This window comes from Solanum verrucosum, unplaced genomic scaffold (genome assembly GCF_900185275.1).
Source record: "Solanum verrucosum unplaced genomic scaffold, falcon-dt-bn FXZP01000239.1, whole genome shotgun sequence".
Classification (NCBI taxonomy): domain Eukaryota; kingdom Viridiplantae; phylum Streptophyta; class Magnoliopsida; order Solanales; family Solanaceae; genus Solanum; species Solanum verrucosum.
The window spans coordinates 86,958-375,315 of NW_026020009.1; the positions used below are offsets into that span (position 1 = coordinate 86,958).

Genomic DNA, 288,358 nt, shown 5'->3' on the forward strand with positions numbered 1-288,358 from the left:
GAGGTGGTGCAACTCTTGCATATAAGAAATTAAGACCAAAAAAAGCAAAGACAGCTGGTTATGGTCTCTTATTTGGATCAGGTGGCAGTGTAACTGAGAGGGTATGTATTTTATCATTTAAATGTATTAAATTGCTTTAATTGATATTAATTCATCTTTAAGTTAGGATTTTTGTTGTTCTCTCTGTCTGAAAATACTGATAGGGTATTACATAGTGCTACATTGTCATGTTCAACTCCTACCAATATTGATCTTGGTTACAAACCCAATGGACTAAGGTGGAAGGGAAGAGCTGCAATTACTCAAAGGCAGCTACGAGAGGAGAGTTACAGAAGCACTCGAGGCACACCAAGCACTCAAAGCACTCAAGGCACACATTAGATTTCACTTGGTTTAGCTTAATGGCTTGATCCCAACTAACTTTAATTTGATTAATGACTTGATCCCAACTGTTTTGGTTCTGCTATTAGGAAGACTTTGTTTTTGTATATGAATGGCGCCTATATGAATTTGTGTTAAGTTGCTATTGGGAAGACTTTGTTTTTCTGTATGAATTTGTGTTTGAATGAAGTTGCTATTCAGATTCTGATGCAAATGCAGTCCATTTTATTATCAAATAACACCTAGTACAAATCAATATATCTTAAAAATAACGGCTAGAAACCAAATAACAACAATCACAATAACAGTGATATCAATACTAGTGTTTGGTCCTTGTCTTCCTTGCCTTCTTTGCCTTCCTTGTCTTGTATGTCTTGCTTGTCTTCCTTGTGTTCCTTGCCCTGAACTCGTTGATGGATTCTTAATGTTGTATTGTTCTTGGCATGTTGAATCATTTGCATCAGCCCATTGGAAGAATCCACACCCATTACCGGATGAATATTTTTGGCAACCCCAAAACATTCTTCCAGGATTAGTTGGTGTTCTTGATGTCTTTAGTTCAGCATATATTCCACAGTAGCAACATCGAACCGTCATCGTGAAGACCAACAAAATCAAACCAACAAAAATACAATAGAATCACACACAAAAAAAAAAGATGAGTAGATCGAAGGAAAAAATAAAGGTGCCAAAAATAAAAGAGAAAAAATTTGAAGAGACAAAATCGAGAAAAAGAGGAGGAAAAAGCTCAAATTTGTCCAACAATGGTGTTGAGTGAAAATAAAGAAGAAGAGATGGCCTTTAAAGGTCAAAATTTGACCGTTAGTGCCTTTTTAAGGCGTCTCACGCTCTTACTTTGTGTGTATCACACGCTCCATGTGGAGTCTTTCCACATAGGATGCCACGTCAAAACAAAGTGTTTAAAATGTTGGGTTTGAATGGGTTCAAGGGTTCAAATGACAAAAGGGTAAGTAGAAGGGTTCACAATACAAATAGATACAAGTACAAGGGTCCACCAAACCATTTGACCGATAGGAAAAGGTTAATTAGTAGATTCTGACTAGTATTTTTATTTCTTCCTAAAAAACTGCATAAGAAACTGAAATGAAAGAATATTGACAATTGTTCAATAAATTGCATCTTTAGTCGTAGTAGGACTCTCAAATCCAGACATTGATTTTCAAAATTGTTGTCTAAATAAAAATGAACAAAGGAAAAATACAGAGCTAAAGAAGGACAAGGATATAATTGTAAAGGAAAGTTTTTAATACCTGTATAACTAATACATGCATAACTCTATCAAACTATCAAACAACCCCTTAGTGTTAAATGTTACCTAATGGAACAAAAATGTTCTTATATTAATAAATTATAGTATATCATTGTTAGAACCACAATTCTTGTTTATTTTCTTTTAAAAATCACTTTAATTAATAAATAAGTAGAAAATATATTTTATTTCTTCTAAATCTCACTTCAACAATTAAAATAGAATAACTCTGTGTAGCTTTTAAATTGACAATATAGGTCATATATATAAGATTATAGTAACTCATTATTAATTTTCTTTTCCATAATGATAAAAAAATTCCTAATAAAATAGAAAATATTCCTATTTCTTAATCTTTTCCAAATTTAAGTAAGACAAGTATTTTCTGATTATAAAAAGAATGCATCTCAAAAATAATATATATATTACTATATATAATAAGTGGGAATATCTACTACTTAGCACATGACAAGTGTTGGATGGTATGTGCTTAGATAGTGTTAGCTTTCAACCAAAAGCTAACAAGATTTTTAGTTACATATTTATTATTTAGTTAAATAATAAATATGTCATTTCTATATATATTTTTCTATTACTATATATAATAAGTGGGAATATCTACTACTTAGCACATGACAAGTGTTACATGTGCTTAGATAGTGTTGTACATTCTTCTTTTATGGTTGTACCTCTAAAATTTATATTATTGGACAATTTAACACCATTAATCACAATAATTAATAATTTAAAACATTTTTAAAAAAAATATGAAAATTTCGATGACTCTCCAAATTTTATTTGTGTCACATAAATTGAGACAACAAAAATAACATATATTGGGTCCATTTTAATTTATTTGTCTTTTTTTTGTGTGTTTTTTATATTTAAAAATTGAGTATAAATACTATAAATCATGATAATTGACAACATAAAATATGTTTTGACATATATATATACTAGATAATGTTATACTGGAGTTTAGGCTCAAGTATAATAAATAATATTCAAGATTGAGACTTTTCCATTTGTGACATATATATATACTAGATAATGTTGCCCGTGCTATGCACGGGCCCAATAATATAAATGATATATTTTGGGGCTAATAACAGAGTTTTTGAAGCGATTGTTTGCGTGAATAAAGGAATAAGTTTTTTTATCACAAATCTGTACTTTTTTTGACGCTATTTAAGGCATAATAAGACTACCCACATATAACATTTTTGAAATATTTTATGTTGTCAATTATCATGATTTATAGTATTTTTACGATAGATTCACTTCAAGAATCAGTGGAATTTTTTCAAAACATATTTTATATTGTCAATTATCATGATTTATAGTATTTTTACGCAATTTTTAAATATAAAAAATAAATAAAAAATAAGACAAATAAATTAAAATGGACCCAATATATGTTATTTTTGTTGTCTCAATTTATGTGACACAAATGAAATTTGGAGAGTCATCCAAATTTTCATATTTTTAAAATGTTTTAAGTTATTAATTATTGTGATTTATAATATTTTTATGTAACTTTCAAATAACGTACATTACTGGTCACTTTGTCCTAATTTATGTGATATGGATAAAATTAAAAAATTAACCCTTTAAAAATGTCTTTAAGATATTGTAAGTTGTTAATTATTATTTATAATACTTTTTTGGTAACTTTAAAATGATATGTGTTATTTTTTCTGTCCCAATATATGTGAGTCTGCTAGAATTCTGAGAGTCAACGTATTTTATTATATAACTTTTAAATATTTTAAATTGATAATTATTGTAATTTTTAATGTTTTTTAAGTCATTTGTAAATGAGATATATTGCTTCCTTAATTGGGACTTTTCCATTTGTGACATATATATATATATATATATATATATATATATAGACTAATTCATTGTTCCAACTGAGAAGGAGTTGTAGTCCCAAGCCCAACCTTTTCCATTTCAAACAAACAATATATGGAGAGGGTTCAGGGTGCCTTCAAAAAGCAAGTGAACCACATTCAACTAAAAAAAACTGAAATTAGTAAGTCATAAAGCAGAAATTAGAGTGATTTCACCTATTGCACAAATATTCCTTATTTCAGGAAAAAATTTAACAAATGAATAGTCTCGACTCTCAATTTCAACGTTTAAGATCAATAATGGAGACAATGAAGAGATTCTATCTTGGTATGATCATAACACAAAGTTAAAGGGAACTAAGATAATGATACATTCATTATATAAGGCTAGGCACCATTCACTCTTTCTAGTTTTTTGCCTTAGGTTGGGATTTTGCACCAGAACCAATATTTTTTCAAGTTGCACTGATTAAGAGACTCTGGAAACGTTTAGTAATCTAATTAACTACACTTAGTTCCGCATTTTTTCTTGGTGAAAGCATATGCTATAGAAAGACAAATCACATTAAATGAGTGAAAAGCAAGAGTTTGAAATCAAGAGAAGAAAATGAAATAATTAGAACACATATGACAGAATGAAGGATCTTAGAATTACAATTGAATGAAACTTCCCTTGTTTTCCAGATTTCATTTTTGTATGTTCTTAAATATCACTCTAATGTTGTGAATCTTAAAGGAGAACTGTACTCAAAAGATCTCTATGATTAGTTATTCATAATTTTCACAATGGAAAGATAAAAACCTGCCATCATAAACAAAGTTCAACATTTACATCAATTATCTCATTTTATTGATTTCTAAGTATCATCACACAAACTTACCTTTACATGTACCAAAATAAGAACTTAAATAGTTTAATCTTTCAAACATATTAATCCACAGGTAAACTAAGAAAATATAAATGTAACAAAAACACTGAATAATCATAGAAATATAAAGGTCATATTAATACAAAAGTTCAGAAAATAAAAACAAAAGAGATTTATATGGCTGTAACTAACTTCTTATATCCAATTACCTCAGACAGATTTTTTTTTTTTTTATATTGACGGAAGTGTTTCTCTGTAATTCACCGGAAACATAATTTGGTATTTTGATTTTGATTTTGAGCCCCCATTACACTCCAATAGTCTCTTGCAAGGAACCACTCACCTTGAAGATACTTTCTCCAACCTGCATGAAAATTTCAAAACAAAAAATACATTAAAAGTAAATTAAAACAGTACCTAAAGGGAAAAAAACAAATAAACCCAAAAACTTGGAAGGAAAAGGCCAGAAATGTATGATCTGAACAAAAATTATCTCCAAAGTTGTCAAATGTGAAATTTCACCACCTCAAATCATCCTTATCGACACACTCCTGAACCTGAATCATGGAGAATGAGAGAGAGACAGAGATTGGGACAGCATAAGAATAGAAACATTGCAAATATTTTGTGCCGATCAATAATGAGTGTGCTTCTCTATCTACCCTTCACTTAAATACCCAGCTTTTATTCACATTAGGGTCTAAAGTCATGACACGCACTTAACTCACACATCAAATATGTTGCGCTCTTTTGCAACTACACCAAAGTGCTAGGGGTAACTTCGAGACATTAACTGAGCAAATAAAAATAGAAACAAAGAATTAACTAAAAAAAATAGGACAAACTTGATTTGTTTGCTTGGGAATACACAGACATAATACAATGCAACAGCCACTTCAAATGCAAAACTCATAGAATATAACTTTTTATTACTCTGTAGATAAAATGATCACATGAGGCCATAAAAAATAGCTCTTGTGCTGTAAATTAAAGGGCAAAGTGAACTTTCTAAGCCCTCCCATTACAGTACCAAAGGCAAAGGGTATATCCATGTTTCCACAAGAAAAATGATCAAACTTTCACCCGTCTAGATCTAGGCCATCTCATAGCACACAACTAAATGTTAATCTAGAACAACTATGTCATGTCATCTATACAAAACAATATTACATTCGCTACACGTAACTATATGTCCATTCATTGCCGAAGAGATCTCATATTCCCATCCTGATAAAAAGCAAACTAAGGTCCAGTTGCAAAATATTTCTTGAATTTATAATTCAACTACTACGTATTACACCCCAATCTTCTCACAAGCAAGTTCAAGGTTAACTACATAGATGCTCACTGCCCATATTGGTCCATTTAAGCAGATCTGCTACTTGAACTTACAAATTAAACCACATCAGAACAGGTTTAGGAATTAAGTTGCTAAGCACCCAAACCACAAAACACGTTTCAAACTCACTTAGCATGAAAATGCCTCTGGTAAAAAACTGGACTTCACTAAAATTTCAGTTCAAACTTCAAATAATATCCAAGTTTTGTAGCATCTCTAATAGGAACTTCAAACAAGCTTTCATTGTGGCATGGAAGCAAATTTAAATTGCCATCTAAAATGGACCTTACAATATCAGCATAAAGCATGTTGATGCACCAAGTTTTTTTTTTTATCAAACAACCTAAGCAATGTGTGCATTTCGAAAATGATCAAACATCGATCAACTTAACTCTTAATTGGACAAACAATCTAGTCCAAAGCGGCAAAAAATTGGCACATGATATAAAGACTAAAATGAATAACATAAATAATACTATAATATAAATAACTCATGAGCGAGTTTCCAAAAGAGGCTTAGCTCAAATAAAACATATTTTCACAAATATATTAATGCAGACAATTCAAAGCAAAGTACATTATAAAGAGGAATGGCAAAATATACGAATAATAAGAAGCATAAATTCATATATAGCCAAAATTGGATACCAAAATTTGAATTCGGTGTGATTAGAACAAAATCAAAACTCAAATGTTAATGAAATTTTCAAACTAAAACTTGAACAACATAAGCTTAAAGAATACGATAAGAAGAGATATACCGTTGAGAATTGCGGAATGTGCTTCTACTTCAATCTCTATCTCATCTTTCGGCGCTTCCTCTTCAACCTCAGCATACACTTATCTTGCGCCGTAAGAAAAAAAAAATACTAAACAAAATGACAAAATTGACCATAAAAGACTTACGGAATGAGTGAAAATGGACAAATACGGTGCTACAAAATTCATGTTATCTTAGCTCTCACTCTGAATTGGTGATGATCGGAAATTATTTCTAATCCTCCAAAAAACTACCATAGAGATCAATTATTTTTGCTTACCTGATAAAATATGGTAGACTTTTTTTAATGAAGAATAAAGTAGTACATGTGTGAGTAATGATAATAGAGTAGTAAATGTGTTTCTAAGGAAATAACCCTGTACCAATTTACCCCCAAATCCATCAACTTTAAGAACAAATTGATTTGTTTTCGATACATTTACAAAGTACCATGCATGTTTATCCCTTTCTTGTAATTTCTCTATTGCAATTTGAAGAATGTATCAGAAAATTAGGATAAAATCATCTAAATGCATATGGAATAAGTGGAAACCCACCCAAAAAAACTTAATAGTACAAATAAATTAACAAATATCCAAAAGACAAGGCAATATATATATATATATATAGCTTGAAGATGGTGGCATATTATTCAAGAATGATACCAATTTTGATTGAAACTCGCGGCTGTCTTTGACCAACGGAGACTCCACTATGACCGTTTTTTAGCGGCGCTTTGGTGTCCCAGTTTATCGATTAAACTTTGAACACCAACCTTATTCTTCTATTTTGACCAGAGCTGTAAAAGACGAAACAATGTTGTGGACATTACTGTCTCTTCCAATGTGAAGACTGAAAGAAGGAAGAAATGGGTATGAAAGATAGTAGAAATTAATTGAGCAGTGAAGGTGGAATCCACATGTCACTGAAAGAGGAGAGGGTTTGGTTATGGGTAGTGCACACGTGTAAACAATAGTCCAAGTAAAAGTACCACTCACATTATATTTTGTACAATTTGTAGTGCTGAGCACGGGCCCAACATTTAACATTTTAATGTGATGGATACTTTGTAACACAGGGTAAAGTTGAAAGGAAAACATAAAGCCACCACTACTACACTAATGTAAAAGTACATTGAATAAGTACTTAAGTTAGAATGTCTTCGTAGGTAATAACAGGCATTCCACATATCCAAAACAAAATTACATAAGTAGTACCTATTAAAATTGAACTTATCCAATCAGATTCAACAGAAATACTTTCACTGTTCCATATCTTAAACAAAAAGCGGAAATTGATAAATGAAAGTAGCACTCACAATTGCTGCAGAAGAACAAAGGCAAACACCTTTTGCTCATATAAATCTGATTTTGATTTGGTAATAATTGGATCTTCTCTAACGAAAAAACATGAAACTAAAGTGAGGTGACGCAATCACTCTCAAAAGGAAACATAGAGATGTCCATTGTTCTTGAATTTCTCATCTGATGTCTAATATCTAGTGAAGTGACAGATGTCGAGAAGAGTCGGTTGCATTCTCTGTCCTAGTTAATAAATTCAATTTGTCGTAATGTGATAAATGAATCATATATCGTGATAACACAACAGAGGAATTCCTGTAAAAGCAAATCTAATAGAAACAATCAATATAAGTTACAAAATCATAAAACATTACACATATCATGTATCATACTATTAATTTTTGCTTCCATCATCTCATAATCATTCATGTACTATTATTTCTTACCCTATCACCAGCCTATAACGTATAAACTTCAGAAGTGTAACTTTGACTATTTGGTCCTAGAACATATAAACTACACAAATAGATATGTTCTATACAAAGAGCACAAAATAAGCACCAAACAAAATGAAAATCGTAAAGTATACTCATGGCAGAGCTTCTTATTGTAGCTTAAAAGGAGTTGAATTAGGTTAACTATAGTATAGGTTGCATGTAAATTAGTACATGAAATGGAGGAGCTGAAATATAACATAAGTAAGTTGTTTCATCACTCCTACAGAACTCAAGTATCAAACTTGCGAGTAAAGAGTGTAGCAATCAAACTGCTCTCTTTTCATGTGCCTTAGGTGACATCAGCAGTTATAATGTATTGTATTGTTGAGAAGATGAAAAGATTCGAGATATTGCTAGAATAAAATACTTTCAAATGAAGATTGAATATGACTTTATAAAAATTTCATCATGTTGTTAAAACATCAGTTAAGCTAGATATAAATATTTGTCTATTTAAAAGACATGTAACTTGTAGCTAATATATTGTTAGAAACATGTGATAAAAGGTATCCTATTTGAGAAGAGATAGGGAGAAGCATACATCAAATAATCGAAGGAATTCGAGGCGATTTATGTTGGCATTGCCAAAGAAAGCTTAAAACGAAATATTATAAATGTCTTAGAAAACACAAATGTATCGGGGAGATTCTTAAGAAAACTAAGCTCATACTGCAGAGGTGTTTTCATCAGCATGTTCTTTCCTCTATGTTATTGCTACATTTTTCACATCAACTGCACGAAAATTCAAATGACCTTAAATGCAACTATGGATGAATGATTTGTAGAAATAAAAGCAGAGCATATCATATCACCTGTCAATGTGAAAATACTGAATCAAGGTGAATAAAAAGCAGATTAAAATGTAAGCTTCGTATCACCATAGAATACAAAAATGACCAACTATATCCAATTATGTTTTTCTATTCTAGGGAACATGAACCTAACGTGGAAACTTGAGGGTAGAACTTCCACAGAGGACAAACAACATGGAAGCCCACTCACCAATCTTACACAACAATTCCGGACTTAAATGATAGTAAATTTTTTACCTTTTCTTCCCTCATTTATTTTTTCAACAATTGGAACATTTCAAGAGTTAATTGAGTCAGTTAGAAAAGTTGCCAAGAATATGCTTAAAGATTTAAGCTTTTCAAAGAGTTATATTTTTTTCCTCTTTTTGTGTTACCACGTCTCTATATATTAGAAATAAGATGTCAACTTTTATCACAATAGTTTCTTCCTCTTCCATAAAAAGCACTCAGATATCCAAAAAATATTATCTCGACTATCATCACCATCATTTTATAAATTCTTTTGTTCAATCTCTAAGCCTATTGGTAACAAAATAACTAAAGTTACGATTCCTCTCTAAATTAGAGTAAGTTTATGAAATCTCCCTTATGCTTCATGCCTCTTTACCTTCAAATAAATAACATAACAGTTATTAATACATAAGTGATACTTACAAAGAAGAATTGCTCCCTCCGGTAGAATTTATTTGTCTTACTTTCCTTTTAGTCCCAAAACGAATGTCTCTTTCCTTTTTTAAGCAGCTCTTCAATTTCAATTTTTTACCTGAAATGTTTAAAAACACAAGATTAGATGACAATTTGGTCTATTTGACATAACTTTTAATTTAAGACCACAAGATTCAAAATTCTTTTATAGTTTTTTAAACTTCATGTCAAGTCAAAATAGGACAAACAAATTGAAACAGGGGGAGTATTATATAAACAACGAGACAGAAAACGTGAGCTATTGTTACAGGTAAATAGATGTATTTTCAGCTAAGACAAACACTATTGAATACCTTGTAATAGCGAATCAACTGTGACCTTTTAAGTTAGAATATATGGTATCTAATATACTGTTTCGATCATCCCTATTATCAACATTAATTATAGTTTTTGTGTTTAAAACAAATTACCAACTTGTTCAGGTAATTGTTTAAGACTTTTATGATGATTGAAGTGTATATTCATTGCTGTAAATTACTATCTAGCGATTACATTAGTGAAATTAGAGAGACCAATTAAAAGTCTTAGGACTCTCAAGCCATAAACTACCATCAGATATCCATCAACAGGATATTTGACACTTTGAAAAAGTGAGAAAAACAGGGAGAAGTCATGAAGATAGTTCAGAAACTAACCCAAACAGTGGGAGCCAAACTTTTTAGCAAAAAGGATAGAACCTGCGACCTTCCTTCAAGGCATGCATAGGGGTGGCAGGGGGACCGGGTCGGCCCGCCCCGCCCCGCGACCAGTCTGAGAACCGGCCCGCTGGACCCGGTCCCGTGTGAAGATGGCGGGATGGGGGCTTTCGGGATAGGGGACCGGTACCGGTCCGGTTCACCCGTTGGTCCCGGTCGACCCGGCCCGGATGAACCGGCCGGTTCGCGGGATCCCCTAACAATTTTTTTTTTTTTTTAAATTCTATCTGTTGGGCAACGGCTAGTGGGCCCCCCCAACGGATATTTTGGCAGTTTTTTCCCCCAACCAACACCCCCTACCACCCCTACTTTTAATAATTTACTTTAAACCCTCAAGTTATTATAAATACACTTTAACCCACTTTTAATATTATAAATACCCCTCTATCCCTTATTATTTCTTACAAAATTATATATTCTCTCATCTATTTTTTATATTCTTTCAAGTCTCAACTCTCAATCTTAACTTAAGATTCTTAAGTCTCAAATCTCAATATTTTATTTCATTTAAGTCTCATATTATATCATAATACATATGTTTCAATTCTAAGTTTTCATATTATATATCATAATATATATATATCTAAGTTTTCATATTATATTTGCTATCAAATATTGGAGTTCCAAATTACAAGTTACAAGTTACAAGTTACAACAAACTACAAGCTTCAAGAATCGGTTATAACGTCTGCTATTAACGCAGACGTTTGGTACATTCGTTTCATAATATTTATATTTTATTTTTCGTCATTAATTTTTGTGTTATTATTATTTTTATATTATACTGTACATATAATTAAATATGAGTTCTAACAAAAAAGATACCGGTAAAGGAAAAGAGAAGGAACCAAGTGGCATTAGTAGATTATTTAATTTTACTAAAAAAAATAGTAAGGAAAAAAATAAGAGTAAATGTGGTGGTACTTCTAGAGTTAGATTTAATACAAATGATTCTACTTATGTTGATGATACTTCTTATGATATTGATTCAAATGCTCAACTCGATCATGAACTTTTACAACAAATTTATGGTGATATTAATCCTTATCTTGATGAAAATTCAGGTGAAGAAGTAGAAGTTGGTTCGGGAGAAGATGAATTAGAAGATACACCTACTAGTCCGGTGACAAATGTTCCAAATGAAACTACAAATTCAACGGGGCAAAATTCTGGACGCCCACCCCTTATACCTCCTACAAGGGAGAAGGTGAAGTATCAACGCCCTAAAACTTCTGTTGTGTGGCAATTTATGACTTTAGATAAGGAAAATTCTATTGCTATTTGTAATAAATGTAAGCAACCTTTTAAACATAAACAAGGTGGAGGTCAAGGTGGGACGGGGGGCTTAAATAGACATTTGTTATCTTGTGTGCCGATTCAATATAAAGAAGCTAAATCATTAGCCGATAGAAAAAAAGGAATTCCAGTTAATGATTTTGATATTAATGTTAATGAATCGGTAGGGGCTTCTAACATGGTTCAAGGAACATTAGATCCTTCTAACCTCGGTGGTCCACTAACACAAGGTAAATATAATAAGGAAAGAGATCGTGAAAATTTAGCTAAAATGGTTTCTGTTTGTGGTTTACCTTATAGTTTTCCTTCACATCCCGGTTTTATTGAATATATTCAACAAACTTATAATCCTAATTATAGAGGTTTTTCAAGAAATACTGTTAAATCTGATGTTTTTGTATATCAAGGTAAACATTGTCAATATCTTCGTTGTGTGTTTAGCATATTAGATTGTAAAGTGTCTATAACTTCGGACATGGGTCGTAGTGTTAATGGACGTGATTATTTAACTGTTACAGCACATTGGATTGATCATAACTGGAATTTGCAAAAAAGAATCTTAAGTTATAAAGAATGTGTAGAGAAAAAAACTGGTGCATATTTAGCTTCAAATATTTTGAGTGTTATAGATTATTACATGCTTATAGATAAAGTAATGTCTGTCGCATTAGATGATGCATCTAATAATGTAAACGCTGCTAGTATGTTAAAAACTAGATTATGTCCAATTGATGATAATTCTTTTCATGTTAGATGTGTTGCACATGTATTAAATTTAGTTGTACAAGATGGTATTTCATTATTTGAATGTGGTTGTATGAAAATTGAATATGCTGTTGCCTGGATTTTTTATGCTAATAGAGTTGCTAGAATTAGGGAATTTAATGAGCGTTGTGTACTATGTGATTTGCCACCAAGAAAAATTCCAAGACATATTAAAACAAGGTGAAATTCTTTTTACGAAATGCTTTCAGTTGCTTACGAATATAGAGGACCCATACAAATGGTGTTTAATGCTCATAATGCTGACCCATTAGACAGAATTTGTGAAGAAGATTGGGAAGAAAGTAATGAACTATTAGAATTTTTAAGACTTTTTTATGATGCAACAACCATGTTTTCTGGAATTTATTATCCTACTATTTCATCAGTATTAATAAATATTTGTGCTATTTCAATTCAATTTTCTAAATACAAAAATATTGAAAAATTTAGAGTTGCAATTGAAGGTATGATTGAAAAATTTTAAAAATATTTTTTTCCTATTCCTCAAATTTTTTTAACTGCTACTTTACTTCATCCTGACTATAAATTACAAGGTGTGCAGGGACTTGTTGACACTTTTTATGATACCTTAGAAATTTCACCGGAAATAAATCCAACTAGTCAAATGTGTAAGTGTAGCATAAAAGTAGAAGCAAAAGTTTTGTATGAAAAATATAGAACTACAGGAAATATTCAAGAAGTTGGTCAAACTTCTAATCCTCAGAGTAAAGCTCGAATTTCAAGTTATATGCGAGATTTTCTTGATCTTAATTCTACTAACCGTGATGATTTTGAAGAATATCTTAATCAATCTTTAGAAACAGTGGAAGACGAAGATGGCAATGAAGATTTATTAGCATGGTGGAGGAGGCGGAGCGTTGCATTTCCAATTTTAAGCAAAATGGTTCGTGATGTTCTAGCTATTCAAGCTTCATCAGTTGCATCAGAGGCTGCTTTTAGTGCGGCAAGGTTTCAACTTGGCGATCATAGACATTCATTGGCGGAAGACAGTTTGGAAATATCAGTTTTATTTAGAGATTGGGTCAACGCCGAAAGGAGAAATGATAATTTGCCAAAGTTAAGTTCCAAACAAGAAGCTTGGATTAATGCAGTACTTGGATCTAGTGATGATGAATTAGAGTCACAAGAGTTTCTAGCAAGTTTGCCAACACCGGAGGATGTTACCGTCGATATGATGCGACAATTAGAATTGAATTTTAAAGGAAAATACAAATATTAGATTACATTAGAGAACTAATTGAAACAGAACCCTTCCTAGAAGGTGGCTGCGTAAATTAGTAACTCATCTAATATTTGTAACAAATATTAGTTTTACATATGAGAACTTATTGAAACAGAACCCTTCCTAGAAGGTGGCTGCGTAGATTAGTTACTCCACTAATATTTGTAAATTGTAACTTCTAAGTTCTAAGTTGCAATTAGATTTTATTGAATAAATTTGAAGGCTTTATTAAGTCTTTTTTATATAACTATTGTCTTGCATTTTAATTTTAATATATTCATACATATTTACATATATACTAATTTGTTTGAAAATAGTTGAACATAATAAAAAGAGAACTAGCTATTACAAAATTTTATAATAAGGAACAAATGTTAAAAAATGGAACTTTAATACATCAACTAACACCTAGATTATTAAAAAAAAATAAAAATAAAAATTCAAAGGATTGCACATAACGTCCTTTTTTGGGGCCTTTTCTTCAAAATCAAAATTTCAAGTTTAAATTACTTTAAAATATTTAAAAGACAAATTTGAACTTCTCAAATTTGTAATTTCAAAATTGAAAATTGAAAATTGAAGTTTGAAATTTGAAAGTTGAATTTGAAATTTGAAATTTGAAAGTTGAATTTGAAATTTGAAGTTTGAAATTGAAATTTGAATTTTGAAATTTGAAAACTTAAGCATTATTTATTAGCTAAAAATGTTATTGAAAAAAAATCAAATAAACTAAAAATGTTATTCAATAACATATAATTTCAATACAAATAAATAAGTATATAAAAAATAAAAAATCCCCCGTCCCGTCCCCCCAAAACCCGTCCCATCCCGTATATATAGTGGGACGGGATGGGACTTAATTCTGTCCCCCCAATCCCGGTCCCCCCAAAATCCCCCCAGAACCGTCCCCCGTCCCGTCCCGTCCCCCTTCGTCCCGTCCCCCAGTCCCCGTCCCCGTCCCCTTGCCAGCCTTAGGCATGCAACACTCTCAATTTTTTTTGTCGACATTCTTGTTGCAAGTAGTTCTCAATTTGTTAAAGTAATAGTCACAATTTTTTTTTCTAAAAGTCACACATTATATTCTACTTTTTTGCTGGACACAAAGTCAGGACAAACAATATCAAATTGTAGTTGAACTACATTCATACAAAGTATACACATCTCAAGTGAACCTTTTGGACATAACCATAAATAACACACATATTGCTCACTAATCTTGTCCAATAAAACTAAGTAATGTAACATTCAGATTGATGATTGGCAGAGGAGTATGTTACAGTAAACCTGATGAGAAAAATAAGAAAATTTGAAATAGTGTAGTGTTTTGTCATACTATTGAACACCGTAGGTGCATCAACATTTAAAAAAGGAGCAGCCAAAATGTTCACCATTAGAGACATGCTCCATTAGTGAGTTTATACATTTTTGAGAACATCGAAAATTAATTGAGATGTATACAAACTTACAGCAAAGGAAGAAGCAACCCAAATTTTTTTTTGGGTTATTATAAACAATGAGAGTACAGTCTCACCAATACAAAGAGCTAAGATAAACACCAAGATAGAGAAATGTAGTAACTTCTAAAATGTTTGATACAGAAAAAACCTGATGAAATTGAGAGCCACAAAAGCAAAAAAGATTGTAATAGAATTATCGGTAGTACACATAATTTGATTATGGACAGAGTCGGATATGAGCAAGTATAATGTTATGCTAAGGAAAAAGTAAAACAAACTCTTACAATCAAATTAGAGAAGATGAAACATAGTTTAAGAGTGTAATTTGTTTTCCAATATTGAAATCGTAGACCAAGAAATCACCAACTTACCCTATGAGAAATGGAGAAATTGGGAAGATATTTTGAATATGAAGTTCCTACGCTTCATCCCTGCAAAATACGACGGATCAAAACAACATCAAATTAAATCTAAATTCAGTGCATGAAACATAACTACAACACAAAAACCGAATAGATCAACAAATTGAATGAAAAATCAAACCATTCGAATAATAAGTGGACAAAATAAGACCTAAAATCAAAACGAAAAAATAAAATCAAAGTACCACTTAAATTTTTGAGACAAAACTTATGAGGATAGTGGGAAAAAACCTAAACATCAACGATTGAAAGAAGAAGGTGGAAGAATGACTAAAGTTTCACCGGACATCCAAGGCCTTCTGTGAAGATGAAGATGCACAATTAGGTCACTCAGTACGAAGTACTTTTTTATTAATAAATGGGATGGAAAAGATGACCAGAATTGAGTACACGTGATTTGCTTACAAAAGTACACGTATTAGCAGATGGGTCCAATATAAATGAAAAATGAGGTGATAACAGTTGTATCCCACATAGCTAGTAAAAAGACAAAAACACATGTCTAGAAAAGGTGCATACACGTCGTGACGTGGTTGTGGGAAATTGCTAGTACAAATACTATTTCCTTGGGTACAACAACATGATGCAGTGTTCGTCCTTTAGAAGTGCCATTTCTAAATAAGGGTAATAGAATAATATATATATATATATATATATATATATATATATATATATATATATATATATATATATATATATATATATATATATATTATAAATCACAATAATTACTAACTTAAAATATTTTAGAAAAAAATATGAAAATTTGGATGACTCTCCAAATTTTATTTGCGTCACATAAATTGAGACAACAAAAATAACATATATTGGGTCCATTTTAATTTATTTGTCTTATTTTTTTTAGTGTTTTTTATATTTAAAAATTGCTTAAAAATACTATAAATCATGATAATTGACAACATAAAATATGTTTTGAAAAAAATACAAAAAATTCCATTGATTCTTGAAGTGAATCTATCGTAAAAATATTATAAATCATGATAATTGACAACATAAAATATTTCAAAAATATTGTATGTGGGTAGTCTTATTATGCCTTAAATAGCATCAAAGAAAGTACATGTTTGTAATAAAAAACTTATTCCTTTATCCACGCAAACAATGCTTGAAAAACTCCGTTATTAGCCCCAAAACATATCATTTATATTATTGTATATAAAGTTTAGTTATGACAAAGATAATATTTTAATATTGTTATGGTAAGTAAAATTAAGATTTTTTCTTAAAACCTTATGTACCTTTTCCGTTTCCTTTATGGATTGGGATTTCTCTACTATTCCTAACAAAACACGGCTAAATCACCAAAGTTTCCTTATTTAAATCCATCTCTCACCTCTATATATTTGCCTCTAAAAATTTGTTTTGTCTATTCCAAACAACAATGGACTCATCAAAACAATATCTGAATCAAGTCATATATTCAATCGACAAAACCTTAGAAATTCTTCATCAGCTTTCTTCTTTCGACGTTGACGTTGCTTCTCATCTGAATAATCTTGTGTTTGAGTTTGATAATATGGCCAAATTAGGAGAAAATTGTCATAGTATTAAAGTGCCAATGGAAGTTCTCAACCTAATTGATAATGGAAAGAATCCAGATGAATTTACTAGGGATCTGTTGAACAATTGTATTGCCAAAAATCAAATTACTAAAGGGAAAGTAGATACATTCAAGGATTTAAGAGGGCATCTATTGGAGGATCTCGAACAACGCTTTTCCTGATGAAGTGGAAGATTACAGACAGAGGCGGATTCAGGATTTTAAAAGATGGCGGATGCCACTATGTTTTTTTATTCTATAATATATGTTTTACTATTGAATAAGAATTATGACGATTTAGTATAAATTTTTAATTTATTCAATTAGGCTTTTTATTCATAAATAGACGAATAAGTTTGAAATTACATGTGTGATTCAATAGTTGGTCTATGCAATACATCATAAGCAAGTGTGTATCACTCACTTTGCCTTTTTTTTCCTAGCAGGTGTTTGATACGCACATTGCATTCGTGCTGGAAAGTTCCCATGTATGCATGCGTATGTTTATTAGATACACTTCTGTCAAATTTAAGTGTTTATTTGGTCATTGACTAACTTTGAGCAACAATCTTATAAATTACGCCAAGTTTAAAGGGCTATCTAGATATTCGGTGTATGTTTTATATGTACCAAGAGAAAAAACATGAAGAAAATGCACAAACAAGATCAAATAGAAACCCATGATTTGGATGATATCATAGATCAAACAGAAAAAGAAGCAGCCTTTAAATTCAAGGACAATGTGAATCATGAAAATTTGCACATAAAGTCTTAATACATTGATAACCTTATTTATATATAATAATACCAATTTCATGGTTATATTAAAGTAACTGAACTTTACCCGATATAGCATTGCTATTACACTTGATTTGAACTATATAAGGAATACATAGTGATCTCCTAAATCAACCTTTTAAAAAATTTGCTTGCTCAGTGACATCTTGAATCAATTGTGTCAAGTTGAGGTAAGAGGAACCCCCTTCCTCCATAGCCCTCTTTGCCTTTTCTCCTAATTCTTTTGCTCTTTTTCTTCTCATTTCAGCTTCCATTTCTTCACTCATTACTTCTTCAATCACCTTCTTAATATCATCTTTGCTCACTTGTTTTCCCAATTTTTCTTCTTCCCCAAACATCACTGGACTCTCCGTGCCAGCTTTCACTCCTGTCTTGACTACATTCACTATTAGCCTCTCATTAATGAACTGTTCAGCAAACATTGGCCAAGTGATCATCGCCACACCAGCAGTTATACCTTCCAGGCTCGAATTCCATCCACAATGAGTCAAGAACGCACCTATTGAAGGGTGTGATAAGATTAGTACTTGTGGCGCCCAACCGTGGATTAAAAGTCCTTGTCCTTTAACTCTTTCCTCAAAATCTTCTTCAACTAGCCAACTTTTTAACTCATCTGTCATGTGTCTAACAACCCAAATAAAGGGTCGTTTCGATGATTCTAACCCGAGCCCTAGCTCTACCATCTGAGACGTGGAAAGGCGCGATAGGCTCCCGAGACAGACAAAGAGTACAGAGTTTAGTTCCCATGAATCAAGCCAGTTTAGGCACTTGTGTTCATCAATTGAAGCCTTGTTACCTCTTTCAGCTTTGTCCTGTTTCTCTTTGTTACAGAGTGAAACAGGGCCAATGGTCCAAACTTTTGTGTTTTTTGCATTCATTAAACCCTTGACGTATTCTTTTTCCAAATCCTCAAAGCTATTCACCACTATCCCATAAGCTTCCTCCTCCGCTTTCTTCATTTGATCAGCGATTTCTTTCCAATCTACATCTCTTGGATTGAGAACATTTGCGATCTGTTTTTTGTTGAGTTCAATCTTATCGAATAATCCAGGCACTTGAAAGTACTCGGTATCAGACTCAATCTTTATTAACTCCTCCCAATTTCTCAAATTGTGTAAGCACAATAAAGTGAAGCAACCCGTCCCGTGAAAAACAATCCTAGGGATGTTAAATTTGTGTGCAGCATTAGTTGTCCATGAGAAACACATATCAGATATTACACAACTTGGTGAAGGTTTCATTTCTTGCAACATTTCTTCCACTTGGGGTTGAAGTCTTCTCGTAGCATCGTAGAATTTCAGCCCCAAATCCATCGATGGAAGCATGTCGAAATTTTCACATCCTTCAGGTAGTCCAGCCTCTACGCTTGGAAAGTAGAGGTGAACCACCTGAATCTTTAGTCCTGTTTCAATTGCATGATCAACGACATTTTTGAATCTATCGGCGTTCGAGCGTGTAGTAAGGATTGTGATTATAACTCCGCGTTGTGCCAGTAATCGCGCGATGTCAATCATAGGGATCATATGGCCTTGTGCCATGAAAGGAAGCAACACAAAATGTGGCTTCATTGTTGGAACATCCATATTTTTAGTAGAAAGATGAGAGGATATATATTTTTGTTATACTAATTAAGGTTGTTATACTGGGTTTAATTATTGCTTTGTAAAGTGATTATGTAACAGTGTGGTTGGCATTATCTTAATGTGTGGTTGGCATTATGAATTTAGATTTGCGAAGATGCTGATTGGATTATCACTGTTGGAAAAGTAATTAAATAGAGCAAATGCCCAAAAATAGTCCATAATTTTTGGGTTAAGAGCACTAATAATTACTCATAGTCGTCCCACAAACTTTTACTTATTTTTTGGCATTGATTTTGTCCACAATTTGATGTAGAGAATGTTCAATCATTTTTTAATATATATTTAGTAGAAATAATAACTCTATGTAAGAGAATGTGAGAAAAAAGACCCTTATTTTGTACAGTAAAAATATTATTACAGTTAAACTAAGAACGTATCTTTGATTGTCGAACTATATCAATTTATTGTTGACATATAACGTTGCAAGAAAAGAAATTGTTGTACCACTGTGATGGCATATGCCAACAATGAATTGATATAGTTCAACAAGTAAATGTAGGTTCATAGTTTAACTGTAATAATATTATCTATTTAACGGAACAAGTTGGTCTATTAGTTATTATTTCATCTAAATATATAAAAAAGACAATTGAGCATTCCATACATAAAAATTTGGACAAAATCAGTATTAAAAAAATAGGCAAAAGTGTAGGAGAGGGCTAAAAGTACGCCAATATTACAAACATAAGGGACTATTAATGCCCCATGTGCAAACCCAAAAATGACTTTAATTAACTCAAAGATAAATGTAGGAATAAAAATGGTCCCATTCTACAAGTTCTTCCAGGAAGTGTATCATTCTTATAAAAGAAAATAAGAACTTAACGCGAATTATTAATCTCATCCTTGAGTTATTGGCACTTTTGAAAACACCACTTTACTTGACTAATTGAACTTAAATGCCCCCTCTCATGCCATACACGTAAACGTGTTATTCATGCGAAATTTTCTACTGATGTAGCATATATATATTGTATGACATAAAATCCAAATCTTAATACATCGGTAGTCCATTAAACTTGTCACAAAATTTTACTCACCAAAACAATATCAATAAAATTATATGTGTCTTATTATAGTAACTGAACTTTTAACATTACTATAAAACTTGATTTGAACTATAAGGAATACATAGTTACCTCCCAATCAACCTTTTAAAAGATTTGCTTGATCTGTGACATCTTGAATCAATTGTGTCAAATTGAGGTAAGAGGAACCCCCTTCCTCCACAGCCCTCTTTGCCTTTTCTCCTAATTCTTTTGCTCTTTTTCTTCTCATTTCACCTTCCATTTCTCCACCCATTACTTCTTCAATCACCTTCTTAATATCATCTTTGCTTACTTGTGTTCCCAATTTTTCTTCTTCTCCAAACATCACTGGATTCTCCGTGCCGGCCTTCACTCCTGTCGCTAGTACATTCACTATTAGCCTCTCATTGCAAAACTGCTCAGCAAACATTGGCCAAGTGATCATCGGCACGCCAGCAGATATACCTTCCAGGCTCGAATTCCATCCACAATGTGTCAAGAATGCACCAACTGAAGGATGAGATAAGATTAGTACTTGTGGCGCCCAACCGTGGATTAAAAGTCCTTGTCCTTCAACTCTTTCCTCAAAATTTTCTTCCACTAGCCATTTCTTGAACTCATCTGACATGTGTCTAACGACCCAAATGAAGGGTCGTTTAGAAGATTCTAACCCGAGCCCTAGCTCAACCATCTGAGACGTGGAAAGACGCGATAGGCTCCCGAGACATACAAAGAGTACAGAGTCTTGTTCCCTAGAATCAAGCCATTTTAGGCACTTGTGTTCATCAATTGCAGCCTTGTTACCTCTTTCAGCTTTGTCCTGTTTCTCTTTGTTGCAGAGTGAAACAGGGCCAATGGTCCAAATTTTCTTGTTTTTCGCATTCATTAAACCCTCGATGTATTCTTTTTCCAAATCCTCAAAGCTATTCACCACTATCCCATAAGCTTCATCCTCCGCTTTCTTCATTTGATCCAAAATCTCCATCATATTTTCATCTGTTGCCCAAAGAATATTCACAAGCTGAGCTTTGTTTAGTTCAATCTTGTCGAATAATCCAGGCACTTGAAAGTACTCTGTATCAGACTCAATCTTTTCATACTCCTCCCAATTTCTCAAATTGAGTAAGCACAACAAAGAGAAGCAACACATCCCATGGAAAACAATCCTAGGCATGTTAAATTTGTGTGCAACATTAGTTGTCCATGGGAAACACATGTCAGATATTACACAACTCGGCCAAGGCTTCAGTTCTTGCAACATTTCTTCCACTTGGGGTTGAAGTCTTCTCGTAGCATCGAAGAATTTCACCCCAAATTCCATCGATGGAAGCATGTCGAAATTTTCACACCCTTCAGGTAGTCCAGCCTCTAAGCATGGAAAGTAGAGATGAACCACCTGAATCTTTAGTCCTGTTTCTATCGCGCGATCAAGGACTTTCTTGAATCTGTTGGCATTCAAGTGTGTAGTAAGGATTGTGATAATAACTCCGCGCTGTGCCAATAGACGCGCAATGTCCATCATAGGTATCATATGTCCTTGTGCCATGAAAGGAAACAACACAAAATGTGGCTGCACTGTGGGAACAGCCATTTTTGTTATATTTCAAGTTATTACACTATGGTTTCTACATTTCTTAATTTATACATTGTAAAGTGATGATGTAAGAGCAAACATAAGCATGTTCAGATTTATCTACTGTGTGGTTAGCATTATGAATTTGGATTTCTGAGGATTATATATACTTGTCAGTCACAAGACATAGTCAGAAGAATACAAATTTGTCACATTACTATTGAGACTAGAAGGAAGTATTTCTTTATTTCTCTATTTTTTCGTTACAAATACATGGAGTGAGACAAAACTATTGAATTCTGTCGAACTCATAACTTCAATGATAGATTCGTCCTTCGCTATTGGAGGATGGTGACAAAATCCAACTGATGGTCATGAAGGTTCCACATGATTAACTGATAGGAAATGAATGGGAAATCTGATTTCCGAGAGATCAAAGCCAAAACTCTGTTGTGGATTGTGTTTTATGTCCCCTTCTAAGATAAGAAATTTGTGGTTATCGCTGGATAGTCTGTTTTGACACTTTTATTTAACCTGTACTCATATTTTTTTTAAAAATTGTGCGTATATCCACTTTAGACATACGGTTTATATGTTCGATCGATTAAAGAGGATTTTGATTAGTTAAAGTATCATGATCAGCGCGATAAAAAGAACTATCGAACTATTGTGTATCAAGGTGAACATAAAAGAAAGAAGAGAGAAATATTAGAGAGGCACTTCTCCCTCTTTACAATCTTTAAACATGGATTGAGTCCCGTTGGGTTAAATAACGGATCATAACTCTTAACATAATCAAATTTTCCACTTTTTTATACATTGCAATCAAGCCACTAGGATCAATGTTCCTATGTTGGAACGCCTTAAAGGAAGGCCATATACGTGTGATTATAATTTTATGTGTCGCTCTAGCTCTTTTCATGTTCATTATGAAAATTAGTATTTCTTTTCCTCTTTAACCTCACTATTTCCTTCTTATTTTATTTGCCGATTTTTGGCTCTTTTCACTCCTATTAAAAAATAATAATTATAAAGTATACTTTATTAAATTATCTCTATTTAGTAAAAATAGATTGATTTCTTCCTTTAAATACTTACATTCTTATTAATATTATTAATGGTATAATTATGAGTTGGGAACCTAAATAAGCCACAAAAATATAAAAGTGACCAAAATAAGCCACTACTTTAGTAAGCAACTAAAATAGGCTTAGTGGAAGAAAAAATTCCACTTTATCTAATATTTTAAACGTTTTCCGTTAGTCTCATAACGTGTATATTTTAATATGAGAATTAAGATTGGACAAGAACCTTGAATTAGGAAAAATTTAACACATTATACAAGGATAAGTTTTAGATATTCAGTTAATGAACAGAGGGATATGTTTTATATATTCAACTGATGAATGAATTTCTTAGAATGTGATTTTATACAAAAACAACAAGAGTAATGGAATGACAGTTGAGGTCTAGGGAGGGTAGAATGTACGTAGATATTACACCTACCTCATGGAGTTAGAATGTGATTTTATAGTATATTTAAAATTGAATTATAACAGAAACTTTAGATATCAAGAGTTGTGGAATGACAAAAGAGGGAAGATGGAATATAAGTATTTTATACAAGAGCATTCACACCAATACAAAAATATAAAGTAAAAACTTGGTCAGTTGTGCATTCATCATAAAGACTTAGTTAAGACCATACCTCCAAATGCCACATTAGTAGTAGGAAACGTCAAAAGTGGAGGAAGCTTCAAAATCAAAATCACATCCAAAAAAGAAACATAAAAAAATATGAGATGAAAATAAAAATTGTCTATGTAATCAACTTTCAAAAGAGCCATAACGGACAAATCTAATATGCAATTGAATAGGAGGAAGTGGAAAAAAAAGAGAGTAGAACAACTTAAAGGACTAATGGACCTAACCCAATAACAGATTGAAGATATCATCTTGTTCCCTTCACACATTACTGAATGAAAGGGAAACCTAAAGAGATAGTGCAATAAGAAGTTCCAATCACAAAGTAATGGCAAAAAACAGAGACAAAACAAAGGTTGAAAATAGGAAATCACTAAATGAATTGATCAATTTATCATGCCTATGTTGGTTCAATGAATTGCAATATGCATTCACTAGTTCATGAGTCATCCTAGACATCACTTCAAATACAAGATAATGGTGAAAGTCATCTCATATAAAATAAAGTACAATTTGTTTGAATTTCCTCCCAAATAATAGCACAGTAATAGTATGAGTCTATGAGATGTGAGTAAAAATTATATCAGTGTTAGTTGACTTTGTAAAAATACCACATCTATTCCATCGTTAATGATATATATTCTTGGAGGTCATCTTTACAGTCACTATCAAGTCTCAAATTGAAAGCACATGTAATAAACATAATGAAGCTTATAAATTATCAAATTTCAAAGTAAAATAACTTTAAGCCATAAGCCACCAAAATTGTTGTTAGAACATTACTCATTTCAAGCCAAAAGCAGTAGCAGCAAGTAGTTAATACACTATAGCTTCCACAACTACTATTCTATCTTATTTCTTGACAAGGATGTGAAAAGTTATTTCTATATAAAAAAAAAAACGTGCTCACAGTATCATTATCACAAATAGGTTACCTGCAAAAATACTCAACTATATCTAGCTTATTAAAGTTATTCTTTGAAGCTTTTTGGCTATTAGAAATATGGATAGAGAAAATATTTTTGGATAAGAAACCTAGAACGTTTCTATTTTATTTTCTTGTGGTTGACTCGACAAATAACACATTGAATTGACTTGCTGAAGTTAGAGATTTTTTAGTTCTCGTACAATTATTCGTTTGAAGATAGTTCACGGTTTAATTTGTCAAGATATAATTATAATAAACGAATTAATAGAATTTTTCTTACAGAATATAATGGAGCGTGTTGTGAATCCTGGACCGACTGATCGTACACTTCTTCTCTCTCAACATGAGCATAAATCAGAATTGTTATGGAAAGGTGAGATATCATTTAGTAGCCTTATGAGGACGGTGCGCATGAATGATGCTTGAAATTTATTTCGTTTACATCGACCTCATGGACGTGTTGATGAGATTTTACGTAGGTCAGGACTGTATGATGTAGTTTGTGTGGGATGGATGTAGTATGACCGTGCCTTTGTTACAACTATGGTTGAGCGTTGGAGGCCAGAGACTCATTGCTTCCACTTACCTTTTGGTGAGGTCACAATTACATTACAGGATGTGCAGGTCTTGTTTGGTTTGCGCATCGATGGTGATGTTGTGTACATGCAGGATGTTGCACAGAGGATTCGTCCATGGCGTACTTTATTAGAGACACTCACAAGATGCGACATAGCACCTGCTGATATGGATGGTGCGAGCCGGGTAAGGATACATAGCATTACTAGTTACTTGCGAGATCAGTTACAAGTAGATCCGATAGGAGATGCTACTCTAGTGGAGCGAGTTGAGAAAATTTCTAGACTTTACATGCTTGTTATATTGGGGGGAATCTTATTTCCGAACATGTCGGGGTACCTTATTAGCTTATAATACTTGGCGTTCCTAGATCCCATCCACGACGTAGGTAAGTACAGTTGGGGCAGTGCAGTGTTGGCCTACTTGTATCGTGCACTTTGTCGGGCATCTATCGGTAATGTGGTTGACATTTGCGGATTTATTCCTCTCCTTTAGGTAACTTTACTAAAGTTTTAAAATACATTCAAATACAAAGAATCTTTTAACATTACACTGTACAAGAATATTTTTTCTATATTCAATTTTTTAAAATATTTAAACTACATACAAATAATTTCTAAAAATTATTAAAAATAGATATATGTAATTATTAATTTTTTTTGTTAATGATGATAGTTTAATTATTTTGTTTGTCACATTAAGGTTTGGTGTTGGGAGAGGATCTTGCATGTACAACCATCAACTCCTCCGCCGCATGATGGTGACATATTACTTCCATATTCTAGGCGATGGACGCGTGGAATTGATAAGGATACTGAGTCACATCATGTTCTTATCCCGATTAGAGACCAGCTAGACCGCATGACAAAGGATCAGGTACATCAAATAATTTTTGCAACTCTTTACTAGTTTTTTTAAAAAAATATATAAATTACATAAATGTAAATTATATAAAAGTAAATCAATAATAATTTTATTTATATACTAAGCGATTAATGTTGATTTTATCTAATTGTTATATTTTAAAAATAGTTTCGATGGACACCGTATAATGAGATTTTACATACATTGCCTCGTTGTTGTACGATCGATGAGCCTTTATGGATGGCATGCGTGCCTATGCTTTGCCTAGAGATTGTTGAGGTGCACACACCTGATAGAGTGATGCGTCAGTTTGGTCGTCCCCAACATGTACATGTGATTCCTAGTTGGGGAACCAACCACCACGTGCATGATCAGCGTATGAGGCTTGGACCAGAGGTTCTTGAAATGTTGGATAAATATTTTCATGATTGGGGTAATTGACATCAGAGTTTAGCGGTTGAGGTAGATGATGGTACTAGCGGGGCAGGGTATAAATTGTGGTACATGCGGTATGGAAGGTTGCTTATAAGTAAGCCTGCTTTAGAGGTTGATGTATCGTCAGGCTTTGTTCATTCCGTTGGTACTAGCATTGCGATGTCTAGAGGACTATTTAAGCTGCACAGTCTTGCATTACAGTGGCAGAGAGACACAGCCTCAGCTTCACATAGTGAAGAGGTATCTCAGATTGTTAGGGATACATTGCTTGAGGCCGGAATACAATTTAGAGAGCTATTTTTTGAAGTTAGGTTGATTTGGCTTTTTGTCTTAATAATGAAGTCTTGGTTCTGATTCTATGATCCAAAATAAATAGTGGAGCATACGAATATATAGTGTTAGTATGCTTGGATTTATTGTTGTATTGTTGGATCTCTTTAAAAATGGATCTCTTTATTTTTGTCAATTAATTTTCAATTTCTACTATCTAACTTTCTATTTGCGGACCACTTTGTCACCACTCTCGTCTCCAGATGTTACTTTCATTATGCCAGTGGTTGATATGCCTCAAACACCCGGAAGAAAAAAAGTTGTTAAAAGAATTGTAAAGAATGTGAACATAAAGGATCTTCCGGCAAAAAAGAGGAAAAGGGACAATGAAGATGAAGATGGATATACGGGACTTAGACCGCGAGATGTTCTACAGATTTCAAGAAAGGGTTGTGGAACATAATATTATTATTTTTGTGTATGTATCTTTTTTGAGGGTGTATAATATTATTATTTTAATTATATATAGTTATTATTTTTGTGTATGTATCTTTTTTTCAGGGTGAATAGTATTATTATTTTAATTATATATAGTTATTATTTTGTGTATGTATTTTTTTTTTTAAAAAGTGAAGGAAAAAATTTGAAAATATAAACATGACTCGAGGATGATCAAAAATACGAAAAAAAAGTTGCATAGAAATTGATACAAGAATAAATTATCACAATTAAACATCTTTCTTTAGCTACTACCACCATATGAGGCGTTTCAAGCTCGTGAAGGACAATTGCATCTATCATGGCCTATTTGTTTGCACGTTGAACATTTGCGAGTGAGTGTGCTTGCGGGAACATCCATTTCATTATGTATACGGGTGATTTTATTTACGCCCACTTTTCGTAAATATTTTTTATTTGCTATCATAAGAAAAGGACTATCAGGCCAATACTTTTCACCGCCGAGTGAATTGAATTGTCCATAATAGGCTTTTTTGTAGCTACGCACGCTGAATTCTGGTGCCATATGCTCCCATGCTTGATACCTAATTTGGTCAAATCCCTTTATTGCATGAGAACACAGAATGTGGTATGATTGTCATTTACCACATTGACATTTTCCTTGTGATGCATTTACAATGTGCTTATTACCATCACGGCCATGATGCATATGTGTCTGCACCTCAAATATGTTTTCCCTTTGTTGGTGATAGTTGATAAGTATGTGACGCTGTGACTTTTTTTCGATTATCCTTAAAAATATTGAATGGTTTAGGCATCCACTGTTGCTTTTGTTGTACTAGCTGATTGACAAATTTTGATCTTGTAACAAATCGGTTCACAATCTGATTGTAAGTGAGTCATACCATTGCAGTAACTGGCAAGCCCATGTCTGACTTGAGAAGACCATTGAATGACTCGGAACTGTTTGTTGTCAGCATGTCCCATTTCCTACCTCCATCCCTGTGCAATGTCCATTTGTCAAGATCGTTCTTCATTAACCACATACGCTCCCGGGTTAATCTCTTTGATCATCTCCATTTTTTCCAAAAAAATTTTCTCCTGACAGTGATTTGCAGCTGCCCATAAAAGGTTGTTTAAAGTGACATTTTTGAATTTTTTAAAAAATTGGCCTTCAAATGTCTTAAACAAAAACGATGGAACCCAAATAGGGCCTGCCAATTGGGAGAATTATACACGAATGAGAGTATTCTGTGATGCCTATCTGAAATCAATGCCACACCTCTATGACCCTTGACAACGTGCAAGTGCAAATGATCCAAAACTACACTCCATGTCTTCATGCTCTCATTCGCAACTATTGCAAATGTCAAAGGTAATATTGACCCGTTACTATCCGTTACAATCTCAATCAACAACTTGATATCATATTTTCCATAGATATGTGTTCCGTCGATCGATATAACAGGACGACAAAACACAAACCCATTAATGCATGGTTTAAAAGTCCAGACACATAGTTGAATACATCTTCAATGACATCGACACGCCGCTCTGTTTTCCATTCAAATATTTTTTCGGGATTGAAGTTTTTAAAAGATTCCATGAAGCTCGGCAACTCGGCAAAAGAACCCTCCCAAGTACCATAGACTTTTTCAAAAGCACGCTTGCGACCAAGATATGCTTTTCTTCTGCTTATTGAAATGCCATATGCTTTAAGAACGACTGTTTGACAGTCTTTGATGGGAAACCTGAAAAGCAAAAATAATATTAATTATCAAATAAAAAATGAATATTTTCTTATTAAAGAAAAATCATCTAAGGATAAAATAGTACCTTGGCGTTTTTTCTATATCAACACGGAGGACGTTAGCAATTATCTCAACATCCAAGTTGAAATCGCGGCACATACCCATATCACATGTATGTTCTTTAATGTATCTTCCAACTTTCCACATGTTAGTATGTTTATCATTAAAAGAAGTTAGCCTAAATCAACATCCTTGTTCTACACGCCTGCAAACAAGATGCCATGATTTCTTTGTCGATTTAATAACAAAGTATTCTCTCGCTATCTTTAAATGTAGAAGCTTAACTGCTCTTTGCAACTGCTTCTTTGAATTGAACAACATGCCTTTTTCAATATAAATAGCACCATTCATGAAATCTTCTGATTCACCCCACGTACGTTGTGATGTATATTCATCATGTGTATCGCCAAAGATATCTGGGCCATCTTGGAGATGATCCAGATAAGGAATTTCATGATTATGAAACGGACTCATGGACATTGGTCTTGGCGATCGATTGGGCATTAAAAAATCATCATCACTAGATGATGCCTCAAATGGAACATTATCTCCTGATTCCTCGGCATTAGGCAAATCATCACTATCACTAGCTGAAGGTGAGCCGTAATTTGGAAGGTCACGATCATCGATATTCACAAGATCAATGGGCTCACCTTGTGTGATATTTTCCATATATATGTAAAAAAGTATAAATATTTGTCTCATGCAATTAACTTACTTAAATAAAAAATTAAGCGTTGGACATACCGACAATCATCTGCATCAAAAGTAGGCGAGACATGAAAATTTGAGGATGTCCCAACATTTTTCGTCATTTCAAAGTGTGAGGACTGACCAAAATAATTATCTAGTCCATAACTTGGAGCAATATTCCTATCTTGCTGAGGTAAACCGCTACAAAATATATAATAATAATAATAAGAAGAAGAAGAAGAAGAAGAAGAAATCATATAAATTAATAAATAATTGACAAAATCAACAAATAATAATCGAAATATAATTATTGAGCATTACCAGTCACTTTCATTGATAGTTTCGCTCAAATCAAAATCATATCGACCGGTAAGAATATTTTGATAATGAGTCATGTTAGAAAAATCAGTAGATTGAGTTATTGGAAATCCATCAACACTATTACGATTTTCTAATCGGGGATGGCATCGACCAATAAAGGAGAACGTTGTTGACTAGTCTTAGGCTCCTTCCTAACATAGATTTCAAGTATTGTTAACTTGATTTGATCTATGTAGTCATTTGGAACCCTCAAAAAGTCAGTCAACGATTCGTCATTATAGATAATCCACTCTCCAAAATTTACTTGTCCTTGTGATAAAAATGAAGTAGGGTATTTTCCGACTATAATCAAATTATAATCAGTACTATTTATACCCATTCTTTTATAAATTGATGAAAGAAATTTATGATATCGGACATTAATTGAATATTTAGCATTGTGTTTGGGAGGACAATTATAATAAACGGTATGTCCGTCATGTATAATTTCGCCATCCCAATAAATCGAAACTCTAACTTTTGGTTTAGAAGACTTTTTTTTTTTTGAGATTGAAATGAACAAATATAGAAGACTTTATGTTGTAGGTGCTATCAACTATGTTTGAACGTCCTTAAATAGAGAATGGAGGATTTTTCAGAATAAAAAAATAAAAATACATAATGTAATAATTTTTTTCGTTTTTATAATATGTCAAATCAATATAATTGTATGACAAACACTGCAAAAGCTTCATAAAGAGATAAAAACGTGCAAAATACCTCTTTGTAAAGCAGAATTTTTTCTTCCACTTTATAAAGTGTAAGAAAAAGTTTCACTTTACAAAGTGTAAGAACAGTTTTATAAAGTGTAAGAAATAGTTCCATTTTATAAAGTGTAAGAAATAGTTCCGTTATATATTAAAATATACACGTTATGAGACTAACGGAAAACGTTTAGAATATTAGGTAAAGTGAAATTTTTTCTTCCACTAAGCCTATTTTAATTACTCACTAAAGTAATGATTTATTTTGGTCACTTTTATGTTTTTGTGGCTTATTCAGGTTCCCAATAAACTATTGTCAACTTTCTTACGCTTGAATTTCTAAAATAAGAATTACTTTTTTTTTTTTTAATTGAACTAACTATTCCCACCGATCCAAAATAATTAATATTTCACATAGATAAGAAGGTATTTAATTCCTCCTTTTTTTTTCAAATTTACCTCGGAGACATTCTCATATCCCCTTGATAATTATGTAGACATTCTCATATCCCCTTAATAGTGAGATTAAAGAAAATCACAATTAAGGGTATTTTAGCCTAAAGTCCTCTTGATATTTTTATGAATAAGTAAATTTCTCAATCCATGTGTCCAAATCTAAAATATCAAATATTATCGACCAATGTTTAACAGAAGAAAATCAACTGCATTTCAAACAGAAATAATGATAAAAGTATCACTCTATGTTAATAAAAATATCTTTGGGTTAAGTTTAATTAATTGGTATCAAAGTTTAATCATTCTACTATTACTACGTGACAAATAGACCCCATTTGTTATTTTTACCGGTAGCTTCAAAAGTCACATGCACAAAAGAATAAAGTCTAAGTTTCGGGGCAGTAAATATTTGATTGATATATGTGACACACGGTTAATTTTCGAATTCACTCATTGATGGTAACAAGTCACGTGGAATTTAGACCAAGGAAGAAGTTGTTATTGGAGTTAATACTGGGCACGGGACTAGAATGAACTGGTACCGATTAGATCGGGATGGTTTGATCAGGTTGTTGATCGGTATCGGATTGAACCGGACCGGAATTATTGGGATAGAAATTTTGTTCCATCCCGTCTCACTATATACCGGGATAGAAATTGGAACGGAACGGCACACATAGCTATTTCAAAAAATAATAATTTTTTGAGTTATTTTAAATTACGAAAATATGAATGTTTTTTAATTTTTCTAAGTTTAATAGTTTACAAAGTATTTAAGTTTTGAAATTTATAATGTTTATTTGTAATTTTACTTAAATTTATTTTAAAGATATTTTTTTTAAAATATTACTTATAAGTTTGTAAGTTTAGTTTAATAAAGTCATTTTTTCTTAAGTTTTTGAGTTTATGTTATAAGTTTTCAAGATTTGAATCTTTTGAAGTTTATAAGTTATATGTTATAACTTATAACTTGTAATTTAAATAACTTAAGTTTGTAATTTGTTAAACTTATAAATTTTAAAGTTTTTGGTTTATATTATTTGAAGTTAATGAATTAAGTTTGTAATTTTAAAAAATTAAATAAACAAAAAAGAAATGCTAATAAAAGTATAAAACAATAACAAAAATTTAAAAACCCAATTCAATTTCACAGACTGAATCGAATCGGAATCGGGATGAACCGGTACCGATATACCGGTACCAAATGATGATACCATTCCATTTCGAGTATCGATTCAATGTATCACATTCCGTCCTCAATACTATCAGACTGAAACGGACCAAAACAGTAAACGAAACAAATCAAAACGATCCCGATACAACCCGATCCGGTGCCTAGCAATTGGAGTGTGTGAAATGAAGTGTCAATATCTCATATTGATAGTTTAAAAAAAAGTCATAACTAAGCTATTTATAGTGTGAGACTTTTGAAAGAAGAAATAAGACAGACGAGATACAAAACCAATAATACTATATTATATTAAAATTAACTTATAGTAGTGCTTCTATATTATTTCTAAGCATAAATTTAATTACGAAAGACTTGAAATTTCTATATTCAAATTTATAGAAAAAAATACATAATTTAATCTTCGTACTCTGAATTGTCGCGCCTAAAATGAGACGGAAAGAGTAACAAAATTTGCCATTTTCTGGAACCTTTTACCAGGTCCACTTAATTAATAGGTCTATGAACACAATGGCAAATTAAAGTCTTGACTAGATACCTTAATGTGGATCGAGCTACTTCTTAATGGCCACTTTCATGGTTATTGCCATTTGTTTATGATGATACGACAAAGTCCACACAGCCACAATATTGTACCATTCACCTTCTAGAATTATTTTCATTCAATATTAATCACGTCACATCTAATTATGCTATTTGAACAAAGTGAGGGGAAAAAAATATAGAGGCGAATTTAGGATATATAGTGTGAGACGTTTTTGAAAATCTAAAATTCCCTAGTTAATAGTTGTATAATATGAGATACACGAAAAATAGAGAATATTTATAGAAATTTAGTATATCTATATAGGGATAGGATCTGTATACACTTGATCACCCATAAAAAATCTTAATAAAAATTATTGAATTCATGTGAATCTGTAATCTACCATAATAATTGTTTTGCCTAATAATAAATTGCTGATAGCATCAATGCAGACTAGTAGCATACACACGATTTTTAAGGGTGAATATCCCATTTATTGTCATAATCCTAGTAAAGATGAATTTAGGTATGAGATTATGGTACCTATATATAAAACTTTACTTTCTATACCAAATTAATTAACATTTACTTCGTATTATTCTTAAAGAAATATCGACTGATAATATCACATTTTTTGGGGTTAAATATCTCTTTTACTGTCATAATCCTACGTAAAGATGAATTTAGCTATGGGATTATGGTACCTATATATAAAACTTTACTTTCTATACCAAATTAATTAACATTTACTTCGTATTATTTTTAAAGAAATATCGACCGATAACACATTTACTTCTTTAATACAACAAAATAATTATTTAGTGTTTTTTCAAGAAATAGTATATGTAAACACGTTTCTAACTTATAGAAGAATTTTGTTTTACTATTCCACTTTAATATATGTAGCGATCAATAATATTCAACTCCAATATATTCAAATTAACACGCTTTAGATTAAGCATATAGAGTTTTTCAAATTTTTTTCAAATGTTTTTTCAACTTAATAACTTCTATTTCTTTTTTAACTCCAATATATAATTTTTTTCAACTTAATAGCTTCTATTTTTTTCAACTCCATTATATAATTTTTTTCAACTTAATAGCTTCTATTTTTTTTCCAACTCCAATGTATAATTATTTTCAACTTAATAGCTTCATTTTATTTTTTCAGGTGTTGGTATAAGACTTTATTCTCATACTAACAATCTCTTCCTTGAACTAAGTTTTATATAATGAACTTAGGAACTAATTTAAAAATTAATTGTGTATCATCCACATCAGTCGAGTATTTAAGATCACTAAAGCTACGTAAGCATCTTTGAAGTTTTGGATAATTATAACAAACTTAATTGTAGATAGGCAAAGATATTAAGTCGAGTCTTACGTCTCCATACTTGTTTCATTAAATCATTGAGTACAATATTAATCGTTCTGTTAACACAAGTCAAAAATAATTTTAATATGAGTTTGGGCCAAGTTCTCATTATTTTCCTCGAAACATCTTATATGTATCATTAACAATATTCTTATATTATGCCTTCTTTTTTGTCTATAATGAAACTTTATTCGCACGCCAAGAGATTTTTCTAAGAAATTGAGAAGTTAACCCGTTTTCCAAGCTTTTGCAAAATAAGTGTTTGATTGACCAGTTCTGTCAATAAATAAATAACTTTTTAAAATTTGCGAATTTTTTATGAAAAAAAAACTGAAAAGCTCATAAATTTTTTTTGTAAGAAAATAATATTATTGTCCTATATGGACTGGATTTTGGTTGTTAAATGTTCCTAGCTAGTACAAACACTACAGAATTTAAACATATTAAATGACGATTGACAATTCAAGAAGATTAACAAAATTAAGGACTAGAATATATGTTCACCCAATCAATTTCAAAGTTACTAAATTTGACTATTAATTAGAATAATAATAAATCAACTACAGTTCAATTTGAATTACCTGGATAATATGAATGAGTTGATTCCATTCTGCTCTATTTGGGCCCACTTCTCATTCGGATCAGAGTTGAGTCTCAGGTTCACAGTTAAGATTAGGTCTCGGGTCTCAAGTTTTAGTCCCGGTTGAGATCGGATCCATAGTCAGGATCGAGGCTCAGGTCTTGGGTTAAGGTTAGGATTGGGTCTTGAGTCTCAGGGCTCAAGTCGATCTTGAGATCGGGTCAAAATGCGAACGGACCTTCGGAGGTTGGTTCTTTTAATAAATAATAGCAAAAATTACCTCCTTGAGTCGAGGCTCAGTTCCTAGAATTTTGGTCGGGTCTCGAGTCTCATATCTTGAATGGTGGGTTGAGGCTCGGTTTTGGTTCTCGGGTCAAGATCAGTCAAAAGAATTGAATTTAATCGGGTGAGTTATGATCCAATCAGTTTCAATCTAAGTAGGTTTGGGCCCATTTTAGCCCAACTATTTATTTACTTGAGTTATTTCGACTTACTAAATTTCAATTCAATCTATCCCATTATTTACAAGAAATATTATCTCTATCTTCACAAGATTAGAATAAGATAACGTATATATTATCCTCTTTAATTCCTTATACCCCACTTGTGAGATTACATTGAAATTTTTTTATTTTTTGCCAAATATTAGGAAAACAATTTTATGGTTGATCAAGTTTCCAAAAAGTGCTTCCACGTAGAGTTTAATTACTCATTTTTTAGCTTCTAAGAAAAAACTTCTTCTACTAGTCAAAAACATTTTCATTTTTTTAAAAATATCTAACATCTCGGTTCTCTAAAATAAATATTTGTAATTATTATGTATTTAGTTCTCTTACATGAGATGAGGGCTATTCCCCACTCAATGGCATGACACCTTTTTTTCGTCCATTATCATCTACCGTCCATCTAGATGCGGTGCCCTTTTTCATTATCATCAATCGCCCTTTTTTTTTAAAAAAAAACAAAGTATTTTTAACTTGTTATAAGCTTTGACAAAATAGTGAAACAAGAGAGAGTTTCAAAGTGATTATCAGGACAGCTCATTTTATGATAGTAACATTCTTTTAAATTTCAAATGAGAAAATGATTTGGTCATGAGTACTTTTATAATCACATCATCTAGAAGTTAATTTATTTGTGAGAGAATAGTACTACTATATATACTTTGATTTATTTATTTTTAGCTTAGTCCTAGTCTACTAGGAGATACACCCTTGAACATTATAGTCTGATACTTTTTTTAAAAACCCCATGTTGATATAACATAAAAATGTTACTGAATTATGAGAAATTATCTAGTAAAGTCATGAAACTTTATTTAGTATTAGTAAAATCAATCAACTTAATATTTTTATCTTTAAAAAATCATTCAACTACAATTATCATTAAAATAAATTTAGCATAACAAATTAAAATTTATTTTTTTATATCAATATAATCATGAACCACATAAATAAATATTTTAAAATGCCACTGAACTAGGAAAATAGTCTAAAATTAGTTCTCGTAGTTCAACTATATAAAAATTGTCAGATTTTCTTTTAAGTTGAAAGGGCTTCGGACATCGTGTGGGAAATCAAAAAAAAGGGAAAATTGTATAAAATAGCAAACTATTAATTAAATTAAATGTTATAACCACAGACGTTTGATTTTATTGTAACCCGTAGCAAACAGTTGCCCTTCGTCTCTTTCCCCAGATTTCTCGCTCGCCACTCTCCATTTCTCGCTCGTCAGTCTCTCATTCGCCTCTCTCACTTTATACAAACACAAATGTATAAAATGCGTTTATATTTGTATAAAGCGAGAGAAAACTGTATATACAAATACATATATTTTTGTCCTATACACTTATAATTATACAAATACAGATCTTCCCTTGTCCAGTTCTCTTTTGCCTTTCTCTCTTTCTCACTTTATACAAACACAAATTATACAAATTACAATGTATAATTGTTGTATAAAGCGAGAGAGAGAGAGATATTTTGATATACAAATGTTTTATTTTGATTCAATTGTATACAAATTCAAATTTTATGCAGATATACAAACACAATCATTGATACATATACATAGTAATTACATATATACAATTATCTAACCGATATACATATACAATTGCTTCTCTTTTATACAAACGAGAGGACTGCCAGCGATTTTATACAAATATGATGCTCCTGCCAGCGATTTATACAATCTGATGCTCCATAGCAAACATAAAATTTGCTATAGAGCGCAATTATGCAAACTATAGTTATAACATACAAATATGATTTTTATTTTTGCTAAACCTAAAATTTACTTTAAAAAAACTATATAAAAATTGACCAACATGGGTTGTGGCCGGTGCACTGGTGGAAGTGTTTCACCCTTAACCAGAGGTCTCAGGTTCGAGCCCTGAATATGGAGAAAATTTTGTTAGAAGCTCCAATGTAGGATCCAAACACCATAAACCAAAAAAAAAAAAAAAAAACTATATAAAAATTGTTAAAATTTCTAAACGAGAATCTTAGTAGTTCATTCATATGAAAATAATATAATATTGCGTGTAAGCAGGGTCGGGGCACGGCACCGTCACTAGTCTTCCAAATAACTTTGTCCAGTTGTGTACGCCCCTTGGAGTCAACACCTACAATCTATTTGTTCAAGTCTAGCCGCAATTGACTCATGACCAAACGCCTAAACATGGACCAAGTCTTCACCATTTCCAAATTCTCGAAAGTCGTAATAGAGTCAGAAATTTATAAAAGATTATTATACTTAAAATTTGAACAAATATTCATATTTATATTAATTGATATTTAGTCTTATGTCCAAAATAACTTGAAGAATAAGTAACTTATTTAAGGGTAAAACATGGGGAAAAATATGTTTTTCTTTTGATATAGTAAACTGAAGGGAGTATATATAACTTCAAAAGGATTAGTTTTACCCTGTTTACAAAAATGGAGGTATAAGCATAAATACAAATTTGATCGAACCAACAACGTTATTAAAACTATAATTTAGAACTCAGTATTCGAAATGCGTTGAAATTTTGATTATGCGGCCGCTAGTTATTTGCACAGTATATAATATTTTTAGCAAATGAAATTCTAACTAACCCTTTTGTGCAACTTACCTCCATCCCATTATCCTCATCTTATATTAAACCAAACTTTATTCTTATTCTTATTATATAACCTAAGAACAAGTCAAGTTATAAATGCAAGTCTTTTTTTCCACCCTAAACACCTATTTTTCTTTCAAACTTTACAAGCTAGCAATTGCCTCTCATTTTTTTCATTCAACAATGGCAACCAATATTCCTCAAAAACTTCATTTTGTGTTAATTCCATTACTAGCACAAGGCCATATGATTCCCATGATAGACATGGCGAGGCTATTTGTGGAGCGCGGTGTGAAGGTTAGTTTAGTAACTACACCACATAACGCGTCAAGATTCGCAACTATTATCAATCGGGCAAAAGAAATTGGGCTAGATATTGAACTTATTCAAATCCCATTTCCTAGTGAAGAAGTTGGCTTACCTGTCGGTTGTGAAAATCTTGATAGTGTCCCTTCACGTGACCTTATAAGAAATTTTTATACAGCACTAAATATGTTACAAAATCCATTGGAGAATTTTTTGCAAGACCAAAATACCCCTCCAAGTTGTATAATTTCAGATAAGTGTCTCTCATGGACATCACAAACAGCGCGAAAATTCAATGTTCCAAGGCTTGTTTTCCATGGGATGTGTTGTTTTTCTTTGTTAAGTTCACATAATTTGATGCTTCATAGGCCTTATTTGAAGGTTAAATCGGATATGGAACGTTTTGTTGTGCCAGGACTTCCACTAAGGGTTGAAATAGCAAAAAATCAACTTCCGGGGTCTTTTGTGCAATTACCGGACTTGGATGATATTCGAGGTCAGATGCAAGAAGCTGAATCAAGTGCTTATGGAGTTGTGGTTAATAGTTTTGCAGAATTGGAGCATGGATGTGTTGAGGAATATGAAAAAGCTATTAATAAGAAGGTATGGTGCATTGGACCAGTTTCACTTTGTAATAAAAATGTTATGGATATGTACCAAAGGGGGAATAAACCATCAATTGATGACAAACAATGTTTAAAATGGCTCGATACGATGAAAAATAAGTCCGTCCTTTATTGTTGTCTTGGTAGTCAATGCAGGTTAATCGCATCGCAGTTGATAGAAATTGGGCTAGGTTTAGAAGCATCAAAACGGCCATTTATTTGGGTAATAAAGACCGCAGATCAAAATTTTATTGAGTTGGAGAAATGGTTGTTGGACACAAAGTACGAGGAGAGAATCAAAGGGAGGGGACTTGTGATTAAGGGTTGGGCCCCTCAAGTTCTTATATTGTCACATCCAGCCATAAAGGGGTTTCTGACTCATTGTGGTTGGAACTCAACAATAGAAGGGGTGAGTTGTGGTGTGCCTATGATCACATGGCCGATGTTTGCGGAACAATTCTTCAATGAGAAGCTAATTGTTGAAGTTTTGAGGATTGGAGTTGAAGTTGGAGTTAAATTTCCGGTTAGATGGGGAGAAGAAGAGAAAGTTGGAGTACTTGTTTGCAAGGAACAAGTTGCGAATGCTATAGAGGAACTAATGGATGGAGGAGAAGAAGGAGAAAAGAGAAGAAGGAGATCTAAAGAACTTGGGACGGTAGCAAGAATGACCATGGAAGAAAATGGAACTTCTCGACTCAACATATTGAACCTCATACAAGACATCTTAAACCAATCGTTAAGTGCTCAATTAATTTAAAATTTAAGTTACATTAATTCGCTGACAGTATAAATAATTTTATACTATTAGCATATTTAACTTGTTATCATACATTTATTTTCCAAATTATAGAGTATGTCATGCATCTTTTATTTGAAGAGTTAACTATTGTTTGTTGTAGGTGAATTTAAGTGCATACATTTATAAGAATAAGACTTTAATTTTTCCCTTTCATTTGTGGTATTCTATAGGGAAATTGTGATATCAGCTTAGTAGTTTCTATGATTTTCTCTATCCATTAACATTTATTTTATCTTTTTCCGAACAATATTTTCCTCCCCTAAAAAATAAAAATGCTACATTAGACACTAAAAAGAGAGCAAAAATTATTACGAAATTCGGCAATAAATAATTCATATCTAACTAAATATTTAAACTATTTGTCACTGATTCATTATCAAATAGGATAAGCGATGGATTTTTGTTGTAAATATGACAGAAATTGTCTATCCTTAATTTTTTTTTTAATCGTGAGATATTCTATTGTTCTATGTAAAATAATTTTCTTCAACTATCCTTTGTCAATGTTCTTGCTATTGTTATTATTAAATATAATATATAAAATTTATATAATTATCATAATAAAAAGTTCTTTTCTTAGGAATTTGATTGAAGTCATTGGACATGCGTACATGAATTTTATAATAAATATGCAATATGTAGAGAGAAAATTAATTAATAAAGATGTTGATATTAAAATAATAAAGTCTATTAAGAATCTTTAAGAGTTGATTATTTCTAATAAATATATAATGAACCAAATTATTTATTGTTTAAGAATAGATCTAAACTATTCAGAATATATGAAATTATTTTTTGACTAGGCGGTGAAAAATTGTGATCACAACAAATTGAAATAATTTTAAAGAAGCTCACGGGTCATGTTATTTTTCCCTTTAAAATAGAGTTAAACTATTTATTTTAGATTTTGTATATTTTTTTTAAAAAAAATAATTAATATGATTATTTTATTACTATGCTTGTATTGATTGATGTATTATTTTAGATCTTAGAGAAATAATTTGGAGAATAAGTAATTAATATTGATGATAAAATAAAATATATAATATATTTTCTTGATATGTTAAAAATGATAAGTAAAAGTAAAAATTTAATTTTGAATATATAAATAAAAATGAGCATAGACGGCATTAAACTTACTTTTTCCTGCTATTTTCTTTATAGTTTTTTTTATTAGAATTTGATATTGAGTACCCGTATTAAAACTCGAGTATTACGTTTCTTGATGATGATGTTTGAAAAAGTACGATTGGATTTGTTTTCTTTCTTGGAAATTTAGCGTTTACATGATATTCTAGAAATAAATTACCATGACTTTACCAAGTACGTGTCTTTCATTTTTCGTTTGTCGTATAATATTCATCGATGAAACAAAGATTTTAGATTTATGTTAATTGAAGTACTTTTTAACATATTCAAATTATCTGTCGTGATTATTAAAATAATTTATTTAAATTATTTATTATTTTAAAAGTTTAAGATAAAATTATTAAATTAGTTTGTTTATCTTTATAAGCTGTAATTGTTCTAAAAACTCTAAATATTCTAGTAGATCAAGTAGATAATGAAAAAAAATTATGGTGTGTTCGGTAGGAAGGAAAATGTGTTCTTACAAGATATTTATTTCATGAAAATAAGTTACGTTTAGTACGTAAGGAAAAGTTAATATCATAAAGTATTCCTATATAAATAGAGTCAATTCCCTAAATGGTCACCCAAGTTCAAGAAATTGCCTTGACAAATCATTTATGTTTCATTTATGACCAAAATATTACTCAACTATTCCTATTTTTCTCCAAATATACTTGACACTTCAAAAGTCCCTCTCTCTCTCCTAGTTGGCATGACATGTCTTTGAAGACTTTTTTTTTAAGAATAGACTTATTTATTCATCAAACTCATTTGACTAAAATAATGATCTTATTATTTTCTAAAAAGTATATATTAGTTTATTGAGAAGAAATTTTCATCCTTAAAAATCTTTTATCATAATTATTTTTTTATTTTTTTATGCTATGAAGAATAGTTTTTTTCAAAACTTAATGTCATCAATTTAGATTACTTATAAACACATATATATTATATATAAATCACTCATGGATGTCAACTTATATCAATTAATCATATATTATTTAATGGATCAATAACATTAAAGGTCAATTAACTATTAAAAATAATTAATTAGGTACTTTGAAATCCATACTTATAGTATCTTTTTTTGAAAAGAAAATAGAAAGTGAATAATATTTATATTAGAAAATAAAATTTTGATCTTTATTTATTAGTATATTAATCTCATATAATATGTATATTATTGAATTAAAATAGGCAATTCAATTAATTATTACTTGTATTTCATGAAGTTGGATGATATAAGAATATATATTGGTGTTTAATGGTATAATAAGTTAAAATATAATATAATATAGCAATAAAAGAATAAAAATAAAAAATTAAATTAAAAAAAAAGTTAAATAATAATTTTATCTTTCTTACCAACTTTTTTGTCAGCCTTACAAATTTATTTGAATACTTTTATGAAAAAAATTGCTTAAACTTTTCAAATAATTTACTTAGGAATTTTGAAAATTACCAAGTAATAATTGCACACAAAGTTTTTTCATTGGATTTTGTTTGGTAAAAAAATAAAAAGGAATTAGTTTTTTTAATTTTTTTATAATCTTCATAAATTCTCATGTAATTTATATATTTGTTTTGTAAAGACATAAGTTTGATGAAAGAAATAGGTCTATTATTTTTTTAAATGATGATTTAATAACATGACATATCAACTAGAATAGAAGGAGATATTGAGATATTTAGTATTTATTTTTTTGGATAAAAAAATAGTAATAATATTATTCACTTTCTTTTTTTTTCAAGAAAAAAATATTGTAAGCATGAATTTCAAAATACACAATTAATTTTATTGTAATAGTTAATTGACATTTAATATTATTGATTAATTATAACATTTATGATTATTTGATGTAAGTTAGCATTCAGGAGTGATTTGTATATCGATATTTTTTTTTTGAATGTATATGTTTATAAGTATTCAAAATTGATGATATTATAGTACGTTTTAAAAAACTATTCTTCATAACATAAATTATAAAAAGCTTAATTATAATAAAATATTCTTAAGTATGAAGATTTATTCTTAATAAACTAATATATATATATATATATATATATATATTAAAAAATATTATGATTATTATTTTAGTTAAATGGGTTTAATGAATCAAATTAGTCTATTATTAAAAGAAGACTTAAATGATATGTCATGCCAACTAGGAGAGAATGGGGTTTTTGAAGTGTCAAGTATATTTGGAGGAAAATAGTGATAGTTGAGTGATATTTTAGTCCTAAATGAAACATAAATGATATTTCAAAGCAATTCTCTAAACTTGGGTGACCATTTAGGGAATTGACTCATATAAATACAATATATGAGAGGAGGAAGCGAAAGATAGGTGCGGGGTGTGGTGGGGTTGAGGGTGAAAAATGAGGTGTGTTTAAAGGGTGAAGAGGACACACTCAATGTGAAATAAAAAATGTCACTTTTGGATTTTGTTTTTCTTATTTTCACTAAGAAATTAATCATTTTTCTCACTTTTAAGAAACTTGTTTTCCTATAGAAAATGTTTCAAAAAAATATACCAAATAAATATGAGAAAAATGAAAAACAATTTTCCTCTGTTCTGAACACATTCTATATTATATTAAGACATAAATAAAGATAAAATAGATAAATCCAGTTTCTAATTTTTCAAAATATATGAAATTATTTTAAGCATTCTATTACCGATGAAAATTTTATAATTATAAGTATAATTATTTCTACCAACTACCATTAGTGTGGAAATTTTTTATAATCGCTAAATGACAAGAATCTAAAGGAAAATAAATACATCACGTACACTAACCTTGATGGTGATGAATAAAAACGTAGTATTGTACTTTTCCGTTCACTTTTACTTGTCACAGTTTGATCAGGCATATCTATTAAGAAAATAATTATTGAAATAAGTAACAAGTAAAAAGTGAACGGATGGAGTATTTATTTTCTTTCTTGGAAAATTTGCATTTTGATCATGGAATTCCATAGGAATTTTGAATGAATAAACTAAAGGAGAATGCTTTTACGATATACAATACTTTTACATTATCAGCAAACTTCAATACAATGTGAGAGAAGATTAAATTAACATTTTAATCTCTTAAATATCGATAAATTTTGTAATTTTTGGTTAAGAATATGTGCATTTGTTTTTATCGCTTTGACTAGGGGTGTACATGACCGGGTTGGTTCGAGTTTTTCAACTATCAAACCAAACCATTTGTGTAAAATTTTTAAATTTATAAACCAAACCAAACTAATAAAATTTGGATTTTTTCGGGTTTTTCAACCTCGGGTTGGTTTGGGTTTTTCAAATACCAAACCAAACCATTGTGTTGAATTTTAAAATTTATAAATCAAACAAAACTAATAAACCTCGAATTTTTTCGGTAAAGTTTGCATACAAACATATAATTAACTTGTGCTCCAAATATTTCTTTAGTCCAACCAAAATACAATTATCTAAGGTGTTTCTTAAAAAAATAACACAAAATATGAGATGAGTATTGATGACACAAAAATATTCAATAAAAAATAATAATGAAATCATCATATAAAATAAATATTGTAAAGTCATAATGAAAATGATTATAATTTAAAAGTACTAAATCATGCTAAAATAAGTTTAATAAGTATTAGTTACATTACTAAATATTTAAGGAAAATTAAATTTAGATTATGTATTTTAATTGTCTAATCCAATGTAAAACTAAAGAACAAATATTCAATATTATTGTCATTCTTAGTGTTGAATTGATTTTCTTTTTGCATTAGTATTAATTTGATTTTGATTTAAGTTTTATTGTAGTTATCAACATCTATGAACTATAATCTTTATTGGACCATTCCGAATTCTAAGTTTTAAACTTAAAATAATATATTAAAAGATAAAAACTATGAAATACTATAAGAAATATTTTAAAATTATATCAAAGTAAATATTTTTATGTATAAAATAAAATTTTAAAATTACATATATAATGTCGGGTTGGTTTGGTCTTGGGCTGCTTTTTTTTAGTTAAAACCAAACAAACCCAAATATAGTCGGATTTTTTTCTCAATACCAAACCAAGTCAAACCAAACCACTAGTCGGATTTTTTTTTGGTTTGACTCGATTTGCGGTTTGATTCGGTTTTCGATTCGGTTTTGTACACGCTAACTTTGACCATGATACACAAATTTATTAACTTATATAGTTACTTTATATTTTCTACTATATTATAAAAGAGAGTTTAGGCCCAAGTATAATATATAATATTCAAGATTGAGACTTTTCCCAATCTTGAATAATATATATTATACTTGTGGGACTTTTAAAATTCTATTTTATACCCAAATATTCTACTTTTTTCTATTCTATTTTCTATTCTACTATATTATAAAAGAGAGTTTAGGCCCAAGTATAATATATAATATTCAAGATTGGGACTTTCCCAATCTTGAATATTATATATTATACTTGTGGGACTTTTAAAATTCTATTTTATACCCAAGTATTTTTTTTATAATATATAATAGAGTTTAGGCCCAAGTATAATATATAATATTCAAGATTGAGACTTTTCCCAATCTTGAATATTATATATTATATATCTCACAAATGGAAAAGTCCCAATCAAGGAAGCAACATATATCATTTACAAATGACTTAAAAAGCTTTAAAATATTTAAAAGCTATATAATAAAATAGGTTGACTCTCAGAATTCTATCAGGTTCACATATATTGGGACAGAAAAAATAACACATATCATTTTAATATTACCAAAAAGTATTATAAATAATAATAATTAACAACTTAAAATATCTGAAAGACATTTTAAAAGGGTTAATTTTGTAATTTTATCCATATCACATAAATTAGGACAAAGTGACCAGTAATGTACATTATTTCAAAGTTACATAAAAAATATTATAAATCACAACAATTAATAACTTCAAACATTTTTAAAAAAAATATGAAAATTTGGATGACTCTCCAAATTTCATTTGTGTCACATAAATTGAGACAACAAAAATAACATATATTGGGTCCATTTTAATTTATTTGTCTTATTTTTTTTTTATATTTAAAAATTGTGTAAAAATACTATAAATCATGATAATTGACAACATAAAATATGTTTTGAAAAAAAAATACAAAAAATTCCATTGATTCTTGAAGTGAATCTATCGTAAAAATACTATAAATTATGATAATTGACAACATAAAATATTTCAAAAATGTTGCATGTGGGTAGTCTTATTATGCCTTAAATAGCGTCAAAGAAAGTACAGGTTTGTGATAAAAAAAACTTATTCCTTTATCCACGCAAACAATCGCTTCAAAAACTCGGTTATTAGCCCCAAAACATACCATTTATATTATTGGGCCCGTGCATAGCACGATATGTATATATATATATCTCACAAATGGAAAAATCCCAATCAAGGAAGCAACATATATCATTTACAAATGACTTAAAAAGCATTAAAATTACAATAATTACCAATTTAAAATATTTAAAAGATATATAATAACATAGGCTGACTCTCAGAATTCTATCAGGCTCACATATATTGGGACAGATAAAATAACAGATATCATTTTAATATTACCAAAAAAGTATTATAAATAATAATAACTAACAACTTAAAATATCTGAAAGACATTTTAAAAGGGTTAATTTTGTAATTTTATCCATATCACATAAATTAGGACAAAGTGACCAGTAATGTACATTATTTCAAAGTTACATAAAAAATATTATAAATCACAATAATTAATAACTTCAAACATTTTTTTTAAAAATATGAAAATTTGGATGATTATCCAAATTTCATTTGTGTCACATAAATTGAGACAACAAAAATAACATATATTGGGTCCATTTTAATTTATTTGTCTTATTTTTTTTTTATATTTAAAAATTGCGTAAAAATACTATAAATCATAATAATTGACAACATAAAATATGTTTTGAAAAAAAATACAAAAAATTCTACTGATTCTTGAAGTGAATCTATCGTAAAAATGCTATAAATCATGATAATTGACAACATAAAAATATTTCAAAAATGTTGTATGTGGGTAGTCTTATTATGCCTTAAATAGCGTCAAAGAAAGTACAGGTTTATGATAAAAAAACTTATTCCTTTATCCGCGCAAACAATCGCTTCAAAAACTTGGTTATTAGCCCCAGAATATACCATTTATATTATTGGGCCCGTGCATAGCACGGACAACATTATCTAGTGATAGTAATATAATCCAGTCCTAATTAATCTGAATATCACAAAAAGAATAAACTTTACATTTTAGTTTGCTAGGACCACAATCAAAATTCATCAATAATTGAAATAACATAATGATATGATACCATAAGAAGTCTCAAACATTATAATACAAACACAATACTCTTTTTATATGGGCCAAGAGGCCTAGTACACAAACATGATCATATAACTAAAATAGATCACAAACACATAACAATATTCATTGTAATAATTAAAACTCAATAACTCATATTAAGGACTAGTAATTAAGTAGAGATCGATAGGATTAACATGAATAATCTGCCTTTTCCTTGAGATTGCTCTTCTTTTTCATTAACCATTTCCTCCATTAAAATGCCAAAGGATAGAAGTTGCCCTTTCCAACAAAAAAAAAAAACACCAAGAGAATTTATCAATGGACAATAATTCCAAGAAGGAAGCCACCATCTCCGGTGAATCAACGACGAGAGCCACCTCTTCCGCCGCCACCCTTTTGCCCAAAAAGTTGGTGGCAAAAGGGTGGTTGCCCACTAGGAAAACCATGCAAAGGAAGCCTCACATGAAAGGGGAGAGAGGGTTTGTTTTAGAAGGCTTGGCATAGTGTTTATAATAGTGGCCACTTGGTTCTTTTGTCCTAGATCATGATGACAATAAAAAAATAATGCTTTATGTTTTGTAATAGCGAAGCAGATTTAGAAATTTGAGTTTAGATGTTCTGAATTTTTTAAAAATTCAGAATGCTTTTTTGGAAAAAATTATAAGTAATTTCTTAATAAAAATACAAAATTTAATTAAAAATTACTGAATTTTATTGAATTCGTAATCAGTCCTCTAGTTTCATCCTTATGAACAATGTGATGAATTTCTATACAAACAAGTTAATTAAATATCTCGCATTCAAACTCTGAAAACGAAATCATCCTTGATAAAAAATATTTTGACTCACAAAAATAAAACTTTTCAACACAAATATAAACTATTAATAATTAAGTTTTAAAATAAATATCGAACATCATCGAAAAGTGATATCAAATAAAAAAAGTGGGGTGACTTGAGCAAGTAGTGTATTGTCACTTTTGGGTAAAGTTAGACCAAAAAGTAAGTAGGAGAAAAGAGTGAAATGGAATATTGGGATTGGATGGGATCTTCCAAAGGATATGCCATTGGCACTTCCTTTGCTCCACATCACACATCTCATTTCTATGATACTTTTATTATTATTTTGGTTCATTTAATTATTTTAATGGAAAAAGATTAAAAGTATTTTTAATGTATAAAAAAAGGATCATATATGTTATTTATTTATTTTTGGATTTATGGATTTGCAAATATTTTTCAACTAATATTTTAAACTTAATGACTTTTTTATAGTTTAAATAGTCACGTGACATATTATAATTGATCAATATATTACATAATTTAAAAAATAAATACATCTACTTCTTAAATTCAAATCTACCAACCCATTTAATCTACCGTTTCTTCAAATTAATGAAGGCAAGTTGTTAGTGACAGGGGAGAGGTTTTGGAATAGAAAAGAGAGATATAAATAGGAGGATATTTATTTGGTTAATATACGCTCATATTTTAAATACGAGGTTATTTTTAATGAAAAGCTTAAATAGTAAGATAAACATGTGTTATGTATTTACTATACATAATTATAATTTAAAAGAATTACATTATATCATTAGACTTGGAGTTTTATAGTAAATATCTTTTCTCTCTCAAACTCTCACTAGCCTCTCGAGTCTCGCCCCCCCCCCCCTCCCTCCCTTTCTCGTCCTCGCCTGAATTGAAATTCAATAAGCAACAAAAGATTTGGGATTCAGATGAGATACTACTAATACAAATATCATACGAGAGATCGATGGTGGAGACCACTCTTCTTCTTCTTCTACTACTCTTCGATTTCATACTTAGACAACCCTCACCATGTTTGAACGAGCATAGAGAGAGATATTATTGGATCAAACGTATTTTGAAAGAGTAACTACGTACAACAACAACACCACACATGTTTATTATTAATGTGAAACATATAATTAGCACATAGAACGTAACTACGTACGTTCGTACCACTCACAATTATATTCATTACTTGTAAAATTCAAGAATCGTGAAGAAATGATCGATGTAGACACCCTTGCAGTCAGTGAAACCGGCAGCTCGACCGAGCTGCCGGTATTCTTCCTCAGTGCGGTGCTTGCCTTGGGCACGATAAATAGCCATGACATAAATGTCACTTTCAAGAAGGGCTCTAGTTCTCTTGCTATCATCAGTATGGTGAGGCAAAACTGGATCACAAATAATAAATTTGCCTTTCTCTGGAAGTGCATTGTAACAACTTTTCATTATTTGCTTGCATTCATCATCTGTAAATATTACTAGTATCCACTACATGCAATTCATGTCGCAAACCAAAATATAGAGTCAGTAAATCTTTTAAAATTCATGTTTTTTTCATGAACAGATATGTCTGTTCAATTTAAACCTCGATATATTACAAAATATCTAACATTCGTCTACTTCTTTCACGTGATATATTTGTCTATATCTAGTTCAATAATTTAAAGTAGAAACAAAATATATTTGTCAATTACCTTCATGAAAATAGCATCGCCCTTTGGTATGTAATCGAGCATGTCACCACCAACGTGTTTTATACCTGCACGTACTCCAAAAACTTATCTTAAATTGGCCCTACCCCTACCATCATATTTAGCCACACGTATATTTATATTGCAATTAATTAAACGGATGGAAGACTAGATCTCAACATTCGTTTCTGTGTGCACAAATAGACACATGCGTCTTACGTGACATCACAATTTGTGTTATACATGACGTTTTATGTGTATTATGTCACATAAGACGACGAATGTGTGTGTCTACTTGTTCAATTCTATACAAGTTTAATTGTCTACTTGTATACACCTAAAGTTGAATAACATAAATGTCAACTGAAACCAGTTAAAGAGCATATTTATGTAGTATGTCTCTCAAATATATGAAAGTGTTATACTTAGGTCGAGGAAAACAACCTCTCTACCTTCACAAAATAGGAGTAAAATATTGTGTATACACTACCTTTTCAAATCTTCCCTATGAAATTGTTAATGTAAGTTATTATTGCATCTCAAATATACTAAATAAAGTTAAATAAAATAGAAGATCAAAACTTACGAGGAATTTGTGGGGCTTTTTCAACCACCTTAGGCAAATCAAAGTTGATTCCAAGTTCAATACTTGAATGTTTTTCTAAAATCATCTTCAAGCAATCTCCAACACTTCCACCAACATCAACAAGTGTTTTCACACCTTCAAATCCATCATATCTCTCTAACATTGCCTTCATAAATGGCATAGAAACTCCAGACATTGCATTAAACATAAGGCTATTCATCTCTGGGTTTTTTCCATAGTAACTATAAGGTCGTTCACCATATACTTTCACAAATGGATCAGACGATGAATCATTAACGGTCTCATGAACCATCGTCCACACCCTCATTAACTCGTCCTGATGGTGTTGGAGCACGTACAAGCCATGAGATAAGCCATTCTCGTCCGTGACTAGGGTTTTTCCCACCTCAGTCAACGAATAGCTGTATACAACAAACAATAATTATGCCTCAAAAATAACTTTTGTCGTACCAAACATGTTTCTACTTTTGGATTCCATTAGCAATTGCCAACATATATAGATATCTAGTGTGTGGACTAGGAACCATAGTGTGATTACATCATAACCTTAATATTTTTTTTCTTTTTGTCTTTATTTGAGTATTTAATAATTTTATTTTATCTTTTACCCTACCTTTTCATAGTAGCATTACCTCATACCTTACTTTTCTAGTAGATTTATCACTCAAATTCGATGTCTGACATTCTTAATGACGGAGAACGACATAATCAATCCAAACGTTGTATTTATTAAAAAGATACAATACAATATATGCATTATGAAGCAATACTTAACAACCATTCAAACAGAGTGTTAGTTTTTTAAAGTACCTTCTTTGAGAGCCGTCATCGACTACATGCTCCTCGAACACACGATAGCTCGTGAGCATGCGTAGAATCCGTTGAAGGTTCTCAGCATCCCCGCCACCCTGAGGACGGATTTTAGCGAGAATTTCAGCGGGAGAGAGCGGAGCATTAGATCCACCTTCCCAAATAGCATCAGCTACCTTGAGTTTGATAATGGCATTGAGGGACATAGGTACACTTATCATGTTAGCTAATTCCATTATAGCTAACCTTGCATTATTGTTGTTGTTGTTGCTTGTTTCCCCATTTCCATTCTCCATGGCTTCTACACTTTTTTTTTGCCTTATTTTTTTTGGGAACTATATGTTATATTGTTTAGTTATAGGGATGCCATGTATTTATAGTAAAAAAAAAACTTTATTGGCCAAGTGTTGTTACTTTATAGCTAGGGTCAAGTAACCAACATGGGTTTGTAGTGCATGTGGGAGTGTTTCACCTTTAATCAAAGTTCTTGGGTTTGAGTCCTGGGTATGGAGAAAATTTTGTTGGGAGCGCCACCCACCTGCAGTGTGCGATTCGAATTTAATCTAAGTTTCAATGTGGACTCCGAACACCAGGTGGGAAACAAAAAAAGCTAGGGACAAAGTTGTATTTATTGTAAGAACTTTATTGGCCATGTTGTTACTTTATAGGGCAAGTGCCAAGTTGTATGACCAGATTCAAAATTTAAAAGTTTTTATAGATTTAATATTTGTGGTTTTAGTATTAAATCTTTTGTAAAGCTAAGTTTAGATAAACTTAGAATTTGAAACTTATGAATTTACGTCGGGTCTTCAAATCATCCCATGTATTGATAGCAATTACCTTTAGCATACTTGTCATTCAAATGTCCTATTTCCACTATGATTTTAATAGTCGTAGTGTATTATTGTCTAGTTTGCTTGTACTTCGATTAATTTTATGAGATTTCGTGACCTATCCTCAATAAATGTATAATTTTATCCATCAAGATTCTGAAAATAGGAAAAAATACCTAGTATTCTTGCTTCTGATAAAATTTTAATAGAAAATCTCATAATTTTCAATCTATTTTACTAATCACTAGGCTATACATATGTGCTTCCATTACTAATTATTTTCCCTCTATTTAACTTGATCAGATATAATTCAGCATATTAAGATCAAAACTATTTAATTTTTTGTATAAATTCATATATAAAATGCCAATTTCTTAAAAAACATATTTCTACATTTAAAAGTTACATTGAAGAAAAAAGAAATAAGTCATAATAATTAACAATTTAAAGTATTTAAAAAAATTATATAGTCAAAGATTTATTTTTGTTACTCCTATGACAATACAAACTTTATACCTAGATGACTCTTACAAGATACAAACTTTGTGCACTTAATTTACATAATTTTAACTTTAAATTAATGTGTATCTATAACTAACTACAAAGTACGCTATTAATTACCTCTATAATAAACAATATATGTTTATTTTACTTAATCCATAAAGATAAATATTTTTGTGTTGCAATTTCTAAGATATAATGAACTTTTCTAATTATATTTTCAACTAAATCATTTTTTTACATAGTTTTCCTCCAATCGAACATACAAGAAAATATGAGAAATTGCATATTAGAAAGGTGTGGTCTACCGACATGGATTGTGGTACAATGGTGGGATTATTTCACCCTTAATCAAAAGTCTCATATTCAAGTCATGAATATGGGAAAAAAATCATATTGGAACCTTCATCACCAAATGGACCTTACAGTGCACGATTCAAATTTAATCAGAGCTTCAATGTGGATTCCGGACAGAAAAACAAAAAAAAGAAGGTGTGGTCTACAATTCAAAAAGTAATTGCCAAAATTGTCCCTCCATGATCAATGTTTAAAATCAGTAGGGACTCAAGTCAAACAAAATCCATACTATTTGAAAGCAACAAATCATCTGTCTTTCACGTGATAGATATATACACTCTTTCTTGATTTTTTTTTCCGTCTAGCTTTAATTATTTTAAATCTATTTTTTTAAAAAATATTTATTTTCAATCTAATAGTCCTTTAAATTTATTATCTGATTAGATGATATTTAAGATCATAATTTTTTTTTAAAAAATAATTCATTATATATTCTTAGTTTAAGACTTTAAGACTGTAAAATTTTAAAAAACTCTTTACAGTCTTAAAATTGCATATCAAATCAAATTAAGACAAATAAATTGAAATATATATTAATTATTTATTTATTTTTTAAAAAAGACAATGAAAAATTGTAGTAATTCATTTATGTCTTATTTAAAGAGCAACATTTTGAATAGGATGGATGGATGGATCATAGGTGCACAATATAGAGTTTTGCTTTAGGCTTTTCAATGTTTTGTTACTGTTTTATTTTTATTTTTACTTATTTGGTTAGAACAAATAGGTTATGTTTTGATTCTGCTTTTTGCTTAGTTTAGTGAAATTTTTTTTACAAAATACCGTTGAATTGACAATATGAATTTGTATGTTAGAAAAATTAAAGATATTTTCCTACTCTTTTCTTATATAAATAATAAATAGATAAAAGTAATATTCACTCCAAATCGTGCTACTCCTTTCTCAAAGTTTTTCCATCGATAAATAAAAGACTCCAATCTTCCATCCTCATATAAAGTAGAAAACGTAGTTCTATTTTACAACTACAATACCGTACATTTATTTTAATGTTAAATCAGAACTACGTTCGTACCACTAACATCTCACAATTATATTCATGACGACTTGTGAAATTCAAGAATCGTAAAAAAATGATCGATGTAAAAACCCTTGCAATCATTGAAACCGGCAGCTCGTCCGAGCTGCCGATATTCTTCCTCAGTACGGTGCTTGCCCTTGGCACGGTAAATAGTCATGACAAAAATGTCACCTTCAAGAAGTGCCCTAGTTCTCTTGCTATCATCAGTATGGTGAGGCAAAACTGGCTCACAAGCAATAAATTTACCTTTCTCTGGAAGTGCATTGTAACAACTCTTCATTATTTCTTTGCATTCATCATCTGTCCATGTTGTTAGCACCCACTACATGTATCCATGTCACAAATTATGTTAAGTTTCGAAACTTGTGATTATAAACATGTTATTAACATTTCACTAAAACATTTATACTAGTACTAGCATATTGATTTTGTCAAAATACTTTAGCTGATATTTATGCCTTCAATTTTGAAAGTGCACAAATAGACATTTAAACGTATATAAAGTTGAACTAATAAACACACATATCCTATGTGGCATCCTACATGGCAATTTGTGTCCTACATTGTGTCCAACGTGTATGTCATGTAGAACTCATGTGTCTAGTTGTTCAAGTTTATACAAGTTTAAGTGTTGACATGTGCACACCCAAAATTAGAGAACATAAATGTAAAGCAAACCCAAATTAAAAGACATTTATTATAAATAAATCAAACTAAACTATACTTTTGATTTAATCTTAGCCCCAAACATAAAGAATTATGTTTGTCATTTTCTCACTTACTTTTTTTTCTTCTTGGAAAAGAAAAAAAATATTTATAATTTAAAGATCGTTCATACAAAAAGGGAACTGATTTGTATGATGCACTTACCCTACTACCTTAGGTCTTGTCCATGGAAAAGAAAACAAATTAGAGAAAAAAAAGGTGTGGTCTACAATTCGAAACTCCTATTGCCAATTAATGTTCAAACAAAATACATAATATCTGAAATCAACATAACCCAACTACTTCTTTCATGTGGTAGATACTTAGACACATATCTAGTTCAATAATTTAAAGTAGAAACAAAATAGATTTGACAATTACCTTCATGTAAATAGCATCCCCCTTTGGTATGTAATCAAACATATCACCACCAACGTGTTTAATACCTACACGCCAAAAACTTATCTTAAATTTGGCCCTACTATCATATAATAGCCACATATTGCAAATATCAAAACATTTTAAAACAATTCAATTTGCAAAAAACACTAATTGAATTGTAACTTAATTAAGAGTACAAAGTGTTCCTCTTTAGCTCTCATAATTTTTTTTAGAGTTAAATAATATGAACTTTGACTTACATTTTAAGATGTATTTTTTTTTATCATGTTGATGTGGGAAAAAATGCAATTATGTAGTAATTTTTGTATAGTTTATGAATATTAAAAAAAAAATTAATGTAATCTAATTTAACTTTGAAAATTAGTTAAACTGACTCTGGAAAAACACAGCATGACAACTAAAGAGGAACAAATGAGTATGAGTAAGAGTTCGTAGTCCGTACATACTACCTTTTCTAGATTCTGAAATTATATTGAATATGATATTATAGTTAGATAAAAGAATGAAACTTACTAGGAATTTGTGGGGCTTTTTCAACCACCTCAGGCAAATCAAAGTTAATTCCAAGTTCAATATTTGTATTTTTTTCTAAAATCATCTTCAAGCAATCTCCACCACTTCCTCCAACATCAACTAGTGTTTTCACACCTTGAAACCCATCATATCCCTCTAAAATTGCCTTCATAAATGGCACAGAAACTCCAGACATTGCATTTAACATAAGGCTACTCATCTCTGGGTTTTTTCCATAGTAATTGTAAGCTGGCTCACCATTTGCCTTCACAAATGGCTCTATCGATGAATCATTAACGGCCTCATGAACCATCGTCCACGCCCTCATTAACGCGTCCTGATGGTGCTGGAGCACGTACGAGCCATGAGATAAGCCATTCTCGTCCGTGACTAGGGTTTTTCCCACCTCAGTCAACGAATATCTGTATACAACGAACCATAACTATGTCTGAATAATGAATTTGGATCGACTATATAAATTATCGTTGAATGGGATATAAATTACATTGTTGAAACACAATGGAAATCTATTATTGTTTTTAATAAAAAATAACTTATGTCGTACCAATCACGTTACTCCACTGACAATTGCCCAATACATAGATATATAGTGTGTGGACCAGAAAAATCACATCTATTAAGGAAAATAATGAACCTCATATTAGAAATTTATGCATCGACTTTCTTCGATTAATTAAGAAGATGAACAATACTAGGCCTAACAAATTAAAACAAATTAAATTAGCATTATATCAAGTTTAATACATAACTTTTCTTAGGTTCTTGATTATTTTATTAATAATATAAAAATTAACCTTTTCTTTTTCTCCCAAGCAATTGGAAGAAAAGTACCATACATATGTACTAATTTTAGATCTTAAATCCGTCACTAACAAAACATCATATAAAATATTAGCGTTAAAAAATACCTTCTTTGAGAGCCATCATCAACAACATGCTCCTTGAACACATTGTAGCTTGTGAGCATACGTAGAATTCGTTGAAGGTTCTCAGCATCCCCGCCACCCTGAGGGCCGCGGATTTTAGCGAGAATTTCAACAGGAGAGAGTGGAGCATTTGATCCATTTTGCCAAATAGCATCAGCTACCTTAAGTTTAACAACGGCATTAAGGGACATAGGTACACTTATCATGTTAGCTAATTCCATTATAGCTAATCTTGCATTATTATTGTTGTTGCTTGATTCCCCATTTGCATTCACCATAGTTTCTACACTTTTTTTGGGCCTTGTTTTTTGGAAACTAATATGTTTTATTTCTTTTAGCTATAGGGATGTCATGTATTTATTGTGGGAAAGTTATTGGCCAAGTGTGGCCACTTTATATAGGGGTAAGTTATATGACCGGATCTAGAATTTAAGTTTTATGGTTTTAATAATATTAAATCGAGGGTTTTTTTAAGTTCTAAGTTTTATAGTTACTATACTTATAATAATTTGTATGAATTTTTATGCTTCAATTTATGAAAATAATGGATTTTGATGAATCTGATATTAATACTCTGCATTCGCTTTTAGCAAATCAAAACTTATGAAAGATGAATTATAATTTGAAGTTTATGAATTTATGTGTATTTGTAAGCGGATCTTTGGACCCCTCCATTATTGATAACAACCTTTACCATACTTGTCAGTTGTCATTCAAATGTCCAATTTCCATTACTCTTTTTAATAGTTTGTATGCTCTGATATCTCGATTAATTTTGTGAGATTCTATTACCTATCAATATAGGTATAATTAATTCCATCTATTAATATTTTGTAAAATAGAAAAAAATAACTAATATTTTTGCTTCTGTTAGAATTTGAATATAAAATCTTGTGATTTTCAATCTATTTTATTAGTCACTAGATTACATAGGTGCTTCCATTTCTAATTATTTTTCCCTCTATTTAGCTTGATATGATATAATTTGGTATATAATGATCAAATTGTTTATTTTTTTGGTGCAAATTTTTATATAAAATGTCAATCTTTTTGAAAACACATTTATACATTTAAAAATTGCATTAAAAATAATAATAATAATAAGTTATGATAATTAACAATTTTAAATATTTTTCAAAATATAATTAAAAAATTATTTATTTACTTCATATATAATAATAATTGCGTCACGTGAAATTTGATAGCCTTCACAAATATAGCATGGGTCTCTGAGAGAGACTTTAGGTGAAAGAAGTCATAGACAAATCATAATCTTTGGCTTTGAGATATTTTCCATTGCTGAAATTAGTGGTGTACTTTGCCAAAAGGAAAAGGTCCTCTTTCGTCTATGAAATAAGGTGATGAAGACGTCGATAATATATTCAGTGTAATTTATGTAATATTACTGATAAAGTATTTGATAGTTAGTTATAAATGTATATTAATTAAATTATGTATAACTTATAAGAGTTGATTTACAAATACATATTATATATTATATGTCTATTAATTTGATGTATAATATTGTGAATAAAAACTTATTCTGATATTTATATAGAATCCATAGATTCATGACATGAATTGTCCATATATCATGAACACTTATCGTGATTAATTATTATATATTCTCACCTTATTAAATTTATTAACACGTTGTATAGAAAATTTATATGATTTAATGTAAATTTTTTTTATCAATTTAGGTCCAAGTTTTTACTACAACATAGTAGTATATAGGAATATTGCATTTAGTCAAAGAAAATTAAAGCCTACAATGAGGAAAATTGAAGTCTAATCTCATACTATTATTCTTAATTGGTAAAATATAATAATATTTAGTAATTAAATAAAATTGAAAATTACGTCTTAAAAGTGGCTTATATCCATATTAAAATCCAAAAAAATCTATAATTGGATGAGAAAGAGGTCCAAATAAATTTAAATATCGTTAACTGTCAGTGATTTAAAGTAGGCCACATAATAACAATTTTAAGAGTTGGACAATTATTACCGCTGATTTCTTTTTTTACCCTTGGAGTTGATAAAATAAATAGATTAACATAATATACATTAAAAGATACTTTTAATAATTTCTAATGCGGTAAATTATTAATAGAGAGATAGAATTTTAAAATTAAATATCTAGTTAATTAATCCTTACATGGATTATGAAGTGTGTCAGGATAGTCTCTTACTCAATTATGATTAATGGATGCCCCAATGTTCCATTTCAGGCAAGGAGAGGGGTAAGGCAAGGGGATCCTTATCCCCTTACCTATTTGTTCTGGCTATGGATTATCTTACAAGACTATTGAGATCATTGAGGAACAAAAATGCTTTTAAATTTCATCTGAGATGTCAAAAACAATAAATAATTCAGCTGAGCTTTGCAGATGATCTTCTCTTATTTAGCAGAGGAGACAGACCATCAACTACACTTATATTTGAATGTTTCCAACAATTCTCCAAAACAAAGTTGTGTGTACTTTGGTGGAGTCCCAGAACCAATTCAACAACAGATACTGCAACACACAGGTTTCACCAAAGGAGCTCTCCCTTTCAAGTATCTTGGGGTGCCACTCAGTTCAAAGAAGCTATCTATTAGCCAATGCCAACCTTTAATAGATAAGATGGTAGGGAGGATCAACACATGGACAGTAAAGTTTCTTTCATATGTAGGAAGGCTCCAGTTGGTACAAAGTGTCTTAACATCAATCCAAGCTTTTTGGTCACAGATCTTTCTCATTCCTAAAAAAATCTTACAAACAATAGAAACATTGTGTAAGAGATTTTTATGGAAAGGAGATGCACAAAGCAAAGGAAAAGCACTCATTGCATGGGACACATTATGTTGGCCTAAGGTTGCTGGTGGTTTAAATATAACTGATGTATATATATGGAACAAAGCAGCTATACTCAAACACCTGTGAAATCTTGCACAAAAAAGGACAAGTTATGGATTGTTTAGGTCCATACATACTATATTAAAGGCAGGAGACCATGGGAAGTAGCAGGGCAACAAGCTTCTTGGATGGTGAAAAAGATCATACAAGCAAGTCATTGGATTTCTGAGGTAGGAATACCAATGACAGAAATCATGGATGCAGATGATTTCACCATTAAAAGTATGTATAAGAAGCTTAGGGGGGATTTCATCAAGGTGCCATGGAGAAGGTTGACATGCAATAATCAAGGGAATCCAAAATGCATCTTCATACTCTACTTGGCCATACATAGGAGGTTATATACCATGGATAGGTTGGATAAATGGGAGATACACACGGATCAAGTATGTGCACTGTGTAAGCAAGAGCTAGAGACACACCAACATCTTTTTTTCTCATGCACTATGGCTGCTAGGATATGGCCTAAGTTATTACAGTGGTTGTGCATTATCAGAAACACAGCAGGGTGGACAGAAGAAATGGATTGGGCTATTTCACATGCCACAAGAAAAGCAATTCAAGATGAGGTATATAGGATGACACTCGCAGCAGCAGCAGTATACTATGTCTGGCAAGAGAGAAATTACAGAATTTTCCAAAAGAAAGAAAGAACCACAGAGATGATCACCAGGAGCATCATTCAAGAAATCCACTGAGAAGCAGTATGCAACCGAAGCTGGCTGAATTCATTCGTAACTTCAATTATTATCCATAGAATAGTAGTTTAGTGGTAAGGGTAGTAGCACGAACTCTGAGATTGGGACTATGTCCATATCCAGAATTTCATAACACTTTATACATATTGATATATCTAGTAATAAAGCTTTCAGTTACCAAAAAAAAAAAAAAAACCTTACAAATAAAAATTACAAACTTTTCCTATTATTGTTCTATTCGTATTAAATCATAAATATTAAATAGTGGAAAATATAAAAAATTATATTTTGGCACATTGGGCCATGTGTTATATATTCAGTATTATTGTTAATTTGTTATTATATATTAACAACATTTATATATAATATTGTTATGGAAGTTTTTCATATTATATCTCTACTAATAGGGATGGCCGGATTAAGCTAGTAAAACGTTTATTTTATGTCCTCATTTTAAAAAAAAAATATCTTAGTATTTTGAGTTAAACAACCTAAACTTCATATTAATAAATAAAAAAATTTATATTAAAATCTAAGGTAATGTATTATAAATAAATGGATAGCATCTTATGAAATAGAATTAGTCCTTACTTTTATAAATAAAAATATTATTGTGTGAAGTTAAACACTTCTTTATTTTTTTAAAATACTACACTAAAAATAATTATTATATAAAAAACAAAAAATAACTCGAATTATTAAGACATCCTTATTTAATGTAGAATATTTTATATATCAATTCAATTACACATATATTTAAAAATTAAAATTTCTCACAAAAAGATAAAAAATATTTTAAAAGAATTAAACAATTATGATTAAGATCTTGGTTAAGACTAACATCATATAGTTCTACCAGTGATATATATAATCAAAGTTGAAAATAACTAGGAAATAACATTTACATTCAATAATCCAGTATATTTCAAAAATAATAATATTGTTTATATTTTGGGATATAGAGTGATTTTGAAAATACTAAAGATCAACAGAAATTCAGTGGTGGAGAGAATTTCATGGGTACTAATAACGGTGAAATTTTCACGGAATATTTATAAGGGGAAATATAAATTGTATTTTTAACTCATAAAAAAAGGAGAGTAGCTATTTGGCGTATAAGATGAATGTGAAAGAATTGGAGAAAAAAATGTAACAAGTTTAGAGAATAAAACATTATTTGTAAGCTTTGAATCTTTATTTTTGAAACCATGAATTGCACAGAATTTGGGAAACAAGATATATTTTTCAATAGATATTTGTTTTTCAACAATAGGTTGGATGTTTCATGTGAAGTCTTTATGGATCTACAATCATAATTAGTATGAGAAAAAAATCATTTAATATCATTTTCAATCTTTTAAACTTGGATAAATGTGTATTCAATTAACTATTTGTACTTGAGGATACAAACTCTATATGTATAACTGGTATGATATATATTATCTATCTAATTTTATTATAGAGAAATTATGTGAATAAGTAAATATATACTAGTTAATTAGTTAATATATATACTTATAGTGTAGCTAATTTATAATTTGCCACTAACATTTTGCATTAATTACGTGGACTGCGGTTCGAATTTGTATAGTTGGCTACATTTGTATAATTCGTCACTAACAATTTTCGTTTGATTTGTATTTATATATGACGGTTTGTATTAGTATATAATAGTGATTTTCTTTGATTTTTTAGTTTTATCAACAAATACATTCAATTCTTTTTGTATAATTTTTTGAAGTTTGTATAAACATGTAAAATATAATTTGTATAAATTTTGTTTAATGTAATTTGTATAATATAATTTGTATAACTGCTTAAAGTTCAGATGGTTGTGTTTGTATAAATTCGTTATTTCAAATTTTATCATATTTGTATAGTTCTAGAATTTGTATTACTCTAAAAATAGATTCAATATTAGATCTACAGTTGTACCCATATTTGTATAAATCCATAATTGTATATAGTTATTCTAATTGTATATTTCTATATTTTACTTATATTGAATATACAAGTACAAAAGTCTACCAACATAATTATACTTATATAAATACGGACGAAAATAATTCAATTATACAAATACACGTGTATTATACAAACGTAACTGCAAATTATATAAACGTATCCATAAATTATACAAACAAAATGTGAATTATACAAACGAGTAAGCTATAGTACATCCCGTAAATATGCATACAAACTATAGCTAAGGAGCCTAATTAAGTTTATTAGTTGTTTGTGAAATTTCTCCTTCTTTTATATATTTGTAGTTCAGGATACAAACTCTACATCCAGTGGTGGATCCAGGATTTAGAGTCTGTGGCTGCCAAATAGACTTATCGATTAAATTAATTTTATATTTGATTAAATTATTCGTCTTTTCGATATATATCATCAATAAAATATAAATAATAAGATATTACACTTTTATTGAGTATTTAATCAAATAAAAGAAAAGTCAAAGGAGTAATAATGTAATTAATTTAATTTAAGTCAATAACAATTATAAAAATAAAAATAAAAATTGTGCCTGTTTTTCCTTTAAAAAAAACGTGCTTGGAGCCTCTTTTTTTTTTCTTAAAAAACGCCTGCAGCAAATTTCTCAAAAAAATAGGTACAAATAGGATTCAAACCCGCAACATAAGCCTTCTAAAGTTGCCCTCCTACCGTGGCACCACAAGCCAATTTTGTTCTCTGGGTGGCACGCTTTATATTTATATAAATATTATATATATATATACACACACCTGTATATATATAGAGTTTCTGTCGAAGTTCGGGGGTGGCGTGGCACCCCCACACCTCTTCATAGATCCGCCCCTGTCTACATGTATATGTATAAGTGATATAAATAACTATCAAGTACGGTATTAATTATCTCTATAAAATATATTATATATTTATTTTACTTAATAAATAGAGCTAAATATTTATTTTCATTCGAATTCTTTTTATCAAGATCAAGTCGTGTATATATATACATATATATATATTAATTGTTAATTAAATTAAGTATAAGCAGTTTTTTTCAGATTATTTTATAGAGAGAAACTATTTTAAATATCTATTACAAATTTTTAATTAAAATGTACATCTTCAATCATTATTATACATAAATAAATAAGTTAAATATTAATATAATATTAACATGATGATTTAAATATAATTAAAAATATCAAAAAATAAATTTAAAAATCATTACACAAATAAAACCACTATATACAAAAAATTCACCACAAAAAAAATAAATTAAGTCCTTCATATTTTTAATCCTGCGAAAATATTGTTGTTACCTTTATTTCTAATTCTATAAAATAAAACATAAAATAATAGATTAAATATAAAATAATAATATATAGCATAAAATAAAATAAAAATTATTATATAAAAATAAAATAAAATTTCTTGAATGAAACTTAACAAACTTATGAGATATGCTAATTCATTTATAAGGATATATTAATAAATATGTATATATGGAAGATATATTTTAGTCTTCAAAAAATTATTTTTTTGCTTCTGTTACTTTTTAAAAAAAAGCAGAATTTTTTAGTTTTTTCCCAAACTACTTTTGTTTCCATTTAAAAGTAATTTAAAGATGTGTGTTAAACACTTAATTTTTCAAAAAAAAAAAATCTCAAAAAAGCACGTCTTGCCTCCCAACAACAATACCAAAAAGGTTCTAAATCAATATATTCATGACATGAATTGTCCAAAAACGGTTAACAATAAATCCTGGTTAATTGATATATATTTTCACCTCATTAAATTTATTAACACATTGCATAGTAAATTTTTATAATTTAATATAAAATAAATAAATAATTATCAATTTAGATACGAGTAATTTTTAGTATAATATACCTGAGGTAATAATATATAGAAATATTGCATTTGGTAAGTTTTTCAAGTATTTTACTTTTTACAAAAGTAAGTAGAAAAAAATTACATGAAAACTCATCATCAATTTAGATACGAGTAATTTTTAGTATAATATACCTGAGGTAATAATATATAGAAATATTGCATTTGGTAAGTTTTTCAAGTATTTTACTTTTTACAAAAGTAAGTAGAAAAAAATTACATGAAAACTCATCAAAATCAAAAATTTAATTTTTTTTTTAAGGACTCTTTTTGAGAAAATATTTATCATAACCAGATAAGTTAAAAATAAGCACAGATTAAAACATATGAAGTAATATATATGGCATGTTTAACAAGAAACCTTTTTGCATTTTAGTAGAAACAGATAATCTTATTTGCGTTTTGCATCCTAATGAATTGTTTGAATATACAAAATATATAAAATACTATACGATTAGCAATAAAATTTGTATTTAAAATAAAAGGTAGCCCGAATTTTCCCACAAAATATATATAATTTGGTCAAAACTACCGAGTAAATATAATTTGCACACACTTTTTCTTTTGTAATATCCATCTTAAATGTAAAATGCATACATCTTATTTTATGTATATTACTTATTAGGATATAGAGAAAAAAAATAACAGTATTTTTTTTAATTTATTTGAATTTCAATATAAAATTCTAATAAGAATCAATTCAAATCTTCATCAAAATTGACATATAAACTCTGAAGAATACTCTTAATCGTTTGAAACAATACCAATATAAATAAATAATAACTTCGCGAAATTCAATTTTCGAATTTAAAGCTTCTTAATTGTTGGTAATATAGTTTTTTTTTTTTTGCTTTTAGTGTGCTTGGTAAAAAAATAAAAAGAGAAAATGAAAAATATTAAAGCCTAAAATAAAAAAGATCAAAGCCTAGTTTCTTACAATTTCTAATGGGTAAAATAATTGTTATATTTGTAATTAAATAAAATAAAAAATTAATGTCTTAAAAATGGTAGTGATTTAGAGTAGGCCACGTATTAACAATTTTGAGAGTCGGCAGTATAGGCAAATAAGATTGTGAAAATAAACAGGGCCCATTAGGCCCAAGCCCATTAGCCCACACAATCTCACCGCCATGGCGACTCGTTTGAGGTCGATCGGAGCTTTATCGTCCTCCGCCACTCATAAGTCGCCGGCCGGAATTGAAACCGGCAGTCATGGCGTCTTCAAGCCACGATTGTCATCATCATCTTCTTCTCCTGAGAGTGAGTTTCCTAAAACTAATAATAAGAAAATGACCGATCGTCTCTCCGGTGTAATCGACGTGGTTAACGATCGTAAGCTTCCGCCGGAACTTCGAGGTCAACGTGACGCCGTTAGGTAATTTCTGATATGCTCACATATTCTACTTAGAAAAATGACAAAAAACAATGTTCATTTCTACGAGCTCCTTGTATGATGATCGTTAGAATTTATTTTTTTACTGCTTGATGTTTTAAACTTATAAGGTATTATAGCTAGGTAGCCCAAGCTGAAGATTTGAGAAAATGATATGATGTGTTGATTCAGCTGCTGGGATAAGGTGTTAATTGTTTGCTCAAATTACTGCAAAAAACTGCAGTGATGTTTATTGCCTTGATTATGTACTTGGCTCAATAGATTCCATATTCCGAGCTGTGCTTAATTCACAATGTATTTGGAATATTTTGTTCCTAATTCAGCTCAACTTGATGAAAATGTGATGCCAATGAAAATATCAGTTTCGTTTGATAGACTGTACGGTTAAAAGGCCTATCTATAGTAAACTGGTTTCTGTATTGGATAATGAATTGTGAGCTTTATCTATTGAAGTAATCTATGTATAAACGATAAAGTGAGATTGGTAAGACTCTTTGAGTGTGATCTGCTAATCTCACAAGTGTCCGAGAAGAAATATTCCATATCTTGCATACTCAAAAGAACTAATTGTTGGAGTTTGTGTCTGAATCAACACAGCATGCATCGTTTGTAATTATGTTGCACCAATGCACATTGAAACTACTGGGCACTTAGTTTGATGTTTCTGTATCACAAATACTTAGGTTATGACATATATCCAGAGTGCGAGTGTGTCATGAATCTGGAAGTGTTTTTTCTGTGTAATTTGGGTTATATAGTAGTAGGTTCACTGTAGTTTAGGCTTTCAATTGCTATGTTGTTACCACTTACCGCTTTAGGTGTACAAGATCTACCATTGGTATAATTTTCGGTGTCTAAGTGTAGTTTCCTCTCAAGTCCAAGTCACTTGAAGTTCTTTGATTATTGACAGAGCAGTTAAAATTGTTGTTGCTTTTGAGTGGGTGATTTGAGATTGAATTTGATGATATGTGATGGCTATCTTTATTTTTCATTTGACTAAGTACCTCTTTAGAGAACTTCACCTCTAATTGTTAGCAGAGCAAGATTTTGTACTGGTTGTCTTAATGCCACCTTTGGTTTTTTCTGTAAATGAATGGAGCACGGTATAAAACTAAAATTGTAACGGTAAAAAGTCAGAAGAGTGTTCTTTGAATTCATGCATGTGTGTTGCATAATTCTCTAGCTTTCACGTAGTCTCTATAGCTGTGTTTGGCTGGACCAATTGCAAATAGTAGGATTCTGATTTATCCTGGATGTTACAAACACAATCTTAGAGTTTTTTTTTTCTAATTCTTTTGGAATGCTGGTTTCTAATCTTGCATGGAATATTGATCAGGTCAGAAACTGACATCATCAATGTTGTTGAACAACGAATATGGCATTCCATGGAAGAAGGGCAATTTGAGAACTTACCAGGGAAGGGAAAACCGTTGGACCTCAATACTAATCCTCATGCTGATCCAGCTGAAGATACCTTGTATAGGATTCTCTCCAGAAATAAATGTGCACCTGAGTGGGTTGAATTGAACAAAGAGATAAGAAATAGAGTAGTTGAGTGGAGATCAGCACTTGAAAGGGCATGGACACACCGAGGCTCTGTCGATGATTCTGAATGGATCGAGGCATCCGAGTCTCTAAAGCTGCAGATATGTGACATCAATAACAAGGTGAGCAGAGCAAGGAACTGATTTACTTTTCAAATCATCTATTCAGTTCTGTTTCTTTTCCTATTCCGTGTATTGTGAACTGCTACTGTTTTGCAACATAATTATTGTCAAAGTATGTCCCATGTTTTCTGTGTGCATATATACATGCATCTCAATTCTCCGTATTTGATGATATATTAGTATTATATGCTCTGCTAGCAAGATGGCTGAACTAGGAAACTGCTGTCAAAACTTAGTCAAGCTAAATATGTGTCTTGGCTTCAGGTTTTCCGATACAACCTTATTGTCCCTTTTGGCCGCCAAATGATTGGACTCAAGTGGGAGAAGGAAATGGACCGACTGAAAGAAGAAAGTACAGGGAGCTGAACATTTTGCAGGTCTCATTTCTGGTGTAGTTTATCACATGAAAGTGGAAACTTCTGTATGCGCGGGGGGTTCCTTGTGTTCTTGCTTCTTGTTTTCGTCGTTCCTAGTCCAGTATTTCGGGAATTTGCGTTTCTCAGTCTCTTGACTCTCTATTATAAGTTTGATCCAAGTTTTTAATATTTTCTTGTATCGAAGACCCAAATATTTATAATTAGTGGGTGAGGGTGTCGGAGTCGTATGGGAGCAAAGTTGGTGTTTTAAAGGCCCCAACATATATGACTCTAAGCAAAAATGTACAGGTTTAAAAATATAGATTTACCACAGATATGTGCATGTTAAAATAGATTTGTGGCTATAGCAAGGTATAGGGAGAGGAGAAATGATCACATCAAACAGAAGGTATAATCAAACATGAGTTCATAAATTAACCATACGTATGCACAATGGTAACTGCAGGTGTTACGAGTAAAGATAAGATCGACATAAAATCAAATGAAATAAGCAATCTCCCACAATCTATATTTATATTTTGCGGAAGACCTAAGAAAATGAAAATGAGGAAGCAATTGGGACTACTGTAGTTCATGATGGTACATTTACACTAAGCGTCTTCACGAGATGTTTCTTAATCAGTTTAGAGAGGTGTAATGGGTAGTTTATAGCTAACTATGGTTGCCTAAAGATGCCTTAGCAGCAAGATGTGTGAGGGCACGCTTGTGGTAACTGCATTGCAGTTTTTTGTACTTCTGCACGAATGTTGTAAGATCAATTTCTTGATCAAGGAGCTGGCCAAGAAGGGCTTCAGATTCCTCCTCCGTTTTCTTCATAGCATCTGTATCAAATATCAATAGACAGTTAACTGTTAATTCTTTTACTGGCAGGTCTAATTACTTCAGTTATCTAATCCCATAAGCAAGAAAGTATCGATGTGTTAGCCATCCATTCAATATTCTAAGGGCACTTCAATTTGGTATCTCACAACTTCTACCAAAAACGAAAAAAGAATGTTCTGATCACTAAGCAACCAGAGTCTCAGATTTATCAAATAATCATTTAGGAACTGTTGTAGGAAGGAAGTAGCATATGGTAGATACTTCAAATTGGAAAATCTTTCTTAAAGCTATTAACTTAATAACACCATCATAGAGAGAGTAACAATGTGACAAAATTGAGCACAAAGCTATTTAAGTTAAAATTTCCTATTACACATAATTGTCTCATTACATGGAGTTTCTGCACTAGCTCCTTAATTAAGAGTGGATAGAATTAGATTCACGCTTAAAAGACAAGTAGAAGACTTGTGCAAAATCTGATGATAACATTCAAATGGATGGAACTTTTTCATTGGGACATAATGAAAAGTGGTATAGAGTGTCCTAATCCAGAAAGGAAATTGAACAGTGGAGCAGAGTGAAAATGGTTGAAACTTGAAAGAGACTAATGTTTTTCACTAAGTTCGAGGAAAATAAGCATATTTGTCAAAGTAGATCAAGAGGACACCAGTGAAGATTGCACTTCAAAAGGTAAGTTGAGCATTATGAAAAGCTGTTATTATGCATTGGTGACATAGTAAGAAGTCTCCTATTGTCATATTGATCCGTAATTGTACTTCAAATTACTTTACCCGATGTTAAAAGAATAACAAACGATCATAAGGAAAAGAAAAAAGTATACAAGCTTTATGTGCTTCCACTGTTTACCTTGTAGCTGATGGAGAAGCGATACAGGAGAGTACGACTTTAGAAGCTCTTCTTTTCTCCTTTCCAGCTCATGCATCTTTTCTTGAGCAGCAGCCAATTCAGTTGTGCGGATGATTCTACACTGAACAATAAAGGAGGGTGCACCGGAAAAAAAATTCCCAAGTCAGTGCTTTGATGAAAAAATATTACAAATGCTTTTACAAATAAGTAAATACCTTAGAAGCAATGTGAAGTATCTAACCTGATTTCTCAGCTCCATTATCCAGGGTTCTTTTTCTAAATTCTCCCCTGCATAAGGATTTTGTTCAAAATCTATCTGCAGATGCTAGTTAATATATCACTACCTATAATAAGGCAATAAGCAACCCAAAACTTACTAGCAAGCTGCAGAGTTGCATTCCGAAGCTCATCCCTGACCTGATCAGATATGGGGAAAACAGCAAGAGTAAGATGCTACCATAGAAATTAACATAGAAAGTGAGCCTGTTACAACAAAATATTACATCAAGGTGATTATAATGGATCAAAGTTGTGTTCTCGCATTGAAATTACCTTGCTAACATGCACAAGACATGAGGATACACAATTTGTCACATACATTGTGAAAGAAGAAGATTAGAGCACACAGGAGGTAGAAAGATTATTCAAGTTCATTTTGGCAAGGAAGAAAGGAAGCAAGAACAAGGCCAACCAAATCCAAACATGCAAGTATTATTAACTTTGAACTGTATGATCTCATGAGACTTGTGCATTGTAATGCACAAGTCTCATGAGATTGTAACCCACTTGAAAGGACTAAATACATTATAACATCATGAATGCAGAACCTCACACAGACGGAACAACTAAATCCAGTCATCCCCCGTGTAGAATTTGATTCCTCCCTTACTACTAGAAACAGAATCTCACTCGACCATTCATTCAATTTGCGACATGTATAATTTGGTGGAGCATAATATCATATTTGAACAAAATGAGGAAAAAATAAATCCAGTGTATGTTCGACTATAAAAGGAAACGAGGTATGGCAAGACAGGCAGAGCAGAACGAAACAAGTAATTTTATTACTTACATTATTCTGAGTCTTAACAGCCTCAAGTGAAAGTAAGAAGTTGTGACGAGCATCCTTGTCAGAAACAAGCTTCTTTAGCTCATTAACACTGAACAATTTAACAAGAAAGCATATTGAAAATCAGAAACAAATTACGAAAAGAAGAATGATGAAAAAGACTAAGCTCTTCATTTGATTGTTTAATGATAATCAGAAACAGATGATCAAGTCATGAAGCTTTTTATTTATTTTTTAAACTAAAAAGTCATGAAGCAGTTGCAGGCAGAAGACACTTCATAGCGTCGAAATCATATTTTAAGATAAAACTTATTCATCATTCTCAAAACATGCATGAATGGTACCTAAAAGGGTGCCGTTAATTGCTTCCTTGGATACGAATGATAAAAAAGAAAATATTTATGTTCTTTCATGTACCAGAAAACCTCTGATTATGAACCGAACCACGAGTATCTATTTCAGATATAAAACTTTTATCTTCATTAAAATTCATTGGCAGTTTCCTACAAGCCACCCTCTTTGCATTTATTGCAAGAATTCTGCTTTCAAATGACAAAACTTGTACTATCCAGTATATTTTTTTACTGTATGCACTTCAGTTCATTACACAATTTGGTGTTTCATAATGCTCCATAAGATAAGAAAGCAGAACTCATCAACATTCAAAAAGGTTAATTCCTATCACGTAATTGTCTTCTTTTTTTTTATGACAAGGGAAACCCGCAGCCGCTACCCTTTGGGTGCGCACAGGGTAAAAACCCCGCTCCTATGCAATAGCTCGCAAACCCCTATCACGTAATTGTATCACTACCATTAGATATATTATAGAGTTTTCAGGAGTTTTATGCACATAAATGTATCAAAATCATAAATCTATGTTGAATCTCATGATGGTGACATGAAACCACTCTTGACAACCATATAGCAAAACAAAGATGGAATCTCTGTTACAAATCCCAGCGAGTTCAGAATCTAATTCTGGTAGAAACAAAGGCCGCAATGTAACTAATGATCCTTTCTATATAGGTGTAATTGCTGACAAATATGAACTAAAATTTACCTCTTGTTTCTTAAAGCAGCAGTGATGTCAGCAGCCTCTGCAGGAGAAACTTGGGACACAAAGCTTGGCCTGTTTGTTGGACTCTGCGCATTAAAACCGCCGGAAGAGTTTGAACTAGGGGTTGCAGGGCGGGAAGAGCTTGGTGAGCTGACTACAGAAGGTGAATATCGTGAACCATTATTAGCTTCTTGAGGACTTGACTGAGCCCGTTGCTCTTTGTTACCCCTGTAGAAAAGAGAAGTTCAAGGAAATATGTATGTCAAAGCATAAGGGTAATAGGTATACAACTCATATAGCTGAACCAACTAATTTTAGATTGAGGAGCATTACTGATTGATTGAGGTCTGTTTGCCAAAATCCTTAAGCTAACTAAAATAGCGAATTCATTCTGTACATTCTAAGTACGATATACATCATGCCATGATACCATTACATATAAACAAGCTATGCTATAAACTATAATCACACTGCCAAATGAAATTACATGGATCTCATTGGTGAATCTAACAAAGGGTTCAGTAGTTCGGATATAATTAGATATATATTTCAGAAACAAATACGATAGAATTAGATATACATTTCAGAAACCCACTCTCTCTACTCAAACAACCACATCCAAATCCTGGATCCAGGGCAGAGCTAGAGTGTAGGAAGCGGACAAAATCTAGTAGTTTTGATTCAAAACCCTTACAGTAGTTTTAAAATATTCAATTACATGTATAAACTATTAATTTAGAACGCAGCAACTCAAAAGTACTAAAATGGACCAGCTTCAATTCCTGGCTCCACACTGCCTATGGCAGATAGTGGACATAGATTTCAACTTCTTCAAAAGCCTAAATAACACAATATGGAATAGCAAAAAGGGAATTCAAAACATAAGTAATGGTTCCTAAATTTATGCTTCCAGGATCACTCATTTAGCACAGATTCTTCACAATTAACCAAAATTTAGCACAAAAATATAATAATAGGAAGAAAAAAAACGAAAAACTGCAGATATCTATACCAAAAGAGGACATAGGTCATATAAACTTCAAATAAAATACAAAAAAAAAAAAAGCACAACAAAATACGATCGTCCGATTCATAACTGAATAAGGAAATGAAAATCTGTAAATCTGAAGAAATTTTTTTACCAGAAATTCAACATGAGTTGGGCAGTGGAAGAAAATGAAGCTAATTGCGTAAGAAGCGTACGAAGAGAGCTATATGCCTTCGAATTTTGATAATCGAACCCAACGCTTTTGCCTTTCAATTTCCTTTGGATTTTGAAGAAAGAGCTGCTCAATTTCCTTCTATTTTCTATGGTGTTGGCTTTCAAATAAAATAGTAGTTTTATTATATAATTTAAATAATAAATTTAATATTTTTTTAAAAAAATATTAGAAAATTATTATTAATAATAATAAGAGTAATATCTTATTTATTTTCATGCGAATTTTAATTCTAATCATTCAGATATAATTTATTAAAGGTGTTTATTTTTTGAAATTTGAATCTTAATCATTTAAATTCAGATCATTACATGTATTTGTTTTGTTTCTTAATAAAAGCCTCTTAATGAATGTGAATGAATCAATTCAGATTTGTAATGGAGCCTTAACTTCATTAGATTCTTTAAAATAATAAGAAATAATATGCTTATTTTACAAGATCTTTCGCTCTCCAATCTCACCTCTTATAGTAAGTTTTCATAATTTTATCTACACAATTTTTTCTTGGGTATATTCATGTTTATCAACAGAGGCGGATCTACATTAATCCGTGAGGATCAATGTGTATAATTGCACACTTTAATAACCTAAAATTCATCTAGGTGAGTTGGTTAAGGCCGCATCTATTACCCACCATGTTGTGGGTTTGAGTCCAGCATGTGCATCATTTTTATTTCTATTTTTTGTCTTCAATAACCAAAAAAAAACTAAAAGATAGTGGTGCACCCCTAATCTTTAAATCTTGGGTTCGCCTCTGTTTATTAAGAACCCTCATAGCCACAAAGATTAAATGTAACAATAATATCATTTTGTTAAAATATTCTTGAAGGTGTCAAAATTTATTTGAATTCCTATATATTTACACATAACGTTGAAGATGACAACTTTACATTAGTAGTCTAACGTGAATTTACGTTCTCTAATTGATATTGATATTGCCATATTTGTTAATTGTTACTCCTCCATTTTATAAAGTTTGATCGGATTATTTTGTAGTTAATTATTTAAACTATCTTATACTTAAGTTGTGAAACGGAACAAGAGTTTATATAGCTGGATATTTTTCTTATTAAAAAATTAATCTAGCATTTAATTTCATATGCAATTTAGATTAAAACATTTTAATATTCAGATGTATATTTAAATTCTAAGTGTGTAATTTTATTTTTTTCAAACATGACAAGTAAAATATGACATATATTTAATATAATAGATAAATAAAGGTCGATAGGGGAATTCCCCCCCCCCCCCCCCAGAATTATAAGAAATTCACACCACTAATATAATAAAGCAACTTATTATTTTCTGAAGAACTTTCTCTAATGAAACACTACACAATATAAATTTGAATTAGTCAAATTTCATTGCAAATACCATACACCAAACAGAAAACTAAAAAGATACTCATTATTTATCATAAAGATTGTGCAATATAAAATGAAAGGTTCATATTCGTATCTTTATATTTTGATATTTTAATTTGAGGAGAGGTTCAAAATTATGCTGATACTTTATGAAATGGTCCAAAAATTTATTTTGATAACATGTGGGGTCATTTTTATAGGTGAAAGAGTCAAATTTACATTTGACTATGGAAATGATCAAAATTTTCTTGAACTTTTACAAATTTGACAATCAGTTTTCTTACCCATTATCCCTCTTGTCTCTGAGTTTGAACATCACCATAATAATCTAAACTCCTCATCATTGTCAAGGTGTTTATATTAATTCCTTTATGATAGAACAAGAAAATTATTTTATAATAATGACAATATAAATTATAGAATTTCGCTTAATTCAACAAGACAGAATAAATCACACGACATTTATATTTTATTTCAAAACGATAGAGAAATGGGGAAGAAGAGTTGCCAAATTTTCAATGTTCAAAAATTGAGACGAAACTTCTAATTTATAGCCAATGATTTGATTTCTTGTTAACTTTTTAAGATTTGAAAGAAGTGTTTCTTTATATAAAGATAAGGATTTTTCTATCTTTTTCCAATAAGGGACAAAACTCCTCAATAAGAATGTTTTTTTTTTCCTTTCAAATTTCCTTTTCTCTTAATTCCCTTTTTTATTTATTTATCATTCACACCGCAACGAAACCTAATAATTAATATTATTTTCGCATAATAGCGTGATTTATTTAGAAAATAATGTATATTATTTTATTATATTTTGATCAAGATCATGTGTGAATGAAGATATGAAGTTTCTTTCGAGGACCAAACAATTAGTTTTACGTTATAATTCAAAGCACTAAACACAAATTTGTATCAATCGATTATGTAACTACTAGTAGTTTTGTTAATAAATTTTTGTGTAATATTGGCTTTTGGGTCAAGAGTTAAGACTGACTGAGTGACCGTTGGTCGAACATTCCTATACTAACATTTAATTAATAATATCTATCATTTTATATATAAAAAAATAATTATTGTTTTATATCAATTTCAAGTTAATTAAGTTGGCTATATCAATTTTCATTGTTCATGTAATTACTCCATTAAATTAAATTCATCGAATAAGTATAAATATATATATTTTAAAATCTCAATAGTAATAGGCTAAAAATACTGTAATAAACTAACTTTGATCTTGACTAATTAGTATTAGCTATTAGTAATTTTAAATTAAAAGTATGTTACTTTTGGAAGGAAAAGAAGAGTATTATAATAGAGTATTTATAAAGCTACTTTGCAATTGAGGAGCGCAATTTTCGCTTTGGATAACAATTTTCTTTTAATAGTGTATAGTCTTTTTATGAAGTCATCCCAATTTTGTGCAAATAATAAGTTTCCTTTTTATTTCCCCAATGCAATTTTATTTTTTTTATTTTTTATTTGCATAATAGTGACAGTTGAAAAAAGAAAGATCACCTAACCAATAAATTATTCATTTGTTGCTAAGAAAAGAAAATGAAAAACATGATGAAAACAAGAAAAAAGTACTTTAGATATGTTTTTTGTTTAAAATAGATCGTTTTGATTTATTTATTTTTATATATATACGTTTTTGGATAAGATAGAGAATTGACCAGACGATAATCAAATTTGCAGCACAAAATAAGTATTTATGGATAGTAGTAGAAGTAGAAATTATTAAAAAAAAACACAAAATAAATGTTTATTATATAATTAAATTAATCACATAAAATATGTTAATTTTATTAATTGTACATATCAATATTAATTGGAATGAGAGGTTGAAAATTTTATTGAGGCTAATCCATACCGACAAACCTTGTTATAATGATCATTTATTGGAACGATAATTTATTATAACAATATGATTTTCTCCTGAATCAATTTTTCATGTTATATTTTATTTCTCTATGACAATATTATACATGTAACATAATGATATTAATTATAGCAGGACACTCTTTCTAAAATTATCCCTCTTAATAATTATACCCAAATATTATTAAATGATGTTTTGTACAAAATATATATTATATATATATCTAAAGTAAATTATGAAAATATTTATATTGATCATCATTTATATCATGCACATAGTAAACTTTAATCACAAATATTTTTTGAAAAAATTATATTTAAATTGTATCTATAACTATTGTCATAATTTCACAAAGAAAAATCATTAACGTTTTCTATTTTTATATTCATACTCTTTCTAATTTTTCATACTTTGCTTATAACAATTTAATGAAATATAAATGCATATTAAATATCAATATTTTGTTATAGCAGACATGAAACTTTCTGAAACAATTCGATTATGGAGATTCCATAAGCTTCTCAAAGCCGGCATCTTTTTTGTTTTGTTCTGTATATTTATTACCCCTCTCTCTAATCCCTGAAATTTAATTTCTTTTTTCATTAAGAAATATGAAAAAATGTACTTTTTTGGTTTATAGTTAAGTACGATTGAAAGTGATAGGCAAAATAATTAAAAAGAACCTTGAACTTTTCTAGTTCCTAAATGAATATTATACTTGAGCGATTAGCATATGTACGTATACATGTGGGAAGTTGATGTCTATATACCATCCTTAGAATGTATTACATAATTTATAATTATGAGTATCCATATGACTAACTGAAGGAACGTTTAGAGGCGAATTTATAATATAATTTATAGTTTTATGAGAATTAAATAATTTTTATTCATATATAGTAAGAAATCGATTAAATATTTGATCATGAATCCTATTATTATTATAAATTTAAACTCGCTCTAGAAATTCATAAATTTTAAATAAAAATATACACCTCTACACATTTTTTTTCTTCTTTTAGACATGTTTTTCTCCTTTAGAGATTCAACATAAAAAAATCACCTACCAAATCAATCCAAACTTACACCAAATCAGCCTACTATGAAGATAAATCGAAATGTCACTACATCACATCGACATGCTATGGTACCCCGGAGTGGGTAGGAGCGGGTCGAGTCCGTATCGCCGCGGAGCAACAGCCGCGTTCGGATCTGATCTATTTACTCGGCAATTCACTTGTAATAGAAGTCAAACTCAACAGCTCTAACAACTACTTATGCACTTCCAGTCCACCCAAGCTATTTAGAGTTGGTATTTCTAACTAAGTCGGAAGGAGGGCTTTGGGCAAAGAGCAACTCTGAAGTACTTTACTTCAGTCCCAGTACTGAAAGACGTGACTTCAGGAGTGGATTTCGGAAGGAAAGACTCTCTCAATCGCTCTTTGGTATTCGGAAGTGGAAAGCGAACTGCTGGCTGTGGCCGAAAAGAGAGGTTCTGTCTTTCTTCATCCAAGTAAGAAAAAGATGGGACGCTCGCAGACCGGAAGGGGTCCAGTTTCGATCTCTAACTAACTTACTTAATAGGCCAGGCAGGCCTAGCGAGGAAAGCAAAATCTGTTCCAGAGATACCATGGTAGTAAGGCCATGAAGGTCTTCACTTGGGACATCATCCACAGCGTCATCTTCCTTTAGTTTAGGAAGTAGATCGAAGGGGCCCACCCGGTCATCATGGAGAAAACTACCACTCTTTCAATTGGCGTCTAACCATCTTCTTCTCACTAGGGCCGGGGTTGGTCTTTCTAATCAATCAGAAAACGTTTTCATATAAATTAATATTATTAAATTGTAGTAATACACATTTTTTTTCAATTTTCAATTTAATGTCAAAGTATTAATGTAGTTTCATATAAATACTCGATACAAATATTTTTCTTTATCTAATAATCCTTCTTTTTGACATTCATGCTGCCAAATTTTATAATTGATAAGTTCTCCATTTGCCATCAAACCTATAACACATTTTAAAACCATACAATCACAAATAGAATAGGAAGAAACATAATTTTATTGTAAAAATATGTAGATACAAATCTGTTCCCTTGATTCTTCTCTCATAAGATTTTCATGATTCAAGGATTGTTAGTAGCGTATTTCCCGAACTATGATTATTTGGATTTGATCTCTTTATGAATATTTGAAGAAATGTACAGAGCATGAAGAGAAGATTTGGGAAATATATGGAATTCTGTATTACTAAAAAACCGACTTTACAATGAGGAATAATCCTCTATTTATGCAAGCTACAGTAACTAACTACTATTCTAACTAACTAATTGAAAGTAGTTACATTTAATTAACTTCCAAAAAACTAATTACAACTAATTACTTAATCTCCTATTCACGCCTATCTTCAATATTCCCCCTCAAGTTAGGTGTAAAGACATTCAAGACACCTAGCTTGGCTAACAAAAAATCATGTTGAGACCTTCCTAAAGCTTTTGTCAACAAATCAGCCTATTAGTCTTTTGTATTGATGTAGCTTGTCTTGATCAACCCTTGTTGTATTCTCTCTCGAATAAAGTGACAATCAATTTCGATGTGCTTCGTTCTTTCGTGAAAAACAGGATTTGCTGCTATTTGAATGGCAACCTTGCTATCACAATATATGGTAGTTGGTTCATTCACATGAAATCCTAGCTCTTTAAACAAATTAGATACCTAAACTACTTCAGCTGTCAATGTAGCTAGGCTCCTAAATTTTGCTTCAGCAGAGCTTCTGGAGACTGTTTGTTGCTTCTTCGACTTCCATGCTATCAATGACTTTCCATATTTCAACAAATAGCCTGTTACTGATCTTCTGGTAGTAGGGCATACAGCCCAATCTGCATCACAAAAACCAGTGAATTGTGGTTGTTTTTCAGTACTCATAAGCAACCCCAGTCCTGGTGTTGTTTTGATATATCTGACTACCTTTAAAGCTGCATTCCAGTGTGATACTTTTGGTTTTTGTAAAAACTGACTTAAGCTTTGAACTGAGAAAGCTATGTCAGGCCTAGTGTTTGTGAGGTACAATAGTTTTCCAATAAGTTTTTGATACTTGCTTACGTCAGTAAACAATTCATTATTGTCATCTTGAATGAAATCAGCACTTGTAAGCCTCATATTACTTTCCAACGGTGTTGCTGATGGTTTGGAACCTGCTAAACCAGTCTCAGATACTAGTTTTAAGGCATATTTTCTTTGATTCATTAAGATTCCTTGTGCTGATCTACAAAACTTAATACCAAGGAAATAATTCAATTCTCCCAAGTCCTTGATTTTGAAATGAGAATGTAATACTTGTTTGGTATCTTGAATCAGTGCAAGATCATTTCATGTGATCAATAAGTCATCCACATATACCAATACAATCACCTATGTTGAACCCTTTCTTTTGGTAAACAAAGAATAATCTAGATGACTCTGTGTGTATCCTGATCTGGACAAGGCATTTGTCAATTTTGCATTCCATTGTCTAGAGGCTTGTTTGAGGCCATATAATGACTTCATAAGCTTACAGACTTGTTGTTCCCCCTTTCTAGAGAAACCTTTAGGCATGTCCATATATACTTCTTCAATCAAATCTCCTTGCAAAAAAGCATTGAACACATCCATATGGTATATCAACCAATTTTCAACTGCTGCAATAACAATTATAGACCTCACAGTAACCATTTTCACTACAGGTGAAAATGTTTCTTGATAGTCAATCCCTTCAGTTTGGTTGAATCCTTTTGCCACAAGCCTGACTTTAAATCTATCAACTTCACCAGTTGTTTTGTACTTGATCTTGAACACCCACTTACACCCAATTGCCTTCTTGCCTGGTGGTAGCTTCACCACTGTCCAAGTGTCATTGTCTTCAAGTGCAGCAATCTCTTGCTTCATGGCTTCTACCCATCTTTTATTCTTGACAGCTTGCTCATAATTCTGGGGCTCAACTTCTGCAGACATGTTACTCAAGTAGGCCTGATAAGAAGTGGATAACTGATTATAAGACACATAATTACCCAATGAGTAAGGATGCATAGAGTCAGTGACAGTAGTAACATAATCCTTCATCCAAACAGGTGGATGAGATCTTCTAGCTGAGGCTCTAGGTAAGACATTAATCGTCTGATCACCATGAGTTATGTCTGGTAATATTTCATCATTTACATTATCAGCTACATCAATATTTTGTTGCTGAAAATCAATATTCCATATTTCCTGCATATCAGATCCCACATCAACTTCCATATCATTGGGATCATTTCGTGATATATCAAGGAAAATTGGTATGTGTTGCTCTTTCAAACTGCTGAATGGAAACACAGTTTCTTTGAAGACAACATCCCTGCTCATTGTGAACCTTTTAAGACTCGAATTATACAGGACATATCCTTTTTGAGTTTGTGAGTATCCCATCATGACACAAGCATCCGCCCTGGAAGAAAACTTGTCACTCTTGACCAGCCGAGTTGCATAGCATAAACAACCAATGGTTCTCAAATGATCGAGATTTGGTTTTGTGTTGTGAAACACCTCATAAGGAGATAAACCTTGCAATACACCAGTAGGCATTCTATTAATCAAATACACAGCTGCCAACACACATTCTCCCCAGAACCTTATTGGAATGGATCCCAGAAATCTGATAGCTCTTGCTACCTCAAGAATATGCATGTGCTTTCTTTCAACCACTATATTTTGCTGTGGAGTGTGAGAACAACTACTCTCATGAATAATTCCCAATGAATCAAATAATGTGTTGCATTCTTTATTGAAAAATTCAGTGCCATTATCTGACCTAACTTTCTTAACATGTTTATTGAACTGATTTTCTACCAAGATAAAGAAAGACTTTAATGTAGAAAAAACATCACTTTTGAACTTCAGCAAAAACAACCAAACCATCCTTGAGTTATCATCCACAATAGTCAAGAAGAATCTGAATCCATTATGTGTAAAAAATTTATATGGTTCCCATACATCAATATGAATCAGATCAAATATACCACTAGATCTAGACATACTACATGGAAATGGAAGTCTGGTTTGTTTAGCCAAATGACAGATTGAACAATCATTGCATATATTTACAGTTGTATCTTTATTTACTAATGACAACTGTTTTAAAACCTTGAGTAAAAGATGACCCATTCTGTTATGTCATAGCCTACTTTGTCAATCATTTGACCTTGCTATCAAAACCTTGTTAGTGCTAACACCATTAGCAACTCTCCTTGTTTTGCTGAAATTTTCAGGAAAGTAGTGCAACCCTTCTATTTCTTTACCAATCCCCTTCACCTCTCCATTGAAGAGGTCCTGAAAAATGCAAAACTCAGGGAAAAAATGAACATAACACTTTAGTTGTCTAGTCATCTAGGAAACTAATAATAGATCATACTTAAAATCAAGAACAACCAAGACATCCTCTAGTAGATCATCATCCCCTATCATACAATTTCCTAATGAGTGACTAGTGTAGTCTATCCATTAGGTAGGTAAACATTCTTTCCTATGTTCAGATTAGAAGTGTAAACATTATCCAATTTCTCAAGCTTAGATATCATATGGCATGTTGCCCCTGAATCAACTATCCATTGATTCCTTCTATTATGCACATCATGCACATTAACTTTACTACCATCATTCAATATATCAAAGCATTCTTTCCTGCTATCAGAAAATAAGGAAACATTACCTGCCATGTTCACCACACCAGCAACTTTGTCTTTCTCATCCAAAAATTGTAAGATTTTTTGGTATTGAGTAGGTGTGTAATTGGATTTCATGGCAAGGGCCTGCAGGGTAGTTCGAATAGAATCAAAGTCACCTGATCATTGCTCTTCATGCCTGTCTTCATTTCTCATCTCATCTTCATTCTTATCAACTTGTACATTGTTTGTTATGCCTTTGCCTTTGTTTAAGTTTGCTCCTCTTGGATTTATGGATCTGGGATCATTACTTTACCCTGGTTTCTTCTTAAACTTCCAGTTTTCACGGTATCCAACAAGTCTGTAACAAATGTCCTTAGTATGACCATGAAGTTTACAATGATCACATAACAAATTCCAATTCACTTTCTTTTTACTGCTATAGTTCCCCCTTCCATAATCATTGTTATCACTGTCAATTCGTGTGTTTCTCGAACCATAATTTTCTTTTCCTGCATATAATGCAATGCCTTCAACTGTATTTCCTCATGTATGCATTCCAGATGTGTTTCTTTGACTCTCATCTGAAACTATCATTGCATACGCCTTACTAACACTAGGTAAATGGTTCATTATTAAGATCTGACTCCTTGCATGACCATACATCTCACTCAGTCCCATTAGGAAGGCAAACAAACGCAAGTATTGCATATGATCCACGTAAGTTTTAGATTTATCACAATTACAAGAGGGAGGTCGTACAAGAGCATCAAATTCATCCCATAATAGTCGCAACTTAGTAAAATAAGCTGAAACAGTCTGATTACCTTGATGAATTGCACAAACTTCCATATGCAGTTGATATATCCTAAATCCATCTACTTTGTCAAATCGTTCTTTCAGATCTTCCCAAACTGTCGCATCATCTGAAGCATAGACGATTCCACTCAGCAATTCCTTTGAAACTGCATTCATGATCCATGCAAGCACAAAGGCGTTGCACTTCTCCCATTGCTCTTCTAACTCCAATGCATAATCAGCCATTCTACATGTTCCAAGCACAAATCCTAATTTACTCTTCGCCCTGAGATTGATCAACATCGATCTACTCCATAGTGAGTAGTTCTCCGATCCAGTCAACTGAATAGAGGTCAGTACACATCCAGGAGTGTCTGATGGATGTAGGTAAAGAGGATAATTCCTCTTCTTCTCAATTTGCTTGAGAGTTTCTTGAACAACAACAACAGGTGGTGTCTCTTCTTCTCCTGGCATTGCAGAATAAGAATGGAGCTTCAGATTCACGCTAATGGAGATTTCCAGTATCGAGTTCTCAAGTTGAATCAAACAATCATTGATTCAGGGATCTGATACCATGAAGAAATGTACAGAGCATGAAGAGAAGATTTGGGAAATATATGGAATTTTGTATTACTCAAAAACTGACTTTACAATGAGGAATAATCCTTTATTTATGCAAGCTACAGTAACCAACTACTATTCTAACTAACTAACTGAAAGTAGTTACATTTAATTAACTTCCAAAAAACTAATTACAACTAATTACTTAATCTCCTATTCACGCCTATCTTCAATAATATTCCATGAATTTGTAAAATATTTGAGATTTTAATCTCTTTATAGAATTTTTGAGATGCCTTTTCAAGGGAATATAATATCCTTTATATATGCATGAACTCGAGTTTAGGGTTGAGTAGTCTCTAAGAATTTTAATTGAAATTGAACACACCTACCTTGTAAAGTCCCAACTCGAATTGAACACATCTTTTAGAGTCCCACAAAATTTCAATGTCTACCCCAAACTTGTAAAGTAAAAAGAGAAAAGTATTGAAAATATTCTTGAAATTGATTTAAATTATTAGTTTTGTCCCAAATTATTGACATACTTAAAAACACTTATTTACTTGACTGACTAAATTTAGTTACATCCTCTGATCTGCCACATGACAAGTGGTCTCAAACCCTTGTAAAAACATGAAACTTTTAATACAAAAGGAGAGACGAGTGTTGAAACCACCCCTAAATTTTGTGTGAAAATTTAGGGAATGTATATCACTCATGTTGCAATGTCAGAAGTGTATTTATGTGAATAAATATTTTTAAAACTATAAATAATTCAACAATAAAACTAATATATCACGCTAAATTTATGAATATTTAAAACTATTGAATTCGTCTACACTCATATCGTAGCCCACCCCCTACTCATCAAGACACTACAAATCCTAAGGACAAAAAGATGGTAATAACTGCTAAAACAAAGGGTATTAAAGTAATATCGCCAGGTCACATTACACTCATTCTCATCTCGGACGTAATTTGCAACAAGAAACCATACCGATGAATGGGACCCACATCATCCTCCACTTATAATTCAACACGTGTCAACCCGCATAAAAACAAAACCTCTAAACGACGTCGTTTAGTGACCAGCTGTTTTGCTTAGACGTAGCCTAATGGCCGACCTTTCTGCCTACATAGAGACGCAAAGAACATCCAAAGTTGGCGTAAGCACTAACGAAAGTTGCGGTGGAGTGATAAGTAATTTTTTATTTTTGATTAAACGTTTTGAGTTTGAATACCTCTGAATATAAAGTCATCTTTATTAGAAGGTTTTTTTTTATCTTAATATGAAACTTTTCGATATGAAATTAAATTTAATTAAACTGCAATATAAATATTAAACACCAAACGAAAAAACTAAAAAAAAACTAAAAAGTTGGCGTAAGCGCCAAACTCACACATACCCTTTCTCTCTTTTCTTCCTTTTTTTCCTACAAAATCATCAAACGGCTCAAAATCAATCTCAGCCACAATCAGCTCTTCTCGACCGTCAGATCTACTTTCATTCACCCCCTACCCCCTACCCCCACCCCACCCCATGTTTTTATTGTTGAATTTTAAGTTGCTGTTAGTTTAGGTTAGGCCTTCTTCCTTCTTCTCTTCCTTTTCCAATCCCCCATCTTTCTCTCTCTAAAAATTCTCTCTCTCTCTTTCAAATTCTTTTGATTCTTCATCGTCAATACGATAACTTCTTCTTCTCCAACTTATGCACATTGGGTGAATTAGGTGTTAATTAATCTGGACGGAGCATTCTGATCAGATTGCAGTAAGTTGATTGATAATCGAAGATCGGTTTGATGACAATGCTGGTTCCGCCATGGCTAGAGCCATTATTGAACACTGCTTTTTTCTCGATTTGCCGGACGCACGGTGATGCGGCGCGGAGTGAATGCAATATGTACTGCTTGGACTGCAATGACAATGCTTTTTGCTTCTATTGTCGCTCATCTAAACATAAAGATCATCAAGTCATTCAGGTAAATTTTATTTATAAACTGTACTAATATTGGAGATCCGACTAATCTGAATTCACGCAAAACGTAGTTATTGTTGGTATCTAAAACATTGGCATTATGAGTATCATTATGATCATAGTTACGGATTTAGTAAAACTCAATAATTTTGGCTCAAACTTTGTGTTTGTGTTTGTGTCCATTCTTCCTTTTTGACTCTTATTGACTCGAACCTACAAACTCAGAATTGGAGAGGGAAGATGCTTTACTATCTGAACAATCTCTTTTTTTTGTCAAATAATCTACATTTAGTATAAAACTCACAAATAGAAAAAATTGGGCTCCGCAATACTTGTAATGTATCTTTTCTTACATAGTAAGTAATCTTTTATTTCAATTTTTACCTAGAAAAAAAAAAGTAGGTTTGATATATGGACTTTTTTTTTCTTTTTATAGCACGTGTGGTTAAAATTTGTAAATAATTGTTGTTGAAATATATTTAGATAAGGAGATCATCATATCATGATGTGGTAAGAGTTTCAGAGATTCAAAAAGTATTGGATATAAGTGGAGTGCAAACATATGTAATCAACAGTGCAAGAGTTTTATTTCTAAATGAAAGGCCACAACCAAAGAGTAGTGGCAAAGCAAGTTCTCATGTTTGTGAAATATGTGGAAGAAGCCTTTTGGACACTTTTCGTTTCTGTTCTCTTGGATGTAAGGTAAATTATCTAATTTTGTTAATTGATCACTTCATTTTACCTATTAATTATTTAATTTTAAAAAAAATTTGGCCATGGCCATTGCATTATTCATACATCATGATTCATGTTAATTATGTCCCACATATTCATAATAAATAATAAAATTTCACATCTTGATCACCATCATTGATTGTAACTCCCTACCAAAAAATACATATATCATCTTCATCGTCATCATATCATAAGGTCACAACTCAAATGTTCAAGTAGCCTTTGATTGACATATTGACAAAGGTAAAGCTATGTTTATAGAAAGGGGTTCAATTGAATCCGATTTGTTAAAATGTTATACTGTATAAATAGTATAGTAATAAAATTGGTTAATTGTTTTTGAAGTCGTATGCTTGGATTTCAGATATAACATTTTTGCATTTTTTATGTTTCTTTTTAAAAATTCCTAACTTCGTTACTGATGATTATGAAGCCACATGGAGAGCTAGGAATCTATAATAGATACACATGCCATCCTTTTCAAGAATAACCAATTAACCAATTTTTTTATAAATGCTATTATAACATTTTCATTTTTGTGCTCACAACTTACATATACACTACATATATAATGATTCATGACACCATTATAGGCCTACATTCACCATTAGTCCAAGCTAATATCTATATATCATTTTTTAGCGATTGATTATCAACAATAACTTAATTGTCGATAAATATATTTTTTAGTGGCAATTAGCACTCTTTATAATTGTCTCTAAAGCCTATAGCGATATTAATTAATGTTGATATAGACTTTAGCACTCTTTGTTAATGTGTATATTTATTGTTGCTGAAAACTGTTAATATTGTTGTAGTGATATTCCAATTGAAGTAATGTTGAAAGATGATGAGTTACAATTTTTGGACTATATATCATTTGTTTTTAATGACTTAGCTTGTAGGAATAAAGAGGAATGGAGATTCAAGCTTTATCTTAGATGCCAAGAATGAAGTACTAGCATTACAAAGAGGTGAAGGCATATCATCAAGAGGAGGAAATCAATTGCGTGAAGGCTTAGAACATGACAATATATACCCACCCACCCCTCCTCCACCACCTTCAAATGCTAGAAGAAGAAAAGGGATTCCTCATAGAGCACCTCTTGGTTCATAACAACATATAAAATAATAATTAACCAAAAAATAATACATTCAAAAAACTACTTTATACAACTCATGACATATAAGGAGGGGTTGTAAAGGTTGATGAAGTTTCCTTTTTGAAGATGGTGGGGTCTTTTGAAAGGAAAGAAAGAGAAAAAAGAGAGCAATAATGCACAATTTGTTTTATATTAGAAAAAGTTGGAAGATTATTGTACATTGTAATTAATTTAATTAAGAAATTTAAAAGGCAAAGTGTTTGTTGGAGTTAGTTTTATAGTTTTCATTGGCCCACCAACCCACATGGGTCGTTTATATGAAGTAACAACCTTTTTATTTGTTTAATACATGCAAACCAACTTTCTTATCATTCTACCTAGTTTTGTTTCTGGATAATAAAATATATTTGGTAGAAATCAATCACGGTCGTGGTGGAGTGGTAAATACTATTTTCAGCGTGAATTTGAATTTAGTCGGGCTTCAATATAAGTACCGAATACTAAATGGGAAACAAAAAAATATTTTGTAAAAATAATGTTGAAACACCAGAGTGAAAGACATAAATAACAAGCGTGTAAGTACCAGTTTTTTGTATTTTCTTTCCCTTCATAGATAACGAATCAAAATTTTGAGTCTTTTTTGAAAGTGAGTGAATCTCGAGGAAAAACACAAACTTAAGAATATAATTAGCTAACATAAGTTTGGTCAATCGTTCATGGATCTTCACTTTTCAACTTCGTCTTTGAAAAATAATCACTATATTCGAACTCTTCAATTCCTCAAATGGTTCAATTATGAAATTTAAAACTTCAAAATAAATAATTATTTTCAATTATAGGTACTAAAAAGTGATTATTTCTGATTTTTTTTAACATTCTACTCAATGAGTTCTTGAAATTCTTTCTTTTTGTCATTTCCCTTATGGTTGTTACCTTTGAAACCTATGTTTTGAACTAACAATTTTTTTTTTCTTTTAATATATAATGTGTGGAGCCTAATAATTAGGCAAACAACTACTAATTAAAGAGTGATTGATTTTAGAATGTGATGTGATGATCCCATCCAATAATGTATAAACAGTTGGTTGGGTTGGTATTGAATTTACTAATTTTTTCTTTTTTTAAAATTATTTTTTGTTAATCATAATGGTTTGAAGTTGACACTTAATCCATAAATCATAATATATAAAAAAGATTCAAATTCATTTGCAAGTAGGGTATAGAGAGCATATTGTATCTATTGCTTGGTTAATTAAGCAAAAAGAATAGGAAAAAAGTTTAAAAGATTCTACACACAACGTAAAAGGCTATCGTGATTAATGTACTAAAGTATTTTTTTTTTCATTGATTGATGTACTAAAGTACACATGATATAAAATAGGGTAAAATATATGGTATTTATACTAAATCAATAGATATAAGATATATATTTTTATAACCTAGTGCAATATCAGGTACAAATAAATATGCATTTTTCATATAGCTAATTCAACATACTTTTATTAGCTTAGGGCGTGTGTTTGGTATGGAAGAAAAAATAAGCCATTTTCCACAATCAAATACCAAAATTATTTTTCATTAAAAAGAAAAATTGACTGATAATAATTTATTCATTAGAAAAAAGGGACACTAGTCAAACAAGAATATAAATTTTAAAAGTAGAATACATAAATAATAATAAATAAATAAAACTTGGCATGGATTGCATATTCAAAGCTATTCGTAATTTTAAATACTTCCGAACTATGCTATTTGATAACATTTAGCTGAATTTGAACAATTGATTTTTGTTTTACCCTCTCTAAGAATTATCATCCTTTTATTTCTTCAGTGATTCGAATTCAAACTAAAAATTATTGGGTTTGGTATTAAAATGAATATCAAATTTGGAGTCATTTACAATTGAGTTGGTCCAATTTGGATCAATTATAAAAGAAAAAGGTGTTGGTAAAATAATTTTTTTACTATCAATTTGGTGATCCGACACGATTGAATTATTTGTTCTATGATTACAACATATTTTATACTAAAATAATAGTCATCTGTCAGGAATTGAATTGCGACAAGCTCTGATTGCTATACCTGAGATTAGTTGTTTTTAAAAAAAAAATATATACTCCGTACATCTAATAATACTTGTTTACTATTAACTTTATACATTTCTTAACAAATATAAATAGAAAGGTAATTTTACTATATCACCATTTGAATATAACAAATACAATGTCTTGAAAAATATAATAGGGAAATGGCTATAAGTAATGATAAGAGTAAATTAAAAATTAAATGTAAAATTATCCATTAATTTCATAAAATGAACAAGTATTATTGAACAACTCAAAATAATATAATAGACAATTATTATTAAATGGAGAAAACGTATTTAAAAAGTCTTTCTGGAAGGTTGGGATGTCCACTAAGAAAACGCACAAAAGGGTGGGGGAGGGAAATTTAATGACACCTTTGACAAATAGGGTGATAAACTTTTACTCTCTTTCATTATGTTATAAAATTAATGGGAGAACTCAATTCAAAAAACTAGTCGATTTGGGTAGGAAAACCGACTCAATGTATAGATTCATTGTTTGTTCTCTTTTTAATTAATACATAATACATAAATAATTAAATAGACCCCGTAACTTGGTATTAACTCATATTTATATTGTTTAATTTTTGGTATGCACAAATAGACACTTAAACTCGTATAAAGTTAAATTAATAGATACATATATCCTACGTGACATTCTACATGACAATTTGTGGATGATAAATTATATAATAATTAATAATGCATTTAATTTAAAAAATTCACACAAATAATAATATTAGAAATACACATTTCAATTAATTAACAACTAAAAGTGATTAGCTAAATATCACAAGCATAAATATCAGAATTAGTCATAATTCAAGGGACTAAAAGTTTTTTTTAAAAAAATTCCTAGATAAATGAAAAACAATTTAAAGAGAGAAAATAGAGTAAAAAACTCAACTAAAAATAATAATTAGAGAGTTAAAATTTTGCTTTCTGACCAAATAGAAAATTCAAGGGCAAGGAGAGCAAGGAGTAATTATTTAAAACTAATACAATCATGGTGTTCGAATGAACTTGTATGCACTTCCATTAATATCACGGGTAATCTGTTAATTTCAAAAAGTATGGGTAAAGCCTACGTACATTTTATCCTTTTAAGACTTTACTTGTGGAATTTCTCTGGCTATGTTGTTGTAATATGTTACCTCCATCAACATAGTAACTTTGTTCATCAAGACTTGAACATATCAAAAAAAATTCACATGTTCAGTATTTTTGTCTCCGATGAGATTTGAATTCTCGATTAGTAGGGAATAACTTGTTTTCCCTTTCCCCTACCAATTAGAGACAATGATCTCAATAACTTTGATGATTTGCTACTTAATGATGAGTGATCTCCTTCATGATTATCATAAGTGTAATCCATAGACAATGATCTCCTTATTTGTGATGACAAATTTGTTGATCTCTTCTCTTTAGACATTACCATTGATACACCATGTCTAAGCATATCACGTGGTTGTACTTTTGATGACGAAGTAGAAGTAGAATTATTTTCATCATTTAATTTCATTTCCGATAGTAAATCCAATAAATACATGGCATGTATCTCTTTCTCTGTTATTGGAGCACGACAAACGGGGCAACTAGAGTGTGCCACGAACCACTTATCGATGCACACCACATGGAAGGTGTGTCGACAAATAGGCAACAAGCGGACCAAATCTTGATCTTCCAATTCACCTAAGCAAACAACACACTCATTTTGATCTACATGAAATAATTTCCCCTTTTTATGAATTAAATCATAAGATATGATAGGTATTTTTTGTAAGATTTTGTTGTCTACTCCAATAGGTAAGTGAGTTTCTTGGATTGTTGGGCTTATAAGAGTAGTGTTTATAGTTTGTGTATTTCTACTTCCAAGGCAATATTTGGGTATCAAGTGGTATATTAGTAATGCTATTGCTGAGGAAATTATGCCTATCAAAGAGATAACTAAAGGGGCATACAAATATGTTGAAGTTGAAATTGAAGATTCTCTTAGATTTTCCATGATGATATTTCAAGAAAGATTATAATTTGTTATTTGTTATCTTATAACATGTCTATTGTAAGGAGAGGGAGACAAAGTCGTAAGTAAGACTAAAAGTGGAACTAGTTTGTAGTATGTTAGTTGAAGATAAACCTAAATTGAAGGCGATTGGAATGGACAATAATATTTTTCGATATCGTAGAAAAATGAATTTCTAATGGAAATAAAGAATACAGATTTCGTAAGTGGCTTTTCAGTCCTCCTCATCTCCCATAATCTTACCTCCACTAGTTTACACTTTCTCCGTCTCAATTTACTTGTTATGTATTTTCTAATTTGATTTTTCTTTTTACTTGTTACTTTTGACAAATTAAGGAAGGACAATTTTCGTCTTCCTATTATATCCTCAATTTATTAACATTGAGTTAATATCTTTGAAAAAATGTAGTGAGTAAATATGTTTAATACTCTATCAATTAATAGGGGTAAAATGGTAAACTCATTATACCAATCATTGTTTTATAATAGGTGTCCCAAGTCAAATTTTGACAAGTAAAAAAGGATGGAAGAAGTAGTATGTTAGTTGAAGATAAACCTAAATATTCTCCCATATCTTCGAAAAAATTTCTAACAGAAACATATAAGAAATACAAGTTTTATAAGTGATATTTCAGTCCTCTTCATTTCATCACATCCCCATCCTTCCGTAACTCTACCTCCACCACCCCTCCACTAAGTTTTGCTTACTTATCAAATAACAAAATAAGTAAGAAAATCATTTAATTTTTTGCAAAAATATTTTTAGAGAAAACATTTTTCTACCTACCAAACACACCTACGTTGTTTATGAATTTTGACTCAAACAAGGTTTAGCATATTCTCGAACAAGAAAACCCAAAAAAGGAAACCTAAACTATATATGTTGAATGGGTTCAACTTAATTAACTATAATGGTTTATATAAAAAAGAAAAAATTAGGAAACATATGGTATTAGTCTATTACACTATTAATTAATTAGTAATATTTTTGAGTACTTAGAACAATATCCAATAGTAGTACTAATATTTTGTGTGGTTGCATTTTATGATTAATCTTTATATTATATGCAGAGTAGAGAAACATAATTGAGATATGAATATTTTCTATTAGTGGATATGAAATATCAATTTGTTCATCACCTCAATCATTCCTCACGAAAAGTGGTATAAAAACATAAAAATAAGAAAAGGAAGAAAAAAATCCTAGCCACAATTTTAGGTAATATTTAGGTTGGGATAGTTGTAAGTGAAGTATGAGAGCAATCAAGAAGAAAAGCCTTTCAGGAGCACTGCTCTGTCAACGATACAAATGTGTTGATTACCAGCCAGCCAGTATTGCTTTACTCGAAGTCGATAAATATAACAAAATCTAGCAAGACATTAAGAAAAACTACACACTGGACAAGACCCGTCGGAGTCTATTGCTGATGCTGCTTCAGTGAAATATATAGATGTTGTCAAAACTCAACAGTGGAAACATCTAAATAAGTAGAGCATCCCTCCTGAGATCTGCTAACCAACATTCTACTCGGCTTACAGCAAGCCAGCTATCTTCAGAGCATTTTCAAAGTCTTCTTCACTATTCCATGAGGGAATCTGCATAACCAACATGAAACAATTAACTTGAGTCTAATGTTATGTCCCATGGATAAATACCAAATTGAACTAGAAATTGCCTAGATTCTTTTTCCTGTGAATAGCAGCATTCGACCATAATCCTAAATGCTTTGTTCATCTTATCTTTATCTTGAATCACATCTGCATTTCACTCGGAATTGTATTATAAGTTTTTAGTTTTTACTGCACCCCCACTCCCCTCCTCACACACACAATGACGAAATTCTAAAGAGGTAAGTTTGTTCCATCTTAACTGGGGGTAATATACTTTAAACTAATTTCAGGCCACAAATTACCAACCCTGTGTATAGTTAATCATGATACTATATCTCCAGCCTTATTTAGAAGACCATGAACATAAGCAGTCAGATGCTAAGCACCTGTATGCACGTATGACCTAATCCTACAAAAATTTTGGGTAGGATCCTAAGCGTCAAAAATAAAGAAAAGCCCAAAATGCAGTAACGTAAACAATAGATACATGCCTCAGCCACTTGATGGTTGAAATGGTTCTCAATCTTTGACATTAGCATGTTGTCTCGGTCACTGCACAGCAAGTTGAATATCGCACCTGCTCAACACAAGAGGGAAGTGTTGCATAAAGTTCATAACATTTATATGTGGCTCATTTTCAGCCATTAATCTATCAAGGAAGCATGCATAAGAAAGTGACAACAAATTACCTTTGCGTCCAAAACGTCCTGCTCTACCAATCCGATGCAGGTATACCTCATGATCTGGCTCTGTTGGACTCTCATGTCTCACAGGGAGGTCATAATTAACCACCAAATTAACCTGCAAACAGATTATAATAGCTTTTAAGATTTTCTAAATGTTAACCACCAAGACAGAAATCAAGAAAGAAAGAGATTAAATATTATTGCTACACAACAAGCTGCACATCCAGAAGAAGAAACAAACTTGTATAGCATATATAAGGTTGGCAACTGGAAAGCCTCAAATCTAAAGTTACCTGTGATTGGTCAAATCCACGAGCAAGAAGATCAGTTGATATAAGAATTTGTGTCAATCCATCTTTGAACTCCTTGATTATTTTGTCTCTGTCTTCTTGCCTAAGAGCACCTTGAATTGTTGTCACTTCATAGCCATAGTCAACCAATGACTTATGCAACATACTTGCACTGTTTCTGGTACGAACGAATATAATTGTTTGCCCCACCTTCTGTCCTAGTTCAAGTATTCTGTCTTTAATCACCATGATTTTTGAAAGTTCATCTGGACACTGCACTTTATACTGCTTCACTGAATCCAGTGAAAGTTCTTCTTTCTTCACAAACATTTGGTTGTAATCTTGCACGAAAAGATCTTGAACAATTTTTGTCACAAATGCTTTGACATTTTCCCCAAACGTTGCAGAAAACAGAAGCACCTGCAAATTAAGATGATGAAAAAGAAAAGTTCAACATCAATTTTTTTCCAAATAATCGTCCAATGGGGGAAGCTTATCAGGAATAATGTATTATAAACAACAACTTACAGACCCATTTGCAGCCCTCACCACATCCCTTTTTTGCAGAAAATAAACTCAGGTATTAGCCAGCTCTATGAAATGCACCTTAATTTAAGCCTCAGACTATACTCGGTACTCACTAAATGAAAAAAGTGAAGATTTAGATTTTAGATATTGCTTGATATTCTACTCACACTCCCTATCCCATATGCGTACATATAGAGGAAACGTGAGGCAGCCCCTATTCCTTTTACTAGTGAGATAAAGACTAGCAGCGATTTTGCTTCTCTTTATTGTTTTGCAGCTGTGAGTGCTATGTGCATTGTCAGTTGTACTTCAAAGCAAATTTAGTTGGTTAGTTTTGGAACACTGAATTTGGTAAATGCTCCATGAAGGACATACCTACTGAATGAAGAAATGTTCTATTCATGTTAGCACTTGCACTTCTATTTTGCGTCCTATACTTTTCTAGGAGTTGTTCTTCCTTACAGAGAGATATACGTTTTATACATCAGTAGAAAATACAAAGAAATTTTACTACTTTCTACATTTATTTTATATAGTATTGGCCTGAGATGAGTTTAAATGGAGTGACAGGACTGTGAGAAAGAAGAGACAAATAACCATCTCTTTCTTCTTTCTTCTTCTGTCTAACAGTGATCAAATGGACTATGCTCGAGTATACAACAGAACATTGTATAGAAGAAGCAGAACAGTTGGTAAATTCTTTGTAAGTACCTTAGGAGTTCTTAACAATTTTTTGAAGGTCTCCATCATTAGAGAATGCAACTTTACCAGTTTCAAGAAAAATGGAGTGACATGATCAGTCTTGATTCACCCTCAACTTAAGTTGCGACTGAGGCACAGTTACTACTGTTGTAAAAAATAATTTGATGCACCAAAGCTGTGACCGAACAACCATTGAAGCTGGAATGGACAATGGGAGGCCTGGGTTTAAACCCTAGTAGAGGCAAAAAACAATAGGTAGTCTCTTCCTATATCTGTCTAGGCCTTCCGTAAAAAGATTTACTTAGGAGGTAAATTATTATAAGTGCAGGTAAGTTGTCCCGGAACCACCATCATAAGAAAACAAGTATACAATTTGATTTGTAATTCTGACATGCTAAATTTAGGTATGCTGCAAAAGTTTCTCTTTTCACTTTTGTATCAGGAAAAATGTAATGTGCCACTCTAAGGCTCAACCATTTGAGAGACTCAACTTTGCATGTGGCCTATGAAGTTTTTCAGACTCTTATTACAAACTAAGCAATTCGCAGCAGCATAAACCTCAAAGATAATTCCATCATCAGGTGAACTGAAAATTTAGAAAGCACAAAGGCCAAACTTTAACCAACCTGGCAGTTAACGCTGGCTTTAACGATTGCCTTCATTATTCTTATGGAATCATCCTGAAAACCACTCTGTTCGTGCACACAAAAAAACCATTTCAGATACTGAAAATTGATAAAAGGACAAAGCACAAACTCTTAACATTTGGAGCAAAATCCCTAAATATGAGACTGGAAACTAGAAAACTAGCTCATTATGCTCAACACTACCATTCATCTTAGAAAGCAAAGGTTAAATCCATTTTTTACACCAACAAACACAAAACAAGAAGTGATTTAAATAATTCAAAAATTACATGTATAACAATAAACATCAACAAAAGGGGGAAAAATCCAAAGGAACACTAGCAAGTGCGGATAGAGAACCAATTACCTCTGCCAACATGTGGTCCGCTTCATCAAACACAAGAATTTTCATGCAACTCATGCCCAGTTTCCTTGCCGTCACCCACTTGTTTATAGTCCCAGGTGTGCCAATCACTACTTGTGCCGTAACAGGCGGCCGTTTTGAAATTGGAATATAGTTGGCAGAATCTGCTGGGATACCTAACTCTGATGTTATGCCAGTGAACTTCCCCATCTTCAATAGCACTTCCATATTCTGCAACATTATCAACCATTTAAAACTAAACCTTCTAAAGTATTTTTTGTTTGTTGAATAATGAAGAAACGGAATAATGAAGAAACGTCTTAAATTCTTCTTTGAAATGTAAAAACACTAAAAAGTATCATTCTTTCCTCAACTTCCTAATTGATTCTACAATTCCCCATAAAAAAACAGCTTAAACCACCACTCCAGATGGCAAACAATCAAATCAAACATGAATACTTCGCATCATGTCTGGCCATCTCAAAAACTATATGCATGAACACATAAAACATAACCCATACAGGCAACATTATATACAAGCAATGTAGGTAAAGTTTCTATAATATAGATATGTCGTGTAGCATATACCTTTCTGGAAATAGATATCTAGTGAAGCATATATAAAACTAAAAAGCATGCATAATCTGACACGCATAATGTTGCGCAAAACTTTCTATTCAGCTAAGCATTAAAGTTGTGAAGTAATTGATCCTGCAAGAAATTAATTCTCCAATGCCAACATTATTGTTGCACCCAAAGATAGGCAGGTCAATGATGTTGATCAAAGATCTAGGGAGACTACCTCGGCTAATTTAACCTCTCACCACAGATAGGAAGAGTCACCTAGTGTTTTGAACTTAAGACGTCATGGCTCTCAACCACTTGATTGACAACTTGGCCACACCCCTAGGTGCCAACAAGGAAAACTTGATTTCTTTCCATCTACCTAAGCCTTAGTAAGTTAAAGGAAATTCTTTACCAGTAACAAGATCCAGGTGCAGGCGAAAACAAAAATGAACAACAAAAAGAAGAAGAAAAAGGGTATTCGCATCTTATATCATACCTGAATAGCCAATTCTCTGGTTGGACAGATACAGAGAGCTTGAGGGGCAGCAAGCTTTGGATCAATCCGACTCAACATCCCAAGCACAAAGCAAGTAGTTTTACCAGAACCATTATGAGCCTGAGCAATAAGATTCTTGTACGGAGGCGTAAGAATCATAGGCAAACTAATTTCCTGAATCTTGCTAGGACGCTCAAACTGCATTTGTACATATAATCCCTTCAATAGCTCAGGAGATAAGTTCAAATCCTCAAATCTCTTCGCTGATTTGTACATAGTATCGCCAGATGTAACCTATATATTTCATTGATAAAACCCTAATTTAGCTAAAAAAATACAACAAAATCAGCTTATTCAACTCCAAAGAGTGAATCAAATCCAAAAAAAAAAACAATAAAGAGTGAGGAAAAACGTACCGCTTGTATGCTGGAATCTTCCGGCTCAGAGAGAGTGGAGTTGTCTCTTTTGGACTCATCGACTTGTAGAGATCCGATATTTATCTCGGCAGTAGCGCCTTCTTCATTAGAAGCGGAAGACTGCTCAGCTTGATCGATCTCGTCGGCTTGGTCTGCCGACTGCTCAGCTTGATCGATCTCGTCGGCTTGGTCTGCCCAACTTTTGGATTCCGGTGCGTTTGCCGTAGTAGAAGCGGCGGTGCTACTGGTGGCAGTGGAGGTACTGGAAGTGTCGGCCATTGTGATTGTGGCAGCAAAAGTAAAATGTCAATAGAGGAGATGTAAATATATATATGGCAGCGTTGCTTGAGACTGACGCTAATTTTAATCCTGGTAAGAATTTATTTTGAGAAATTATTCACCACAGAGTTTTTTATTCCACAAATTTAGGGACTCTTAATGTTGTTATTTTAAAATCTATTTTTATATTTAAATATAAATATAATATTCGTCTCAATAAATATAGTTCTATACAAAAAATGATATATATTGATAATAAGTTAATAACTATAGAAATGATACAATGTCCTCAATATTTTTTTAAACTATCTCTGTAATTTTGAATTATAATTTTTTTGGTTATAACTGGGAAATATTATCAATACAACAAGAACCATTTACAGAATTAAATAGTATCCAGTATCACCACCTCCTTCTAGGAAGGTTGCAACTTGTAACCAGTGGCGGAGCTACAGTGCCTCGAGGGTGTCCAATTGAACACCCTTCACCGGAAAATAATACCGTATATATAAGTAAAATACTATTTGCAATGATTAAATCTAATACATCCCCCCCCCCCACCCACCCACCCAAACACATCAAGATGTTGTGCCCCAGCGGTGTGAGGCTCTCCTGCTCACACTGCAACTATGTCATGGTTAGCAATCAAATCTGGATTCTCCAACAAAGCATCTAAGATCGGATAATTGTGTAGATGAGAGAGTGGGACGGGCCTTGCTCTTAAGGTCGAAAAAAGACCTGACTGCTTTTTTTCTGGGAAAGACCAGCTCTACGAGTGTGAGTTTGAATTTCTACAACTGCGTTTTATAATCATTGAAACACTCCTATTTTATTATTACTCTAAGTTATTAACTTGTTTCTTTAATTGTCTAAGCTAATTAAATTACACTCTTAATTAGAAATATAGATTTAGTAGCTTATTGAATTTCCAATGAATTTGACTTTTCATTAAAATTTGAAATAAAACTTAAATGTAATTATTTAATTTAAAAGTTAATAAACAAATTTTAAACCACTATAAAGCTGCTAAAAGTGAACAAAAGAACACCTAATTTGATTCTGCTTCCATTATTCATGTCTCATTATTGTTGTTATTACCATAGACTAGTGAAAGCTTGAAACATAAAAATAACACTATTCATAAATTTTTTAGCTTCGCTGCTGCTTGTAACTCTGTCCTTTCTTATATTTTGGATAATGGTATATTTGTGAATATCACTGTTGAAACATGATGGCTAAAGATAAAATAGTACCCCTCTTGCTTCTCAATCTCTTCTTTCAAATTATTGTATTAATATGTAGAATAAGTTGTGATTTCTTGCTTTATGATATGTTAGCATTTGGCAGTGGTGTATCTTCATTAACTCACAATTTTTTTTAAAAACTACTGTTAAAACTTTCAGTAGTGTTATTATTTTATTTTATTATGAGAAGCATGAGTATTTTATCCAATGATATCATTATAATCTTTACTAATTCTCATCCTCTTTTTGTACATGTGATCCCATATGAGTCCTCAATGGACTCTTCATCTCTTTGGTATTTGAGTTGGCCATGAAATCCCAACAAAACTTCTTGTATTCGAGTCAGCCTCATCACTCATTCAAAAGAAAAGGAAAGCTAATATACAGGGATGGAAGAAAGTAAACAGGGAGTCGAGCAAAAATATAGGCTGTATATGTTAGTATACATCTGATATACAGAAAAAACAATCGATATAAACTGCTATACAATATCTATATACAGTTGTTACAGGGACGAAAATGGATTGTAGCAACAACTTGGGTTAAATTCCAGTGCAGGCGAGCAGTAACTAAATTTGGGCCTGAGAAATGATATTTGGGCGAAGCCCAATAGCTTGTTTCTCCTTTAATTAAATTTTGTCATGTATTTTGTTTGTTTTAATTGATTTTAACTTAATTAAATCTCTTAAAACGAACCATTTGGTTATGATGATTTATTTGAGTGATTTTATTTAATTATCTTTCTTTACTTAGTAATTTTGACAACGTTTGCTTTCCTTCTAAAATTATTTAATTTCAAATGTTCCTAAGTTAATTTTCTTTCAAGTTATTTTAAATGTCTTTATTTACTTCTTAAGTGTTTTTGCCCAAAAGTTAGTCAAGTAAGTCTTTTTTCAAGTTATTGGATAACGTTAGTGGATACTTCAAATGCCTTAAAAACCTTTAAATTTTTTAGATTTAATTTTGTTAAAGTTTCCTTAATTTCTTTTAAAAAATAAAGTGACGACTCCTTTAAAAATTGATTTTCTTTTAAAAGTTGAATTGATTTTTAAAATCGATTATTTCTTAACATATAACATCTGCATATTTAAATATAAACTAAGAACATAATTTGCAAGATATGGATAAAATAAGTAGATATCTACTTTATCAAAGGCCAAAATATTTGAAATTGCGTATGTGAACATGCTTAATAAATATTGAAAACAAATTCATAGCAGTAAAAACTCAGAAAAAATATACCCTACGTATGAAATCATTCAAGAAAATCAGAGCCCATACAATTGATCAACGAAATTTTAATCATATGTATTGATCTATTGTCTATATCAATTATTTGAATCAACATTAATCTTTCGTAATAATTATATTCACCAACTAAGAAAATTATAATTAAGATTTTAATTGCAAATGAAATTCAGAATTTACCATAAGAAGAACTAAATCAATGTTAACAGTAAAGATGCGAGGCTTTTTAATTTTATATTGCTCTATGACGAGAGAGAGAAAAATATTGCTATATACCTAACTATCAACCTATTTAAGCTCAATATTTCTTTATTTTCTCTTAATTTATTTAATTGACAATTAAATAATTGTTTTTATGAATAAAAGTAAGGTTCTTGACACTTAATTAAATATCATAAATAAAACCTTAAGACCAATCTTACACTCCTATCAAACAATTTGTTCATATTTTATAAGTTTTAAAATTAAAGAAATATATTAGCAAATACTTATTCGAAAAAGACTGAGTAATGATTTTTTTACTCCCTCGGTCAATAATAGTTGTCTACTATACGAAAAATAGTTGTCCAACAATAGTTGTTCAGTTTAATAAATCAAGACATAATTTACTTTTTGTATCTATTTTACCCTTGCTATTAAATACTATTTATCATTTAACTCATTTTTCAAAGCATTAAATTTAATAAAGTTAAAAAATAAAATAGTAATATTATCTTTATTATTAATTATTTTTAAAAGGTGTACCAAGTTAATACCGGACAAAGTCGGAGAGACACAGAGAGGAGTATTAGGAAAATGTTGATAATTAGTGTGATTTTTTCAGGAAATTCAATTGAAATAACATTTCAGAAAAAAAAAAAAAATTCTTCTTTTCTTTTTTCGAAAATTGGCTCTGGGCTGTACTAATTTGTTGAATTTGTGAACTTCAATACTGTTTTAGCTAAAATTTATTTGTATTTGATTGTGTTCATGCTGCCTGCCAATTGCATGAAGTTGTTGATGATGGTGATGGCGGCTACCGCCGCTATTGCTATTGTTGCTGCGGAAGAAGACGGCAGAATTGGGGCAAGTTTTCCGGCGGGAGTGCTGCGTTTAGAAAGAGTGTTTCCGGTGAATCACAGTGTTGAGTTAGAGGAACTCATAGCTAGAGACCGAGCTAGGCATGCTCGAATGTTGCAGAATTTCGCTGGTGGAATCGGCAATTTTCCAGTTATCGGTTCCTCCGACCCCTTCCTAGTCGGGTATGTTAGTTACTATGACGGATTAGAAAGATTAACTATTCTCTCCGTTCACTTTTATTTGTCAAATTTAACTAATTTTCAAAGCTAAATTGATACGAAGTGCAATTCTTCACGTATTAATATGATGAAAAAAATGCATTTTAAATTTTTGGTCAAAGTAGATACTGTTTGACTGTTACGAAGCTAAATGTGATAAGTAAACGTGAATACAGAGATGAGCTCCTTTTTAAAATCTTCATTGTCAATTATTTGGATAGTAATTTCCACGAATTTCAGGAATGTTTGATTCTTTTTGATGTTATGGCCTGTGATACTCTGGAGAGAGTTTTTATTTATTTGATGCACACGAGAATCGGTTGAAATGGAAAGAAAATTTGTACTTATTCGTATCTGGTTTGAGAAAAAATTGATCAAGAAAAGGTCTTTGGTGCTTGGGATTATTATATTGACATTCTACCATTTGTGCACACATCCATTTTGCATTTGTTGTTCTATGAGGTCTTTTTTTGAAATGGCTTGGAATGAGAGATTCCTGATGTTGCAACGTACAAAATTGTACTTCATTTGTATGATGATGTGCTTGTCGTTTTGTTATTGGTGGTTCGGTGGTTCCTGAGATTGAAAGGTATAGAAAAACATTCATGATGATGTGCTATCTGTTTCATTGTTGGTGGTGCTTCGATGTCATTTCTACAGGTGGATTTTGGTTCAGATCTGGTCTCTTTGCTTTAATTCTTGTTGTTTATTAGTTCTAGGGTAGAACTTTTAGTTAAAATTGATGTGCTTTGTTTTATGGGAATTTCTAATATATGATCAAATATGGCATTTTCTTTGTGTTGTTATTGGAGTTGATGATTTAGTGATTGCTGTTAAGCACTTTGTATATACTGTAAATGTGCAGCTCTTTCTCCCAACCAATGTTATTGACCATCATCTTTTTTGGTTTTCTATTTTTGCTGTAATTTTAGCTTTTATTATACTAAAGTCAAACTGGGATCTCCACCAAGAGAATACAATGTGCAGATTGATACCGGAAGTGATATCTTGTGGGTTACATGTGGTTCCTGCAACAATTGTCCTCAAACAAGTGGACTTGGGGTAGACCTTATTTCCTTCATACTGTCGTTACTTCACTTTCTTTATAAATTATGATAAAGCAAAAAAATTCTTAGAATTTCGTAACACTATATGTTATTGCAGGTTGAGCTCAACTTCTATGACACTGCGAGCTCATCAACTGCATCTCTTATCTCTTGTTCAGACCGAAGGTGTGCTTCGGATGAGTGCTCTAGCGAAACAAATCAGTGTGCTTACACCTTCCATTACGGAGATAACAGTGGCACAACCGGTTATTACGTGTCGGATTTGATATATTTTGACACGGTCCTGGGGACCTCACTGACTGCCAACTCTTCATCACCAATTGTTTTTGGGTGAGTGTGATTACTTGGATGGCTATATTGATATACTCTTATGTGTATGTGGAACTGATATCGATCATTAAAGCCTATTAAAAAGAGATGTCAACCAAAAGAACCTCCTAATTACTTGATTAATGTGGCTAACCTTTCTTAAAGAAAAGACCCACTATATGACGCTAGTCAGTGAAATCAAAATATGGATAAGTTAAAAACTAATACTTTTGGGGTCTAATAGGATTAGATCATCATTTTGTTCCATGTAAATTGAATTTTGGCATACTTCTTCAACAAGGAACTCGGTTTTTGCATGAATCTGTTTTTTTTAATCTCTGTGATACAAAATGACTTTATCATGAGCATTTGCTTACTGTTTAAAATAAGCTTCATGTAAGATATAAATCAGGTCTTGGAACGCTGATTACAAATATGTCCTCCATTCACCCTCCTTCCTTGTTTATGTGGCGAAGTTTCTTTTTAATCCTTTCCAAAAATAATGGCAACTTCCTAAATTTTGGAACCATTTAACTTAAACTTTGCATTTTACCCTTAATGAGTAATGACAAACATTTATACAAATGTGGCCTGCTTAAGATCACAAGTTCCATAAGTCTTTCTTTAATTCTTGGGAGTTGAATCCCAGAAGGAGATAGAAGGAAAAGGATTGACAGCGAAATTTATATGCTAGGTATTTCGTTTTCTTCAATTTCACTTTAGCTTTTGTTTTGATTACATAAATCATTGTATCTATTTTCCGTTGATTTTGGTCAAGGTATCCAAAATCATTTGACCAGATCTGGTAAGGATTCCACACCCACACCCATGTCGTGTCGACAGGGGAGCGGCACCGAAAATGAAGAGTCCGAGCAACTTAGATTTAGTAGTCTTGCTAACATAGGACTAACAAGATCTGTATTATAGAGAAGTAAAAGTTTATCAATATAATTGAACTTTTACTAATCAAGGTTTTGTTTTAGTAGCAAACCATACTTCACCTAGAAGCTATCTGAATCATTTGTAACTAGGCAACATGATTCTCTCTACTTGATGGGTAATGCAATGCTTCAATGGTGATCAAATGTGCATAAATACTAAATTCATTTCTTTTTGTAGGGAAACTGAGTAAATAGAGTTGAGTTGTCTCATGCATGGTCTAACATTTCTGCTTGAAGATGTCATTTGACACAATGCTTTAGACGTTTTTGTATACTTAAAGTATTTGATTGTTCTCTCATAAGTCTATGTCTATAGGCCCCATTGCTTAACGTTCTCTTTATTTTATGGTGGTAAGTTTTAGCCAGTGCATGCATTTTCTTCTTAAACTTTGATTTGAAATCAAAACAGGTGCAGTACCTCTCAGTCTGGGGGCCTGACCAAGATGGATAGAGCAATTGATGGAATTTTTGGGCTTGGTCAACAAGATCTTTCAGTAATATCTCAACTCTCTTCACATGGAATATCTCCAAAAGTGTTTTCACATTGTTTGAAAGGAGATGGCAATGGTGGAGGTATACTAGTTCTTGGTGAGATTTTGAATCCGAGCATCGTTTATAGTCCCCTTGTTCCGTCAAAGTACGTATTATTGTTTTAATTTCTATATGATAACTAAACTGTTTTGTTCTAGATTAGAATGTTAAGAAATTAAAAGTGTGCACGAAAGCTGGTCTGGACTCCACGGTTATCAAAAAGATTAAAATTAAAATTAAAAGTTATGTATGAAGCGTGCCTTAGGTTATATGATAATCATTGTGATAGCTTGTGATACTGGTAGAGCATGAAAATATGCAAAAATGATCCTATGTGCTATTTGGTTCCAGTCATTATACCTTCTCCATCTTGTATATCTGTTAAAGTAGATGATAAGTCCTTCTTGCTTAGAATTGTTTGTAAGTAATTTGTGCATCAAGTTGATATCCTGCAGCAGATGCAAATATTTTACTGTCCCTCCCTCAGCACCAGGGGTGAAGCTAGTAAGAAGGAGGGGAACCCCCTTCATGAAAAGTATTATACTGTGCAAATAAAAAAAAATTGGGTTATATAAAATTGTTGCATCCCCTTGACTTTAGGAAAAATTATAGTTCAGTGGTAAAGGAGGTCCAAAAGTTGGTGTTCTGAATCCCCCTATATAAGTTCTTGGCTCTACCACTCAACATTCCCACCTTCTCAGAAAAAGAAAGAGAGAAGAAGTGGTTAAGCAGCATTAACTTCTCGATATCAATCCACCGTCCAAGAGCTTGGTAGAGATTAAGCAACATTAGGCTCTTGATATAAGTCAACAGTCCAAGGGCTTGGTATTCTATTTGGCATTTCAAGATGTGTTATGTTTCTCAAAGTAGTCTACATGTAAATATGGTGGCAACATCAATACGTGAAAATCTTTCAATATATCCATCATTTTAGTTTTGAATGCCAGATGGATTGCTCTTCACATATAGGTAACTATATGTAACTTACCCAAACATATAGGTTACTTTCATGTACTCAACACGTATTCCACTTTTGATAGTTTTTGATGTTCTCCGACATGCTTGTGCTTCCAATCAGTTATTTGCATTGTTAATAGTGTGTACTCAGAAAGAGGATCGTTGAGGTGTCATCTATTTGTTGCTTTTCTCCAATCGTGCAGGGTTCATTACACTGTATATCTGCAGAGCATTGCTGTTAATGGGCAAATTTTACCTGTTGATCCAGGAGTTTTTGTGTCCTCTAATGATCGAGGAACTATTGTTGATTCTGGTACTACTTTAGTTTATCTTGCGTCAGAAGCTTATGAACCCTTTATCAGTGCTGTAAGTGTTTTTTTTCCCGATTTGCTCCAAGATTCTTAAATTAATTTCCACAATTATATTTCTTTGTTGAGTGAACCTGTTATATTTGCCCATTAACTTATAAGTTATACCTATGGACCATAGGCTATGATTATAATCCAGAATTAGTCTTGATCTAAAGATGAATGCTTAAGGTCAGTGGTTATATATCTGTCCCCTATATAATCACCATCTTTTCCGGTGGGGATTCTAGTCAGTATTAATCAAATATAATCAACGGACTCCGTATAATTAAAGGCTATCCAATTCAGGTTTTAGACTTGAATTCTCCTTCTTCCTGGTAAACTTAAATTACCTTGGCAATTTAATTGGTGATCAAGTAATCAAAATCATCAAAAGTACTATTACGTAAACAATTCTAGCAAGAAGTCAATTTAAATAATAATCAAGAAAATATAATGATTAAACCTCCAAACAAGAATCTATCTAAATCCTAATAGAAGGTATTTAGTTCATAAAGACATTTGGTTTCCCTTGTCATCAAAAAAAGAAAAGACATGCTAGAGCAGCACCAAATATTCAAAAAACATTATGATTTAAGTTACAATGGATATAGAAAATCTCTATATAGGATCCTTGATCTTTGGTGAAGTTTGAATCCTTCTTGCTTCTTGGAGTTACTTTGAGAAACAGCAAAGTCGAATCACTAAAATGCGCAGATCAGATGGGCATCACTAATTAACAAGTTCTCTCTACTTTTGTTTTAACTTATTCATCTGCAGATAACTGCAATTGTTTCACCTTCAGCCAGGCCAATCATATCAGGGAAAAGGCCGTGCTATCTAGTTTCTTCAAGGTTGTTTTTTTGTTTTCAATGAATGTTTAATCGTAGTTATAAGAACTTAAATGGTCTATACACACCTCTTTGGTGACTTGAGCATGTCCCCCTATTTCTCAAACAGCATCGAGGATATTTTTCCTCCAGTGTCTCTAAACTTTGCTGGTGATGCATCCATGGATTTAAGACCAGCAGACTACCTTGCTCATATGGGCTTTTTGGTGAGTGTTAGAACCTGCATATTTTGTATTTAAACATCTTCTACTAAAAGGTCATATAACCAAGTTACTTTTATCTTCCAATTTTTATGAACTTCAAAGATAAGTGACTCTATTTTATGTGTTTAACAGGAAGGTGCTGCTATGTGGTGTGTTATCTTTGAAGAAAATGATCTAGGATTAACAATCTTAGGAGGTTGGTTTCTGGATAAATGGTTACTTCGTGCTTCATCTACATCTTAACTTCGTTAGTGGTTGCATAACATTGTGGGTGATAATCTTTATGCATGTGTGCTTGAGTATTGTGGGTGCTTAACAAATTTTCATTGAAGTTTGGGAGTTTCAGTCCCTTGCATGTTGATGTTCATTTGAAAGAATCAAAGAATTCTCCTTTATGCTGTCAACTACTTTCTCAAGTCATGGATGAAAAATATGCTTCCTTCTTAGCCCAGATGCATTTCCTGCTATTACTAGATTTTCTTGGTTCTTTGCTCTTATAAAATCCTTCGAAGCTTTAGACTATCATAGTGAGATTTCAGTGAGGTTAAACAATTGTAAATAAGCCGAAAGGTAGCATGTATAGACATCTATCACAGGCAGTTGTTCTCTGATGTTCAAAGAGAGCAGAAAGTGGAATTCATGGAAAGCTGATTAGTGGAAAGAAACATTATATTGTGAATGTGGTTGCACTTCCATTTCTAATGGTTCTGTCTGTATTATAGAAAACACCTTGTGCTATGATCTTTCTGTTTCTGTGATAATGTTGGTTCAGAAGTACTTGTATAGGCTAGGGAGATTGTCGTCCGCTAGAGCAGTTGTAGAAACAGATGCAGAGTTCTTGGTGTAACGTAGTTCATGGACATAATGTAGCAGCCTTTTGTATATCTTGGCTCTGTGTTTGTCTTTCTTGTAGCTGTAAATAGTGAAACTGAATTATTTGTATAGGCTTGTATCTTGTTCATTCCTTTCATGCAGCAAGTAACAGTGAACTCAAATTGAAGGGATGAGGTGTAAAGTGTTTGTATAGTTTCCAATAGTCCACTGTTGAAACCTCAAATCAAAAGTGACAATTTTGACAATCGGCATGTGGCCATAGACCAAAGCTAAAACTAGTATTGGTTGTGAGAAGTGATGAATATAATGCAATATGGATCAACTTTATGTGTGCTTAACTATCTTCTCCTAATACTCTATGAGATGCTCCAGTCTTTGAAACAACTATGTAATACTATATCCCTCACACGAGAAGAGGAGGTTGGTGGGGGAGGGGGGAGGGAATGGGTGTCCTTGATATATGATCTCATGCTAGGTAAAAGTGAGACGATCAAGTGGCTATAGGAGTCATATGTTCTATGTGATTTGGAGTGGAAATATTGATGTCATGATGTAGTTTTGTCGTACAATATGTATCTTTGCTGGTTCCCTAGGGGGTTGTTTGGTTCACTTACTAGTTATATGGGGATTATAATGCAAGGATATATTGTTTATGCAATAATTAATACTGAAGCACTTGTTATGTGGTGGTTACTACAAACTATAAATCAATTGTCCGGTGATCACTTTGTTCTTATTTGACCAACCGAACACTGTATTATCTTATGAGGAATTTTATGTTGGGATTATTTGCTTCAATACCACAACTAAACTACTCCTAGTTGCATTGCTTGCGTCATTACTGCCAGACTATAGAGAATCTAGAGTAACGATTGAATCTAGTTGACACTCACTTCTCTTTCTCTTCTTTTACAGATCTTGTTCTTAAAGATAAGATCATAGTATATGACTTGGCCCGACAAAGAATTGGATGGGTAGAATATGATTGTAAGTACCATCTTTTAAGATTCGATTCTCATTGCTTACGTCTCCATACTGCCACCTTGCTTAGAGATCGTTGATGAATATCTACACCCTAGCAATTCTCTGTAAGGAGGGAGCTCGGATGTCATTCACTTATATAAAATGCTTTTGTTATAGGTTCATCACCCGTGAATGTGTCTATAACCTCGGGCAAGGATGAATTCATGAATGCTGGACAATATGTTAGCAGTTCATCAAGCAGTGTTCCCTTCAATCTGCCACTAGCTAGAACTAATGCTCTTCTTTTACTTTTTTGGGAGCTGATGATCGGTTCCTACTTGTGTAGCTTGACTTCAATGCTTCTCATCGTTTTCCTTGATACTTGAAATACTCTGCTAATTATAATATCAATAGAGCACAGTTGGAAGGATTATGAGGATTTTGTTGGAAGCAAGGCAATTCTTTTTTCAGTTCTTGCTTCTAATGATCAAGTTGTAGAGGTAAAATGTCAGAAGGCATTGGGTTCTTACAGAACAGTAGTTTGTGTATAAGATTATAACGATGTAAAAGCGATTCACTGTTGTAGTTAGTTAAGTCATTCATGCTTTGTATTTTCATCTGTCTTGTTTGTAATGTAACCACATAATGCTGAGAATGATACTGCTTTTTCCCCATCGCGATGAGGATTTTTAATTGTCATTTGCAGAGTGTTAACTGTGTAAGAATCTGTTTGCTATTTGATTTTTACGTTCTATGCTTGGAGAAATATTTGCCCAGTAGACACAGCAGAAAATGCTGTGACTAATTTTACAGAGAATAATATAAACACCAACAACAACATACCTAGTGAAATTTTATAAGTGAAGTTTACAAGTATGTAGACCATTCCCCCCATCTCGTGGAGGTAAGGAGAGTGCCTCCAGATGTTCCTCGGCTAGAGTACAACATATTAACAACCACAAAATAATGCGATAACCTAAACATAATCAACAACAGGTGATGGTGGAATCAAAAGCAAGACACTATAGGAAAACAGCTAAATCCCTCGAAAATATAAAAGTGATAAAATTTTTTAAAGGATTTATTATCAATTTAACTAAGTCAAATAATTTTCAATATTTCATTTTTATTTTTAAACAATATTTTCCAAAAAAAGTGTTGACTCTATGTTTGTGTTTTCAGAGATAGATGTGTCTCTGGAATCATCACAACCAACCATTTTCTTCACTGTTTTAATTATTGTGAAGTATGATATGAAGTATAGAATAATCTTAATGTTTAGAGTACATTAATAGTTGTCCCTTATTGTAATTTGACTCTCAAATACACTTTTTAAAAAGATTAGCCAAATGCAATTTTCTTATGAAAAGTACTTCTCAAATGAATTAGCCAAACACAAAGAAAAACCATTTTAAAAAAGTGACTCCCTCTAAAAATAAGCTGTTTTTAACGATAATGCCAAACATGGCCTAAGTCTCTGATATGATTTGTGTCTCATCATAACCACTAATTTTCTTTCACTGCTGAATTATTGTGAAATACTATCAACTGTTGTCTCTTTAGCTAAAGAAGACTTGTGCAAGAACTTTGAGAAGACTTTGGTGCAGAGGAACAAGACTCTGTGAAACACAACAATGGCCGATGCTGTAATTGGTGCTACTGTTCAAGTTTTGCTTGAAAAGTTGATTTCTCTCACTATCGAGGAGGTCAACAGCTCAAGGGATTTCAACAAAGATCTCGAAACGTTGACACAAAATGTATCCTTAATCCAAGCTTTTATTCATGACGTTGAAAGACCACAAGTTGACAAACAACAGTCTGTGGAACAATGGCTCAACAGGCTTGAGAGAGTTGCTGAAGATGCTGAAAATGTGTTTGATCGATTCAGATATGAGTCTCTCAAAACAAAAGTGATGAGCATCCGAAACTGCCCAATGAAAAAGGTCAGTGGTTTCTTTTCTCATACTGCTTTTAAAAGAAAGATGTCTCAAAAAATCAACAACATCAATAAAGAGTTGACGGCTATCAATAAGGTAGCCAAAGACCTCGGTCTACAATCACTCATGGTTCCTTCTCGGAAAATACTACCAATTCGAGAAACAGATTCCTTAGTAGTTGCTTCTGATGTTGTTGGTAGAGACATGGATGTTGCTGAGATAAAGGGGAAAATTTTGAACATGAGAGAGGAGGATGCTGTTCTGTGCACCATTCCCATAGTGGGTATGGGAGGTTTAGGGAAAACGACTGTGGCTAAGAGGATTTACAATGATGAACACATCAAGCAAATCTTTGAAAAGAGAATTTGGTTGTGTCTACCTGAAATGTCTGAAATTATGATCTTTCTTGAACAAATCCTCGAATCACTGACAGAGAAGAAAGTTGAGGTTCAAAGGAGAGATATAATAGTCAAGAAGCTACAAGATGAATTGGGAGGAAAAAACTATTTTCTAGTCCTGGATGATTTGTGGTGTGTTGACTCTACATCGTGGCATCAGTTCGTTGACACCTTGAGAGGAATAAATACATCTACAGGAAATTGCATTCTTGTGACTACTCGTATGAAGCGGGTGGCTTCCACAGTAGCAACAAATCTTCATATCTTGGGAAAGTTAACAGAAGATCATTGTTGGTCTATTTTCAAACAAAAAGCATTTGTTGATGGCAGGGTTCCAGAAGAATTTGTGAGCATGGGCAACAAGATTGTTAAAATGTGTCAAGGTCTACCGTTCGCTGCAAGTGTGTTGGGAGGCCTCTTATGCAACAAGGAAAAACATGAATGGCAAGCATTTCTTGATGGAAACCCCCTTGTTGCAGGTGAAGATGACAACGGCGAAAATAACATAGAGAAAATCCTAAAACTCAGCTATGATTATCTACCATCTCCATATCTGAAAAAATGCTTTGCTTACTTTGCAATGTTTCCAAAAGATTTTAAGTTTGAAAAGGACCAACTAATCCAACTCTGGATGGCAGAAGGCTTTCTTCATCCATGTCAAGAGACCACCATGATGGAAGACATCGGGAACAACTTCTTTCAACTCTTGTTGAGAAATTCCTTGCTACAAGATGTTGTGTTAGATGAGCATAACAATATAAAATACTGTAAGATGCACGATCTTGTGCATGATTTGGCTGGAGATATCTTAAAATCTAAACTATTTGATCCGAAGGGCAATGATGGAGAAAAACTTTCTCAAGTGCGATACTTTGGGTGGGACTCACCAAGTGATCAAATAGATAAGATAAATGAGCCAGGACGGTTGTGCACACTGTTCTGGAGAAGCAACTATATATCGGAAGATATGCTGTTGAGCTTTAAGTTCTTGAGAGTTTTAAATTTGTCCAGTTCAGGAATCTTTGGGTTGTCAGACAAAATCGGGAAGTTAATATACTTGAGATATCTAGATATCTCGAGCACTGAGATCACAGCCTTGCCCCACTCCATTTGCAAGCTCTATAATTTGCAAACATTTAGAGTCAATTATTGCTATTCACTCAAGGAATTTCCATATGAGATGGGAAATATGATAAGTTTGAGACACATATATTTCTACTCTTCGTCTCAGATGCCACTTAACCTGGGACAATTGACTTGTCTTCAGACCCTACAGTATTTCAATGTGGGTTTGGAGGAAGGCCGTCGAATAGAAGAATTAGGTCGCTTGAAGAACCTTAGAGGTAAATTGAGGATCAACGGTCTACAATTGGTTCGTGATAGAGAAGAAGCTCGAACAGCATGTCTACGGGAGAAATTGAATATTTACAAGCTGGCATATTTATGGTCCCACGAGGAATCAGAAGGATGTGAGATCAATGATGAGCATGTGTTGGATGGTCTTCAACCGCATCCTAACTTGAAAACATTTGAAGTGAAGAACTATTTGGGTACTAGATTTCCTTCATGGTTCAGTGAAGAATCGCTACCAAATTTGGTCAAGTTGAAATTAAGTGGTTGCAAAAGGTGCAAAGAAATTCCATCGCTTGGCCAACTGAAATTCCTTCGGCATCTAGAGCTGGTAGGGTTCCATAAGGTGGAATGCATTGGAACTATATTTTATGGTATTGAGGTTAACAATAAGGGATCAAGCAGCAATAATGGCAATATCCAAGTGTTCCCGTTATTGAAAGAACTAGTCTTGGAGGATATGCATAGCCTTATTAAGTGGAAGGGAGTGGAATTGATACCAACAAATGGAGTAAGAATGTTTCCTGGGCTTGAGAAGTTGAAGATTAGTAACTGTCCATTGTTGAAAAGTATTCCGAATCAATTTGAAATCCTACGTGAATTAGAGATTAGAGTAGTTGACAGTGAAATGCCATTGTTGAACTTGTTCAACAACTTGACATCTCTCTTAGAGCTTAGTGTCTATGATGTGAAAGAGCTCACTTGTCTTCCAGATGAGATGCTACGCAACAATTTGTCTCTACAACATCTGTCAGTCTCATATTGTGGAGAGTTTCGTGAATTGCCACAAAGCTTGTACAATCTCCATTCTCTTAAGAGCTTAAGGATTGACAACTGCACCAATTTCAATTTTTTTCCTGTTCCCAAAGGAGAGAATTATTTGACTTCCCTCCAAAGTCTTGAGTTATGTTACTGTGATGGATTGACCAGTTTACCAAGTGGATTACTAGAGCATTGTCGGTCCCTGGAATCCTTGAAGGTCCACAACTGTAACAACTTAGTTTCCTTCCCTTTACATGTGTGTGGAATGCCTTCACTTTCATATTTGGGTTTATCACAGTGTCCCAAATTGATTAGTGTACCCTCAGTGGGACTTCACCATCTCACTAGGTTACGGGAATCACATATTGGTCCTTTCTCAGAGATGGTGGATTTTGAGGCATTCCAATTAATGTTTAATGGCATTCATCAACTATCGTCCCTTCGTACATTGGAGGTGTGGGGACACTTGCACTGGGATTCTCTGCCCTATCAGCTTATGCAACTCTCTGCCCTAAAAGAGATCCGGATATATGGATTCGGAATCGAGGCTCTTCCTCATAGATTTGGCAACCTTACTTCTCTTGAAAGATTACACCTAGTGGGCTGCAATCGGCTGCAACATGTGGACTTCTCAGATGACATGCCCAAATTGCAGCTTCTCTGGATCCAGGATTGTCTATTGTTAGAAGATCTGTCGGATGGACTCGGCAACCTTGTTACTTTGCAACAGTTAACTTTATGGAACAGCAAAAAACTAGAGCATCTGCCATGCTGAGATACCATGGGACGTCTCACCAAATCACGGTACCTTGGCTGCCCACAGTCAGAAGATATTTGCACCAATTGGAGTGGCCCAAACGCCCAGTGGTCCAACATTTTCCATATTCCATATAATGATGTGGGGTTCGGTCTTGGGTAAGTCTCTGTTTCTCTTTCAGTTTCTGAGTTGCATTTTTTTTCTTCCTGCGCTTCTTTGGCTCTTAAAATGTCTAGCAATATTGGATCATCTTAATAGGTCTTGTTTTCTCCTAAAATTTCTCTTTTTTAGTGGTTGCTTGTAATGACCCGCGTCTCCATTTTCCAAGAAGGAAATGTGTGCGAAAACTGACTTCCCCCCCCCCCCCCCCTTATGTTTCAGATGGTTGAAACAACGGCATGGAGAAGACTACAAAGTTTCATAGTCATGGTTGTCAAGGGAAATTGCATTTCGTAAATTCATTTACATTTGGGTGGAACTGGAATTGAGATACTATTTCTGTATGTGGAAAATTCTGGACTAAGATCTGTCAGCTGAGGCCTTTCTTGCATTGTGTACATGCTGCACCTGCCTTGTCTTGTATATAGAGATTTTGTCTCCAGCAAACAGTTTTTTAATTTTTTTTTTTAACGTTGTGTGGGGTTAGGCTTGACCCCTACCACGTCTGTAACATCCAAAAAAGTTACAAAAGCAGAAGGGGACATGGACCTAACTTCCAGCAAAAGTTGATAGATTCTTTAATGTATCTCTGTTTTTCCTTTCGAAATTTATCTTGGCTTATGTTAGTGCATACTATGATGGATTAAGGTTGTGTTTGGTAGGAAGGAAAATGTTTTTCTGGAAAACAAGTTGATTTTTGACTTATTTTCTCATGTTTGGTTGGTGAGTAGAAAATATTTTTCAGAAAAGATTTTTAGTGTTTGATTTATGAATGAAAAATATCTTTTATTTTAACTAGAGTAGAAAATAATTTTTGAAATTGAAATTTTTTTTTAAAAATAAACTTAAATTTTTTTTGGGGGGTGGGGCCTGGTAGGGGGTGGGTGGGGGTCGAGGGTTGGGCTGAAAAAATAAATTTTTGAAGTTGAAAGTATTTTTTAAAAACGAACTTAAAATTTTTTTTTGGGGGGTGGGGGGCTGGTAGGGGGTGGGTGGGGTGCCGGGGGGATTGGTAGGGGTGAAAAAAAATTAAATTTTGAAATTGAAAATATTTTTGAAAAACAAACTTAAAAATTATTTTTTGGGGGTGGTGGGGGGGCTGGTAGGGGGTGGGTGGGTGGGGGGGTCGAGGGTAGGGGTAAAAAAATGAAATTTTGAAGTTGAAAATATTTTTTAAAAACAAACTCAATTTTTTTTTTTGGGGGGTTAAAAATTTGAAGTTGAAAATATTTTTTAAAAACAAACTTTTTTTTTTTGAAGGGGGTTGGAGGCTGATAGGGGGGCAGATGGGGGCGAGGGGTAAAAAAATAAAAAATTGAAATTAGAAATATCTTTTAAAAACAATTTTTAATATTTTTTTGGGAGGGGGTGGGGGTAGGGGTGAAGGTGGGGTAAAAAATTTGAATTTGAAAACAAGCTTTAAATTTTTTTTTTTTTTTTTTATGGGGGGGGTTGTGTTGAGGGGCTGGTTTGAGGATAGGGACAAAATAAATTGATTTTTTCAACAAAAAAGTAATTGTAATTTGAAGTTGGAAGAGAGGTTTGGAAAATGTTTTCCTTAAGTTTTGAAGTAAAGTCATTTTCCTTAAATTTGAGGAAAATGAGTTGATTTGGAAAACATTTTCCAAAACATTTAACCCAACCAAACATGAGAAAATTGGAAAACATTTTCCGGAAAACATGTGTTCCAAAACAACATTTCCTGCATATTTCTATGTATTGTTTTGAAAGGGAAAGTCCAGTACTTCCATAGTCATTTTAGCAGGAAAAAAAAAATTCGATACTTATTTAACAACTCGTAAGTTCTAACTTTTTAGGAAAACATACTCGAAAAATAAAAATCAATATATCAATTTCTAGCATTTTAAATGTTAGAGATGTCCTTAATAACATTTAATCATAGTATTTTCCAAAAAATTGATATTTGTCACATCATTAAATACGTATGGAATTGTATCTAGTCATAAACAATATTTTCTACATATACCAAAAAAAGGTAAGAAGTGTTGACTCCTCCATGTTTCTGTTTGAGAGATACTTGTATTGTTGGAGTCATTACTACCATTCATTTTTCTAGTAACTAAAGAAGACTTTGGGGCAGAGGAAGAAGACTTTGTGAAGGAGCAAAAACAACAATGGCTGATCCTGTAATTGGTGCTACTGTTCAAGTTGTGCTTGAAAAGTTGCTTTCTCTCACTATTGAGGAGGTCAAAAGTTTAAGGAACTGCAAGAAAGATCTCGAAATGCTGACAAAAAATGTATCCTTGATTCAAGCTTTCATTCATGATGCTGAAAGACGACAAGTTGAAGATCAGGTTGTTGAACAATGGCTCAAGATGCTTGAGAGAGTTACTGAAAATGCTGAAAATGTGTTTGATGAATTCAGGTATGAATCTCTCAAAAGACAAGTGAAGATCCGAAACAACCCAATGAAAAAGGTCAGTGATTTCTTTTCTCATACAGATTTTAAGAGAAGAATGTCTCGAAAAATCAACAACATCAATGAGGAGTTGAGAGCTATCAATAAGTTAGCCAATGACCTTGGTCTCCAATCACTGATGGTTCCTCCTCGGCAAATACTACCAATTCGAGAAACAGATTCCGTAGTAGTTGCTTCCGATGTTGTTGGTAGAGACAAGGATGTCGCTGAAATAAAGGAGAAGATATTGACCATGAGAGATAATATTGATCTGTGCACCATTCCCATAGTGGGCATGGGGGGTTTAGGGAAAACAACTGTGGCTAAGAGAGTTTTTAATGATGAGCAGATCGAGAAACACTTTGAAAAGAGAGTTTGGTTGTGTCTACCTGAAATGTCAGAAACAAAAAGCTTTCTTGAACTGATCCTCGAATCATTGACAGAGAGGAAACTTGAGGTCCAGAGTAGAGATATAATAGTCAAGAAGCTCCGAGATGAACTGGCAGGAAGAAAGTATTTGCTTGTCCTGGATGATTTGTGGCGTGTTGACCCAACATTGTGGCATGAGTTCTTGGACACTTTGAAGGGAATAAACACAACCAGAGGAAACTGCATTCTTGTGACGACTCGTATGAAACTGGTGGCATCCACAGTAGCTGTAGGTCTTCATATGTTGGGAAAATTAGCAGATGATCATTGTTGGTCCATTTTCAAACAAAGAGTGTTTGTTGATGGGGAAGTTCCAGAGGAAATGGTAATCATGGAGAACAGGATTGTTGAAATGTGTCAAGGTCTACCGTTGGCAGCAGGTGTGTTGGGAGGCCTCATACGCAACAAGGAAAAACATGAATGGCAGGCAATTCTTGATAGCAACTCCCTTGTTGCACATGAAGATGATCTTGGGGAAAATAGTATTAAAAAAATTCTAAAACTCAGCTATGTTTATCTACCATCTCCGCACCTGAAAAAATGTTTTGCTTACTTTGCAATGTTTCCAAAAGATTTTGAGTTTGAAAAGGACCAACTAATCCAACTCTGGATGGCAGAAGGCTTTCTCCATCCATGTCAAGAGACCATTGTGATGGAAGATGTTGGGCACAAGTTTTTTCAAATCTTGTTGCAAAATTCCTTGCTGCAAGATGTTAAGCTAGATGAGCACAACGTTATAACACATGGTAAGATGCATGATCTTGTGCATGATTTGGCTGGAGATATCTTAAAATCTAAACTATTTGATCCGAAAGGAGATGTTGGTGAAATTTCTTCTCAAGTTCGATATTTTGGATCAGACTCACCAATTGATCAAATAGATAAGATAAATGAGCCAGGACGTTTGTGCGCATTGTTCTCGAGAAGCAATATACCTAATGATGTGCTATTTAGCTTTCAGTTCTTGAGAGTTTTAAATTTGTCCAGATCAGGCATCAAGGAGTTGTCAGCCTCAATTGGCAAGTTAGTATACTTGAGATATCTTGATCTCTCCTACAGTGGGATCAAAGCCTTGCCCAACTCCATTTGCAAGCTCTACAGTATGCAAACTTTGAGAGTTAGTAAATGCTTTTTACTGAAGGAGCTTCCAGATGAAATGGCAAATATGATTAGTTTGAGACACGTTTATTACAATTCTCTGTGTATGGATAATAAGCATTTTCAGATGCCATTTAACATGGGGAAATTGACTTGTCTTCAGACCCTACAGTTTTTCAAAGTGGGTTCAGAGAAAGGCCGTCGAATAGAAGAAATAGGTCATTTGAAAAACCTGAGAGGTGAATTGACGATTGAAGGTCTCCAATTGGTATGCAATAGAGAAGAAGCTCGAACAGCGTACCTACAAGAGAAACCAAAAATCTACAAGCTGAAATATGTGTGGTCCCATGATGAACCAGAAGGATGTGAGACCAGTGATGAGTATGCGTTGGATGGTCTTCAACCGCATCCTAACTTGAAAACTTTAGCGGTAGTGGAATATATGGGGACTAGATTTCCTTCATGGTTCAGTGAAGAGTTTCTACCAAATTTGGTCAGGTTGAAATTAAGTGGTTGCAAAAGGTGCAAAGGAATTCCATCGCTTGGTCAACTGAAATTCCTTCAGCATCTTGAGCTGGTAGGGTTCCATAAGGTGGAATACATCGAACCTACATTTTATGGTAACGATAATGGATCAAGCAGAAATAACACCAATATCCAAGTGTTTCCGTTACTCAAAGAACTATTATTGGAGGATATGCCTAGCCTTACTGAGTGGAAGGAAGTGCAATTGTTACCAAAAGGAAATGTTGGTAGAGACAGACTTGGAGTTAGAATGTTTCCTGTGCTTAAGAAGTTGACGATTAGGAACTGTCCTTTGCTAAAAAGTACTCCAAATCAATTTGAGATCCTACGTGAATTGAGCATTGAAGGAGTTGACAGTGAAATTCCATTGTTGAACTTGTGCAGCAACTTGACATCTCTTGTAATGCTTATTATCAGAGATGTGAAACAGCTCACTTGTCTTACAGATGAGATACTACCCAACAATTTCTCTCTTGAACATCTTTTGGTCTTGAATTGTGGAGAGTTTCGTGAATTGCCCCAGAGCTTGTACAATCTCCGTTCACTTAAGAGCTTAAGTATTGGCGACTGCACCAAGTTCAGTTCCATTCCTGTTTCCAGAGGAGAGAATCATTTGACTTCCCTCCTAAAACTTCGGTTATACAATTGTGATGGATTGACTAGTTTATCAAGCGGACTGCTAGAGCATTGTCGGTCTTTGGAATCTCTGAATGTCAACAAATGTAACAACTTGGTTTCCTTGCCTTTACATGTGTGGGGAATGCCTTCACTTTCATATTTGAATATATCAAAATGTCCCAAATTGGAAAGTGTACCTGCAGGGAGCCTTCACCGTCTCACAGAGTTAAGGACATTGCATATTGGTCCTTTCTCAGAGTTGGTGGATTTTGAGGCATTCCAATTGATTTTTAATGGCATTCAGCAGCTATCATCCCTTTGTGTGCTGTGGGTGTACGGACATGCACACTGGGATTCTCTGCCCTATCAGCTTTTGGAATTCTCTTCCGTAACAGAGATCGGAATAACTGATTTTGGAATCAAGGCTTTTCCTATTGAAACATTGGAGCTAGTAAGCTGCAAACAGCTACAACATCTGCTGATCAATGATTGTCCGTACTTAGAAGCTCTGTCAGATGGGCTCGGCAACCTTGTTTCTTTGGTAGAGTTAAGTTTATCTAACTGCAAAAATCTACAGCATCTTCCATCCAGAGATGCCATGCGGCGCCTCACCAAATTACGGCGCCTCACCAAATTACGGCGCCTGAACATTAAAGGCTGTCCACAGTTGGAAGAAAGCTGCACCAATCGTAGTGGCACAAACTCACAGTGGTCCAAGATTTCTCATATTCCACAAATTAGCGTGGAGTTCACGACAATTCAGGACTTGCGTAAGTTTCTGTTTCTCTTTAGCTTTCGAAGCTTTTCATTCAATCCTTTGGAACTATTTGATACTTTTGAGATATTCACTCCTTTAAAGATGTGTTTTAATCATCAAAGTTTATATTCTTTGTCATAGGCGACTAGAACAAGTGCTATGCTACAAGGTTTCTGTGGTAAACAGTCTCTCCGGGACATATTCTTCGGCTATAGACCTGTTACTGGCTCTTCCATGAATATTTGGTAAGGACTACAGAATCTCTCAAATAAAAAGAGCTATCGCATGTCGTTATCGTTCAAAGAGCTCTATGTATGCTTCTTGCAAACTTCAATTCTAGTCTCCTTTGTTTGAGCTGATTTCTAGTGCAAAATGAGATAGTTGAGTGATGCAATAAGGAGAGTCAGAAGTAAAATTGTCGAACTGCTAAAATATCAGTTTTGAAAGAAAATCAGTTTGTTAGTTGCAAGGAGATTTTGGAAGTAAGCTGTTAGATAGAGCCTACATTAGTTTCAGTCCATAACATTACATGATGGTAGGAAAGTCATGTATTGCATTCTCACTATATTTGAACGACTATTTTTCCCCTTTCTTTCGTTATATTAAAGCCTGACCCCTTCCCTTTCCCAACCTGTACGAAAGAAGAAGAATCTCCGTATTTGTCATATCTATTTAGGTGCTATGGTGAAGCTAATGAAAGGTATGGATGGTTGATGCAATTGAAATCTGCTGATGAGCTATTCATGTGTGGCAGATCAAATAATTCTTACTGATGATGCTACATTTAGATTGTTTCCATGGATTCAGCTAGGAGGTTTCGGTGGTACAAAAGGCAAATTGTATGTTCAAGAACAACTTCTTTTGGTTTTGTTTTTCAGCTCCTTTTCTCATGAGAATATTGTACTACTAACAGGGATGCTATCATAGCAATATCCGTTGCGAAGGACCAGTTTGAGTGGCATCTGTCCATTAAGTTGAAGGTTTCTCTACTCTGCTTATCAGACCAAGCTTTCCATGTAAGCTTCTTCTAAATTGTTTTTGTTGCTCACTTACGTCTTGTGATTTGTAAAGTTAGTCCATTTCATCGTATATGCCAAATTATTCAAAATTACTGTTTCATACAAAAAATGTGAAGCAAGGCAACAATGGCAGAACAAAAGCTATTCTTTATTTGAATTCATTGTGTATAAATTATTCACTTTCTTTTAGTAAAAGAAGACACTTTTGAGAGGAAGACATTGTGAAGGTCTGAAGGAGCAAATGCAACAATGGCCGACCCTGTAATTGGTGCTACTGTTCAAGTTTTGCTTGAAAAGCTACTTTCTCTCACTATCGAATTCTGTTCATGAGCTGTTCATAAGATGAAGCTGTGATACGAAGACAAAATGTATGTTCCGGCTGACGCAGGATTCTTAGATTCAAGACAGATTTCATTTTGGATTCTGTTGATAGTAGACGCTTCTCCAAATTATGTTCACAGTTTTTGACATTATTTTGTTTTTCCTATTTCTTTTTCAGGAGACTGGTTGTACAAAGCAGAAAAATACAAGGTAAGTCAGTTTTTGTATGCACACTTCTCGTTACTTTCTCTTCACAACAGAGGATAATTCATTGAAACATTTGCAATTTAAGAAAAAGACTGCTATGTCGTCTTGAATTTAAAATAAAAGAGTGCCTCATTGGCTCTGAAATGTCCTTAGCCTATACCACCTCATCTTAACAGGTCTTGCTTTGTACTAAAAAACTCTTTTTAGTGGTTATTTGTAACGAGTTGCTTCTCCAATAATACTTTTTACCATATCCTATGATTCAGATTCTTGGTTGAAACAATGACATGGACCTTGTCGAGATGGTAGATTGGAGCAGACTTCTCTTAGATGTGTTTAAGTGTCATGATTGGCAAGGGAAATTGCATTTGGCGGAAACTGGAGAGGATATATTATGTATGACTAAGATTTGAACAGTGTACATGCCTTTCGTAGAAATAGAGTTTTTGTTTCCAGAAAACATTTTGAACTTGTACTTAGCTACTGCATCATTGCCTAATATATAGCTTCTTTAATGTATCTTCTATTTTTAAGATTGAAATTCGATGTTCGAATTTCTAGCTGAATTTGAAGAGAAGTAGTTTTTGGTTTTGGTTTTGGTTTGAGTTGTTAAGCTTCAACTTTGCTGGGTTTTGTCACTATGCTGGAAGGAATGAGATAAATCCATTAATGTTACAACAAGTGGAGGAGAATAGATAATTGTACCACTCATTTTGGACCTTGTTTTGTTTCATATATAAAATTTAAATAAAACTACTTGTACGAATAAAATAAACTAAAACTACTTGTACAAATAAAATAAAACCACTTGTACAAATAAAACAAAAAACTACTTAAATAAATGAATATAAGAGGAAAAAGGAGCACAAACTTGATCTTCATTCACATGTATTTAGCCACCTTTTTTTATTTTTTTTATTCTTCTTTACTGTTTGAATGAATTATTGACTTCCTTTTAGTGCTCTGCAAAAAGAAGACTTATTACTTTGACAAGACTTTGATTTTGTGAAGAAGCAAACACAACAATGGCCGATCCTGTAATTGGTGCTACTGTTCAAGTTTTGCTTGAAAAGTTGATTTCTCTCACTATCGAGGAGGTCAACAGCTCAAGGGATTTCAACAAAGATCTCGAAATGTTGACACAAAATGTATTCTTAATCCAAGCTTTCATTCATGATGTTGAAACACCACAAGTTGAGAAACAACAGTCTGTGGAACAATGGCTCAACAGGCTTGAGAGAGTTGCTGAAGATGCTCAAAATGTGTTTGATCGATTCAGATATGAGTCTCTCAAAAAAAAAGTGATGAGCATCCGAAACAGCCCAATGAAGAAGGTCAGTGGTTTCTTTTCTCATACTGCTTTTAAAAGAAAAACGTCTCAAAAAATCAACAACATCAATAAAGAGTTGACAACTATCAATAAGGTAGCCAAAGACCTCGGTCTACAATCACTCATGGTTCCTTCTCGGAAAATACTACCAATTCGAGAAACAGATTCCTTTGTAGTTGCTTCTGATGTTATTGGTAGAGAAATGGATGTTGCTGAGATAAAGGAGAAGATTTTGAACATGAGAGAGGAGGATGCTGTTCTGTGCACCATTCCCATAGTGGGTATGGGAGGTTTAGGGAAAACTACTCTGGCTAAGAGGATTTTCAATGACCAACACATCGAGAAACACTTTGAAAAGAGAATTTGGTTGTGTCTACCTGAAATGTCTGAAATTAAGAGCTTTCTTGAACTGATCCTTGAATCATTGACAGAGAGGAAAGTTGAGGTCCAGAGCAGAGATATAATAGTCAAGAAGCTCCGAGATGCATTGGGAGAAAAACAGTATTTGCTTGTCCTGGATGATTTGTGGCGTGTTGACTCTACTTCGTGGCATGAGTTCATCGACACCTTGAGAGGAATAAATACATCCATAGGAAACTGCATTCTCGTGACTACTCGTTCGAAGCAGGTGGCATCCATAGTAGCAGCAGATCTTCATAAGTTGGGGAAATTAACAGAAGATCATTGTTGGTCTATTTTCAAACAAAAAGCATTTGTTGATGGCAGGGTTCCTGAAGAATTAGCGAGCATGGCCAACAAGATTGTTAAAATGTGTCAAGGTCTACCATTGGCTGCAAGTGTGTTGGGAGGCCTCTTACACAACAACAAGGAAAAACATGAATGGCAAGCAATTCTTGATGGCAACCCCATTGTTGCAGGTAAAGATGATAACAGAGAAAATAGCATAAAAAAAATCCTAAAACTCAGCTATGACTACCTACCATCTCCACATCTAAAAAAATGCTTTGCTTACTTTGCAATGTTTCCAAAAGATTTTGAGTTTGAAAAGGACCAACTAATCCAACTCTGGATGGCAGAAGGATTTCTCCGTCCATGTCAAGAGACCACCGTGATGGAAGACGTTGGGCACAGGTTTTTTCAAATCTTGTTGCGAAATTCCTTGCTGCAAGATGTTAAGCTAGATAAGCACAACAATATAACACACTGTAAGATGCACGATCTTGTCCATGATTTGGCTGGAGATATCTTAAAATCTAAACTATTTGATCCGAGGGGCGATGGAGGAGAAAATCTTTCTCAAGTGCGATACTTTGGATGGGACTCACCAAGTGATCAAATAGATGAGATAAATGAGCCAGGACGTTTGTGCACACTGTTTTGGAGAAGCAATTATATATGGGAAGACATGTTGTTGAGCTTTAAGTTCTTGAGAGTTTTAATTTTTTCCGGTTCAGGAATCAAAGAGTTGTCGGGCAAAATCGGGAAGCTGATATACTTGAGATATCTTGATCTCTCCAACACTAAGATCACAGCCTTGCCCAACTCCATTTGCGAGCTCTATAATTTGCAAACACTTAGAGTCATTAACTGTCATTCACTCAAGGAACTTCCATATGAGATGGGAAATATGATAAGTTTGAGACACATATATTACACTTCTGTTGACGAAAGAAATGGGCATTGGGGAGAATGGTATATTCACAATGAACATTTTCAGATGCCACTTAAGATGCGACAATTGACTTGTCTTCAAACCCTCCGGTTTTTCAAGATAGGTTTAGAGAAAGGTCGTCAAATAGAAGAATTAGGTCATTTGAAAAACCTAAGAGGTGAATTGACGATCAATGGTCTCCAATTGGTCTGTAATAGAGAAGAAGCTCGAACAGCACAAATACAAGAGAAATCGAATATCTACAAGATGGCATATCTGTGGTCCCATGACGAACCAGAAGGAAGTGAAACCAATGATGAGTATGTGTTGGATGGTCTTCAACCTCATCCTAACTTGAAAACCTTAGCAGTAGTGGACTATTTAGGGACTAAATTTCCTATATGGTTCCGTGAAGATTTGCTACCAAATTTGGTCATGTTGAAATTAAGTGGTTGCAAAAGATGCAAAGAAACTCCACCGCTTGGCCAACTGAAATTGCTTCGGCATCTTGAGCTGTTAGGATTCCATGAGGTGGAATGCATCGGGCATGGATTTTATGGTATTGATGGTAACAATAATGGATCAAGCAGCAATATCCAAGTGTTCCCGTCATTGAAAGAACTAGTATTGAAGGATATGTCTAGTCTTATTGAGTGGAAGGGAGATGAAGTTGGAGTAAGAATGTTTCCTAGGCTTGAGAAGTTGACAATTACAGGCTGTCCACTGTTAAAAATTACTCCAACTCAATTTGAAATCCTCTGTGAATTAGACATTAGTGAAGTTGATAGTGAAATGCCATTGTTGAACTTGTGCAGCAACTTGACATCTCTTGTATTGCTTAGGGTCTATAGTGTGAAAGAGCTCACTTGCCTTCCCGATGAGATGCTACGCAACAATGTTTCTCTTCAAAACCTATTGGTCACAGGCTGCAGAGAGTTTCGTGAATTTCCACAAAGCTTGTACAATCTCCATTCTCTTAAGAGCTTACAAATACTCTTCTGCCCCAATTTCAGTTGTTTTCCTGTTCCCAGTGGAGAGAATTATTTGACTTCCCTCCAAAGTCTTGTATTGTTTAATTGTGATAGATTGACCAGTTTACCAAGTGAAATTCTAGAGCATTGTCGGTCTCTGAGAACTTTGATAGTCAACTGTTGTAACAACTTAGTTTCCTTCCCTTTACATGTGGGAGAAATGCCTTCACTTTCATATTTGAATATATCGCAATGTCCCAAATTGATCAGTGTACCCACAGGGGACCTTCACCGTCTCACTGGGTTAAGTGGATCGGTAATTGGTCCTTTCTCAGAGATTGTGGATTTTGAGGCATTCCAGTCGATTTTCAATGGCATTCAGCAACTATCGTCCCTTCGTACATTGGATGTGTACGGATGTACGCGTTGGGATTCTCTGCCCCATCAGCTTATGCAACTCTCTTCCCTAACATGTATCTCTATAAATAAATTCGGAATTGAGGCTCTTCCTCATAGACTTGACAACCTTACTTCTCTTGAAACATTAAGTCTTAAGAGGTGCAAACGGCTACAACATCTGGACTTCTCAGATGTCATGCCCAAATTATGGTATGTGGAGATCTGTGATTGTCCATTGTTAGAAGCTCTGTCGGATGGGATTGGCAACCTTGTTTCTTTGCAACAGTTAAGGTTACAGAGCTGCAAAAAACTAGAGTATCTGCCATCCAGAGATGCCATACGACGCCTCACCAAATTACGGAACCTGGAAATTAAAGGCTGCCCAAAGTTAGAAGAAAGTTGCAACAATCGGAGTGGCCCAAACTCCCAGTGGTCCAACATTTCCCATATTCCTAAAGTTAAAGTTGGTGGAAGCATAATTCAGGACTTGCGTAAGTCTCTGTTTCTCTTTCCGTGTCTGAGTCGCATTTTTAATTATTATTTTCTATCAGTTCTAGAAAGAAGTTCTGTATATAATTTAATACAATCTCCTGCAATTATTTTGACGTTAAAAAAATGCAAAATTATTAGTCAATCGCATCTTATCTATGCTTTCAGCACTCTGCTAGTCCACTTGAATCAAATTGGTGTTCTTATAATTCTTCAAGTAATGTATATCTATATCACTTTTAAGATATGATTTATTCAAGAAAATTTATGTTTTTTTTCCCCTTAAAGGTTACTAGTTCCAAGGTCATACTTGAACATCACTGTGGTAAATCAAGTCAAAATCCATGAATGGCAGGCAATTACGTTAGGTCAATTTTCATTTAGACTTGTTAGAGGAATGCATTTTTTTGCACTACTTTTTTCTCTTTTACTGTTTAAATAGGGTTGGTTATGTTCCACCACCACATTTGTTTGGTTGAAGAACAGAATCTTCGGCCATAGACATTACGGGACACTGTCATGAATATTTAGTAACGATAACATAATCTGTCAACATTTTACTCTTCAAAATGGGGAATACCAACAATTATTAAGTGAAACTATTTGTTTGTTTTTAAAACATGTGCTACAAAAAGTTTTAAAGTGATGTCTCTCTATACTTTTATCAAGCATAGGAAGTCGACTATTCCAAATTCGTGCTGTGTAGGGCCCAATTCGAGGTAAAGCACTCCCCACCAAGGATTTTTCAATACCCAAGGCTCCAACCCGAGACATCTGGTTAAAGGGGGAACATCCCATCAAGCACCTCATATTTTAAGTATTCTGCTAAAGAATGCATCAAATGATGAATATATCCTCTTTTGATACTTCAACTGCTTATGCAAATTATGTAGTGTTCAACTAAACGTAGTTTCCCCGTTTCTTTGATGCAGCTGTTGTCCCTTCGTGATCTGGTGGTGTTCGGACGTTTGCACTGGGATTCTCTACCCTCACCAAATTACGAAACCTGGAAATTAAAGGCTGCCCAAAGTTGGAAGAAAGTTGCACCAATCGGAGTAGCCCAAACTCCCAGTACTGTTCCAACCAACATTTCCCATATTTCAAAAATTGAAGTAGGTGGAAGTTACTCTCCTCCATTCTCCTTTTATAGTTTTCCAAACATTTTTCTATTCCACTTGAAACAAATTTATGAATATCTATATTACTTTTAAGATATGGTTTAATCGTGAATATTTATGTATTTTTTTCTCATTGGTTATTAGTTCCAAGGTCATACTAGAACATTGTTGTGGCATTTCAAGTGAAAATCCATGGGCGGCAATTACGTCAGGTGAACTTTCAATTAGAATTCTTTTACCAAGTTTGCACAAAGCTGGAAAATTCAAGGAATTCATGATCTTCAGATGTAGCTGCACTTTCATGGAAGGGGATATTGATATTTTTGTGAGGTTCTATAAACGTCACAAAAATTATTGGCATAATACATAATCATGACCCTTAACTTGTCTTCAGCGGACAACTATAACCTCTAACTTTAAGTGTGAACAAGTAGATACTAAAACTTGTATAAAATTGAACAAGTAGACACATGTGTCCTACAAGTCATAATACACGTAGGACAAAAAATTGTCATGTAGGGTGTCAGGTGGGATGAATGTGTCTATTTGTTCAATTTTATTCAAGTTTAAGTGCATACTTGTGCAAACACAAAGTTAGTTAAGGTCATAGCTGACAATCGACGCCAAGTTAAGGGTAATGTTTATGTATTATACCAAAAATATTCTCTGGTTTTGGCTGATGAAGTCGAGTAAGACAGGAACTCCTTAGCTACCACTTTCCTTTTTCATTTCTAGAGTTTCTTTAACCTTTGATTTTCTTTAATTTTTGCTCTTTTCTTTTGCTTTGTTGTTTACTGATTGGACCGGATCGTTATGACTTGGGCTAACCTTTGATGTACATAGTTGAAAACTTGCATAAATATATTAAAGAAAATATTTACCATTTATAGCCATAACATTTTTTTTCACTCGATCACTTTTAATATATTTATAATACAGTTTTAATATATGTTACAGAAAACAATTTATAAAACACATAATACAAGTTTTATTGATGGATAATACATTTATTACACATTTTAATACACTTATAATACAATGTGTCAATTTCTTTAAAAAAAAATAGAATATATTTTAAAACAGTTATAATACATATATATTGCATAGATAATTTACTTTTAATACATATAGCAAATTTATCACAATATTGTTATATATTGCTATAAATGTTAATAAATAAAAGTAGAGAAAATTGTATGAAATAGCAAACTATTAATTCAAATTAAATGTTATAGCCATAATTTATTTTATTTGTAATTCGCAACAAACATCCTTTTTTTTTTGCCATCCCATTTGTATACCGAAATATACAAATGCAGGACTCATTTGTATACCGAAATATACAAATGCAGGACTCATTTGTATATCGAAATATACAAATGCAGGACCCATTTGTATACCAAAATATACAAATGCAGGACCCATTTGTATATCGAAATATACAAATGCAGAACCCATTTGTATATCGAAATATACAAATAGACTGAAATATACAAATGCAAGATCTATTTGTATATCGAAATATACAAATGCATGACCCATTTGTATACCGAAATATACAAATAGACCCAAATACATATTTTTTATGTATATGTATACTGAAATATATAGATAAATAGTCATAGCAAACATAAAGTTCGCTATGGAGCGCAATTATACAAACTATAGCTATAACATACAAATATGATTTTTATGTTTGCTATATGTGAAAGTTAAATATTTAGGTTTACACATACATAAAAAAAATAATATGTATTTGGGTCTATTTGTATATTTCGGTATACAAATGGATCCAGTATTTGTATATTTCGGTATACAAATGGGTCCTACATTTGTATATTTCGGTATACAAATGGGTCCTGCATTTATATAATTCGGTATACAAATGGGTCCTGCATTTGTATATTTTGGTCTACAAATGGATCCTGCATTTGTATATTTCGGTATACAAATGGGTCCATATACAAATGGGATGTGGCAAAAAACATGAAATGTTTGCTGCGAATTACAAATAAAAGAAACTATGGCTATATCATTTAATTTGAATTAATAGTTTGCTATTTTATACAATTTTCCCTATCGCTAAAATCAATAATTATTTATTAAAAGGTACTCATTCAAGTAATTTGTATTATAATTCAGGCCTTTTATTTATTTTTTAAATATTAGTTCATGCAGTAGGGGGGGGGGGGGGGGGGATAAGAAATGAAAAGGAAGGTCAATTTTTTCTTAACAAAAAATCGGTTCAATCCAAAAAAAACTTGAGGAAAATGGAAATCATTTGTTATCTTTATATAGTGTTTCTTGATGTTGTTCTTTAAAATTCCTTTTAACATATATATATTTATTAAATTAAATCAACCAACATTTAATTATTTAATGAACTAGTCAAATTCTACTAATCTTTATATTAACAATTAGGTTATTAATTTAAAAGTTTTAAATTTTGAAAAGCCAATTAGTTAAGAGAATCAAAAGACAAAAATAAATAGGAATTGTAAAAGTTATATGGTGATAAAAAAAAATCTATGAATTTAAAGCAATTAATTTTGTATAACATGAATGTCATTTGTGTGAGCATTAAAGTACCACTTCTCCATTCCCCAATCAAAATCAATTCATATAATTGAAAAAGTTATTTAACAGATGTTTTTTAACTTAAAGGGAAAAAATAATATTACTTAATTTAATTAATTATCTAATTTATCATAGGGCAAAAATGACAATCCAAATTATAGATATATATATTTTTTCTTTGTAATATGATATGATTACTATTTAATATTTAGTATAATATGATATAATATTTAGTATTTAGTTAACATAATATGATTTGATTTATTTAATATTTAATTAATTAGACATAATTTTGTTTTTAGAGTTTATAAAGTAATAATTTATTTCTATTTTTAATGACATTAATGGAGTAACTCAACTTTATAAGATTATTATGATATTTCAATTTTCAATCTTTTTTTTTATTTCCATTTTTATATGACACGAGAACGATATATGATGTGATGATTAGGTTGCATTATTCAAAATCATAATGAAAAGTGACTGCCATTTATTAGAAATAAAAAGTAACACAACGACCACCCAAAATTAAAGCTATTCTTTATGTCAATTATTGTGTATGAATTATTCTTTACTTTAGTGTTGGGATTATTCTTTTCTTTAGTGGTGGGCAAACAACTAGCAAAAGAAGATTTGTGCAAAAACTTTGGTGTAGAGGAAGAAGAGGACTTTGTGTGAATTAAGGAGAAAAAACAACAATGGCCGACCCTGTAATTGGTGCTACTGTTCAGGTTGTGCTTGAGAAGCTACTTTCTCTCACAATTGAGGAGGCCAGAAGTTTAAGGAACTGCAAGAAAAATCTCAGAATGCTGTCAAGATATGTAACCATGATCCAAGCTTTCATTCATGATGCTGAAAGACGACAAGTCGAAGATAAGGCTGTGGAAGAATGGCTCAAGATGCTTGAGAGAATTGCTGAAGATGCTGAAAATGTGTTTGACAAATTCACATATGAATCTATCAAAGCAAAAGTGATGAACAACCGAGCCAAACTAATGGAAAAGGTCAGTCACTTCTTTTCTCATACTGCTTTCAAGTACAAAATGTCTCGAAAAATCAATAAGATCAATGAAGAGTTGAGGGATATCAATCAGTTAGCCAACAACCTCGGTCTCCAATCACTGACGGTTCCTTCTCGGAAAATATTACAAATCCGAGAAACAGATTCTGCAGTAGTTCCTTCAGATGTTGTTGGTAGAGACAAAGATGTTGCTGAAATAAAGGAGAAGATTTTGAACATGAGAAAGGATGCTGTTCTGTGCACCATTCCCATAGTCGGTATGGGGGGTTTAGGGAAAACTACTCTGGCTAAGAGGATTTTCAATGACCAACACATCGAGAAACACTTTGAAAACAGAATTTGGTTGTGTCTACCTGAAATGAAGAGCTTTCTTGAACTGATCCTCGAATCATTGACAGAGAGGAAAGTTGAGGTCCAGAGCAGAGAGATAATAGTCAAGAAGCTCCGAGATGCATTGGGAGAAAAACAGTATTTGCTTGTCCTGGATGATTTGTGGCGTGTTGACTCTACTTCGTGGCATGAGTTCTTGGACACCTTGAGGGGAATAAATACATCCAGAGGAAACTGCATTCTCGTGACTACTCGTTCGAAGCAGGTGGCATCCATAGTAGCAGCAGATCTTCATAAGTTGGGGAAATTAACAGATGATCATTGTTGGTCCATTTTCAAACAACGAGCATTTGTTGATGGGGAAGTTCAGGAGGAAATACTGAGTGTGGAGAACAAGATTGTTGAAATGTGTCAAGGTCTACCTTTGGCTGCTAGTGTGTTGGGAGGCCTCTTTTGTAACAAGGAGAAACATGAGTGGCAGGCAATTCTTGATGGCAGCTCCCTTGTTGCATCTGAAGATAGCATTAAGAATATCCTAAAACTCAGTTATGATTATCTACCATCTCCACATCTGAAGAAATGTTTTTCTTACTTTGCAATGTTTCCAAAAGATTTTGAGTTTGAAAAGGACCAACTAATCCAACTCTGGATGGCAGAAGGGTTTCTTCGTCCATGTCAAGAGACCCCTGTGATGGAAGACGTTGGGAACAAGTTTTTCCAACTCTTGTTACAATATTCCTTGCTGCAGGATGTTAATCTAGATAAGTACAACAATACAACACACTGTAAGATGCATGATCTTGTGCATGATTTGGCTGGAGATATTTTTAAGTCTAAACTATTTGATCAAAAGAGTGTCGGAGGAGAAAGTCTTTCTCAAGTTCGATACTTTGGATGGGAATCACCAAGTGATCAAATAGATGAGATATATGAGCCAGGACGTTTGTGCACATTGTTCTGGAAAAGCAATATATCTGATGATATGCTATTGAGCTTTCAGTTCTTAAGAGTTTTAAATTTGTCCAAGTCAGGCATCAAGGAGTTGTCAGCCTCAATCGTCAAGCTAATATACTTGAGATATCTTGATCTCTCCAGTACTGAGATGAACAACCTTCCCAACTCCATATGCAAGCTCTACAATTTGCAAACTTTGAGATTCTATAGCAGCTGGTATCCACTCAGGAAACTTCCAGAAGAAATGGCAAATATGATAAGTTTGAGACACATATGTTGCTACCATTTTTTCGAATCAGATTCTCAGATGCCACTTAATATGGGGCAATTGACTAGTCTTCAGACGCTACAGTTCTTCTATGTAGGTTTAAAGAAAGGTCGTCGAATAGAAGAACTGGGTTGTTTGAAAAATCTTAGAGGTGAATTGACGATCGAACGTCTACAATTAGTCGGAAATAAAGAAGAGGCTCGAACAGCATATTTACAGGAGAAACCAAATATCTACAAGCTGGTGTATTCGTGGTCCCATGATGAATCAGAAGGCTGTGAGATCAATCATGAGCATGTGTTGGATGGTCTTCAACCACATCCGAACTTGAAAACCTTAGAAGTTGTGGACTATTTAGGGACTAAATTTGCTTCATGGTTCAGTGAAAAAATGCTACCAAATTTGGTCATGTTGAGATTAAGTGGTTGCAAAAGGTGCAAAGAAATTCCATCACTTGGCCAACTGAAATCCCTTCGGTATCTTCAGCTGAAAGGATTCCTTGAATTGGAATGCATCGGACCTACATTTTATGGTGTTGATGTTAATAATAATGGATCAAGCAGCAATATCCAAGTGTTCCCGTCATTGAAAGAACTAGTATTGGAGGATCTGTCTAGCCTTATTGAGTGGAAAGGAGATGAAGTTGGAGTAAGAATGTTTCCTAGGCTTGAGAAGTTGACGATTAGGAACTGTCCATTGTTAAAATGTACTCCGAATCAATTGGAAATCCTCAGTGAATTAGTAATTGTCAGAGTTGACAGTGAAATGCCATTGTTGAACTTGTGCAGCAACTTGCCATCTCTCGTAGAGCTTGAAGTCTATGATATGAAAGAGCTCACTTGTTTGCCAGATGAGATGCTACGCAACAATGTTTCTCTTCAACACATATCGGTTTCCCACTGCAGAGAGTTTCATGAATTGCCACAAAGCTTGTACAATCTCCATTCTCTTAAGCGCTTAACGATTGATAACTGCACGAATTTCAGTTCTTTTCCTGTTCCGAGTGAAGAGAATTATTTGACTTCCCTCCAAGAACTTCGGTTATTGGATTGTAATGGATTGAGCAGTTTACCAAGTGGAATGCTAGAGCATTGTCGGTCTCTGGAAACTTTGAGTGTCAGCTGCTGTGACAATTTAGTTTCATTCCCTTTACATGTGGGGGAAATGCCTTCACTTTCCTATTTGTATATATCAGAATGTCCCAAATTGATTAGTTTACCCTCAGGGGGTATTCACCATCTCACTGAGTTAAGTGAACTGGAAATTGGTCCTTTCTCAGAGATGGTGGATTTTGAGGCATTCCAATTGATTTTTAATGGCATTCAGCAGCTGCTGTCCCTTCGTACATTGTGGGTGTATGGACATGGTCACTGGGATTCTCTGCCCTATCAGTTTATGCAACTCTCTGACTTAACAAAGATCCAAATATATGGATTCGGAATCGAGGCTCTTCCTCATAGATTTTGCAACCTTACTTCTCTTGGAACGTTAAGGCTAGTGAGGTGCAAACGGCTACAGAACCTGGACTTCTCATATGTCATGCCCAAATTACAATATCTGTGTGTAGATGAATGTCCATTGTTAGAAGCTCTGTCGGATGGGCTTGGCAACCTTGTTTTTTTGGAACAGTTACATTTAGTAAACTGTGAGAAACTAGAGCATTTGCCATCGAGAGATGCCATGCAACGCCTCACCAAATTATGGAACCTGGGAATTAAAGGCTGCCCAAAGTTAGAAGAAAGTTGCACCAATCGGAGTGGCCCAAACTCCCAGTGGTCCAACATTTCCCATATTCAAGAAATTAAAGTTGGTGGAAGCAAAATTCAGGACTTGCGTAAGTCACATTTTTAATTTTTATTTTAACTTCATGATGTTGAAACACCACAAGTTGACAAACAACAGTCTGTCGAACAATGGCTCAGGAGACTTGAAAGAGTTGCTGAAAATGTGTTTGATCGATTCAGATATGAATCTCTCAAAACAAAAGTGATAAACATCCGAAACAGCCCAATGAAAAAGGTCAGTGGTTTCTTTTCTCATACTGCGTTTAAGAGCAAAATGTCTCGAAAAATCAACAGTATTAATAAAGAGTTGACTGCTATTAACAAGGTAGCTAAAGACCTTGGTCTCCACTCACTCATAGTTCCTTCTCGGAAAATACTACCGATTCGAGAAACAGATTCCATAGTAGTTGCTTCAGATGTTGTTGGTAGAGATTTGGATGTTGCTGAGATAACAACAACAACAACAACCCAGTGAATGTTGCTGAGATAAAGGATAAAATTTTGAACATGAGAGAGGAGGATGTTGTTATGTGCACCATTCCCATAGTGGGTATGGGGGGTTTAGGGAAAACAACTGTGGCTAAGAGTATTTACAATGATGAACACATCAAGCAAATCTTTGAAAGGAGAATTTGGTTGTGTCTACCTGAAATGTCTGAAACAAAGAGCTTTCTTGAACAAATCCTTGAATCATTGACAGAGAGGAAAGTTGAGGTTCAAAGGAGAGATATAATAGTGAAGAAGCTACAAGATAAATTGGGAGGAAAAAACTATTTGCTAGTCCTGGATGATTTGTGGTGTGTTGACTCTACATCGTGGCATGAGTTCGTGGACACGTTGAGAGGAATAAATACAGCCATAGGAAACTGCATTCTTGTGACTACTCGTATGAAGAGAGTGGCATCCACAGTAGCAGCAGATCTTCATATGTTGGGAAAGTTAACAGAAGATCATTGTTGGTCTATTTTCAAACAAAAGCATTTGTTGATGGCAGGGTTCCAGAAGAATTAGCGAGCATGGGCAACAAGATTGTTAAAATGTGTCATGGTCTACCATTGGCTGCAAGTGTGTTGGGAGGCCTATTACACAACAAGGAAAAACATGAATGGCAAGCAATTCTTGATGGCGGCCCCCTTGTTGCAGGTGAAGATGATAATGGAGAAAATAGCATAAAGAAAATCCTAAAACTCAGCTATGATTATCTACCATCTCCACATCTAAAAAAATGCTTTGCTTACTTTGCAATGTTGCCAAAAGATCTTATGTTTGAAAAGGCCCAACTAATCCAACTCTGGATGGCAGAAGGCTTTCTTCATCCATGTCAAGAGACCACCGTGATGGAAGACATCGGGAACAACTTCTTTCAACTCTTGTTGAGAAATTCCTTGCTACAAGATGTTGTGTTAGATGAGCATAACAATATAAAATACTGTAAGATGCACGATCTTGTGCATGATTTGGCTGGAGATATCTTCAAATCTAAAATATTTGATCCGAAGGGCAATGATGGAGAAAACCTTTCTCAAGTGCGATACTTTGGATGGGACTCACCAAGTGATCAAATAGATAAGATAAATGAGCCAGGACGATTGTGCACGCTGTTCTGGAGAAACAATTATATTTCGGAAGATATGTTGTTGAGCTTTAAGTTCTTGAGAGTTTTAAATTTGTCTAGATCAGGAATCAAGGAGTTGTCAGCCTCAATTGGGAAGCTAATATACTTGAGATATCTAGATATCTCGAGCACTGAGATCACAGCCTTGCCCCACTCCATTTGCAAGCTCTATAATTTGCAAACATTTAGAGCCAATTGCTGCTATTCACTCAAGGAGTTTCCATATGAGATGGGAAATATGATAAGTTTGAGACACATATATTTTTATTCTTCGTCTCAGATGCCACTTAACTTGGGACAATTGACTTGTCTTCAGACCCTACAGTATTTCAATGTGGGTTTGGAGAAAGGCCATCGAATAGAAGAATTAGGTTGTTTGAATAACCTTAGAGGTGAATTGAGTATCAATGAGCTGGAATTGGTCCGTAGTAGAGAAGAAGCTCTAACAGCATATTTACAAGAGAAATCGAATATTTACAAGCTGACATATGTATGGTCCCATCAGGAATTAGAAGGATGTGAGATTAATGCTGAGCATGTGTTGGATGGTCTTCAACCACATCCTAACTTGAAAACATTTGAAGTGGTGAGATATTTGGGTACTAGATTTCCTTCATGGTTCAATGAAGAGTCGCTACCAAATTTGGTCAAGTTGAAATTAAGTAATTGCAGAAGTTGCAAAGAAATTCCATCTCTTGGCCAACTGAAATTCCTTCAGCATCTTGAACTGGTAGGGTTCCATAAGCTGGAATGCATCGGAACTAAATTTTATGGTATTGAGGTTAACAATATGGGATCAAGCAGCAATAATGCCATTATCCAAGTGTTCCCATCATTAAAAGAACTAGTATTGGAGAATATGCGTAGCCTTATTGAGTGGAAGGGAGTGGAATTGATACCAACAACGAGTGGGGTAAAAATGTTTCCTGTGCTTGAGAAGTTGAGGATTAGATACTGTCCATTGTTAAAAAGTACTCCGAAGCAATTGGAAATCCTACGCGAATTGAGCATTGAAAGAGTTGACAGTGAAATGCCATTATTGAATTTGTGCAGCAACTTGACATCTCTCGTAAAGTTTAGTGTCTCTTTTGTGAAAGAGCTCACTTGTTTTCCAGATGAAATGCTACGCAGCAACGTTTCTCTTCAACACTTATCGGTCTATAACTGCAGAGAGTTTCGTGAATTGCCACAGAGCTTGTACAATCTGCATTCTCTTAAGAGCTTAATGATTGAGTACTGCACCAATTTCAGTTCCTTTCCTGTTCCTAGTGGAGAGAATTATTTGACTTCCCTACAAAATCTTCAGTTATGGAGTTGTGGTGGATTGGCCAGTTTACCAAGTGGAATGCTAGAGAAATGCGGGTGTCTACAGAATTTGAGGGTCAACTATTGTAACAACTTAGTTTCCTTCCCTTTACATGCGGGGGATATGCCTTCACTTTCCTATTTGTCTATAGCACACTGTCCCAAATTGGATAGTGTACCCACAGGGAACCTTCACCATCTCACCAGGTTAAGGGAATTGGAAATTGGTCCCGTCTCAGATATGGTGGATTTTGAGGCATTCCAATTGACTTTTAATGGCATTCAGCAGCTGTTGTCCCTTCGTACTCTGCTTGTGTTCGGACATTTGCACTGGGATTCTCTGCCCTATCAGCTTATGCAGCTCTCTGCCCTAACGCATATCCATATATGTGATTTCGGAATCGAGGCTCTTCCTCATAGACTTGACAACCTTACTTCTCTTGAAATATTACATTTAGTGAGGTGCAAACGGCTGCAACATGTGGACTTCTCAGATGCCATGCCCAAATTACGGTATCTAAGAATCTGCGATTGTCCATTGTTAGAAGCTCTGTCAGATGCTTTTTGCAACCTTGTTTCTTTGGAAGAATTAAGATTAGAAAACTGCGAAAAACTAGAGCATCTGCCATCCAGAGATGCCATGCGAGGCCTCACTAAATTATGGTACCTAAAAATTAAAGGCTGCCCAAAGTTAGAAGAAAGTTGCAACAATCGGAGTGTCCCAAACGCCCAGTGGTCCAACATTTCCCATATTCCAAAAGCTAAAGTTGGTGGAATCATAATTCAGGACTTGCATAAGTCACATTTTTAATTTTTATTTTCTACTAGTTCTAGAAAAGAAGTTCTGTATGAATATGACTCAAATTATTCAAACGTTTCGTTTGTTTTGCACGTTTATCCTTCAATAAAGAGTTTCACTTAATCCTCGAATGTAGTACTCTTCATTACATAGTATAATGGAAGTTATTAAGTGGTATGGTTCTTGAATAAGATAACTGTTCATTCTCTTCAAGTATAGATAAGTATTTTACTGGCATAACATTAGCTTGACATATCTGGTATATTATAGTTTCTTTTGCATAAGAGGAGGTGAAATGTAGAGACGAAAAAGCTGACCGAAATTTGACTTCTATTCAATTTGCATCAGTGGTGCTTTTGGAGACTCTGATTGTATGTCGTTTGAGATTTAAAGGTAAGTTAGTTTTTGTCCATAAAAAGTTTGCAAATGGTGGATTTTAGATCAATACTTTGTTTTTCTATATGAATGGTTTTCCTTTCCCCCCTGAAATGCCGCTTTCAAATCTTCCTACTTACCTTTATCTTGTATACTGTTCTTAGTTAATTGAAAACTCTCAAGGAACAATACCAAGTCTCATATATAGTAGAGGTCTATATAACTTTCTTAATAGTCACACTTCTCGTTACTTGAACAAAAAGGAAATTTCAAAGGACTGCTATGTCTTGAACCTTACAGCAAAGAGTGCCCCATTGACTCTTAAAATTTCAAAAGACAACTAGGCTTGTCTCAATATTAATTATAAGCAATTTGTGTTCTTGTATGCAAGTTTTAGAGTTCAATAAGAATGTGAACTTACATTGATTATTTGCTGTTTGGCATGTGGTTGAACTCTGGATACAGTCTTTCCTGTCTTGTGGATATCAATAAATCTTCAAGATTTGTTTCCTCAAATTCTCACCGATGGAGTGGCTGCAGACTCCAGTTCCATCATGTCCCATTTGGGAAGTAGCTGGTGGTGCCTTTTATTATTATTGGGATATATTGCACAGAGACGTGATGGCATTGAAATGCTGATACCATTCTTGCTAACGCTACAATAAGTGATTGCCTCACATCTCAGTTAGATTGACAATCATTAGCCACGAAGGGAAGAAAAGTGTAAAAGGAGTATCATAGATGTCACCAAAGACGAATGTACAAATGACTCCCAAGGATCCCCTTTCCTTAGGTCCTGAAATAGACACCGATCATATATGAAAGTTACATTCGAGTGACTTTGAAGCTAGTGTCTTTACTTATGTCTAGTATATATGTAATTTATCATTGCCTAGTTGATATATATCTTCTCTCATCTGGCTCTGTTTTTTCCATTTTGAAATTTATCTTGGCATTTGCATTATTTTAAGTGCAAATACTATGATGGTTCAAATCTAGAGCTTGTGTTCCAAATCAACAAGGCATGCAATGTCCTCTTTTGATATATCGACTGTTTGTTGCAAATTCATGCGCTGTGTCTTGGTACTGAAACACAACTCCTCACTAGATAATGCATTTGGTGAGTTTACTAATAAAGCATGTGAAAATTTCATATATGACATATATTAGATTAATATTTTCAAGTTATAGCAGTAGAATTAAACGTTGTAACAGTAAAAAATTTCAAGTTGAAACAGTTTCTTAAAAAAAAAAAGTTTTTTTTAAATAATTGTAAAAATTTGTTTTGAAAAAAATAAAAAGATAAAAAAAAAATAATTCATTTCTGAAAAAAAAAGAAGGTAAAAAAACGGAAATAAGTGTGTTAATTAAATTTGAATTGATTGAAGATAATTACTAATTAGCATAAATTAAGGAAATTCAAACTAATTAAGAATATTTAGTTTCCTTATTTCACTCTGATTTGTTAAAATTAATTAAAAATTCTGATTTCATCCATTTTCTTCCACGTTTCTCTCTCTTCGATTTTTTTCCAGAATCTTGTCACTCTCATCTAATTCATATTCGTTTTTATTCAATAATCTTTATTTTCTGGACGGCTTCTTATTAGTATTAATAAAACATGGTGGTAGATGGGATTCTTCAGGTTAGTGTTCTTTGCGATTTTTTATTTGTATTGTAATACAAACCAAACGTTCAAAAAAATTATGAACAGTGATTCTGAGAAAAAATATATTCATATTTTGTTTGTGAATAATAGTTTTAATTATGGCGTTTTTGGTATGAATATTCACTTTTGAAATTACATAAAATTTGTTTGAAATTGGTATAGATTTTTGTTTGAACATTCATTTTTTTGTATGTTTCTGGTTAAAAAATTATATAAAAATTATTTGAATTTGGTATATTGGTTATACCATGTTGGTACGATTTTAGAATTATATTTGAATGAATTTCGTATACTATTTGTCTAATAAATGACAATTAATAGTTAAAAGTGGTATTATAGTGGCATGATTCTGCTGTGAAAAAGTGACGACTTATGTCATGAAATAGGTATAATTTTGGCAGATTTTTGATGTTGCAGGTAGCACTCACGGGCACCATCCACGGACCGTAGAAAGACCTATGGTCCGTCCTGCAGGTCCGTGGTTCGTGTCAGCAACCTTCCCCAGAACTCAGCCAAAAATTCGGCTAAGTGTTGACCCACGGCAGGACCTATGGTCCGTAGGTCAGGTCACTGACTGTGGTTCATGTCCGTGGATCGATACCTCTAAAGCCCAGCTTAGTACCGATTGACGGTTGACCAGCACGGACCGTCATTCGATGCACGGTCCGTAGGTCTGACCGTAGGTAAGGGTTAGCAGCCAGTTAGATGAAAATTGTGATTTGGGTCAACTTCAAATAGTCATAACTCTTAGCAAAAAAGGAATTATATGTCCCATGACCTATGATATGATAAATAATTGAATCCTCTTTCCAACGCCACTGAGTTTGCTAAAATCCGACCTCCGAGGTAAAAAGTTATGCTCATTTTAGTGAAGCCCTATCGGGCAGACTCGATCGACGACCCCAATCGACGGACCGTAGATTGAGTGATGGCCCGTCAATCCCGTCCGTCAGTCACTCCGACAGCAGTTAAGTCAGGGGTCTTTTGGTTTTTTCCTATTTCGTTTAACCCCTTAGATACGTCGTTTAAACCCTAAATCATGAGGTTTTAGTCAGTTTAAGCCTAGAAACATAACTAGAACTTGCCTAAGTCAAATCATTAATCAAACGTAGAAAAATTAGAACGCTAAGAGGAGAAAAGAGGTCAAGAACCCTAGTTCAAGAACGCAGCAAGTTTCCTTTAGTCCCAGCCTCGGAATCGAAAGATTTCTCCGTGGAATTTGTCACCAGGTATGTTGGATTTAACTAGTGGGTTCCTTTCGCCCATTAGGTCCCTAGAATTCAGTCAGATTCTTGATTCCATGATTACGAACAGACCTAGGGTTTCTAGAATAACAACAGATCATCATGAATTAGTTATTAACATGTTCCAAATCAGATTATTATGTTATTACATCGTTTCTCGCATGAATTTTAGAACCCTAGCTATGTATTTCTTTAGTTCTTGAATTACACATTCTAGGTCAGATATCTCAGTTATTTAGTTATACATGCCTCAGTTATTAATGCATCATTATCAGTTTAATTATTGCATTCTCAGTTTGTATGTTCAGTTTTGAGTTATCCAGTATTTACAGAAATTCAGCCATAACCAGTTAATCATTAAATCCATTGGGAGTAGCATAATACCGAGTTGGACTAGGGTTCAACGTACCCATATAGTCCCAGAACTACGAGCCACGTAGGTGTAAGTCCCCTCTGTGGGCAATATCAGTTAGTGATCACGCCAGCATGCCTTTACACCTTTAGCCAGGTGTATTGGGTCCTCTCGATGGGGCGTATACATCGGACTCCACATTTAGCTCATGTGGTTTTATGTCGGTTATTAGTAGCTCCTACAGTTCAGTCAGATCCTATTGCATTGACCATTTATCAGTATATCCAGTATTCAGTTTCAACATGTTATAAATTGGTCATTGCATTCAGTTATCTCAGCATTCTGTATATATATCATGTTCAGATTATTTCATTGTTTTATTGCTTTGTTCAGTTATATGTTATTTCAGATTTACTCTATTCTACATGCTCAGTACCTTTCAAGTACTGACGCATACGTGCGCTACATCTTCTCGTGATGTAGGTTCAGGTTCTCAGCATTCAGATCACGCTTAGATCGCTTCTCGATCTTCAGTTCAACAACATTAGTGGTGAGTCATCATTCTTCGAGGACTAGTGATATGTTTATCTTTATAGCTTTTAGTCCTTTAGTTTCAGTTTTGCTAGATCTAGTTGGGGCATGTCCCAACATTTCTAGTGAATTTAGATGCTTATTTCAGACATAGTTAGATTCAACTTAGTATTGAGTTAATATCTTCTTTGTATTAAACTCATCAGTTTTCATTTATCTAAGTTATAGTATATGGGTATTCCCCATCTTTTCATTTTTTGTATGATTTAGCTTCAACATCAATTTATTATCTTTAGTATGATCATGCCAGCAGGGTTAGCTTGGGATCACTTGTGGTCCTAGGTCCGGTGTCCGCGTCTCGGGGGTAGCTCGGGGAGTGACAAAATAGGTATGAAAAATGTGCATAATAATTATATGAAATTTGTATACTGATTTCAGATTTTTGTTGTGTATAATAATTTGAATTATGGCATTTTTTAAAAATGTATAACGTTATATTTTGGTATGAACATTGAATTTGTTCATTATTTGTTTGACGCATTTTTTTTGGGTATATTTTTGGTTAAAAAAATAGATAATTTTTTCTTTGGAATTTGTATACTTATACTACGAAGCATGTATGACAATCGATAATGTTTTGGTATGATTTTTGGTTTGATTGGGGTTTTTTTTCGCATTATATTGTAATGAATTTTGAGAATAATAATGTAATGAATTTGGTATAATGTTTATTAAAGAAATGACAATTAATATTTCTAAGTTGGAATTATTTTGGTATTCTAGTGGCATGATCCTAGTATGAATAATTGATAACTTTTGGCATGAAATAGGTAAGAAATGTGTGAATAAGAATTGTATGAAATTTGTATATTGATATAACATATGTGTTTTTACTTTTGTATTCTGTAATTACATATGAAATTGTTTTAAAATAACATATGTATTTTTACTTTTGTATGAATTTTGTAAGCATAAAAATAGTATGAAATTTGTATATTGATATAACATATGTATAAAAGTTATTTGTATTTTTGTATGATATAATATTGACACAATAATTTATGATGAAACAGAAAAATATGCAATTCAAAAAGTGTCGGAGTAGAAATTATTGTCGCCTAGTTCAAAAAGAACTGTAGGGAGACCACAACTTGTAAATGGTTTGCTGATGTGAAATTCAAGAGGTCTAAGATTACGTGCAATACATGTCGTTGGGAGGAACACAATAGGAAGACATGTTCAAATTACCCTTCTGGAAAAAAGACATAATTTATTTTTATTTTTATTTGATTGTTTTATTGTGGCAAACTCATGTTTTGATTTATTTTGTCTTTTAAGTTAATGAATTATAATATCAGAATATTTATTATGTGTGCTAGTTAATCATTTGTGTATTTAGTGTTTTTCAAATGTATACTAAAAAAATAGGTAATGTTTGTATGCGATTGATATTGACTGAAAAAATTAAGTCAAATCTTAGTATGAAATTGGTATACAACTGACGTCCCAGTGGTAAAATTGAAAAAAAACATATGTAATTGAGATTTCAACTTAAATAGCCAACGTAAAACTAGTTAATATTGTATCCAATTTGTATAAATTTAGTATTGAATTGATATCCCATTGGAAAATTGAAAAATCAACATGTGGTTGAGATTTCAATCAAATTAGACAACCTAAACAAGTTAATGTTGTATTCAATTGGTATCCAACAGATATCCCACTTGAAAATGAAAAAAAAATGTAACTAATATTTCAACCAAATTAGACAATCTAAAACAAGTTAATGTTTTATCCAATTTATATACACTTGGTATCCAACTTGAAATTTTAGAACAAAGACAAAAAATAAAAATGTATAAAATTAGTATCCAACGGGTATAAATCCGGGAAGAATAAACCTGGTTGTAAAACAATGCATATTATATATTGTTGTCAGAAATTGTAGCAAAAGAAATATACATCACCCAAAAATCAAAACATGTAATTAAAAGTCTAAATTGCAATAATTAATACAAGTTCAATATTTTCCTCTCTCTTCAATTTATATTTTGTATTCAAGTGTGATTTTTTTTATCATATTTAAGCTAAAACTTAAGAAATCCTTATTAAAGATTTTATGATCTCATATTATCTATATATATCAACAAATTTCAGAATTAAATATACTTATTTCACCAACAAAACAGTATTATAGATATTGAAAAACACAGCAAAAACAAGTTCAAAACTTAAGTAAAAAGGTTTTTTTTTCTCAAAAAATCAAGTTTTAGATTAATTAAAATAAAAAACGAAATAAAATTTTCAAAAATTCTAAAAAAATCAGATTAAAAAAAAAACAATATCAAAATTAAAAATTAAAAAAACATCAAGAAAAGCGAAAAAAAAAAAGATTAAAGAGAGATAAAATTACATGTTAAAATATAGGGTGATAAGTTTATTTTTTTTAAAAAAATTGAATGCCCCAATAGTCATTAATAAATAAAAGCTATTTGAATAAGTTAAAAAATCGCTTAAAAGGTGTAATAGATAATTACAAATTGATTCTCTCTCATTAATATTATTTCTCTCACCTATTAATTATATAAAAGGAACTGCAATCAATATAATTAAATAATTAATAATATATAAATATAAAAAGATTAATCATTTAATAAAGTAAATTTTAATTGATTTTTAAATAAAGTTAAATTTAATTGATATGTTATAACACGTAATTAAACTGTTATAAGTAAGAATTTTTAAGAGTAGATTTAAAACTCGTAATATTGTCTCTTAAATGTGTATATGGTTTGATTTTTTAAGAGTATATTTAAAACTCGTAATATAAAGCATTTATAACTACTGGAAACAGGAGTACTTACCATTTGGAGTTGAACGGTATGCACCATTTTATTGTAAAGATAGGTTATGCAATGGCTCTAACCAAAGATAGGCCGTTGTATTTCGAATACGACACAAAATAAATACAGAATACAATGCAAATACAATCTCTCTCCTCCCTCTCTTGCGATCGCTTCTCTCCTCTTAATATGTATTCATTTATACAAATCAGTTCATATTTGTATTTTTTTCCTCCAAAATTTGCAATAATACACTCTCTCCTAGATCTCACTCTTCTAATATTTTGTTATTATTCGTAATTAAGCAAACTATAGCTACAAAGTCCTATTTAAGGCTTAATATATGCTATTTTTGAAAGTTTTCTTATTTAAATACACCTTCATTATACTTTTAGGATACTCTAAATTTTCTTGTGTGTATACTCTTTAGACTAAAGAAAAGACAGGATCTCAAAGGATTTATTTAATTTCTTACATATTTAAAAGACTCACCCAAATAACTTAAATCTGCACCCATTTACAACCCAAACCCCCCAAAATAAGGCGACTATTTGAAATGTCAGTCTCACATTGAAGCTTAAAGGTATCTTGCTCTGTCAAGAACACTAATTCTTCTTCACCAAAGCTCAACTCCGGTGCGGATTCTGATCCTGTCATCACAAAATCTTGAAATTTGATACTTATTAACTTCTTTGTTTCCCCTCAATTCTTTGCTTTACTTTACTTGCAATAAGGTTGTTTTTGTCGTAATCATTATTGAGGGTTATTCTTTTTCATTGATAAAGTTGCGAACTTGAAAGCTAAAAAAATCTGTTCTCTACCCTTTTCTAATTGTGTTGGACAAATGGTGAAATGGGTTTGCTTTACTGTGAAAGAAGAGTCGTTCAAATCAAATTGCTGCTTTGACAAGTATTTGTAATTGTGCCCATAGATGGAGCTGACGTGAAAACACCTCTTCTCCTGTAAACATAATGGTGAGTTTCTTTTGGTACTGATCGATACCTCATGTTTCTATTGGGAAAAAGAGATTTGTGTTTTGGAAATGTTTGAAATTGAAGTCTTTTGTGTATGAAGTATTTTGGGGGATTTTGGGTTAGAAATTGGATGTGTGTCTTAAAGTTATTTGGGTGGTCTTTTTGTTATGGGTAGAAATCAAGTAAATTTCGGATAGGTTTTAAGATCGAGACACGTGCTTCTCCATTAGTCTAAAGGATATATACATCCCAAAACTTAGACGGTAAGGATACTAGTGTCTTAAAAGTATAACGAATGATAGTTTAAGGTATACTTGTCCCTTTTCAGTAGTTTTAATTAAAGCCACATTTGCCTAACACATAGAGTAATTTTAACTAGTTTTCTTTGAGTCTTTTTAAGTATAATTTACAACAAGTGTAAGAGAATAGATAATTGTACTACTTATTTAGGGCCTTATTTTTTTTGTTCATAAATAAAATTAAAAAACTACTCATATAAATAAAATAAAACTACTTGTACAAATAAAATGTAAGTCACTTTGAGATGTGGTTCTTGAGCTGAGGGTCTCCTGGAAACAGCCTCTCTACCTTCACGAGGTAGTGGCAAGGTCTGCGTACTATTTACCCTCCCCAGACCCCACCTAGTGGGATTTCACTGGGTTGTTGTTGTTGTTGTTGTTGTACAAATAAAATGTAAAATAAAACTACTTGTACAAATAAAACAAAAAACTACTTAAATAAGAGGATATTAGACTCAACTTGTTCTTCATCCACGTGTATTTAGCCTTTTTCATTTTTTATTACTGTTTGAATGATTGTATATGAATTATTATCTTCCTTTTAGTGCTCTGCAAACAACTACCAAAAGAAGACTTACTTTGAGAAGACTTTGGTGAAGAGAAAGAAGATTTTATGAAGAAGCAAACACAACTATGGCTGATCCTGTAATTGGTGCTACTGTTCAAGTTTTACTTGAAAAGTTGATTTCTCTCACTATTGAGGAGCTCAACAGCTCAAGGGATTTCAACAAAGATCTCGAAATGTTGACACAAAATGTATCCTTAATCCAAGCTTTCATTCATGATGTTGAAACACCACAAGTTGAGAAACAACAGTCTGTTGAACAATGGCTCCACAGGCTTGAGAGAGTTGCTGAAGATGCTGAAAATGTGTTTGATCGATTCAGATATGAATCTCTCAAAACAAAAGTGATGAACATCCGAAACAGCCCAATAAAAAAGGTCAGTGGTTTCTTTACTCATACTGCTTTTAAGAGCAAAATGTCTCGAAAAATCAACAGTATTAATAAAGAGTTGACCGCTATTAACAAGGTAGCCAAGGACCTTGGTCTCCACTCACTCATAGTTCCTTCTCGGAAAATACTACCGATTCGAGAAACAGATTCCTTAGTAGTTGCTTCAGATGTTGTTGGTAGAGATTTGGATATTGTTGAGATAAAGGAGAAGATTTTGAAGATGAGAGAGGAGGATGTTGTTCTGTCCACCATTCCCATAGTGGGTATGGGGGGTTTAGGGAAAACAACTGTGGCTAAGAGGATTTACAATGATGAACACATCAAGCTAATCTTTGAAAAGAGAATTTGGCTGTGTCTACCTGAAATGTCTGAAACAAAGAGCTTTCTTGAACAAATCCTCGAATCGTTGACAGAGAGGAAAATTGAGGTTCAAAGGAGAGATATAATAGTCAAGAAGTTACAAGATGAATTGGGAGGAAAAAACTATTTGCTAGTCCTGGATGATTTGTGGTGTGTTGACTCTACATCGTGGCATGAGTTCGTTGACACCTTGAGAGGAATAAATACATCCAGAGGAAACTGCATTCTTGTGACTACTCGTATGAAGCGGGTGGCATCCACAGTAGCAACAGATCTTCATATCTTGGGAAAGTTAACAGAAGATCATTGTTGGTCTATTTTCAAACAAAAAGCATTTGTTGATGGCAGGGTTCCAGAAGAATTAGCGAGCATGGCCAACAAGATTGTTAAAATGTGTCAAGGTCTACCATTGGCTGCAAGTGTGTTGGGAGGCCTCTTACACAACAACAAGGAAAAACATGAATGGCAAGCAATTCTTGATGGCAACCCCATTGTTGCGGGTGAAGATGATAACAGAGAAAATAGCATAAAAAAAATCCTAAAACTCAGCTATGATTATCTACCATCTCCACATCTAAAAAAATGCTTTGCTTACTTTGCAATGTTTCCAAAAGATTTTGAGTTTGAAAAGGACCAACTAATCCAACTCTGGATGGCAGAAGGATTTCTCCGTCCATGTCAAGAGACCACCGTGATGGAAGACGTTGGGCACAGGTTTTTTCAAATCTTGTTGCGAAATTCCTTGCTGCAAGATGTTAAGCTAGATAAGCACAACAATATAACACGCTGTAAGATGCACGATCTTGTCCATGATTTGGCTGGAGATATCTTAAAATCTAAACTATTTGATCCGAGGGGCGATGGAGGAGAAAATCTTTCTCAAGTGCGATACTTTGGATGGGACTCACCAAGTGATCAAATAGATGAGATAAATGAGCCAGGACATTTGTGCACACTGTTTTGGAGAAGCAATTATATATGGGAAGACATGTTGTTGAGCTTTAAGTTCTTGAGAGTTTTAAATTTATACTGTTCAGGAATCAAGGAGTTGTCGGCCAAAATCGGGAAGCTAATATACTTGAGATATCTCGATCTCTCGAACACTAAGATCACAACCTTGCCCGACTCCATTTGCGAGCTCTATAATTTGCAAACATTTAGAGTCAATAACTGCTATTCACTCAAGGAACTTCCATATGAGATGGGAAATATGATAAGTTTGAGACACATATATTACTCTCCGTCTCAGATGCCACTTAACATGGGACAGTTGACTTGTCTTCAGACCCTACAGTATTTCAATGTGGGTTTAGAGAAAGGTTGTCGAATAGAAGAATTAGGTGGTTTGAAGAACCTTAGAGGTGAATTAAAGATCAATGGTCTCCAATTGGTTCGTAATAGAGAAGAAGCTCGAACGGCATATCTACGGGAGAAATTGAATATTTACAAGCTGGTATATCTATGGTCCCATGACGAATCAGAAGGATGTGAGATCAATGATGAGCATGTGTTGGATGGCCTTCAACCGCATCCTGAATTGAAAATATTTCAAGTGAAGAACTATTTGGGTACTAGATTTCCTTCATGGTTCGGTGAAGAATCGCTACCAAATTTGGTCAAGTTGAATTTAATTGGTTGCAAAATGTGCAAAGAAATTCCATCTCTTGGCCAACTGAAATTCCTTCGGAGTCTTGCATTGACAGGGTTCCATGATGTGGAATGCATTGGAACTACATTTTATGGTATTGGGGTTAACAACAAGGGATCAAGCAGCAATAATGTCAATATCCAAGTGTTCCCATCCTTAAAAGAACTTGTATTGCACGATTTGCGTAGCCTTACTGAGTGGAAGGGAGTGGAATTGATACCAACAACAAGTGGGGTAAGAATGTTTCCTGGGCTTGAGAAGTTGAGCATTAGTTTCTGTCCATTGTTAAAAAGTACTCCGAATCAATTTGAAATCCTACGTGAATTAGAGATTGTCCTAGTTGACAGTGAAATGCCACTGTTGAACTTGTGCAGCAACTTGACATCTCTCATAAAATTCACTGTCCATTCTGTGAAAGAGCTCACTTGTCTTCCTGATGAGATGCTACGCAATAACGTTTCTCTTCAACACCTTTCTGTCTCAGGCTGCAGTGAGTTTCGTGAATTGCCACCGAGCTTGTACGATCTCCATTCTCTTAGGAGCTTAAGGATTGTGCACTGCACCAATTTCAGTTCTTTTTCTGTTCCCAGTGGAGAGAATTATTTGACTTCCCTCCAATGTCTTCAGTTATGGGATTGTGATGGATTGAGCAGATTACCAAGTGGAATGCTAGAGCATTGTCGGTCTCTGGAATCTTTGATGGTCAGCTGCTGTGACAATTTAGTTTCATTCCCTTTACATGTGGGGGAAATGCCTTCACTTTCCAGTTTGGATATATCAGACTGTCCCAAATTGATTAGTGTACCCTCAGGGGGCCTTCACCGTCTCACCCGGTTAAGGATATTGGATATTGGTCCTTTCTCAGAGATGGTGGATTTTGATGCATTCCAATTGATTTTTAATGACATTCAGCAGCTGTTGTCCCTTCGTAAATTGAGGGTGTATGGACATGGTCACTGGGATTCTCTGCCCTATCAGTTTATGCAACTCTCTGACTTAACAGAGATCCAAATACATGGATTTGGAATCGAGGCTCTTCCTCATAGATTTGGCAACCTTACTTCTCTTGAAACATTAACGCTAGTGAGGTGCAAACGGCTACAGAACCTGGACTTCTCATATGTCATGCCCAAATTACAATATCTGTGTGTAGATGAATGTCCATTGTTAGAAGCTCTGTCGGATGGGCTTGGCAACATTGTTTCGTTGCAACAGTTAAGTTTAGAAAACTGTGAGAAACTAGAGCATCTGCCATCCAGAGATGCCATGCGGCGCCTCACCAAATTATGGAAGCTGGAAATTAAAGGCTGCCCACAGTTAGAAGAAAGTTGCACCAATCGGAGTGGCCCAAACTCCCAGTGGTCCAACATTTCGCATATTGAAAAAATTGAAGTTGGGGGAAGCATAATTCAGGACTTGCGTAAGTCTCTGTTTCTCTTTCAATTTCCGAGTCGCATTTTTAATTATTATTTTCCACGAGTCACTCTTCTCCATTCTCCAAACATTTTTCTGTTCCACTTGAAACAAATTTATGAATATCTATATTACTTTCAAGATATGGTTTAATCATGAATATTTATATATCTTTTTCTCATTGATTATTAGTTCCAAGGTTTTTCTAGAACGTCGTTGTGGCATTTCAAGTCAAAATCCATGGGCGGCAATTACGTTAGGTGAATTTTCATTTAGAATGCTATAACAAGTTTTCAAGTCTTTTTTTTTGCACTCTTTTTTTTTCTCATGACACAATTTTATTGTTTAACAGGGTTGGTTATGTTCGACGGAGGAACCAGCACGTTGTTTTGTTGATGAACAGAATCTTCAGCCGTAGACTCTTTCACGAGCATTTGGTAAAGACTACATAATCTCTCAACATTTTACTCTTCATTACGGGGATACCAACAACTATTTAGTACACAGCTGCTTATTTGCCCAAGCGAAACTATTCTTTTAATGAAATATAACCTTTTTCTATGAGTTAATGAAAATAAAAGACTAACAAGTATTTTTGGTAAATAATGAATGAGTAGTTCAACCAACCAACAAGTACCATGTCCTTTTTTTATGATACTTTAACTGCTTGCTGCAGACTTATGTAGCGTTCTAGACTTTCCCTTTTGGATGTTCACTTGAAATCTATTTTTTCTTCTTTTCTATACAAAAGAAGCGTAAACTCAATATCAGCTCAGGTACAAAATGTATATCCCGGCTGACACACGATTCTTAGATGCAAGACTGATTTCATTTTGGAGACTCTGGTTGCACAAAGCTAGAAAATTCAAGGTAAGTCAGTTTTTGTAAATAAAAGATTGCAAAATGCTGTTTATACAGCATCCTATTTACCTTTATCTTTTTTTCTTTTTTTTTGTATTGTTGTTTGTAAATTGAAAACTCTCTAAGAGCAATCCTATGTAAATTCATATAAGTTTCTTAGTAAGGCATAATCTTATACTGGTTTGATTTTTATACTTTAGACAGTAAAGATAAATCTATACATATATATATGCACACTTGTTGTTACTTTTGCTTCATAGCAAAGGATAATTCATTGAAACATTTATAATTTAAGAAAAAAACTGCTATGTCTTGAATCTTATATAAAAGAGTGCCTCATAGGCTCTAAACATGTCCTTAGCAATACCTGTATATCTTAATAGTTCTTGCTTTCACTAAAATCTCTTTTTCGTGGTTGTTTGCAACGAGTTGCTTCTCCATTTCCCAAGGATCGGAGGAAATGTTGCCAAAAATGACTTTTTAATTTACCGTTTCCTATGTTTCAGATTCTTGGATGAAACAATGGCATGAAACTTGTCGAGATGGTATACTGGAGCAGACTCCTCTTAGATGTGTTTACATTCCACGGAAACTGGAGAGGAGATATTGTTTACTTGTATGATTAAGATTTGACAGCAGAGGGCTTTCTTGCACAGTGTTCATGCTTTTTTGTACAAAGAGTTTTTTGTTTCCAGCAAACATTTTGAACTTAATACTTACCTGCTGCATCATTGCCTAGTTCATATACTGCTTCTTTAATCAGTAAATGTAGCTGTGCTTTTCCTCTTCAAATTCATCTTCGCTATTTTTTTACTACATTCATTGACACCCCTGAAAGAAAATACTAGGTCCGCCTTTGCTTTAATGTAGCTGTGCTTTTCCTCTTGAAATTTATCTTGCTAGTGTTTGCGCATAATAAACAATGAGGATAGGGCCTAATCAAATGGGTGAGTTGGGTTGCAAGTCACAAAAGAGAATATTGTCATGACCCACGCTTATAAGATTGTGAAAGATTCGTGAGCAAGTTGTCAAATGTTACATGATGAAAGTCTAAGTTGGTGATAGTATGCTTTAAAGATGTAAATTACAAATTATTCTCGTGGATAAAAAAAAATGATTCATACAGGGGTATATTCTTTCTCACATATTTTTTTTCTTTTGACTATTTATAATGATAGACTAATTTGAATTTAGTATTTTAATGGTCAAATTTATTTATTTTTATTTATTTTATTGTAAAATTTATCATAAATGTCCCAAATATGTTTTTTATACATATAAAACTAAATTACAATATAGCTAAAAAATATAATTTATTTTTTAGCTTTTTAATCCTTTTCCATTCATACTTTTTTTCTTTTTATTTTATCCGATTTTACACTAAAAATGAAAAAAAAAGAATATTAAAGAAGTCAAAAAATAATTTATGTCTGAAAATATCAATTCAAACTTCCTACCCTTGTAAAAAAAAAGAATGTCCCCCTTAATTCCATACTTCCTAAACTGCAGATAAAGTGAACTTACAATTCAAATAACAAATTTTAGACACAATATTTTATAACAACATTGCAAATTCTTGAAATAATTCATAGTAGATAATTCTTCAAAGAACATTATAGACATGAAAAAAATTCAAGTGCAAGCTGATGGACAAGACTCTCTTTTCCTTCTTTTCCCTTTTGCTTATTACAACAATAATTTTTTCAGATAGGAATTGATTAAAATACAAAAAGAGGAAAAGAGGAATGGAAAAGGAAATGCATGAAAGCCACCTGTTATAATGGTGGCAATCAAAAACAGATGGCACAATATTGAGAATTGAATAGTTAATGGAAATGACGACAGTATCCTTTCTAAATTGAAATTTGACAAAAAACACACATGTTGATACCAATAGGGACCGACTCTTCTAATATAGTAGAAAATCTTATTTCAATATTGTAACAACTATTTAATTTTATATTTGAAAAAAATAAGAGAATATGAGTAAATAATGTTTTAGCAAAGAAATCTTTTTTGATGTTTTAGCAAAGAACCTTGTTGCAAAGGAAGTGTACAAAGAAATAAAGTGTGAAGGGCATTTTTGTAAACAAACATTTTTTTAATAGAACTTATATAAGATTTGTTATTTCTAATACATCAAACCAAACAGTGTATAAGAAATAACGCAGGCATAACTAATGCAAGCATTACTAATACACCTTATTTTGCATTGTTCTTATACACTCTACCAAATGACCCTTAAGAGTAACAATTAATTCTTTCATGACGTGACAATCTTTAATTAGTTGATCCAACTAAATTCTACCCGATCCACTTAAAATTCTACAAACCCATATCTTACAAAATCACAAGTGAGGTTTCTTCGATTTTGCAGAGAAAATGTTGAAAGATGCTTCTTCTTTATCTCTTAGATCCACTTCTCGAACCAATTTGAAACCAACCGAGTCCAATAAGAGTGACTTCCACAACCTCTTCACTCAGTTTCCTTTTCCTCCTCTTCGTACACCTCTTAATTCCATCGTCGATCCATCTCAAGACCTCCAATATGAAAGTTTTAGAGCTTCCCATTGAAAATACGACACCCCAATACTCATATTGGAAATGGAGTTAGAGGGAAATCACATTCTGAACCTAATTCAGCTCAAACTACTCCGGTAAGGAGAATTTCTAATGTGTTAACACTGAGGACTTGCTCTGGGGTTAGGCATGCTCTGCATACAGGAGCTAAAGGGGCAACTTTATCTTTTAAAACTTCAAAAGGAATTCCAGTTATCAACTCCAAGCCTTTTGTCCAAGTTAGGCACTTTTAGGAGAAATTATTATTATTTTTAGGTTAACTTTAAACTTCAGCCAATTAAAAATTTCCACGTCATTAATGAAAGGATTAATTATCACTCTTAAATAATAAGTAGAAGGGTAATATAGGTCCATAGAGGTGAATGAAAGGGTATTTTGAAACCCAAAGATGGAAGGAGAGTATTTTTGTTTCATTATCTATACTGGAAAGATATTTTAGATCCTTATCCATTTTATATATTTAGTAGATGTGATAATAGAGAAAATGACCAAAATGGTCTTTAGTGTATATGTAATGCTTTATTGTCGTTTTTAATGTATTTCATTTGATTGAAATGATACTCAATATACAACAAATCGAGTTATTATTTCTAAAAAATATATAAAAAACGATTGAACATATTTAATACATAAAATTGTAGATAAAATTAATGTTAAATAATATGTAAAAATTTGGGGAAGAACCAAACATACACCAATATTTATTACTCCCTCCGTCCCATTTTATGTGACACCATTTCCTTTTTGGTCAGTCGAAAAAAAGAATGTCACATTTCCTTATATGGTAAGTATTTAAAGGTACAATTCATCTTTTATTCTTGTTGGTCCCACTTAATCTTAAAAATAATATTCTAATACATTTATGAGGATAGAGAAAAGTGAGTCTACTTTTTAAAAAGCAAATTGATAAACATTTCAAAATATTTAATTATTTCTAAATTCCGTGTCTGATCAAATGTTGCCACATAAAACAAAACAGAGAGAGTATAAAGATGAGGGACTACTGGTGCTTCATCTGAAAACTCAAAACACTACTTTGAATCTTTAAACCCAAAATAAGGGATTATTTTGATTTTTGGGCTTTTTCTCTGCAAACAACTACCAAAAGAAGACTTACTTTGAGAAGACTTTGGTGAAGAAGCAAACACAACAATGGCAGATCCTGTATTTGCTGCTACTGTTAAAGTTTTGCTTGACAAACTGCTTTCTCTAACTATCAAGGAGATCAACAGCTCAAGGGATTTAAACGAAGATCTGGAAATGTTCACACAAAATGTATCCTTAATCCAAGCTTTCCTTCATGATGTTGAAACACCACAAGTTGAGAAACAACAGTCTGTCGAACAATGGCTCAGGAGGCTTGAGAGAGTTACTGAAAATGCTGAAAATGTGTTTGATCGATTCAGATATGAATCTCTCAAAACAAAAGTGATGAACATCCGAAACAGCCCAATGAAAAAGGTCAGTGGTTCCTTTTCTCATACTGCTTTTAAGAGCAAAATGTCTCGAAAAATCAACAGTATTAATAAAGAGTCCGCTATTAACAAGGTAGCCAAAGACCTTGGTCTCCACTCACTCATGGTTCCTTCTCGGAAAATACTACCGATTCGAGAAACAGATTCCATAGTAGTTGCTTCAGATGATAATGGAGAAAATAGCATAAAGAAAATCCTAAAACTCAGCTATGATTATCTACCATCTCCACATCTAAAAAAATGCTTTGCTTACTTTGCAATGTTACCAAAAGATCTTATGTTTGAAAAGGCCCAACTAATCCAACTCTGGATGGCAGAAGGCTTTCTTCATCAATGTCAAGAGACCACCGTGTTGGAAGACATCGGGAACAACTTCTTTCAACTCTTGTTGAGAAATTCCTTGCTGCAAGATGTTGTGTTAGATGAGCATAACAATATAAAATACTGTAAGATGCACAATCTTGTGCATGATTTGGCTGGAGATATCTTCAAATCTAAACTATTTGATCCGAAGGGCAATGATGGAGAAAAACTTTCTCAAGTGCGATACTTTGGGTGGGACTCACCAAGTGATCAAATAGATAAGATAAATGAGCCAGGACGTTTGTGCACACTGTTCTGGAGAAGCAAATATATATCGGAAGATATGCTGTTGAGCTTCAAGTTCTTGAGAGTTTTAAATTTGTCTAGATCAGGAATCAAGGAGTTGTCAGCCTCAATCGGGAAGCTAATATACTTGAGATATCTAGATATCTCGAGCACTGAGATCACAGCCTTACCCGACTCCATTTGCAAGCTCTATAATTTGCAAACATTTAGAGTCAATTACTGCTATTCACTCAAGGAATTTCCATATGAGATGGGAAATATGATAAGTTTGAGACACATATATTTCTATTCTTCGTCTCAGATGCCACTTAACCTGGGACAATTGACTTGTCTTCAGACCCTACAATATTTCAATGTGGGTTTGGAGAAAGGTCATCGAATAGAAGAATTAGGTCATTTGAAGAACCTTAGAAGTGAATTGAGTATCAATGAGCTGGAATTGGTCCGTAGTAGAGAAGAAGCTCTAACAGCATATTTACAAGAGAAATCGAATATTTACAAGCTGACATATGTATGGTCCCATCAGGAATCAGAAGGATGTGAGATCAATGCTGAGCATGTGTTGGATGGTCTTCAACCACATCCTAACTTGAAAACATTTGAAGTGGTGAGATATTTGGGTACTAGATTTCCTTCATGGTTCAATGAAGAGTCGCTACCAAATTTGGTCAAGTTGAAATTAAGTAATTGCAGAAATTGCAAAGAAATTCCATCTCTTGGCCAACTGAAATTCCTTCGGCATCTTGAACTGGTAGGGTTCCATAAGCTGGAATGCATTGGAACTACATTTTATGGTATTGAGGTTAACAATATGGGATCAAGCAGCAATAATGCCATTATCCAAGTGTTCCCATCATTAAAAGAACTAGTATTGGAGAATATGTGTAGCCTTATTGAGTGGAAGGGAGTGGAATCGATACCAGCAACAAGTGGGGTAAGAATGTTTCCTGGGCTTGAGAAGTTTAGGATTAGCTACTGTCCATTGTTAAAAAGTACTCCGAAGCAATTTGAATTCCTATGCGAATTGAGCATTAAAGTAGTTGACAGTGAAATGCCACTATTGAATTTGTGCTGCAACTTGACATCGCTCGTAAAGCTTAGTGTCTCTTTTGTGGAAGTGGTCACTTGTTTTCCAGATGAGATGCTACGCAACAACGTTTCTCTTCAACACTTATCGGTCTCAAACTGCAGAGAGTTTTAGTGAATTGCCACAGAGCTTGTACAATCTGCATTCTCTTAAGAGCTTAGTCATTCAGTGCTGCACCAATTTCAGTTCCTTTCCTGTTCCCAGTGGAGAGAATCATTTGACTTCCCTACAAAATCTTCAGCTATGGAGTTGTGGTGGATTGGCCAGTTTACCAAGTGGAATGCTAGAGAAATGCCGGTCTCTACAGAATTTAAGGGTCAACTATTGTAACAACTTAGTTTCCTTCCCTTTACATGCGGGGGATATGCCTTCACTTTCCTATTTGTCTATAGCACACTGTCCCAAATTGGATAGTGTACCCACAGGGGGCCTTCACCATCTCACCAGGTTAAGGGAATTGGAAATTGGTCCTGTCTCAGATATGGTGGATTTTGAGGCATTCCAATTGACTTTTAATGGCATTCAGCAGCTGTTGTCCCTTCGTACTCTGCTTGTGTTTGGACATTTACACTGGGATTCTCTGCCCTATCAGCTTATGCAACTCTCTGCCCTAACGCATATCCATATATGTGATTTCGAAATCGAGGCTCTTCCTCATAGACTTGACAACCTTACTTCTCTTGAAATATTACATTTAGTGAGGTGCAAACGGCTGCAACATGTGGACTTCTCCGATGCCATGCCCAAATTACGGTATCTAAGAATCTGCGATTGTCCATTGTTAGAAGCTCTGTCAGATGCTTTTTGCAACCTTGTTTCTTTGGAAGAATTAAGATTAGAGAACTGCGAAAAACTAGAGCACCTGCCATCCAGAGAAGCAATGCGACGCCTCACTAAATTATGGTACCTAAAAATTAAAGGCAGCCCAAAGTTAGAAGAAAGTTGCAACAATCGGAGTGGCCCAAGCACCCAGTGGTCCAACATTTCCCATATTCCAAAAGTTAAAGTAGGTGGAAGCATAATTCAGGACTTGCATAAGTCACATTTTTAATTTTTATTTTCTACGAATTCTAGAAAAGAAGTTCTGTATGAATATATCTCAAATAATTCAAACGTTTCGTTTGTTTTGCACGTTTATCCTTCAATAAAGAGTTTATCACTTAATCCTCGAATGTAGTACTCTTCATTACATAGTATAATGGAAGTTATTAAGTGGTATGGTTCTTGAATAAGATAACTGTTCATTCTCTTCAAGTATAGACAAGTATTTTACTGGCATAACAGTAGCTTGCCATATCTGGTATATTACAGTTTCTTTTTGCGCAAGAGGAGGTGAAATGTGTAGAGGAAAAAGCTGACCGAAACTTGACTTCTATTCAATTTGCATCAGTGGTGCTTTTGGAGACTCTGATTGTATGTCATTTGAGATTTTAAAGTAAGTTAGTTCTAAATCTTAGTAAATTGAAAAGTCTCAAGTAACAATACCAAGTCTCATATATAGTAGAGGTGTATATAACTTTCTTACTAGTCACACTTCTCGTTACTTGAACAAAAAGGAAATTTCGAAGGACTGCTATGTCTTGAATCTTACAGCAAAGAGTGCCCCATTGACTCTTAAAATTTCAAAAGATAACTAGGCTTGTCTCAATATTAATTATAAGCAATTTGTGTTCTTGTATGCAAGTTTTAGAGTTCAATAAGAATGTGAACTTACTTTGATTATTTGCTGGTATATCCTGTTTGGCATGTGATTGAACTCTGGATATAGTCTTTCCTGTCTTGTGGATATCAATAAATCTTCAAGATTTGTTTCCTCAAATTCTCACCGATGGAGTGGCTGCAGCCTCCAGTTCCATCATGTCCCATTTGGGAAGTAGCTGGTGGTGCCATTTATTATTATTGGGATATATTGCACAGATATTTGATGGCATTGAAATGCTGATACCATTCTTACTAAGAAGGCAAATGGAACGACGGCTTGTTGTTTCGATCCCAATGCTCATAATTTGAGTTCAATTGTATCGTAAGGGTACATCTAGAGCTTGGACCCATTAGATAATGAAGTTTGGATAAACATCATTGTGCAAGAAAATGAACAAGAGGCTGATCTGTAGCTCTAACCAAATTCACTTAACATTATTAATTGAGATAATTACATCCTAAGGATGTTTAGTTTGGAGATTTTAGCCTAGTTTCTATTTTCTTGCCTTGTTTAACCCAATTCAACATGTTAGCAGATGCTTTTTTGATAACCTGCTCCACCACTCCCCCTCCCCCCACCCCCCACCCCCCCTTTTTTTTGTTTCCATCCCATTTTGAAGTTCGACTATTCCGAATTAACCTCGCATAGGGTCCCATTCCAGGGGAAGCACTCGTACCAAAGACTTTTCCGTATCTAAAGCTTGAACCCGTGACTTGGTTACATAAATCGATGTCAGCAGCCAGGAGTACTTTTAAACCATTAAACAATTGGTTTGAGTTGTTAAGCTTTTTGCTGGGTTTTGTCTCTATGCTGGAAGGAATGAGATAAATCCATTAATTTTTCCACAAAGTGGAGGAGAATAGATAATTGTACAACTCATTTTGGACCTTGTTTTATTTCATATAAATTTTTTAAATAAATCTACTTGTACAAATAAAATAAAACCACTTGGACAAATAAAACAAAAAACTACTTAAATAAATGAATATAAGAGGAAAAAGGAGCACAAACTTGGCCTTCATTCACATGTATTTAGCCGCCTTTTTTTTTTTTTTAATTCTTTTTTACTGTTTGAATGAATTATTGTCTGTCTTCCTTTTAGTGCTCTGCAAAAAGACAACTTATTACTTTGACAAGACTTTGATTTTGTGAAGAAGCAAACACAACAATGGCCGATCCTGTAATTGGTGCTACTGTTCAAGTTTTGCTTGAAAAGTTGATTTCTCTCACTATCGAGGAGGTCAACAGCTCAAGGGATTTCAACAAAGATCTCGAAATGTTGACACAAAATGTATCCTTAATCCAAGCTTTCATTCATGATGTTGAAAGACCACAAGTTGACAAACAACAGTCTGTCGAACAATGGCTCAATAGGCTTGAGAGAGTTGCTGAAGATGCTGAAAATGTGTTTGATCGATTCAGATATGAATCTCTCAAAACAAACGTGATGAGCATCCGAAACAGCCCAATAAAAAAGGTCAGTGGTTTCTTTACTCATACTGCTTTTAAGAGCAAAATGTCTCGAAAAATCAACAGTATTAATAAAGAGTTGACCGCTATTAACAAGGTAGCCAAGGACCTTGGTCTCCACTCACTCATAGTTCCTTCTCGGAAAATACTACCGATTCGAGAAACAGATTCCTTAGTAGTTGCTTCAGATGTTGTTGGTAGAGATTTGGATATTGTTGAGATAAAGGAGAAGATTTTGAAGATGAGAGAGGAGGATGTTGTTCTATCCACCATTCCCATAGTGGGTATGGGGGGTTTAGGGATAACAACTGTGGCTAAGAGGATTTACAATGATGAACACATCAAGCTAATCTTTGAAAAGAGAATTTGGCTGTGTCTACCTGAAATGTCTGAAACAAAGAGCTTTCTTGAACAAATCCTCGAATCGTTGACAGAGAGGAAAATTGAGGTTCAAAGGAGAGATATAATAGTCAAGAAGTTACAAGATGAATTGGGAGGAAAAAACTATTTGCTAGTCCTGGATGATTTGTGGTGTGTTGACTCTATATCGTGGCATGAGTTCGTTGACACCTTGAGAGGAATAAATACATCCAGAGGAAACTGCATTCTTGTGACTACTCGTATGAAGCGGGTGGCATCCACAGTAGCAACAGATCTTCATATCTTGGGAAAGTTAACAGAAGATCATTGTTGGTCTATTTTCAAACAAAAAGCATTTGTTGATGGCAGGGTTCCAGAAGAATTAGCGAGCATGGGCAACAGGATTGTTGTAATGTGTCAAGGTCTACCGTTGGCTGCAAGTGTGTTGGGAGGCCTCTTACACAACAAGGAAAAACATGAATGGCAAGCAATTCTTGATGGCAACCCCCTTGTTGCAGGTGAAGATGATAAGGGAGAAAATAGCATAAAGAAAATCCTAAAACTCAGCTATGTTTATCTACCATCTGTACAACTGAAAAAATGCTTTGCTTACTTTGCAATGTTTCCAAAAGATTCCGAGTTTGAGAAGGAACAACTTATCCAACTCTGGATGGCAGAAGGCTTTCTCCATCCATGTCAAGAGACCACTGTGATGGAAGATGTTGGGCACAGGTTTTTTCAAATCTTGTTGCAAAATTCCTTGCTGCAAGATATTAAGGTAGATGAGCTCAGCAATATAACACATTGTAAGGTGCACGATCTTGTGCATGATTTGGCTGGAGATATCTTAAAATCTAAACTATTTGATCCAAAGGGTGACGATGGAGAAAAACTTTCTCAAGTTCGATACTTTGGATGTGAGTCACCAAGGAATCAAATAGATAAGATATATGAGCCACAACGTTTGTGCACACTGTTTTGGAGAAGCAATTCTATATCGGAAGATATGCTGTTGAGCTTTAAGTTCTTGAGAGCTTTAAATTTATCCAGTTCAGGAATCAAGGAGTTGTCGGCCAAAATTGGGAAGCTGATATACTTGAGATATCTTGATCTCTCCAACACTAAGATCACAGCTTTGCCCAACTCCATTTGCAAGCTCTATAATTTGCAAACATTTAGAGTCATTAACTGCCATTCACTTAAAGAACTTCCATATGAGATGGGAAATATGATAAGTTTGAGACACATATATTACACTTCTGCTGATGAAACAAATGGGCATTGGGGAGAATGGTGTATTCGCAATGAACATTTTCAGATGCCACTTAAGATGCGTCAATTGACTTGTCTTCAAACCCTCCAGTTTTTCAAGGTAGGTGTAGCGAAAGGTCGTCAAATAGAAGAATTAGGTCATTTGAAAAACCTAAGAGGTGAATTGACGATCAATGGTCTACAATTGGTCGGTGATAGAGAAGAAGCTCGAACAGCAAATTTACAAGAGAAATCAAATATCTACAAGCTGGCATTTGTGTGGTCCCATGACGAAGAAGAAGGAAGTGAGACCAATGATGAGTATGTGTTGGATGGTCTTCAACCGCATCCTAACTTGAAAACCTTAGCAGTAGTGGACTATTTAGGGACTAAATTTCCTTCATGGTTCCGTGAAGATTTGCTACCAAATTTGGTCAAGTTGAAATTAAGCGGTTGCAAAAGATGCAAAGAAATTCCATCGCTTGGCCAACTGAAATTGCTTCGGCATCTTGAGCTGTCAAAGTTACATAAGGTGGAATGCATAGGACCTAAATTTTATGGTAAAAATATTGGATCAAACAGCAATATCCAAGTGTTCCCGTCACTGAAAGAACTAGTATTGAGGTCTATGTCTAGCCTTATTGAGTGGAAGGGGGATGAAGGTGGAGTAAGAATGTTTCCTAGGCTTGAGAAGTTGACGATTACAGAGTGTCCATTGTTAAAAAGTACTCCAAGTCAATTTGAAATCCTCCGTGAATTAGAGATTGTCATAGTTGACAGTGAAATGCCATTGTTGAACTTGTGCAGCAACTTGACATCTCTCGTAGAGCTTAGAGTCTCTGATATGAAAGAGCTCACTTGTCTTCCAGATGAGATTCTGCGCAACAATGTTTCTCTTCAACACCTATCGGTCTTCGACTGTGAAGAGTTTCGTGAATTGCCACAAAGCTTGTACAATCTCCATTCTCTTAAGACCTTAAGGATATCCAACTGCGCCAATTTCAGTTCCTTTCCTGTTCCCAGTGGAGAGAATTATTTGACTTCCCTCCAAAGTCTTCAGTTGTTCGATTGTGATGGATTGACCAGTTTACCAAGTGGAGTGCTAGAGCATTGTCGGTCTCTGGAATCTTTGGTGGTCATCTCCTGTAACAACTTACTCTCTTTGCCTTTACACGTGTGGGAAATGCCTTCACTTTCATATTTGTGTTTATCAGGCTGTCCCAAATTGATTAGTGTACCCTCAGGGGGCCTTCACCGTCTCACTGGGTTAAGGGCATTGGATATTGGTCCTTTCTCAGAGATGGTGGATTTTGAGGCATTTCAATTGATTTTTAATGGAATTCAGCAGCTGTTATCCCTTCATAATGTGGGGGTGACCGGACGTGGGCACTGGGATTCTCTGCCCTATCAGCTTATGCAACTCTCTTCCCTAACACATATCCATATATGTGATTTCGGAATCGAGGCTCTTCCTCATAGATTTAGCAACCTTACTTCTCTTGAAAGTTTAATGCTAGCGAGGTGCCAACAGCTACAATGTGTGGACTTCTCAGATGTCATGCCCAAATTACGGTATCTGGAAATCCATAATTGTCCATTGTTAGAAGCTCTGTCGGATGGACTCAGCAACCTTGTTTCTTTGGAAGAGTTAACTTTACGGAACTGCGAAAAACTAGAGCATCTGCCATCCCAAGATGCCATGCGACACCTCACGAAATTACAGAGCCTGAAAATTAAAGGCTGCCCAAAGTTAGAAGAAAGTTGCAACAATCGGAGTGGCCCAAACTCCCAGTGGTCCAACATTTCCCATATTCCTAAAGTTAAAGTTGGTCGAAGCATAATTCAGGACTTGCGTAAGTCTCTGTTTCTCTTCCGTGTCTGAGTCACATTTTTAATTATTATTTTCTATCAGTTCTAGAACGAAGTTCTGTATATAATTGAATACTATCTCCTGCAATTATTTTGACTAAAAAAAATGCAAAATTATTAGTCAATTGCATCTTATCTATGCTTTCAGCATTCTGCTAGTCCACTTGAACCAAATTGTTGTTGTTTTTATAATTCTTCAAGTAAGGTATATCTATATCAATTTTAAGATGTGATTTATTCATGAAAATTTATGTTTTTTTTTCCTTAAAGGTTACTAGTTTCAAGGTCATACTTGAACATCACTGTGGTAAATCAAGTCAAAATCCATGAATGGCAGGCAATTACGTTAGGTAAATTTTCATTTAGACTTGTTAGAGGAATGCGTTTTTTTGCACTACTTTTTTCTCATGACACAATTTTTATTGTTTAAACAGGGTTGGTTATGTTCCACCACCACATTTGTTTGGTTGAAGAACAGAATCTTCGGCCGTAGACATTACGGGTACACTTTCATGAATATTTAGTAACGATAACATAATCTGTCAACGTTTTGCTCTTCATAATGGGGGATACCAACAATTATTAAGTGAAACTATTTGTTTGTTTTTAAAACATGTGCAACAAAAAGTTTTAAAGTGATGTCTCTCTATACTTTTATCAAGCATAGGAAGTCGACTATTCTGAATTTGTGTCGTGTAGGGTCCAATTCGAGGTAAAGCACTCCCCACCAAAGGTTTTTCAAGTTCAACTAAGCGTAGTTTCCCCATTTCTTTGATGCAGCTGTTGTCCCTTCGTGTTCTGGTGGTGTTTGGACGTTTGCTCTGGGATTCTCTGCCCTCGCCAAATACTGAACCTGGAAATTGAAGGCTGCCCAAAGTTAGAAGAAAGTTGCACCAATCGGAGTAGCCCAAACTCCTAGTGGTCCAACCAACATTTCTCATATTCCAAAAATTGAAGTTGTTGGAAGCTTAATTCCTATGTAAGTCTCTGTTTCTCTTTCAGTTTCTGAGTAACATTTTAAATTATTATTTTCCATGAGTAACTCTCCTCCATTCTCCTTTTATAGTTTTCCAAACATTTTTCTATTCCAATTGAAACAAATTTATGAATATCTATATTACTTTTAAGATATGGTTTAATCATGAATATTTATGTATTTTTTTATCATTGGTTATTAGTTCCAAGGTCATACTAGAACATTGTTGTGGCATTTCAAGTGAAAATCCATGGGCGGCAATTACGTCAGGTGAACTTTCAATTAGAATTCTTTTACCAAGTTTGCACAAAGCTGGAAAATTCAAGGAATTCGTGATCTTCAGATGTAGCTGCACTTTCATGGAAGGGGATATTGATATTTTTGTGAGGTTCTAAACGTCACAAAAATTATTGGCATAATACATAATCATGACCCTTAACTTCTCTTCACCGAACAACTATTACCTCTAACTTTAAGTGTGAACAAGTAGACACTTAAACTTATATAAAATTGAACAAGGAGACACATGTGTCCTACATGTCATAATACACGTAGGACAAAAAATTGTCATGTAGGGTGTCAGGTGGGATGAATGTGTCTATTTGTTCAATTTTATTCAAATTTAAGTTCATACTTGTGCAAACACAAAGTTAGTTAAGGTCATAGCTGACAATTGACGCCAAGTTAAGGGTAATGTTTATGTATTATGCCAAAATTATTCTCTGGTTTTGGCTGATGAAGTCGAGTAAGACAGGAACTCCTTAGCTACCACTTTCCTTTTTCATTTCTAGAGTTTCTTTAACCTTTGATTTTCTTTAATTTTTGCTCTTTTCTTTTGCTTTGTTGTTTACTGATTGGACCGGATTGTTATGACTTGGGCTAACCTTTGATGTACATAGTTGAAAACTTGCATAAATATATTAAAGAAAATATTTATCATTTATAGCCATAACATTTTTTTTCACTCGATCACTTTAATATATTTATTATACAGTTTTAATACATGTAACAGAGAACAATTTATAAAACACATAATACAAGTTTTATTGATGGATAATACATTTATTACACATTTTAATACACTTATAATACAATGTGCCAATTTCTTAAAAAAAAAATGGAATATATTTTCAAACAGTTATAATACATATATATTGCATACATAATTTACTTTTAATACATATAGCAAATTTATCACAATATTGTTATATATTGCTATAAATGTTAATAAATAAAAGTAGGGAAAATTGTATGAAATAGCAAACTATTAATTCAAATTAAATGTCATAGCCATAATTTATTTTATTTGTAATTCGCAACAAACATCCTTTTTTTTTTTTTGCCATCCCATTTGTATACCGAAATATACAAATGCAGGACTCATTTGTATACCGAAATATACAAATGCAGAACCCATTTGTATACCAAAATATACAAATGCAAAACCCATTTGTATACCAAAATATACAAATGCAGGACCCATTTGTATACCGAAATATACAAATGCAGAACCCATTTGTATATTGAAATATACAAATAGACTGAAATATACAAATGCAAGATCTATTTGTATATCGAAATATACAAATGCAGGACCCATTTGTATACCGAAATATACAAATAGACCCAAATACATATTTTTTATGTATATGTATACTGAAATATATAGATAAATAGTCATAGCAAACATAAAGTTTGCTATGGAGCACAATTATACAAACTATAGCTATAACATACAAATATGATTTTTATGTTTGCTATATGTGAAAGGTAAATTTTAGGTTTACATATACATAAAAATAATAATATGTAATTGGGTCTATTTGTATATTTCGGTATACAAATGGGTCCAGCATTTGTATATTTCGGTATACAAATGGGTCCTACATTTGTATATTTCGGTATACAAATGGGTCCTACATTTGTATATTTCGGTATACAAATGGGTCCTGCATTTGTATAATTCGGTATACAAATGTGTCTTGCATTTGTATATTTTGGTCTACAAATGGATCCTACATTTGTATATTTTGGTATACAAATGGGTCCTGCATTTTTGTATTTCGATATACAAAGGGGATGCGGCAAAAAACATGAAATGTTTGCTGCGAATTACAAATAAAAGAAACTATGGCTATAGCATTTAATTTGAATTAATAGTATGCTGTTTTATACAATTTTCCCTCTCGCTAAAATCAATAATTATTTATTAAAAGGTACTCATTCAAGTAATTTGTATTATAATTCAGGCCTTTTGGCCTTTTATTTTTATTTTTTTAAAATGGAAATCATTTGTTATCTTTATATAGTGTTTCTTGATGTTGTTCTTTAAAATTCCTTTTAACATATATATATTTATTAAATTAAATCAACCAACATTTAATTATTTAATGAACTAGTCAAATTCTACTAATCTTTATATTAACAATTAGGTTATTAATTTAAAAGTTTTAAATTTTGAAAAGCCAATTAGTTAAGAGAATCAAAAGACAAAAATATATAGGAGTTGTAAAAGTTATATGGTGATAAAAAAAATTCTATGAATTTAAAGCAATTAATTTTGTATAACATGAATGTCATTTGTGTGAGCATTGAAGTACCACTTCTCCATTCCCAAATCAAAATCAATTCATATAATTGAAAAAGTTATTTAACAGATGTTTTTTAACTTAAAGGGAAAAATTAATATTACCTAATTTAATTAATTATCTAATTTATCATAGGGCAAAAATGACAATCCAAATTATAGATATATATATATTTTCTTTGTAATATGATATGATTACTATTTAATATTTAGTATAATATGATATAATATTTCGTATTTAGTTAACATAATATGATATGATTTATTTAATATTTAATTAATTAGACATAATTTAGTTTTTAGAGTTTATAAAGTAATAATTTATTTATATTTTTAATGACATTAATGGAGTAACTCAACTTTATAAGATTATTATGATATTTTAATTTTCAATCTTTTTTTTATTTCCATTTTTATATGGCACGAGAACGATATATGATGTGATGATTAGGTTGCATTATTCAAAATCATAATGAAAAGTGACTACCATTCATTAGAAATAAAAAGTAACACAACGACCACCCAAAATTAAAGCTATTCTTTATGTCAATTATTGTGTATGAATTATTCTTTACTTTAGTGTTGGGATTATTCTTTACTTTAGTGGTGGGCAAACAACTAGCAAAAGAAGATTTGTGCAAAAACTTTGGTGTAGAGGAAGAGGAGGACTTTGTGTGAATTAAGGAGAAAAAATAACAATGGCCGACCCTGTAATTGGTGCTACTGTTCAGGTTGTGCTTGAGAAGCTACTTTCTCTCACAATTGAGGAGGCCAGAAATTTAAGGAACTGCAAGAAAAATCTCAGAATGCTGTCAAGATATGTAACCATGATCCAAGCTTTCATTCATGATGCTGAAAGACGACAAGTCGAAGATAAGGCTGTGGAAGAATGGCTCAAGATGCTTGAGAGAATTGCTGAAGATGCTGAAAATGTGTTTGACAAATTCACATATGAATCTATCAAAGCAAAAGTGATGAACAACCGAGCCAAACTAATGGAAAAGGTCAGTCACTTCTTTTCTCATACTGCTTTCAAGTACAAAATGTCTCGAAAATCAATAAGATCTGTTAGTGAAAAACTTACAAGATAACAAAAAATACAAGATACAATTGAAATAAAATGAAGAAACATAAATCTCTTCAGGCTGAGGTGAGAATATCTCGCTCTCTTTAAGAAGATTCAAGCCCATTGCAGCAAATGTTTTCACCGGTCCAGCAGTAGTCCTTCTTGACTTGTCTTCTCCAGGATACAACAGCCTTCACAAAGTATAACTCAACAACTCTGGACAAGAGTTGAGTCCAAAGCTCCACAAAAAGAACACCTCCCTTCAACTAATAAGAACTCTCTTTTTGACAAACTTTTTCCTCTCTATCTTTTTCTTATGTGTTGTATGTTGTGTATAATAAATCAAATGAAGACCACCACTATTTATACTAGAAGAAGTCTTCCTAGCAATGAATAGGAAGATAAATGGTGTAGTAAATAATAAAGATAATGGTCTTAGGAGTTACATAAGTTACAAGGTATAATGGAGGAATAAAGAGTGAGATAATGGAGAAATAATATGGAGAACTTATGGCCAAGATGCCACTAAACGATGCTACAAGAGAAACAGTCAGTAACATCAGTACTTATTCCAAATGGAGTAATGCTCCAAATATATTTCCAACCGTTAAAAAAATGAATTACCACCAACGGATAACTTGACAGCAAAGGCACCATTTGACTCCAAACTTTTAACAAATTAATATATAAAATATTAATATTAAAATGTTGACCAACAATCCCCCACTCATTTTAATATTACATAAGAGAGTCTACCAGCTGAAGGAAGATTACTATGCATAATGAAGGTGTGCTCTGCATTGAACCTCCACTTAGTGAAACAGTAACTTTTACTCCAGAGTCGTAGTGGTCTCAGACTTGAACTATGACTGCTTAAGGGAAATAAAATATCACTGCTCACACATACTAATCAAGGTGTTGACATGAGCTTTAAAGCCAGCACGTTATGGCCATGTGCTATCCCGGTTTCATGAGTGCATTTGAGAATAAGCCCAATTCTCATAGGAAGCGACCTACTTCCACACATCACATAGGTGAAATCTGTCGAGAGTGCTCTTGTAAGCTTAACACTCCACCCATACGGGCTACAGATATTCATTAAGAGTTTTATCAACTCAACCTTCACAAACTACAGGAAACAATGCACTCACATCATAGGGAGGGAATAAAAAGATAGTGCATTTTTCACAATAAGTCATCATATGATTAGTTTTTCCCATTGAACCTGGTTATAGGATCTCTAGTCTCCAGGTTGGGTTTCCTCATATATGACTCAAGGATTTATAGGCTTCAATCCCATCCCCCTCGATGTGCTCCAGACCTTTTCTCTTGTTAAGGCCTTAGTAAGAGAATCTGCAAGATTATCACAAGATTTGATATAATCAACATTAATGGTACCATTTGTTAAATATGATCTTACATTACTGTGTTTCCTCCTTATAGGTCTGGATTTACCGTTATAATAACAGTTTTGAACTCTACCAATCGCAGCGGTGCTATCACAATGAAACTAAATAGGAGGAATTGGTTTTTCAAAATAAGGTATTTGAAATAATAAATCTCTTAACCAATTTGCTTCCTCACTAGCTGAAGCTAAAGCAATTAGTTCAGCTTCCATGGTAGAGTTAGCAATAATAGTTTGCTTTTTTGATTTCCAACAAACAGCACCACCACCTAAAGTAAAGACATAACCAGTGGTAGAACAGGAATCACCTGATAAAGTGTTCCAATCTGCATCACAAAAGCCTTCAAGTACATCAGGATATTTTTTATAGAACAAACCACAATTTTTTGTTCCAATTAAATATCTCATAACTCTTGTTACAACATGTCAATGTTCATTACCTGGCTTGCTTGTAAACCTGCCAAGTACTCCTACTGCATATGCAATATCAGGCCTAGTGCAATCAGTCACATACCTCAAACTTCCGATTATGCTAGCATATTCCTTTTGATTTATTACATCATTTTCACTTTCAACTGGAAATAAGTGAACACTTGAATCAAAAGGAGTTGCAACATGCTTGCAATCAAGAAAGTTATATTTTTTCAATATTTTCTCAACATAATGTGACTGGTCAAGGAAAATTCCATCACATGTTCTTGTAATTTTTATTCCAAGAATAACATTTGCCTCACCAAGATCTTTCATATCAAAATGGCTTCTAAGAATATTCTTAGCTTCATCAATAACATTCATGTTAGAGCCAAAGATCAACAAATCATCAACATATAGGCAAATAATCACATGTGAATTATTCCAAGACTTATGATATATGCACTTATCACACTCATTTGTTTTAAAACCATTTTCAATCATGCAGGAATCAAACTTTTCATGCCATTGCTTAGGTGCCTGTTTCAAGCCATATAGGGATTTAGTAAGTTTACATACTTTGCTTTCTTGGGCTGCTTCAACAAAAGACTCGGGTTGATCCATATAAATTTCCTCATTTCGGTCTCCATTTAAAAAAGTAGTTTTTACATCCATTTGATGAATTTGCAAATCAAAAATTGCAGCCATAGCAATTAAAAGTCTTATGGATGTAATTCTTATTACCGGTGAAAAAGTATCAAAAAATTCTAGGCCTTCTAGTTGTTTAAAACCTTTTGCAACTAACTTAGCCTTGTATTTATCAATAGATCCATCCGGTTTTAACTTTTTTCTTAAGACCCATTTGCAACCAATAGTTTTACAACCCGGTGGTAAATCAACTAACTTCCAAGTTTTATTAGAAATTAGTGATTCCATTTCATCATTTACAGCCTCTTTCCAAAATATAGAATCATGTGAAGATAATGCTTCTTTCAAAGTGAGAGGGTCATCTCCAACATTAAACACATAAAAATCAGGACCAAAATCTTTTTCTACTCTAACTCTTTTACTTCTTCTTAACTCAAAATCATCAACTTCTTTATTTTTCAAAGTAGAAGTAGAAGAACTAGGTAGTGACAAAATACTTTGTTCTGTTTTATTTAAAAATATATATAAAAGGAAAATGACTGAGTTTTCGAAAAGCCGGTTAAACTTATAGTTTAAGAGAAATCGGGTTTCCAAAAGGACAGAGTCGCCACTTAATTTTTAGTAAAAAATAAAGAAAAAATACAAGGTTTTCAAAAGATTTAAACAGATAAAATCAATTGAAAAGGGGTCGAAGTTCAATATACATTCCGAGAAGGTGTTAGGCCCTCGGAATGCCCGCTAACTTGCGGTTGACCGACGATTTGACTAAAAGTGATTTTTTGACTAACTTTGAAATTTTAACTAAAATAGAAGAACTCATTAACTATATATATTTTTGAAATTTTAACTTGGTAAAAGAACTAATTTATATTAAATATATATTTTATTTTATTTTTTTATTTTTTTTGAAATTGACTTAATAAGAAAACTAATTTTTTTTGAAATTTTAACTTAGTAAGAAAACTAATTTATTTTGAAGTTTTAACTTAGTAAGAAAACTAATTTATTTTAACTTATTTATTTATTACCATTTATTATTTTTATCACTTTATTTATTTTAAGGGGGAATGAACTAGGGGAATTTTTCTAAGGGAAATGACTTAAGGAGATAACAAGACCAAAATTAAATAAAAGCTAAGTAAACAAATTATATGAATGAATATTTATTTTAAAAAAATATAAAAGAGAAATGACTACCTTTGGGGTTTAATTAAATTTAACCATAAGAAATGAAAGCGTTAGTCAAATACGATAAGATAAATAAGAGAGGGAAAGGAAGTACATTGAGGCCCAAATTCCTAAATCTGCAAAAAAAAAAATAGCAACTCATTGGGCTTTTGGTCCTTTTTCCCTCTTCAATGATCATGATATACATCAATTGTATATTCGAGGTATACACCATGTATACCGCTAATTTTTAGACTCTCGGACCTGTAATTTTGTTTCAATTGTGTATTTCCGCCTTTTCCACCTGTAGTTCTCACGTTTTTCCCTGTATATTGTTATTTTTCGACTGTATACTCATGTATACAGCTGTATACAAGCTATATTTCAGCGTTTCGGAACATGAAAATTCAACTTCCAGCCCGTATTGTCAATTTCCAACATGTACGTCTGTTTCCTTAACCTGCCCTGATGGTTGACTCAAGAAATATGCATATTGGCCCTTTATGGCCCATCCGAAATGCACGAGGGAAAACTTGAGTCCAAGTGACTCGAGTTGGCATCACATGACAAAGTGAAAGAAAGAAATATTAGCATCCAACTTGCAATGACTTAATCAAGTGAGAAAATTGAACATTTAAAAATGCAAAATCCCAACATTCCCAAATGGCCAGTGCCTTGCCACACTTAAATATTGATAAAACACATATGATTTCAAAAGGGAAAGAAGACAAAATGGTTTAAGATGAACACACGAAGTCCAACAAATAATATTGGCGTACAAGTTTAAGAAGACAAATTTAAATAGAGCTTATATGCATCAGGTGACAATAATGAAGTAAAAAAAAAAATAATACTTTTGACATAAAGATGACATACTTAGATCAGTGAGATATAACTATATTTAAACATAAGCCAATTTAGAGCTAAATTGGTCATTTATCGGCAAGCATTCACTTATACAATATGAAAAGGCAAATATTCATAATAAGTAGATGAATCTTAGAATAACTAAAATGAGACCAACCAACCACAAATAAATACGAGAGGAATCACAACGCTTAAAGGCAATGGAAGTCCTATGAATTTCGATCTAATTAAGGTCAAATTTTAAAAGGAGAAAGACACAAACTAGAAAGAGTATTAGATGAAACAAGCATAGTGGACAGATTCTAATGAGTGAACGAAATGGACGAATGAACAGATGCTTCACTAATCGGAGATGGCGCGGCTGAATTCGAACTGCGCCACAGGTAGTCAAGAAATCCAAATTGTTAACAAAATCTTATACTTAAAACTTAGCGACGAAGTTGGATCAACACAAACAGGCAAAGCGGAGGCATATCTCTAACATGTCACTCAAAGTAGTGAGGAAACAAAGAGACTCGACAAACCGGGAAGACTAAGCCATCAGAATGAACATGAGATTACACTAAGTACTATTTATCGCATTAGATCCGGAAAACATTTAGATAGTAACATTAAAGAAAGAATCAAACTAGGCAGTAACTAAAGACTAAAGATAACTAAAACTAAGACTATGATAGAAGAAATTTAAGGAAGACTAAATAAAATGCACCTCGATACATAATACTCTAGCAGCAGACAGAAGATACGACATCTTAATGTTCAAACCTTATTAAGAAGCACATGAAAATCCAAAGAAAATAGACATTCGGGCAGTAACGAAGCAACACACACCATTTGCAAAGGGAGAACAAGAGGTAAGAATGAGAATGTTACCTATTCGGAGGGCAGCGAGCTGGAAGACGAGCAGAGGAGTGACGGCGTTCACCAAAAGAGACTCGAACACGAATGGTAGTCACGGAAACTGGGCAGAAGTCCTAGCAAATCTCTATTCAGAGGTGTATTGCTACTTATTCCCAAAGGTTATTTTCTACCAAGAAGACTTGATTTCCATTTCGTTCGGAAAAAAATAAAATCCAAAAATCCCCCAAAATTCCTCCCCATGAGCAGAGGAACGAAAGCAATTATATAGAAAGGAATAGGGTTTCAAGTTTTGGAGGGAAGAGCTGAAATTCGGATAGCAACAAAGACCAATTCAAAATTCAAATTTTTAAAATCCTTTCACCCTTAAGGGAAACACCCTTTTCCTTGCAATTTCAACCTATTCCTAAAAATGGCAAGGGGAGAAAAAGCGTTCTGCCTTTGCTGCTATGATATTAATGGGGATAGGGACGGGTGGAAGAAGAAGAGTACAATATGCTATTGTTGTCCGTTCTATTGCCAGTTGCCGGAATGGGTTTTGTACGTTATTGTTATTGTTTTAGTGGGTATTGAAATGAGTTTGTATGGATAATGGGCTGGGTTGGGGAATGATGGTGGGCTGTTGGTAGGAAAACAAAAGGGAATTGTTGGAAGTTGAAATAGAACGTTGGGAAATATGGAGTGGAATTGGGTTTGAGAATAATTTAAGTTGGGTCGGCTAGAAATTTGGATTAAAGTATGGGTTGGGAGGTTTTCTGGAAATGCAAAATAAGAGCCCAACATTTGGTCATTTAAGATGGATATAGGGTAAAAAATTGAATCGGTTAGATTTTGGAATTTAAGAAATAGCCAAATTGAGTTGAATTAACAAATTCGGCTAAAACTTAAATAAGGTGAACTAAATAAAAATTAATTAATGAGCTTCTTAATCCTAACGAAATAAAATAATTAACTTAACTATAAAATAATTAATTTAAATACGAACTAATTAGTTCAAAATCATAATTATGATTTAAATTAAACTAAATTAGTAAAACACTTAGCTAAAAAGAAATAAAATCTCTTGATATAATTTTCAAATATTTATAAAATATATTAATAAATGTATAAGAACTATGTGTCATTTAGATATTATAAAAATGATTAAAGTCACTTCAAAACTTAATAATACTTTATAAACTAATTATTCTAAATCATTTGAAATCTAAGAAGCTCAAACACTAACTTTTATCGGGGAGGGTCAAAATTGGGTGTCAACATGTTCAATCCTTTGACCACCACTATTTTTAGAATCAAAAGGAAACTTATTTTCATGAAAAATAGCATTACCCGATTCTATCACAATATTATCTTCAAGATTAAAAAATCTATAGGCTGTACTATTTGAAGCATAACCAAGAAAAGCACAAGTAGTAACTTTCTTACCCAACTTTGTAATCTTGGGATCCATTAGCCTCACAAAGGCTAGACAACCCCAAACTCTTAGATATCCCAAACTTGGCTTGTAACCTTTCCACAATTCAAAAGGTGTCAATTTAGACTTTTTATGAGGCACACGATTCAACACATAACATGCGGTTAAAATAGCTTCACCCCAAAAATTTAAAGGTGCATGTGACTCAATAAGCATGACATTAGTCAATTGAACCAAAGTTCTATTTTTCCTTTCCGCTACTCCATTAGATGAAGGAGAGTAAGGAGGAGTAGTTTCATGAATTATTGCCAATGATCTAACAAAAGAATTAAACTTATTTGACTCATATTCATGTCCTCTATCACTTCTAATTTTTTTAATTTTTCTTCCAAACTGATTTTCAACCTCATGGAGATAAGTTTTGAAATTTTCAAAAACATCACTTTTATTTTTCATCAAGTAAACATATGTAAACTTAGAAAAATCATCAATGAAAGTGATAAAATATCTATTACCTCCACGAGTTAAAATTCCACCAAGTTCACAAATATCAGTATGAACTAATTCTAACAAATCAGTTTTTCTTTCAACTTGAAAATGAGGTCTTTTAGTGATTTTGGCTTTACTACAAGCCTCACACTTGTCAAAATTCTTTTTAATCATTGGAATTAATCCTAAACTACTCATGATTCCAACATAACGATCATTAATATGACACAAATGAGCATGCCAAAAATTGGTAGAAGAAAGCATGTAAACAAAAGTAGAAGTTTTATTCATTTCAACATTCAATTTGAACATCCCATCACATGCATACCCCTTTCCCACAAAAATACCCTTCTTCACTATTACATATTGATCAGATTCAATAATCTGTTTAAAGCCTGCTTTATTAAGAAGTAAACTAGACATCAAATTTTTCCTCATAGAAGGAGTATAAAGTACATCTTTCAAAGTTAATACCCTTCCAGAAGTAAAACACAATTCAACATCTCCCTTTCCAAGCACTTGAGTAGTGTGAGCATCACCAAGCATGATGGTTTTGGGCTCCTCAAAATGAGTATATTTCTTAAACCAGTCTTTGTCATAACAGACATGACGGTTTGCACCAGAATCAGCCCACCATCCATCAACATTCTCAACCATGTTTATGTCGGTAATCACCGCCACAAAAGGTTCTTCGGTAACGTTTGCCTGAGGGTTAGGACCACGTTTTCGGAATCTGCAAAATCGAGCAATATGCCCACTCTTGCCACAAACAAAGCACGGTCTTTTGTCTTGAACTTGTTGATTTTGTGCTTGGTTATTTTTACCATTATTTTTCTTGGGAGGTCTACCATTATTTTTCTTGAATTTTTTCTTCTTAGGCTTCGAAGAAGTATTTTTGTGAGTTTCAGGAGTAGCATTATTTGAAGTAATTAAATTTACCTTCGTTGTGATGTTGTTCTCTTATGTTTGTAAAAGTGCATCTTGGCCCCTTGCCTCTTCTTCCATGCGGATTTTCATTATCAAGGTTTCAAGGGAGGTTTCCTTTTGTTTGTCGCGCATAGTTTTTTGAAATTCCTTCCAAGAAGGTGGAAGTTTATCTACTATGCCACAAACAATAAGGTTATCTCCAATTTTTACCTCCTCAGACCTTAGCTCTCCAACAATCATTATAAAGTCTTGAGCTTGGTCTACCACTGATTTGTTGTCCACCATTTGGAAACGAAAAAATCTACTAGCCGCATATTTTTTCGCTCCAGCCTCTTCGGTATCATACTTACTCTGCAATGCTTTCCAAATTTTCTTTGCACTAGAGTAAGTTCTATCATAATAATCATAAAAATTATCAGATAGACAATTGAGAAGATAATATCGACACTTATAGGAATCACCATTGTACTTTTCCACATTCTCATGATGAGAAATAAGTTCATCATCCTCTATGGAGGAATCATCAACTTTATTAGGATTCTTCTCAGTTAACACATAAGAAACATTGAGAAGACTTAAGTAGAAAAGTACTTTACCCTTCCATCTCTTAAAATGGTTACCATTGAACCGAAATGGCTTGTTAAGGTCTCCTATCTTGACATTCGCATTTTTTTCAATTGTAGCCATGATGAATCTCCTTAAAACTGTTAGTGAAAAAACTTACAAGATAACAAAAAATACAAGATACAATTGAAATAAAATGAAGAAACAGAAATCTCTTCAGGCTGAGGCGCGGATATCTCGCTCTCTTTAAGGAGATTCAAGCCCACTGCAGCAAATGTTTTCACCGGTCCAGCAATAGTCCTTCTTGACTTGTCCACTCCAGGATACAACAGCCTTCACAAAGTATAACTCAACAACTCTGGACAAGAGTTGAGTCCAAAGCTCCACAAAAAAGAACACCTCCCTTCAACTAATAAAAACTCTCTTTTTGACAAACTTTTTCCTCTCTATCTTTTTCTTATGTGTTGTATGTTGTGTATAACAAATCAAATGAAGACCACCACTATTTATACTAGAAGAAGTCTTCCTAGCAATGAATAGGAAGATAAATGGTGTAGTAAATAATGAAGATAATGGTCTTAGGAGTTACATAAGTTACAAGGTATAATGGAGGAATAAAGAGTGAGATAATGGAGAAATAATATGGAGAACTTATGGCCAAGATGCCACTAAACGATGCTGCAAGAGAAACCGTCAGTAACATCAGTACTTATTCCAAATGGAGTAATGCTCCAAATATATTTCCAACCGTTAAAAAAAATGAATTACCACCAACGGATAACTTGACAGGAAAGGCACCATTTGACTCCAAACTTTTAACAAATTAATATATAAAATATTAATATTAAAATGTTGACCAACAAGATCAATGAAGAGTTGAGGGATATCAATCAGTTAGCCAACAACCTCGGTCTCCAATCACTGACGGTTCCTTCTCGAAAAATATTACAAATCCGAGAAACAGATTCTGCAGTAGTTCCTTCAGATGTTGTTGGTAGAGACAAAGATGTTGCTGAAATAAAGGAGAAGATTTTGAACATGAGAAAGGATGTTGTTCTGTGCACCATTCCCATAGTCGGTATGGGGGGTTTAGGGAAAACTACTCTGGCTAAGAGGATTTTCAATGACCAACACATCGAGAAACACTTTGAAAATAGAATTTGGTTGTGTCTACCTGAAATGTCTGAAATTAAGAGCTTTCTTGAACTGATCCTCGAATCATTGACAGAGAGGAAAGTTGAGGTCCAGAGCAGAGATATAATAGTCAAAAAGCTCCGAGATGCATTGGGAGAAAACAGTATTTGCTTGTCCTGGATGATTTGTGGCGTGTTGACTCTACTTCGTGGCACGAGTTCTTGGACACCTTGAGGGGAATAAATACATCCAGAGGAAATTGCATTCTCGTGACTACTCGTTCGAAGCAGGTGGCATCCATAGTAGCAGCAGATCTTCATAAGTTGGGGAAATTAACAGATGATCATTGTTGGTCCATTTTCAAACAACGAGCATTTGTTGATGGGGAAGTTCCGGAGGAAATACTGAGTGTGGAGAACAAGATTGTTGAAATGTGTCAAGGTCTACCTTTCGCTGCTAGTGTGTTGGGAGGCCTCTTTTGTAACAAGGAAAAACATGAATAGCATGCAATTCTTGATGGCAGCTCCCTTGTTACATCTGAAGATAGCATTAAGAATATCCTAAAACTCAGTTATGATTATCTACCATCTCCACATCTGAAGAAATGTTTTTCATACTTTGCAATGTTTCCAAAAGATTTTAAGTTTGAAAAGGACCAACTAATCCAACTCTAGATGGCAGAAGGGTTTCTTCGTCCATGCCAAGAGACCACTGTGATGGAAGACGTCGGGAACAAGTTTTTCCAACTCTTGTTACAATATTCCTTGCTGCAGGATGTTAATCTAGATGAGTACAACAATATAACACACGTAAGATGCATGATTTGGTTGGAGATATTTTTAAGTCTAAACTATTTGATCAAAAGAGTGTCGGAGGAGAAAATCTTTCTCAAGTTCGACACTTTGGATAGGAATCACCAAGTGATCAAATAGATAAGATATATGAGCTAGGACGTTTGTGCACATTGTTCTGGAAGAGCAATATATCTGATGATATGCTATTGAGCTTTCAGTTCTTGAGAGTTTTAAATTTGTCCGGGTCAGACATCAAGGAGTTGTCAGCCTCAATCGTCAAGCTAATATACTTGAGATATCTTGATCTCTCCAATACTAAGATGAACGACCTTCCCAACTCCATATGCAAGCTCTATAATTTGCAAACTTTGAGATCCTATTGCTGGTAGCCACTCAGGAAGCTTCCAGAAGAAATGGCAAATATGATAAGTTTGAGACACATATACTGCTACCATTTTTTCGAATCAGATTCTCAGATGCCACTTAATATGGGGCAATTGACTAGTCTTCAGACGCTGCCGTTTTTCTATGTAGGTTCAGAGAAAGGTCATCGAATAGAAGAATTAGGTCGTTTGAATAACCTTACAGGTAAATTGACGATCAACCGTCTATAATTAGTCAGAAATAAAGAAGAGGCTCGAACAGCATATTTACAGGAGAAACCAAATATCTACAAGTTGGTGTATTCATGGTCCCATGATGAACCAGAAGGCTGTAAGATCAATCATGAGCATGTGTTGGATGGTCTTCGACCACATCCGAACTTGAAAACCTTAGAAGTTGTGGACTATTTAGGGACTAAATTTGCTTCATGGTTCAGTGAAAAAATGCTACCAAATTTGGTCATGTTGAGATTAAGTGGTTGCAAAAGGTGCAAAGAAATTCCATCACTTGGCCAACTGAAATCCCTTCGGCATCTTCAGCTGATAGGATTCCTTGAATTGGAATGCATCGGACCTACATTTTTTGGTGTTGATGTTAATAATAATGGATCAAGCAGCAATATCCAAGTGTTCCCGTCATTGAAAGAACTAGAATTGAACAATATGTCTAGCCTTATTGAGTGGAAAGGAGATGAAGTTGGAGTAAGAATGTTTCCTAGGCTTGAGAAGTTGACGATTAGGAACTGTCCATTGTTAAAAAGTACTCCGAATCAATTTGAAATCGTCCGTGAATTAGTAATTGTCAGAGTTGACTGTGAAATGCCATTGTTGAACTTGTGCAGCAACTTGCCATCTCTCGTAGAGTTTGGAGTCTATGATATGAAAGAGCTCACTTGTTTGCCAGATGAGATGCTACGCAACAACGTTTCTCTTCAAAGATTAATGGTCTCAGGCTGTGGAGAGTTTCTTGAATTGCCACAAAGCGTGTACAATCTCCATTCTCTTAAGCGCTTAACGATTGAGCACTGCACGAATTTCAGTTCTTTTCCTGTTCCGAGTGAAGAGAATTATTTGACTTCCCTCCAAGATCTTCGGTTATGGGATTGTGATGGATTGAGCAGTTTACCAAGTGGAATGCTAGAGCATTGTCGGTCTCTGGAAACTTTGATTGTCAACTGCTGTGACAATTTAGTTTCATTCCCTTTACATGTGGGGGAAATGCCTTCACTTTCCTATTTGAATATATCACAATGTCCCAAATTGATTAGTTTACCCTCAGGGGGTATTGACCATCTCACTGAGTTAAGTGAACTGAAAATTGGTCCTTTCTCAGAGATGGTGGATTTTGAGGCATTCCAATTGATTTTTAATGGCATTCAGCAGCTGCTGTCCCTTCGTACATTGACGGTGTATGGACATGGTCACTGGGATTCTCTGCCCTATCAGTTTATGCAACTCTCTGGCTTAACAGCGATCCATATATGTGGATTCGGAATCGAGGCTCTTCCTCATAGATTTGGCAACCTTACTTCTCTTGAAGCATTAATGCTACTGAGGTGCAAACGGCTACAGAACCTGGACTTCTCATATGTCATGCCCAAATTACAATATGTGTATGTTTTTGAATGTCCATTGTTAGAAGGTCTGTCGGATGGGCTTGGCAACCTTGTTTTTTTTGGAACAGTTACATTTAGAAAACTGTGAGAAACTAGAGTATCTGCCATCTAGAGATACCATGTGACACCTCAAGAAATTACAGAGCCTGGAAATTAATGGCTGCCCAAAGTTAGAAGAAAGTTGCACCAATCGAAGTGGCCCAAACTCCCAGTGGTCCAACATTTCCCATATTCAAAGAATTGAAGTTGGTAGAATCCCCCTAATTCAGTGCTTGAGTAAGTCTCTGTTTCTCTTTCAATTTTCGAGTCGCATTTTTTAATTATTATTTTCCACGAGTTAGTCTTCTCCATTCTCCAAACATTTTTCTATTCCACTTGAAACAAATTTATGAATATCTATATTACTTTTAAGATATGGTTTACTCATGAATATTTATGTATTTTTTACTCATAGGTTATTAGCTTGAAGGTCACACTAGAACGTTGTTGTGGCATTTTAAGCCAAAATCCATGGGCAGCAATTACATTAGGTGAAATTCCATTTAGAATTCTGTAACAATTTTGTCAAGTTTTTCTTTGCACTCCCTTTTTTTTTCCTCATGAGCATTTGGTAAAGACTACTGACTACATAATCTCTCAACATTTACTCTTCATAACATGGATATATACCAACAACTATTAAGTAAAAATAATTTAGTACACAGTCGCTCATTTGCCCTAGTGAAACTATTCTTTTATGTATGGGTGTCTTTTGATAATATGTAACCTTTTTCTACGAGTTAATGAAAATAAAAGGGAAAATGCATAAGTACCTCTCCAGCCTATGCTCGAAATCCCAAAGACATACCTAAACTTTACTAAGGTCCTATTACCCCCCCCCCCGAACTTAATTTATCTATAATATTCTATCCCTTTTCGGCCTACGTGGCACTATTCTTGAAAAAAATGTCAACATGCACTGGGCCCACAAGATAGTGCCACGTAGGCCAAAAAGGGGTAGAATATTACATATAAAATAAGTTCGGGGGGGTAATAGGACCTTAGTAAAGGTTAGGTGTGTCTCAGGGATTTCGAGTATAGGATGGGGGTACTTATGCATTTTCCCAAAATAAAAAGACTAACAAGTAGTTTTGGGTAAATAATGAATGAGTAGTTCAACCAACCAGCAAGTACCATGTTCTAGACTTCCCCTTTTGGATGTTCACTTGAAATCTATTTTTTCTTCTTTTCTATACAATAGAAGCGTAAACTCAATATCAGGTCAGGTACTTTGGTCAGGTAGTAAAGGGTATCCGTGGACCGAGCCATTGAATTCTGTTCATGAACTATTCATAAGATGAAGTTAGGAGGTTGCTGTGCTACTAAAACCGACTTTTTACCATCTCCTATGTTTCAGATTCTTGAATGAAACAATGGCATGAAACTTGTCGAGATGGTATACTGAAGCAGACTTCTCTTAGATGTGTTTAAGTGTCGTGATTAGCCAGGGAAATTACATTAGGCGGAAACTGGAGAGGAGATATTATTTACTTGTATGACTAAGATTTGACAGCAGAGGCCTTTCTTGCACAGTGTTCATGCCTTTTTGTACAAAGAGTTTTTTGTTTCCAGCAAACATTTTGAACTTAATGCTTAGCTGCTGCATCATTGCCTAGTTCATATACATCTTCTTTAATCAGTTAATGTAGCTGTTCTTTTCCTCTTCAAATTCATCTTGGCTATTCTTTTACTACACCCCCTGCCCTTAAAGAAAATACTAGGTCCGCCCTGCTTTAATGTAGCTGTGCTTTTCCTCTTGAAATTTATCTTGGCGAGTGTTTGCGCATAATAAACAATGAGGGTAGCCTAATCGAATGGGTGAGTTGATTTGCAAGTCACAAAAGAGTGTATTGTCATGACCCTTGCTTAAAAGATCGTGAAAAATTCATGAGTAAATTGTCAAAAACTGCACGAAATATTAGTGAATGTGTAAATTGATGACAGTATATTTAAAGATGTAAATTACAAATTATTCTCATGGATTAAAAAAAGATGATTCATATATGGTATATTTAATCTTTCTCACCTGTTTTTTTTCCGACTATTTATAATAATCGACTAATTTGAATTAGTATTTTAATGGTCAAATTTATTTATTTTCATTTATTTTATTGTAAAATTTATTATAAATGTCTCAAATATTTTTTTTATACATATAAAAACTAAATTACAATATAGCTACAAAAAAATTAATTTATTTTTTAGCTTTTTAATCCTTTTCCATTGAAACTTTTTTCTTTTTATTTTATCCGATTTTACACTAAAAATGAAAAAAAAATAAGAATAAAAAAATCAAATAATAATAATCAAAGAAGTCAAAAAATAATTTATGTGTGAAAAATATCAAATACATGATTTTTTAAAAATATTAAAAATTAAAAAAATAAATTTAAAATTATTTTTTTCACTTTTGTAACGATAGAGAGTTAGGGATATATATGAGTCACTTTTAAATTGAGAGGGTATATATGAGTCATTATTGTAATAGTAAGGGCTAGGGGTGTCAATGGGCGGGTTTAATTGAAATTGGAGATACTAAAATGGGTTGAAATAGAAATCGGGTTGGGTCTTGACCCGTCCAAGTTTGCTTTGGGCTCAAATGGGCTAAAAAAAGGGTAGGGTCTTAACCCGCCCAATTTGACCCGATTAATCTCAATAATTTTAATATATTAATATTTAACTTTTATAATCACAATTTGAATTTCAGCTCAAGAATTTTTTTTAAAAAGTAACAAATGGATAGATAAATCTTAAAAGATGTTAAATAGATAATAATTCATACCTTCAATATAGGAACATATCTTAATAAACGAGTTGAAATTGGAGATTGAATTGGGCTCAATTGAGGATTCTCTTAAAATGAGTTAAACTTGAATGGGTTGAGATTGAATCCAATTCAAATTATCTTGAGTCCAACCCTTAAAATTCTGGACGGATTACCTATGTTTGGGTTCATTTTTGATACCCCTAGTAAGGGCATACATGAGTCATTACTGTAATAGTAAAGGTCTATATGAGCTATCTTTTATATATATAAAAAAAAAGATATTTCAATTCTAAATGGTAAAATTGAGCAGTATATCAAACCATTTTTTCCTTTATACAAAAAAAAAATACTCGTACAAATAAAACAAATTAAAAAAACTACTTAAGTAAATGAATAAGAGGAAAAGGATCCATTTTAACATATTTGAGACTCTCACGCGCTCAAACTTGGTTTTCATCCACATATATTTAGACTTCTTTTCTTTTTTATAACTGTTTGAATGATTGTATATGCAAACAACGGGAAGAAGTCCAAACAGTCCCTTATAAGGTTTAAGTGTTCCTTGAGTTTTTATTTGAAGCATTAATAATCTCTCATGTTTGTAATATTGGTGTATTTTTTGTTCACTTTCAAGTTTTTATCTATTTTTTGACATTGATTTTATCCACAAATTATGTAAGAAATGTTCAATCGTCTTTTTATATATTTAGTAGATGTGATAGCAAAGACAATGACCAAAATAGTTCTTAATATATAAATAATGTTTTATTTTAGTCTTTAATGTATTTTACTTGATTGAAATGATCCTCAATGTAGTACAAATAAAATTATTATTTCTATAAAATATATTAAAAAAATGATTGAACATTCAATGTATAAAATTGTAAATAAAATTAATATTAAAAAATATGTAAAGTTTGGAGAAGGATCAATACGTTAACATTACAAAGATGAGGTAGTATTAGTGCTCTATTTGAAAACAAAAAGAATAATTTGAATCTTTAACCCAAAATAAGGGACTACTTTGATTTTTGGGCTTTTTCTCTGCAAACAACTACCAAAAGAAGACTAACTCTGAGAAGACTTTAGTGCAGAGAAAGAAGATTTTGTGAAGAAGCAAACACAACAATGGCCGATCCTGTATTTACTGCTACTGTTAAAATTTTGCTTGAAAAACTGCTTTCTCTAACTATCAAGGAGATCAACAGCTCAAGGGATTTCAACGAAGATCTGGAAATGTTCACACAAAATGTATCCTTAATCCAAGCTTTCCTTCATGATGTTGAAACACCACAAGTTGAGAACCAACAGTCTGTCGAACAATGACCAACAGTTCATCACTTTTGTTTTGAGAGAGTTACTGAAAATACTGAAAATGTGTTTGATCGATTCAGATATGAATCTCTCAAAACAAAAGTGATGAACATCCGAAACAGCCCAATGAAAAAGGTCAGTGGTTTCTTTTCTCGTACTGCTTTTAAGAGCAAAATGTCTCGAAAAATCAACAGTATTAATAAAGAGTTGACCGCTATTAACAAGGTAGCCAAAAACCTTGGTCTCCATTCACTTATGGTTCCTTCTCGGAAAATACTACCGATTCGAGAAACATATTCCATAGTAATTGCTTCAGATGTTGTTGGTAGAGATTTGGATGTTGCTGAGATAAAGGATAAAATTTTGAAGATGAGAGAGGAGGATGTTGTTTTGTGCACTATTCCCATAGTGGGTATGGGGGGTTTAGGGAAAACAACTGTGGCTAAGAGGATTTACAATGATGAACACATCAAGCAAATCTTTGAAAGGAGAATTTGGTTGTGTCTACCTGAAATGTCTGAAACAAAGAGCTTTCTTGAACAAATCCTTGAATCATTGACAGAGAGGAAAGTTGAGGTTCAAAGGAGAGATATAATAGTCAAGAAGCTACAAGATAAATTGGGAGGAAACAACTATTTGCTAGTCCTGGATGATTTGTGGTGTGTTGACTCTACATCGTGGCATGAGTTCGTGGACACTTTGAGAGGAATAAATACAACCAAAGGAAACTGCATTCTTGTGACTACTCGTATGAAGAGAGTGGCATCCACAGTAGCAGCAGATCTTCATATGTTGGGAAAGTTAACAGAAGATCATTGTTGGTCTATTTTCAAACAAAATCATTTGTTGATGGCAGGGTTCCAGAAGAATTAGCGAGCATGGGCAACAAGATTGTTAAAATGTGTCATGGTCTACCATTGGCTGCAAGTGTGTTGGGAGGCCTATTACACAACAAGGAAAAACATGAATGGCAAGCAATTCTTGATGGCGGCCCCCTTGTTGCAGGTGAAGATGATAATGGAGAAAATAGCATAAAGAAAATCCTAAAACTCAGCTATGATTATCTACCATCTCCACATCTAAAAAAATGATTTGCTTACTTTGCAATGTTGCCAAAAGATCTTATGTTTGAAAAGGCCCAACTAATCCAACTCTGGATGGCAGAAGGCTTTCTTCATCCATGTCAAGAGACCACCGTGATGGAAGACATCGGGAACAACTTCTTTCAACTCTTGTTGAGAAATTCCTTGCTACAAGATGTTGTGTTAGATGAGCATAACAATATAAAATACTGTAAGATGCACGATCTTGTGCATGATTTGGCTGGAGATATCTTCAAATCTAAAATATTTGATCCGAAGGGCAATGATGGAGAAAACCTTTCTCAAGTGCGATAATTTGGATGGGACTCACCAAGTGATCAAATAGATAAGATAAATGAGCCAGGACGGTTGTGCACGCTGTTCTGGAGAAACAATTATATTTCGGAAGATATGTTGTTGAGCTTTAAGTTCTTGAGAGTTTTAAATTTGTCTAGATCAGGAATCAAGGAGTTGTCAGCCTCAATTGGGAAGCTAATATACTTGAGATATCTAGATATCTCGAGCACTGAGATCACAGCCTTGCCCCACTCCATTTGCAAGCTCTATAATTTGCAAACATTTAGAGCCAATTGCTGCTATTCACTCAAGGAGTTTCCATATGAGATGGGAAATATGATAAGTTTGAGACACATATATTTTTATTCTTCGTCTCAGATGCCACTTAACTTGGGACAATTGACTTGTCTTCAGACCCTACAGTATTTCAATGTGGGTTTGGAGAAAGGCCATCGAATAGAAGAATTAGGTTGTTTGAATAACCTTAGAGGTGAATTGAGTATCAATGAGCTGGAATTGGTCCGTAGTAGAGAAGAAGCTCTAACAGCATATTTACACGAGAAATCGAATATTTACAAGCTGACATATGTATGGTCCCATCAGGAATTAGAAGGATGTGAGATTAATGCTGAGCATGTGTTGGATGGTCTTCAACCACATCCTAACTTGAAAACATTTGAAGTGGTGAGATATTTGGGTACTAGATTTCCTTCATGGTTCAATGAAGAGTCGCTACCAAATTTGGTCAAGTTGAAATTAAGTAATTGCAGAAGTTGCAAAGAAATTCCATCTCTTGGCCAACTGAAATTCCTTCAGCATCTTGAACTGGTAGGGTTCCATAAGCTGGAATGCATCGGAACTAAATTTTATGGTATTGAGGTTAACAATATGGGATCAAGCAGCAATAATGCCATTATCCAAGTGTTCCCATCATTAAAAGAACTAGTATTGGAGAATATGCGTAGCCTTATTGAGTGGAAGGGAGTGGAATTGATACCAACAACGAGTGGGGTAAAAATGTTTCCTGTGCTTTAGAAGTTGAGGATTAGATACTGTCCATTGTTAAAAAGTACTCCGAAGCAATTGGAAATCCTACGCGAATTGAGCATTGAAAGAGTTGACAGTGAAATGCCATTATTGAATTTGTGCAGCAACTTGACATCTCTCGTAAAGTTTAGTGTCTCTTTTGTGAAAGAGCTCACTTGTTTTCCAGATGAAATGCTACGCAGCAACGTTTCTCTTCAACACTTATCGGTCTATAACTGCAGAGAGTTTCGTGAATTGCCACAGAGCTTGTACAATCTGCATTCTCTTAAGAGCTTAATGATTGAGTACTGCACCAATTTCAGTTCCTTTCCTGTTCCTAGTGGAGAGAATTATTTGACTTCCCTACAAAATCTTCAGTTATGGAGTTGTGGTGGATTGGCCAGTTTACCAAGTGGAATGCTAGAGAAATGCAGGTGTCTACAGAATTTGAGGGTCAACTATTGTAACAACTTAGTTTCCTTCCCTTTACATGCGGGGGATATGCCTTCACTTTCCTATTTGTCTATAGCACACTGTCCCAAATTGGATAGTGTACCCACAGGGGACCTTCACCATCTCACCAGGTTAAGGGAATTGGAAATTGGTCCCGTCTCAGATATGGTGGATTTTGAGGCATTCCAATTGACTTTTAATGGCATTCAGCAGCTGTTGTCCCTTCGTACTCTGCTTGTGTTCGGACATTTGCACTGGGATTCTCTGCCCTATCAGCTTATGCAGCTCTCTGCCCTAACGCATATCCATATATGTGATTTCGGAATCGAGGCTCTTCCTCATAGACTTGACAACCTTACTTCTCTTGAAATATTACATTTAGTGAGGTGCAAACGGCTGCAACATGTGGACTTCTCAGATGCCATGCCCAAATTACGGTATCTAAGAATCTGCGATTGTCCATTGTTAGAAGCTCTGTCAGATGCTTTTTGCAACCTTGTTTCTTTGGAAGAATTAAGATTAGAGAACTGCGAAAAACTAGAGCATCTGCCATCCAGAGATGCCATGCGAGGCCTCACTAAATTATGGTACCTAAAAATTAAAGGCTGCCCAAAGTTAGAAGAAAGTTGCAACAATCGGAGTGTCCCAAACGCCCAGTGGTCCAACATTTCCCATATTCCAAAAGCTAAAGTTGGTGGAATCATAATTCAGGACTTGCATAAGTCACATTTTTAATTTTTATTTTCTACTAGTTCTAGAAAAGAAGTTCTGTATGAATATGACTCAAATTATTCAAACGTTTCGTTTGTTTTGCACGTTTATCCTTCAATAAAGAGTTTCACTTAATCCTCGAATGTAGTACTCTTCATTACATAGTATAATGGAAGTTATTAAGTGGTATGGTTCTTGAATAAGATAACTGTTCATTCTCTTCAAGTATAGATAAGTATTTTACTGGCATAACATTAGCTTGACATATCTGGTATATTATAGTTTCTTTTGCATAAGAGGAGGTGAAATGTAGAGACGAAAAAGCTGACCGAAATTTGACTTCTATTCAATTTGCATCAGTGGTGCTTTTGGAGACTCTGATTGTATGTCGTTTGAGATTTTAAGGTAAGTTAGTTTTTGTCCATAAAAAGTTTGCAAATGGTGGATTTTAGATCAATACTTTGTTTTTCTATATGAATGGTTTTCCTTTCCCCCCTAAATGCCGCTTTTAAATCATCCTACTTACCTTTATCTCGTATACTGTTCTTAGTTAATTGAAAACTCTCAAGGAACAATACCAAGTCTCATATATAGTAGAGGTCTATATAACTTTCTTAATAGTCACACTTCTCGTTACTTGAACAAATAGGAAATTTCAAAGGACTGCTATGTCTTGAACCTTACAGCAAAGAGTGCCCCATTGACTCTTAAAATTTCAAAAGACAACTAGGCTTGTCTCAATATTAATTATAAGCAATTTGTGTTCTTGTATGCAAGTTTTAGAGTTCAATAAGAATGTGAACTTACATTGATTATTTGCTGTTTGGCATGTGGTTGAACTCTGGATACAGTCTTTCCTGTCTTGTGGATATCAATAAATCTTCAAGATTTGTTTCCTCAAATTCTCACCGATGGAGTGGCTGCAGACTCCAGTTCCATCATGTCCCATTTGGGAAGTAGCTGGTGGTGCCTTTTATTATTATTGGGATATATTGCACAGAGACGTGATGGCATTGAAATGCTGATACCATTCTTGCTAACGCTACAATAAGTGATTGCCTCACATCTCAGTTAGATTGACAATCATTAGCCACGAAGGGAAGAAAAGAGTAAAAGGAGTATCATAGATGTCACCAAAGACGAATGTACAAATGACTCCCAAGGATCCCCTGTCCTTAGGTCCTGAAAGAGACACCGATCATATATGTAAGTTACATTCGAGTGACTTTGAAGCTAGTGTCTTTACTTATGTCTAGTATATATGTAATTTATCATTGCCTAGTTGATATATAGCTTCTCTCATCTGGCTCTGTTTTTTCCATTTTGAAATTTATCTTGGCATTTGCATTATTTTAAGTGCAAATACTATGATGGTTCAAATCTAGAGCTTGTGTTCCAAATCGACAAGGCATGCAATGTCCTCTTTTGATATATCGACTGTTTGTTGCAAATTCATGCGCTGTGTCTTGGTACTGAAACACAACTCCTCACTAGATAATGCATTTGGTGAGCTTACTAATAAAGCATGTGAAAATTTCATATAAATATATTAGACTAATATTCTCAAGTTATAGTAGTAGAATTAAACTTTCAAGTTGTAACAGTAAAAAATTTCAGGTTGAAATAGTTTCTTAAAAAGAAAAAAGTTTTTTTAAAATAATTGTAAAAATTTGTTTTGAAAAAAATAAAAAGATAAAAAAATAAAATAATTCATTTCTGAAAAAAAAAAAGGTAAAAAAACGGAAATAAGTGTGTTAATTAAATTTGAATTGATTGAAGATAATTACTAATTAGCATAAATTAAGGAAATTCATACTAATTAAGAATATTTAGTTTTCTTATTTCACTCTAATTTGTTAAAATTAATTAAAAATTCTGATTTCATCCATTTTCTTCCACGTTTCTCTCTCTTCGATTTTTTTCCAAAAATCTTGTCACTCTCATCTAATTCATATTTGTTTTTATTCAATAATCTTTATTTTCTGGATAGCTTCTTATTAGTATTAATAAAACATGGTGGTAGATGGGATCCTTCAGGTTAGTGTTCTTTGCGATTTTTTATTTGTATTGTAATACAAACCAAACGTTCAAAAAAATTATGAACAGTGATTCTGAAAAAAAATATATTCATATTTTGTTTGTGAATAATAGTTTTAATTATGGCGTTTTTGGTATGAATATTCACTTTTGAAATTACATAAAATTTATTTGAAATTTGTATAGATTTTTGTTTGAACATTCATTTTTTTTGTATGTTTTTGGTTTAAAAATTATATAAAATTTATTTGAATTTGGTATATTGGTTATACCATGTTGGTACGATTTTAGAATTATATTTGAATGAATTTCGTATACTATTTGTCTAATAAATGACAATTAATAGTTAAAAGTGGTATTATATTGGCATGATTCTGTTGTGAAAAAGTGACGACTTATGTCATGAAATAGGTATAATTTTGACATGAAATATGTAACACCCCGTATCCGAAAATAGACCAGATTGCAGATTTTTGGTGTTGCAGGTGGCACTCACGGGCACCATCCACGGACCGTAGAAGGACCCACGGTCCATCCTGCAGGTCCGTGGTTCGTGTCAGCAACCTTCCCCAGAACTCAGCCAGGAATTGGGCTAAGTGTTGATCCACGGCCGGACCTAGGTCCGCAGGTCAAGTCATAGACCGTGGTTCATGTCCATGGATCGATGCCCCTAAAGCCCAGCTTAGTACAAATTGACGGTTGATTAGCACGGTCCATAGGTCTGACCGTAGGTAAGGGTTAGCAACCAGTTAGATGAAAATTGTGATTTGGGTCAACTTCAAATAGTCATAACTCTTAGCACAAAAGGAATCATGTGGCTCATGACCTATGATATGATAGACAATTGAATCCTCTTTCCAACGCCACCGAGTTTGCTAAAATCCGACCTTCGAGTAAAAAGTTATGCTCATTTTAGTGAAGCCCTGTCGGGCAGACTCGATCGACGACCCCAATCGACGGACCGTAGATTGAGTGACGGCCCGTCAGTCACTTCGACATCAGTTAAGTCAGGGGTCTTTTGGTCTTTTCCTATTTCATTTAACCCCTTAGATACGTCGTTTAAACCCTAAATCATGAGGTTTTTGTCAGTTTAAGCCTAGAAACATAACTAGAACTTGCCTAAGTCAAATCATTAATCAAACTTAGAAAAATTAGAATGCTAAGAGGAGAAAAGAGGTCAAGAACCCTAGTTCAAGAACGCAACAAGTTTTCTTCAGTTCCAGCCCCGAAATCGAAAGATATCTCCGTGGAATTCGTCACCAGGTATGTGGGATTTCACTAGTGGGTTCCTTTCGCCCATTAGATCCCTAGAATTCAGTCAGATTCTTGATTCCACGATTACGAACAGACCTAGGGTTTCTAGAATTATAGCAGATCATCATGAATTAGTTATTAACATGTTCCAAATCAGATTATCATGTTATTACATCGTTTCTCGCATGAATTTCAGAACCCTAGCTATGTATTTCTTTAGTTCTTAAATTACACATTCTAGGTCAGATATCTCAGTTATTCAGTTATACATGCCTCAGTTATTAATGCATCATTATCAGTTTAATTGTTGCATTCTCAGTTTGCATGTTCAGTTTTGAGTTATCTAGTATTTACAGAAATTCAGTCATAACCAGTTAATCACTAAATCCATTGGGAGTAGAATAATACCGAGTTGGACCAGGGTTCAGCGTACCTATATAGTCCCAGAACTACGAGCCACGTAGGTGTAAGTGCCCTCTGTGGGCAATATCAGTTAGTGATCACGCCAGCATGCCTCTTCACCTTTGGCCGGGTGTATTGGGTCCTCTCGATGGGGCGTATACATCAGACTCCATATTTAGCTCATGTGGTTTTATGTCGGTTATCAGTAGCTCCCATAGTTCAGTCAGATCTTATTGCATTGACCATTTATCAGTATATCCAACATTCAGTTTCAGCATGTTATAAATTGGTCATTGTATTCAGTTATCTCAGCATTCTGTATATATATCATGTTCATATTATTTCATTGCTTTATTGATTTGTTTAGTTATATGTTATTTCAGCTTTACTCTATCATGCATGCTCAGTACCTTTCAAGTACTGACGTATACGTGCGCTACATCTTCTCGTGATGTAGGTTCAGGTTCTTAGTATCTAGATCACGCTTAGATTGCTTCCCGATCTTCAGTTCAACAGCATCAGTGATGAGTCCTCATTCTTCGAGGACTGGTGACATGTTTATCTTTATCGCTTTTAGTCCTTTAGTTTCAGTTTTGCTAGATCTAGTTGGGGCATGTCCCAACATTTCTAGTCAGTTTAGATGTTTATTTCAGACATAGTTAGATTCAGCTTAGTATTGAGTTGATCCCTCTTTGTATTAAACTCATCAGTTTTCATTTATCTAAGTTATAGTATATGGGTATTCCCCATCTTTTCATTTTTTGTATGATTTAGCTTCCACATCAATTTATTATCTTTAGTATGCTCATGATCATGCCAGCAGGGTTAGCTTGGGATCACTTGTAGTCCTAGGTCCCGTGTCCGTGTCTCGGGGGTAGCTCGGGGCGTGACAAAATAGGTATGAAAAATGTGCATAATAATTATATGAAATTTGTATACTGATTTTAGATTTTTTGTTGTGTATAATAATTTGAATTATGGTGTTTTTTTTAAAATGTATAACGTTATATTTTGGTGTGAACATTGAATTTGTTCATTATTTGTTTGACACATTTTTTTTTTGGTATATTTTTGGTTTAAAAAATAGATAATTTTTTCTTTGGAATTTGTATACTTATACTGCCAAGCATGTATGACAATCGATAATGTTTTGGTACGATTTTTGGTTTGATTGGGGTTTTTTTTCGCATTATATTGTAATGAATTTTGAGAATAATAATGTAATGAATTTGGTATACTGTTTATTAAAGAAATGACAATTAATATTTTCTAAGTTGGAATTATTTTGGTATTCTAGTGGCATGATCCTGGTATGAATAATTGATAACTTTTGGCATGAAATAGGTAAGAAATGTGTGAATAAGAATTGTATGAAATTTGTATACTGATATAACACATTTGTTCTTACTTTTGTATTTTGTAATTACATATGAAATTGTTTTAAAATAACATATGTATTTTTACTTTTGTATGAATTTTGTAAGCATAAAAATGGTATGAAATTTATATATTGATATAACATATGTATAAAAGTTATTTGTATTTTTGTATGATATAATATTGACACAATAATTTATGATGAAACAGAAAAATATGCAATTCAAAAAGTGTCGGAGCAGAAATTATTGTCGCCTAGTTCAAAAAGAATTGTAGGGAGACCACAACTTGTAAATGGTTTGTTGATGTAAAATTCAAGAGGTCTAAGATTACGTGCAGTACATGTCGTTGGGAGGAACACAATAGGAAGACATGTTCAAATTACCCTTCTGAAAAAAAGACATAATTTATTTTTATTTTGATTTGATTGTTTTATTGTGGCAAACTCATGTTTTGATTTATTTTGTCTTTTAAGTTAATGAATTATAATATCAGAATATTTATTATGTGTGCTAGTTAATCATTTGTGTATTCAGTGTTTTTCAAATGTATACTCAAAAAATAGGTAATGTTTGTATGTGATTGATATTGACTGGAAAAATTAAGTCAAATCTTAGTATGAAATTGGTATACATTTGGTATCCAACTGACGTCCCAGTGGTAAAATTGAAAAAAAAACATGTAATTGAGATTTCATCTGAAATAGCCAACGTAAAACTAGTTAATATTGTATCCAATTTGTATAAATTTAGTATCGAATTGATATCCCATTGGAAAATTGAAAAATCAACATGTGGTTGAGATTTCAATCAAATTAGACAACCTAAACAAGTTAACGTTGTATTCAATTGGTATCCAACAGATATCCCACTTGAAAATGAAAAAAGAAAATGTAACTGATATTTCAACCAAATTAGACAATCTAAAACGAAGTTAATGTTTTATCCAATTTATATACACTTGGTATCCAACTTGAAATTTTAGAACAAATACAAAAAATAAAAATGTATAAAATTAGTATCCAACGGCTATCAATCCGGGAAGAATAAATTTGGTTGTAAAACAATGCATATTATAATGTTGTTGTCAGAAATTGTAGCAAAAGAAATATACATCACCCAAAAATCAAAACATGTAATTAAAAGTCTAAACTGCAATAATTAATACAAGTTCAATATTTTCCTCTCTCTTCAATTTATATTCCGTATTCAAGTGTGATTTTTTTATCATATTTAAGCTAAAACTTAAGAAATCCTTATTAAAGATTTTATGATCTCATATTATCTACATATATCAACAAATTTCAGAATTAAATATACTTCTTTCACCAACAAAACAGTATTATAGATATTGAAAAACACAGCAAAAACAAGTTCAAAACTTAAGTAAAAAGGTTTTTTTTTCTCAAAAAATCGAGTTTTAGATTAATTAAAATAAAAAACGAAATCAAATTTTCAAAATATAGAATTCTTAATTCTAAAAAAATCATATTAAAAAAAAACAATATCAAAATTTAAAATTTAAAAAACATCAAGAAAAGCAAAAAAAAAAAAAAAAAGATTAAAGAGAAAGAAAATTACATGTTAAAATATAGGGTGATAAATTTATTTATTTTTTTAAAATTGAAGGCCCCAATAGTCATTAATAAATAAAAGTTATTTGAATAAGTTAAAAAATCCCTTAAAAGGTGTAATAGATAATTACAAATTGATTCTCTCTCATTAATATTATTTCTCTCACCTATTAATTATATAAAAGGAACTGCAATCAATATAATTAAATAATTAATAATATATAAATATAAAAAGATTAATCATTTAATAAAGTAAATTTTAAATAAAGTTAAATTTAATTGATATGTTATAACACGTAATTAAACTGTTATAAGTAAGAATTTTTTAAAAGTAGGTTTAAAACTCGTAATATTGTCTCTTAAATATGTATATGGTTTGATTTTTTAAGAGTATTTTTGAAACTCGTAATATAAATCATTTATAACTACTGGAAACAGGAGTACTTACCATTTGGAGTTAAACAGTATGTGCCATTTTATTGTAAAGATAGGTTATGCAATGGCTCTAACCAAAGATAGGCCGTTGTATTTCGAATACAATAGACACAAAATAAATACAGAATACAATGCAAATACAATCTCTCTCCTCCCTCTTTTGCAATCGCTTCTCTCCTCTTAATATGTATTCATTTATACAAATCAGTTCATATTTGTATTTTTTTTCCTCCCTAGATCTCACTCTTTTAATATTTTGTTATTATTCGTAATTAAGTAAACTATAGCTACAAAGTCCTATTTAAGGCTTAATATATGCTATTTTTGAAAGTTTTCTTATTTAAGTACACCTTCATTATACTTTTAGGATACTCTAAATTTTCTTGTGTATATACTCTTTAGACTAAAGAAAAGACACGATCTCAAAGGATTTACTTAGTAGGCGTTTGACTATGCGATATCATATCACGATATGGTATCGTGAGATGAAATCAGCGTTTGGACATGCAATTTTACGCTGATTTCATCTCATGATTCCATATCATGAGAGGTGATATCATATTCTCCAAAAACCATGATATGGAATTACATGGTGATTTCATATCATGATTTGAGATATTTTAATACAATACTTGATCCATTAGTTTATATTTTGTTAAAACAACCCCACATTTATATCTACTAACCATTTGTTTCATATGTAAATAAAATTTATAATCACATCATTATTTTTTAAAATTTATTATTCTCACCGACATAAAATTTATTATTCGCACCCACATATAGTCATTTTAACTCACACCTCACGATTGTGAAACTTTTCAACATTCACTTGAAACAATTAACCGGCATGTTAAAATAGTTGCCGAGACAATTAGTAAGATAGCACCAACATTTATACAACCAAAAAATATGACTGATGTACATTCCAAAATTCGACATAATACTCGATTTTGGCCTTGGTTTAAGGTAAAATTTCAATCACATTAATAAATTTATTTTATGGCCTTAATAAGTGCACATTTATATTTTATGTGTAAGTTATTAGTATTTAGTTACATATTTCTGCACATGGTAACTTTAAATTACATCCTTAGAATAAATATTATTTATTTACACAAAACTGTCACATATGCTTTTAGTAATTCTTTATAAAATGTTTTTTGGTAGATAAATATTATGTTGTTGATGCAATTTCCGTGTTGACACCCAATTTTGGCCCTCCACGATATAGATTAATCACCGAGCTTCTTAAATTCCAAATGATTTGAAATAATTAGTTTTTATAAAGTTCAATATATTTTTTCAAGTTACTTTTGATTAAAATTTACCATTTTTATGATTTTAAGTAATATATATGTTTTATATAGTTTTGTATATAATTAGTATATTTTATAAACATTTCAAATCATCTCAAAAAGATTTTAAATTGAGTAAGTAGTTTATTAAATTAGTTTAGTTTAAGTTATGGTTATAATTTTGAATCATTAATTTACAATTAAGTTAATTATTTTATTTCATTAAGATTAAGAAACTCGTTAATTAATATATATTGATTCATCTTATTTAGGCTTTAGCCGAATTTATTAAGTAACTCAATTTGGTTAGCTTCTTAATTTTGTGTGGCTAAATTATTAATTCATTTGGCTATTTCTTAATTGTGAATCTAACCACTTTCTTCTTGAACCTTTGGGCCAAAATCTACCCAATTCTTTGGCCCATTATCAGCCTTCTCCAACAACCCATTACCCTTATTCCTTCTAACCAGACCCATCACTCTTTTTTTTTACTCTCACAAGTCACAACACACACATCTCCAGCAACTCACCTCATACACGCATATGAGGGCAACAACAAACAAAGAACGAGGCAAGCCAAGCCCCAAATTTCCAAATTTGCAGACCCAACTTACTCTTCTCTCCCTCGAATTCGTACATCCTTGTGTGGAAGGCATGAGCCTTGGTACTATTCTAAGGTTCCAATGGAAATTGGAAATTTCAGCTTCTCCCACATCGTTTCTCAGACGAGTTTCAATTTGCAGCAGTCCCACATCGAAAATCTTTTCAAATTTTGTGAGATTTTAGGCCTTATAAATAGGCCTTCTTCTCACTGTTCAGGGGAGCGTTTTTTGAGACCTGATAGTACCCTAAAAAGCTGGGGAATTCTTATCTCAATAGTTCAAATTTTGTGGCTGTTCGAGTTTAAAGAGGTGGTGGAATCATCTCCGTCGAAGCTCGAGTTCCAGTCGCTGCCCAGAACTAGGTAACCTTCGTGTCATCTTGTTATTTTCACCTAATTATAATTGGTTATGCAGAATTTTGTTTGGTTATGAGCTGCTGCTTTAGTTTAGGAATTATGTTCCTTGCCAGTTGCTTTAGTTTAGGAATGGTGTTCATTGTCTTAGTATAATCTTCCTGATTTGTGTGTTTCCAGTAGCCTATTTTAGCTTTATTTGTTTTGATTTAGCTCAACCTTTATGTAAAATTATTGCTTTAAAGTTGCTATTTGTTTCTACTTGATTTTATAGTGAGATTTATTATTTATATAATGTGGTGTTTAGTTTCTGTTCTTTTGGTCGAATTTAGGCATTAAGTTCATATATAGAAAAATGTGAATATACCATTTTTATTTTTATTTTTTTCTAAGTTGAGTTCATATGAGATATGTGCTTTTAGTTATTGTTATTCTTATTCGACTTTGAAATCCATGACTAAAGCTTGTGGTTATTTCTTCTCTTGATTTGAATATGAAAATAAAATAAAATAAAATGTGTTGCCTTCGGAATCTGTTTTCTGTTTCTGTTGATTTTCCCCTTCGTTTGATAGATTCGATTTGCTTTGTTTAATGTTGTTTGAGTTTCACCATCTCGATTTGCTTGGAGTTTATTTAACACTCTCTGGTGTGTCTCTCTAGTATCTAATTGTTACTTTAAGAGGAATAAGTTTAGCTAAACTTTGTTGAATATAATTAACAATTGGTTCCCTTGTCTAAATAATAATTTATGGAATTCTTAATTAATTAACTGCTTTAGAGATGTTTCAGTAGGTTGATTTGTTGCATTAATATTGGTTCCTTCTCCATCTTTAGCATTTATTTAATTATATTAGAAATCACTGTTTGGTTAAACTATTAGTTGGCTATTGTAGTGAGCTTTAAAAATCCTCATGATGATAGCGAATGACATGTTAAGTCTACTATGCGTAGCCGCGTATGTTGACTTAATGAGTAGTTAATTGCATTCTTGCTCACTTATTTCTCCCCTGTTCAGAGATCCTTATTGTCTGACCATAATAAATGAATTTGAATTATTGCTTTTAAGATTCATGTGTATTTTCTCTATTCAAACTTGCTAATTTTATTTTATTTTTCATTTTTTTTCCGCATGAATTCTCCTGATATGAGTCCAGTTTGGACTCCTATTCTCTTGCATTTGATCTTCTTTGAGTCAACCTCCGCCAAGTTACTAAAGGAAAGCTAAATTTATTGGATTGAGGACCCAAAACAAAATAGATAGCAGTAGCTTCAGGGGCCGAAAGAATAGCATTTTCTCGGTCTTGAAAAGCCTGAAAATGGCACCAGCAGAGGCAAACCAGCAGCAGCCCAAAAGGGCTATAAATTGGAGTTTTTTTTTTTGGACTGTAAAGTTCACTAAAAAACAGTAGCAGCAGCAGCCTCAAAGGGCAGAAAAACGGAGCAGCAGCAGCAGCCTCAAAAAGGCTAAAAATTGAGAATTTTTGGACCTTCAAAAGTCTAATTCAAACAGCGGCAGCAGCATCAACCCGAAGGATTGGGACTTGGGCTGAAATAAATTTCAGCAGCCTCCTTATTTTCCTTATTCCCTCGATTTGCTTTGTCATTGCTATATTTTCTTTATTATATTTGATTGAGAAAGCTAAAAACTTTAAGATCCTTTTTTCTTAATTTAGATGAATCCTTGGGGAGATATTTTTATTCAAGTTTTCAAATTTTGAAACTCGTCTTAAGTTAGGCAATTTAAGCTTGCTAGAATAACTTAAGAACCTTTCATGTTCTTTCATAGTTGTTGAAAAGCTTTGAATCCATGTTTATGAGTTTGAACTAACTATTTAGTTCAAATTCTTGAATAGGATAAAATCGATAAGTTTTCTTAAAATAAATTAGTTGTCTTTTAATTTAACTTGAGACTTTGTATGAATGACTTGGGGATTCTTTATATCTTTCCATAGTTGTTAAACAAGGTTTTTTTTTTATTCCATGATTATGAGTTTAAATTAATTGTATGATTCAAAACATGACTATGGATAAAAGTTTTAATTTAGGATTATTCTTGCGATTTTTAAAAGTATCAAGAGATTTTTATCCAAGTTTCAAACGAGATTTTTATAAGTAACCATTTTTACAAAGTTAGCCGAATTTTTAAATCCGTCGGTCAACCGCGTGTTAGCGGACTCTCTAAGATGCCTAAACCCTTCCTTAGAGAATTATTTGAACCCTTACCCGACTCTGGTTTTATTTAAATTACTTTCTTTCAAAATTCTCCTTTTAAATGGTTTTCTTAATTTTTCTAAAAAATTAAGTGGCGACTTTCAAATTATAAATTTTTCCAAAACTCAACAAAAATTGCCAAAGTTGCGAAAATGGTCTCGAAACCTTAGTTTTCAAAATCGAGTTGTAACATTCCGAAACAAAAGGATTTTTAGTTCCATTCAAAGGACTACGCTATCATTTGCAAGATTATCGAGGAAGTGAAAGAGAGCCTCAAAATGCCAAAGAACTATTTAATTATAGGCATTCATCTCTACGCAATGTGATTGAACGAACTTTTGGAGCTTGAAAAAATAGATTTAGAATATTGAAACAATGCATGAACCATTATGATATTGATACACAAGTGAAAATTGTCATAGCTTGTGCAGTGTTACATAATTATTTGCGAAAATATCAAAGTAGTGATAAAATATTTACGGTCTATGAACATGAAGATATAATTGCGGAGGATATTGACCAACAAATGGCTCAAAGTAACAATGTTGGTTCGTCTTCTCGGTCACATGATCGAGAAATGCAAGTTCAACGTGAGGAAATTGTTTGTACTATGTGGGAGGATTATATTAAAGACTAGTACACTACAATTTATGTTCAATTTTTTTTATTAAATTAAAGTTAGATAAAACAATTACTTAAGTGGAGAACAAATAACTTTGTAATAATTTATTATGCGATTTTGTAATTTTTTATTTATTTGATAAGATTGAATAAAAAATTGAGGCTATTTTAATAGTTTTACAACTTATGAAATTTTTTTGTTTATAAGAAAATATACAACACAAAAATTTCATATCACATGTCCAAATAAACCTTCAATTTCATCTCATGATTCCATATCATAATATCATATCATGATTCCATATCATGATATCATATCGCATGGCCAAACGGGCCCTTCATTTCTTACATATTTAAAAGACTCACCCAAATAACTTAAATCTGCACCCATTTACAACCCAAACCCCCCAAAATAAGGCGACTATTTGAAATATCAGTCTCACATTGAAGCTTAAAGGTCATCTTGCTCTATCAAGAACACTAATTCTTCTTCAGCAAAGCTCAACTCCGGTGCGGATTCTGATCCTGTCATCACAAAATCTTGAAATTTGATACTTATTAACTTCTTCTTTTTTCCCTCAATTTTTTGCTTTACTTTACTTGCAATAAGGTTGTTTTTGTCGTAATCATTATTGAGGGTTATTCTTTTTCATTGATAAAGTTGCGAACTTGAAAGCTAAAAAAATCTGTTCTCTACCCTTTTCTAATTGTGTTGGACAAATGGTGAAATGGGTTTGCTTTACTGTGAAAGAAGAGTCGTTCAAATCAAATTGCTGCTTTGACAAGTATTTGTAATTGTGCCCATAGATGGAGCTGACGTGAAAACACCTCTTCTCCTGTAAACATAATGGTGAGTTTCTTTTGGTACTGATCGATACCTTATGTTTCTATTGGGAAAAAGAGATTTGTGTTTTGGAAATGTTTGAAATTGAAGTCTTTTGTGTATGAAGTATTTTGGGGGATTTTGGGTTAGAAATTGGAAGTGTGTCTTAAAGTTATTTGGGTGGTCTTTTTGTTATGGGTAGAAATCAAGTAAATTTCGGATAGGCTTTAATATCGAGACACGTGTTTCTCCATTAGTCTAAAGGATATATACATCCCAAAACTTAGACGGTAAGGATACTAGTGTCTTAAAAGTATAACGAATGATAGTTTAGGGTATATTTGTCCGTTTTCAGTAGTTTTAATTAAAGCCACATTTGCCTAACACATAGAGTAATTTTAACTAGTTTTCTTTGAGTCTTTTTAAGTATAATTTACAACAAAGTGTAAGAGAATAGATAATTGTACTACTTATTTAGGGCCTTATTTTTTATTTTTTTCATATAGAAAATTAAAAAACTACTCATACAAATAAAATAAAACTACTTGTACAAATAAAATGTAAAATAAAACTACTTGTACAAATAAAACAAAAAACTACTTAAATAAGAGGATATTAGACTCAACTTGTTCTTCATCCACATGTATTTAGCCTTTTTCATTTTTTATTACTGTTTGAATGATTGTATATGAATTATTATCTTCCTTTTAGTGCTCTGCAAACAACTACCAAAAGGAGACTTACTTTGAGAAGACTTTGGTGAAGAGAAAGAAGATTTTGTGAAGAACCAAACACAACTATGGCTGATCCTGTAATTGGTGCTACTGTTCAAGTTTTACTTGAAAAGTTGATTTCTCTCACTATTGAGGAGCTCAACAGCTCAAGGGATTTCAACAAAGATCTCGAAATGTTGACACAAAATGTATCATTAATCCAAGCTTTCATTCATGATGTTGAAACACCACTAGTTGAGAAACAACAGTCTGTCGAACAATGGCTCAACAGGCTTGAGAGAGTTGCTGAAGATACTGAAAATGTGTTTGATCGATTCAGATATGAATCTCTCAAAACAAAAGTGATGAACATCCGAAACAGCCCAATGAAAAAGGTCAGTGGTTTCTTTTCTCATACTGCTTTTAAGAGAAAAATGTCTCAAAAAATCAACAACATCAATAAAGAGTTGACGGCTATTAATAAGTTAGCCAAAGACCTCGGTCTACAATCACTCATGGTTCCTTCTCGGAAAATACTACCAATTCGAGAAACAGATTCCTTAGTAGTTGCTTCAGATGTTGTTGGTAGAGATTTGGATGTTGCTGAGATAAAGGAGAAGATTTTGAAGATGAGAGAGGAGGATGTTGTTCTGCCCACCATTCCCATAGTGGGTATGGGGGGTTTAGGGAAAACAACTGTGGCTAAGAGGATTTACAATGATGAACACATCAAGCAAATCTTTGAAAAGAGAATGTGGCTGTGTCTACCTGAAATGTCTGAAACGAAGAGCTTTCTTGAACAAATCCTCGAATCATTGACAGAGAGGAAAATTGAGGTCCAAAGGAGAGATATAATAGTCAAGAAGTTACAAGATGAATTGGGAGGAAAAAACTATTTGCTAGTCCTGGATGATTTGTGGTGTGTTGACTCTACATTGTGGCATGAGTTCGTTGACACCTTGAGAGGAATAAATACATCCAGAGGAAACTGCATTCTTGTGACTACTCGTATGAAGCGGGTGGCATCCACAATAGCAACAGATCTTCATATCTTGGGAAAGTTACAGAAGATCATTGTTGGTCTATTTTCAAACAAAAAGCATTTGTTGATGGCAGGGTTCCAGAAGAATTAGCGAGCATGGGCAACAAGATTGTTAAAATGTGTCAAGGTCTACCATTGGCTGCAAGTGTGTTGGGAGGCCTCTTACACAACAACAAGGAAAAACATGAATGGCAAGCAATTCTTGATGGCAACCCCATTGTTGCAGGTGAAGATGATAACAGGGAAAATAGCATAAAAAAAATCCTAAAACTCAGCTATGATTATCTACCATCTCCACATCTAAAAAAATGCTTTGCTTACTTTGCAATGTTTCCAAAAGATTTTGAGTTTGAAAAGGACCAACTAATCCAACTCTGGATGGCAGAAGGATTTCTCCGTCCATGTCAAGAGACCACCATGATGGAAGACGTTGGGCACAGGTTTTTTCAAATCTTGTTGCGAAATTCCTTGCTGCAAGATGTTAAGCTAGATAAGCACAACAGTATAACACACTGTAAGATGCACGATCTTGTCCATGATTTGGCTGGAGATATCTTAAAATCTAAACTATTTGATCCGAGGGGCGATGGAGGAGAAAATCTTTCTCAAGTGCGATACTTTGGATGGGACTCACCAAGTGGTCAAATAGATGAGATAAATGAGCCAGGACGTTTGTGCACACTGTTTTGGAGAAGCAATTATATATGGGAAGACATGTTGTTGAGCTTTAAGTTCTTGAGAGTTTTAAATTTATACAGTTCAGGAATCAAGGAGTTGTCGGCCAAAATCGGGAAGCTAATATACTTGAGATATCTCGATCTCTCGAACACTAAGATCACAACCTTGCCCGACTCCATTTGCGAGCTCTATAATTTGCAAACATTTAGAGTCAATAACTGCTATTCACTCAAGGAACTTCCATATGAGATGGGAAATATGATAAGTTTGAGACACATATATTACTATCCGTCTCAGATGCCACTTAACATGGGACAGTTGACTTGTCTTCAGACCCTACAGTATTTCAATGTGGGTTTAGAGAAAGGTCGTCGAATAGAAGAATTAAGTGGTTTGAAGAACCTTAGAGGTGAATTAAAGATCAATGGTCTCCAATTGGTTCGTAATAGAGAAGAAGCTCGAATGGCATATCTACGGGAGAAATTGCATATTTACAAGCTGGTATATCTATGGTCCCATGACGAATCAGAAGGTTGTGAGATCAATGATGAGCATGTGTTGGATGGTCTTCAACCGCATCCTGAATTGAAAATATTTCAGGTGAAGAACTATTTGGGTACTAGATTTCCTTCATGGTTCGGTGAAGAATCGCTACCAAATTTGGTCAAGTTGAATTTAATTGGTTGCAAAATGTGCAAAGAAATTCCATCTCTTGGCCAACTGAAATTCCTTCGGAGTCTTGCATTGATAGGGTTCCATGATGTGGAATGCATTGGAACTACATTTTATGGTATTGGGGTTAACAACAAGGGATCAAGCAGCAATAATGTCAATATCCAAGTGTTCCCATCCTTAAAAGAACTTGTATTGCAGGATTTGCGTAGCCTTACTGAGTGGAAGGGAGTGGAATTGATACCAACAAGTGGGGTAAGAATGTTTCCTGGGCTTGAGAAGTTGAGCATTAGTTTCTGTCCATTGTTAAAAAGTACTCCGAATCAATTTGAAATCCTACGTGAATTAGAGATTGTCCTAGTTGACAGTGAAATGCCACTGTTGAACTTGTGCAGCAACTTGACATCTCTCATAAAACTCACTGTCCATTCTGTGAAAGAGCTCACTTGTCTTCCTGATGAGATGCTACGCAACAACGTTTCTCTTCAACACCTTTTGGTCTCAGGCTGCAGTGAGTTTCGTGAATTGCCACTGAGCTTGTACGATCTCCATTCTCTTAGGAGCTCAAGGATTGTGCACTGCACCAATTTCAGTTCTTTTCCTGTTCCCAGTGGAGAGAATTATTTGACTTCCCTCCAATGTCTTCAGTTATGGGATTGTGATGGATTGAGCAGATTACCAAGTGGAATGCTAGAGCATTGTCGGTCTCTGGAATCTTTGACGGTCAGCTGCTGTGATAATTTAGTTTCATTCCCTTTACATGTGGGGGAAATGCCTTCACTTTCCAATTTGGATATATCAGAATGTCCCAAATTAATTAGTGTACCCTCAGGGGGCCTTCACCGTCTCACCCGGTTAAGGATATTGGATATTGGTCCTTTCTCAGAGATGGTGGATTTTGATGCATTCTAATTGATTTTTAATGGCATTCAGCAGCTGTTGTCCCTTCGTACATTGAGGGTGTATGGACATGGTCACTGGGATTCTCTGCCCTATCAGTTTATGCAACTCTCTGACTTAACAGAGATCCAAATATATGGATTCGGAATCGAGGCTCTTCCTCATAGATTTGACAACCTTACTTCTCTTGAAACATTAACGCTAGTGAGGTGCAAACGAATACAGAACCTGGACTTCTCATATGTCATGCCCAAATTACAATATCTGTGTGTAGATGAATGTCCATTGTTAGAAGCTCTGTCGGATGGGCTTGGCAACATTGTTTCTTTGCAACAGTTAAGTTTAGAAAACTGTGAGAAACTAGAGCATCTGCCATCCAGAGATGCCATGCGACGCCTCACCAAATTATGGAAACTGGAAATTAAAGGATGCCCACAGTTAGAAGAAAGTTGCACCAATCGGAGTGGCCCAAACTCCCAGTGGTCCAACATTTCGCATATTGAAAAAATTGAAGTTGGGGGAAGCATAATTCAGGACTTGCGTAAGTGTCTGTTTCTCTTTCAATTTCCGAGTCGCATTTTTAATTATTATTTTCCACGAGTTACTCTTCTCCATTCTCCAAACATTTTTCTGTTCCACTTCAAACAAACTTATGAATATCTATATTACTTTCAAGATATGGTTTAATCATGAATATTTATGTATTTTTTTCTCATTGATTATTAGTTCCAAGGTTTTTCTAGAACGTCATTGTGGCATTTCAAGTCAAAATCCATGGGTGGCAATTACGTTAGGTGCACTTTCATTTAGAATGCTATAACAAGTTTTCAAGTTTTTTTTTTTGCACTCTTTTTTTTTCTCATGACACAATTTTATTGTTTAACAGGGTTGGTTATGTTCGACGGAGGAACCAACACGTTTGCTTTGTTGATGAACAGAATCTTCAGCCGTAGACTCTTTCACGAGCATTTAGTAAAGACTACATAATCTCTCAACATTTTACTCTTCATTACAGGGATACCAACAACTATTTAGTACACAGTTGCTTATTTGCCCAAGCGAAACTATTCTTTTAATGAAATATAACCTTTTTATTGAGTTAATGAAAATAAAAGACTAACAAGTATTTTTGGTAAATAATGAATGAGTAGTTCAACCAACCAACAAGTACCATGTCCTTTTTTTATGATACTTTAACTGCTTGCTGCAGACTTATGTAGCGTTCTAGACTTTCCCTTTTGAATGTTCACTTGAAATCTGTTTTTTTCTTCTTTTCTGTACAAAAGAAGCGTAAACTCAATATCAGCTCAGGTACAAAATGTATATCCCGGCTGACACACGATTCTTAGATGCAAGACTGATTTCATTTTGGAGACTCTGGTTGCACAAAGCTAGAAAATTCAAGGTAAGTCAGTTTTTGTAAATAAAAGATTGCAAAATGCTGTTTTTACAGCATATACCTTCATCTTTTTTTTTTTTTTTTTTTTTTGTATTGTTGTTTGTAAATTGAAAACTCTGTAAGAGCAATCCTATGTAAATTCATATAAGTTTCTTAGTAAGGCGTAATCTTATACTGGTTTGATTTTTATACTTTAGACGGTAAAGATAAATCTATACATATATATATATATATATATATATGCACACTTGTTACTTTTGCTTCATAGCAAAGGATAATTCATTGAAACATTTGTAATTTAAGAAAAAGACTGCTATGTCTTGAATCTTATATAAAAGAGTGCCTCATAGGCTCTAAACATGTCCTTAGCAATACCTGTATATCTTAATAGTTCTTGCTTTCACTAAAATCTCTTTTTCGTGGTTGTTTGCAACGAGTTGCTTCTCCATTTCCCAAGGATCGGAGGAAATGTTTGCCAAAATTGACATTTTAATTTACCGTCTCCTATGTTTCAGATTCTTGGATGAAACAATGGCATGAAACTTGTCAAGATGGTATACTGGAGCAGACTTCTCTTAGATGTGTTTACATTCCGCGGAAACTGGAGAGGAGATATTGTTTACTTGCATGACTAAGATTTGACAGCTGAGGCCTTTCTTGCACAGTGTTCATGCCTTTTTGTACAAAGAGTTTTTTGTTTCCAGCAAACATTTTGAACTTAATACTTAGCTGCTGCATCATTGCCTAGTTCATATACTGCTTCTTTAAACAGTAAATGTAGCTGTGCTTTTCCTCTTCAAATTCATCTTCGCTATTTTTTTACTACATTCATTGACACCCCTAAAAGAAAATACTAGGTCCGCCTTTGCTTTAATGTAGCTGTGCTTTTCCTCTTGAAATTTATCTTGCTAGTGTTTGCGCATAATAAACAATGAGGATAGGGCCTAATCAAATGGGTGAGTTGGGTTGCAAGTCACAAAAGAGCATATTGTCAACCCACGCTTATAAGATTGTGAAAGATTCGTGAGCAAGTTGTCAAATGTTATATGATGAAAGTCAAAGTTGGTGATAGTATACTTTAAAGATGTAAATTACAAATTATTCTCGTGGATAAAAAAAAGATGATTCATACAGGGGTATATTCTTTCTCACATATTTTTTTTCTTTTGACTATTTATAATGATAGACTAATTTGAATTTAGTATTTTAATGGTCAAATTTATTTATTTTTATTTATTTTATTGTAAAGTTTATCATAAATGTCCCAAATATGTTTTTTATACATATAAAAACTAAATTACAATATAGCTACAAAATATAATTTATTTTTTAGCTTTTTAATCCTTTTCCATTCATACTTTTTTCTTTTTATTTTATCCGATTTTACACTAAAAATGAAAAAAAAAAGAATATTAAAGAAGTCAAAAAATAATTTATGTCTGAAAATATCAAATACATGATTTTTTAAAAGAATTATAATTAAAAAAATAATAATTTTTTTTCACTTTTATAACGATAGGGATATATGTGTCACTTTTAAATCGAAATGGTATATATATGAGTCATTATTATAACAGTAAGGTATATATGAGCTATTTTTTGTAAAAAAAAGTATTTCAACTGTAAATGATAAAATTGAGGAGTATATTAAACCATTTTTCCTTTATAAAAAAAAACTACTTATATAAATAAAACAAATTTAAAAAACTACAAATGAATATAAGAGGAAAAAGGATCCATTTTAAGTAATATATTTGAGACTCACACGCGCTCAAACTTGGTTTTCATCCACATATATGTAGACTTTTTTTTCTTTTTAATTTTTTTTTTATAATCGTTTGAATGATTATATATGCAAACAACGAGAAAAGGTCCAAACAGTCCCTTATAAGGTTAAGATTCTAAGTGATAATTTTTACACGAAGCACTAATAATCTCTCATATTTGTAATATTGGTTATTATTGGTCCATCTCTAAAATTTTTATCTATTTTTTAACATTGATTTTATCCACAATTATGTAAGTAATGTTCAATCGCCTTTTTATATACAGAAAATAACCTAAAATAACCTTCAAGTATAAGGAATGGAACAAAAATACCCTCCTTCCACCTTCGGACTCCAAAATACCTCTATATTACCCTTTCGCTTAACATATTATGTAAGGAGTCGTTTGGTAGAGTGTATTAGGAAAACAATGCATGTATTAGATGTGTGTATTAGTAATACCTTATTTGGTACACCTTTTTATGTCATGTATAACTAATGGAAGCATTAATTATACACTATATTGTGTATTAGGTTGTGTATTACTAATACCAAGAAATTCTAGGTATTAGTAATACATAGCACTTTAACACTTGCATTATATTATATAATTACAAAACTACCCTCAAAGCCTTTTAAAAAAACATTTTCCATTGTACTTGTTTTAGAAACTTTTCACCTACTCGGTACTTTGTCAATGGAAAGTCAAGGCTGAGTTTCTTCTTCCTTCTGCTCAATCTACCACTTCAATTTGCATTTCCCTTGAAACAATGTTCTAGAATCAAAAGACCATATATCAATTGAAACAATTTGAAGTTGCAAATTGATTCTTCAATAACTAAAACAGAACTCCAATAACAGAGGATTGTAATAAGCTGAATGCGGAAGAATAAGAAACTTAAATATTAGATTTTTGTTACATCAATTCAAACTTCCTACCCTTGTAAAAAAAAAGAATGTCCCCCTTAATTCCATACTTCCTAAACTGCAGATAAAGTGAACTTACAATTCAAATAACAAATTTTAGACACAATATTTTATAACAACATTGCAAATTCTTGAAATAATTCATAGTAGATAATTCTTCAAAGAACATTATAGACATGAAAAAAATTCAAGTGCAAGCTGATGGACAAGACTCTCTTTTCCTTCTTTTCCCTTTTGCTTATTACAACAATAATTTTTTCAGATAGGAATTGATTAAAATACAAAAAGAGGAAAAGAGGAATGGAAAAGGAAATGCATGAAAGCCACCTGTTATAATGGTGGCAATCAAAAACAGATGGCACAATATTGAGAATTGAATAGTTAATGGAAATGACGACAGTATCCTTTCTAAATTGAAATTTGACAAAAAACACACATGTTGATACCAATAGGGACCGACTCTTCTAATATAGTAGAAAATCTTATTTCAATATTGTAACAACTATTTAATTTTATATTTGAAAAAAATAAGAGAATATGAGTAAATAATGTTTTAGCAAAGAAATCTTTTTTGATGTTTTAGCAAAGAACCTTGTTGCAAAGGAAGTGTACAAAGAAATAAAGTGTGAAGGGCATTTTTGTAAACAAACATTTTTTTAATAGAACTTATATAAGATTTGTTATTTCTAATACATCAAACCAAACAGTGTATAAGAAATAACGCAGGCATAACTAATGCAAGCATTACTAATACACCTTATTTTGCATTGTTCTTATACACTCTACCAAATGACCCTTAAGAGTAACAATTAATTCTTTCATGACGTGACAATCTTTAATTAGTTGATCCAACTAAATTCTACCCGATCCACTTAAAATTCTACAAACCCATATCTTACAAAATCACAAGTGAGGTTTCTTCGATTTTGCAGAGAAAATGTTGAAAGATGCTTCTTCTTTATCTCTTAGATCCACTTCTCGAACCAATTTGAAACCAACCGAGTCCAATAAGAGTGACTTCCACAACCTCTTCACTCAGTTTCCTTTTCCTCCTCTTCGTACACCTCTTAATTCCATCGTCGATCCATCTCAAGACCTCCAATATGAAAGTTTTAGAGCTTCCCATTGAAAATACGACACCCCAATACTCATATTGGAAATGGAGTTAGAGGGAAATCACATTCTGAACCTAATTCAGCTCAAACTACTCCGGTAAGGAGAATTTCTAATGTGTTAACACTGAGGACTTGCTCTGGGGTTAGGCATGCTCTGCATACAGGAGCTAAAGGGGCAACTTTATCTTTTAAAACTTCAAAAGGAATTCCAGTTATCAACTCCAAGCCTTTTGTCCAAGTTAGGCACTTTTAGGAGAAATTATTATTATTTTTAGGTTAACTTTAAACTTCAGCCAATTAAAAATTTCCACGTCATTAATGAAAGGATTAATTATCACTCTTAAATAATAAGTAGAAGGGTAATATAGGTCCATAGAGGTGAATGAAAGGGTATTTTGAAACCCAAAGATGGAAGGAGAGTATTTTTGTTTCATTATCTATACTGGAAAGATATTTTAGATCCTTATCCATTTTATATATTTAGTAGATGTGATAATAGAGAAAATGACCAAAATGGTCTTTAGTGTATATGTAATGCTTTATTGTCGTTTTTAATGTATTTCATTTGATTGAAATGATACTCAATATACAACAAATCGAGTTATTATTTCTAAAAAATATATAAAAAACGATTGAACATATTTAATACATAAAATTGTAGATAAAATTAATGTTAAATAATATGTAAAAATTTGGGGAAGAACCAAACATACACCAATATTTATTACTCCCTCCGTCCCATTTTATGTGACACCATTTCCTTTTTGGTCAGTCGAAAAAAAGAATGTCACATTTCCTTATATGGTAAGTATTTAAAGGTACAATTCATCTTTTATTCTTGTTGGTCCCACTTAATCTTAAAAATAATATTCTAATACATTTATGAGGATAGAGAAAAGTGAGTCTACTTTTTAAAAAGCAAATTGATAAACATTTCAAAATATTTAATTATTTCTAAATTCCGTGTCTGATCAAATGTTGCCACATAAAACAAAACAGAGAGAGTATAAAGATGAGGGACTACTGGTGCTTCATCTGAAAACTCAAAACACTACTTTGAATCTTTAAACCCAAAATAAGGGATTATTTTGATTTTTGGGCTTTTTCTCTGCAAACAACTACCAAAAGAAGACTTACTTTGAGAAGACTTTGGTGAAGAAGCAAACACAACAATGGCAGATCCTGTATTTTCTGCTACTGTTAAAGTTTTGCTTGACAAACTGCTTTCTCTAACTATCAAGGAGATCAACAGCTCAAGGGATTTCAACGAAGATCTGGAAATGTTCACACAAAATGTATCCTTAATCCAAGCTTTCCTTCATGATGTTGAAACACCACAAGTTGAGAAACAACAGTCTGTCGAACAATGGCTCAGGAGGCTTGAGAGAGTTACTGAAAATGCTGAAAATGTGTTTGAACGATTCAGATATGAATCTCTCAAAACAAAAGTGATGAACATCCGAAACAGCCCAATGAAAAAGGTCAGTGGTTTCTTTTCTCATACTGCTTTCAAGAGCAAAATGTCTCGAAAAATCAACAGTATTAATAAAGAGTCCGCTATTAACAAGGTAGCCAAAGACCTTGGTCTCCACTCACTCATGGTTCATTCTCGGAAAATACTACCGATTCGAGAAACAGATTCCATAGTAGTTGCTACAGATGTTGTTGGTAGAGATTTGGATGTTGCTGAGATAAAGGATAAAATTTTGAAGATGAGAGAGGAGGATGTTGTTATGTGCACCATTCCCATAGTGGGTATGGAGGGTTTAGGGAAAACAACTGTGGCTAAGAGGATTTACAATGATGAACACATCAAGCAAATCTTTGAAAGGAGAATTTGGTTGTGTCTACCTGAAATGTCTGAAACAAAGAGCTTTCTTGAACAAATCCTTGAATCATTGACAGAGAGGAAAGTTGAGGTTCAAAGGAGAGATATAATAGTCAAGAAGCTACAAGATAAATTGGGAGGAAACAACTATTTGCTAGTCCTGGATGATTTGTGGTGTGTTGACTCTACATCGTGGCATGAGTTCGTGGACACGTTGAGAGGAATAAATACAGCCAAAGGAAACTGCATTCTTGTGACTACTCGTATGAAGAGAGTGGCATCCACAGTAGCAGCAGATCTTCATATGTTGGGAAAGTTAACAGAAGATCATTGTTGGTCTATTTTCAAAGAAAAAACATTTGTTGATGGCAGGGTTCCAGAAGAATTAGCGAGCATGGGCAACAAGATTGTTAAAATGTGTCAAGGTCTACCGTTGGCTGCAAGTGTGTTGGGAGGCCTATTACACAACAAGGAAAAACATGAATGGCAAACAATTCTTGATGGCAACCCCATTGTTGCAGGTGAAGATGATAATGGAGAAAATAGCATAAAGAAAATCCTAAAACTCAGCTATGATTATCTACCATCTCCACATCTAAAAAAATGCTTTGCTTACTTTGCAATGTTACCAAAAGATCTTATGTTTGAAAAGGCCCAACTAATCCAACTCTGGATGGCAGAAGGCTTTCTTCATCCATGTCAAGAGACCACCGTGATGGAAGACATCGGGAACAACTTCTTTCAAATCTTGTTGAGAAATTCCTTGCTGCAAGATGTTGTGTTAGATGAGCATAACAATATAAAATACTGTAAGATGCACGATCTTGTGCATGATTTGGCTGGAGATATCTTCAAATCTAAACTATTTGATCCGAAGGGCAATGATGGAGAAAAACTTTCTCAAGTTCGATACTTTGGGTGGGACTTACCAAGTGATCAAATAGATAAGATAAATGAGCCAGGATGTTTGTGCACACTGTTCTGGAGAAGCAAATATATATCGGAAGATATGCTGTGAACTTCAAGTTCTTGAGAGTTTTAAATTTGTCTAGATCAGGAATCAAGGAGTTGTCAGCCTCAATCGGGAAGCTAATATACTTGAGATATCTAGATATCTCGAGCACTGAGATCACAGCCTTGTCCGACTCCATTTGCAAGCTCTACAATTTGCAAACATTTAGAGTCAATTACTGCTATTCACTCAAGGAATTTCCATATGAGATGGGAAATATGATAAGTTTGAGACACATATATTTTTATTCTTCGTCTCAGATGCCACTTAACCTGGGACAATTGACTTGTCTTCAGACCCTACAATATTTCAATGTGGGTTTGGAAAAAGGTCATCGAATAGAAGAATTAGGTCATTTGAAGAACCTTAGAGGTGAATTGAGTATCAATGAGCTGGAATTGGTCCGTAGCAGAGAAGAAGCTCTAACAGCATATTTACAAGAGAAATCAAATATTTACAAGCTGACATATATATGGTCCCATCAGGAATCAGAAGGATGTGAGATTAATGCTGAGCATGTGTTGGATGGTCTTCAACCACATCCTAACTTGAAAACATTTGAAGTGGTGAGATATTTGGGTACTAGATTTCCTTCATGGTTCAATGAAGAGTCGCTACCAAATTTGGTCAAGTTGAAATTAAGTAATTGCAGAAATTGCAAAGAAATTCCATCTCTTGGCCAACTGAAATTCCTTCGGCATCTTGAACTGGTAGGGTTCCATAAGCTGGAATGCATTGGAACTACATTTTATGGTATTGAGGTTAACAATATGGGATCAAGCAGCAATAATGCCATTATCCAAGTGTTCCCATCATTAAAAGAACTAGTATTGGAGAATATGCGTAGCCTTATTGAGTGGAAGGGAGTGGAATCGATACCAACAACAAGTGGGGTAAGAATGTTTCCTGGGCTTGAGAAGTTTAGGATTAGCTACTGTCCATTGTTAAAAAGTACTCCGAAGCAATTTGAAATCCTATGCGAATTGAGCATTAAAGTAGTTGACAGTGAAATGCCACTATTGAATTTGTGCTACAACTTGACATCGCTCGTAAAGCTTAGTGTCTCTATTGTGGAAGTGCTCACTTGTTTTCCAGATGAGATGCTACGCAACAACGTTTCTCTTCAACACTTATCGGTCTCAAACTGCAGAGAGTTTTAGTGAATTGCCACAGAGCTTGTACAATTTGCATTCTCTTAAGAGCTTAGTCATTCAGTGCTGCACCAATTTCAGTTCCTTTCCTGTTCCCAGTGGAGAGAATCATTTGACTTCCCTACAAAATCTTCAGCTATGGAGTTGTGGTGGATTGGCCAGTTTACCAAGTGGAATGCTAGAGAAATGCCGGTCTCTACAGAATTTGAGGGTCAACTATTGTAACAACTTAGTTTCCTTCCCTTTACATGTGGGGGAAATCCCTTCACTTTTCTATTTTTCTATATCACAATGTCCCAAATTGGATAGTGTACCCACAGGGGGCCTTCACCATCTCACCAGGTTAAGGGCATTGGAAATTGGTCCTTTCTCAGATATGGTGGATTTTGAGGCATTCCAATTGACTTTTAATGGCATTCAGCAGCTGTTGTCCCTTCATACTCTGCTTGTGTTCGGACATTTGCACTGGGATTCTCTGCCTTATCAGCTTATACAACTCTCTGCCTTAAAACATATCCATCTATGTGATTTCGGAATCGAGGCTCTTCCTCATAGACTTGACAATCTTACTTCTCTTGAAGTATTACATTTAGTGAGGTGCAAACGGCTGCAACATGTGGACTTCTCAGATGCCATGCCCAAATTACAGTATGTAACGATCTGTGGTTGTCCATTGTTAGAAGCTCTGTCGGATGGGCTTGGCAACCTTGTTACTTTGCAACAGTTAAGATTAGAGAACTGCGAAAAACTAGAGCATCTGCCATCCAGAGATGCCATGCGAGGCCTCACTAAATTATGGTACCTAAAAATTAAAGGCTGCCCAAAGTTAGAAGAAAGGTGCAACAATCGGAGTGGCCCAAACACCCAGTGGTCCAACATTTCCCATATTCCAAAAGTTAAAGTAGGTGGAAGCATAATTCAGGACTTGCATAAGTCACATTTTTAAATTTTATTTTCTACGAATTCTAGAAAAGAAGTTCTGTATGAATATATCTCAAATTATTCAAACGTTTCGTTTGTTTTGCACGTTTATCCTTCAATAAAGAGTTTATCACTTAATCCTCGAATGTGGTACTCTTCATTACATAGTATAATGGAAGTTATTAAGTGGTATGGTTCTTGAATAAGATAACTGTTCATTCTCTTCAAGTATAGACAAGTATTTGACTGGCATAACATTAGCTTGTCATATCTGGTATATTACAGTTTCTTTTTGCGCAAGAGGAGGTGAAATGTGTAGAGGAAAAAGCTGACCGAAACTTGACTTCTATTCAATTTGCATTAGTGGTGCTTTTGGAGAATCTGATTGTATGTCATTTGAGATTTTAAAGTAAGTTAGTTCTAAATCTTAGTAAATTGAAAAGTCTCAAGTAGAGACAACGATGTTGATGATATAAAGGAGAAGATTTTGAAGATGAGAGAGGAGGATGTTGTTCTGTGCACCATTCCCATTGTGGGTATGGGGGGTTTAGGGAAAACAACTGTGGCTAAGAGGATTTACAATGATGAACACATCAAGCAAATTTTTGAAAAGAGAATTTGGTTGTGTCTACCTGAAATGTCTGAAACGAAGAGCTTTCTTGAACAAATCCTCGAATCATTGACAGAGAGGAAAATTGAGGTTCAAAGGAGAGATATAATAGTTAAGAAGCTACAAGATGAATTGGGAGGAAAAAACTATTTGCTAGTCCTGGATGATTTGTGGTGTGTTGACTCTACATCGTGGCATGAGTTCGTTGACACCTTGAGAGGAATAAATACATCCAGAGGAAACTGCATTCTTGTGACTACTCGTATGAAGCGGGTGGCATCCATAGTAGCAACAGATCTTCATATCTTGGGAAAGTTAACGGAGGATCATTGTTGGTCTATTTTCAAACAAAAAGCATTTGTTGATGGCAGGGTTCCAGAAGAATTGGTGAGCATGGGCAACAAGATTGTTAAAATGTGTCAAGGTCTACCGTTGGCTGCAAGTGTGTTGGGAGGCCTCTTACACAGCAAGGAAACACATGAATGGCAAGCAATTCTTGATGGCAACCCCCTTGTTGCAGGTAAAGATCATGATAATGGAGAAAATAGCATAAAGAAAATCCTAAAACTCAGCTATGTTTATCTACCATCTCCACAACTGAAAAAATGCTTTGCTTACTTTGCAATATTTCCAAAAGATTTTGAGTTTGAAAAGGAACAACTTATCCAACTCTGGATGGCAGAAGGCTTTCTCCGTCCATGTCAAGAGACCACTGTGATGGAAGACGTTGGGCACAGGTTTTTTCAAATCTTGTTGCAAGATGTTGTGTTAGATGAGCACAACAATATAACACACTGTAAGATGCACGATCTTGTACATGATTTGGCTGGAGATATCTTTAAATCTAAAGTATTTGATCCGAAGGGAGATGATGGAGAAAAACTTTCTCAAGTTCGATACTTTGGATGTGAGTCACCAAGGGATAAAATAGATAAGATAAATGAGCCAGAACGTTTGTGCACACTGTTTTGGAGAAGCAATTATATATCGGAAGATATGTTGTTGAGCTTTAAGTTCTTGAAAGTTTTAAATTTGTCCAGTTCAGGAATCAACGAGTTGTCAGCCAAAATCGGGAAGCTAATATACTTGAGGTATCTTGATCTCTCGAACACTAAGATCACCACCTTGCCCAATTCTATTTGCGAGCTCTATAATTTGCAAACATTTAGAATCAATGACTGTGATTCACTCAAGGAACTTCCATATGAGATGGGAAATATGACAAGTTTGAGGCACATTTATTGCAGTTTTCAGTGTATTGATAAAAAACATTTTCAGATGCCACCTAAGATGCGACAATTGACCTGTCTTCAAACCCTCCAGTTTTTCAAGGTAGGTTTAGAGAAAGGTCGTCAAATAGAAGAATTAAGTCATTTGAAAAACCTAAGAGGTGAATTGACGATTAATGGGCTAGAATTGGTCGGTGATAGAGAAGAAGCTCGAACAGCATATTTACAAGAGAAATCGAATATCTACAAGCTGGCATATGTGTGGTTCCATGACGAACCAGAAGGAAGTGAGACCAATGATGAGTATGTCTTGGATGGTCTTCAACCTCATCCTAACTTGAAAACCTTAGCAGTAGTGGACTATTTAGGGACTAAATTTCCTTCATGGTTCCGTGAAAATTTGCTACCAAATTTGGTCAAGTTGAAATTAAGTGGTTGCAAAAGATGCAAAGAAATTCCATCACTTGGTCAACTGAAATTGCTTCGGCATCTTGAGCTGTTAGGATTCCACGAGGTGGAAAGCATCGGGCCTAGATTTTATGGTATTGATGGTAACAATAATGGATCAAGCAGCAATATCCAAGTGTTCCCGTCACTGAAAGAACTAATATTGGAGGATATGTCTAGTCTTATTGAGTGGAAGGGAGATGAAATTGGGGTAAGATTGTTTCCTGAGCTTGAGAAGTTGAGCATTAGTAACTGTCCATTGTTAAAAAGTACTCCAAGTCAATTTGAAATCCTCCATAAATTAAGTATTGAAGGAGTTGACAGTGAAATGCCATTGTTGAATTTGTGCAGCAACTTGACATCTCTCGTAAAGCTTAGTATCATTGGTGTGAAAGAGCTCACTTGTTTTCCAGATGAGATGCTACGCAACAACGTTTCTCTTCAAAACCTAACAGTCTCAGGCTGCAGAGAGTTTCGTAACTTGCCACAAAGCTTGTACAATCTCCATTCTCTCAAGAGCTTACAAATACACTTCTGCCCCAATTTCAGTTCTTTTCCTGTTCCTAGTGGAGAGAATTATTTGACTTCTCTCCAAACTCTTGAGTTATGGGATTGTGATGGATTGGCCAGTTTACCAAGTGGAATGCTAGAGCATTGTTGGTCTCTGGGATTTTTGATGGTCAGCTGCTGTAACAACTTAATTTCCTTGCCTTTACATGTGTGGGAAATGCCTTCACTCTTTTATTTGGGTTTATCAGATTGTCCCAAATTCATTAGTATACCCGCAGGGGGCCTTCACCGTCTCACCAGGTTAAGGGTATTGGAAATTGGTCCTTTCCCAGAGATGGTGGATTTTGAAGCATTCCAATTGATTTTTAATGGCATTCAGCAGCTGTTGTCCCTTCGTAATCTGGCGGTGACTGGACTTGGGCACTGGAATTCTGTGCCGTATCAGTTTATGCAACTCTCTTCCCTAATACATATCCATATATGTGATTTCGGAATCGAGGCTCTTCCTCATAGACTTGACAACCTTATTTCTCTTGAAACATTACATCTAGTGAGGTGCAAACGGCTACAACATCTGGACTTCTCAGATGCCATGCCCAAATTACGGTTGGTGGACATCCGCGATTGTCCATTGTTAGAATCTCTGTCGGATGGGCTTGGCAACCATGTTTCTTTGGAAGAGTTAGATTTATGTAACTGCGAAAAACTAGAGCATCTGCCATCCCGAAATGCCATGCGACACCTCACGAAATTACAGAGCCTGAACATTAAAGGCTGCCCAAAGTTAGAAGAAAGTTGCAACAATCGGAGTGGCCCAAACTCCCAGTGGTCCAACATTTCCCATATTCCTAAAGTTAAAGTTGGTCGAAGCATAATTCAGGACTTCCGTAAGTCTTTGTTTCTCTTTCCGTGTCCGAGTCACATTTTTAATTACTATTTTCTATGAGTTCTTGAAAAGATGTTCTGTATGTAATTTAATACTACAATTTATCCTGCAATTGTTTTGACATAAAAAATGCAATATTATTAGACAATTGCATCTTATCTATGCTTTCAGCATTCTGCTAGTTCACTTGAAACAAATTGTTCTTCTTCTAATTCTTCAAGTACGATATCTCTATATTACTTCTAAGATATGGTTTATTCATGAGATTTTATGTTTTTTTTTCCTTGTAGGTTGCTAGTTCCAAGGTCATGCTTGAACTTAGTTGAACATCACTGTGGTAAATCAAGTCAAAATCCACAAGTGGCAGGCAATTACCTTAGGTAAATTTTCATTTAGACCTGTCAGAGGAATGCGCTTTTTTTTTTCACTACTTTTTCTCATGACGCAATACGTACTGTTTAAACAGGGTTGGTTATGTTCCACCACCACATTTGTTTTTTGTTGAAGAACAAAATCTTCAGCGGTAGACAATACGGGACACTTTCATGAATAATTAGTAACGATAACATATCTGTCAACATTTTACTCTTCATAATGGGGGATACCAACAATTATTAAGTGAAACTATTTGTGTGTTTTTAAAACATGTGCAACAAAAAGTTTTAAAGTGATGTCTCTCTATACTTTTATCAAGCATAGGAAGTAGACTATTCCAAATTCGTGCTGTGTAGGGCCCAATTCGAGGTAAAGCACTCCCCACCAAGGATTTTTCAATACCCAAGGCTCAAACCCGAGACATCTGGTTAAGGGAGGAACAGCCCATCAAGCACCTCATATTTTAAGTTATCTGCTAAAGAATGCATCAAATGATAAATATATCCTCTTTTGATACTTCAACTACTTATGCAAATTATGTAGTGTTCAACTAAACGTAGTTTCCCCGTTTCTTTGATGCAGCTGTTGTCCCTTTGTGATCTGGTGGTGTTCGGACGTTTGCACTGGGATTCTCTGCCCTCACCAAATCACGGAACCTGGAAATTAAAGGCTGCCCCAAAGTTAGTAGAAAGTTGCACCAATCGGATTACCCCAAACTCCCAGTACTGGTCCAACCAACATTTCCCATATTCCAAAAATCGAAGTAGGTGGAAGCTTAATTCCTATGTAAGTTTCTGTTTCTCTTTCAGTTTCTGAGTAACATTTTAAATTATTATTTTCCATGAGTTACTCTCCTCCATTCTCCTTTTATAGTTTTCCAAACATTTTTCTATTTCACTTGAAACAAATTTATGAATATCTATATAACTTTTAAGATATGGTTTAATCATGAATATTTATGTATTTTTTTCTCATTGGTTATTAGTTCCAAGGTCATACTAGAACGTTGTTGTGGCATTTCAAGTCAAAATCTATGGGTGGCAATTACGTTAGGTGAACTTTCAATTAGAATTCTTTTAACAAGTTTATCAACTCAAGTACTTTGACTAAGGTAGTAAAGGGTGTCTGTGGACCGAGCCAATGAATTCTGTTAATGAGCTATCTGCTATTCATTAGATGGAGCTAGTAGGTCACTGTGATACAAAGACAAAATGTACGTCCCGACTGACACGGGATTCTTTGATGCAAGACAGATTTCATTTTGGGTTCTGTTGATAGTAGACACTTCTCCAAATTATGTTTGCAGTCTTCAACATTATTTTGTTTTTCCTATTTCATTTTCAGAGTACAGATTGGAACGTTGTGGACATTGATGCCGTTGGAGACTCTGGTTGCACAAAGCTGGAAAATTCAAGGTAAGTCACTTTTTGTTCATAAAAGATTGCAGAATGCTGCTTTTACAACATCCTATTTACCTTTTATCTTCTTCTTTTTTTGGTTTTCTACTGTTGTTTGTAATTTGAACTCTCTAGGAACAATTCTAAGTAAATTCAATCTAAGTTTCTTAATAATAATCGTATATTGGTTTGATTTTATACTTTAGATAGTAAAGATAAATCTATACATATATATATTCACACTTATTGTTACTTTTGCTTCACAGCAAAGGATAATTCCTTGAAACATTTGTAATTTAAGAAAAAGACTGTTATGCCTTGAATCTTACATAAAACAGTGCCTCCTAGGCTCTAAACATGTCCTTAGCAATACCTGCTCATCTTAATAGTTCTTGTTTTCACTTAAAATCTCTTTTTCGTGGCTGTTTGTAACGAGTTGCTTCTCCATTTCACAAGGATTGGAGGAAATGTGTGCCAAAACTGACTCTTTACCGTCTCCTATGTTTCAGATTCTTGGATGAAACAATGACATGGAACTTGTCTAGATGGTATATTGGAGTAGACTTCTCTTAGATGTGTCTAAAATTTGACAGCAGAGGCCTTTCTTGCACAGTGTGCATGCGTTTTTGTACAAAGAGTTTTTGTTTCCAGCAAACATTTTGAACTTAATACTTAGCTGCTGCATCATTGCCTAGTTTAATGTAGCTGTGTTTTTCCTCTTGAAATTTATCTTGGCTAGTGTTTGCGCATAATAAACAATGAGGATAGGGCCTAATCAAATGGGTGAGTTGGGTTGCAAGTCACAAAAGCACGTATGCTTTAAAATGTAAATCACAAATTATTCTCATGGATTAAAAAAAAATGATTCATATAGGGGTATATTTAATCTTTCTCACTTGTTTTTTTTTTCCTTTTGACTATTTGTAATAATTGACTAATTTGAATTTCGTATTTTAATGGTCAAATTTATTTATTTTCACTTATTTTATTATAAAATTTATTATAGATATTCCAAATATTTTTTTTATACATATAAAAACCAAATTGCAATATAGCTACAAAAAAAGTAATTTCAATTTTTTTTTAATCCTTTTCCATTCAAACTTTTTTTATTTATTTATCCGATTTTACACTATAAAATGAAAAAAAAAAAAAGAAGAATAAATAATCAAAGAAGTCAAAAAATAATTAATGTGTGAAAAATATTAAATACATGATTTTTTAACAGTATCAAAAATTCAAAAAAATAAATTTAAAATTATTTTTTTTACTTTTGTAACGATAGGGGTATATATGAGTCACTTTTAAATTGAGAGGGTATATATGAATCATTATAGTAATAGTAAGGGTATATATGAGAAATCTTTTATAAAAAATAAAAAAAAAGTATTTCAACTCTAAATGATAAAATTGAGGAGTATATCAAACCATTTTCCCTTTATAAAAAAAAACTACTTGTATAAATAATACCAATTTTAAAAAATACTTAAATAAATGAATATAAGAGGAAAAAAGATCCATTTTACTTCTTCCGTTTAAAAAAGAATGACCTAGTTTGACTTGGAACGAAGTTTAAGAAAAGAAATAAGACTTTTTAATCTTGTGGTTCTAAATTAAAGTTATGTCAAATGTACCAAAATGCTCTTTAATCTTGTAGCCTTAAAAATGTCACGTAGAAAGTTGAAGTTAAAGTATTGCCAAAAAAGGAAAGGGGTCTTTTTTTTAAACAGATTAAAAAGGAAACTAGGTCATTCTTTTTTAAACGGAGGAAGTAACATATTTGAGACTCTCACGCGCTCAAACTTGGTTTTCATCCACATATATTTAGACTTTTTTTCTTTTTAACTTTTTATAATTGTTTGAATGATTGTATATGCAAAGAGTCCGGAACCTAAATAAGCCACACAAAAAATAAAAATGACCAAAATAAGCCACTACTCTAGTAAGTAACTAAAATAGGCTTATTGGAAGAAAAAATTCCACTTTATCCAATATTCCAAACGTTTTCCGTTAGTCTCATAACGAGTATATTTTAATATATAACGGAACAATTTCTTACACCTTGTAAAATGAAACTATTTCTATGTCATTATCTATTTCATTTTCCGATAATTCATATATACTATCATTGCTTTCTAATTCATAATCTACGTATTCTATTTGTGTATATTTTTCATCGTCTATTATTATTTCTGATATTTGTTTTTTCTTTGGATTTTTAGGTAATTTACAATCTCTAGCTATATGTCCTAATTTTCCACAATTATAACAAGTACATTCCGTTAGTTTTCTTTTTGGTCTATATGGTCTTTTGGTTTTGTAATTTTTTATATAGTACCTTCTTCTTGGTTTTTTATATTTATATTTTGATATATATTTTTTATTATATTTCTTTCTATTTTTGTAATACTTATCCGTACAACCAAATTGGGGTGCTGTTTTATTTTTGCAACATGCTAAGTTTTTTGCTAATATTTTTTCCATTTTTATTTCTTCTTTATGTTTTTCACATAGTTCCATAAACCATCGTTATAAGAATTTTATTCTAGCTCCTAAGGTGTCCGTTAATTCTGCTTCATTCCAACTTTTTATTATTTTTGAATTAAAAGGTTCTGGTAATTTTGTAAAATATAATTTTCTTATTTCTTTACTTTCTTCTGTGCTATATGTTCCTTTATAATAGTATTCTCTAAATGCACATGTATATTCATCTATGTAACACATATTACATATTGCTAATTTTGTCATTAGATTCCGATTTATGATCTTTTCTTTATTTTGTTCTTCTACCTCTGTTGTCATACTACTAAATTCATTTCTTATAGCTATTTCATATTTATATAATATTTCCATAATTGTAGTGGCTATTCCACCATCAAATTTTTTACTATTTCTTAAAGTTGTTAAGCTTTCACTTGGTAAATTTTGTAGCCATAATTTTACTGTTCCTATAAGTGTTTTTTCTATGTATCCTGGTGCTTCTGTTGTTGTTATCTTGTTATCTACTAATTGTTTTGATATGTATCCTATCCATAACTGAATTGTTTTATTTATATCTGCTACACAGTCTAAATCTAAAAATCATATTGTCCGGTTATTGGTTTAGGCGTCCATTTTTTATTTAATCTTTTATCCCAAGTAGTTTTTTCTTTATCATTTTGTTCATAATTTTTATTATAATTTTTTGGGTTTTTTACTCCTGATGTGCTAGGTTTTTCGTCCATATCTACGTTATTAAATACGTCTTCTGTATTTACTTCTAAATTCTTTGTATTATCTATGTTTGCTAAAAGTTCCGTATATGTTTCGCTTGTTTCCGAATGCTGTTCTAGATCATCATCGTTTATTTCATCAACTCTTATTTCGGGTAGATTATCATTTTCTTCATTTTCTTCTATTTCATCTTCTAGTTTCAATCTTTCTTTAAATTTAATTATCTCATTTGTTAATTTCGTTTTTTGTTCTTTTTCTTTTTGTTTTATTTCATACATTTCTTTTAATATTGCTAGCTCTTTTTCTAGTTCAATTATTTTGGTATTTTTTACTTCTTCTAATTGTTGTACTTCCTTTTTTGCTTGTTGTTTTATTTTTTCAATTTCCGTTTTTCTATCTATTTCTTCATTTTCTTTTGTTATTCTTATCATAGCCGTTAAACTATCTTCTAGTTTTACCGTTTCTTTTTCTAACATTAAACTTATATTATCACCTATTTTCTTATATCTTCTTCCTAGATTAGAAAATATTATCTTTATTTTTAATCCGTCATAATTTTCATATGTTTTTAAATCTATTGCGTATTCTTCTTTATTCATTTATAAATTATGTTGTAGTTTATATTCTAAGTTATTTATTTGTATTTCTAGATATAAAATAGTCTTTCTTTGTGCTATTATAGATTTGTGACAAATTCCTGCGAATATATTATTGTTAAGTCTATTTTGCCTATGTTCTAATTCTTGTCGTTTTTCTATAATTACTTCATTAAGTTTTTGTCTATAGTCGCTATTCTTGTTATTCATTGTATTTTTAAGTATTGAATATATTTATATTCTATTTTAGATATATTATCTATTAATTGATTTAATTTTACACTTTGTAAAGTGTAAGTTTTTCTTACACTTTGTAAAGTGGAACTTTTTCTTACACTTTATAAAGTGGAAGAAAATCTTACACTTTATAAAAAGTTACTTTACCTTTTCACTTTCTTCTACTCCCCTTTCACTTTCATGGCTTCCAAACTTTTTTTCACTTTGAAGATTAACATTTGATGGTCCCAATCCGACAACTAAAGCGTCCCCACACTAACAAATCAAAATCTTGAAAGATTGGAGTAGCACAACCCGACAACACAACAATCCGACCCTACAAATTATATAAATTAGGTATTTTTTTTTCCATCTCATATTTTCATTACTTTGAAATGATGTTGTAATTTGTTCAAAATTTTAGCAAATCTTATACAATGTGCATTCAATTACTAAATATTGAGTTAGAAAAAAAGAGTCTTTAATTTGAAAGAAACAAAAGGAATTACAATAATAGTTTGCAAGTTGAAAAATAGTGTTTTGAAGGTGTTGAAGTTGTTCTTTGTATTTGTCAACAAGTTTTTCCATTGCTTCTAACATAGATTGCCTTCTTGCATTATTGTCAATTGTATTTGGTGCTTGTCTTTGAGCTTGATTAGTAGCTTCTCTTGCATTTCTTCCCCTAGCAATATGATCCATTGTGTTGAAATGAAAAAAATAAATAAAATTGTATTGAAATGAAGTGTTATATCATATAGTATATATATAGCAGGGAGACTAGTACTTTTGGTCCCTCCAATTTCATAATTAATTTTGATCCTTGCGATATATGACTCAACATATTCAACCTTTGATCCTTTTGGGTTGGAAATATGTTATGCTCAGATTTTTTTAGAAATATGTTGTTGTTGTTGTATTAACCTAAAATATGAAATAACAAATATAAGTTTAACATTACACATTGATAACTGAATGGTGGAGTGGTTGATAATTCTAAATCTTTTTGAATATTATAAACAAAGAGATCAAAATTTCACAATTACACATTTCAAGTAATTGAAAGATATTCATAATCAATAAGCACTAAAATTGAAATTTATCAAATTTTAGGGATTCAATTCCTCTCCATGGGGAAAAAATATATAGTCATCCCTCAATTGTTCCAATAGATGGTTCCATCTCTTTTTCTTTAGGTATATGTTTCTTTTGGTTCTTTTTTTTTCTATTTTATTTTCTTGTGGTTGACTCGACAAATAACACATTGAATTGACTTGCTGAAGTTAGAGATTCTTTAACTCTCACTCTCGTACAGTTATTTGTTTGAAGATAGTTCATGGTTTAATTTGTCAAGAAATAATTATATTAAACGAGTTAGTAGAATTTTTCTTACAGTATATAATGGAGCGTGTTGTGAATCCTGGATCGATTGATTTTTCACTTCTTCTCTCTTATCATGAGCATAAATCAGAATTGTTATGGAAAGGTGAGAGATCATTTAGTAGCCTTATGAGGACAGTGTGATGCCTGGAATTTATTTCGTTTGCACCGACCTCATGAATGTGTTGAGGAGATCTTATGTAGGTTCGGACTGTATGATGTAGTTTGTGTGGGCAGGATGCAATATGACCGTGCCCTTGTTATAGCTATGGTTGAGCGTTGGAGGCCAGAGACTCATTGCTTCCACTTACCTTTTGGTGAGGTCACGATTACATTGCAAGATTACAGATATGTATCTTTCAACTTTCCACATGGTAATATGTTTATCATTAAAAGAAGTCAGCCTAAATCGACATCTTGTTCTACACGCCTATAAACAAGTCGCCATGATTTCTTTGTCGATTTAATAACAAAGTACTCCCTTGCTATCTTTAAATATAGAAGCTTAATTGCTCTTTGCAACTGCTTCTTTGAATTGAATAACATGCCTTTTTCAATATAAATAACACCATTCATGAAATCTCCTAGTTCATGCCACGTACTTTGTGATGTATATTCATCATGTGTATCGCCAAAGATATCCCAACCATCTGGGAGATGATCAAGATAAGGAATTTCATGATTACGAAACAGACTCATGGACATTGGTCTTGGTGACTGATTGGTCATCGAAAAATCATCATCACTAGATGATGCCTCAAATGGAACATTATCTCTTGATTCCTCAGCATTAGGCAAATAATCACTATCACTAGCTGAAGGTGAGCCGTAATTTGGAAGGTCACGATCATCGATATTCACAGAATCAATGGGCTCATCTTGTGTGATATTTTCCCTATATATGTAAAAAAAGTAAAAATATTTGTCTCATGCAATTACTTACTTAAATTAAAAATCAAGTGTTGGACATACCGATAATCATCTGCATCAAAAGTAGGTGAGACATGAAAATTTGAGGATGTCCCAACATTTTCCGTCATTTCAAAGTGTGAGGACCGACCAAAATAATTATCTAGTCCATAGCTTGGAGCAATATTCCTATCTTGCTGAGGTAAACCGCTACAAAATATATAATAATAATAATAATAATAATAAATCATACAAATTAATAAATAATTGACAAAATCAACAAATAATAATCGAAATATAATTATTGAGCATTACCAGTCACTTTCATTGATAGTTTCGTTCAAATCAAAATCATATCGACCGTTAAGAATATTTTGATAATGAGTCATGTTAGGAAAATCAGTAGATTGAGTTATCGGAAATCCATCAACGCTATTATGATTTTCTAATCGGGGATGGACATCGACCGATAAAGGAGAACGTTGTTGACTAGTCTTAGGCTCCTTTTTTAACATAGATTTCAAGTATCGTTAACTTGATTTCATCTATGTAGTCATTTGGAACCCTCAAAAAGTCGGTCAACGATTTATCATTATAGATAATCCACTCTCCAAAATTTACTTGTCCTTGTGATAAAAATAAAGTAGGGTATTTTCCTACTATAATCAAATTATAATCAGTATTATTTATACCCATTCTTTTATAATTGATGAAAGAAATTTATGATATCGGACATTAATTGAATATTTAGCATTGTGTTTGGGAGGACAATTATAGTAAACGGTATTTCCGTCATGTATAATTTCGCCATTCCAATAAATCGAAACTCTAACTTTTGGATTAGAAGACATTTTTTTGTGATTCAAATGAAGAAAAATAGAAGGCTAAATATGTTGAAGGTGCTATGTTTGAATGTCCTTGAATAGAGTTTGGATGAGTTTTCAGAATAAAAATAAATAAATATACATAATGTAATAATTTTTTTCGTTTTTATGATATGTCAAATCAATATAATTGTATGACAAACACTGCAAAAGCTTCATAAAGAGATACAATTTAAGCAAAATGTAAAAAATATTTCTATTTGTAAAACATAATTTTTTCTTCCACTTAATAAAGTGTAAGAAAAAGTTCCACTTTACAAAGTGTAAGAAAAATTTACATTTTACAAAGTATAAGAAATAGTTCCATTTTACAAGGTGTAAGAAATAGTTTTGTTATATATTAAAATATATGCGTTATGAGACTAACAGAAAACATTAGGAATATTGGATAAAGTGGAATTTTTTCTTCCACTAAGCCTATTTTAGTTACTTACTAGGATAGTGACTTATTTTGGTCACTTTTATTTTTTTGTGGCTTATTTAGGTTCCGGACTTATATGCAAACAACGAGAATAAGTCCAAACAAGTCCCTTATCTTTGGGTTAAGATTGTAAGTGATCCTTACGTTTTTACATGAAGCACTAATAATCTCTCATGTTTGTAATATTGGTGCATTTTTTATCCACCTTCAAACTTTTGTCTTTTTTTGACATTGATTTTATCCACAAATTATGTAAGGAATGTTCAATATTGTTTTATATATTTAGTAAATGTGATAATAGAGAAAATGACCAAAATAGTCCTTAATGTATAAGTAATATTTTATTTTAGTCTTTAATGTATTTTACTTGATTGAAATGGTCCTCAATATATAACAAATAGAGTTATTATTTCAATAAAATACATAAAAAGACGATTGAACATTCGATACATAAAATTATGATAAAACTAATGTTAAAAAATAGGTAAAAATTTGAGGAAGGATCAAAAGTACACCAATACTACAAAGGTGAGGGAGTATTAGTACTCTATTTGAAAACTCAAAACCACTTTGAATCTTTTAACCCAAATAAGGGACTACTTTGATTTTTGGGCTTTTTCTCTGCAAACAACTACCAAAAGAAGACCGACTTTGAGAAGACTTTAGTACAGAGAAATAAGATTTTGTGAAGACGCAAACACAACAATGGCCGATCCTGTATTTGCTGCTACTGTTAAAGTTTTGCTTGACAAGCTGCTTTCTCTCACTATCAAGGAGATCAACAGCTCAAGGGATTTCAACGAAGATCTCGAAATGTTCACACAAAATGTATCCTTAATCCAAGCTTTCCTTCATGATGTTGAAACACCACAAGTTGAGAAACAACAGTCTGTCGAACAATGGCTCAGGAGGCTTGAGAGAGTTGCTGAAAATGCTGAAAATGTGTTTGATCGATTCAGATATGATTCTCTCAAAACAAAAGTGATGAACATCCGCAACAGCCCAATAAAAAAGGTCAGTGGTTTCTTTACTCATACTGCTTTTAAGAGCAAAATGTCTCGAAAAATCAACAGTATTAATAAAGAGTTGACCGCTATTAACAAGGTAGCCAAAGACCTTGGTCTCCACTCACTCATAGTTCCTTCTCGGAAAATACTACCGATTCGAGAAACAGATTCCTTAGTAGTTGCTTCAGATGTTGTTGGTAGAGATTTGGATGTTGCTCAGATAAAGGAGAAAATTTTGAAGATGAGAGAGGAGGATGTTGTTATGTGCACCATTCCCATAGTGGGTATGGGGGGTTTAGGGAAAACAACTGTGGCTAAGAGGATTTACAATGATGAACACATCAAGCAAATCTTTGAAAGGAGAATTTGGTTGTGTCTACCTGAAATGTCTGAAACAAAGAGCTTTCTTGAACAAATCCTTGAATCATTGACAGAGAGGAAAGTTGAGGTTCAAAGGAGAGATATAATAGTCAAGAAGCTACAAGATAAATTGGGAGGAAAAAACTATTTGCTAGTCCTGGATGATTTGTGGTGTGTTGACTCTACATCGTGGCATGAGTTCGTGGACACGTTGAGAGGAATAAATACAGCCAAAGGAAACTGCATTCTTGTGACTACTCGTATGAAGAGAGTGGCATCCACAGTAGCAGCAGATCTTCATATGTTGGGAAAGTTAACAGAAGATCATTGTTGGTCTATTTTCAAACAAAAAGCATTTGTTGATGGCAGGGTTCCAGAAGAATTAGCGAGCATGGGCAACAAGATTGTTAAAATGTGTCATGGTCTACCATTGGCTGCAAGTGTGTTGGGAGGCCTATTACACAACAAGGAAAAACATGAATGGCAAGCAATTCTTGATGGCAGCCCCCTTGTTGCAGGTGAAGATGATAATGGAGAAAATAGCATAAAGAAAATCCTAAAACTCAGCTATGATTATCTACCATCTCCACATCTAAAAAAATGCTTTGCTTACTTTGCAATGTTGCCAAAAGATCTTATGTTTGAAAAGGGCCAACTAATCCAACTCTGGATGGCAGAAGGCTTTCTTCATCCATGTCAAGAGACCACCGTGATGGAAGACATCGGGAACAACTTCTTTCAACTCTTGTTGAGAAATTCCTTGCTACAAGATGTTGTGTTAGATGAGCATAACAATATAAAATACTGTAAGATGCACGATCTTGTGCATGATTTGGCTGGAGATATCTTCAAATCTAAAATATTTGATCCGAAGGGCAATGATGGAGAAAAACTTTCTCAAGTGCGATACTTTGGATGGGACTCACCAAGTGATCAAATAGATAAGATAAATGAGCCAGGACGGTTGTGCACGCTGTTCTGGAGAAACAATTATATTTCGGAAGATATGCTGTTGAGCTTTAAGTTCTTGAGAGTTTTAAATTTGTCTAGATCAGGAATCAAGGAGTTGTCAGCTTCAATCGGGAAGCTAATATACTTGAGATATCTAGATATCTCGAGCACTGAGATCACAGCCTTGCCCCACTCCATTTGCAAGCTCTATAATTTGCAAACATTTAGAGCCAATTGCTGCTATTCACTCAAGGAGTTTCCATATGAGATGGGAAATATGATAAGTTTGAGACACATATATTTTTATTCTTCGTCTCAGATGCCACTTAACTTGGGACAATTGACTTGTCTTCAGACCCTACAGTATTTCAATGTGGGTTTGGAGAAAGGCCATCGAATAGAAGAATTAGGTTGTTTGAATAACCTTAGAGGTGAATTGAGTATCAATGAGCTGGAATTGGTCCGTAGTAGAGAAGAAGCTCTAACAGCATATTTACAAGAGAAATCAAATATTTACAAGCTGACATATTTATGGTCCCATCAGGAATCAGAAGGATGTGAGATTAATGCTGAGCATGTGTTGGATGGTCTTCAACCACATCCTAACTTGAAAACATTTGAAGTGGTGAGATATTTGGGTACTAGATTTCCTTCATGGTTCAATGAAGAGTCGCTACCAAATTTGGTCAAGTTGAAATTAAGTAATTGCAGCAGTTGCAAAGAAATTCCATCTCTTGGCCAACTGAAATTCCTTCAGCATCTTGAACTGGTAGGGTTCCATAAGCTGGAATGCATCGGAACTACATTTTATGGTATTGAGGTTAACAATATGGGATCAAGCAGCAATAATGCCATTATCCAAGTGTTCCTGTCATTAAAAGAACTATTATTGGAGAATATGCGTAGCCTTATTGAGTGGAAGGGAGTGGAATTGATACCAACAACAAGTGGGGTAAAAATGTTTCCTGTGCTTGAGAAGTTGAGGATTAGATACTGTCCATTGTTAAAAAGTACTCCGAAGCAATTGGAAATCCTACGCGAATTGAGCATTGAAAGAGTTGACAGTGAAATGCCATTATTGAATTTGTGCAGCAACTTGACATCTCTCGTAAAGTTTAGTGTCTCTTTTGTGAAAGAGCTCACTTGTTTTCCAGATGAGATGCTACGCAGCAACGTTTCTCTTCAACACTTATCGGTCTATAACTGCAGAGAGTTTCGTGAATTGCCACAGAGCTTGTACAATCTGCATTCTCTTAAGAGCTTAATGATTGAGTACTGCACCAATTTCAGTTCCTTTCCTGTTCCTAGTGGAGAGAATTATTTGACTTCCCTACAAAATCTTCAGTTATGGAGTTGTGGTGGATTGGCCAGTTTACCAAGTGGAATGCTAGAGAAATGCCGGTCTCTACAGAATTTGAGGGTCAACTATTGTAACAACTTAGTTTCCTTCCCTTTACATGCGGGGGATATGCCTTCACTTTCCTATTTGTCTATAGCACACTGTCCCAAATTGGATAGTGTACCCACAGGGGGCCTTCACCATCTCACCAGGTTAAGGGAATTGGAAATTGGTCCTGTCTCAGATATGGTGGATTTTGAGGCATTCCAACTGACTTTTAATGGCATTCAGCAGCTGTTGTCCCTTCGTACTCTGCTTGTGTTCGGACATTTGCACTGGGATTCTCTGCCCTATCAGCTTATGCAACTCTCTGCCCTAACACATATCCATATATGTGATTTCGGAATCGAGGCTCTTCCTCATAGACTTGACAACCTTACTTCTCTTGAAATATTACATTTAGTGAGGTGCAAACGGCTGCAACATGTGGACTTCTCAGATGCCATGCCCAAATTACGGTATCTAAGAATCTGCGATTGTCCATTGTTAGAAGCTCTGTCAGATGCTTTTTGCAACCTTGTTTCTTTGGAAGAATTAAGATTAGAGAACTGCGAAAAACTAGAGCACCTGCCATCCAGAGAGGCAATGCGAGGCCTCACTAAATTATGGTACCTAAAAATTAAAGGCTGCCCAAAGTTAGAAGAAAGTTGCAACAATCGGAGTGGCCCAAACACCCAGTGGTCCAACATTTCCCATATTCCAAAAGTTAAAGTAGGTGGAAGCATAATTCAGGACTTGCATAAGTCACATTTTTAAATTTTATTTTCTACGAATTCTAGAAAAGTAGTTCTGTATGAATATATCTCAAATTATTCAAACGTTTCGTTTGTTTTGCACGTTTATCTTTCAATAAAGAGTTTATCACTTAATCCTCGAATGTAGTACTCTTCATTACATAGTATAATGGAAGTTATTAAGTGGTATGGTTCTTGAATAAGATAACTGTTCATTCTCTTCAAGTATAGACAAGTATTTTACTGGCATAACATTAGCTTGTCCTATCTGGTATATTACAGTTTCTTTTTGCGTAAGAGGAGGTGAAATGTAGAGAGGAAAAAGCTGACTGAAATTTGACTTCTATTGAATTTGCATCAGTGGTGCTTTTGGAGACTCTGATTGTATGTCGTTTGAGATTTTAAGGTAAGTTAGTTTTTGTCCATAAAAAGTTTGCAAATGGTGGATTTTAGATTAATACTTTGTTTTTCTCTATGAATGGTTTTCCTTTCCCCCTGAAATGCCGCTTTTAAATCTTCCTACTTGCCTTTATCTCGTATATTGTTCTTAGTTAATTGAAAACTCTCAAGGAACAATACCAAGTCTCATATATAGTAGAGGTCTATGTAACTTTCTTAATAGTCACACTTCTCGTTACTTTCACTTCACAGTTTATTTTCTCTGTTGATTAAAACAATCGCAATTGAAGGACTTGAACAAAAAGGAAATTTCGAAGGACTGCTATGTCTTGAACCTTACAGCAAAGAGTTCCCCATTGACTCTTAGGGTGTGTTTGGTATGAAGGAAAACATTTTCCGGAAAATGTTTTTCAATTTTCTCATGTTTGGTTGGGTTAAATGTTTTGGAAAATGTTTTCCAAATCAACTCATTTTCCTCAAATTTAAGGAAAATGACTTCCCTTCAAAACTTAAGGAAAACATTTTCCAAAACTCTCTTCCAACTTCCAATTAAAAAAAAAATTGTTGAAAAAATCAATTTATTTGGTCCCTACCCTCAAACCAGCCCCCCCAATCACCACCCCAAAAAAAAAAAAAAAATTTAAAGTTTGTTTTTAAATTCAATATTTTTACCCCACCCTCACCCCTACCCCAACCCCCTACCACCACCCCTCCCCAAAAAATATTAAAAGTTGTTTTTAAAAGATATTTATAATTTCAATTTTTTATTTTTTTACACCCCTACCCTCGACCCCCCACCCCCACCCACCCCTACCAGCCCCCCCCCCCCCCCAAAAAAAAAAATTTTAAGTTTGTTTTTAAAAAATATTTTCGACTTTCAAAATTTCATTTTTTCCACCCCTACCCTCGAACCCCCCACCCCTACCAGCCCCCCCACCCACGCAACCCCTACCAGCCCCCCACCCCCAAAAAAATAATAATTTAAGTTTGTTTTTAAAAAAATATTTTTAACTTTAAAATTTCAATTTTTCACCCCTACCCTCGACCCACCCACCCACGCCCTACCACTCCCCCACCCCGCACCCACCCCCCAAAAAAATTTTAAGTTTGTTTTTAAAAAATATTTTTAACTTCAAAATTTCAATTTTTCACCCGTACCCTCGACCCCCCCCCCCACCCCCTACCAGCCCCCACCCCCCAAAAAAAAATTAAGTTTTTTAAAAAATATTTTCAATTTCAACAATTATTTTCTACTCTAGTAAAAATAAAAGAAATTTTTCAAAAACATTTTTCATTCATAAATCAAACACTAAAAAAAAATTTCGGAAAATATTTTCTACTCACCAACCAAACATGAGAAAATAAGTCAAAAATCAACTTGTTTTCCAAGAAAACATTTTCTAGGAAAACATTTTCCTTCATACCAAACACACCCTTAAAGTTTCAAAAGACAACTAGGCTTTTCTCAATATTAATTATAAGCAATTTGTGTTCTTATATGCAAGTTTTAGAGTTCAATAACTTAAATTGATTATTTGCTGGTATTTCTTGTTTGGCATGTGGTTGAATTCTGGATACAGTCTTTCCTGTTTGTGGATATCAATAAATCTTCAAGATTTGTTTCCTCAAATTCTCACCGATGGAGTGGTGCCTTTTATTATTATTGGGATATATTGCACAGAGACTTGATGGATACAATAAGTGATTGCCTCACATCTCAGTTAGATTGAGGGAAGAAAAGAGTAAAAGGAGTATCATAGATGTCACCAAAGACGAATGTACAAAAGAATAGAGTAACTGAAAATTTGATATTTAATATTTTGTACAAATGACTCCCAAGGATCATGTATTAAAAAAAGGATCCCCTGTTCTTAGGTCCTGAAAGAGACACCAATCATATATGAAAGTTACATTCGAGTGGCTTTGAAGCTAGTGTCTAGTATATATGTAATTTATCATTGCCTAGTTGATATATAGCTTCTCTCATCTAGCTCTGTTTTTTCCCTTTTGAAATTTATCTTGGCATTTGCATTATTTTAAGTGCAAGTACTATGATGGTTCAAATCTAGAGCTTGTGTTCCTAATCGACAAGGCATGCAATGTCCTCTTTTGATATATCAATTGTTTGTTGCAAATTCATGCGCTGTGTACCATTTGGTACTGAAACACAACTTCAAATCAACTTTGGTGAGCTTACTATTAAAAGCATTTATAACTACTGGAAACAGGAGTACTTACCATTCCGAGTTGAACAGTATGTACATTTTATTGTAAAGATAGGTTATGCAATGGCTCTAAAGTCTAACCAAAGATAGACCGTTGTATTTCGAATACAATAGATACAAAATAAATACATAATACAATGCAAAATAAATACAAAATACAATCTCTCTCCTCCCTCTCTCGATCCTTATCTCCTCTTAATATGTATTTATTTCGATACAAATCGGTTCATATTTGTTTTTTTTTTCCTCAAAAATTTGCAATAATACACTCTCTCCTCTCTCTCTTTCCTAGATCTCACTCTCCTAATATTTTGTTATTATTCGTAATTAAGCAAAATATAGCTATAGAGTCCTATTTAAGGCTTAATGTTTGCTATTTTTGAAAGTTTTCTTATTTAAATACACTTTCGTTATACTTTTAGGATACTAATGCCCTCAACGTCTAAATTTTAGTGTGTATATACTCTTTGGACTAACGGAGAGACACGATTGCACCCATTTACAACCCAAACCCAAACCTCCCCCAAAAAAAATAAAAAATAAAATAAGGACTATTTGAAATGTCAGTCTCACATTGAAGCTTAAGGTCATCTTGCTCTATCAAGAACACTAATTCTTCTTCACCAAAGCTCAACTCCGGTGCGGATTCTGATCCTGTCATCACAAAATCTTGAAATTTGATACTTATTAACTTTTTTCTTTTTTCCCTCAATTTTTTGCTTTACTTTACTTGCAATAAGGTTGTTTTTTTGTCGTAATCATTATTGAGGGTTAATCTTTTTCATTGATAAAGTTGCGAACTTGAAAGCTAAAAAATCTCTTCTCTACCCTTTTCTAATTGTGTTGGACAAATGGTGAAATGGGTTTGCTTTATTGTGAAAGAAGAGTCTTTCAAGTCAAATTACTTCTTTGACAAGTATTTGTAATTGTGCCCATGGATGGAGCTGACGTGAAAACACCTCTTCTCCTGTAAACATAATGGTCAGTTTCTTTTGGTACTGATCGACACCTCATGTTTCTATTGGGAAAAAGAAACTTGTGTTTTGGAAATGTTTGAAATTGAAGTCTTTTGTGTATGAAGTATTTTGGGGGATTTTAGGTTAGAAATTGGATGTGTGTCTTAAAGTTATTTGGGTGGGTCTTTTAGTTATGGGTAGAAATTAATTAAATTTTGGATAGATTTTAAGATTGAGACACATGTTTCCCCGTTAGTTTAAAGAATATATACATCCCAAAACCTAGACGGTAAGGACACTAGTGTCTTAAAAGTATAACGAATGATATTTAGATATCATTGACGATAGTTTAGGAATATATTTGTCCCTTTTCAATATTTTTAATTAAAGCCACATTTGCATAACACATAGAGTAATTTACAGCAAGTGGAAGAGAATAGATAATTGTACTACTTATTTAGGGCCTTATTTTTATTTTTTTTCATATATAAACTTAAAAACCTACTCATACAAATAAAATAAAATAAAAATACTTGTACAAATAAAATGTAAAATAAAACTACCTGTACGAATAAAACTACTTGTACAAATAAAACAAAAAACTACTTATATAAATGAATATACAAGGAAAAAGGGACTCAAACTTGGTCTTCATCCACGTGTATTTTTTTTATTACTGTTTGAATGATTGTATATAAATTATATTCTTCCTTTTAGTGCTCTGCAAACAACTACCAAAAGAAGGCTTACTTTGAGAAGACTTTGGTGCAAACAGCACAGGTAGAAGACTTTGGTGCAGACTGCAGAGGAAGAGGAAGCAAACACAACTATGGCCGATCCTGTAATTGGTGCTACTGTTCAAGTTTTGCTTGAAAGGTTGATTTCTCTCACTATTGAGGAACTCAACAGCTCAAGGGATTTCAACAAAGATCTCGAAATGTTCACACAAAATGTATCCTTAATCCAAGCTTTCCTTCATGATGTTGAAACACCACAAGTTGAGAAACAACAGTCTGTCGAACAATGGCTCAACAGGCTTGAGAGAGTTGCTGAAGATGCTCAAAATGTGTTTGATCGATTCAGATATGAATCTCTCAAAACAAAAGTGATGAACTGCCCAATGAAAAAGGTCAGTGGTTTCTTTTCTCATACTGCTTTTAAGAGAAAAATGTCTCAAAAAATCAACAACATCAATAAAGAGTTGACGGCTATCAATAAGGTAGCCAAAGACCTCGGTCTACAATCACTCATGGTTCCTTCTCGGAAAATACTGCCAATTCGAGAAACAGATTCCTTAGTAGTTGCTTCTGATGTTGTTGGTAGAGATTTGGATGTTGCTGAGATAAAGGAGAAGATTTTGAAGATGAGAGAGGAGGATATTGTTCTGTCCACCATTCCCATAGTGGGTATGGGGGGTTTAGGGAAAACAACTGTGGCTAAGAGGATTTACAATGATGAACACATCAAGCAAATCTTTGAAAAGAGAATTTGGTTGTGTCTACCTGAAATGTCTGAAACAAAGAGCTTTCTTGAACAAATCCTTGAATCATTGACAGAGAGGAAAGTTGAGGTTCAAAGGAGAGATATAATAGTCAAGAAGTTACAAGATGAATTGGGAGGAAAAAACTATTTGCTAGTGCTGGATGATTTGTGGCGTGTTGACTCTACATTGTGGCATGAATTTGTCAACACCCTGAGAGGAATAAATACATCCAGAGGAAACTGCATTCTTGTGACTACTCGTATGAAGAGAGTGGCATCCACAGTAGCAGCAGATCTTCATATGTTGGGAAAGTTAACAGAAGATCATTGTTGGTCTATTTTCAAACAAAAAGCATTTGTTGATGGCAGGGTTCCAGAAGAATTGGCGAGCATGGGCAACAAGATTGTTAAAATGTGTCAAGGTCTACCGTTGGCTGCAAGTGTGTTGGGAGGCCTCTTACACAGTAAGGAAACACATGAATGGCAAGCAATTCTTGATGGCAACCCCCTTGTTGCAGGTGAAGATCATGATAATGGAGAAAATAGCATAAAGAAAATCCTAAAACTCAGCTATGTTTATCTACCATCTCCACAACTGAAAAAATGCTTTGCTTACTTTGCATTATTTCCAAAAGATTTTGAGTTTGAAAAGGAACAACTTATCCAACTCTGGATGGCAGAAGGCTTTCTCCGTCTATGTCAAGAGACCGCTGTGATGGAAGACGTTGGGCACAGGTTTTTTCAAATCTTGTTGCAAAATTCCTTGTTGCAAGATGTTGTGTTAGATGAGCATAACAATATAACACACTGTAAGATGCACGATCTTGTACATGATTTGGCTGGAGATATCTTTAAATCTAAAGTATTTGATTCGAAGGGAGATGATGGAGAAAAACTTTCTCAAGTTCGATACTTTGGATGTGAGTCACCAAGGGATAAAATAGATAAGATAAATGAGCCAGAACGTTTGTGCACACTGTTTTGGAGAAGCAATTATATATCGGAAGATATGTTGTTGAGCTTTAAGTTCTTGAAAGTTTTAAATTTGTCTAGTTCAGGAATCAAGGAGTTGTCAGCCAAAATCGGGAAGCTAATATACTTGAGGTATCTTGATCTCTCGAATACTAAGATCACAACCTTGCCCAATTCTATTTGCGAGCTCTATAATTTGCAAACATTTAGAATCAATTACTGTGATTCACTCAAGGAACTTCCATATGAGATGGGAAATATGATAAGTTTGAGGCACATTTATTGCAGTTTTCAGTCTATTGATAAAAAATATTTTCAGATGCCACCTAAGATGCGACAATTGACCTGTCTTCAAACCCTCCAGTTTTTCAAGGTAGGTTTAGAGAAAGGTCGTCAAATAGAAGAATTAGGTCATTTGAAAAACCTAAGAGGTGAATTGACCATTAATGGTCTAGAATTGATCGGTGATAGAGAAGAAGCTCGAACAGCATATTTACAAGAGAAATCGAATATCTACAAGCTGGCATATGTTTGGTTCCATGACGAACCAGAAGGAAGTGAGACCAATGATGAGTATGTCTTGGATGGTCTTCAACCTCATCCTAACTTGAAAACCTTAGCAGTAGTGGACTATTTAGGGACTAAATTTCCTTCATGGTTCCGTGAAAATTTGCTACCAAATTTGGTCAGGTTGAAATTAAGTGGTTGCAAAAGATGCAAAGAAATTCCATCACTTGGCCAACTGAAATTGCTTCGGCATCTTGAGCTGTTAGGATTCCACGAGGTGGAAAGCATCGGACCTAGATTTTATGGTATTGATGGTAACAATAATGGATCAAGCAGCAATATCCAAGTGTTCCCGTCACTTAAAGAACTAATATTGGAGGATATGTCTAGTCTTATTGAGTGGAAGGGAGATGAAATTGGGGTAAGATTGTTTCCTGAGCTTGAGAAGTTGAGCATTAGCTCCAAGTCAATTTGAAATCCTCCATGAATTAAGTATTGATAGTGTTGACAGTGAAATGCCATTGTTGAATTTGTGCAGCAACTTGACATCTCTCGTAGAGCTTAGTGTCTATGCTGTGAAAGAGCTCACTTGTTTTCCTGATGAGATGCTACACAATAACATTTCTCTTCAAAACCTAATGGTCTCAGGCTGCATAGACTTTCGTGAATTGCCACAAAGCTTGTACAATCTCCATTCTCTTAAGAACTTACAAATACACTTCTGCCCCAATTTCAGTTCTTTTCCTGTTCCCAGTGGAGAGAATTATTTGACTTCCCTCCAAAGTCTTGAGTTATGTTATTGTGATAGATTGGCCAGTGTACCAAGCGGAATCATAGAGCATTGTTGGTCTTTGAGATCTTTGATGATCATTGAGTGTAACAACTTAGTTTCCTTGCCTTTACATGTGTGGGAAATGCCTTCACTTTCCTATTTGTCAATATCACAATGTCCCAAATTGATTAGTGTACCCGCAGGGGGCATTCACCGTCTCACTGGGTTAGGGACATTGGCAATTGGTCCTTTCTCAGAGATGGTGGATTTTGAGGCATTCCAATTGATTTTTAATGGCATTCAGCAGCTGTTGTCCCTTCATAATCTGACAGTGCGCGGACATGGGCACTGGGATTCTCTGCCCTATCAGCTTATGCAACTCTCTTCCCTAACACATATCCATATACGTGATTTCGGAATCGAGGCTCTTCCTCATAGACTTGATAGCCTTACTTCTCTTGAAACATTACATCTACTGAGGTGCAAACGGCTACAACATCTGGACTTCTCAAATGCCATGCCCAAATTACGGTATGTGGAGATCCGTGATTGTCCATTGTTAGAAGCTCTGTCGGATTCCCTTGGCAACCTTGTTTCCTTGGAAGAGTTGAGTTTATGTAACTGCGGAAAACTAGAGCATTTGCCATCCAGAGATGCCATTCGACGCCTCACTAAATTATGGTACCTAAGAATTAAAGGCTGCCCAAAATTAGAAGAAAGATGCACCAATCCGAGTGGCCAAAACTCCCAGTGGTCCAACATTTCCCACATTCCAAAAATTAAAGTAGATTGAAGCATAATTCAGGACTTGCGTAAGTTTTTGTTTCTCCTTCGGTGTCTGAGTCACTTGCAATTATTTTGACATGAAAAAATGCAAAATTATTAGTCAATTGCATCTGTGCTATAATACTTGAACCAGATTGTTGTTGCTCTTCTAATTATTCAAGTAAGGTATATCTATATTACTTGTAAGATATGATTTATTCATGAAAATTTATGTTTTTTTCCTTATAGGTTACTAGTTGCAAGGTCATGCTAGAACGTCTCTGTGGTAAATCAAGTCAAAATCCATGAGCGGCAGGCAATTATGTTAGGTAAATTTTCATTTAGAGTTGTTAGAAATACTTTTTTTCCACTCCTTTTTTCTCATGACACAATTGCTACTAACGATTATGAAGTGAAACTATTATGTTTGTTTGTTTACCAACGATTATGCAGTGAAACTATTTATTTGTTTGTTTGTTTACCAACGATTATGAAGTGAAACTATTTGTTGTTTTTAAAAGATGTGAAGCAAAAAGGTTTAAAGTAATGTCTCTTTATATTTTTATTAAGCATAGGTCGTCTTTTAGTAGCCAAGTTAAAACAAAAATCTGCATATATAATTGGAAATTCAAAATAGCTAATAATATATCTAAACAAAACCTAATAAAAATTTGAAATTCAAATCATCCTTAAACTAACAACTCATTGTGCGCAAAATAATAAATCCAGGAAGGTCAGCTACATAATCGAAAAGTAAATATTGATTATACAATATTCTTTGTTGTCATTTATTTCGATATAAATATAACATTCTCGTACCAGAAAAGTGTTAAAACTTAGGTAGAAATATGTTCAAGCAAATTATTCAAACGTTTCGTTTGTTTTGCACGTTTATCACTTAATCCTGGAATGTAGTACTCTTCATTACATAGTTTAATGGAAGTTGTTAAGTAGTGTGGTTCTTGAATAAGAAAACTACTCATTCTCTTCAAATATTTTATTGGCATAAAATTTCCTATTCAATTTTCAGGGGACAGATTGGAACATTTTGCATCACTAGTACTTGTCTTCTGGAGACTCTTGATTGTATGGTGTTTGAGATTTTTTCATAAGTTGTGTAGCATATAATTCGCAAGGCATAAGTTTAGATTGTATATTTGCAAGGCATAAGATCGGAATATGCTTTAAGTTGTATAGTATATAATTCGAATGATCGGAAACGTTTCTCCTCAAATAGAATTCTATACAACACAAATTCAAATTGATCAATTTCCTACACGTCACAAATCTAAATTGGTCGGTCTCCAATGCAGGTACCAACACACCGAATGAGAAAAAAAAATTGGGTTGAAATAAGGGAAAATTGTGCATAATGACAAACTATTAATTTAAAATAAATAATACAACTATTGTTTCATTTATTTCCTTTGAATAGCTACAGTTTCACATATCTTGCTATTGACGGATCCCACGAATTTGTATAAGTAAATAACGGAAGTTATTCCTTTTATACAATTCACTTCATCTCCTTCCTCTCTCCCATACCCTTCAATTTCTCCTAAATTCTCTCCACAAAATTAGTTTGAATTTCAAATCTTCACCACTACGCTCTCAATTGCGACTTCAAACGTTTCAGGTACTGCCAAAACCTATCTAAATCGATTTTTTTTTTCAATTTTTCAGATATAAGTTTGAAAATGACCCAATTAGAATGGATGAAATTATCACAAAGTCAAATACAAAAGACGAATCTAGTTCAACAAAGAAGAGGAAAGCAAAAGTAATTGATTCTACCAGTGATCAGTCAAAATCACATGAAGACATTGTCCTAGCTTAGTGGAACCGGATGGATCTGAAGAAGTTAAAGCATATGTATAAAAAGTAATTATTGAGTTCTATTTTATGATTGTATAATAAGCCTTTTTGTATATATGTAGTAATACTTTTTCAGATTTATTATGTTTACTAGGTAAATTACCCGTGCTTCGCACGGGATTGAACTATTTTACTAAGCTTAGATATGATCATTCAGTAATATTTGTATTTTCGATACATACACTACATTTTCAAGAACAGTTTGTCTTAAGGTAAAGCAGACCTCCGAAATCTTAAAGTGCTATATTTTTTAAAATTTTCATCTTTGTTATACAAAAATTATGAGTCATAGAGAGATTTTGAAGTATAAAAAAAAGTATAAGAAAATCTCCATGAAAATAGTTGGTCAAAAGTAATCAAATTTTCTAAATTCCAAAAAGTTATACAGAACAACATCAGAGTTAAAGAAGAGACAAAAAAGCCATAATTAATGAAATTCAAATAAAGGACCTTCGGCTCTTTTCTTATGAACCTCCATCAATCTCTCTTTTATTATAGTATACCGTATCATGTAAATGTTTAAAATGACCCTAAAATTGTTAGCATCACAAATATTTTTCCTCATTGTCTTAGAATAGTCATTACTATTGCTTAGGTTTCATATCACCGGCCCCAACTTATTTTGAATTGAACCATATTTATTGTTATGGTTATAGTATGCAGTTACAAAGAATTAATGCAATTATTAACCAAGTAGTAGGTGACATCTGAATGGAACTGTTCACAACTGGATATTCTAAACCAAAATTTTAATTTGACACATAACATATTAAAATCTCAGAGCATGATTTTGTGAGCACTTGAACTCACAAATATCCACAAATAATAATAAAGACGACCTTACTTTCCTAACAATCAAGAAGAAAAAGGCAGGTTGCTTAACATATTTTTCAAAAGTTGTATCCAAGTTTAGAGTTCACAAATTTAATTGAAAGAATTCAAAAGAAAGAGTTATTACTTCTTTATTAAAAAAAACAAAAAACTATATCAAAAGAAAGAGTTATCACTAAAGCAAAAATGATCTTTAACGAAAATTAATAGTTTAATTGTCGCTAAATATGTATTTTCAGAGGCAATTGGTACTCTCTATAAATGTCCCTAAAGTCTATAGCAACATTGAATCTAATGAGAATTAATTAATGTCGGTAAAGGCTCTAGCACTCTTCGTTAATGTGCATATTTACTGCCGATAAAAAATATTTTTGTTATAGTGTATTTTGGACATTTGTTAGGTTCAAGAAAACTTGATCTCTTATTATGCACAAAAATAAGAGACGAAGAAATATGACTAATTAGTTAACTTGTGTTAAAAGAAGTGTACTAATTGTCTCTATACTAATATTCTAGGAAGAGTGCAATGACATATAAAATGTTTCTACCTTAGAAAAAACAATCAAAATAATATACTAATTGTGGCAAGCAAGAGAGCAATCCTTTTGGTTCTTTTAACAAACTTCATCATTGATTTCGTATTAGTTATCACATATTTGTTGTTGTGTGCTATAAAATATAGCACAACCCACAAGCAATTTTCCCAAAAAGTATATGAAGAAACCTGTAAAAAGGGACAAAAGAGAAAATAAATTTTCAAACGTCCTCACTGTTTAACCGTGTTCAAAAAAAGTCACAAAAACAACAAAAAATTATTGCAATAGATACATGAATCAGTATGACTTACAGTAAAAGATTAAGTTTCATGAAATAGGAGGAAGAAAACTTTGAGGAATGAAAAACACTTCATAAGAAGCTTAATTAATGTATTTGAATTCAACTCCCCTATAGCAAAAAAAAACCTACAAATAATAGTGACAGAAATAAAAGTTTGGTTTACTAAAGAACCAAATGTAATGAATTCAATCATTTCAGCAGCGTTATGAGTTGTGGATTGAGAGGTGCAAGAGTAATAATGTCGCTTTGTAATTGAAATCAAATTTCTTTGTTTATATGAAGAAACATGTAGAAAGAGACAAAAGAGAAGATCAATTTTCAACCATCCTTGCTGAAATTTTTAACAGAGTTAAAAAAAAGTCACCAAAATAGCAAAAAGAAATTGTCATACTTACATGAATCCCTATGACTTATAGTAAAGATTAAGCTCCATGAAAGAGGATGAAGAAAACTTTGAGGAATGAAACAAACTTCATAAAAAGCTTAATTAATGTATTTGAATTCGACTACCCTAGAGTGGAAAAAAACCTACAAATAATTGTGGCAGAAAATTTCTCCATTTATAGACAACAAAGAGTAGTGTGAACAAATTCTTATTGTGCCTTATCGAAAAGGTCATAACTCTTTGGAAAAGTTACAATTTTTCGGAAAGGTCACAACCTTTCATAAAAGTCATAATTTTTCATAAAAGTCGCAACTCTTCATAAAAGTCACAATTTTTCATAGAAGTCACAATTTTTCATGAAAGGGGAAGGCTAGTTTTGGAAATAAATAAATTAAAAGGGAATTCTGATTTGTGATGGCGCCACATAGGCGGGCCTAGGGTTCTCTTTTATATAAATACTAGGAAACTAAGTCGCGCTATGCGCAGTATAAAAAAATATTAAATTTATGAAATGCTTTTAATATTGTTTTGTTTTCTTAAATAAAATTATAATATTATTAATGTTTTTAATGATTTTTTCGATCTTCAAATCCAAATAAATTATATTACAAATTCAAATACTTATATTTGTAATTTTGAGTTAAATTCATGGGATATTGATTTTATCAACAACAAAAAAAAATCTTTTAGCACCATCTAATATACCTATTTTTTTATGTTAGAGTTGTTATAATTGAAAAAAAAATATGAATTTAGTATCCATTTGAATGCGTTCTTTTATAGAGTTATGATATGATAATAAAAAATAAAATAATAGATTTAACAAGAAAAAAGGAAAAAAATGAAGGAATATATATATTTTATAGTAGATAAATAAAATAAAGGTTTACTCATTGGTGCAAGGATTAGCTTAAAGTTTGCTTTCACTAAAATTATGTTATTCTCTAAGATAAATGCATAAAATTTAGAACTAACATGAATGAAAAAGGGGATAATTTCATACACTTTTCTTTGAATTTGGCTTTTTAAAATGGTTCGAATTTGACTTAATTATAACACTCGCCTCTTAAAATTTACGATATTATACTTCTCTTATTTTAGTTTTATTGTAATACTTCTTTTAACCTATTAAATATCTCTATCATATGTTTGGACTTATTTGTCCCTTAAAGAAACTCAATAATCTCGTTAAAAGAATCTTCTAAGTAGCATTACACATATGGATGAAATTTTCATCTAATTTCTTAAATATTAAATGAAATGTTTGATAAAGTGAATAGACAAAAAATCATTCATCTCCCTAAAGAGAGTACTATTAAAACCCTTTCATGAAATTGCCTTGGTTTCGATCTATTTCATTATTAGCTGCAATAGATCAACAACATAAAGATGAAAAAAATAATAAACTAAACTACAATTTCTTATCTTTGTAAATAAACATATATGTAAGGATGTAAAAATGGAATACAAATTGACGGAATAGTTACAAGAGTGGTATTAAAATTAATGGCAGTACAATAATAAAATTGACAATTCAATAATAGTTCCCTTATTATAACTTATAACTATTGCTAAATTAAGATTACAACGAACTCTTCAAGAACCCAAATTAGGTGGAAAGAGTGAGTAAGAAAGTAAAGATATGCACTAATAAGAACATAGTTAGGAATACTTATCGACACACTTTTTCATTTCTTATATGTGAAGCAAAAACACATGAAATTTATTAATTGTTTGATAATTAAAATAAATTATAATATTCAGTACATCTCATAAATTACAAAAACCTCCATCTATTCACATTTTCTACTTAAATGACATATCTCCTCAACTCCTTTCTATGATTCTCTTCATTATCTATAAATTTAGTTTTTCCAAAATATAATGACTTTAAATTTTAGTTCAAATTTACAATGTAGAAAGTTCATTATAAAAAAAATGTAGTGCTTTTATCAAAAAAAAAAAAAAAAAAAACTTTCAAAACTCGAACTCTATATATATTTGTTAAAGATAGATAAATTTTTATTCACATTTTGAGAAGTACCTAAAATTCATTGAATAGAAGGGCACCTTTCTAAATATTTCTTTGTAGGCTTTACATATTGTGCATCACATTAAGTGCAAGTGCTATTCTAATCCATATTATGAAAAGACATTTTATCTATAGCTTTATCTTTCGAAAATTTTATTCTCTTATGTGTGTCTTTTGCCTTTTCAAGAAAACATTTGGCATTTATTTTGGTTAGGTACTTTTGTAGTTGAAGAGGCATGATAGTAGTAATAAAAATGATTTAGTAAGTCTTGCAATATGATTTTAATTAAAAGGCTTATTTTATTGAAATAAAATTTGAAGATAGAAGTTATTGAAACAAAAGCCATAAATAAAGATATATAAATAGAAATGTTAGCCATAGAGAAGTATCAGAATCAAAATGTTAAAGACTTTAAGAGAGATTAGACAATATAAAATAATCAAAATAAAAAAATACTCACACACAAAAGTAAGCATACTGCTTGAAGCCATGTTATCATTCTATGTAATAGAAATATAGAATTACAATGTTAAAAAAGATCAATATTATTCCTACTTAGTATTGATACTTAGCAACCAAAAATGAAAGTGTAACAAATTTTGTTATAATAAAAGAGATTGGTGAAAAGTTGTATGTTAAAACGTAAGGCAAATCATAGAAAAAAAAGAACTAATATATAAATTACTTGAAAATTGCAAGTTTTTCACCCTCACAAATTCGCACTTGGCTGACATCAACATGTACTTAGCCGATAGCTAGATACTCTTCTGCTTTTGCTTCTTTTTTTTCCACCAATAATGTGTATCTTGCCTTGACATAAAACAAAACAAATTAAAATCAACTACCCAAAGAAAAAGGAAAATGAATTAAAAATTTTGGTACTATAAAGGTTATATAAAAATAAAAATGCAAAGAAAATGTTTAAAACTGTACCTGCGAATTTTTTTCACAATTAAGCAAAAAAAGTAGTAATATAATTTGTATAACATTGAAGATACCCAAATGGTTAAAAAGCAGTAATATAACCTGTAGTGGATGATATGCCATGACTGGCCTCTCTACTATTATTTATGCTATAATAAGGCATAACTAAAATTTAATTAATTTAATTAATAAGATGTCGTTTGGAATTTTTCGTGCGAGGGTGAAGGGCTGCATTAATTAAGCGTTATTTTTTTTCTTTAATGACGTATAAGATGTTAAATATTAAGTTAAATTAAATTAGATAAATAGAAAAATGAGAGGAAAAAAGTAAAAAAAAGAAGATAAATGTGATTCCTGGCCAATAAAGGGTGCCACATCAGCGGGCTTAATGTTATTGCTTTATATTAATACTAGAGAACTTATCCACGCTTCGTGCGGTTGTAGAAAACGGTAAGATATCATTTATTTCTTCCGTCCATTTTTATTTGCCTACTGTACTAAAAATAGATGTCAAACAATACTTGCCTAATTTGAAAATCAATGAATTATTTATCTATTTGTGTCTATTTTACTTTACTATTAGATACTATTCAATATTTAATACATTTTCCAAAGCATTAAATTTAATATATTTAAAAAGTAATATAATATTACCTTATTATTTATTGTTTCTTTTAGGCGTTTGTTTAATAATGGATAACTACCGTAGAATTTAGCTCATCTTTTTATAATCACCAAAAACTTGAAATTGTTTAAACTCCCTCTAACTTCTGAAATATGATACTTGCACCCCCGGTAGGTTTACTTCATCAGGTTTCGCCGCGAATTAATTAGTGGTGTTTGTTTAGACACTTAAGAGGGGAAAATGACATTATTTTGATATAATCTGGACATAAAATATTTTGTTAGTAGTTAGCAGACTTCGCCAACGAAGCATAAGTTATTATTTTGACAAAAAAACGTATAAAATACAAAATAAAAGAAAAATCATAGAAAGAAAATGTAAAAAAGTGCAGTAATTTTTTTACGATCTTAATCATTAAAAATAAAAGGAAACAATATGAAATCAATGCACAATCTTACGAGCTCCTGTCAATGTCCACTCCCACAAATTGATCATCATTCAATAGCCTTCATCTTATTCTTCAAGTCAAACTAAAGCATGTAAACACCAAATACATAACAACTTAAAGAGCTAATAATGTGATCATTTCTACAAATTCTTACAGTGTCCTTATTTATAGTACTACAATATGAAATATCAAATAATGTCATGTCTATTAATTATTTTAGGGTTTATGATCATAAAAAATGTGAGAGTAATGAAAATAAAGATCATTAAATTACATTAACCGCTTGTTTGGATGGTTGGCTTGTTTTGATTGTTAATCTAATTTTATTGTATTGTATCGTTAAACTAACCGTTATAACGAAAATTCTCATTATTCTATAAGAAATGAGTTCTTAACATTACACATTTAATATTACTAAGAGAATAAAATGTGTGAATTTTCAAAAAACAAATGTAATATAGCATATAGAGTAGGAAAAAATAAAGAAAATCTCCAAAAAGAGAAAGATACCGCAAATTCAACCTCGGTGAAATTTCTCAACATCATACTAGATCCCAATAAAATGTAAGCATATCTAAAAATAAAAATAATTTAATAGAAAAATATATTAGTAATTTCTTCAAAATCATCAATTATATATGTTTATAAATACAAATATTTATATCAATACATCTATTTTCAAGTTAATAAAATCGTAACATTTATAAGTTCTTTAGCAATAATTTTCTTTAGTACTTATTTGTGAATGAATTAGAAATTATTTTTTGGTCAAGGATGATTAGATTGCTTGAATTGTAAAATGATGTTTTTTTTTTGAATTTACGTAAATAATTATTATTTTATATTATTTTCACTTTCCTAAGTTATGACGCTATAATGAATAGTGTAATTTTGATTAAATAAATAAACAATATACTTGTATTAAAATGAAACAAAAAGTAAGAGATTAAAAAAAAAAGTGCATACACCATATTTCCTAAGATTATTTCTATGCATTTTGCATGATCATAATTCTATTTTAATACCTTTCAAGCGTGACACGACCATCTCATCCTCAATAACATAAAATGTTGTATTCATTCAATAATTTTAACGTCTATATTCCTTCGACGCCATCCCTCGCTCCTCCATTTTCTTATCCTCTTTGTTATTAGATAATACTTTAATATTGCTTTTCATTGAAAAATAAATAAAAGAGGAAAAAAGAGAAAAACTTGCTACATCAAAATTTGTTGTCATATTGAAGCTCTTTTACATATTGAAATTTAATTAATTTGTGTTACATAGATTCAATATTCCTCAACATGGGTCATTAAGAAATTAGGCATAGATTCAATATTCCTTAAGATTGGTGATCAAAAATTAGTTAGGCTCGCGTACATATAAAAATTTTAAATAACCTGTATTGCACAAATTCAATATTCCTCGAGATTGGTGATTAAAAAAATATTAGTTAAATTTTGATACATTTAAATTAGAAATGAAAAACATAAACTTCAAATTCAAAATTAATGATATTATAATCTATATACAGTTTTTAAAAGAAGCTAATTGATCTTACCTTGATGACAGCAAACCTATTTAAATATAGAGAAAAAAAACTGTATCATACACGAGGAAAGAGAAAAAAAAGATGAAAATAAAATTTACAAAGCATATTATTCACAAACGAGGATTGTTGAACTTATATTTAAAAGAAAAAGAGAGAATTGTTGAACTTACCACATTTTAATGGATATTACAAAGAGAATAAAAGTGAAATCAATTTATGCCAGAAGGAATATGGCATTTTCAGTTTGTATTTGTAAGTAAAAATTGGCAGATTTTTTCTCATACATTAATACTCATAATAATGATATTTAATTTATCCAATCAAAAAGAAAAAGAGAAGAAAACCAAAGTAACATAAGGAAAATGGAGAGATTCTAAGAAAGATTAATATTATATTAATAAGGAAAGAAACAAATGAGATATAATTCATCTACTTAAAACGAAAAACTTTTGCAACATAAAGAATATAGAGAGATTCTAGGAAATTAATAGTATTTTATTGATAAGGAAAGGAATAAATGAAATAACGTTATTAGTTAACATATATGATTAGTAGGAGTGATTTCAATAAATGCTAATAATAATTAATAAGGAAATATGTAGTTTTTCATGAAGGTTTTAAATAGAAAATAAGCAAAAATTTCAAAATTCTGATAAAATAGCTAGATAGTCATTTTGGCCATTGAGTCATGCTACATCATCATTCTTACATTCAACTTTATATTATTATATAGATTTGTTTGTTTTTACAAATTTGTATATTTTTTTGATTATTTGTTGTATACTCCATTATCATGCATATGAATTTCCTTTATACAATTATATGTTGTTTAAAAATTAATTTTATATATATAGCATTTGTTTGTATATAATTTGTTGTTTGTATATGTGTCATAGTTATACATAACAAGACCTGTTTGTATAATTTCTTAAGTATATATGTGGTAATTTTGTTTATATACAATTACTATGTTTTTGTTTTTGTTTGTTTATATAGATTCTATAAATTTTACACAAAAGACACTTTATACACAAAAGACACTTTATATACAAGTAGCAGTAGATATTAGCATTTGCTTGTATATAATTTGTTGTTTGTATATTTTCCATAGTTATACACAACAATACATGTCTGTATAATCTCACATCAATGCAAATAAAAAAAACCTTAAAATGGGTTAAAATTGGAGATTAAATTGAGCTCTGTTGAAGATTCTTTGAAAATGGGTTAAGACTTGAATGAGTTGGGATGAACTCAATTCAAGTGAACTATGGACTGTAAAGATGGTCTCATCATTTCAAACTTCAAAACCTCATATTTTCTTTAGTGTCTATCTTTTACAAATTGATAGTACGAGAGCTCGTGAACCGAATGTAGTAAATATTCTCTATTAACTATAAGCATTCAAGAACTCAAGTATTTATTTACAAGTTTTAAAGATAAAGTCAAAGATTTAAGATCAAACTTAAAAGTTTTTGAAATAAAATACAAGTTAGGATCAGAATCGCCAAATTAATTCAATGTCAAACTTTAAGCACTTAAAATTAACGAATTCATGGATATTGGAATATAATATCATCCACTATATTTAAAATCAAATATCACAATTATTGCAATATTTTTTTATCTTGATTATTATTTTCTCCATGAAAATTTTATTGTACGTGTACAATTGCATACAAGCATATTCCAAGTAATGATTTTTTTTTCCTTTTTTTTAAAGAAGTGCTCCATATTCCCGTTCATTTTTCCACTTTGGTGTGAAGTCCCACTTATATTCTATTATTATTATATATACCTTTGCCAAGTCTATCTAAAATGGATGTTTTGGCCTTCTAGGACAAGATGGTCCCAAATGTTTTGAGCAGGGGTGTTAAGTGTGCGGATTGAATTGAAATTAGAGATATATTAGGGAAAATTTTTAAAACAGCAATATTTTAGTTTTTAGTGAGACTCCTTAGCAACAGTTTCGCTATTTATTAAAAATATCATTATTTTAATTTGTTAAGCGATTAGTTATGTATTTATTTTATTTTGATTAATTTGAAAGAATACAATAATTAATAACAGAACAGAGAAAATCATGGAATAAAAAAATTCAAAAAAGGTAAAAAACATTTTAAATACAAATCAATTATGTTTTGAAAAGAGCATAAATAGTCATCTTTCCGTCGAGCGTTTTTTTGCTTTCTTCTTAAGAACATCAAAAAAAAATTAAAATAATTTAGTTTGTCTTCCGAATCATTCATCTGATAACTTTCAAAGCTTCTTCAAGTTGAATACGACATATTTTTGAAACATAATTTTTCAAAATTGACAACTATAAATTTGTTTCATCTAGTGAACAATCGAAAAACAATCAGGTATTTTTTTTGATTTTTTTATTTGTTTAGATGAGATATTCGTATATGTCGAGTACAAGAGTATTTTATTTCTGATTGAATCAGTGAAATCTTTGTATGCATTGGGATTTATAGCTTTTTTTGGATGTTTTGTATCAAATTATGATGTATAATGAATGAAATTGTTTTTTTTTTAGTTTAGTAGCTGTTTTTTCTATTTGAATGCATACAATAATTTGTATCCCATTAAGTTAATGTAACTAATCGATCATGAATTATATGTTGAATACAACAATATATGAAACAAATATTAAAACGAAATCAGAAAAAAATTGAAAAAAAATTGTTTAATCGACTAAAAATCTAAAATACATAAATTTTACATGAATATGTAAACAAACTTGCATAAAAATTGAAAAAATTAATGGAAAATCCGTAATATGTACAATGCGAAATATAAATCATAAACGGTGATATTGAAAACAAATCAAAAGAAATATAAATAACTAATTGAAATACATAAATATTAGATGAATATGTAAACAAACTTGCATAAAAATCGAAAAAATTGACGGAAAATCCGTAATATGTACAATGCGAAATATAAACCATAAACGGTGATATTGAAAACAAATCAAAAGAAATCTAAATAACTAACGAAATGGATAATGGAAATTACCTTGTCAATCGAGAAATCTGCTTGAATTAATAAAAAGATTTCGTTTAACAATAAAGAAAATTTCTTGATGAACAACAATTTAGCACCTTGAAGAAAGATAAACTTGAAACGTGAAAGGTGGGGAAGAAACGTGAAAGTTGGGAAAGAAACATGAATGGTGATGAAAAAAGGTTAATGGTATTGGTTTAATTTTATTTTTTTCACTTTAAACGGTTATTGGTATATAATTTAGTCCAATATAGGACTCTTTCCATAAATAAAATTAATTTAAAATACTAAAATGTGAATACATATTATTTTATATAAATATTGTCATTCTGCCATTTTAAATAAATATTTTAAAGTGTTGTTATGTTGACTAATTATGTTAGGTATTATGACTTAATTGCTAATTTTTTCATATTAAAATATGTTAAAATAAAAATTGGGTTGGGTTATGACCTGTCCAAATTTATTTTGCACTCAAATGGGCTGAAAATGGATTGGGTCATGACCCGCCTAATTTGATCTGTTTAATTCAATAATTATAACATATTGTTAATTAACTTTTATAACCACAATTGGAATTTCAACTCAATAAAATTAATTAAAAAATGTTATAAATTGATGATAAATCCTAGAAGATATAAAATATATAGTATTTAATCCATAATATTTTGGACGAGTTACCTATATTTGTGCTTATTTTCACACCCCCTAAATTTAGAGCCTTATAATTTTGGCATTATTTTAAAGTTTTCATGCATGTGAGTAGACTAGTAAAGGATATAAAGGTACCAAATCACTTTCAGATATAAAGCTTTTTCTAAAATTAGCATAGGTTTCAAACCTTGTTTTCATAATGAATACTGTACTATATATTTATCACATGAAGAAAAGATTTTTTTTTTATTGTGTTCCACGAGGCAATTCTATTAATTAAAATAAAATAAAAAAGAAGCCCTCATAGCCATTGTTTGTGAAACTGTCCAAAAATAAGCAAACACTAATTAAAATAAAGAAAAGTAAAGTTGCTTGCATTTTCCTTGTAGTATTAAGTTGTTTGTGCTTGTGTTCCCTATCCCTCTGGTGATTGACCTTCAAGGTTGTTTTGTTCTAATTGACGTGCAAAAAACACGTACACTAAACTAGTGAGTTAATTATAAACACCGCAAATAAACACATTCAATTTGAGTACACTAAAAAAGAAGAAGAAGAAGTCAGTAAATGGCAAGAACAAATATAGTAGCTAGTGAGTACGTAGGAATGTTGGGTGGAAGAAGGCACTAAATTTAAGCTATATACTTTGGTTCAGATCGGGTTATTACACTTTTTCATAATCAAAAACTGAAAAATTCAATTCGAATAGTACAAAATTAAATCGGAAAAATGAATACACATTCCTGGTGGAAGGCACTAAATTTAAGCTAGAGGCCAACTACAACAATCATACTTTTTTCCTCTCATTTTTTTTATATTTGCAAACCATTTTCACTTCATTACACACAAATAAAGCATTTTTTTAAAGGATTAACAATGTGGACTTCTTGACGTGAATTTGACTTTAGTCGGGCTTTAATATGGATACCGGAGATTGGCTAGACAACCAAATATAAAATAAAATATGCATGTATCAATAACCATGGATCACGTGGTCTTTTTTTAAAAATAAAATAAAATATACTTATAATATGAGAAAAAGACAAGTAAAATAGTATATAGTATGTTGATGATTCACCAGATAATGGACGCACTAGTTTTTTAGGACCACTCTGTTTTGCCTTTTTCATCATTCATGGTATATAGAGAAATAAATATGGAATAAAACAAATAATAATAATAATAATAATAATAATAATAATAATAATAATAATAAAATCAGCCAATATCTACGAGACACCTTGTTTTGCTTTGATAAAGATTTGTACTTAGGTGCATTTGGACATTCAATTTCACATAATAATTTGAAATTGTGATTCTGGTTGGACCACAAAAGAAAATTAGGCTATTTCGGGGCTTATCTTTTTCTAAAGGTGTTCCCTTTATATATTTGTAAATTTACTTGTGAGCTTTACGTAATTATTAAGAAAATAATACTCACATATTGAGTTTACTATTCTATTTCTATTAATATAGAAAATTAGAAATCAATTTACTCATTAAAAAGATTCTATCTTTTTTCAAAAAGAGCATATTATATTACATCAATAAAAAGAAAGGAAAAGGATCTGAAAAATACTTCAACTTTGACCGAAATTACTGTTACGATATCAAACTTTATGGAGGGTCTTTTACACCCCTACATTATTTAATTGTGTATTTTAAAGGTATATATGTGTCCATATGGACACATTACCATTTATAATGATGCAATATTTATGATGTTCACGTAGATACATATATACCTTTAAAATACATTATTACATTATATAAGGGGTAAAAGGTCTTTTTCAAAGTTTGATATTATTACAACAATTTTGATCAAAGTTCAAATATATTTCAGACATTTTTCTCTAAAAAGAAAGACAATAACTTCACTAGTTCTAACTAACCTTCAACCCCACTTTTTTAAAAAAAACAAAAGAGCATATTAGATCCCAGTGTTGATTCTATTTTTGTACTTTTGCCATGTTTATAGGGTACAGGAGCTTTAGGGTTTCGTTTGATACATTTTTATTTTTATTAACAAAAACAAAGATATTGATATAGAAAGACTTTTTTTGTATCAATAAAATTAGTCTACTTTAACACTTTTATTTTCAAAAATCATTAAACTATATTTATAATTAAAATAAATTAATCATGGATCCCATAAATAAACTAAATTATAAATTTATGGCTCATGTATTCCATTTTTACCTTTAGCTTAGTTTGGTAGATTAAGCTAGCTTGGATTTCGAACTTACCTGATTTATCCAAATGACCTTACTTTTATATATGTTGAATCTCATATTTTGCTACTCTATGTGATTTGTCCAGTCACCTTATTTAGAGGAATCAATCTAGGGTGTGTTTGCATGCATAGATATAAAGGTTTTTTCTAAAATTAGCATAGGTTTCAAACCTTGTCATCTTAATGAATACTGTACTATAAATTTATGAAAAAAAATTGTGTCCCGCGCGCGCAGGGCAAATACGTACGTTACATCCAAACAAAGTGTCTTTGAGTTCTCGAGTGAAAGCCATTTAAGAACAACTCAAAGAAAAGTTTCGTCCCCAGAAATATATAAACCCAGCCTGATTTCTCTAAGACCCACATCCTGATTTTGATCCATAAAAAATTGCAGTTCGATCGTTATGGAAAAGTGCATGATCTGGATGCTATTTTTGTTGGCTTCCTACAGCCAGTTTCTGATGTTATGGAAAAGTGCATGATCTGGATGCTATTTTTGTTGGTTTCGTACAGCCAGTTCTCAGATTCTTCTGATGTGGTAAGACAATTGAAAAAATACTCCTAGATTCTTCTAATTTTAAACCATGGAAAGGATTAAACTACTTGCCAAATTCAACAAATTTTAATGGCTTTTATATATATAATTAAATTAATATACAATTAATCAAATCTATGTATAAAAAGAAAGACAAAGATGGAAAAGGAATTAAAGCTTAGTTCAGTTAATGAAACCAGCAATAATGGGGTTCAAAGTAATGAAACTGGCAGTTAATGAAATTAGTACACAATTCTTAGCTCAGTTCAGTTAATGAAATTTTGTAACTTAACTTTCAAATATATATTATTCTTTGAATGTTAGCTGTAACGATTGAAAACTAGCTCTTTGTAACTAGGCTACGAGTCATAGTGAACTTAATTATTTTGCCCCTCTTTTTAACCATCCAAGGAGGGCGAAATTCATTCAATTTTAGGTGATCAGTGTGTTGCTCCTAGTCAGAGTCTCACAGACTCAAAATTGGGTGAAGTAGGAGCAAACCAAGTATTAGATTCTTATTTCTACATATCTAGAATTGAGTTTCAGTTTCAGCATATATATACTTAATTAGAGTCTTGTGATTTATGTCAACTTTACATGTTGTTGTTATAACTGTTTGAATAAAAAGGAAACCCTTAAGCATTAAGCATATATCCTGCTAGCTGCATGCGCATTATTTTCTAACTAGCTCTTTAAATTTCCCTTATTAACCAGCCTGATCTGAAATGGCAACTTATTCCTGATCAACAACTTCTGGTTATACGTACTTCCTGATTTCTCTAAGAGCCACAGTTACGTTCCTGGCCTGAAACGGGAAGGCTTCTTCACTCCTCCGTTGCTTCCTTGGAGCCTTTAATTTCCATCAGGCAGTTTGCTAGCTAGGTATGTCAAAGCAATTGTTCTTGTTTTCTTCATTTCATTAATTATACAACAAACTTTCTTCTCATATACATTTATCAAGATTCACTTTTAGGAGGTGAAATTCATTCAAAAAGAGAGAGAGAGAGAGTGATAGGCCTAAAGCTAAATCCTTGGCATCGTAGATAATTTTGTTATTCTTTTAAAAATTATGATTAAAAGGGTTATTATTATTTAGGCTTCTGATTTTTATTTATTACTTCTTAAAAACGTGTCAAGTCGATATTGAATAAGCAATATAAACTAAGGGAGGAATGCTACTTTTTTCCCCAAACTTTTCTTAAAATAGTGACTTGGGAAATGTAAAATAATTGAAAACCTAACTTTGAAAAAAAATAAAAATTAAGGACCTTATAAGTAGTGGCGGAGCTAGGATTTTAGTCACAAGATAGAAACTATATTCATTTACTTTTATTATATATGTGATTTTTAAAATAAAATTGTTAATTAACAAAAGATGCACGTATCATGCACATGAGATGCACTAAACTAGTTTTATTGAATATGATTTGCACTTTTTACTAAAATTTGACTTTATAAGCTATTAATTAATTTCATTCAATATATGTAAGGATAAGATTCTTTTGGAGGTGGACCATCCCATAAGGATGCCTCATCTTGCACTCTATCCGGATGTCTCAATCTAACCAATTTGGAAAAAGAAGTTGATGTATTACTCCCTTCCGTTCAATAATATTTATCCATTATATTAAAAATAATTGTTCAATGATACTTGTTTAATTTAGAAAAATCAAAAGATAATTTATTTTTTGTGTCTATTTACCCTTGCTATTAAATACTATATATCATCTAACATATTTCTTAAAGCATTAAATTTAATAAAGTCAAAGGAGAATATAGTTTACAAATATGTATATAATTATGTCATATTATGAATATCCAACAAATCGTCTCAAAAAGACTTTAGTTTTATTAAAATATTTTTATTAAATTAATTTTGTCTAAATTGGTAGTTTATATTTTGAGTCTTTAGTTTATTAAGCTAATTATTTTATTTCGTTAAAATTAAGAAGTTCGATAGTTTATTATATCAATTCATCTTATTTAATTACTAACCGAACTTATTCTAATTAACTAAGTTTGGATACATATTTAATCTCCATTTGGCTATAATTTAGATTCATATGGCTAAAACTTAAATTCAATTCTAGCCAATTTAATTAAGAAAAAATTACGCGGTTAAGCAAATTTATACTACTTAATTACTCATCATAGCTATAGTTTGCTATAATTACCACTCGCGACTAACATTATACATTAATTATGTGGTCTGACTTCGAATTTGTATAATTAGCCACGTTTGTATATGTATAACTCGCCATAATATACAAATACATATCTATAATATACAATTATCTAATCGTATACATATACAATTCACCTCTCTCCCACTCTCTGCCCTCTCTCGCTCGCCTCTCTCCTCCCTCTCCCAACCTCGCTTGCCATATATACAAATGCATATGTATAATATACAATTATCTAACCAATATACATATACAATTCACCTCTCTCCCACTCTCTACCCTCTCTTGCTTGCCTCTCTCCTCTCTCTCTCTCAATCTCACTCGCCTCTCTCCTCCTTCTTCCAATCTCTCTCGCCTCTCTCCTCCCTATCCCAATCTCGCTAATTGCCATATATACAAATACATATGTATAATATAGAATTATCTAACCAATATACATATATAATTAACCTCTCTCCCACTCTTTTCCCTCTTTCACTTGCCTCTCTCCTCTCTCTCCCAGTCTCGCTCGCCTCTCTCTTTCCTATAACATATAGCTATGAATTGTAATTATCAAATCATAGCTCTGAAAAGTAATTAGACTATTTTTGAGTGACTATATGTGAAAGTTCTTCTTTAATTAATGGAAAAATTGGAGACAGAACATTTGTTTGGCTGAAAGATATTGTTGCGATATTTTTACAAGACGTGGGACTTAATAGAAGAAAATAAGGAATTAGAATTGGATACATTTAATTTGCTATAAAACTAAAATAGCGAACTTTTTAATAATTATTTTTAAGTGTAGTTGTTTTAAATAAATATGTTAGGGATTTTGACTAGTTAGCTAATTGCTCCCTTAATTTTATCCTTAACCCATGCTTAAGACCAAGATTGGGCCTTTTTCTTAATTTCAGCCAAATTCTCTCATCAGCTACCAATTCCCCAATTAGCAGGGCTAAATCGATCCAGCCCAAACCAACAATTCAAACTCAGCCGACCCAGTTGTCCCATCCGCCCAGCCCATTCTCCATTTGACCACTGTTAGTCTAATTGCTTGTCTATAATCATCATTTGGTGTTTTATCTTATCATGTGGAGGTTAGTTTAATTTTAAGTGAAGGTTCTTTAATATTGTATGCTTTCCTTTGTCATATTTGCATACATTGGCACAGTCAACTAATCGCATGCATGTTTTCCCGAGTCCTTGGAATCCCCTTTTCCTTGCATTCCATTGATTGGGCCTTAGAGGTTCAATTCTATTTTTCTATCGAGTCATTCGAGTCTTTGGAGTTGACATTCAGGTTGAAGACGATAAATGTGGGTTGGAAATTGAACTTTCAAGTTCCAGAAAGTTGAAAGCAGGCTGAAATACAGCTTGTATACACCGATATACAGTGATATCCGCTGATATACATGGTAAAAACGCAGCAGTCACAGGTCGAAGGATAAATATGGGGTCGAAAATGAAAATACAGGTCGTAGAAGCTCAAAAGAAGGCTGCATATACTCTATATACAGCCCTTATAAATCAGTATACAGATATGTATACGCAGTTTGCTTGGCACAAAATTTGGTCAGGGCCCAATTTTACTTGAATACTTTTTGAGCAACTTACAAAAATGACTATAGTTGTAGGGTTATTGAAGTTCAATAGGTATAAGTATGCTATTTACCAAAAATGACTACATTTTATGTCTTAATCTCGCTGTATATTTGTATTTTTTTCAATTTTTTTACTTATACAATGATACAATTATAATTACAATGCACTAAGTAAGGTAATTTCTTGTTATAATGACGGAATGCCCCCTAATTCCGTTTCTTAAACTCTCAACTTCACATAATTAAATTAAAAACTAATGATTACGTCCCTATCCGCTTGGATTCCAATTAATAATTAATAACCAATATTAAATTAACAACTAATTTTACCTTATGAATACACAACTATATCATATAGGAGTACCCATGTTATTATTAAACAAAATTTAGATACAGTGGACATTTCAGAAGTAAGAAAATGGAAAATAATACATGTGAGTATTCAAGTATATAAATATTTGACTGTATAAAAAATTGAAACGCTGACAAAACTCAAGTATTTGTTTATACAAAAATAATGTAATTATGTATCAAAATATACTTGTATTACATGGTCAACCTTTCAACTAGTGTTAATATTTCAATACACCGGGACAATCCAAAAAAAAATGACAAGTGGATATAATACAATACAAGTATCCAAATATATAAGTATTTCACTATATAAAAAATTGAAAATCAGACAACCCTCAAACTCTTTTCGTGACGTCTTCCTGTAATACATATGAATACAACTAATGAACTCATCAACCTTCCAATAAGATGTATACAAATATAAATTTCATAAAATATTTATTTATAACCTTCTTTTGAGTTCTACGACCTTTATTTTCAGTTTTCAGCCCCATCTTTATCCTTCGACCCAGTCATTGCTGCGGTTTTACCATTTATATCAGCGTATATCACTGTCTATCGGTGTATACAAGCTGTATTTCAGCCTGCTTTCAACTTTTCGAAACCTGAAAGTTCAATTTCCAGCCCACATTTATCGTCTTCAACTTGTATGTCAACTCCAAAGACTCGGCTGACTAGATAGAAAATAAAATTAGGCTTCTAAGGCCCAATCAACGAAATGTAAGGAAAAGGAGACTCCAAGAACTCGGAAGGAGCCGGTTCACACATAGAAAAAGAACAAAAAAAAAATAAAATAGAAATTAGTAATGGAGCATACTTTTCATCATTCTATATAAGTGGTGGTTTTTTCGAACAATCAGGATAGTTTCGTCATTTCGCTTCTATTCTGACCTATTAACAAGCTCCAGCGGCTTGCCTTTTGGGTTTCACGCGTGTCCTTCCCCCCTTGCCACTGCTATTGCAAATGAAAGGGCTTTTTTCCCGCTAACAAATACCAAAGGAGGACAAATTGCTCTCCATTTTTTCCTTTTCGGTTTGTTGTTGCTTCTTCTTTGTTTTTTCTTTCCTGAACATGTATTACTTTTTCTGATCCAGTTGTCATAATTTTGGGAAAGATTGATGAACCCAAGGTGTTCGGTGATATGCCTGGAACAACTTAATAATTCAATAAGATTCTTTGCAATATATCCTGAACAAACGAAATATTGAAGAGTCTTGTCGCTCATTCCTCTAAATTATTTTCCCTGCTTTTGGGGACTCCAGATGTAGGGTTTTATTTGAAACTTAACCATTTTAGTTTCAAGGTTATTGAAATTTGAAGAGACACTTTTGGTTTTATTGTTCTTTCATATTGTTTCGAGCTCAATTTTGATACTCTTACCAACATTCCAATAGACTTTAATTAATTGGACATTCTAATGCAAATTAGATGCTCTCTCAACTACTTTAAAGTGTTGTAGTATGCTTAGTTAATATATGCAGGGAAGTCCTACAATACTAATAAATTCTATTATAGTGCGGAATGTTGTATTAGGAGGTCATACTGTGAAATTCTTGAAGATGTTTTTCAAGAAATACCAATATGATGGTGAATTGTAGACAGGTATATGCTCATTTTATATAATAGTAATTTGGTTTCTCAAGTCGTTCACTGCGCTGCAACCTGTATGTGTATTCGTTCCGTCTTGCAGGCTAATTTATGGAGACAATAGATTCAGTCATTCGGGTGACTATTACATCAGTTGATCGAGGCTTTTAAAGATTAATTCCAGTTTGCTTATTTCTAATGTCTTGCAGGTAGCTCCTCGACTTCGACAGAAATTAGTAATCTTTTAACAGATATGAGTTCCTCCATTGCATAATTTGAGGCACAGGTACTCCACAACTAAGTTCTGCACTTCTTCGACGTTATTCGGGTGTCATAAATTCCTGAAAACAAAATAAAACTAAAGAAGCATGAGGGAATTGTAAGATTAAATACCTTCAGGATCTTGAACACGATAATCTTACATAGAGATCGTTAGGGGCACATACCTGATGAGGAAGACATCATCACATAGAGAAGCGGAAGCGTTAGTCGTAAATTGGTTTCTACCTCCTTGCCCTAACTTTTTTGTTACCACAATCGTAAGCGATGGAATTAATGTAGAGAATATGTGGTAACCCTAATGGGTGGAGGGAGGACCAATTTATATAGGTTATGACTTAATCTGGTACGTCCATCAAGTAACCAATGTACGGACGAGATCTATTCATTATTAAATATTATTTATGGTATTACTTTGATTCCAAGTAAACTTGGGCCATAAGTAAGAAATAATTAAGAGTAAATAAATAATAATTCTTACCGTCTCCCACTTGGCCCAATGACCATATAACATTAATATTTAATAAACATTAGTTGCGCGTCTAATAAATCTCTTCTATAATGTTCATCATAAATACCACAATAAAACAAACTACTAATGCGAGTTATGGCGGTTGTACATAAATTTTAAGCTACATACTTCCTTCCTTATACTACTGCATTAGCAACTTATCATACTAGGTTCATAAGCTATAAAAACATATAACATTTTATGGTCCGCAATAATGTCTCATAGAGACTTATCTTGTGATATCTCAAACAATAATGTGTACACCATTATGAGAAACAAGAAATTCATTAATGTATATCAGAAACACATAATTTGAGCTCAGAGTGTAGAAATATCATAAGTGCATCAATCATAAGTACAACCAAGACTCATTTGAACATGTTCTTTAAATGTCTTTAGTTGTAAGCCTTTTGTTAACGGGTCTGCAATCATGAGATCAGTTCTAATATTCTCAAGTAACACTCTTTGTTTCTGAACTTCTTCCTTAACAATAAAGTATTTAATTTCCATATGTTTGGCACATTTGGAGTACTTATTGTTCTTGGAGAAGAATACTGCTGCAGCATTATAATCACAATAAATTTTCAGCGGCTTGGTAATGGTGTCGATAACCCCAAGTCCTGAAATGAAGTTCCGCAGCCATAATGCATGAATTGTGGCTTCATAACATGCCACAAACTTTCTTTGCAGTCTTTTTTATTAATTCATTCCAGGATTACTTTGATCTCTTCCTAGCATTCCCACCGCAAAACTAATATCCGATCTTGTGCAAGTTTGAACATACATCAAACTTCCAACAATAAAAGATGAAGGAATTGATTTCATTTCTTTTCGTTCTACATCATTCTTTGGGCATTGCATGAGATTAAATTTGTCCCTTTTTTTTGAATAGGAACTATTCTTAATTGTTCATGTTAAATCTCTCTAGAACTCTTTCGATTTAACCTTTTTGAGACAGTCCCAATAATCATTGTGATCTATCACGAAATATTTCTATCTCTATCACATAGGATGCCTCACCCATATCTTTCATTTCAAAGTTCATAGAGAGAAAGTCTTTCGTCTCACGCAATATGCCTAAATCATTAGCAGCAAGTAAAATGTCATCAACATACAAGACTAAAAATATAAACTTACTCCCACTAATCTTTTGGTATATGCACCGATCAATGGTAATTTCCTTAAATCCAAAAGATGTTATGGTATCATTAAACTTTATATACCATTGTCGTGAGGCTTATATGAGTTCATATTGACTTCTTTAGTTTACACACCATTTGATCTTTTCCTTTAATTTCGAAACCCTCTGGTTGGTCCATATAAACATCATCCTCGAGGTCTCCATTAAGAAAGACAGTTTTCACATCCATTTGATGTAACTCTAAATCATAATGAGCTACTAAAGCCAAAACAATTCTTAATGAGTCTTTCTTTGAGACCGGTGAAAAGGTCTCTTTACAATCAATGTCTCCTTTTTTAGTGTATCCCTTGGCAACAAGTCTGGCTTTACATTATTCAATATTACCATTAGAATCGCGTTTGAAGACCCATCTACATCCGATTCTTTTAGAACTTTCTGGTAATTGAACAAGATCCCAGACTTTGTTGTATTCCATGGATTTTAACTCTTCATTCATGGCATTAATCCATTTATCAGACTCAGTGCTTTCTATGGCATGTGAAAATGAAACCGAATCTTTATTAATTCCAATGTCAAAATCTGACTCTTGCAAATAAATCACATAATCATCTGAAATGGCCGATTTTCATTCTCTTTGAGATTTTCTTAATGGCACTGTTTGTGATTCATTTGTGTCAAATATTTGTGAGTTAGTTCTTTCTTGAAGTGTTTCACCCAAATATTGTTCAACATTGTTAAAGTGTTTTTCAACAAGAGGAACAACATTTGTTATTGGTGCGGAAGTAGGTACATTTATGGGCAATGAAATATTTACCCTTACCTCATTAATTTCCACACTTTGTCGTTCAACACTCCCACTAACTTCACCATCCTCAATGAATTTTGCATTACCGGTTTCAATAATTCTCGAACTATGATTTGGACAGTAAAACCTATACCCTTTAGATTTATCTGGATAACTAATAAAGTAACCACTTACCGTTCGAGAATCTAATTTCTTTTCATGTGGATTATAAACTCTAGCTTCTGCTTGACAACCCCAAACATGCAGGTGTCTTAAACTAGGCTTCCTTCCCGTCCACAGTTCAAAAGGGGTCTTTGGAACTGCCTTACTAGGAATCCTATTTAATAAATATACAACGGTTTTAAGAGCATACATCCACAATGATTTGGGTAATGAGGAATTACTCATCATACTCCTAACCATATCCATAAGTGTTCGATTACGCCTTTCTGCAACACCATTTTGTTGAGGTGTTCCTGGCATAGTATATTGTGCACATATGCCATGTTCTTCAAGGAATTTTGCAAATGGACCTGGACATTGTCCTGATTCGTTATACTTTCCATAATATTCACCACCTCTATCTGACCTAATGATTTTCACTTTTCTATCTAATCGTCTTTCAACCTCATTAACGTATACTTTGAGAGTGTCCACTGCTTGAGATTTTTCTTTCAACAAATAGATAAATTCATTACGTGAAAAATCATCGATAAAGGTGATAAAATATTTTTCACCACCAAAAGATGGAACATCAAAGGGTCTGCAAATATCAGTGTGTATAATTTCAAGAAGTTGAGTGCTCCTTGTGGCACCTTTCTTGGTATGTTTGGTTTGTTTTCCTTTAATGCAATCCAAACATATATGAAGATCAGCAAAATTCAAATTCAGAAGAATTTCATTCTTTACTAATCTTTTTAATCGTTCCTTGGATACATGACCCAAACGTTTATGCCACAAATAAGCAAAACTTTCATTTAGTAAACTATGTTTAATTCCAATATTTTGATGAATAGTAAGCAAGGATTCAGAAAAATTATTATCGAATTTCAATCTATATAAACCATCAATAAGAACACCAGAACCATAAAAAATAGTATTCTTATATAAATTGAAACATCCATGTCCAAACTTAAAATCAAATCCAGAAACATCAAGTCTTGAAAGGGAAATCAAATTCCTAGAAACTGAAGGAACATAAAGAGTCTGTAATAGATCAAGGTGATGTCCAGTCTCCAAGATCAATCGATAAGTCCTTATGCCTTCAATTTGAGCCTTCATGCGATTTCCCATAAATACGAAATCCTTATTTGGATTTGTAGTTTGGATCGTAGTGAATCCCTGCAACATAGTGGATACATGAGTAGTTGCACCAGAATCAAGCCACCAAGTATTATTAGGAACTTCTACTAAATTTGATTCGAAACATACAAAAGCACTAAATGTACCTTTCTTTTCAATTCAAGCTTTATGTTTCAGGCAATCTTTCTGATAGTGTCCTTCCTTTTTACAGAAACGATACACATTAGCCTTGAGTTCCTTATGAGCGTCATGTGGAACTTTAGCAGGTGCTTTCTTTTTCTTAAACTTGTTGGCCTTCACTTTAAGTCCTTTACCAGCTCCTTGACCTATGAGGTTAATGGAATGACCTCCTTGTTTCTTAAGTCTTGACTCCTCTTGAGTAAGCATACTGGACAGTTCACTAACATCCCACTTTTCCTTAATAGTGTTATAGTTAATTTGGAATGGTCCATACTCAAGAGGCAATGAGTTCAGAATGAACTGAACCAAGAAGGTGTCATCCACTTTCATCCCCAAGGTCCTAAGTCTTGCTGCAATGTTAGTCATCTCGATGATATGATTTTGCATACTACGCGACCCATCAAACTTCATGGTCATGAGTTCAGCCATTAGTGTACCAGCGAGAGACTTATCAGCTGAACGAAAACGTTCTTCCACAAACTTCAGGTATTCCCTGGCACTTTCTGTTTGTGGAATAGTACTCTTAATGTTGTTAGCAACAGTCATTCGCATGAACATAAGGCTTAATCTGTTAGAGCGTTCCCATGATTTATGAAAAGACTTTTCATCCTCACTGCTCTTATCAGTAATGGCAGTAGGTTTGTCATTCAGCAAAGCCAAGTCAAGATCCATTACACCCAAGTGGAACTGTACTTGTTCATAGATAACTGACAGTTTTATGAATGCATATTTTTCTTAACCATACTAGTTTGGCCACTTTGGTGACTAACAAGCTATATGAATACAAATGCATACATAATCTCATAAAATTTTGTGCATGTGAATAATTTTAAACATTTTAGTTTGGCCACTTTGGTGACTAACAAACTATAGAAACATAATACATGCATCAAGTGATCATAAACATGATATGTGTAAACCTTAATTTCTCTAGTTTGACTACTTTGATGACTAATAAACTGATGCGCAAAGTACACACATAATATTTATTGTTTAGTATAACGATCACTTTAATTTATTGCACAATCTAAAACAAAACATAACCATTACATTATGGGAGGATTAACTTAAGGGTCCAAACACAAGTACAAAATTAGCTACAAAGTTTGATTATAATTTGAAGATAACGTAAGAGTATATAATAACTTGTGGCCATAATTACTATTACAAGTTTAACTTGGAAACACCAGAAAACTTAGTCATACTTAAAACCAATCAAGTTGCATGGACAACATGTATTGATGTAATCTAGCCAATCACAAGAAATTCAATAAAAAATTTCAGTGCATGCAACAAAGAAGCACATACAAGAATAACGAATAATGTAGCATCCCCAAAAGAGAAGAAATTTAAAACGGTTAATTAACATACATTATCAACTCGAACTGCTTTGTTGTTATGTACACAATTTGAAGATAACGTAAGGTAGTTCACGTAATTCATAAATACAACGCTACATAATTTTTGATGCGGTTACATAATTTACGAAAATTATCAGTTCAAACAATCTATGCTCCTGATACCATATGTAAGATTAAATACCTTCAGGATCTTGAACACGATAATCTTACATAGAGATCGTTAGGGGCACTTACCTGATGAGGAAGACATCATCACATAGAGAAGCGGAAGCGTTAGTCGTAAATTGGTTTCTACCTCCTTGCCCTAACTTTTTTGTTACCACAACCGTAAGCGATGGAATTAATGTAGAGAATATGTGGTAACCCTAATGGGTGGAGGGAGGACCAATTTATAGAGGTTATGACTTAATCTGGTACGTCCATCAAGTAACCAATGTACGGACGAGATCTATTCCTTATTAAATATTATTTATGGTATTACTTTGATTCCAAGTAAACTTGGGCCATAAGTAAGAAATAATTAATAGTAAATAAATAATAATTCTTACAGGAATTTCTAATATATTGCATTTCAACCTTATTAATAAGTCAAAGGTTGCCAAAATTGTCATTGTTCGTTTTACATGGATATATCTTGAGTTTTCAAATCACAATTGCATTTTGAACACTATGAATGTTATTTGAAATTCCTGCTTTCTCATTCTTAATTGAAACATCATATAAAAAGATGCCATGCTAAATTAAAATTTAAAATATATAAAATCATCATATAAAAGCTTTAAAATGGTAACTTTGTATGTGATAAAGTCATGGTGAGACAATTGTGCAATTTTCAATTTGATTCCCAATAAGTTCCCACCAAATTAGTTACTCCTACTTTTACTAATATCTTCTTACCTTCATTTGAACCATGACATTAATGTTATCATTTGAGAATGGATCGTAGCTAAGGATATTTGGCGTGATGTAACTCCTACGGAGTATAGTGGAATATTATTGAATGGGGATCCATGTAGCAATGCTGATTTTGCTTTGATATAGAACTGTGTATAACATGTTCAGCGTGACAAAGTAGAATTTAGTGGGTCGTAGCAGGTTGCTTGCTAATAACTCAGGAAATTAGCTATTGTATTCGTTTTACAATTTAGCTTGTCAGAACATGTTTGTTTTATTTTTCTAAGTATGTTCTATAAGCAGTTACTTATAGTTATCTTTAGACAACCTTATCGCGTATTGAAATTAAACTTATCTAATGTACCATATGTTTTTTTTTTTTTTTTCAAATTGGCTTGTAGGGAGTGTTGCTTCTCACCTTCACAGCAGTGATCGACACATTGAGACCTCCAAAATGCTTTGATGGTTCAAAACTTCAAATGAATGTAGAAATGCATCAACATTCCATCTTACAATCTTATATGCAGCTTTAGCTCTAGCATATTTGGAAAACAGAGGAACACGTTTCACCATCGGATCAATGGGAGCGAATCAATTCCATAAGCCAAATCATCAAGCGATTTTCTTCTATTGGTATACTTATGTGCTCTACGCGTCCAATGCGATTGGTAGCACAGTCCTTTTGAACATTGAAGACAATGTTAGTTGGGTACTTGGATTTGCCATTTGTGTCGCCCTCAATATCCTTGGGTTGGCTATTTTCTTGTCTGGACGCCGTTTCTATCGCCATATTGAGGCACAACAAGAAAGCCCTTTCATGAGTTTTGGCTCGAGTCGTTGTTGCTGCTATTAGGAAGCATAGAGAACCATTGTCATTATTAGGTAAAGATTATTACCATGTCATGACAAAAAGGAACAGTGCAATAAGTGTTGATACCTTACAAATCCTAGCAAATTCTTCAGGTATAATAACACTCTCCCTACACTACATGATGGTTCAAAGTATAAATAGCTATTAGTAGCAGGAGAAATGGGGAGGACATTACAAGGTGGGAATCGAACTAGATGAAAGTCAACCAACTGAGCTACTAAGATTCCCTGTATTTTCTTGAATTCCTTTATTATAATTTTTAAATGCCCATTGCTAAATAGTCTGTAGCTAACAAGATTTTTTGTTAATTCGTCGTTAAATAGGATTAGTGGATTAGAGTGGTCCGTCTAATTGTTGTTTTAGGTGATTTATAGTCCTGGATCTTAAGATACGAAGTGGAATCACTTCCAGACGAATTCAATGGTGAATCATTCCAGATTGAAGCAGTCAGCAGGGTGACAACTGATCTGCCAAGTTGGTTCGAAACTGAAGTTCTATGCAACTGCAGTATAAGAAATGATACTGCCTGCCATATAGTAGCTATGTAATTTTCATCATCTTGCTCGACTTTGGTTATAGCACATTATGAGTTTGGAGAGCCAGCATAGATAATTGGAGAAAGTAGCTATCAAATTCTAAGTTACTGATGTCTTGCCACTGCTATTAGAGAAGCTATAACCATGCTTTATTAGGTTGTATTAGCATTCCATTTCCAACATCTTTGCTACAACCTTAAAATTGTATCCTCGGACAACTAAAAGGAACAAGATATAGCCTTCAAACAAGAAGTTTGTAGTACTGCTTCCACAGCCATGGGCTTAGTCGAAAAAACAAAAAAGACTGAAATGTTTTAGCCTTTCTAGCAAGCTCCAGTATAATGTTCTGCAGTTCTTGCAATCGTGTTAATATTAGATTGAATTATCTTTCTTTTTTTTTAAAGGTAAACATTCAACTCAACTTTAAAAATAGTAATTTTTTAAATGACTTCTGAAATATGAAATTTATGTTTTTTTAAAAGAAAATAAAGAAATTATTTGTTATAATCATGGTTAGGACTTCAATTTAGGTAATTAAATCTCAACCTTTAATTTTTTAAGGGAAAACGGTCGGATATACGCCTCAACTTTGTCATTTAGAGCTGATATTCCCCTCGTTATAAAAGTGGCTCATATATACCCCTACTTATTACAAATGAGTCACATATACCCTTTTCCTCTAACAGAAATGAAAAAAATTAATTTTAGTTTAATTTTTTTAAAATATATATATATATATATATATATATTGTCCCATATGAGTATATTTAATCCTCCTCAAACATATATATTTGTTTTGACTTTTTTATTTTTGTTTTAATGACTAATTTAGATTTATTATTTTGATGGTCAAATTATTTATGTTTCACTAATATTCTTGTAAAACTTATTATAGATGACAAAATTTTGTTCTTCAAATACAAAAATTAAATTACAATATAGACAAAAATAATAGTTTTAAATTATAATATAGCCAAAAAAAATAGTTTTAATTTTTTTACTTTACACTAAGGAATGAAAGAAAATAATAAAATAAGAATAAGAAATTCAAATAATTATAATAAAAGAAGTCAAAAAATAATTTATGTATGAAAAAAATTATTTTGATGGTCAAATTTATTTATGTTTCACTAATTTTCTTGTAAAACTTATTATAGATGACCAATTTGTTTTCTTCAAATACAAAAATTAAATTACAATGTTTTATTTTTAAAAAAAAAACTAAAAATGACTAGTTTTAAGAGTCGGACTCCACTTAATTTTAAAAGTAAAATTAAGAAAACTATTTTTTCAAAAAAATTTAAAGCAGAAAAAAATAATTAAAGGCCTATTAGGATTAACAGTCGACAAGTTCATTCATTTTGAACATAAAAGGAAAGTGTTACTTAAAAATGTAACGAGAAGTTAAAGAGAGAGCTCGTGGATCGAATGCAGAAAAAATTCTCTATTAATTATAAGCATTCAAGAACTCAAGTATTTATTTACAAGTTTTAAAGATCAAAGCAAAGATTTAAGATCAAATTTAAAAGTTTTGAAATAAAATACAAGTTAAGATTAAAATCGCCAAATTAATTCAATATCCAACTTTAAGCCCTTGAAATTAACGGATTCATAGATATTGGAATATAATATCATCCACTATATTTAAAATCAAATGTCACAATTATTGCAATATTTTTCTATCTTGATTATTATCCATAAAAAAATTATTGTACGTGTACAATAGCATACAAGCATATTCCAATTATTGATTTCTTTATAAAAACAATAATAAAAAAAAGAGTGCTCCATTTCCCGTTCAATTTTCCACTTAGGGTGAAGTCCCATTTGTATTCTATTATTATTATTATTATACTTTTGCCAAGTCTATCTAAAAAGGATGGTTTTGGCCTTCTAGGACAAGATGGTCCCAAATGCTTTGGATAGAGGTGTTAAAATAGGGTTCGGATTCAAAAGGGCAAAAAAAAATTAAATTTTTTTGAAAGGGCACATCAATTATTTTTTAAACCAAAAAGATAAAATCGTTCCTGATGAAGTGATGTCGCTCTGACACAAACTCCGTTAAAAATAAAAATAATTGTCCTAGCAGCGATTTTGTCCAAAACTTTTTTTCTTTTTTTATTTATATATTAAAATCGCTGCTAATTTTTTTTAAATGACTTCTGAAATATGAAATTTATGTTTTTATAAGAAAATAAAGAAATTATTTGTTATAATCATGGTTAGGACTTCAATTTAGGTAATTAAATCTCAACCTTTAATTTTTTAAGGGAAAATGGTCGGATATACGCCTCAACTTTATCATTTAGTGCTGATATACCCCTCTTTATAAAAATGGCTCATATATACCCCTACTTATTACAAATGGCTCACATATACCCTTTTCCTCTAACATAAATGAAAAAAATTAATTTTAGTTTAATTTTTTTTTTTTTTTTTTTTTAAATATAGTCCCATATGAGTATATTTAATCCACCTCAAACATATATATTTTTTTTCTACTTTTTTTTTTGTTTTAATGACTAATTTAGATTTATTATTTTGATGGTCAAATTTATATATGTTTCACTAATATTATTGTAAAACTTATTATAGATGACCAAATTTTTTTCTTCAAATAAAAAAATTAAATTACAATATAGACAAAAATAATAGTTTTAAATTATAATATAGCCAAAAAAGATAGCTTTAAATTTTTTACTTTACACTAAGGAATGAAAGAAAATAATAAAATAAGAATAAGAAACTCGAATAATTATAATAAAAGAAGTCAAAAAATAATTTATGTATGAAAAAATTATTTTGATGGTCAAATTTATTTATGTATCACTAATTTTTTTGTTAAACTTATTATAGATAACCAATTTGTTTTCTTCAAATACAAAAATTAAATTACAATGTTTTATTTAAAAAACAAAACAAACTAAAAACGACTAGTTTTAAGAGTCGCCACTTAATTTTAAAAGTGAAATTAAGAAAACTATTTTTTCAAAAAGATTTAAAACAGAAAACCTAATGAAAATATTTAAAGGGAGTTCGGGGTTCATATTAACATTTCGGAAAGGGTTTGAAAGCACCCAAAATGTCCGCTAACATGCGGTTATTCGGTAATTAACTATTTGGCTAAAATATTTTAAAGAAAAGGCATGCTTGATTAATTAGAGGAAATACTATGAGGATAATATTTAAGTAAAACTTTGCAAAACAATTTAAGTAGAAAAATAAGTATTTGTTCCATCTTTAGAAAAATATAAGTGATTAATTCAAAATGGTTTTCCTTTGGGGAATCGATTTAAGGAAAAATCTTAAAATTAAATAAACAAATAATCATGCAAGAGCAATTAAGTAACAAAGAAAAGAAGATATCGTCCCAAGTCCGATTTCTGTTCGCCTGGGCCGATAAGAGGGCCTAAATTCAACTTTGGGCCCTTGACCCATTTTGTACATATCCTAGAACTAAACATAAAACAATTGACTTTCTCTTTGGGCCTTAGGCCCAATTTTCTCCTGTCCTAAACTAACAAAATAATAATTAAAATAAATGGGCCATTGACTCAATAATTACAAAAACACAAAGCTGAAATTTTTGGGGCTCCTTTAGCCCATCCTCGATGTAATGTACATCGTATACAACTTATGTATATCGATGTATCACACTATATATCAGTGTGTTTTGGCTCCCGTATTTTCAATTTTTTAGCCTTTTAAATCAGCATTCAGTTCTTGGAATGATGAGGTCAACTCGATGACGGGAGGTTTGCTGGGCTTCCATGGCCCAACTCAATTGTAAAGAGGTAAAGAGTCCATTGAGAACTCATACGGGATCACATGTACACAAAAAAAAAATATACATAAGAGCCAATATACTGAATCAATATAAGCAACATGAAATAAATAGCATTAGATTATTAAAAAAAAAAAAGGAAGTTTCTATACTACTGTTGCACACCGTAAGTCATAAAAACAAAACATGTCACATAAGACTAAATTATAAGGAAGAAAGTCTTAATTTTTATTTTTATTTTCTTTCATAAGTGGTGCCACTCACAAAGCAAATTTAATAAGTTAAACAATAACATAGAAGTAGAACATGCATTATTAAATTAAGGGAATCAATTTAACAAACCAACCTTATTATATTATTATCTAGGAGTATCAATCACAACACATGGTCTTAGGCCAAAATGTAATGAAAATTCCTAAATCTTTAAGCTTATTTGAAGATTATACTATCTATGTGATAAACAAATGGACAAAGTTGAAAATGAACAAATCAAGCATGATTGAGTCCACTACATCCAAACATCAAGTCATGCTAGCTAAAAAAGACATAATACAATCTATGATCTACTAAAATTAGCAAGAAAATGTAGAACAAATTGCATTTAACTTAAAATCAACCCATATATGATTTCCTAAGGTTGAAACAACACGTAAGCGTCCTTAATCATTCTCAACTCAACTTACGGTAACATGTGAAATATACTACAGACATAACACCAATAAGATTCACGAAGAACAGAATTCATATATATATATATAATCAATTTTGTCATCAATAGGATCAACTAGTGTTGGTACTTATGCTTAACAAATATATTATTTGTAAATTTAAAGCTAAGTGTCAACACTAGATGGACACAAATCGATCTTGCAAGAAAATCAATTTTGTTATCAATAGGATCAACTAGTGTTGGTACTTATGCTAAACAAACACGTTATTCCTAAATTAAAGCTAAGTGTCAACACTAGATGGACACAACTCGATCTTGCAAGAAAACCAATTTTGTCATCAATAGGATCAACTAGTGTTGGTACTTATGCTAAACAAACACTCGATCGACACAAATAAATTATCCCAAAATTAAAGCAAAGTAATATCAATACTAGATGGACACAAACACATTATTGAAAACAAGTGTAATTGAACTTTAGAAATTTAGAAGCACCAACCTTATCTCCTACTTTGATAAAAGAAGCAATATAGTCTTGTATCAACTTTTTTAGATGTTGAGCTTCCTCAGTTGCCTAGCACGAAAAGTTCTAAAATTAGTTTAATATAAAATTCAAATCCAAGAATATTAGTTTATATATATATATATATATTCAAGCTTTAATAAGTTCAAGTTTTCAATTCAAGTTCATATCCAATTTCTAAACTTAATTATTTATATATTCAAGCTAATTAATTAGTTCCAAGTTCAAGTTCTAATTTCAAGTTCAAGTCTAAGTTCAACTTCAAATTCTAAGTTCAATTTCTAAGTTCAAGTTCAAGTTCAAGTTCTAAGTTCAAGTTCAAATTCTAAGTTCAAGTTCTAATTTCAAGTTCAAGTCTAAATTCAACTTCAAAATATGCTTTGTTTCAAGTTCTAAGTTCAAATTAATTAAGGTCAATAAGATTTTCAAGTACTACAAAATTCTAATTAAGTTCAAATAAAATCCAAATTCTAACAAGAATAAAAATTAAATTATAATAAATTAAAGTCAACAACATTTCAATTAAGTTGTAATTCAAATCCCTAAAATTCCAAATTCAAACTAGCTAGCTAGTGTCCCAAATTCAAACTACTAGTCCTAAAATATCAAATATAATTAAAACTAGTCCTAATAAATTCCAAATTCAAACTAGTCTTAAAATCATAAATTCAAAGTACTCCTAGAATTTAAAAATCAAACTAGTGCTAAAATCCCAAATTCAAACTAGTCCTAAATTCCAAATTCAAACTGCTAGTCTTAAAATCACAAAATCAAAGTACTCCTAGAATTCAAAAATCAAACTATAGCTAGTGCTAAAATCCCAAAATCCCAAATTCAAACTAGTCTTAAAATCACAATTTCAAACTAGTCCTAATATTCCAAAATCTAACTTGTGCTAAAGTACTAAATTCAAATTAGCTAGCTATTCCTACTCCCAAATTCAAACTATTAGTCCTAAAATATCAATAATAATTCAAACTCTAGTTAGTCCTAAAATCCAAAAATCAAACTAACTCAAATAATACCCAAATTCAAACAACTCCTTAAATACCCTAATTCAAACTAATCTTACAATCCCAAAATCAAACTAATCTTACAATTCCAAAATCAAACTAATCTTACAATCCAAAAATCAATAAATACCGAAAATCAAACAAATCCTAAGATACCCTAATTCAAACGAACCCTAACATTAAAATTTTCAATTCACAATCAACAAACACAAACTAACAATCACATAATCCCTAATTCAAACTAGCAATCAATAAATACAAAATCAATAAACTAATTACAATTAAATAACTAAAAAAATCAAATAAATCAATAATAATTGAATATTTTTTTATAATAAATAAAACCCTAACCTTAAAGGAGAAGGAGGGAATAAAGAGAGAGGGGAAGAAGGCGGCGGCAGCGGTAGCTCCTGACGGACGGACGACGGCGGCAACTCCTGACGGATGGACAGCGGATCGGCGGAGGAGTGGAGAGAAGGAGAGGAGAAGATTTGAGAATGAGAAATGGGGGAGAATGGGGGAAAATCGCGTCTGTATGTATCAGATATTTAATGAAAAGCGACGGACGACGTCTCTAAGTCTGTCGCTTTTCATTAAATAGTTGACCAAATAATTTGACCAAAAAGCGACGGACATAAAGACGTTGTCCATCGCTTATTTAAAATATTTGACCAAGAAGCGACGGACAAAAAAATGATGTCCGTCACTTTCATAAAAAAATAATTACTAAAATAAAAAAATTCAAAAGCGACGGACGGCATCGCTATTGTTAAATTTATATATAATTATTTTTAATTAAAAGCGGCGGATAACGTCTATATTTATATTAAATAAATAATTATTAATTTTATATATATTTGGCGCAAAAATCCGCGGAAAAAAGTGACGGACAAGAGATGCAGTCCGTCGCTTTTTGTAAAATAATTTTTAAAATAATTATTTTATTAAAAAGCGATGGACAGTGTGACAAATGGCGTCGCTTTTTGGAGCGACGTCGTCCGTCGCTTTTCTGTCCGTCGTTTTTTAGCTGTTTTTTAGTAGTGGTAAAATAATTGAAAACCTAACTTTGAAAAAAAATAATTAAAGACCTATTAGGATTAATAGTCGACAAGTTCATTCATTTTGAACATAAAAGGAAAGTGTTACTTAAAAATGCAACGAGAAGTTAAAGAGAGAGCTCGTGGATCGAATGCAGAAATTTTTTTCTATTAATTATAAGCATTCAAGAACTCAAGTATTTATTTACAAGTTTTAAAGATCAAAGAAAAGATTTAAGATCAAGTTTAAAAGTTTTGAAATAAAATACAAGTTAAGATTATCACCAACTCCATGTTAGCTAGTTTTACAGAGAAGATGAAGTTTACTGTGAAATTTCTATTCAATGTGATGCTCAACAATGTGACTTACAGATTGTTATATACACTGCCATCTAACTAACTTTATAACAAATTACTAACTAACTCTACTGACTTCTATTTTGTACACATCAATTCTAACTTCTTCTAAGTAATTCTTTCTCCAATACTCCCCCTCAAGTTTGAGGGTATAAATAAATTTAATACACCAACCTTGGATTGTAAGTACTCATGTTGATTTCTACTTAGACCCTTTGTCAGTAGATCAGTTATTTGCTCCTTGGTGTTCAAGTATCTTGTTTCAACCAAGCCTTGTTGTATCTTCTCTCTTATGAAGTGACAGTCCAAATCTATGTGTTTTGTTCTTTCATGATGCACTGGATTTGCTGCTATCTGTATTGCTGATTTGTTGTCGCTGTGAATGATAACTGGTGTTTCAATTCCTGCTCCTAGCTCATTGAGCAGTCCAACTATCCATACTATCTCAGACATTGAAGTAGCCATGCTCCTGTACTCTGCTTCAGCTGAGCTTCTGGAGACAGTTCCCTGCTTTTTAGACTTTCATGAAATGAGAGAATTTCCTAGTTTGATTAGGAATCCTGTCACTGACCTCCTGGAGTGTGGACATGTGGCCCAATCTGAATCACAATATACCTGAAGTTGTTTACTGCCTGTGCTGGACAATAAGATTCCTAAACTTGTTTGTCCCTTTATGTACTTTACAACTCGTAGTGCAGCATTAAGGTGAGACTGTTTTGGTTGTTGCAGGAACTGACTTAAAGTCTGCGTGGCAAATGAGATATCTGGTCTAGTAATGGTTAAGTACAAGAGTTTCCCTATCAATCTTCTGTAGATGCTAGGATCTTTTAGTAACCTATCAGTATTGGCTTCATCATACTCTTTAATGGTTAATTGAACATATGGATCAAGTGGTGTTGTAACTGGTTTTGCAGCAATGAGTCCAGCTTCAAAAATGATCTCAAGAGTGTACTTCCTCTGATGCATTTCTATTCCCTTTTGAGATCTAGCAAACTCAATTCCTAGGAAATACTTGAGTTCTCCAAGATCTTTCATTTTGAATGAACTTTGCAAGGTCCTTTTTGTCTCCTGAATGAGGTTGATGTCATTGCCAGTGATCATCATATCATCTACATATACCAAGATTATCACCATAGCAGTACCAACTCTTTTAGTGAATAGAGAATAATCAAGCTGACTTTGTACAAATCCTGATCTGATGAGTGCTTCAGTGAGCTTTACATTCCATTGTCTTGGTGCTTGCTTCAATCCATAGAGGAGTAGTAGTAGTTCTTTGGAATTTTCTCTGAATAGGCGGTTCGGAAGTGTGAGCTGGCACCATAGGAACTGGTGAAGGACTGGAGAGATCAAAAGATGAGCATTGATCAACATCTGTAGAACTAACAGTAGTAGGAAAGAGCTTCCAGGTAGTAGATGAGGGAAGAGAGAATGGAAATATAGACTCCTTGAAGATAACATCTCTACTGATGAAGAAATGTTTGTCTTTCAAGTCATAAAGAACATAACCCTTAGTCTGCTCACTGTATCCCATATGAATAGCAACAACACTCCTGGGCTGAAATTTATCACTAATATACATATTTTTGGCAAAACATAAACAACCAATGATTCTAATATGCTGTAGAGAAGGTTTGCACTTGTGAAATACCTCATAAGGTGATTTTCCATTAAGAACAGGAGTAGGCAACCTGTTAATAATATACGCAGCACTTAAAATACATTGTCCCCAAAATCTGATAGGAATGTGCCCATGAAATTTGATGGCCCTGGCTACCTCTAAAATATGTTTATGTTTTCTCTCAGCAACACCATTCTGCTGAGGGGTATGGATACAAGTTCTTTGATGCACAATGCCTAATGAAGTGCATAACTTGTGACATTCAGCTTTGACAAATTCTGTACCATTGTCTGTTCGAATTGATTTCACCACTACTCTAAACTGTGTATGAACCAAAGTAAAGAAGTTTGCCAGAATGACACAAACATCACTCTTCAATTTTATTAAAAACAACCACAACATTCTTGTACAATCATCCACAATGGTAACAAAGAATTTGTTTCCATCATGTGTAGGAACTTTGAATAGACCCCAAACATCAATATGTAACAATTGAAATGGTAAAGATGACATGGAAGTACTATGAGAAAAAGGTAATCTATGTTGTTTAGCTAGAGGGCAAATAGTACAATTTGTCAATTCTTCTGAACTATGCTTAGAAGAAATAGGAATAACATTTGCTAAGACACTAGAGGAGGTGTGTCCCAGTCTTTGGTGCCACAACCAGACTTGAGAGCCTGCTGAGGGAGTGTCCTCTTTAGCATTGAAGGAATGTATATGAGTAGGAGAGGCTTTTCTGGGATTTTGAATGGGAAGAAAATAGAGGCCATCAGACTCTCTACCAATCACCTTCACCTGCCCATTGTAGAGATCCTGAAAAACAAAGAAATCAGGGAAGAAGGAGACTGAACATTGCAATTCTCTAGTAAGTTTTGACACAGACAAGAGGTTGTTTTTGAAAACAGGTATGACTAACACATCCTGAATATTGTCATTCTTGGTGATGCTACAAGACCCTGAATGAGTGACAGTAGTAGTGTCTCCATTAGGTAGGTGAACTTGATTAGGAGTTATAGAAGAGAGAAGCGTCTTTTGTACTAGCATGTTTGGGTTGTAGGTCATATGATTTGTTGCCCCAGAATCCACAATCCAATTATGATCCCCTACTGTGAGATTAATAGTATTACCTGATGTGTTAGTTGAGGAGGAACTCTGAATTGAATTAGCACTGCCAGAGGTGCTAGAAGCCACATCTGATGTCCCCTGCAGGTTAGACTTTCCAAGCATATTCAAGATCTGATGATATTGTTAATGGATGACTTTCATACCTTTGCTATAGTCCATATTCCCTGTGTAATTAGGTGCATGATCCTGATAACTCACTGGATTATTAGCAACATTATGAGTTGTGTGAAAATGACCACCACTTCCACTTCTCTCAGCAGGAAAGTGACCACCACCTCTCTCAGCATGAAAATTACCATTATCACCACTTCTCTCACTATGATAGTTCCCTTTTATCTGATTGATTGTTAATCTGATTCTCCCTTCTTCTCTTCTCAAAATCAGGTGGATACCCAACTAATCGAAAACATATTGCCTTAGTGTGACATTAGGATCGTAACTATAAGGAGAGAAAGGTTTCTTCAATCTATTCAAAGAATTAGAACCAGTTCTGATAGAGGCAAGTGCATTCATCTTAGGTTGATTTCCAGACTTGTGAGATTATGAGATAGATTTTTTACTTTCATGTTCAATTAACATAGAGTAAGCTTTGTTTAGTGTTGGCAAAGGGATCATCATAAGGATTTGGCCTCTAGCCTGTTCATATGTATCATTCAGTCCCATAAGGAACTGTAACAACTTCTGATTATCCATAAACAAGACAAAATCTCTTGACTTAGCACAGTCACATCCAGGCACAGGAGTGATGCTGTCAAATTCTACCCAAAGATCTCTCAAACGAGCAAAATACACAGAGATTGAATTAGTACCTTGACTTGCTGAAGCGATTTCTTTGTGCAACTGAAAGATTCGAGATCCATCTACTTTGTCATACCTTTCCTTGAGATCACTCCATACAACTGCTGCATTTGTTGAGTAAACAATTCCTCCAAGAAGTTCCTTGGATACACAGTTCATGATCCATGAAAGTACTATTGCGTTACATCGTTCCCATAGAGCAGTGAGATTAGGGCCATAGGCTTCCTTCAAGCATGTTCCTTCAATGAATCCAAGCTTGTTCCGACCTAAAATTGCAATTCTCATTGCACGACTCCATACTGAGAAGTTTTCTGCTCCTGTCAGTTGAATCGAAATTTGTATAGCCCCTGAATTGTCAATCGAACTCAGAAACAGAGGATGATTGTGGCCAAGCTTCTCAGGCAACTCATTATCGACAGTTGCCATGGCTATTTTCCACAAGCTTTAGAGATCGAGATGCTCTGATACCAAGTTAGAATTCTCCATGTTAGCTAGTTCTACAGAGAAGATGAAGTTTACTGTGAAATTTCTATTCAATGTGATGCTCAACAATGTGACTTACAAATTGTTATATACACTGCCATCTAACTAACTTTATAACAAACTACTAACTAACTCTACTGACTTCTATTTTGTACACATCAATTCTAACTTCTTCTAAGTAATTCTTTCTCCAATAATTCAATATCCAACTTTAAGCCTTTGAAATTAACGGATTCATAGGTATTGGAATATAATTTCATCCACTATATTTAAAATCAAATATCACAATTATTGCAATATTTCTCTATCTTGATTATTATCCATAAAAAATTTATTGTACGTGTACAATAGCATACAAGCATATTCCAATTATTGATTTCTTTATAAAAAAAATAATTAAAAAAAAAAGAGTGCTCCATGTTCCCGTTCAATTTTCCACTTTGGGTGAAGTCCCATTTGTATTCTATTATTATTATTATTATTATTATTATACTTTTGCCAAGTCTATCTAAAAAGGACGGTTTTGGCCTTCTAGGACAAGATGGTCCCAAATGTTTTGGATAGAAGTGTCAAAATAGGGTTCGGGGGCAAAAAAAAAATTTAAAATTTCAAAAGGGCATATCAATTATTTTTTAAACCAAAAAGACAAAATCATTTGTGATGAAGTGATTTTGCTCTGACACAAACTCCGTTAAAAATAAAAATCGTTGTCCTAGCAGCGATTTTATCCAAAACTTTTTTTCTTTTTATTTATTTATTAAAATCGCTGCTAATTTTTTTTTCTTACATCGCTGCAGGGGCAGCGTTTTTCTCGTTAATAAAACAAAAATTGAAGGCAGCGATTTTCCCTTAAATATTTTTGTTAAATAATTCGATTGTAATGAAGAAAGAGGAAAAATGTATTATACGTATCAATTCTTAATTGGTTCATGTATATATTCAATAAAAATGGGCTATTATTTTCATGCCTATTGTTAATTATTAATAATATTATTGTTCAAGACAGAGATATTTTATCACTAAGTATGTGTGTACGTGTGTATTACTTTAAAGGGCATAAAGAACTTCATATCCACAAATAGTAAATGACCGTGTATGTAAATTTATTTGGATTATATCTTAAAGCACACATTGTAAATGGAAATCCTCGTCATTAATTAAATTATAGAAAAATAAAATATAAAAATGATAAACAACATGGACAGTATACTCAATACAATTGTTGACGCATGAGGAAAATTGAATCATATATCATAAATAATAATTAAAAAATAATTGAATTAAAAAAAAAAAAAAACTTCTAAAAGGGCAAAGATTAAACACATCAAAAAAAAATTCTGCCTTGGCAGCGGTTTTCAATTTATTTTTTTTTAATTTAATTAAAATCACTGAATGTATAGCGATTTAAAAAATCGTTGCTATAGCAGCGATTTAACTTTAATTTTATTAAAAAATGTTGCACAAATTTATTATTTTTTAAAAAATAAAATCGTAAAATCATTTTTTTTTAATTCCTTAAAAATAATTATATATAAAAACACTATTTTAAAGAAAAAAGATTTTTTTTTGAGAAAATCGCTGTTAAGGCAACAATTTTTATTTCTTTTAACTGAACGACGTCAATATTTATCAGAAGGAAACCCTTTTGGTTAAAAAGAATTTTGATGTGCCATTTTGGTTTTTTGAAGGAAAAAAGGTTGCCCTTTGGGTTCCGCAAATGTGCGGATTGAATTGAAATTAGAGATATTAAAATAGATTGAAATAAAAATTGGGTTGAGGTATGACCCGTCCAAATTTACTTTGGACTCAAATATGGTCTAAAAACAAGTTGTGTCATGACCCACCTAATTTGACCCGCATAATCTCAATAATTTTAACATATTGTTATTTAATTTTTATAACCGCAATTTTGAATTTTAACTTAATAAAATAAAATAAAAAAATTACAAATGGATAGATAAATCATAAAAGATATAAAATAGATAGTAATTCAAACGTTGAATATATGAACATACAATATTACATCAATGCAAATAAAGAACCTTAAAACAAGTTGAAATTGGAGATTAAATTAGGCTCTATTGAAGATTCTTTCAAAATGAGTCAAGACTTGAATGAGTTGATATTGAACTTAATCCATAAAATTTTGGACGAGTTACCTATATTTGGTCACATTTTGACACCCCTTAAATTTGAGTCTCGTAATTTTGGCATTATTTTAAAGTTTGCATGCATGTGAGTAGACTTGTAAAGGATCTAAAGGTACCAAATCACTTTCAGATATAAAGCTTTTTCTAAAATTAGCATAGGTTTCAAACCTTGTTATCATAAATCATAATGAATACCGTACTATATATTTATCACATGAAGATTTTTTTTTTTTATTGTGTTCCACGAGGCAATTCTATTAATTAAAATAAAATAAAAAAGAAACCTTAATTGCCATTGTTTGTGAAACTGTCCAAAAATAAGCAAACACTAATTAAAATAAAGAAAACTAAAGTTGCTTGCATTTTCCTTGTAGTATTAAGTTGTTTGTGCTTGTGTTCCCTATCTCTCTGGTGATTGACCTTCAAGGTTATTTTGTTCTAATTGACGTGCAAAAACACGTACATATATTGCCATCACTGGCCCAATATATGTTATTTATTTTGTTTTAATTTATGTGACACACGAATTAAATTGTGAATCAAAATGTTTTGTATAGTTTGTAAATAATTATAATTAATTATTGTGATTTACAAAAAAAATTTACATAATTTTCAGATAATATTATTCCTTCTGTCCCAATTGATGTAGTAACAAGGATTAGGCCTCCTACAAAGCTAAAAACTTACTACGAGTATTACAAAGTAAAAGTCTGACAAAACTCCTACAATAATTCCATGTTTTTTGAACTACTAAGTAATTGTAATCTCTCCATAATCTTCCTTTTGATCTGTGTTCCTGTCTCCTTTTTGTATGTACAATCAGCTTGCCTTTGAACTTTTTCCAATTCCTGGCACTCCATATGTGATATAAGATTGCTCCACTAGTGATGGAATATTTCCCAGTTTGTGTGAGTATGTATCTTCCTAGGTTATAACAACCCTGTATTTGGATCTTGATTGCATTTAGATTCTTTCAATACTAGCTACAATCTGCAGGTATTCTATATGATTCCATATTGTTGCTCCATCTTTCATATATATCCACATTACCAATAGGGACTCCTTGTTCTCAATTATTTGCCACAACAATTTCCCTACTGATGCAATGTTTTTAATGTTTAATCCACCTTCTCTCTTTGGATAACAGATTTTTTCCCAAGATACTAGAGCTACCTTTTTCTTATCATCAGCTTTTCCTCACAAGTAAGTCCTACAAATCTTGTCAATAAGATTTTTTATGTATCTTGTAAATATATTAAGTTGTTAATTATTGTGATTTGTACTATTTTTTCATTTTAATTTATTTCTCTTACTTTTCTTTTTTAGTTGTTAGAAAATTTTAGAACTCAACTTAAAATTAAATTTTAGAATTTTCAGAATCCGAAGAAAAATCCAAAAATTATTTGGTATTGTAAAGTGTAATTTAAAAGTTAGAAGGATTTGAAGAAGCAACGTTCATTCATATTATAAGTGGGAAAATATGTGTAGATATTTTCCTTTTTTTAGGTTAAGGCCTAAAATTAATTTAGTTCTATATCAAGAAGGCTTAACAGCTAGCCAAAGTGGCAAATATCAAAGCCCTTTAGATTTTTGTATTCTTTTGAAGGCATTTTGACCCTCCTAAATTTTGAGTCTCGTAACTTTGGCATTATTTTAAAGTTTGCATGCATGTGACATGTAAAGGATTTGAAGGTACCAAATCACTTTCAGATATAAAGTTTTTTTTCTAAAATTAGCATAGGTTTCAAACCTTGTTATCATAATGAATATTGTACTATATATTTATCACATGAAGAAAAGATTTTTTTTTATTGTGTTCCACAAGGCAATTCTATTAATCAATTAAAAATAAAATAAAAAAGAGGCCCTAATAGACATTGTTTGTGAAACTGTCCAAAAATAAGCAAACACTAATTAAAATAAAGAAAAGTAAAGTTGCTTGCTTTTTCCTTGTTGTATTAAGTTGTTTGTGCTTGTGTTCCCTATCCCTCTGGTGATTCACCTTCAAGGTTATTTCTGGAAAGACACGATCTGAATTATTTTTTTGTTGTAATTGACGTGCAAAAACACGTACACTAAACTAGTGAGTTATGATTAAATAACCCACATTTAAGACATCATAAGAGCATAACTAATGACTAAGTGAGAAGCACTGAGTTTTGAAATTATATTTAGCCTAAGTCTTAGCTAAAAAGGGAGATAAATATCATATTTCAAGCTTTTGAACTTTAAATAGAAGCATAAACAGGTAAAGATCTTAATGCACGGTATATTAGTAAAGATCAAACAAAACTTCAAATTATACACAAATTAGTATATAAGAGTAGCACTTCGAGTAGATTTAAACCATAACTCATAAGACAAATCAAATATGAATAAATCTAAAATATATGGGTTTGAACTAAGCTAGATAACTAAATAAAATCCAAGGCAGGTTGAAATGCAAGATTTCAACACCTATATGATTCGAGTACGAAATTAATAAGGGAGAGATAAGGGGCTGGGTCTTTAGTTGTAGGGATTGAGTTGTATGGTGGGTTGGATCTAGTAATTGTGTTGTTGAGTTGTAAATTGGGTTGCTGTGGGTCGGCTGATATTGGAATTGGGCTGGGCTGAAAAGGTAGAAAGAATTGGGTTTAATTTGGTCTTAAAATTGTATGAAAATTGGTAAACGTTTGGAGAAAAAATTGGCTAGATCTTGCAAATAGGAAATGGCCATATGGATTATAATTAGAGCCAACCAAAGTTAAGCAGTTAGCCAAATTGAATTAATTAGAAAATCGGCTAAAATTCAAATAATATGAATTAGTATTAATTAATTAACAAGCTTCTTAATCTTAATAAAATAAAATAATTAATTCAATTATAAACTAAATAATTCAAAAATATAAACTATTGATTAACTAAACTAAATAACCAAACAAGCTTCTTAATCTTAATAAAATAAAATAATTAATTCAATTATAAACTAAATAATTCAAAAATATAAACTATTGATTAACTAAACTAAATAACCAAACATTTAAGTAAATCTAAAAAAAAATTAGACGATTTTCGAATATTCATAAAATGTACTAATTTATACATAATTATATAAAACATATATATTAGTTTAAATTTTTTATAAAAAGGACAATTTTATTTAAAATAACTCAAAAATTATTTTGAGTTTTATAAATAAAGCTAATTATTTGAACTTAAAGAAGCTTAATGATTAATTTATGTTGTAGAGGGTCGAAATTGGGTGTTAACATTAATTATTGTGTTTTTATAGATTTTTTAATGTGATTTTTAAATATATAATATATCAAAAAGAAAAGTAATAAAAATAGAGAAAGTACTAAACTCAGGTATAAATAGACAAGTTAAATTTGAAAACATTGTTTGAATATATGCACAAATTAATGCACGAAAACAAGACAATATATTTTAAAAATATGTAGAAAACTTAAAATATAACTTAATTTTCACTTTTTCTAATAGTATAGCATATATATTTTATTTCTAAAATATTACTTCTTTAATTTTAATTTATTTAATCTACTTTTTCTAGTCTATTTAAAAAGAATGATTCTATATCTTTGTAACAATTCTTTTAATTCTAACTTTTCACGTAAAGATTTAAATTTTTTCTTCTTCAACTTCATAACAACTTAAAATAAATCAAACAAATTAAAACAAAATAAATATAATCTTTTGTGTTTTATGTTTTATAGATTAAATATTAATTAATCAAGTAATATTATATTTTGAAGGCTTAAGATAAAAACTTGAAAAACCTGAAGAATGGTCTCCCAACAAATAAGTGGATGAAATAAAAAGAGTTGTGGTAAAGGTAAATGGAAGTTGATGGGGCCACATCCGTTAAAAAGCAAATTCAAAAAAAAAAAACTAAATGAACTACAAATCTACAATTACATAGATAGAAAAGAGATTAAAAAAACGGATATTAAGTTTAACCAAAAGAAAGTACACATATAAAGCAAAGAAATACAATCTTTTTAAAATTCAAATATTATAAAAACAACCATTAATATTCCTGACTGGAAGCATATATATATATATATATATATATATGAATAATATACTAATAATTGCACGAAAATGAGAACACTTTCAAGAAAGTGCAATTCTCATTATGCATCTTA

At 32.7% G+C, this 288,358-nt stretch overlaps 13 protein-coding genes and 1 long non-coding RNA gene across 14 annotated transcripts; 8 read left to right on the top strand and 6 right to left on the bottom strand.

Moving 5' to 3' along the window:
- Window positions 1-17,067: 17,067 nt before the first annotated feature.
- LOC125819795 (mediator of RNA polymerase II transcription subunit 10b-like) lies at window positions 17,068-17,409 on the top strand. The gene has a single exon (XM_049499237.1). The coding sequence runs from the start codon at window positions 17,068-17,070 to the stop codon at window positions 17,407-17,409; it is 342 nt and encodes a 113-aa protein (XP_049355194.1).
- Window positions 17,410-18,132: 723 nt separating this feature from the next.
- Window positions 18,133-19,607, bottom strand: LOC125819841 (UDP-glycosyltransferase 73C4-like). The gene has a single exon (XM_049499266.1). It carries the CDS (start codon window positions 19,605-19,607, stop codon window positions 18,135-18,137), a length of 1,473 nt encoding a protein of 490 aa, XP_049355223.1. The 3' UTR covers window positions 18,133-18,134.
- A 1,206-nt stretch (window positions 19,608-20,813) lies between these two features.
- LOC125819796 (UDP-glycosyltransferase 73C4-like) lies at window positions 20,814-22,286 on the bottom strand. Its single transcript, XM_049499238.1, has one exon. It carries the CDS (start codon window positions 22,284-22,286, stop codon window positions 20,814-20,816), a length of 1,473 nt encoding a protein of 490 aa, XP_049355195.1.
- A 16,191-nt stretch (window positions 22,287-38,477) lies between these two features.
- Window positions 38,478-39,972, top strand: LOC125819766 (UDP-glycosyltransferase 73D1). Its single transcript, XM_049499209.1, has one exon. It carries the CDS (start codon window positions 38,488-38,490, stop codon window positions 39,970-39,972), a length of 1,485 nt encoding a protein of 494 aa, XP_049355166.1. The 5' UTR covers window positions 38,478-38,487.
- A 9,420-nt stretch (window positions 39,973-49,392) lies between these two features.
- Window positions 49,393-51,707, bottom strand: LOC125819792 (nicotinate N-methyltransferase 1-like). The gene is made up of 4 exons (XM_049499235.1): window positions 51,412-51,707; window positions 50,581-51,002; window positions 49,998-50,062; window positions 49,393-49,791 (listed from the first exon to the last, which is right to left on the bottom strand). The coding sequence occupies exons 1-4, from the start codon at window positions 51,705-51,707 to the stop codon at window positions 49,492-49,494; spliced, it is 1,083 nt and encodes a 360-aa protein (XP_049355192.1). The 3' UTR covers window positions 49,393-49,491.
- Window positions 50,731-56,094, top strand: LOC125819793 (uncharacterized). The gene is made up of 2 exons (XR_007442488.1): window positions 50,731-50,829; window positions 56,011-56,094. It is a non-coding gene; the product is annotated as an uncharacterized LOC125819793 (long non-coding RNA).
- LOC125819791 (nicotinate N-methyltransferase 1-like) lies at window positions 53,953-57,072 on the bottom strand. Its single transcript, XM_049499234.1, has 4 exons — window positions 56,691-57,072; window positions 55,762-56,183; window positions 55,228-55,292; window positions 53,953-54,463 (listed from the first exon to the last, which is right to left on the bottom strand). Exons 1-4 carry the CDS (start codon window positions 56,984-56,986, stop codon window positions 54,158-54,160), a joined length of 1,089 nt encoding a protein of 362 aa, XP_049355191.1. The 5' UTR covers window positions 56,987-57,072; the 3' UTR covers window positions 53,953-54,157.
- An 8,199-nt stretch (window positions 57,073-65,271) lies between these two features.
- LOC125819761 (uncharacterized) lies at window positions 65,272-67,880 on the top strand. Its single transcript, XM_049499204.1, has 3 exons — window positions 65,272-65,548; window positions 66,903-67,233; window positions 67,498-67,880. Exons 1-3 carry the CDS (start codon window positions 65,304-65,306, stop codon window positions 67,597-67,599), a joined length of 678 nt encoding a protein of 225 aa, XP_049355161.1. The 5' UTR covers window positions 65,272-65,303; the 3' UTR covers window positions 67,600-67,880.
- A 178-nt stretch (window positions 67,881-68,058) lies between these two features.
- LOC125819759 (vacuolar protein-sorting-associated protein 37 homolog 1) lies at window positions 68,059-72,729 on the bottom strand. The gene is made up of 7 exons (XM_049499203.1): window positions 72,568-72,729; window positions 71,429-71,653; window positions 70,372-70,459; window positions 69,677-69,716; window positions 69,541-69,587; window positions 69,300-69,420; window positions 68,059-68,431 (listed from the first exon to the last, which is right to left on the bottom strand). Exons 1-7 carry the CDS (start codon window positions 72,579-72,581, stop codon window positions 68,262-68,264), a joined length of 705 nt encoding a protein of 234 aa, XP_049355160.1. The 5' UTR covers window positions 72,582-72,729; the 3' UTR covers window positions 68,059-68,261.
- Window positions 72,730-84,552: 11,823 nt separating this feature from the next.
- Window positions 84,553-87,013, top strand: LOC125819755 (protein RGF1 INDUCIBLE TRANSCRIPTION FACTOR 1-like). The gene is made up of 3 exons (XM_049499198.1): window positions 84,553-84,907; window positions 85,387-85,605; window positions 86,537-87,013. Exons 1-3 carry the CDS (start codon window positions 84,728-84,730, stop codon window positions 86,753-86,755), a joined length of 618 nt encoding a protein of 205 aa, XP_049355155.1. The 5' UTR covers window positions 84,553-84,727; the 3' UTR covers window positions 86,756-87,013.
- Window positions 87,014-92,104: 5,091 nt separating this feature from the next.
- LOC125819756 (DEAD-box ATP-dependent RNA helicase 38) lies at window positions 92,105-97,459 on the bottom strand. Its single transcript, XM_049499199.1, has 8 exons — window positions 97,137-97,459; window positions 96,721-97,014; window positions 95,661-95,888; window positions 95,294-95,359; window positions 93,441-93,857; window positions 93,151-93,262; window positions 92,953-93,038; window positions 92,105-92,446 (listed from the first exon to the last, which is right to left on the bottom strand). Exons 1-8 carry the CDS (start codon window positions 97,413-97,415, stop codon window positions 92,384-92,386), a joined length of 1,545 nt encoding a protein of 514 aa, XP_049355156.1. The 5' UTR covers window positions 97,416-97,459; the 3' UTR covers window positions 92,105-92,383.
- Window positions 97,460-100,808: 3,349 nt separating this feature from the next.
- On the top strand, window positions 100,809-108,573 carry LOC125819798 (aspartic proteinase 36-like). Its single transcript, XM_049499239.1, has 10 exons — window positions 100,809-101,148; window positions 102,117-102,246; window positions 102,349-102,581; window positions 103,911-104,138; window positions 105,193-105,355; window positions 106,117-106,190; window positions 106,297-106,393; window positions 106,523-106,586; window positions 108,140-108,211; window positions 108,365-108,573. Exons 1-10 carry the CDS (start codon window positions 100,877-100,879, stop codon window positions 108,571-108,573), a joined length of 1,542 nt encoding a protein of 513 aa, XP_049355196.1. The 5' UTR covers window positions 100,809-100,876.
- A 1,248-nt stretch (window positions 108,574-109,821) lies between these two features.
- Window positions 109,822-240,085, top strand: LOC125819799 (putative disease resistance protein RGA3). The gene is made up of 6 exons (XM_049499240.1): window positions 109,822-110,571; window positions 147,186-147,519; window positions 160,746-160,841; window positions 203,406-203,539; window positions 216,816-216,895; window positions 238,867-240,085. The coding sequence occupies exons 1-6, from the start codon at window positions 109,822-109,824 to the stop codon at window positions 240,083-240,085; spliced, it is 2,613 nt and encodes an 870-aa protein (XP_049355197.1).
- A 40-nt stretch (window positions 240,086-240,125) lies between these two features.
- Window positions 240,126-241,175, top strand: LOC125819800 (disease resistance protein RUN1-like). The gene has a single exon (XM_049499241.1). It carries the CDS (start codon window positions 240,126-240,128, stop codon window positions 241,173-241,175), a length of 1,050 nt encoding a protein of 349 aa, XP_049355198.1.
- The last annotated feature ends 47,183 nt before the right edge of the window (window positions 241,176-288,358 follow it).

Bases quoted from the DNA above. Each gene is read 5' to 3' on its own strand.
- LOC125819800 (XM_049499241.1), top strand. From the start codon at position 240,126: ATGCCATTGTTGAATTTGTGCAGCAACTTGACATCTCTCGTAGAGCTT.
- LOC125819795 (XM_049499237.1), top strand. From the start codon at position 17,068: ATGGACTCATCAAAACAATATCTGAATCAAGTCATATATTCAATCGAC.
- LOC125819761 (XM_049499204.1), top strand. From the start codon at position 65,304: ATGGCGACTCGTTTGAGGTCGATCGGAGCTTTATCGTCCTCCGCCACT. The intron at 65,549-66,902 runs GTAATTTCTGAT...AATATTGATCAG, and splicing joins GGTCAACGTGACGCCGTTAG to GTCAGAAACTGACATCATCA. The intron at 67,234-67,497 runs GTGAGCAGAGCA...TCTTGGCTTCAG, and splicing joins TATGTGACATCAATAACAAG to GTTTTCCGATACAACCTTAT.
- LOC125819798 (XM_049499239.1), top strand. From the start codon at position 100,877: ATGCTGCCTGCCAATTGCATGAAGTTGTTGATGATGGTGATGGCGGCT. The intron at 102,582-103,910 runs GTGAGTGTGATT...AAATCAAAACAG, and splicing joins TCATCACCAATTGTTTTTGG to GTGCAGTACCTCTCAGTCTG. The intron at 105,356-106,116 runs GTAAGTGTTTTT...ATTCATCTGCAG, and splicing joins ATGAACCCTTTATCAGTGCT to ATAACTGCAATTGTTTCACC.
- LOC125819841 (XM_049499266.1), bottom strand. From the start codon at position 19,607: ATGGATGTTCCAACAATGAAGCCACATTTTGTGTTGCTTCCTTTCATG.
- LOC125819759 (XM_049499203.1), bottom strand. The intron at 70,460-71,428 runs GTAAATTTTAGT...TAAATTGTTCAG, and splicing joins GCTGCTTTAAGAAACAAGAG to TGTTAATGAGCTAAAGAAGC. The intron at 68,432-69,299 runs GTAAACAGTGGA...TATTTGATACAG, and splicing joins GCTTCTCCATCAGCTACAAG to ATGCTATGAAGAAAACGGAG.
- LOC125819756 (XM_049499199.1), bottom strand. From the start codon at position 97,415: ATGGCCGACACTTCCAGTACCTCCACTGCCACCAGTAGCACCGCCGCT. The intron at 93,263-93,440 runs GTAACTTTAGAT...ATCTGTTTGCAG, and splicing joins GTGGATTTGACCAATCACAG to GTTAATTTGGTGGTTAATTA. The intron at 92,447-92,952 runs GCATGTATCTAT...TTGGTTATGCAG, and splicing joins TCAACCATCAAGTGGCTGAG to ATTCCCTCATGGAATAGTGA.
- LOC125819766 (XM_049499209.1), top strand. From the start codon at position 38,488: ATGGCAACCAATATTCCTCAAAAACTTCATTTTGTGTTAATTCCATTA.
- LOC125819755 (XM_049499198.1), top strand. From the start codon at position 84,728: ATGACAATGCTGGTTCCGCCATGGCTAGAGCCATTATTGAACACTGCT. The intron at 84,908-85,386 runs GTAAATTTTATT...AAATATATTTAG, and splicing joins AAGATCATCAAGTCATTCAG to ATAAGGAGATCATCATATCA. The intron at 85,606-86,536 runs GTAAATTATCTA...TTAATGACTTAG, and splicing joins TCTGTTCTCTTGGATGTAAG to CTTGTAGGAATAAAGAGGAA.
- LOC125819796 (XM_049499238.1), bottom strand. From the start codon at position 22,286: ATGGCTGTTCCCACAGTGCAGCCACATTTTGTGTTGTTTCCTTTCATG.
- LOC125819799 (XM_049499240.1), top strand. From the start codon at position 109,822: ATGGCCGATGCTGTAATTGGTGCTACTGTTCAAGTTTTGCTTGAAAAG. The intron at 147,520-160,745 runs GTCTACCATTGG...TAATGTGTCAAG, and splicing joins GATTGTTAAAATGTGTCAAG to GTCTACCGTTGGCTGCAAGT. The intron at 160,842-203,405 runs GTGAAGATGATA...CCATTGTTGCAG, and splicing joins TGGCAACCCCCTTGTTGCAG to GTGAAGATGATAACAGGGAA.
- LOC125819792 (XM_049499235.1), bottom strand. From the start codon at position 51,707: ATGGAGAATGGAAATGGGGAAACAAGCAACAACAACAACAATAATGCA. The intron at 51,003-51,411 runs GTACTTTAAAAA...TGTTGTATACAG, and splicing joins GATGACGGCTCTCAAAGAAG to CTATTCGTTGACTGAGGTGG. The intron at 50,063-50,580 runs GTAAGTTTTGAT...GAGTACGTGCAG, and splicing joins AAAAGCCCCACAAATTCCTC to GTATAAAACACGTTGGTGGT.
- LOC125819791 (XM_049499234.1), bottom strand. From the start codon at position 56,986: ATGGTGAATGCAAATGGGGAATCAAGCAACAACAATAATAATGCAAGA. The intron at 56,184-56,690 runs GTATTTTTTAAC...CGTTGTATACAG, and splicing joins GATGATGGCTCTCAAAGAAG to ATATTCGTTGACTGAGGTGG. The intron at 55,293-55,761 runs GTAAGTTTCATT...TTTGGCGTGTAG, and splicing joins AAAAGCCCCACAAATTCCTA to GTATTAAACACGTTGGTGGT.